Source organism: Saccopteryx leptura, chromosome 1 (genome assembly GCF_036850995.1).
Source record: "Saccopteryx leptura isolate mSacLep1 chromosome 1, mSacLep1_pri_phased_curated, whole genome shotgun sequence".
In the NCBI taxonomy this organism is placed as follows: domain Eukaryota; kingdom Metazoa; phylum Chordata; class Mammalia; order Chiroptera; family Emballonuridae; genus Saccopteryx; species Saccopteryx leptura.
Genome location: NC_089503.1, coordinates 125,317,772 through 125,576,032, shown reverse-complemented (window position 1 = coordinate 125,576,032; position 258,261 = coordinate 125,317,772). Strand labels below are relative to the sequence as shown.

Genomic DNA, 258,261 nt, shown 5'->3' with positions numbered 1-258,261 from the left:
CATGATTAAAATACTTCTTTAGTTAGAAGAGTACCTAATGAGTCACAATCAAGGAAAGACAAAAGTAAACTATCTTAGCCCTGAAGTATTACTAAAAGCCTCATTTGTGGATATGCTCTGACTTGGTTGCTGGAGCTGTCTTGTATCTTTTTACTTAATTTGCTTCCTGATTCAGATGGTTTCTCTTCAGCCCATTTACTGCCTTGTGTCTTTTTCTTTTCAACAGTATGAGCAAAGGCTACTTTGAAATAACCCTTGACAGTATCTCAGCAAAAAGATAGTATATATGTTTTCATTCCCATCTGTTTCTGAGTACCTCGTTGTTAAGTCATGAAAGTAATTTATGTAGTACCTTAAATGAATATGTAAGGACTGTAAGGTCTAGACATGACTATTGTAGAAGCTAAATAGAACATTTATTGGGGACACCAGTTTTCTATAAACACCTTACACACTCATCAGTTTTTTGTATATATTCTAAAGCAGTGGTCCCCAACCTTTTTTGGGCCACGGACCGGTTTAATGTCAGAAAATATTTTCACGGACTGGCCTTTAGGGTGGGACGGATAAATGTATCACGTGACCAAGACAAGCGTCAAGAGTGAGTCTTAGACGGCTGTAACAGAGGGAATTTGGTCATTTTTTAAAAATATCGTTCAGACTTAAATATAAATAAAACGGAAATAATGTAAGTTATTTATTCTTTCTCTGCGGACCGGTACCAAATGCCCACGGACTGGTACCAGTCTGCGGCCTGGGGGTTGGGGACCACTGTTCTAAAGTGCTCCCTTTTTTATGTGGTCATTTCTTGTTTTCTGAGTTGCGAGAACAAAACTGAATAAAGTGAATGTTAGCTGTAGCCTAGCTTTTTCAGTTGGTTTTTGCTTTATTGCAAGATTGCTTCAGAATTGCAGAATGTGTATTATGAGTATAAGTAGATAATCCATATATTTTTTACATAATTATAGAAAATTCACTCAAGTTAATATGATTATAGCCTCTCTGTTCTAAGTATAAATTAAAAATGACAGTTGCAGAGACACATGCCTCTCCTCTCCTCCTCACTAATTGCACAGCATCTCCACTGGGAGAAGTCAAGTCCCTCATCCTGTGCTGCCTACCTCTGTGCCTCAGCTACAAGATCTGAATGTTAGAGCTGCACCCAATACGTCTTTTAGATGGATACTTGGATAGAGTAAAACAAATCAACTCCGTTTTATGTAATGGACCATAAGTCTCAGAAAAAGGGATCACATGAGGATTCTTTCCCTCCTATATGTCCTGTATGCGAGATCCTTTTGTTTCTAATTTTCCTTTGTTTCTAGGTTCAATTTTTTTAATGATTTTTTAAATCAAGTGCATTTTTTTTTATTTTAAATGCAGTGGTAGTAGGTGAAATGCTATTTGAACCATAGAGCATCTTTAATTTGTGAAGCTAAAATTTTACAGCAAAGGATGTTGCATAGTGAGTCTCAGAAAGTGACCATTAGTCCCACCTCCCACCCCTGGTTGCAAACATAAAACCCATACCACAAGGATCTGTGGAGGTACCACGCTTCCCCCTCTGTCCACCCCCTCAGATTTTTCTGATGTTTGTTTGGTTTCACTGTAGTTGATTGAGGTATGGGGTTTGCCTTCAAGGAGCCCAGTTAGAGTGAAAAAGAAAAAGAGCGAAAGTTACTATTAGAGTTATGAATATAATACAAGGAACACAGAGAAAGATTGTACCTGGGGGGAGTCTATGATAACCTAGGTGCATCCTTAGTTACTGTTTTGTATATTTAGTACTCTCCCCCTACAACTCTATAATTCCTCTTTCAACCTCCTCTAGTCTACTTCACTCAGTCACTCAACACCAGGAAAACCATCCCTACAGCAACAGCCAGGAGTAACCTTCAAAGAGCAGGCTTCACATTATTTAATCACCTTTCTGAAATTCTCTTTATCATAGGTAACTGTTATATCTTTCTGTTCTCCTTGTTTGTTCAGTAGCTTCTGTAGGACAAGAAGTTTCTTCATGCCAGAAAGCCTATTCATTCACTTCTTTGTTTTTTGCCTAAATGAATGAACCACTCCTGGCTGCACAAATCCATTGGTCTGGTGGAGCAGAACAGAGTCCAGAAATAGACCCACACATATATGGACAGCTGATTCTTGTTAAAGGTACAGAAGTCGAACAAAGGTGCTGGAATAATTGGATACCCAGAAGCAAAATTAAAAGTTGATCTAGCCTGACCAGGCGGTGGCGCAGTGGATAGAACGTCGGACTGGGATGTGGAAGGACCCAGGTTCGAGACCCAGAGGTCGCCAGCTTGAGCGTGGGCTCATCTGGTGTGAGCAAAAAGCTCACTATCTTGGACCCAAGGTCGCTGACTTGAGCAAGGGGTTACTCGGTCTGCTGAAGGCCCACGGTCAAGGCACATATGAGAAAGCAATCAATGAACAACTAAGGTGTTGCAACAAAAAACTGATGATTGATGCTTCTCATCTCTTTCCGTTTCTGTCCCTATCTATCCCTCTCTCTGACTCTCGCTCAGTCTCTGAAATAAATCAAATAAAATAAAAAATCTATATTTCAATGTATGTGAAAACTCAAAATGGATTATAGTCCTAAATATAAAACTTCAAACTGTATAACTTCTAGGAGAAAAGGGAAAATGTTCAACCTTGGGTTAGTTGCAGATTTAGACACAATCCCAAAAGCACAATCTAAAGAAGGAAAATTTGATGACTTGGACCTGATCAAAATTAAAAATGCCTGCTCTGTAAAGTATACTGTTTGGAGAACAAAAAGTCAATCCATGGATTGGCAGAAAATATTTACCAAGCATTTCTGATAAAGAACATGCATCCAGAATAGGTAAGTCTCAAAATCAGGTAGTAAGAAAACCAATTTGCTAATTTTAAAAATGAGCAAAATATTTAAAAAGACCAAGGATGGTATGCTGATGCCAAATAGCACATGCAAATCTGTTCAATATCGTGTCATTAGGAAAATGCACATTAAAACCACGAAGTGATACTACCACATATCTATTAGGCTAAAACTAAAAATACTGATGGTACTATGTGTTGCTGAGGAAATAAAGGAACTAGGACTCGCATACCCTGCTGGAGAGAACAGGGAACTTAACATGGTACAACTACTTGGGAAAATACACTTCTCACAAAATTAGGGGATATTTCAAAATGAATATGAAGCTATAAAATATCCCCTAATTTTCATGAGCAGTATAGTTGGGCATTTCTTAAAATGTTAAAATAAGTCCTTACTACTCCTAGTTACTTGCTGAGAAAAGTGTAAGTCCATATGAAGACTTGTCCATGAGTATTCATTGTACCTTTATAATAGCCCAAAACTGGAATCCACATGGCCGTCAACAGGTGAATGGATAAATAATTATCCAAACAAAAAGCAATTAACTAGTGGTATACACAACATGTACAAATCTCAAAATATGCTGAGTGAAAGACCCAAAATGTACTGTATGCTTTCATTTATATAAAATTTTAGAAAATGCAAGGTAATCTACATAATTCTACAGGCAAATCAGTGGGTGTGGCAAAGAGGGACTTGAGGGACTTAAAAGGGGCATGAAGAAACGGTGATGAATGTGTTCACTATCTTGATGGGGTTCTGGTATGATATGTCTACATATGTCAAAACTTACCAAACTACACTTCAAATTTTTGCAATTTATTGCATGTTAAATACCCCTCAATTTAAAAAAGTGATGCTGTGTTCATATTGGCTCTCTCTTGGACCATTTTATTCCTTTTTCCTCAAAGGGCCACTTTCTCCTCATTTTTGGTTGATGACTTTTATTCCTATTTTTCACTGAGAAGACAATCAGAATAGAACTTTTCACAACTCCACACTCTCTCTGGCCCAACACACCCTGTGTTTACTGCTCCTTTTTTCAAGAACAAGTCAAACCTCAGGGCCTTTGCACTTGCTGTTTGCTGTGCTTTAATGTTCTTTATCCAGGCTCTCCCCAGCCTTCTCATTTTTTTTTACTTAAGTGTCATTTTTAACGAGGCTTATCTAAAATGGCAGCTACTGTGGCATTCGTGTCTCTTCTGTTGTATTTTTTCATATTTATTAACATATTATAGGGTTTATCTATCTTGTTGATTTTTGCATGTTTCCCCTCACTTGTATATAAGCTCTAGAGATTTAAAAAAAAAACACCACTATTTGGGGATTCCTACTGTATTCTAGACAGTCCTTGGGATATATTTGACATTCAGTATTGTTGAGTAAGTAAAATAAATCAGAACCAAAAGAATTAATACATGGTTAAGATGAAATCTGAAAGCCCTGTATCCACTGTCAGTAGCATATGCTTCCAGACTGCTTTGATATAAGCATATATTCACATACTTTTCTCAACAGTACAGGTGACACGCTCCACAGACTGCTCTATAGGGTCTTTTCTTTCACTTTATATTTCACAAACATCTTTTTATGTCAGCACATAAGTAGCTAACCCATTTTAAAATTCTAACTGTGTTGCTCTGGCCAGTCAGCCTAGTTGGTTAGAGCATCATCTGGAAATGCAGAGGTTGCCAATTGGATTCCTGGTCAGGGCACACACAGGAACAGATCATTGTTCCCTTCTCTCCCTCCTTTCTTCTCTTGCTAAAATCAATAAATAAAAATTAAAATAAAATTCTGTGCTGTATTCCATTGTGGATAAGGCTATGATTTAACTTTTCTGAAAGAATTAGTTTTAGTTAACCCATTTTTTTATATGCTGTAGTAAACATTTCGGTCCATTTATTTTATATACTCAGGCTAGAATTTTTGTAGGATAAATTCCTAGAAATAAGATTAAGTCATCAAAAAATCTTAAAGTGTCATTGCCTTCAAAATGTACTAATTAACACCCCTCTCTCATCAGTGTATGAGCATCCTTGTTTTTCCATATCGTCATCAATGCTGTTTGACTATTTTCAGTTTTTGCTAATGCTGTTAGTTTGAAAAGGTATATTTTTATTTGGCGGATAAATTGCCAGGTAGAGGAGTCATGGTCGGCGCTTGATACCTTTAAGGAAGGAAGGAGGGCTTGTCATTGGCCCCCTCCTAGAAATAGTTCATTCTAGTTCTCCATCTTCCTGTCCAGAGATGAGCAAGGGGAGGCGGGTCTCTGTCCCTCTTTCATTCAGTATGGGTGTTTGGGGTGGCTGCAGCAGCCAGCCAGAGTACCGGCTAAACCAGGGCCCACACCTTGCGTGCTGCCCTGATCAGCATCATCAGAACAGAACGGTTGCTTGTACCTCTTCCACTTTTACCAGAAGTGGCTTATTTTCTACACCCAATCGTATTGGCTCAACCGCCCTACTTTAATAAAACAAGTTAAATAGAACCTTCTTTTGGCTGGAAACTCCCCACTATCTAAACTAAATTTTTAAAATGAGATCTGAAGAATGAGCACCCTAAGGGGAAGTGATTGGGCAGTGGGAACAGCAACCGCAGGGCGCTGAAGTTGGGAACATCTTTTGGACAAGCTGTCAGGGGCACGTGCAGGATGAACGGGGCAGTTGAAGAAGGCAGGGGTAGATTCATACAGGGAGACTAGAGCTGCCTGCACCGATCAGCCCTCGCAACTTTAACGGCATCCAACGTAGGAGGATCTGAGTCACTCCTGTCCCTAAAGATCAAGTAGCCAGAGCAAGAAGTGGGTCAGGCTTTGTGAATTCGTCGCTCATAGCCGGCGGTAGGAAAGCGATCATAAAGCCCTTTTCTAAGTGAAACGGTTAGCTCGTGCAGCTCTATCAGTCAGTGGTCAAGGTCGAGGTTGGGAGAGTACGGTCCGAAGCCAAACTGCACACGCGCGTTGCCTCCCTCCCGCACACACTTAGGCAGCCCCGCCAAGCCCTCTACTCCCCACCCTGGGTCTGAGGCTTGTGCGCGAGCGCGGGGCTAGGGGCGTGGCCCACGCGCGTCCCGGTTGCCGGGATACTGATGCGAAACAATAGCGCCGGCTAGAGCTCCTAAGCGGCTGTGTGTGGTCAGCTAGAGGGGGCGGTTGGCCCTCATTTTCCGAGGAGTCCGAAGATAAGCGGGTAAGAGGTGCCGCACGCGGCCTGGGCCTGGGGAAACCGGTCCCAAACCCGGATCCTGGACTCCGGTGCTGCTCCAAGCCCCGTACCCTGGCCCGGTCCCAAGCCTGGGGGGAGGGCGGGCGGGCCGGGCCTAGGCTGACTCACTTCTCCCCACGCAGCACACCTTAATCTTCCCAGTTTGGTCCTCATCTTTGCACAGCGATGCCGCTTCCCGACACCATGTTTTGCGCGCAGCAGATCCACATCCCCCCGGAACTGCCGGACATCCTCAAGCAGTTCACCAAGGCCGCGATCCGCACCCAGCCCACCGATGTGCTGCAGTGGTCCGCGGGGTAAGCGCCCGGGACCAGCGCCTCGTACAGCCACGGGCCCCGTGCCCAGGCGTGCTAGTGAACCCTCCTTCCTGGAGCCGTGCTCCGACGCCCAGGACACTTAGAGTATCCGCAAGACTTCACTTTAGCATCGGTGGTACCTACTCCTAAGTCTCTATCTAGAAAGCATCGTGGTTATTGACCATGGGACCAGAAATTACTGCAAAATGCTCGCTTATCTACCAAGTGGTAACAACTTCATTGTTGGAGATTGGTATCTATGCAGATAGACTAACACATAGAAAGCAATTATAGTCCCTTTATTTTATTTGTAAAGTGATTTTTACAAGGAGGAATTTTATGTCCATGTTCCTCCTCAGAGAATCCCCCCGGGGTCAGGTGCGCTGGCCAAACCAGAAGACTGAAGTCATGCTGGGGCCTCAGCCCAAGACTGCCTAAGGCACTGTCCAGCGTAGTTCACAGCAAATGAGTCTTCACAGTTTATTGGGGCAAACATTCTATTTCCAGGACCAGAAATTCCCAATTGTAAATTTACAAGTCAACAGACCTTAGAACCATTAAAATAAACTGTTTTGATTTTACAGAAAAGCTCTTTGACCCTTTTCAGTTAACAGACTTAGAAGCTCAATTTTATGCTCACAAGAATGACAGTATAAATTTAACTGGTTTATTAGCTAGCATATCAAGTTTTGCTGAACTCTAAAGTCTGTAACCAAGGTGAATTAGTTTCCTAGGACGGCTGTACAAAATCCCACACAAACTGATGGCTTAAAACAACAGACGCTCTTTTACAGTTCCAGTGGCCAAAAGTTCAAAATCAGTTTCCCCAGGCTCAAGTCAAGATGTTGGCAAGGCTTTGCTCTGTCTGGAGGTTCAAGGGAGAATCCACCTGTTTCTGCCTTTTCCAGCTTCTAGAGCCTGCATTCTTTGTATTCTTTAGCTCACGGCCCCTTTGTCCATCTTTAAGCCTGTAGTGTGGCATCTTCAAGTCTCCCTCTGTGTCTCTCTTTCTTATAAGGACACTTGTGGTTGCATTCAGGACTTATCCAGATAACTCGGGATAATTTTCCCATCTCAAAATCCTTACATAATAGGCAAAGTCCCTACTACCATGCAATGTAAGACCCACAATTCCAGGATTAGGACCTAGATATCTTTGGGGCCCTTACTGAACCTCCTGTTCAAGGCTCCTTCTTGTAACAAATCTGGAGCTTTGCTTTCTGAGAAACACTTCTTTCTGTCAATTGCTTCTGAAATAGGCACTCAATGTTCTTGCCAAAAAAAAAAAAAAAAAAAAATTACGGCAAACACTTCTGTCAGTTGCTTCTGAAATAGTCACTCAAGGTTCTTACCCCCCCCCCCCCCAAGTTATGGCTTCTGGTTTTAACCATTATTCAAACTTAAACAAAAGATAGGACTCATAAAATTTATTTATATTCTACAAAACATTCTAAGATTTAATCATTTTTTCTTGGAACATTGTATTTGGTAACACTTTAAAGACAACTATTTTAAGCTTCACTTAAAAAGGCTTAGTCAAGAACTTTCTGAATGTTCCATGCAGCTAATTTCAAGAATAATTTGGGAGTTTAGGAGAAAAATCAGGCATTATTCATTAAGCAGTGTGTGTGTGATGGACTTAGATCTATTCCAGCTCTCAGAACAGAATCTGTAAGGATGTTGTTCAGAAGAAGGCGAATTGGTCTTTGAAAGATTTTGTAGGCAGATTGAGATTGAAACAAAGTGCAGGGTATTCCAAGAACAGGACACAGCATATGAACGAAGGGGCTGTGTTAGGAAGAAAAAAAGGATAAAATAAAAACGGCAGAAAACCAGGGTGCACTTGGAACTAACTCTGTTGTGGAATCCCAAGTAGATATTCAGGTTAGCATTTTCAGCTGAGGTTTTCCAGTGGCAAAGGTGGGACAGCTTTGCCCCGAGCCTGTGTACTCTGCTGTGATGTCGTTGCTGTGCCTTACGATGTCATTGGGCAGTTGTGTGTCACGCAGTATGATGGAGGCCAGAATTGACCAAGTACTAAAAGGCTGCTTTCATTCACATAGGCCTCCCGGGTACTAGCAGAGGCTAACACAAGCTAGTCTTGTCATTAATGCAGTCTTTCTCAGCCTCCGCTCATTTGACACTTTGGAGGGGACAATTTTGGGGGTGGTGTATGAGGGAAGTGGGGATGTAGAATCCCTAGCAGCATCCTGGTCTGCACCCACTAGGTGGCAGTAACACCATCCACACCCTTTGGTGACAACAAAAATATCTCTGGAAATTGCTAGTGCCTGCTTGGGAACAGAAGGACCCAAATTGCCCCCTGTTGAGAACCACTGTTGTACAGGCTCTATCAAGCTTGGGGATGGGTTTGATAGGTTATGAAGAGTTAAAGTTCATGAAGTAGGTGAAAACCAAATAGGAACAGTATGGCAAAACCAAGCACCCATGCTTCAGCCTGGCATTTTCGGCCTTCAGGTCCACATTTGTCTAACTCCTGCCTTCGTTTTGACTCTCTCTCAAACCATTCAGTAAACAAGATATGAATGGAGTTGTTTTAAAAACATGAAAGCAAAGTTGAATTTGAGGAGTGGAGAAAAAAATGGTTGAGATATAAGATTTGTTTTAGCCTATCAAATACTTATGGATGTTTTCTTACATATTCAGAAATGTTTCTAATTATTCATGTTTTTAAAATTATTACCTGTGACCCTGGTGGATGATCTCCTCTTTCTTTTCCTGGATATGTTGTTTCTTTTCATGGTGTTAGTTGTAGAGCCGCAAATGATGTGGCTCAGTAGCTGGTCGCCTCGGGCACGCTGGCCCGAAGGGGAGTGAGTTTTGCAGAAGAACCTGCCTGGCACCCTCCCCCCTCCCTGCCAGCCAGAGGCTGAGTGTGTGTGCCCCCTTGACATGTTGCCCCAAAAGATTTCTGTGCCCCCACTTGCCCCCTGTTATTAAGCAGCAATCTCTGTGGCCCAGAAAGGAACAATTAAAGGGAAAAAAATACTAAACAATAAAACAAAGTGTTGGGCAGATAAGATGTATTATGCTCACTTTGTTAAAGATTACGCTGCCCACGGGGAGGCTGTTGCCCAGGTGATATTAATGTGTGTCTTTGTGGGCAGTTAGAATCCTTGTAGCCTGGGGCTTGGTTTTGGGATTAAGCCTTTCCCACCTGTTTTGATGTGGGGCGGTGCAATCCAATCATGCCTCAGAGAAGTGTCTGTATTGGAGACTTCCCTATTTTGTATATTGGATTAGGAGTTTGGATTTCTACACTATAAAATGGGGACAAAGCGGGAACTTGCGCTTTGATAATGAGATTATCATTAGAGGAGAGAGCAGAGCAGAGAACAGAAGGAGGCCACGTGGAGTAGGCCAGGAGAAGCAGCCAAGATGGTGGAGTGCTGAGTGAGATGCCAGTTTGTGTAGAGTTTGTATCTGGGATAAGGAAGGAGATGGGGAACTGAGGAGAATAAGGCTGGTGAGCTAGAAACCTTTGATTCTAGGAAACTCGGATAAATCAGTAGCCTTGTGAGCACTGAATGTGATTGGGTTTTGGAGCCCAGTGTGTGTTTTTACTTGCCCGCCGGGTGCAAGCTAGGATTAAAGACTATGGCCCATCAGTTTTTGGCTCCATTGTTTCTTTACTGACTGTCCGAATCCAATGCGAACCTGCATGGGCCGGGCGGCTGTGATAGTGGCCCTGGCCGTGACTACTGGCTTTACACAAAGAAACAAAAGCTGGCAGGAACAGTGAAGGGTGGGAGAGGGGTGGCCTCAGACCTAGCAGAGTTATGCAGCCCACTCCCAGTGGAGCACATAGAAGACATCCCTGATCTGGGTGCCTTACAGTGAACAGGCAGAGATGCTTGCACTCAAGCCTCTGGAAAAATAGCAAGGCCTAGACAAGGGAAGACCGAGCCTCAGCTGTTCAAGTGGAATGACTGACCTTGACATTACCCTTGGGTGCTGTGGCTTGCATCTTCCATTTCCTCTGGCAACATTGCAGGATCACTCATGGTGTCTGTTTAATAAGAACAACACATGCTGTGTCCACTCAGTACTTCTGAGAGCCCTAAGACAGGACTGTCTATAAAGCCAGTAGTCAGGGCACCAGCACAGCCGCCTGGCCCATGCAGGTTCGCATTGGATTCGGACAGTCGGTAAAGAAACAATGGAGCCAAAAACTGATGGGCCATCATCTTTAATCCTAGCTTGCACCCGGCGGGCAAGTAAAAACACACACTGGGCTCCCAAACCCACTCACATTCAGTGCTCACAAAGCTACTGACTTATCCGAGTTTCCTAGAATCAAAGGTTTCTAGCTCACCAGACTTATTCACCTCTGTTCCCCATCTCCTTCCTTCTCCCTGCACAAACTGCACAAACTGGCTTCTCACTCAGCACTCCGCCATCTTGGCTGCTTCTCCAGGCCTCCTCCACGTGGCCTTTCTCTGCTCCTTGCTCTCTAATGCTAATCTCAGGATTAGCATTGCCAAGAGGGCAAGCTCCCGTTCTGCCCCCATTTTATAGTATAGAAATCAAAACCTTTCATCCAATATACAAAATAGGGAAGTCTCTAATACAAAGTCACTTATCAAAGATATGATGAGATTGCACCACCCCACATCAAAAAAGGTGGGAAAGGCTTAGTCTTAAAACCAAGCCCCAGGCTACAAGGATTCTGCCTGCCCACAGCCCACCCCCAACACACATTAATATCACCTGGGCAACAGGCTTCCACGTGGGCAGCGCCATCTTTAACAAAGTGAGCATAATATATTTCATCTGTCCAACACTGTCATCATCCTCACTTTACAGACAGAGACCCTGAGGTAGCAGAGGGTTAAGTAGCAGAGCTGAGTGGAGGAACTGGGACTGACTTGGGACTTCGGACTCTAGAGCTCTCCTCTCTCATCACTGTTAGGCTCAATGTTGTTTAAGAAAGTGTACTACTTAGTTATTTGCTTTTTGTGTATTGATGAGTCTTCAGAGATGTCTGTTGTTGTTAGGTATTTTTCAGCTTTGTCAAGAGGAGATCCACTTCCTGTAAAGGACAGAATTGAAATGCCTGTGGCCACTCAGAAAACAGATACTGGCTTGACTCAAGGAATGCTCAAAGTTTTGCACAAGCAGGTATAAGAGGTTTTATGTTATCAGTCAGTTTAACCTGAGAGAAAGCCAGGCTGTCTCCTTAATGCCTGACAGAAACCGCCAAGGTCATCCCCGCAAAGTGCTTTCCCTGCGATAAACCTTTGAGTTTCATTCAAAGAGGAACTTGTAGTGTTCAGGGCCTTTCTCTAGTTGAAAAGAACCCAAAATAGCTATTCATAATTAGCTTGTAGGAAAGTAAAATCTAATTTATTTTCAATGCCAAATTAAGATGCTTCGATGGTGTTGGACTAAAATAAAAAGGTCTGAAAATAAAAAAATATGACATTTTAGACATGGAGGTTGCAAATCCCTTCTTGAAATATGTGTTCATGAAAGCTGAAGCCATCATCCAAAAGATGGTTGCCCTGGGATGCCTGGTTCCGACCCTCCCGACAGTCTGGGTCTGGCCTTGCCCTCACAGCCTTCATGAGTCTTCTCCTGACTACCAGCTTGCTTTTAGAGAAACGAGTTAATAGGAAGTATATCACCCAGCTATGAGGATCAATGTTCATAGTGATTGGGTCATATTGCTAAATATGACACCAATGATATAACCTTGATTTTTAAATTGATTGGTCCCCATTACACATTTGAAAAATAATTTTTTATTTTCCAATTACAGTTGACATATAACATTATGTTAGTTTCAAGTGTACAACATAGTGCCTATTATACATTTTGAAGTACTATGCTTCTGTACAGGATACATTGACTTCCGAAAATAGGATTTTTCCATGGCACTCTCTTATAAGGGAAAACGCATAGCCATTGAAAGAGGGAGCTTGGGAAAAGATATGCTAGCATGGCTCAAAGCTTTTCACATAGAACAGTACTAGCAGGTTGCAGAAGGTATCCATTTTCATAGATTGTTTTAAAATAGTAAAAGGAATAAATTCTTATTTACGATTTCTCCCATGTAACTTTTAACATGTTTATGGGGTTGAATTTTAAATGTTTTTATTACATTTACTGAAGTTAATTTTTTATTACGAAGTATTTCACACAGATAATAGAGGATCACATACCCAACATCAGCATGCCTGTTTTATTGTTATAACACTACGCCATATTTACTTCACAGTCCTTATCTAAAAAGTAAATTGTCAGAATTGTTGTCAAGCTCACTGCCCCCACCCCTGCACGCGTGCCTCCCACTGCATACATCCCCTCTTCTCACCACAGGGCTGACTGGGTCATGGATCCAGAGTTCACCTGTCCCTGCATGGGTTTGGGTACTTGGGGTATGTTCAGGTATTCCCAACATTATATTACTTTGTGGGTTTTTAAAACTTATATAAATTGAATTATACTGTGTTTTCTAAACAGTGTAGCCACAAGCGAAATGTGAAATTAGCTGATCTTGAGAAGAAATGGAAAAATTTGTGCCTGCCAGTTGAAAAATTCAGAGCTATCTTGCAATTGGATCCTTGTGAACAAGAAATGGAGTGGATAAAATTTTTAGCGCTTGGATGTAGCATGCTTGGTGGGGTATGTACCTAGAAATAGCATATTGATAATTCTGTGTAATCATAGCTTTGGCTGAAAAATAATTTAGGTGTTTCAATTACTGAAGGAAACACATTTCTTTAGTAATTTTGTCTCAGAAAAGCCATGTTTTTCAGATACTTATTGTATTAGCAGACTTATAGTTATTTTAATTTACAGAAGTTAAATACTTATGAATACCTCAATTTAAAAGATGTTAACAGTAGGTAAAATATATGGATATCATTAAATTGTACTTAGGTTTTAGAAGAGAATGCATCAATGACTTTTTATTAAACCATACATCACTTGGTAAATGGATAGTATCTGTTTTCCTAATCTGTGGAGAGAGGCACAGAATTATTTTATACTTTAATTAAATCTATTATTAGTAACTAATACACTGCTCACAAAAATTAGGAGATCAGAGAACGTGCAGATACTCTAGTACTTTCAGCCTTTTGTATAGTGCATTTTCACCAATAAAATAAAAGTTGGTTTTGCATCTCATTTGCATAATTGAACAACTTTCTCTCACTTGTCATTTGCTTTTCTGATGTTCTTAATTAAAAACAATCAAGTGCTGCTTTTTTTATGGCTTTGTTATAAAGTACCGTTCTGCTAGGTTTATGTAGAGACACTAAGTCCAAATGAATTTTTAAGGAGTTTTATTAAAAGGAGGAAATTTAATATGCTGGCTGCATATGGCTAACACGAGGCATAGCTGACCCAAATCATGCGTGCTGACTATAGCCCTGAGGCAGGTTATATACCTTTGATCACACACAGGTTGGCGGGAAAAGGAGGAGGGAGAGAGATGACACAATTCATTAGCAAGCTTATAACATTCATCTATAGGATTTATAAAAATATTTCTACACATTAAAACTTACAAGGTAATACGATAGCAGAAAATGTTCTACATATAAAAAGATATTTCTAAATTTTCTAGTGTTTGTTTGCCATTCCTTTGTCTAGAGCAGGGGTAGTCAACCTTTTTATATCTACCACCCACTTTTGTATCTCTGTTAGTAGTAAAATTTTCTAACCGCCCACCGGTTCCACAGTAATGGTGATTTATAAAGTAGGGAAGTAACTTTACTTTATAAAATTTATAAAGCAGAGTTACAGCAAGTTAAAGCATATAATTATAATTACTTACCAAGTACTTTATGTCGGATTTTTGCTGTTTGCCTGAATAAATCTTTATACAACAACTTACTGTAGTTAAATCTATCTTTTTATTTATACTTTGGTTGCTCCACTACCGCCCACCATGAAAGCTGGAACACCTACTAGTGGGCAGTAGGGACCAGGTTGACTACCGCTGGTCCAGAGGTATATACATTGATTACACATTTTCAGGAGGGGATGGGGAGCCTACATGGCACCAGGGAATAAGCATTTGTAAGTGGCCCGTTAAAGAAGGAAAAAGAAGAGAGGAAAAGATTTGCTTAATCTCTCCCCCCTCTCCCCACACCTGGCTAGGTGTTTACCCTGTTTCTCACAGAGGTGGGGGAGGGGGAATCTAGTCTCCCAGCACAAAATCTTTTTACAATACAGTGTTGTTGTCTATCCTGAGTTGGTGCAAATCACACACAAGTATAAGAATCATATTTACAAAATCTCTCTGTATGCTTAGCCCAAGTTATAAAACGCCTTTTAAGCTTCCTAGTAAAAAGGGGGTTTTCTACACAGTATGTCTCTGCAAGCCAGAAAAACTCCCTCTTTCCTCTCCTGAAATATCAATTCTTCCATTCTTTGGTACCTTACCACAGCTTCAGATTCATTTTGAAGTATCCCCTCATTTTTGTGAGCAGTATAGCTACAGTACAGCTTTGCTGATGTTCAAGTATAACCAAAGGGCTTGGGAGTGAAGTCCCAGACAGCCTGCTGTTCTGAGGTGAGAGGGTCTGTGAGCCCCGGAGGTCAGGCGGGCGAGGGGTTGGGGCTGGAAGGACATTGGCCCGCCTCCCTTCGGAAGTCTAGAATCTGCAGCTCAAGTGTTTGAATCAAATAAGGGAGAGTTACCACTTTAAGCTCTGAAGAAAGGTGGTAGAGAAAAGAGAACTTTCTTCACTGCAGAAATGAGCAGTTCCTTTTACCGTACCCCCCCTTCAGTCTTTGGACCCAGAGAACATAACCGGATAATTCATATTCCTCACTTCATGGTGCACAGTCATCTTGGGTCCATACATGAGGCTCTTTGATTCAATTTTAATGTTTAAAAATCACTGTATGTAGCACTACTCAGCATGATTACTACCACTAACTAACCTACTCGCCTGAAGGCAGGCTTTCCTGAATCTCATGCTTCCATTTTATCATACGTATACCCTGAGAAATGCCTTAAGTGTAGTTAGTTTTATCTTTATGAAAAAATAATTATGTTGTTAGTAAGATTCTGGAACTTTTTTTTAATTGTCAATTAGATTTTGCCAGCTACTTATCTGTGTCATTACAGACAGCAATAGATCATGTCCTCTGCTGTGCAATACTGTGGGGACACACTGCAGTTCACGTCTATTCATGGCACCAGGGAGAAACTGAAAGCCCAGGAAGGCCAGGTTTCAGGCTGGTGGCAGCCTAATGTTGCTCACAATGGCAGTGTTCCCTGGTCAGCCACAGCGAGGGCAGTCAGCCCTGGGCCATTGTGCCACTGGCTGGATACTGGCTGACCACGTAGGAAAGACAGGTTCCAGGGTCATCAGAAGAGTAGTATCTCAGTGGCGTGTTATAGGCAAAGACAAGTGAATTTAATTATTGGAGAAAATTTCATGTCAGTTTGTCAGTTTGCTCCTCTAGACCTCTGTGGAACTAAGATTTTAGTAATATAAAATTAATATCAGATATTTGAATTAATGTTTATAGTTTGTGCCTCTAAACTTAGTTGTGAAATTTAGATTTTAATAATGATGAGAAAGCAGGATATTTAAAAATTTGGGATCCATTTTTGTCATTTCTTTTTCCCTAATCGTGAAAATGAAGCACAGATTTGCAAACACAAAGAATCTGTTTTGGAAGAGACGTCTCTTATCCGTTGTGTGGTGTGCGACACTAGGTGGAGACATTTTGTCAAAGATGGAGCTTCATTTCCTAAACTGCCCAGTGGGGAAGGGACAGAAAAGAGCATGCAATCCTCTCTCTTCCTGTAATATGTTATATGGGGTCCAGCCCTGTCCCCTAGGCAAGCCACCCTGGCGGTAGTGTTCGCTGCTGGCCTTGGCTCCTCTCTCCTGGGCTCCTTCCTGCAGGGAAGCCCTGGGAGCCAGGCCTTATTAATGCCACTGTGTGTGCCACGTTGGCGGGGTGCCTTGGAGGTGCACTGACGTGAAGCTGTGACTTCCAGGAGACAATTCTTGGTGTAGTTTGGCATTTCAGCATTTATTTTTATGCTTTAAAAGAAAACCTTCAAAAAGGGAAGAAATGAAGTGAAGTGGGATGAGTAGTAGTTTAGAATGGGCTACTACTGCCTTTCTCCGTAGGATTTCTGTACAGCTGGAGTCTAGTCTCTCTGCTTCCATGGTGGGTGCTGTTCTTGCTGCTGTGTCCATATCTGCGTGGCTTGTGGCAGATCTATTCTCTGTGCTCTAGAATTTCTCTTAAAAATCACTGTAGCCCTGGCCAGAGAGCTCAGTTGGTTAGAGTGTCATCTGGACACACAAAGGTTGCAAGTTTGATCGCCAGTCAGGGCACATATAGAACAGATTAATGTTTCTGTCTTTCTTTCTCTCCCTTCCTCTCTCTCAAAAGTCAATTTTAAAAAATCACTCTAGTCAGATGAATCAAGTTTAAGGTTTCTGCAAAGACTAGAACCTAGTTCTTCATTCCTTCCCAAATGTGTTTGGAGCACCGCTTTGTGCTGGGCCCTGTTCTGGGTGCTGATGATTTCAGAGTGAATGAGAGAGGCCGGTGCCCCTGTGCCCTTGGAGCTGACATCCTATTATCTCCTTGAAGTGCTAATCTCTCCTCTGGCCATTTTTTCTCAACCTGCAGATGGGGATCAGGGGCTTTGTGGGCTGCCCCAGGCAGGTTGGGAGTGGCAGTGATTCCCATCCTCTTCCCAGTGCCTGGTATGCTTACCTGGCAAAATGATCACATCTGTATGTCACGACCTGTATCTTTACATTTCTTTAGCACCATGAAATGTCCTATAATGTCATTATGGGCTTTCTCAGTAAGTGTGTGCAGGGAATAGGGAACTTGTTTTTTGATGCTCTAAAAATGATAACCATGCTTAAAAAAACCCCCAAATTTTTGATCTACCACTTTAACGTTTAGGATCATTGATGATGGCACTGATCCAGTGATGGAGGTGGCGTCCTGGTTTACTTTCCTACCACCTTCTGTTCAGGCTTCCCCAGTTGGCCTCTAAAGCCCATTCTGAGATGGCCAAGAAGATTCCTTGCCACTTGAGGCCAGTGACAAGATACAGCTGCCCACCACGAGCAAGCCCAGGTGTGTTTGGAAACCACTCCCAAAGAGGAAAGGGCTGCTCTCGGGTTTCTGGGATCATCTGCCCCGAGCACCACTAGCCCATTACCGAGTCCAAGGCTCTCCCTCTGTGGGGAAGAGGAAAGGGGGGTGTCTTTCCACTGGAGCATCGCTGCGCTCACATCCAACCCACACACGTCAGCGGGTGCTGGAGGTGGTGGCCCGCCATCCCTTTCCTGGTGTCTGGCCTGAGCAGGTTGGCTTTATTTACTCTGGGACTGTGTCCCAGCCACCTGGAAAATGCCGATCTCCCTCCCTCACCTGCCAGGAGCCCCAGAATCGAGCTTGAAGTGAGAAATCCTGTGAGGATAAGACAATGGAGTGAAAAGGCTCGCATGCTTTTTGCAAATGAGATGTGGGGTTAGTACCACCATTTGACATTCCATCCAGCCGCCTCCTGAGCACACACAGGCCACACCTTAGGCAGCAGAACATCTCCGTTCTTCCTTCATGTGAAAGAGCCCATCAGACTCTGTTTCCATTTTTATTTCCATGCTCATTAGAAGGGACACTTTGGGGTTATGTGTGAGGTGGTCCTGTGTGTCATCACGACAGCAGCTAAGATTCTGAAATCAAAGAATTCCACAGAACTGGCGCATGGAAGTTGCTCAAGTGCAGTGCCTCTGCCCTGCGCTTCTCCCACACCTGCGCTTTAATTTCAGGTGGTGGCCCAGGCGAGTGCCTGGCTGTAAGGGAGTGAGCGTGTCAGCCACCCCCCTGGGGGGTCTGAGGCCAGAGGGGTGCCTGCCGAGGAGGAGGCCGTGAGCCAGAAGTCCGACTACCTGCAGCCCTTCGGAGCCGAGAAATCTGTTTATAAGAAACAACTCTCAGTGCAAAGCCACGGAGGTTGCTTCACGAATCCTTTTGGATATAAAAATTACTGCAAATCTTACTCTCAGACATGTTAACACCGGTCTTGTCATCGTGTCTTTGCAGAAGGCAGCGATGCTAGAATGTTTTGATGAATTTTTTTCCTTAAATACCTCTTCCTCGGGAGCACTTGAACCTCCAGTCACACAGCCCTCCTCTGCCTGCTCCTCCGCAGCTGCTGCTTCCCTGTCATCCTCGCTGGGCTCCCGCGCCGGGTGGCGGGGACCTCCTTCTACTTGTGTCAGATATAAAAGCAGAATCCAACATTGAACATCATGTCTTTGCAGAGTTTCAAGCAAGAAACACATATTGTGACACAACTTCTGTTTCACCAAGTCCTCTCTTGAGGACAGTCTGTTGGAGGGACAGCCTTGCTGTTCGTCAGGGACGTGCAGAAGACAAACGACTGTCTCCGGGAGCCCCCTCAGGACTGCCCTCCACCCAGCAGCGCGTCCCGGAGGCCAGGAGCCCCCTCAGGACTGCCCTCCACCCAGCAGCGCGTCCCGGAGGCCAGCGTGGGAGGGGGCTTTCCCGACGCCCTGCTCCCCAGCTGTCGGTGATGGGGAGTCTGTCCAGCCCTGGACTCCCCGGAATGTGGCAGCATGTCTGCCCCTGCCCCCCCCCCCCCCCCGAGCCTACCCAGTAGCTGTTATTGAGGTGAAATGCGGTGGCTACCAAGGTGGCCTGTGTCTGGTCTGCTGGCTTATTCTGGGCAAGTAGCCTAGCCTCTCTGGGCCCCACTGTCCTCATCTCACACGGTTGCTGTGAGGAGGGAAGGAGATGCCCCATCAAGCTTCAGACGGTGCACTTTGTGCAAGAGCCTCGTTTCTGTCCCACTGCCTGTGTCCTCCCCCTGTGGCACAGACATCACGGTTTTTCTCGCATGTTTTATTTACTGTGGGAACCTGGTTGAGCTCCTGGCACATTGAAGAAACAAACTGCCATGTCCTGAGAGGGCACATGTCCAGGACCTGCAGGTGGCCTTGAGGAGTGGAGGGCAGCCGCCAGCCAGTGCCAGCAGGGAGTGAGGCCCGGCAGTCTTACAGCCACGAGGAAATGGGTCCTGCCCACAACCTGAGGAGCCTGCGGATGGAACAGGCATGGCTCATGCTGACGGGGCCTGCAAGAGAACCGGCTCAGCTGTGCCCAGAGTCCTGCCCCACACAAACCGCCAGATGGGAAATGTGTGGTGTTTGGAAAAAACAGACGTGGCTCCAGCCCTCTGCATGTCCCAGAGGAGGATGGCAGAGTGCTAACCCACGCAGTCGCTGTTCCAGTCAAGCAAGTCTGTGTGGCTTTCCCTCAGCTGCAGCTTCCCCTGGGGCTGCCCTCTGTGCCAGTCCCACTGGTTCTTTGCCTGCTCTTTGCTCCTAAGTGCAGACCAGGTTTTTTCCTTCAGAAGCTTCCCTACAGGAGGCCCTTGGGCTGCAGTGTCTGCCCATGAATGTGGTGTAATTGCCCCCACCATGGTTGATGTCAGCCTACCAACATAAGATCAGCCATCTTACAGAATTCCTGGACATTGGACAGGCAGGTCTCGGGGGCGACTCCTGCTCTCTGCTGCTGCCGATCTCCGGTGGCTATAGGCTCTGGACCCTGCTGCCCCTCCAGGTTGCTCTTGTAAAGTCACCAGGACCAGACAAATTCTATTTCTAAACCAACTCTGGTCTTTGACACAGGCAACGGCTTCTCTAATGCATCTCATGCCCTCATGGCTGGAATGGCTTGAAGGGGAGGGTGAAACAGATCACATGCTCTGGAAACGTAGTGGTGGGGTGGCAGGCCTCCCTGAAGATGGGCAATTGGGCTGAGAGGTGAGGGTGTCGGCCAGGGTGGACGAGGGTGACTGATACAGGGAGCAGGAGAGAGCTGAGGGAGTGCCCAGCTCAGGGGAGGAGGCCTGTTGCTTTCCAGAACCGGGCCAAGGCCTAGGGCAAGGGCGGGCCCTCAGCGCCCAGTGGGCAGGTGGGCACCAGCAGGATCTTGCAGCCCCCACCCTCCACAGCGGCACCCCTAGTTGATAACAGTTTAATTTGTCCTTAGGTATGTTTTGGGGCCAGAGGAGCTGGAGGGTTCTGGGGAGGCTCAGGAGGTGTGTCTTTAAGGAAAAGGAGGTTTCCTCCTGTCTTTAAGTCATTTCCGTATTAATATAAAATCTGTGAGTTAAACATTTTTTTTTTCAGACCAGTTGCATCCTAATGAACCCTTTCTTTTTATTTCTTTTTTTAATGGCAAGTATACATTCACCGAGTTCTTAATTTAGATTAAGCTAATAGTGTATTTTGGGGGAGGATTTCTGTAAAATATAATCTTTGCTCCAATTTTAGCAAATCCAAGCAGTAATAGTCCCTCCCCACCCCCGTGTGTGATGTGTTTAGTCCTTGAACACTGCCATGAAGAACCTGTGCGAGATCCTGACCAAAGACCCGGAGGGGGGGCCTGCGCGCATCCCCTTTGAGACTTTCTCCTACGTCTACCGCTACCTGTCCGGCCTGGACCCGGAGATCCCCGCGATGGAGACGGAGGTCTATCTCACCTCTCTGAAGGAAGGCATGTAAGTAGACGCACTCCTTGACACGCGATGTATTGATGGTTACAGACCCTCCTGTCTCTCACCTCTTGTCTCCAATAGCTTGTCCCAGCTGGTCCGGCTGTGGGAGGAGGAAAGGGCCCCACCAGCTAAGCATGCTGCAGGGCAGGCAGCTTTCCTCCGTGGGGTTCGGGGCAGTGTGGGGTTTGAGTTCAGTTCCCTTCAGACTACAAAGGGAGGACATTTATCCTGTCGTGAAAAAAACTTTATCCAAATTTATCTTGATTCTTAAGTACAATAAGTCAAGTCGTTTAAAATCATAGCATGTTGAAAAGTAAGATAGAATTTGTTTCTCAACAATGAAACACAGAAATGGATTACTGCAGGAGGAGCGCGTGACTGGGCCCATGGACACAGCTGCTCACTGTGTGCCCCATACCGTGCTCCCCGGAGTGGGAGATGTGCAGAGGAAGAGCAGCCTGGGAGGGGGCAGGTGGGATAGGGTGCTACCCTCTCCCCGAGACCGAGGCCATGGCTCCATAGAGGAGGCTCCCTGAGGGTGGTGACAGCGCCCCTCATGGGCTTAAGCCCAGGAAGCCTGTTAATTACAGGGGTGGGGGCTCTGGGTGAGGTAGGATGGAGCCTGGCTCCCACAGACTTCAGCAGAGAGAGAGAGAGAGAGAGGAAGAAAGAAAGAGAGAGAGAGAGGGAAAGAGAGGACTTCCAGCACATCCTGGGCCACTGCCCCTAAGTGCCTGTGTGAGGGGGTCTTTCCCAAGCCTCACACCTTCCTTTTCTTTTTCTTTTTCTTTTTTTTTACTTCTTTTCCAAGTGAGAGGAGGGGAGGTAGAAAGATAGACTCCCACATGCACCCTGACATGAATCCACGCAGCAACCCTCGTCTGGGGGTTGATGCTCTGCCCATGTGGGGCCATGCTTGCAACCGACCTATTTTTAGCACCTGAGGTGCAGGCTCCATGGAACAATCTGATGTGCTCAACCAATTGAGCCATGGCTTTGGGAGTGGAAAAGAGAGACAGTGAGAGAAGGGGAGGGGGGGGTGGAAAAGCAGATGGGCTTTTCTCCTGTGTGCCCTGACCAGGAATCGAACCTGGGACATCCACATGCCAGGCCAATGCTCTTACCACTGAGCCAATTGGCCAGGGCCACTTCACACCTTTGATCTGGAGTTTTTGTCCCCAGCACATGTGTATGGATTGCCTACTTGGTGCCCGGGATGCAGCCGATGGATCATAGCACACTGGGCCCCAGAGAGTTGCAATCCTAGGGATGCCAGATGCACAGATACTCAGACAGCAGAGCTCAGGGTGGAGCCTGGACGAGGAGAATACATCCCCTTGGGCCCTGAGAAGCTCCGTCCTGCAGGCCCACCAGCACTGCACAAATGCTTATCCCCTCTTACCCTCCCCCACCTTCCATGTCCGGGATGCAGAGTGAGCCCAGACCAACTCTCACCTCACTTCCTGCATGACAGAACCCTGGCTGCCTTGTCCCTTCCAAGACATTTCCTCTCCTCCTGCCTTCCAGATCGCATTTCCTCGGAGGCCCCAGCCATCCGACTGTGCCTCTGGACCCCATAGTCCTCCAGTAGGTCATTTATCAACTCTGTAACCACTTCCTGTGGCTCCTCCGCTATTCCCCTTCTTCCCTTCACTCTGACACTGTCAGGCCTTTAGGTGGCCCTACCGTCTGCCCCATCAGAGTTTCCCTGAGCCGCCTCATCCCACACCTGTCCCATAGCCCTCCTGCCTTCCTGGGGACACCCCCAGGCACTCAGCAGACATGGCCCAGCCTGGAACACAGGCCAGAGGCATTTGCACTCTGCCCGGCATGTCACCAATTCCCTCCAGCCCGCCCTTCATGCCAGTGATAAGCCGCAGGAGGGTGACTGGCATCATCCTACCACCAGACCTGTTGGCCACTGCCATCTGACTTGGGGTCCATCCCCTCAGCCTGCTTCCCTCCTCCCAAGTGATGGGGGAAGTCCCCGCTCTCCCAGAAAGCTTCCCCCACTGTGCTGCCCCAGGGGCACCATAAGTTTCCTCCCACTGCTGGCTGGGCTGGACAACCAGGAGTGCTGGCCGATGAGGTGCTGGGGGCTGACTGTGGAGCACCATTGCCAGGACCTAGCCCGGGAGTCTTGGGAAGCTCCCTGGAAAGTTAGAGCGAGCCCTCTCTGTTGCCAGAAGGACGCTGGCCTGACGTGTTCATAGAGAAGTTTGTTCTCAAGCCCCTGGACTCTACCTAAGGTGAAAGTCCAAATAAAATTCCATACTATGATTTTCTTTCATCACCTGATTAACAGTTCTCCCCAGCTGTGGACATGGGTGCCAGTTGGCTCTCATTCTCCTGCAGCTTGAGGAGGACAGCAAGTGGTCAGGTGACAGGAGTCTTTCTCCAACGTTCTACTCTTCTTTTAGTGGCCACATGAGAGACTTTCCATGATGTAATTCCCCTGGGCCTATAGGAGAGGGTTGCTTTTTACAGTAAAACACCACTTAGAACCACTACTAATTTGTATTCATTTTACTTTTAAAATATGAGCCCTAAAGACAGATATCATTTTCCTCAGGACATTGAAACCCAACATTGTTGCTCTGGCTGGTTGGCTCAGCAGTAGAGCATCGGCCTAGTATGTTCAATTCCTGATCAGGGCACACAGGAGAAGCGACCATCTGCTTCTCCACTCCTCCTCTTTCTCTTCCTCTCTTGCTGTCCCCCTCCCATAGCCATGATTGGAACGGTTCAAGCAAGTTGGCCCTAGATGCTGAGGATGGCTCCATGGCCTCAATTTCAGGAGCTAAAAATAGCTCTGTTGCCAAGCAACAGAGAAGTGGCCCCAGATGGTCAGAGCATTGCCCTGTAGGGGTTTGCCGGGTGGATCCTGGTCGGGACACATGCGGGAGTCTGCTTCCCTGCCTCTCACTTAATTAAAAAAGAAAAAAAGAAAATCAACATTGTTATAGTTCAATATTTTTATAATACATCTACTGATGTTGACAGTTTACTCATGTTCACCATCTTTTAAGAAATAATATGTATAAATAAAGAGAAAAATTAAAAGATACTATTGTCAGTGCCAAATTTCATGGACATAAGACAGTTCTTTGAATTTCACTGAACAAATATTTTTATTTTATTTTAGTGTACTTTATTTTTATTTATTGATTTTAGAGAGAGACAGGAAAGGAGAGAGATGAGAAACATCAACTTGTAGTTGCTTCACTTCAGTTGTTTATTGACTACATACCTTGACCAGGGGACTAAGCCAAGCCAGCGACCCCTTACTCAAGCCAACACTGTTGCCCTGGCAATCTCTGAGCTCAAGCCAGCGACCTTGAGATCACGTCAATGATCCCATGCTCAAGCCATTGATCCCATACTCAAGCCAGCAAGCCTGTGCTCAAGCTGGCGACCTCGGGGTTTCAAACCTGGAATCTCAGAGTTTTGGGTCAATGCTCTTATCCACTGGTCAGGTGCACTGGACAAACATTTTAAACAGAAGAGTACTTTTGTTAACTGGTGACTAAAATTTGAGTTGTCAATAAAGAAAAATCTTTAAATATAGTACTGATCTTTTTCACCTAGAAATAAATACCCATTTTTGTATAAAAAAATAGAACTGTTTAATTTTTGAGGTAAGAATCACTGACTAGAGACCATAACTAATCAATTTTTAGGGTAAAACTTTTAAATTATATTTAAATTAAATTATACTAAATCATAGTTTTATGAAAGTTGTATTGTGTATTGTGAGAAATTACTAATAAGTGTCTTTATCTGTTTGCATTTTAGAGACTCTAGAAAGAATGGCATGATAGGACTTGCAGATTTCTTCGTTCTAAAGAGGAAAATTTAGAAAACCTCTGACAGACAACTCAGAAGACATGCCATTAAAACAGAGGACAGCATTTTAATGTCAAAAGAATGCTTTTTAAAATCTTGGCATAAAATACAACTTGTCACTAACCACATGCATACACTGTGTGAGTTTTTTTGATAATGGAAATTTAGTGTGACCTATGTGTTCGGGAGGGTCTATTGACAGGGAAGGGATTGCCCTTTACTGTGTTCTTGTAAGAGCCTTAAAGGCAAGTAATTTCTAGCAGGAGTAAAACAAGCTACTTGGAAGGGCGACAGGCAGTTTAAAACCGGCTGGTCTTTTTCATGGGAACCCCTGACCTGCAGGACGCAGGCACCCTTTCTTCTCTGGCAGCTGCACCAAGGACTGCCCAGGAGGGCATCTTCAGCCAGAGCTGGGTCTTCTCTGGAAAGGTGGGCCTGGAGACTTGTGCTCGCTCAAAGGGCAGCTGTGGCTGCAAAGCAAACAGGACAAGCAATGTGGACCAGCATGTGGAACAGGAATAAGGATCTGAGATCTTTTACGTGCTCTCTTTATATACAGTGTTACATACAACATGAGAACCAGTAGGGAGCACTGAATATTAGGAAACATATATACTTCTTGGCTAATTTTTCTGAGAGCCCAGAACGGTTTGGCTCGTTGCTTTTCTGCACATTGGTCACCATGCTGATAAATATTATCGGTGTTCCAAGACTTGTGAAAACCCAAAGTTAAGTGAAATGTTTTGCTGTTATCTAAAAAGTGTTTAGTTTTTTGCACTGAGCTGTGTAAAGTATATTTTTCATCTGAATACTACACTCCCTTATCTGAGATGTCGTTTGCCTGAACTTTTGGTCACTCTCCCAGTAAATAGGCAACATATAGAGATTACTCATAAATTTACAAGTAATTATTAGAGTTTTAAAAAGCTTTCACTATTCTTAAATTTCTTTTTATTTTTTTTAATAGTTGTACTCCATACTGCCTTTATTTTTTCTTTTCTTTTTTTTTACAGAGACAGAGAGTCAGAGAGAGGGATAGATAGGGACAGACAGAAACGGAGAGAGATGAGAAGCATCACTCATTAGTTTTTCGTTGCAACACATAGTGTTCATTGATGGCTTTCTCATTTGTGCCTTGACCATGGGCCTTCAGCGGACTGAGTAACCCCTTGCTCGAGCCAGCAACCTTGGGTCCAAGCTGGTGAGCTTTGCTCAAACCAGATGAGCCTGCACTCAAGCTGGCGACCTCGGGGTCTTGAACCTTGGTCCTCTGCATCCCAGTCCAATGCTCTATCCACTGTGCCACCACCTGGTCAGGCCTTAAATTTCTTTAAACTTTCTAAAAATTTGACTGCTCCAAAGAGTTTAAGTATTTTTCTTCTAACTGTAATGCCTCAATACATGGGGATCAGAAGAAAAGAAACCTTGGATTTTGTATAAGTGCAGTTGTGGTCATAGAGTGAACAGATGTGCCAAAGGGAAAATGCTGAGAACAGGGCAGCCCTAATGAATGCAGAACCCCGATGAGTGCTCCAGCATTACTGTCCACTGGTTGCAGACATGATAAGAGACATATATAGAAAGGTTTTTGTATCTACATATGTATGTAGGTATATATGTACTTATTTTGCATGTGTGCATGTGTGAGAGAGACAGGAAGGGGGAGAGAGGAAGAGAGATGAGAAGCATCAAGTTGTAGTTGAGGCACTTTAGTTATTCACTGATTGCTTCTCATACGTGCCTTGATGGGGGCTCCAGTTGAGCCAGTGATCGCCTTCCTCAAGCCAGCGACCATGGGCTCATGTTGATCCCACGCTCAAACCAGGGACCCTGCACTCAAGCTGGTAACTTTGGGGTTTTGAACCGAGGATCTCAGTGTCCCAGGTGGACTCTCTATCCACTGCACCACCACTGGTCAGGCAGGTTTTGTATTTATTTAAGCAAGAAAATCAGCCATCTCAGGAGAGTACACATGGGTGCAGTACACAGGATGTTTGCAACTTATAAAGACATTTTATAGGAGACGGAAAAGGGAAAATTTAATATAATGAAATAATAGCTCCCCTCAGATGGGATGGTGAAGGAACTGAGCACTTAGGAGATCCTCGCTGACCCGAAGGTTGGACCTAGACTTCACAGTGCAGAGGTGTCCTGGAGCCCTTAGGTCTGCCAGGTTCCTCGGGTGAACAAAAAGTGCAGCCAGAAGCTGAAAGGGACGTGCGTTCTGCCTCCTTTGCTTGCGTGACCTTCCAGTGCTAGACTATCGCCAGAGATAAACATGGAATGAGCTGCAAGGCATTCTGAGGAATAAGGGCCACAAAGAAGCTCGTCTAAACATGGAAGTCCTTGGGCAGTATGTCCCAACAAACCCTTCCTGGGGAATTTGCTGGATAAAAAGAATCAGATAAGCAGGGAGCTAGGAGAGGTCAACATATGAACCAGTAGGGAGTGCTGAATATTGTTGACCTGGAGAACTAAGGCTAGGTGATAGTTATAAGGATATGCTATAGTATATAATGGGTGTATGTTCTGGCCATGTAAGTATATAGCATCTGTCAAAAATTCTGAGGCTGGAATATCTATATGAAAAGAATCTGTTAAAATGAAGTTTACATCAGATGTAGAGGAAATTTCATTATTGATCATAGTAAAGAGCCAACACACAGTAGCCAAAAAAGAAAAGACTAAGAATATTACATAAAGATACATATGTTAATCATCATAGCAAAAATACAAACCTTCCTAAATACATAAATATAAACAGGTAGGTAAATAGAACAGCGGAAAGCTAAACCATAAAATAAGAAATACCATGTAGGAGCAGGAAAGTGTGGAATGGGAGAGGCAGAGCTTGGTGGTGGACCTCTCTGAACATCCCTTTGTGTTGATTTGATTTTGGAATTCTGTAAATATTTTACATAATTATAAAACAATTACACTTAAAAGAAATAACTGAAAATTCAAAGTAAAATGAAACCAGTGAATTTTAACTGTGTTCTAGTTGGTGGGATCCTGGGAGCATCAGCCAGGACATTCATGTGCACCGTTCTGGTGGCACAGAAAGATGGCAGAAAGAGAAACCGGCCCTTTTGAGTCTAGCAAAACCTGACTCATTTACGCTTGGTACACACCAGCCACGGAGATGGAGGCAGCCCGCAGCTCTGACCTCACACTGAGATCTCGGTGCTCTGTCCCTGTGGTGCCTCCCACAATGCATGTGGGGGTCTTTCTCTGGGTCATTTTCAGCTCAACTGCAGCCTCAGAGGCTATGCCTCTCTGTTCACTGCCACCACTGGGGCCCCAAGTGCCCCAAAACTGGGCTCTGTGGAGGTGGAAAATAAGCCAGTTCTGTAATTAATCAAGCATCAAAGGGGAGGTGCTTTTTTGTCCCATTGTGTTGGGGAGCCTCCAATATCTTGTCGTAGCATCTAATAAAGGTACTCTGCTCTCTGTGTCCAGACTGGTAGTTTACTCTCCATTCACTAGATTTTCAATATTCAGGCAGAGAGCCTCTTCTCATTAAAGAGAAAACATTTCCTTTCTCATCTTGAGTTGGACTCTTTCTGTGACATAGTTGAATCATCTTTATTTTCCTTCAGACCCAGTTATTTCTTTTAAAAACAGCCATAGGAAGTTTGGCTTTCAGTTGGATTGTTACCTGTCTTTGGGGAACACACTCAAATGGTTTAGTTAATAACCAGAAGCTTTGTTGCAAGTATCATTAACTAATTAATGTGTTGCATAAAATAAAGCATTCAAGTGACTGAAATGTTTGAACAAAGGTGCTTGAGAGGGAGCCCAGCAAAAACACTCCTTTGCTGCAGGAGACAGGATGGGTCCTTGACGATCCCATGGGACTAACAGGGTCTTGGGTGGGAAGGACCAAGTTCCACACGCACACACGCATGCATACATGCACACACGCACGCACGCCAAGAGGAGCAGATGTCCTACATGGATTCAGCTCCTCCAGAGATAAAGAAGATTTTTCTAATTGAAGTGATGTAAAAAATAGACTTTGACAATGATGGAGACTGAGCGTTAAAAAAAAAATCCCTGGCTTTTGTGAGGTGTGGGTTTGGAAAATATTTATATTCTCTTTTTAAAAAAGTTATTATTATTTTTTGTATTTTTCTGAAGTGAGAAGCAAGGAGGCAGAGAGACAGACTCCCGTGTACACCCAACCGGTGTCCACCCAGCATGCCCAGTAAGAGTGATGCTCTGCCCATCTGGGGCATTGCTCCGCTGCAACCAGAGCCACTCTAGCGCCTGAGGCAGAGGCCATGGAGACATCCTCAGTGCCCAGGCCAACTTTGCTCTAATGGAGCCTTGGCTGTGGGAGGAGAAGAGAGAGAGAGAAAGCAGGGGGGAAGGGGGGAAAAGCAGAAGGGCACTTCTCCTGTGTACCCTGGCCGGGAATTGAACCCAGGACTTTCACATACCAGGAGGATGCTCTACCACTTGAAAATATTTGTATTCTCTCTCTCTCTCTTTTTTTTTTTTACAGTGACAGAGAGAGAGAGGGATAGACAGGGACAGACAGACAAGAACGGAGAGAGATGAGAAGCATCAATCATTAGTTTTTCGTTGCGCATCACGACACCTTAGTTGTTCATTGATTGCTTTCTCATATGTGCCTTGACCTTGGGCCTTCAGCAGACTGAGTAACCCCTTGCTCAAGCCAGCGACCTTGGGTCCAAGCTGGTGAGCTTTTGCTCTAACCATATGAGCCCACGCTCAAGCTGGCGACTTCGGGGTCTCGAATCTGGGTCCTCCGCATCCCAGTCCGATGCTCTACTTACTGCGCTACCACCTGGTCAGGCTATTTGTATTCTCTTAATTCAGGAGAGTGAGTTGAGGGAAATGGGTTTGGAAAAGCTATAAGATGCAAGTCAGTTGATGATGACTTTGGCCTTAGGACTCTTAGGAACTGTTGTCTCACTGAAGTGCATCTCAGAAGTCCTTGTCCTTATAGCAGCAACTGGCAAATTATTTGATTTTCAACCTAGCTCTTATTTGTCAACTTCTGTATTTTTCACCTTTAAAGAAAGTGGTTTTTGTTTTGTTTTGCTTGGTGTTGATGATGTGTAAGGAAGGGAAAAGGCAGAAGTAGAGGTGATTCTGGAAACATGATCACTTGGGTTCTTAGTGCCGGGCAGGGTCAGTGATTTTGTCCATAAAATGATTTAGTTACAAGTCATTCATCTGATTTATAATTAGCTGTTACTTCCTGGCAATCACTAGAATACTTGGGAATTCTTGTAATGTGAGAAGATCTAGCTTTACAAATGGTTTTCAAATTGTTGGGCAGATAAAATATATTATGCTCACTTTGTTAAAGATGGCGCTGCCCACCTGGAAGCCCGCCTCCCAGGTGATAATATTAGTTACCCTCCTTGTTTGGGATGGGCATGATTATATTAATGTGTGTTGGGGTAGGGCTTTCGCACCAAAAGGTTTTAAAAGGAAGAGAGATCACTTTGTTCCGGGGAAGAATGATTATGTTCTAGGAGGAGCCTATGCTGTAAGAGAGCAGAGAAAGGCCACGTGGAGGAGGCCAGGAGAAGCAGCCAAGATGGCGGAGTGCTGAGGCAGAAGCCAGTTTGTGCAGAGTTTGTGCAGAGAGAAGGAGATGGGGAACAGAGGTAACTAAGGCTGGTGAAGTAGAAACCTTTGATTCTAGGAAAACTCAGATAAGTCAGTGGCTTTGGGAGCCCTGAATGGAAAGAGAAGTGTTTTCCCACTATGTGTATTTCTTGCCTGCCGGGTGCAAGCTAGGATTAAAGCTAATGGCCCACCAGTTCTTGGCTCCATTGTTTCATTATCGTCTGTCTGAATCTAATGCAAACCTGCATGGGCTAGGCGGCTGTGATGGTGACCGTGGCTACTGGCTTTACACAAATGTAGTGAGATTTTTATGTATACTCAATTTAACAATTAGTGAAGAACTAATATATATATAACTTATTGAACTTGATTTTGCTGCTTCCATAATTTGCAGTCTATGATTTTTTTTTCTAGCCTTAAACATTTCATAGATCCTTTAAACACTGGGTAAGCCTGAGGCTCTGTGTCTTAGCATTTAAAAAATGAAAGGCATTCAGACACTCCCTAAGGAAAATCCTAATTCTATTACATTGCTTTGCAGAATTTGTTCTCCTTAGTTATCAAAGTGGATTCTCACCATGGCCCAGGAGGTAGGCTGCAGGAAGTATAATTAGTCCCCTTTTCTAGGGGACTGAATCAGAACTAAGAGGCCAGGGGCAGTATCCTGGGTCCCCCTCCCACTCCAGAACTCAGACCTGTCCACCTAACCTCATACTTCTGTCCCATCAAACAACATTTCCAGTACAACCCCTGTAAGGCCAGTGGCCGCCGTAGTGGCCATGCAGGTTCTCACTTGTTCTCATTGGATTCGGGAAGACGGTAAAGAAACCATGGAGCCAAAAAATGATGGGCCATTCCATTTATTAAGGTCTCATACCGGTGGACGAACAAACAGGAAGGGAAGACTGTTTCCCTCTCATTCAGAGCTCCAAAAGCCCTGGCGCATTCTCTGGTTCCACATCTGCACTCCTTCTCTTCCTCTAAAACACAGGCTGGGAAAAAAATCTCTTCTCCAGCAAACATTAGCAATACAATGGCCCCTACCAGGGAGGAAGGTAACCCGCAATTTGCAATCTGCCATCTTGAGGGCAAGCACCGCAGCCTTTCACAGACCACATACACATGGATGGCACTGCCCAGGCCAATGCAAAATATGTATATAAGTGAGCAAACCTAAAAACACACATTTTAAAAAATTATTTGCTCACTATGTGGCCTGTGGCCAATGCTGTCATGGCCATGCAGGTTCTCATTGGGTTCAGGCAGATGGTAAAGAACAGTGGAGCCAAAAAATGGTGGGCCATTCTGTTTATTAAAGTCTCGCACTGGCCAACGAGCAAACACACAGGGAAAACACTTCCCTTTCATTCAGGGCTCCCAAAACCCTGACACATTCTCCAGCTCCACAACCAGGAGAATATTCTCCAGTTTCTCCTAGAATCAAGGGCCCCACCAGTCTCAGCGGAGCTCGCAAAAGCTCATCACCTCTGGTTCTCCATTTACACTCCTTCTTCTCTCCCAACAAAACTGGCTGGGCCCACAAAGACCCCTCCTTCAGCAAGCATTAGCAAAACAATGGCTCCTCCCAAGGAGGAAGGTAATCCACAACTTGCAATCAACTGCCTTGCTCTGAGGGCAAGCACACACATAGCTGCCCAGTGCCATTTTTTAACAATAAAAGTGAACAAACTAAAAAAAAAAATACAAATTTTACAAACTCATTTGCCCAGCACCCAACAAGCCCCATTTTCCTGGTGCTGGCTTTCCATGAGGTCAGAAGACCCAACAGGTAGAGTGAGCTAAATGGGTGTTATGTGTTAATTTGCAATCTTTACTGGAATGATTGGGTTTTTCCAGAAGCCTCATGGACAGTTGGTATGTGACCCCACTAAGATGGAGCAGGGATCCCCTACTTCCCTGTGCCGAATTGGAGCCAGTTGACCTGGGAGAGAGGATGGCTCCCACCTGGGCACATGTTCTGCTTAGTCACCACCCAGACAGCAGACACAAAGTGCCGTGGCAGACACAGCTCCGTGGGTCCTCAGGGACATTTGGGTTGGGATAACATTTTGGTTTAGATGAAAATGCATTTATCCAGCACCTACTCAGCCGGTGCCCTGTGGTGAGGGCTTCGCAGCTCATTCAGTTCCCACACCAACCACAAGGCAAGACGCAGTGCCTTTCCAGAGGTCACTCAGGTAGAAAATGGCAGGACTGTGACTGACCCTGCAGTCTGACTTCAGACTACTCTACTAGTAAACAGATCTACTCTAGTAAAAGGTAAAGAGTAATGTGGCTCTTGGGAAGAGGACAGTAATGAGAGGGAGACTCCACTTCTCGATTTTCAAGTGGAAAGTATACAGAGTGGACCACCTGTGTGGGACACTCGTACAGTATTTCAGAGGAAGGTTTCATAAGAGACTCTTTACCTAAGTGTTGGGAAGGGTAAGGGACATCCATGAGGGAGGGTGCAGGGCTCTGGGTCAGCTATGTGGGGGCTTTATGACCCTTAGCCTGAAAAGGTATGTGGATCTGTCACTAGGGTTCAGAGAGCTGGCTAGAGCTGGGAAGAGGGCCCTTGGCAGGAGCTGTGGATTTGGTAGAGGGATAGACACCCAAAGAAATCTGCAGGGAGGCAGCTGGAGGAATAAATGCCAGCCGCTCTCATTTGCCTCCCACCCTCTGAGCTTTTGCCAGGGCCTCCTGTTGGCCAAGCCCAACCAGTAGCCAAGGGGAAGGAAGCCTCATGATAGAGAGGTCAGCTGCCTCAGGCTTGGAGCAGGGTGGAGCAAGGAGAGGAATGCTTGGGACGAAGAAGTGGAAAATATTCAGCACACAACCAACTGTGTGGAAAACAGGTCAGGAGATTCATATCTGCATCTCTACATATTCTTATGCATGCTTCTAGATGGACAAGTTATTTCTGGAATGATATGCACCCTAAAGAAACTGGTAGAAACTTCTGAGAAATGTCCTACTTTCTACTGTGTAACTTTATCTACTGTTTGATCTTTTACCTTGTGCATATATTACATATTAAAACCATCCTTCTAATAGGGCATGCATGTATTCTAAGCTAGACCTATCACAGCGCTCCCCCTTCGGGCCACAGTGATTTGTCAAAGGAGTTGGCACATGACTCACATTCAACCAATCAGAGCCTTTCCTGAGCTTGTCAGTCTGGAGCTGGGAAGAAGAGAGATCCTTTTCCTTTCCTGGGGTTGAAGAGCCACCAGGATGTGAGTTAAGAGATGTAGTGATAGTAGTAGCAAACAATTGTATAATACTTGCATTCCATTGAACCATGGAAGTTACTGATATACTCCATCTTTCATTCCCCAAAGGAAATGTCATCTAGTTTAACCTATACATGCAAGCCTCTCAAGGAGAGGGGTTTATGCAGGGCACATTCACTCGTGGGGTGAGAATTTGGGGGCTGTCTTAGAATTCTGCCTACTTTATACACATTACCTCAACTTATATTCGTAGGAATCCCATAAAATGGATATTATTGTTATTAACCTCATACTATAAATGTGACAACTGAGGAAGAGGAAAGTTAAGTAACTTGTCCAGTCATCACACAGGAGGCTGCCGATGTGCACCAGTGTGCACTTGAGTTTTCTTCTGCTGTGTGCCCCAGTGTGGAGGAGCCTCCTCACAATAGGGTTGGGGGGTGTGCAGGGGAGAGGCTGAGCAGCAGGGTCTTGAGTGGTTGGGATCCTGGTCCTAAAGGCAGCACCACTTCAGCTAAGCCTCACATCAGTTATACCCAACAGTCAAGGCCCCTACCATGCTTTTGCAAGGGCAAGGAGAATATCTGGTCTTTGCAACAATGTAACTGGACCGCTACATCAATACTTCCCCCCATGGAATTGGTTGAATAGTGGCTCTCCAAAAGATACATCCAAGTCTTCACCTTGGAACCTATGAATGTGGCTTTGTTTAGAAAAAGGGCCTTTGCAGATGTAATTAAGAATCTTGAGATGAAATCATCTTGGACTTAAAGTGCTCCAATGGCTGGTGTCCTTATAAGAGAAAGACAAAGGGAGATTTGAGCCATAGACACAAACACAGGAGGCATGAAGATGGAGGCAGAGAGTGGAGTGATGTTGCCACAGGCCAAGGAACCTGCTGGCAGCCAACAGGGCCTGGAAGAGGCAAGAACAGACCCTAAACTGGAGCCTTTAGATTGAGCATGGCTTGGCTGACACCTTGATTTTGAACTTCTGGCCTCCAGAATTGTGAGAGAATAAATTGTTGTTTTAAGCCACCCAGTTTGTGATGATATGTTATAGCAGCCTTCAGAGACTAATACACACCATTTCTTCTTTTCTGGCAAACTGAGTATAAAGGGGTATCAGAAATGTAATGGAGCTCTGGTTTGATCCAAAGCGAGATCTAGGTTTGGTTTTCTGTTGATCCCAAAGAAGAAAGCCCTTTAAGGATTCCAGCAGTGAGAAGGAAGGGTTTGAGGATGGTAAAACGTTAAAGGGCAGCAAGGGAATCTTTGCTCATTTAGGAGATCGAAGAGATTTCTAGAATGGGAAGGAGATAGACTTGCTCTCGATAAATTTTCTAAGTTTCACAGACTTTCTGAGTTTCTGTGGCAGACAGAATTCTGAGTCGGCTTCCAAAATTATGCCCCCTGCTATATCTACCCTGTGCAAGCTCCTGTCCCTGAGTGTATGTAGACCTGTGACTGTCATGGGATAGTTACACCCTTGATTGTTTTACATTATATAAGATCCAGCAGTAGCTGACTAGAGAGAGATTTTTCTGCTGGCTTTGAAGAATTTAGCTGTCATTGTGAGAGGGCCAGGTGTCAAGGACCTGTGGGTAGCCTCTAGGAGTTGAAAGCCACCTCCAGCTGACAGCCAGCAAAGAAATAGAAACCTCAGCTTTGAATTCTGCCAGCAACCTGGATATGTTGGAAGTGAACCCTGAGCATCAGATGAGCCTCAGCCCTCACCTTGATGAGGTGTCTTCGTTACATGAGCAGAGGACTCCCGACCCACAGAAACCTTGAGATAATGAAGGTGGACTGATAATGAATGTGGAATGCTCGCTGTTCTTGTGTGGCCAGCAGCTTCCCCCACGAGCCCGTCAGTGGTTTCCCAGCTGTGCACCTCCAGTAAGAGGTCTCGGCATGAACGGCTTTTCCCGGCACCCTACAGGGCATATTTCCAGCAAATTCTGTTAGCACAGCATCGCAGCCATTTCTCTGCCATTCACTAACCACAGCCACACCCTTCCAGTGAGACCTGGACCTCAGCCTGGGTGGGGGAGGGCTGCCATGCCAGTCCTTGGGGGTCATGGCTGCTCCTTAAATCTCTTATACATTCCTTAGAGTTCTCTCTACTTCCTGCCAGCCACTTCCTCGTACCTAGTCTCAGTTATAGTTGCAGATTCCTACATTAAACTTTCCCTGTGTGGCTTACTGTGAGGTTTCTCTCTCATGGCGGGACCCAGTTGAGGCACTGTTCCCAGGAGCCCGCGGGCACCGAGTGCTAAGCACGGAGCGGATACCTGCAGAGACCTGAGAGGGCATGGGCCTGTCTCCCAAGAGCAAGCATGATGCCCACATGAAGCAGACAGAGCACAGGACTTTGAGAGGCTGTTTCTTTATTTTTAAAATTAATTAATTTTTAAAAAGATTCTATTCGTTTTAGAGAGGAAGGTGGGGAGCAGGAAGCATCAACTACCATATGTGGCTTGACTAGGCACCCCTGGTTTTGAACTGCGACTTCAGCATGCAAGGTTGATGTTTTATCCACTGCACCACCACAGATCAGGCAAGAGGCTGTTTCCAACCCTGCTTCTGCAGGTGATTATGGGATTGAGGGGATCACCCAGTCACTCTGGTTGCTCATCTGTGCCCTGAAGGCAGTGGGCTGCATGAACTTGTGTTAGTGTACAAGTTAAGCTGCTATAACAAAGTAACATAAAGAACAAAGATGCTTACTCTTTTTCAAATAAGTTGTCCTTTCATGAGGGGTCCAAGGTGACAGGCTGCTCTGCTCTACATAGTCACTCAGGGACTCAGGTTCTGTCCATTTTGTTGCTTTGCCATCACTTATCACCTTCATCCTCATGGTTGCGGTTCATGGAAAGGTGGAGGCATGGAGGAGCAGTGATGTAGCGAACATAACTGGCACCCAGGGCACGACACTTTACTGACGCCACCCTCCCCCCAACTACGCTTCTACTACGTTTTTCTTGTTTGTCTTGGAGACCATTTGGCACCTCTCTGCGAGTGGTGCCCATGGCATGATAGACCCCCCCCCCCACGCCACTGTGGAGGAGCGTGTGCTCAATGCCTTAAAGTTCAGACTCAGGAGTGGTGCCTGTCACCTTCATTTGCATTCCAGCACGGTGCACTTGGTCACATGACCACGCCAAATGGGACAGGAGGTTGGGATACGGGGCAGTGCTCAGCCACAATGGAGTAATAGAAGCGAGAGGACAGTGGGGGACACTGGTCCATGCCCACCATGCCTGTTCCAGCTCTGCCAGACCCCTTCACATGCCACTCCCGCCACTGGCACTTAGAGAAGGAAATGTCCTTGTCCACATGGGAAATACAGGGCTTATTGTTCTGCTTTTGCTTTTAGAGTCAAGATTCTTAGCATTTGCAAAAATGTCTTTTAATGCTAAAAAGTGAGGAGGTGGCAGATGTGACTAACAACGCAGTCCCTGTGCATCTGCTAGGGAATATGAAGTTTTTCCTCCAATGTAACAAATTAAAACCCATCTGGGATTTGAGAAGTCTGACTAAGATTTCCTGGATCTGTTTGCCAATGAAGCAATAATGAAAGTGAAGGAATTGAAGAAAAGTGAAGAAAATGATAAGTTTAAAGAACCCCTGTGTGTCAAGTAGGGCAAAGGCTTGTGAATTTTTATACATTTTACTCGGATATAGGACAGTGTTGTTTAAAGATTTAGGGAGACTGAGGATTAAAATAAAGACCAGAAAACAATTTAAGTCATCTTTGTGCTTTTATATGCCAGGCACTATTCTAAGACCTTAAACATAAAAATTCATCTAATCCTCATAAAAATATTTTGAAATAAAGACTATTATACCCATTCTAGAGATGTGGAAATGGAAACAGAAAAAGGAGAAATAACTTACTCAAATCACACAGCTAGTAAGTAGTGGATACAGGATTTGAAGTCAAGTAATTTGGCTCCAGAGCCAGTGCCAGGAGCCAGCAACCTTTTCCTGTAAATATCAGCTAGTAGACATATTTTAGGCTCTGTGGGTTAAGCAGTCTCTGTCACAGCTTACTCAACTTTGTTGTTGAAGCATGAAGACAGCCACAGACAATGTGGGAACAAATGGTTGTGGTGTGTTCCAATAAGACCTTATCTATGTACACCAAACTTTTCATTTCATGTAATTTTCACACATCACAAAATATTCTTTTTTTTTTTTTTTTAGCTATTTACAAATGTAAGAAGGGCTGGCCAGTGGTGGTACAGTGGATAGAGCTTCAACCAGGAATGCCGAGGTCACTGTTAGAAACCCAAGGTCATTGGCTTGAGCATGGGGTTGTTGACACAATCCCCAGTCAAGACACATACAAGGAGCAATCAATGCACAACTAAGTAGAGCAATGAGTTGATACTTTTCTCTCTCTCTCTCTCTCTTTCTGTCTATCTCTCCCTTCCTCTTATACATTCTTTCTCTTTCTCTATAAAAAAAAAATCCTAAAAATGTTAAAACCATTCTTAGCTCACAGGCTGTTTGCCAACCTCTGGTCTATGCAATTGACCTTGACCCTGTACAGATTCGTCAAGATGTTAAGCATTTCCTGAGTGCTGGCTGTACCAGGCTTTCTGTGTTCTGTTCTCTGTTCCCAAACTTGCTACCTTTATCTAGAAGGAAGGTCCTCTTCCTGTCATTCACAGTTTGTAGGTGAAGGAATTGAAGTGTCCCCATAAGGAGGGACAAGGATGTGTAGCTGGTGAGGACTGGTGCTGAGACTTGACAATGGACTGGCAGAGGAATTTGGATTGTCAGTCAAGGTGCTCACAGGCTCTGAGAAAAATGATGGCAAATTTACTAGGTGAGTCTTATAGGAATGAGAGGAGAGAGCGGGCACATGGTACAGAAGGTTGGGAGGAAAGGACACTTGTACCTTATGGTCTCTATAATTTCCTGTTGAAAGAACTCACAGCAGAAGGTTTGGTCCAAAGTGAACACATGGAGAACACAATTTGCTGTTTCCTTACTGGGGACCTTTTATCAGTTTGGTCAGATAATGTGTCTTCTTTCATAGGTACAAACAGGGATGGGGGTGCTGGGTTGTTGGGATGAGTTGGCAGAGGACTGGAGTCACCCTGGCTTCCTGACTGTGCAATGTGTACTTCCTGCGATGGATCAAATGGGACCAGAGGGACCTGAGCCTTCTCTAGACATCTGAGTGGCAGCCCCTGAGTGTCTTCAAACCTCTGTGAGCTTCCTCCTGGGCTCTCAGCTCCTTGTTCCATTCTGTGTTAGTATCTTAGGGCTGCCACGGCAAAGTGCCATAGGCTGGGGGCTTAAAGCAACAGACATATAATTGCTCATAGTTCTGGAGGCAGGAAGTCCAAACTGTGATGTCTGTAGGGCCGGGCTCCCTGCCAAGACTCCAGGGACGAATCTTTCTCGTCTCCTAGGGTCTGGCTGCTGCCAGCAGGTTCCTTGGCTTGTAGCTGCATCATTCTAATCTCTGCCTCTCTCTCCTCACAGCTTTTTCTTTCCTCTGTGTGGACATTGGTCTGTCCTCTCCTCTTCTTACAAGGACACCAGTCATTGGATCTAGGGCCTATCCTACTCTGGGATGACCTTATCTTAGCTGATTATATCTGCAAAGACCCTAGGTCACATTCAGAGGTTCTGGATGGATGTGCATTTGGGGAGGCGGAACACTATTCAATTCATTATACTTTCGTACCCCAAACATTGCTAGGTTTTCATGCCTAAAAAATTATTGGGAAAAGTAAGAACAGTTTTTGGGAGTTTAAGAACTTATTTTGGGAGTGAGAAAACATTGTAAAATGATAATTTCTTTTTTTTAAATGAGTGCCATTAAAAAATTATTTTAGAAAGAGAGGAAGGGCGAGAGAGAGAGACTTTCAACTTGCTATTTCACTTATTTGTGCATTCACTGGTTGATTTCTGCATGTGCCCTGACCAGGGTCAAACCTACTACCTTGATGTATCAGGATGATGCTCTAACCAACTGAGCTACCTGGTCAAAGCTAAAATGATATTTTTAATTTTGTAAAAACTACACAATGTACATTAAAGATACATAATAATGATATTTATATTTACACTAATATTAGCCACCTCTTATCTTCACAGAGGCATTAAGAAAATTCTAGTATTGCACTGTTATTGTTATTACTATGATTATCTTGGTGTTCCCATTTTGAGGTGGCTGCTATAATTATGGTAACTTGTATGGAAACATTAGCTTTCACAAATCATTAAGCTATGAATTAGTCACTCGAAGTGTACAATGGTTCTTTCAAATTCTGGAAGTGCTGTGTGTGTGTGTGTGTGTGTGTGTGTGTGTAAGCACATGGGCAAGTCTGAATTCTCTAGGTCTCCATTTCTCCATGAATGACATAGGAATAATAAATGTGTGTGTGTGTGCTTCCAGTGCACCAGAACTAGACAATTCTTGAGTCCAAGAACCCAGATGTGATGAGGATCCTCTTTTAAATATTTTTACAAGAATACAGTGGGGGTTTGCACTCAGTTCATTATTTAATGAGTGGGCTATGGAAGTTTATTTGGCAGAGCTGCAAATTCAGGGAGGAGACTCTGGAGTAAACACCCACATTTTCCTCTCTGGGAGTGGAAAGAGAACAGGGTGGTGGAGGTGGGGCCCTTCCTCTCTGGCTCCCCGGACACCAGAGTCAACAAAGGCCTGAAGTGCTGGGATTTATGCTGGAGGCTGCCTCAGGGACAGCCTTGTTGACTCTTCCCGCCACTCTTGCCCCCCATTCCTGCCTTGAGAATATTTCTTGGGGGTTTTGGTAAAGAAAGCCTCTTTCCTAAGCTGCTATCCCCAAGGCCTCTTCCTCTTGAGTGCGTGACATGTATGACATAACTTTGCAGTTTAAAGGTGAAAATGTCAAGTTTTCTTTATCTTGAAAAGGTGTTTTTTTTGGTGTTTTTTTTTTTGGTGTGTGTGTGTATGACAGACAGAGAGAGGGATAGATAGGGACAGATGGGAAGGAGAGAGATGAGAACCATCAATTCTTCGTTGCTGCACCTTAGTTGTTCATTGATTGCTTTCTCATATGTGCCTTGACCAGGGGGCTAGCTACAGCAGACCGAGTAACCCCTTGCATGAGCCAGCAACCTTGGGCTTCAAGCCAATGATCTTTGGCTCAAGCCAGCAACCATGGGGTCATGTCTATGATCCCACACTCAAGCCAGTGACCCCGCACTCAAGCTGGCGACCTTGAGTTTTTGAACCTGGGTCTGCTGCGTCCCAGTCCGATGCTCTATCTACTGCACCATCACCTGGTCAGGCAAAACAATTAAAAAAAACCAACAACTTTTATTGAATTTATTGGGATGATATTGGCTAATAAAGTTATATAGGTTTTAAGTGTACAATTCTGTACTACATCATCTGTATATTGTATTGTGTGTTCACCACCCCCAGTCAAATCTCCTTCCATCACCATTTATCCCCCCATAACCTCTTCTACTTCCCCCACCCCCTTCCTCTCTGGTAATCACCAAACTGTTGTCTTTATGAGATTCTTTTTTTTCTTAATCCTTTCACTTTTTTCACCCAACCTCCCAATCTCCTTCCCTTTGACAGCTGTCAGTCTGTTCACTCTCTTTCTCTATGAGCCTTTTTCTATTTTGTTTATTCGTCTATCTTGTTCATTAGATTCCACATATGAGTGAAACCATAGGGTAGTTGTCTTTCTCTGACTGGTTTATTTCACTCAGCATAATGCTCTCCAGGTCCATCCATGCTGTTGGAAGGGTAAGAGTTCCTTCTTTTTTGCATGGCTATGTAGTATTCCATTGTGCAACTGTCAGTTTTTGAAGAAAACTTGAAAGAAAAAAAAAATCCATGCTTTAGTATGGGAGGTGCTAAAAATAAGAACCTCTTAGCTCCCAGAAGAGCAGATAAATGAACAAATAGGCCATAAAGAAATGTGATCATTCTGCTGGGAGTTTTCTTTGAGTTGTCCCCTGGATATGCACAATACAGAAATATAGATTGATGGATTTTTAAAATTAATTCAAAACCCATTCTCAGGCCCCACATGTGTGCGAGGCAGTTGATGCGGCAGCTGGATTTGAGAGGCTGGAGGTCACTGGATACCAGCCCTCTTGGGGATGGAGATCAAGGCCATTCTGAGAACTCTATCTTCTGTTACAGAAAATTCCTGAGATCCCCTGGGAGTCATAGCCTCCAGTGTCCCATTTTGGTTACTGAATTAATGCACGCTTTGGAATTGAGGCTGTGCGAGCCCAAGGTGGGTGGGGGCAGAGGGACTGGCGGCGCAGATGTGGGCCTAAGGAAGTCCTCAGCTCCATTTACAGGTACGCCAGGAAGTAAGGGCCTGGTGTTGAGTGTGTCCCAAGACCCCTGCACGAGTGTGGGCCAAGCACTAGATGCATCAGGATCCCCCAGTTGTTTGTGAGAAGTGCAGGATCTTGGGCTCCAGCCCAGACCTACTGAATCAGAAATGCCTTTGTGGCTCTGGCCAGTTGGCTCAGTGGTAGAGTGTCAGCCTGGTGTGTAGATGTCCTGGGTTTGATTTCTGGTCAGGGCACACAGGAGAAGAGCCCATCTGCTTCTTCACCTATCCCCCTCTCACTTCTTTCTCTCCCTCTCTCCCCCTCTCCTGCAGCCATGACTCGACTGGAGCAAGTTGGCCCTGGGCACTGAGGATGGCTCCATGGCCTCCATCTCAGGCGCTAAGAAGAGCTTGGTTGTTGAGCAACAGAGCAACACCCTAGATGGGCAGAGCATCACCCTGTAGGGGTCTTGTCAGGTGGATTCCAATTGGGGTGCATGTGGGAGTCAGTCTCTGCCTTCCCTCCTCTTAATTAAAAAAGAAAATAAAAGGAAATGCTTCTGCACAAGCCCCCTGGGGTTTGAGTGTGAGCGAGAGCGTGAGAAGCTGGGAGGCCCTACCTTAGACAGAATGGCTGCAGTTGTGACTGACAAATCCTCTAAGGCCACAGACTTCCCTCCACCTTTTAGCAAAATTGAAGAACCCTGTTCTCTGATCACTGATCTTTCAAGGGGTCTCGCTTTCTCTCACACCCAATTTGGTTGCAAGGAGTGGGTGCATGCCTTCTTTGATCCCAAACCTTCTATTTCTTCCCTCATAGCTCCTATGAAACCCACCATGTATTAGGCCTGGGTATTGACAGACTTTGAAGTGTCTGAGATTTTTCCTTTCGCCAAGTTCAGAGGGTACCCTGGTCTGTCAGGGCCATGGACACTGCCAGTCCCTGGGCTGGGGACAGAGAACTCTATTACTCAGAGCATAGCAAGCAGCACAAGCCTTGCTTTAAAATATGGCATATTGATAGGAAATTGAGGTATGGAAAGACCAACAGATCAGAGAAGTAGTTTGCTATTGACAGCTCCCAAGGGATAGGGAACATGCCATATCACATGGGCTACACAGGGATGCACCAGGGTTGGTCAGGGGCAGAGGGAGCCAGGGAAAAATGTAACAAGACCGTTTGTTTTGGTTTCCATGGGGAGAAACAGGTAGGGCAAGTAGGTCCAGGATTGGCTACTTTGATAACTTCCAAGGGTTCTGAGGACAATGGGTGACCCTAGACATCTAGGACCTCGCCCTGGGTGGCGAGGGCAGGATCATGGCCTGGAGGGTGAGCCCCATAGAGCGGTGTCTGGGAATCAGCTCTGGGTTGGTTGTTTGTATTTGAAAAGCATGCCATGGGAAAGACATTTACTGTATCTAGGAATTGGCGAGCCCTGGGAAAGGGGGTCTCTCCAGGGTCAGCAAGCCTCCAGATATCAAAGCATCAGAATCCTAAAAACACAAGACATGGTGAATATTAGCTTGGTGATTGCATGGGTTCCCTTATTCCCAACTCCCAAGGGGCTGACACGGAGGGCTCAGGGAACATGCATGTTTCTAACGGGCAGTGGGCAACCATGCCTGGCTTCTGCCCCAGACACTATCTGTCTACTGGACAGTAGCTACCCCTCCCCACAGAGAGACATGACCTCTGTGCTCCTCCCTCGGAGCTAGCTGGGTGGGTTTCAAGCAGACCAGCTCATCTCTGGCAGTAAAGGTGAAGCTGAGACTCTGACAATGAAGGGGGTCTCCAAGAACCTTCCGGAGTGCAGGGGGACAATGGGAGGGAAACGGAAGTGCAGGTGCTGAAGGTCCTGTGATTCAGCCTTGCGGTACGCTGACACAAAACGGAGATTTTGCTCAACATTTGTACAGTTCTGAAAAATACTTTGTTGCTGAAAATATTCTGTCTTCTAATTAAGCAATTCATGGGCGCTGCTTAGGGGGTTTGGGCCTCTTTTCTTCCAGAAGTATGGGGTCACAGCGAGCAAAGGGGCAGAGCTGGCCAGGGCTGGCCGTCCACAGGCCATCCTGCGTGCGCTCGGCAGTCTCCTGTGGAAACCAGCGCTGCTTACCGACGTCCACCGCCCTGCACCAAAAAAACCTCAGGAGTTTCTCCTATGGGTTTCCAGTTCGGCTTGAAGTCAATCAAAGTTTTATACTTCCAATGTCTCCTTGCTTGCTTTGGTTAGTAACTCTGTAAACTGTACACATGCAATGGTTGTTTTTTTTTATCCTTCTGTAAGATTTGAAACTGATGCTTCACCTTGCCTTTACTAAACTACTAAAAATAAGTTCTAGACGTCCCCACCCACAGAGGTCAGCCTGTCTTAGAGTCAAAAGCACAGGTTTTAGGAAGAGCTGGATATGCATCTAGGCTCCTGCATGAACTCACAGTTTAACTCTGAGTGCTGGTCCCTATGTCCATAAACAGAAGATTAAGAACACCTGCCCACAGGGTCATGTGGGGACTGACAAGATGGTGTGGGCATGGCAGAACTCGCCACACAGTGGCGGCTGGTTAACAGTAGCTTTGGTTTCACCTCATGCTCAACATCATGTCCACATCCAATCTTTCTGCCTCGATGGGGCAGCCCTGACCTTCCTGGAAGGTGCCCTGCCTGGAGGGAGTGTTCTTTCATGTCCCTGCCTGTCCAAACGCTCTGTTCTCTGTGGGGTTAGCTGAAATGCCACATCCTCTAGAAGCCTGGCTCTGCAGAGCCCCACCAGACTGGGGTTGTTCTTGGTGCTGGCTGTCCCAGGTGGGCCTGGGGCTCGGGGTGCAGGACTCATCATGCTGGCATTCCTGGAGGACCAGGCACACAGAAGAAGTGGGTGAGTGCCCCATGGCCATTAGGATAGCCACAGTGAAAAAAAAAAAGGAAAAATAGCAAGTATTGGTGTGGAGGTGGAGAAATTGGAACACTTGGGCATTATTGGTAGGAATGGAAAAATGGTACAGCCACTGTGGAAAACAATTCCGTCATTCCTCAAAAATTATCAATAACATAGTAATTCATAGAATTACTCTATGAATCAGCAATCCCACTCCTGGGGATTCTTTCCACAGAAGAATTGAAAGCAGGGTCTCAAAGAGATGTTTGTACACCCCATGCTCTGCAGCATTATTCACAATACAACCACGAACAGGTGGGAACAACCCAAGTGTCCATCAGTGGTTGAGTGGATAAACAAAATACGGTCTAGCCACACAATGGAGTGCTATTTAGCCTTGAAAATGAAGGAAATTCTGACACTTGCCACAACATGGATGAACCTTGATGGTAATTATGCTAATTGAAAGAGACCAGTCACAAAAAGTCAAGTATTATATGATTCCACTTACAAAGGTTCTTAGAGGAACCAAATTCATAGAAAAAGAAAGAATGAGTGTTGCCAGGGGTTGGGGGAGATGGGGAGTTATTGTTTAATGGTTACATAGTTTTACTTTGGGAAGATGAAAAGTTCTGGAGATGAATAGAGGTGATGGTTACACAACAATGACAATGGACTTAGTGCCCCTGAATGAACTGTACACTTAAAAGTCACTAACATGGTAAATTTTATGTTGGTGTATATTTTACTACAATTGAAAATAAGACCAAACCAAAACAAAAAATTTCCTAAAAGACAGACCTGGCCCTGGCCGGTTGGCTCAGTGGTAGAGCGTCGGCCTTGCGTGTGGGGGACCCGGGTTCAATTTCCGGCCAGGGCACATAGGAGAAGCACCCATTTGCTTCTCCACACACCCCCTCCTTCCTCTCTGTCTCTCTCTTCCCCTCCCGCAGCCAAGGCTCCACTGGAGCAAAGATGGCCCGGGCGCTGGGGATGGCTCCTTGGCCTCTGCCCCAGGCGCTAGAGTGGCTCTGGTCTCAGCAGTGCGACGCCCCAGAGGGGCAGAGCATCGCCCCCTGGTGGGCAGAGCATCGCCCCTGGTGGGCGTGCCGGGTGGATCCCGGTCGGGCGCATGCGGGAGTCTGTCTGACCGTCTCTCCCCATTTCCAGCTTCAGGAAAAAAAAAAAAAAAGACAGACCTTTACAAATGCTTCTGTTATTCTCTTCTGTTACCTTCCAGCAGGCCTTTCTGGTTCACTACAGACCTGCTCCAGAAGTCGGGGTAGGGGGGATGGGTGTCACTTCATGACCTTTTGATAACATCAGTATTGCACACATTTCTTTCCCATAAATTCTGGGAATTTTAAAGTGGTATCTGGGAGTTCTAAGGATGGAAGATCAGATTTCTGGGGGACAGGGACTCTGAACTAAACAGTCTTGTGTACCAGGGACCTCGCAGGGCATGAAGGCAAAGTTGGGAGAATCCTAGGACCTAGAGCCTGGGGTTGTAGAATGGGGCATGGCAATTGGTTGAATAGTTTCCCCTCAGAGGTGGATTAAATGGCAGGTGCACCCCGTGTGTGCCCTGGGCCCCGACATCTGAAGGGCCCCGCAAAACCCCAACTTTACACTTTTTTCTAATGACACCAAGTTTGGTTTTATATGTGCAATTTTAACATTAATAGTACATAGTTTTTATTTACTTAAAAATATGGTTAACATGTATTTTTATTTTCCCTGTCTCTCTCTCTCTTTTTTTTAAGGGATCCAATATTTTCTTCTGTGTCTGGGGCCTCAACCAACCTTAATCTGCCTCTGTTTTCCCTCGAAATTTATGTTCACCTAGACCTTGTGAATGGGAACTTATTTGGAAATAAGGTATTTGCAGATGTAATTAGTAAAGAATCTTGATTTAAAATCACGTCCTTATAAGAGGAGGAGAAAAAAACAGAGAGATACGTACACTGGGGGGAACTGCAAATGAAGATGGGGCAGAGATCAGAGTGCTGTGGCCTCAATCCAAGGAACACCTGGAGCCGTCAAGAGCTGGGCAGAGGCAGGAAGGATCCTTCTCTGGAGCTTTTAGAGGTAGCACAGCCCTGCTGACACCTGGATTTTGGGCTTCTGTCCTCCAGACTATAAAAGAATAAGTTCCTGCTGTTTTAAGCCCCCAGTCTGTGGTAATTTCTAGGGCAGCCCTAGGAGACTAATAGAGGCAAGCAAGCAAAGGTGCAGATAGTGGGTCAGGATCTGGGGAAACAGGAGGCATGAAGAAGGGGAAGGGAGCAGTCAGGGTCTCCTTGTTGCAGGGTCAGGAATCTGGCCTAGCCATTGTGCAAAGGAGAGAATTTATTGGTTCCTGTACCTGAACTGGCCAGCGGCTGTCAGCTCCAGAAGTGGCTAGATCTGGTCATTAAGAAAAAGTCCTCTAGAACCTTTCTTTCTTCGTCTCTTGGCTCAACTTGAGATTCTGGAAAGCTCAGGAGCCTCTTTGTAGCCTGGTTTCAGGGAGCTGCCCGCCCAAGGCAGTCACAGCAGGTGGGAGGTGGGGCCCTTCAAGTGCCCAGACCTGGGTCCCACTCACACCCTTGGATGGACACAGGCATGGGGAGCCTCCCCAAGGGAAATCAGGATGCTGTTACTAAAGAAGCAGACAGGACTAAGGACTGGCAAAAATACCAGAAGCATGTGGCCAGGAGGTTCTCCACGTCTCTGCTGGGTGCCCCTCCCAACGGCAGCCCCCTCCCACCCCAGACACTGCACTGTGTCATTTTGAATACTCAGTGTGGTTTCAGCAGAATGACCCAGTTGTGAAAAAAGCAACAGTGCAGATGTACTATCTGCTGCCTACCTCAGGGGGCCACCAGGAGCCTCCCCCCATCCTGCCCAGTGCCCTGACTCAGGGGTCCTGGGCTGCCTGCTCACTGGATGACAATTTAATGACCCACCTGGCCTCTCAGAGATTAAATCCAGGAGGTAGCTGTGACTATTTATATGTTAATATTTATTAAGTGAATCTGACTGGGGAGGGGGAAATAGAGTAATCAGAACAAAAATATATTGTGCGGAAGAAAACGCATCTTTTCACCTTTCAAGGAAAGATCTTACTCAGGGGCCGGGAGCGTCCTGAGCCAACCCCTTCGGACCCCGCAGCTGCTGAGCGTCTGCCCCAGGGTTTTAGGCCTGCCAATCCCAGGGGATAAACCGAGGATTATGTTTAGAGGATAAGGAGCCCAGCGCCTGGGTCACCTGGCTGGAAATAGGCTCTACACTGGGGGTGGGGGTGGGGTGGGGGTGGCGTGGGGCTGGCCTGAAGCAAGCAGAACGGACAGAGTGGTGGGGGGCTCTTTCTACTTGGGGGCCATCTCAGCCGATCCCTGAAGTTCCCGTGGCAGCAACGGGTGCCCGTGATGTTTAGTAACCCCCTCCGCTGAGAGGGAGGGTGTGAAGAAATACCAGGAGAAGGTGAGAAAGAGTAAGAGGACTTGGGGGGAGGAGAGAAAATGTAACTAACCAAGCAAACCCCCAAGAAGCTTACAGCGGATACCAGACACCATTCTAAAGGCTTCCAGAGCACAGAGACTCCTCCTGACACGTCTGTGATGTGGGAACTATGGGTTCCCCCTTCTTATAGATAGGGAGACTGGGGCACAGAGGCAGTGTGTCGCCTTCCTGAGAACATTCATGAATGCCCGCTGAAACACAACGTGTTTACAGACACTGAGTTCAAAAACCCCAGATGGAGTTTGGATGTTCCATCCATGGTACTTGCTAAGCAAGTTCTGTGATTCCAAAATCTACTGGTCCCCAGGGCTACAAGGCCCAGCAGCTCACAGGTTATGGAGGAGAAACACAGATGCAGATCACTGCAGTGCTGTCGGCCAGGTGCAGACACTGAAATGCTGGGAGGAAAAAGAGGGCGTGCACGGTCCCATCGGATGCCTGAGCCTTTGAAGAGCTCTGAGTGCAAGAGCTCAGCTCTCATAGGAGGGAGTGGACATGGAGTGAGAAAGGAGGGGCTCTGAATGCCAACAGGAGAGGTGCGACCCTGTCACCCAGCAAGGCAGCCATTAAGACGTTTCAGGATGGGAATGTGTTAGTCAGGTCTTTATCAATTGCAAAGAACAGAAACCAAAGTCAAACCAGTTTAGATAGAAAAACGAATGTGATAATAGAAGGACTCTGGGGAAAGGACTCCAATGACCTCAGGACTAGAAGGGGGCTTTGGAGTGGAGCCAGGAATTCCTCTTCTGTTGGGACTCTGATCTAGGCTTCTCTATTCCTGCCACAATTCCTCCCCCTGCAGGTGGGTGTTCTTCATTTGGCAGGGACCCTCTGTGGGGTGGGTACTAGGAGGCAGGTAGGGCCATGTGGCTGGGTGCCATGGGACAGGTACCTCCGCGTGGAGCTACCATGAGGGAGTACCTCCCTGTGGCAGCACTGACGGACTCGTCCCAGTTAAGGATCCCTGAAGAACAGAGAGAAACTATCCCAGCTTCAGTATCCCAGAGAAGGACTTTAATTGGTCTCACGCCAGTCACATGACCAATGCTGGACATATCACTGTGGCCAGTGTACTTGACATAGGCAGGCCTGAGTCATATGACTGCCATGTGACCCGGGTCATGTATTGGGGTGGAGGGCAGGAGGGAGGTGAGCACACTGTAATTGGCAGCTCCCTTCCATGGTGGGAGACCTTTCCAGGAGAAAAGGAGAGAGACTGGTGGATAAACAACAGATGTTCCCGGCAGGGAGGGCCTGAATCAGATTGGTTTTAGAGATTACTGGGCAGGCTGTGGGAGGAGGCTGCTGCTTCCAGATCCTGCACGCACTCAGTCAGGAGAAACATCTCAGCTTTGTTAAACACAAGCACACCTGCCTCTCTCTTCCTTTAAGAATAACGCAAGCCAAGTTTTAGAATGTTATTTGAAATTCAAAATAGATTAAGTGGCAGGAAGAGAAATCTAATGAGCACTGCTTTGCTTCCAAGCCCCAGGCCCCTGCTCTGGGGGGGCCAGCCATCTATACTCTCCTGCTGGCAGGGAGAAGACCAGAACCTGAATGGAGGAGCAGTTGTACTGGTGAGAAGGGAACGACCCTAGCCTTTAACCAGTACTTCTCTCATTACAACTGGCTCAGGAATCCCCTGGGGATCCGGTGAAACTGTAGACTCCGATTCAGGAGGTTGGGGGGCAGGGCCTGAAAGTCTTCCTATCCAACAAGCTCCCAGGTGATGGGCCCCCACCTCACTGTGAGCCTGAGGACTTAGAGTGTACAATGATAGGACTGAATAAAGGTGTAAGCTGCCTGTTACGGAAGACACCAAGATGGCCAGCCCGTGGTTCACCTGAGACAGGCAGAGATGGGAGTGCTGGAGTCAGACAGATGGACAAACTTTTTCTTTTCTTTTTTTTAAATTTTAATTTAATTTTATTAATTCATTTTTTTTTTAGAGAGGAGAGAGAGAGAGAGAGCAAGGAGAGAGAGACAGAGAGAGAGAGAAGGGGGGAGGAGCTGGAAGCATCAACTCTCATATGTGCCTTGACCAGGCAAGCCTAGGGTTTCGAACCGGTGACCTCAGCATTTCCAGGTCAACGACAAACTTTTTCTGAATTATGCCAGCCACTCTGAGCTCTCTGGGCCACTCAGACTCCCTCCTGGACACGGAAAACTCTGGAGAGCCATTAGAAAAGGGAGGTGATCTCTTCTGACTCTTGGTCTGGAGCCTCAGTGAGGTCCCCTTTGGGAGCCTGTGGGGGATGAAAGAAGAAGGGGTCAGAGCAGCCTGAGCTGCTACTTGTCTGGCAACAAGGATGGGTGCCTCAATCCTGCTGTGGGGGGGGGGGTGAATAATGACCCCAAGAGATACCAGGTTTTAATCCCTGTAACCTATAAATGTGACTGTTTATGGCAAAGTCTTTGCAGATGCAAATTAAATTAAGGATCTTGAGATGGAGAGATTATCCTGGATTACCCAGATGGACCCTGAATATCTTCACGTGTATTCTTATAAGAGAGAAGCAGAGGGAGACTTGACACAGAGGAAGAGAAGGTGATGTAACCAAGGAGACAGAGATTAGAGTGATGTGGCCACAAGCCAAGGAGTTTAGACAGCCACCCAAAGCTGAGGAGGCAAGGATCAGGTTAAGTTCTTTCTCTGAGCCTCTGGAGAGAGTATGGCCCTCTGACACTTCATTTCAGATTTCTGACCCTCAGAATAGTGAGAAACTACTATCTGTTGTTTTTAAGCCACCCACTGTGGTACTTTGTCAGGGCAGCCGCAGGAAACAAATGTGGGTGGTATCAGCCCCTTCTTTGCTGCCCTCCACCACCTGCCATAGCCAGTGCCCCGAGGGTGACCCCCTCTTCCGCCTTGGCACCCATAACAGCGCTCCATACTGTGCCTGAAATGACTGAGTACCCTCAGTGAACTGAGGTGAGGGTGGGAGTTAAGGAAACCTAATAATTAGGGACCTGCTTTTTGACAGGAACATTTTGTCCTTCAAAAGAGGCGTCGGAGAAACCGCAGGCTCTTCCCAGTGCTGCTGTCCCCGCTCCAATCGGCATTGGGACTTTTGTAAGGATGCCCCCTAAGAACCAGGTGACAGCCCCCACGAGGAAACCAGGAATGTTGCGTTATGGCCATGTTTTGGATTTGTCTCCTAAAGTGAAACTGAATTTGTTTACTCACATCAATCACATGATTTGATTCTGAGTAACTTTTGACCATTTCCAAAAATCAGCTCCAGGCTGGAAAGGTGAAGGGCTGCCCTTTAAGAGACATTTAAAAAGTCATCACATTTTTTTCTGGTGGCTCTCTGGAGCCACCGCCTCTGTTTAATCAGCTTCAGGTCAGTTCTGCACTTCTTTGTGGTCTTAGAAATAGAGGAAACTGGGCATTTCCGTTTGGTTAACGCCTTTCTCACTGCCAGACTGAAACTAGCCCATCCTGAGGGAAGCAAAGGAAGTTCCTATTTTTTCCCCCCTGGGCTGGGCTAACTTGCTGATCATGCTTCCAACAGGAATGAACCACAATTTCCCACTGAGCTTCCCTCCTCTGTGTTTAAGCAGTTGTACCTGCAGGCTTCCACTTTACAGAGCTTTGTAATCAAAGGCAGGTGAAAAATACACCTTGCTTCTGTCCTATTTTTGAATCTTCCTCATCCTGTCTCTGCTCTGCCCTTCCTACATTTTTGTGTTTAGTTTGGTTTTGTGCCTGAATTCAGTGTAATAGGAGAGGGAAATTATATACATTGCCTGAAATCATAATTGTCAGAAACATAAATGCTTCTTACTGAGCTCATCGCATTGGTGGGATGTCAGGCAAGCACGTGTTCCAAGAATGTTCGCATTAAGTTGCGGCGGGGACTGGGCCCTGCCTCTGTCCTCTCTTCCTTATTAGTAAAGAGGAGCTGTGGGTTAGAGCAGAGCGTCTCAAACTTGAGTGTGCATGTGACTCACCTCCTGGGTAGGGCCTGGGATTCTGCATTTAACCAGCTCTCTGGTGACAACCATCCAAGCACTGCACTTTGCTCTAAGCTCGGGAGCTTGCCTGACATGAGGAATCTCAGGCCCACCCCAATATCCTAACTCAGAACTTGCATTTTTACCAGATCCCTGGGTCATTTGAATGCACTTTAGAATGTGGGCTCAGTGCTAGGCCACAGAGGAAGGAGATCCTGCACGTTGGCATCATTGGGGAATTTGACAGCCCTGATGCCTGCATCCTACCACTGGGGTCCTAATTTAATTGATAAGGAGTGGTTTGTAATAAAAGTCTTTATTTTATATTTTAAATTTTTTTCTTAAATGAGAAGCAGAGAGGCAGAGAGACAGACTCCCACATGTGCCCCAGTTGGGATCCACCCAGCAAGTCCCCTATAGGGTGATGCTCTTCCCATCTGGGGCCATTGCTACATTGCTCAGCAACTGAGCTATTTTTGCACTTGAGGTAAGGCCATGGAGCCATCCTCAGCACCTGGGGTCAACTTGCTCCAACCAAGCCATGGCTGCAGAAGGGGAAGAGAGAGATAGTGAGAGAGAAGGGAAAGAGGGAGGGGTGGAGAAGCAGATGGTCATTTCTCCTGTGTGCCCTGCCTGGGAATTGAACTTGGGACATCCATATGCCAGGCCAATGCTCTACCGCTAAGTCAACCGGCCATGGCTTGGTTGAAGAGTGGCTTGGACATCAGGAATTGTTTCAGATCCCAGGTGACTGAAGTGGGCAGCCCAGTATGAGGAGCACTGGATTGGAAGGTCTTTAGGCCTTAATCCACGATGCCACAGATTTCACTGAGGTGATTCTGCCCAGCCAAAACAAGCCAGGGAAGGCACCTGAGCAATATGGAAGTGTCTATGGAATGTTGCTTCTGAATTGTCCCAGCTCTCTCAAAATGGGACCTGGTTACAGCAAACAAAGGACCAGTCCTTGCCAATAGTATGACATATACATGCACTCTCCCAACTTCCTCTGTCTCTGGTTCCCTTCAACCTTCAGGGGTCAACGGTCCTTGCTCTGGGCTCTAGCCTGACTTCAGAAGACCTTCTAGCAGGAGAGGGTGTCCCAGATGGAAATCACCTGAAGCTGGTGTCCCGGAAGGAAAGGAGGACTGCCAAAACCATTTTTCTAAGAGAGAAACAAGGGTTTAATTGATTCCCAGGAGCAAACACATTAGGGAATGAACACTGAAGGTGGAAATGTCTTTATTCAGGACACTGCTTCAGCCTCTAGAGTACACTTTCTCTTTGAAGAGTTTTATTTCTGGTATTATAACTACTGTTTCACTGGTCAAAAGTGAATTATTTGCTTCCTCTGTGATAGACCTACGGAGTGAGATGAGCTTAGAAACTATGAGTGCAGTGGTTCTCAACCTAGGTGATTTTGCCTTTGTCTGGAGATATTTTTGATTGTTACCACTTAGGTGGGGAACAGTTACTGGCATATACAGTTACAAAGATATACTGCTAATATCTTACATGCACAGGACAGCCTCCACCACAAAGAATTATCCAATCAAAGGGTCAATAGTGCTGAAAGCCCTACTTTAGACCCCAGGCAAGAGTGATTAGATTGTTTGTCTATATCTGCTTTCCTTGACAGTCAACAGTCAATCAAGAAATTAGCAGCTTGGCCTGACCTGTGGTGGTGCAGTGGATAAAGCGTTGACCTGGAATGCTGAGGTTGCCGGTTCAAAACTCTGGGCTTGCCTGGTCAAGGCACATATGGGAGTTGAAGCTTCCTGCTCCTCTCCCCTTCTCTCTCTCTCTCTCTCCTCTAAAATGAATAAATAAATAAAAATTATTTTAAAAAAGAAATTAACAGCTTGAATGATTATTCAATCAACTAATGATTATTCAGCCAGGAGAGTTCTCTGAGACTCCGCAGATACCTGGGAGAGTAACAGAGAGGCCCAGGACTGTCAGCTGTGCAGGTGCAGAGGCCCTGAAATGCCCTGCTTGACCGACTGCTCATACTCTGAAGGCAATGGTCCTCAGAATGCAGTGTGCACTCTCTAGCAGTTGGGCAACACTCAGTTCCTGTACAGAGAAAGATGTTAATCAGTGTTCAAACAATTTCTAGGCCCTCCCACCACCCTTTTCCCAACACTATCTCTCTGCAGCATTCAAAAAAGGAGGCTGCTCTATATGCACTAACTTGGAGGAACTCCAAGGCATACGGTTTATGGGAGCTACAAGGTGCAGGACAGTGCGTGTAAGGGCCGTCACCAAGTAAGAAGCAGACCATATCCATTTGGGGACGTCCATAAAACAGGGGAAGGCAGTTGACTCCAGAGTCAGGGAGGGGCTTGGAAACAAGGCATGAGGTGGGCAAGAAGCAGAGGTGACAGTCTGCACTGAGAGAGAGAGAAAATGAGAGAGAGAGAGAGAGAGAGAGAGAGAGAGAGAGAGAGAGGAAGCTGCCTCCACTGTTGAGGGCCTCTACTTCCCAGTCCAACCCTTCAGGTCTGGAGATGGCTCTACATTCTTCTCTAGCTGGTGTTCTCCCTTCTTTGTGAAGCAGGTTGATATAGACTATTCTTTACTGACAACCTAATTCTGTAGCCCACTGGAGGATTGCCAGATAGAATGCAGGACACCCAGTTAAATTTGAATTCCAAATAATGAATTGTGTTCCAGATGAACCACAAATTTTAGTATAAGTACACCCCAAATGTTGTATGGAACATACACAAAATATTATTCATTGTTAGTCTGAAATTCACATTTAACAGATATCCTATATTTCTAGTTGTTAAATCTGACACTGCTACCCACTAGGCTTCCCCCCTCCCACAAGCCCAAGGCATGCACACACGGACAGTGAGAAGACTCTGTCCCTGGAGAAGTCGCTGGTGTCTAGGCGAGTCTCTGGGGCCTTGGCATTGTGGCTGTGTCAGGTCTGCTCATATAAGTCGCTGGGGTGGGGTGGCCTGTGATTTGGAGAGAACAGTAGCGTCTGTTTAGTTGAATCCTGGGAGGTACTTCCCATTTCCTTTCCAATTTTCAAGTCTCTGTAGACTGGGAAACATTGTCTCATACTGAAAAAGTATGCCTGGAGCTCGTGCAAATGACCTGATTTCTAAGTATAGAAGAAACACATTACATCATTCACATCATGACGATGACGATATAAGTCCAATCCCTAACCCACAGTTCCAAAATCCAAAACACTCTAAAAAGACTTTTTTTGGCAAGTTTGGAGATAAAACCCATCTTCATGTGGTCTGAGCTGACAAACGGCTGTCCAGCTGCTGGGCCAGATTCTAGGCGCAGCCATAGTGAGGAACAGCAGATGAGCATGTCTGGCCTTTCTTGAAGTTCATCTGCCAGGCCCCTGTTCCTCTCACCCCACCGCGCAGACCACTGCAGAGGGCAGCCAAGCCATCTTCAAGGGCAATTAAGCCTGAAGACCCAAATGTTTCCCTGGCGGAGAGCTTGTCTGCCCTGGAGTCTCCTGGCAACCCAACCCCATGGGGATTTCTTTGGAAGGCTGAGAGGAGGAGGGGACTGTGCACACATCCTCCAGCTGGAAACATAAACTCAGGATGGTGGCTTCCTAAGAGCACATGGCCCAGAACTGGGCTAAGAATAGTACGACTTCTTGAAATTACATGGAGCTTTGATTACAGAGCACATTAGTTTCCTGTGGCTGCTGTAAGCTGGGGGGCTAAAGCAACAGGAATTCAGTCTTATGGTTCCGGAGGCGAGATGCCAAATCGAGGTGTTCGTGGGGCCATGCTCCTTCTGAAGATGCCCAGAAAGATCCTCTCTTCCTTCTAATTTGGGTGGCTTCAGCAGTCCTCGGGGGTGCTTTGATTTAATCTGCATCACCCAGTCTCTGCCTTTGTCTTCCCGTGGCCTTCTCCTGTGGGTGTCTGTGTCTCTGCGTCCAAATTTCTCTCTTTTCCTAAGGACACCGGCCATGTTAGATTCAGGACCCACCTTAATCCAGGATGAGTTTGTCTTAACTTGATTACATCTGCATAAACCCTATTTCCAAATAAGGTCTTATTCTGAGGTTCTAGGTGGGGAGACACTATTCAACTCAGTGCACAAAGTATCCTGTTTTGAAGTAATTTTTTGTGCAGTTGAATTTGCCACATTTAAGAATCTCCTGCTCCACTGTCTTGAACGTGGGTAGCATGAAAATTCAGGAAACATGTGTGTATGAGTTAGAGTAATCTCTGTATCTTCCTGGCTTTACTCTTTAAGTTTATGTCTCACTTACATGAAGTTTAAAATGAGTGATCCTGACTAGCAGGTGGTATCCGCTGGTATCCATTGGGCATTGATTTGGGGACCCATGGTCTCTGCGAGGTCCCCAAGTCATCTGCATCTGTCCACAGAGGGGAAGAACATGGAGACCATGTGGGCAGTTGTGCTGGGCCAGGCCTGGAAGCATTGCCCGTCATGTCCACAAACATCTTCCAGGCCAGATCTCGGGCACAGGCCACATCAAGCAGCGAAGGCAGCTGAAGAAGGGTGGTTCTGGGCTGGAGGAAGAGGAGAGGGCTGGGGCAGAGCCACAGCTGGGACTGGCAGTTCCAACTGGCCCCCAAGGGAGGCTCATCCCTGGAGGAATTTTTCCTCAGCTTCTTCTTCCCTTTGTTCTTGCCTCCACCTTGCTAAGCACTGTCTGAACATTCGAGGATCCCTACTTTGTAGTACTAATCCCTTGGACACCAAGAGGCAAACAGAAAGGAGCAGCTCCACTGTAAAGGAGACTCTGAATGGATAAAGCCTAAAGGAACATGTTCTTGGACACGGCCTGAGTGAATCTAGATGACCCAGACTGGCCGGTGCATATGGGGACCTGCAGATGGGCTCTGTGAGCTTCCTGCTAAAGCTGCCTCTGATGCCCACCTGGAGCCCAGGGCCCCTCTTCTCAGCGGGGAGAAGCTGGTGCTGTGGGAGCCAGTGCCCAGGTCACCTGGAGGGAGCACTCAGGACCACATCTGGGCAGGGCTGCTCAGAAGGTGGAACTCATTCTCTCACTTGCCTGGCCAGTGGTTTTCAACCTGCCATGCAAGGCCGCATTGAACCAAATTTTAAAAATAAGATAAAAATAACCAAATAGAAAAAATACTAGGGTGCATAGACCATAGTAAGAGAAAATTTGTTTCAGGAAACTTTGACTTCACTTTTATTTATAAGTATTCTGGGTTGTGATGTAAAACATTTCTAAGCAAGGTTTGCAGTCAAAACCATTTGAAAGCCACTAGTCTGTGTAGAAGGCTTGAAAGTAGATGATGAAAACACACCAGGGAGGTAACAAGATGTTCTAGGTTTTAGACTTTGTGCCTCCTGGAGGGAGTGGCGGCGTGAGGAAAGGGAGCCTGGCCTGCCTGGGTTTGAATGGTGACCGAGCCATGTTCCCCCAGGAGGTACTTGGCAGGATTAGGCCATTTCCCTGAGCCTCCATTTCCTTATCTGTGAAATGGGCTAAATAAGGACTTTACGGAGGAAGAGAAAGAGGAGGCTGAAATAGCTACTCACAGTTATTGAATGCATCCCGTCCCAGACCTTGTTCTGAGCACCTGTGTATATTACCTCAGTGCTTCTGTACAAAACCTCTGTGATTAAGGATTAGTGTCACTGGGTTTATTTGTGCAGACGAGGGAACCGAAGCACAGAGAGGCCAAGTGAATTGTTGTATATGAAAATGCCTGATATAGTCCTTGGCACATAGTACTGAAAAAATTTTAATTTCCTTACCATTAATTTTATTTCAGATGCTTTAAAAGATCCTTAAATATAAGCAGATGGACAAGCTTGTGGATGCCAGTGTGAAGTACTAGCTAGCAAACAGCCAGACAGCAGCTTTGAGAGGGTCCTGGAGGTGTGCGTTGGTGGCCCCTGGGAGGAACTGTGAAACAATGTCTGCTCACAGCAGGAGGGCAGAGGGTCCCTGCTGCCCTGTGGGCCACACCTGATTTTCAGCATCAGAGGAACCCCATGTAGAACTGGGAGGAAGGGCTCCTCCCCTCTGGCTTTTACTGGTCAGCAGTGGCTACTAGAAAGACATGGTGGGCATGGCTGTCAATAAACTGGTTTATTACAGGTTTGTTAGATTAGAGACCTAGTCCTATTCTATACTCCAAGCCTCCCAAATCAACACTACCTCTAAGAAAAAACTTGCAATACCAAAGCAGCTTCAGAGGGCCCTTGCTTCTCCGCCCACAGTGATCACCCTAGCTCCTCCAGGACAGACTGCAGCCTTCCGGGGACAACAGAGTCAGCCTCCCTCTGAGGGCAGCAGATGAACAATTAGACCAAACTGCAAGAAGTAATTATGTCTTTGTTTCCCAGAACTTATAAACAGAGACCAAAGAGAGTTTGCATCATAGTGTCTCAGGGGCACTGGGATATTTGCTCTGAGAGCAACATCTGGGTTATATCTAAAGCTAGGTGGGACCACAGAAATGTTTCATCAACAATTACTGGTGACATTCAGAAGAAATATCTCTGAGTGAGATGCTTTCACTCAAGGAAGTTCCTCCTTGCCCTTCTTCTAAACAGTCTTTCTATACCATTTAATTATAGAAGATGCTTTATGCCATATCTTTATACAGTTTTTTTTTTTTTTTTTTAAATACAACTCATGACTTCGTTTGGCTTCATCAGGAAAACTCAATAATTCACCTTGCTCAGTGCCTGGCACATACTGATCATAAAATGAATGTGGAATAAAAAGTGATGATAACTATAGTAATATGCATAATTGTTTAAAAATAATAAAGTCGAAGTTAACTAGATGGAGTGCATCCTTCTGCCTCTTGTCTTGTCTGTGGGAACGTCCCAGTGGTTATGCCTGTCTTGAGCGGGCTGCCTCCCAGTTAACTCAGAAAGGGTATTACTGCAAATATTATATTCTGGATGTTAGGGCAGGTGGAAGTGGAGGCTGGTTGGGGAAGGAGATCAGAGGAGCCTCCTGTGTGCGCCCCGAATCCGCGTGTCAGGGAGAAGAGCAGGGTGGTGGGCCTGAACCCCATGTCTTTCCCCCACCTCAATGGAGAAGAGATTTGTTCTCCAGCCTCCTAGGGCGCGGGTGGACTCTAAGTGCAGCAGGACCATGGGCTTCAGAGATGGGAGCCCAGGGTCCCTAGAATGTAGAATGGTAGTGGCCACGCCTGCCACTGACAGGAGTGGGCAGGCTCCTTGGGGCAGGTCAGAGGGACCCAGGCTGGGCTGAGGTTGCAGGGAAACACACTCTCCCTGTCTGCTCACCGTGGGTAACATCTCCATCCTGGCTTTGACTGTTCCCTCAGCCTCATCTACCCTTGGATGGGAGTTTATATATCATTTACCACTTCATGTAACATTATCAATTTACATAACTATAATACAATGCTCAAACCCAGGAAATCAACCTTGGTACATGATTACTAACTAAGCTACAGACTTGTTTGAATTTTACCTGTTTTTGTTTCCCTCTGTGCAGTAGAGGGCTAACTCTGCAGGCCCGAAGGTGTTCAAGTCCTGCATGTTCCAGAGAAAGGACTGGCCCTTGACCAGAATAAAAGGTCTTTAATGCCCTGCCCACCCCTCTCTCAGACACCAAATCTCCCCACAAACTAGAAGTCCCCACTTCCTCGTTCCGCAGGCCCCTCTTGGAAGCCGGTTCCTCATCTCTACCTTTACTACTCAGCTAAACTGTTAAATCCCGCATGAAACCTTCCAGGCAGCCACGTGGCGAAAGAGAAGTACCCACGCTTCTGGTTAACAGAGGGCCTTGTGCACGTGGCCCATCCCTCCTCATGTGGCTTATTCGACTCTCTTCCCACACAGGCAGGGAGGTCGCTGGAGCAGGGCTGTGGTGGGCATGGGCTCTCTGTCTATTGAGGATAATACCCACCTTGTGAGAAATGTGCCTTCTTTCTATCATAACCACAAGTTACCAGGCTCTTACAGAGTCTGCCTACAGTGACCACCACTGATTGGTCAGAATTGGATACCTGACTGCAGCTGGGCCAATCACGGCCCTTCACTGGGAGGGAGCAGTAGGTATCATTTGCCCTCTGGTGGTGAATGAAGCCCAGCGTCCTTGTGGGCGGAAGAGCCTGGCCTGGGTTGGGAGAGTGAGCCCAGACAGTGGCCACGAACCCTGGAGTCTCAGCCCAGTCCCAGCTGCCCGGTAGGCCTGCCTGCGCCCTCTACCCTTCCTGGGTTATGTGAGCCTGCCTTGGGGCTTTTTTATCTTCAGCTTAACATCCTCACTAACGTAAAGACAGTATTTCATCCTCTCTGTATCTCTAGCTAGTGGCAAAAGGCATTTCACATGATTATCGAATGAATGAAATAGGAAAGTTCTAAGAGACACATGGGCAGCATCACCGGTTACCCAGGGCCATTCCTGCCTTTATATCCACGTAGAGGGAACTTGATAGACCAGAACCCAACCACAATTTCTTCTTTATGGGTCCTTTAAAAAATGTCGAATGACATTCATTTAACAGACACCTTCAAGAGACTGTCTAGGGGATTTGCAAAAACAGTCTGCCGGCCTAATGAAATCAGAACAGCCGTGTTTTCCATCCTAACTCGGGGATTAAGGAGGAAAAGCTGGCGTAAGCAGGGCACCGGGGTTCGCCCAGCTGTGGAGACGCGCAGTGCGCAGATTGCGAGGCTCAGCCGCCTGAGACCAGGACGGTCGGCCAGGGCACAGCCGCAAATGGAGAAAAAGGGGGAAAAATGAAGTCCAGATTTTATTTCTCAAATTCAATTTTATTTTTCAGCTCATCTTAAAACGATAAACAATTCAAGATAAGATAAATTGGTGGGACCACAACGTTATTCCTACTCTGTGGCTACGGTCACACTAAGGTAGAAATAAGCAACTGGTATATATGTTGGCAGACTGAGACCCTATTGTTTGTTCATTTAAAATAATTTTTTTTCTGATTATAAAACACAGAAGACCATTTATGGAAAATTTGAAAAATATGGAAAAATGTAGTGTCCAGGACTGGCTAGTGAGAAAGGTTGGGGTGGGAAGTGGGTGGGTGGTCACATGGCTCACACCCACCCCTGTGAGGCTGTGGTCATGGCATGGCACTTGACACAGTAATCTCACAAATATTCCCTTGGTTGGGATGCACCCTTGGTTGGGACGGTAGGCTTAGAGAGATAACATAGTTTTCTTAAGAACACACACAAGTAGAGATTTGAAAGCAGGCCATTTGCGTGCTTTTTTGTGTTCTCCTATTTTACAGTGACCACAGCAGTGAAGTCCAATGGGCAGTACATGGTTTCCTGAGGCTCTGCAAGTCATCTAGATGTACCTGTAGCTGTAGACTGATAACCACTTAGACAATGTTAAATATGCGGAAAGGTCTGGTTGCTCACTGCTTGCATGTCTCCAAAGAAACCTGGAGGTATGACTGACCCCTGGCCAACCCTTGGGAATGTAGCTCTAGAAAAGTTTGTTATGTCAGTGATTGATGATTCTGTTGTGTACACCTGGGTAATGGACCATGACTTACTAGCTTGCTACGATGGCTTAGCACAAAAGGCAAGACTGATAATGTTTCTTTCTGTAGATAAGTATGTATATTTATACATATACATATTTATCTAGAGAAACCTGGTTTCATTGTTGAGTTTTAGTTGTCATGGTTGATGGATAAGCAGGATGTGTCTATATGACCAATTCCCCATAACTGCCTTGGGCTCTGAGAATTGCATGAGTTTCCCTGAGCAGAGGCCTTCCATACATGACCCTGTGGTCCTCTGCCAGAGAAAAAGCACATCGGAGTGGGCTCGCGTGGGGGCCCGGCAGGGGGGCACAGCTAGGCTACTCTGCATTGTGCTGATATATATCTTTTCCTGCTGCTTTTGCTTTTCATCTTTTGCTGTAATAAATCTTAGCCTGGAGTATAACTCACTATCGTGTCTTGTCAATCATTCTAGCAAATCACCATAACTTACAGAGACATGGGTCCTACAATACATGAAAGAGAATGATGAAGCTTCATTCCTCATTAATCCTGCTGACTGCTGCGCAACCTCGAGATCCAGATTCTCATCCAGCTCAACCCTTTCCAGGTTTGCATGATGGCTCTGAGACACCAGGGTTAGAATAGCTACAGGCAAGCCAGGAGCTCGAGTTATAATCTGATTTAGAGGCGGTCCACATACCTGGAATATGTGGTGAGGAAACATGATGCTTGGACAGAAGGAGGCAGGGAGAATAAAGGTCCTGGGGGGGATTTTGGGGTTGAGTGCCTTTTAGAATCTTGTGATTTGTGCACTCAGGTTAATGTACATAGCTGGAGTCAAAGCCACAGGGGCTTCCCTAGACCTCTGTTAACTTATTAGTGGCTTAGCCAGGCAAACAGTTTGGATAAAAGCATCCTCCAGCTCTATATCCCCTTCCATGTATGTATATCTCTGATTCATGGTCCAGAAGCACATTTTACATCATATCTCTCTCCCTATCCAAATTAAGATATTTATATGTATAAACTGATGAGTATGATCATAGACACAAATACCAATTAAAAAATTAAAAGTAAAATAATTGAACAGTTATACATACACTTACTATTCAAAGAAAGTCCCAGCATTTGTTTTACATAAAAAATATATGGCTAATGCAGAATAGCCAAACAATCTTAAAAAAGATCAAAAGAGGAGGATTCATATTTTCTTATTTTATAACATACTGTAAAGAGTGGTAATCAAGACAGTGTGGTTCTTACATAGTATGAATATATAGAACAATAGAGTAGAATTGAGACTCTAGAAATAAACCCATGTGTTTACGTCAACTGATTTTTCAAGAGCATTTAATGGGAGAAAGAATGTTTTTTCAACAAATGGTGCTGAAACAAATGAAAAGTCACATGTAAAGGAATACATTTTGACGCTTACCTATACAAAAATAAACTTAGAATGGATCAAAGATCTCAATGAAAGAGCTAACACTATAAAACATTTAGAAAACACATGAGAAAACCTTCATGATAATGAATTTGGCAATGTTTTCTTACAGATGACATCAAAAGCATAAACAACCAAAGGAAAAAAAATAAATTGCATGTCATCAAAATGAAAACAAACATCACTAAGGAAATGAAAAAATCAACCCAAAAAATGAGAGAAAATATTTGTAAATTATATATCTGAGATGATTTTAATATCCAGAATATATAAAGAACTCCTACAACTCAACAAGACAAACAACCCAATTTAAAAATGGGCAAAGGATTTGCATAGAATTGTCCCAGAGATAATATACAAGTAGCCAACAAACACATGAAAAGATGTGACTTAAACTTAAGTTAACATTATTAATAAATGGGACAAAATTAACATCATGAGAAAGAGAGGTGCTGAGAATGTCACTTTGGTATATACTTTTACCAAAAATGCATAACATGAATCTAGTGAGGAAGAAACCTCAGATAAACTCATACTTCAAGAAAGCTGAGTGAAGGGTATATGAGAGTTTTATATTATTCTCTTATAACTCCTTGGTAGCAACTTATGTGTATATCAATCTCACTAGAGCCAAAAAAACAAGAACAACAACAAAAATAGCTAATAAAAGATGTCATATTAAAGGAGACCAAAGGGAACTGGCAACTAGATATGATGAATGATCCAAGTTTGGACCCTGCACTGGGAGAACAACACTGCAGAGACGTCACTGGGACATATGGTAGTAATCAGTGATGCACTTTGGCTCAGATAACTGCACTGTGGTTTCATGAGAGAATGCTCTTGTTCTTAAGAGATAGATGTGGGAATATTTAGGAGTAAAGGGGCATGATGTCTGCCTGCTCTTAAATGGATCAGGGAAAAAGTAATACTGTATGTATATTTATCGAGAGAAAGAAAAGTGGTATGTGTGGCAAAAATAAGGCATAATGTTAACAATGAGCATATGAGAATTTAAAAAAATACAATTCTTCTGTAAGTTTGCCATTATTTAAAAGTAAAAATTTAAAATAAATTAATTATAATACAAAAATAAGTTAAAATCTTTTAATATAATAAAATATTTATAATCCAAAGCTAGAAAAACAGAAGAATCTCTAGGTAAAAATGAGTAAAGGGTTTGACTGAATGGTGACAATGCAAACCAGACTTTTGGTGGTGAGCACAATGTAGTATATACAGGTGTCAAACTATAATGTTGCACAACTAAAACTTATATAATGTTATAAAGCATTATATCCTCAATTTAAAATAGAAAACTAAAAAAACTTTAGGGTCAAAATCAGCCCCAGCCCCCTAAGAGGCAGTGCAGCCCAGCTGTCACTCAACCCTGACAGGTGGGCTGCTCATGGAACAAATAGCACTTGGCACCAAATGACAGTCCTTGAGGCCTGGAGTCTGTATTAGAGAGAAGAGCATTGTTTACTGGAAGATGAGGAGGAGCAGTAAATTACTTCTGGGACTAAGTCAGCTTCCAGAAGAACCCAAGATCTCAGAGGCTCTACTAGTATCCTCAGTGTTAGCAGGCCAGTTATGACCCTTCCTGCCTCCACGTCAGCCAAGACTACTCCTTCTTGCCCAGGTGATCAGAGCCACATTATCTCAAGCCAAGGTGCATGGACTGGGCATCCACTGTGTGTAACAGCTTGTGGAAACGAGGAGGCCACCAGGGAAGGCATGCACACATGTGTGTTTATGCATATGTGCGTGCTTAAGGTGGGGTATGGGAAGCTGTCAGAGCTTTGCAGCAATGCTGTGAGTTCTTACTAAATTGGTGGTGACATATATCCTCACTCCCCTGAAGAACCCATGTAATGGTAATTTCGACTTCAAAACATGGGATGATGGGTAATTTAAAGCACTTACTTAGTAAGTACTTACACTGTGCCAAAGAACATTTGAAATATTTCACCCACATTAACTTGTGACCCTCACAAGAACCCAGGGATAAGTATCTCTATGGTCTCCTGTTTTACAGATAAGAGGTTGAGTAACTTGCCAAAGGCCACACAGCTAGTGATGACTACAATCAAGACCTGAGGCTCTTGGTCAAGCCTTGCAAAAAAACCACACAATCTTTGATCTTCTCATGGAATATAAGTTGAGTCACCCACAAGCAACAGCTCTAAGAAAACAGAGTGTTCTTATCAGGCTGGGAGGCAAGCCAACAGTTTTGCAAAAATATGGTGTGTCTGTACACATGAGTTATGGCCCCATCTCCTCTTGTGCAGTGGGCTTCTCTTGTCACAGTTTATTGCTCCATTATGAATTAGTAGCTTCAACTTGGCATTTTTGAGTTTCACACCAAATTGAAAATAAAGATAGGTTCAGCCAGTTGGCATTTGAAGAATATCTAAAACATTCAAGTGTACTAGCTCAAGCTTTTGTGAGTTCCTATTAAAAACAAACAAATAGGCCCTGACTGGTTGGCTCAGTGGTAGAGCATTGGCCTGGTGTGTGGAAGTCCTGGTTTTGATTCCCAGCCAGCACACACATCTGCTTCTCCACCCTTTCCCCTTTCCTTTCTCTCTATCTCTCTCTTCCCCTCCCACAGCCAAGGTTCCATTGGAGCAAAGTTGGCCTGGGACATGGAAGATGGCTCCATGGCCTCTGCCTCAGGCACTAGAATGGCTTTGGTTGTAACAGAGCAACGTCACAGATGGGCAGAGCATCGTCCCCTAGTGGGCATGCTGGGTGGATCCCTGTTGGGTGCATGCGGGAGTCTGTCTCTCTGCCTCCCCGCTTCTCACTTCAGAAAAATACAAAAAAACCAAACAAACAAATAAACAAACAAACGAAACCAAAGGGTGCTGCCAAACATTCTGAGCACTATTTGTGAGGTTGAATTACCCTGCCCATACTGCCGAAGGCCAGAAAAAGAAAGTTAGACGGGCTTCCTTCTGTCTCCTTCTGAAAGGTCATTTGAAGGCAAGTAGTTCTTTGGGAAGTGCTCTGATCCTTTGATTATAAAGAATTATAGCCACATACTGAGTCTGCATCTCGTTCCATTTCTTATTGGCCATCACAAAGAAACATTGTACCTAAATAAGTTAAATGTACATTTTTTTCTCCCAGTGCAAATTGCTACTTGTTCTTGGTCAATGGGCAAGAAACAACCTGGATGCCCAAATTCTTTAGAAAGAGTATATGTCTGGTCCTAGCTGGGTAGCTCAGTTGGTTAGAACATCCTTCCTATACTCTAAAGTTGCAGGTTCGATCCCCGGTCAGGGCACACACAAGAATCAACCAATGATGGAATGAATAGGTGGAACAACAAATTGATGTCTCTCTCTCTGTCTCTCTCCCTTCCTCTCTCTCTCTAAAAATCAAAAGTAAAAGTTAAAAATAATAAAGAGTATGATACATCCAGGAGCCAGTGAAAATGTCACTCACTTGCTTGCCTTCTGGAAATAGAAGGTAGTCTATTCCCAGTGGTCACAAGGCCTTCATCTAATACAGGTGTCCTCGGACTCAGATGCACACTACCTGAGGACCCTGTGGAAAATAACAGTGCTGCCCAACCTCACACTAATTCAACCAGACTTTGTGTGTGGGACCCTGAAACCCATGTTCTCAACAAGCTTCCCATACAGTGTCAATTGGAGAATGGATTTGGATCCGAAATGCAGAGTTGATGAAAGGCAGTCGTATTGATGTCTCCTTGTCGCCCAAGGAAAGACTCCAGGACAACACAAAAAGAAGCCACTGCCACAGTTGGATCTCCTGTGATTAGGACCCAACTTTGTCCCCAGTAGCCCAGTCCATCAGAAAATGCTCACATGTTACCCTTTAGTGGTAGTTTCCAATCACAGGGACAAGATATTAGAAGTGAGAAGTGAATACCTTGGGATCTGAGGGTGAATTTTAATTGGGATTGGCAGATGTGTGATAGGTTGTGTTTTCCAAAGATGGCTACAGTTGTCCTCCAGATCCATGCTTTTCTGCAATGTGACCTTGTCGCTCTCCTGTCAAGAAATGGAGTCTGTTTCTCCATCCCCTGGAAACTGGGCTGCCCGTGGCTCCCTTGTGGCTAATTGGATGTGGCGGAACTGAGGCTGCACGACTTCTGAGCCCAGGTCTGAACAGGTCTGAAGCTCTGCCCCATTCTCTTGGAATGTCTCCTCTCAAGACTCTCCTTCCCTGGTTCCAGCTGTCGTGCTGGGAGGAGCTCAAGCCACGTGCAGGTGCTCCCTACGTAGTTGGACCTGCCTTTCCAGTCATCCCTGATCAGGTGCTGAGAGTAGAGAAGCCTCCAGATGATCCCAGCCCCAAGCCATTCATGTCTCCTCAGTGGAGGCTTCAAACCATCTCCACGCTGGCCTGCCCAAATTCCTGAGCCACAGATCCCTGGGCATGACTTTCTTGGTGCCGTTAAGGTGGGGTGGCTGTTGCCCAGCATGGATAACTGGAACAGTAGGGCATATTCAGGGTCATGATGTTTGTTGGGTGATGGAGGCCTGAGAGGATGGTACTCTTGGTGAGGCCAGGCCCTGGTTAAGAAACGAGGTTCTAGAGCTGCCTGGGTTTAAATCCAGTCTCTGCCACCAGCTTTGTGCTCTCAGGAAAGTTACCTAACCTCTCTTGCCACTCAGTTCTTCACCTCTGTAATGGAGATAACAGTACCCATTGGAGTTCGTTGTTATGAAGATTAAATGTGCTGATGTATATGAATAGCACCCAGCTACCTAGAGAACTCTGTAAGTAAGCTTTTTGATCATTTCCAATTTGCACAGGCCTCTGTCCAAATTTGATCACAGAGGACTTAATTCTGGTCCAAATGGCACTTATACTTAGACAGCAATCGTGTTCCTTTGTCACAGTGCCTCTGAGGGGAAGAAAGACAGGTTACTGTCTTCCATTGTCTGTGTGATGAGAACCTGGGACATAAAGAAAGAGGCTGTGTTTGGCTGGACGGAGCTGGAAGGTTTCTAGGAAAACTGCTGGAGGACTTGAGCATAAAGTCAAGTAGGACAGAAGCAGGTGAAGAAGTTGGAGAGAAAGAGATCCAGGCGTGGGCCAGTGATTGGTGTTGTTTTAGTGGTGTGTGTGTGTGTGTGTGTGTGTGTGTGTTTGTGTGTGTTTGTGTAGAGGGGGTGACTCCAGAATAAGGTGGGATTTTCCCCTGAGGAAGTGAGCAGGTATAGACAAGGAGGGGCTGCATAATGCATGCCAGGTGTTAGGGATGCCCTCTGAGGTCCATCAGTAAGAGCTTTGGAGGGAGGCTGTGGCAGGGATTGTGGTCAAAGCCCACTCCATGTCTTGCAAGATGGAGGGACCGAGTCCAATTCTCTGTACATGAATATACATGGACACGTGACTCAGTTTCCAGGTTAACTTTTCACCTGGCCTCTCTCCCTGTGGGTGAGTAAACCAGCTTCTCTTTCTTGGTTACCAAATCACAGCAGTCCCCTGTAGCCAGGGTCCCTTTAACAGCTGCTCATGCCCGACTGCACTGGGCACCAAGCAAGTGTTACTCAGGAATGTGAGCCCCTAAACCTGGGAGGCTGTTGTAATAGTTTTAAAGACCTTGAGATTTCTTTGATGAAAGTGCTGCTTATGATAAAGTCATATTGTGTCACTAATTTATGTGGATCATCTGCCTTTGTTCAAGGCAGGGGTTTCGTGGCATTCCCGTAAAGGTCCCCAGCTGTACTCTGACTCAGCCAAGAAAGAGGTTTGTTATAATCATTTCAGTTACCAAATGGTTAAGCATCATTGTGCTAGTGGTTGGGGCACACAGTGGGTTCTTAGTAAATGTTTGTGGGATGAGAGTGAATAAATAACTGAGTAAGAGGCACTGGCAGTTATGAAGACTAATTAAAATCTTTCTAATTTGAATCTCCCAGCCCGGAGCAGCTGTGACTTCCAACTCACCCGTGCAAAGCTTGTGCTTGCTCAGTGCCCAGATTTTACAAAAAAGAAGAAAAAGATCAGAACAAAGGGGCAGAGGAATGCTACCCTCACAACCTGACTGTCCTGGTCAGCAGCTGCCACTCTCACCGTTATTATTGGCAGGTCCTCAACATGTGGGCCAGAGGCTCTGATGGTCTCAGAAGGTGACTGTGGAGGACAGGAAACAGCATGAGGGTGGCAGACACGGCCTCTCGGGGGTGCTGCCCTGGTGACCTTTCCTGGTCATGGGCCCTGTGCACCAGCAGCCCCAGCACCAGGTGGGCCACGTGGCCCCTCCCCATTGCTTGTGCAGTGAAGCAGTCTAGCTCATCACTTTCCACCTCAGCATCTGTCGGGACCCAGCCTGCTGACAAGGACGCTATCTCCTTTCAGCTTTCATTTGGGGATAATTTTGAGCCTCAAGGCACTGATTCACCCTCAGAATGCTTCTCTTGTTGGAGTATGGGCTTTCCCTGCAGGGCCAGCCTTGGGCAGGCCCAGGGAGCCTTCTCTTCCAGATTGGATGACCCACTCTGGTTATGCAATGACTCCAGGAGGGCTGGGTCCTCAAAAGGAGTCACCTTGTGGGGAGAAATGCATATTTCAGCGTCCCAAACACTTGAACTGTTTTCAAACCTTGTGGCAAATTGTTTTGAATATATTCCCATTAAAAAAAAATAATACAGAAGCTTTCAACTCTGAGGGTTGAAGTCTAGAAAAAGCTGAGTCATTCAGAGCCGAGTCTGGAGAACGAGGGGAGTGATCACATTTAGATAAACAAGGCATTTTTCAGCGAAAAATGAGGACTGCCTTCAAAGCAATCAAACTGGTTTTTATACATGACTATTGACCTGAATTTTGTAATTTTGTAAGCACCATATAGATATCTTCGGCAAAGGCAGATGTATTATTTATTTAAAAGTATTTTTTTCCCAGGATAGTCGTGACAACCTTCATTTAAATGAGCAAACCTAGACATGTTTTCTTTTTTTAGCCAATTGAACTCATTTATTTTCACAAGTATTGTTAAAAAAACAAATATAAATACTCCAGAACAATCAAGGTAATATCCCCCAAGGACATCAAACCATTTTGTAAAGATGGTTTTGCTTTTATAAGTAATAGATTTTTTTGTGTGTGTGTGTTGACAATTTCCCACTTCCACAAAGACACCAAATTAGACTATTTATTAGCCTCTCTTCTAAATGGCTTCACTCAGGTTATTCTGAGTTTCTATGGCTGACCCATTAGCAACCCATCTAACATCCACCTCTCCCCTCTGCCTTATTACAGAGACCCACCATTCAACCCAATTTAACATATATGTATTTTGCAGCTGGAGGCTCACTGAATGAGGGCAGCAGTCACCTGGCTATTGCAAAATCTTTAGCTTTCCGGATAAAAGGCATAGATGTGTCAACGACCTTCTTTTCTCCACTTTCTTACTGTCTTGAAGGTAAACATGATTCCTGGAGCTGCAGCAGCCCTTTTGAAACCAAGAGGAAATAAGACTGAGGATGAAGAGCCACCTGGAGAAGTACAGGGATAATCCTGTGTCCCCGATGGCATTGTCCAGCAGTGGAAGCAGGCCAAAAATCTCAGACTTCTGGGTTTAGCACCACAGGAGCCACAAAACCATTTGCTATGACAGGCACTCTGCTCTTAGCAGCAGACACAGCCTCACCTAACGCACAAGCCATTCCTTGATTGAACAAACACACGGCAAACACCACTGTGTAGCAGGCAGGCAGGGTAGGAAGAACCATGGATGGAACTTTGAGGCAGATAATTCTTGTCTTGAGGGAATTCTGGAATCAATAGTTGTTAACAATTTTTAGTTTCTTATGTAAAATTCACTAAAGCAATTGTATATTAATAGTTTAAAGTTGCAAATTACTTATGTGCTTGGGAGGCCATGATCTTCTCATGGATAGCAAGGAAGGGGATTGGATGCTTATTGAGACCTCTACCCAGCAAGGAGGTAAAAGAAACCTGGTGTTTAGCATGTGCCTGCTCTTTGCGCATGCTGTACAAGAGACTCCACCTAGATAATTTCATTTAATTCTAATTTCCACCTTGATAAGGAGGTTTTATTCTCTCTCTTCTATGTATGTTGAACAAGAGTCTCAGGAGGTTGAGTAATGTGCCCGAAGTCACACATCAGATAGAGCAGATCTCTCCCATGGCCCAAGCCCATGCCTCCTGCATGGCTAGACTTGAATCACAATTTCTTGATCAAAATCTATCAGAGAAGAGTCCAGTCCCAACTGTAGAAGCATTTTTGGAGAGCAAGGGACAAAATTCCTAACTTTAGAGGCCCCTACCTTTCTTTTCTTTTTCTTTTTCTTTTTTAAACAGAGACAGAGACAGAGTCAGAGAGAGGGATAGATAGGGACAGACAGACAGGAACAGAGAGAGATGAGAAGCATCAATCATTAGTTTTTTGTTGCGACACCTTAGTTGTTCATTGATTGCTTTCTCATATGTGCCTTGACCGTGGGGCTACAGCAGACTGAGTAACCCCTTGCTCAAGCCAGTGACCTTGGGTCCAAGCTGGTGAGCTTTGCTCAAACCAGATGAGCCCGCACTCAAGCTGGTGACCTCGGGGTCTTGAACCTGGGTCCTCTGCATCCTAGTCTGACGCTCCATCCACTGTGCCACCGCCTGGTCAGGCTAGAGGCCCTTACCTTTCTTGATGTACTACCTTAAGGAAATCGCTCTTTGCTCTCTGGAATGTTTAAGGAGACTTTTAATTAATAATGATTAAGAGAAACATTAATAGATGTGTAATTTCCATGACGATTAAACTGATGCTGTATTCATAAGAAACAGACTGAAGGGCCCATCTGTTTAACACTCCTCTCTTAAGAGGCTATAACAGAATTATGATCATGTCACATGGGAACAGTTCCAACACAGTCTTTCTCATGGTAAATGTGTGGAAAGATAGCTATGGTCAGAATGTCAGGTATCACATATCAATACCCATGACCGTAACTTTTTAAAATTAGCTTCAATTCGCCTGACCAGGTGGTGGTGCAGTGGATAGAGCGTTGGACTGGGATGCGGAGGACCCAGGTTCGAGACCTCGAGGTCGCCAGCTTGAGTGCGGGCTCATCTGGTTTGAGCAAAGTTCACCAGCTTGGACCCAAGGTCACTGGCTCAAGCAAGGGGTTACTCAGTCTGCTGAAGGCCCATGGTCAAGGCACATATGAGAAAGCAATCAATGAACAACTAAGGTGTCACAACGAAAAATTGATGATTGATGCTTCTCATCTCTCTTCGTTCCTGTCTGTCCCTATCTATCCCTCTCTCTGACTCTCTCTTTGTCTCTGTAAAAAAAAAAAAAAAAAAAAAAAAAAAATCAGCTTTAATTTAAAAAAAAAAATCTGCAAGCTGTACTGTGGCCAAGTGACTGGATTTAGAGTGTCTGCAGGACAACTGGGAAACAAGGAAGAGCTGAGCAAGTCTACACTGGCGTATCCTTGTGTTGTTACCTCAGCGGCATGCTCTAGAAGAAGCGGCAGGAGGAATAAGACCAGATTGCTTCGTGTTATAGGTTGAACTGTGTCTCCCCAAAATCCATATGTTGAAGTCCTAAACCCCCTCACCTAACCCCTAGCACATGCCCTTATTTGGAAATAGGATTTCTTGTAGATGTAATTAATTCAGATGAGGTCCTCCTGGAGTAGAGTTGACACCTCATCCTGTAAAGCTGGTGTCCTTTACAAAGCAAGGACATCTGGACACAGACACCCACACAGGGGGAATGTCATGTGAAGATGAAGACAGAGTTGGGGTGAAGTGTCCACATGCTGGGGGACGTCAAAGATGCCAGCAGAGCCCCAAAAGCCAGGGGAGAAGGCTGGACAGGTCCCCCCTCATGGCCTCAGAAGGAACCAGCCCTGCCGGGAACGTTTTCCATTTCTTCACAAAACCTGATTTGCAGGGAAAATGAATCCTTCTTAACCAATGTGATAGGGTGCCCTGACCTGAGCTCACTGCACAAAAGAGGAAGAAAGAGAAGGAAAGGAAGCCTAAACGTTTGAGAAGCAAGATGCTAACTCAGCAGGTCTTTCCCTGGGACAGGGGAGGAAGGGGCTCAGGCTGGCAGTGCCGTGGCCCTGTGGCCATCCTCCTGGGGCTCGGCTTCTCTCCCTCCCACCTGCTCCATAAGGCCCCGGTGCTGCCTTCCTAAGCTCTGGCGGACACCCCAGCCTCTTCCCTTCCAAGCCTCTGGCTTGTCAGAGATGATCCGGGCATTGACAGGAAGTCCTAACCCAGCAGCTTAATAGTCACTTCAGAACTAGACCGGTGGAAGATTAAGGGTTGCTAATTTGGAACCAGGGACTGATGTTCTATAAAAAGCGGAGGCTTTGGGATCTGTTTAGTTTTCTAAGAGTAAGCCATTTCAGAAACTCTTCCTACACAAAAATGATGAAGTCAGAGGAATCTGCCTGCTTTGCTCACCCGTTTCTTCTTCTGTGAATCCTCTTTTTCAGTTTCCTGTCCTACCCCTTTCCCAAATGCCCCTGCCCGAGCTCTGGGTGCAGAGGGGCAGCCAAGACAATTCCAGGCCCCTCCAAACAGGGTCAGCGCTTTTAATGAGATGTGCCTCATTCTTCCAGGAGTCTAGGAACTGAGAGGAGATGGGGAAGGGACTCACCAACTGTCCCGGAGTGGAGTGCCCAGGGCTCCCGCAGCGAGGGGCTAGTGGTGACAGGCAGTGCTGGAGCTGGTGACAGGCAGTGCTGGAGCTGGCGACTAAGCCAGGGGCCTACATGAGTCATGGCTTCTCCGCCAGAGGAGCCTGCATTTCAGAAAAGCGCTGCAGGGAGAACCTGGGGCACTGGCTGTTCCTGCTGGCATCTCAGCCCACATGTGGAGAAACTGCGGGTTGGGAGGCCTTCCCGGGCCCCCTCAGGTTATGTTGCAGAGGCCTGTGGAATCATCTGAAATTCTGGCTCCGGACGTGCAGGGAATCTGTGCCTTTCTTGATGCCAGGAGGAGGGCGGTCCCGGAGGTGTCCCAAACCGTCCCTTACTTTGCTTGCAACAGAAATATAAAGCAGAGGCAGCTCCATGTTACAAAAATTCAGAATGTGGAAGCTGGCTAGGGAAAGGAACTTGACTAATGCTCTTATCTGTATCCACCGAAGAGCACGGCAGCAAGCAAGGCCACTTTGAAAAGCATCTGTGTAAACACGTGTGCACACACACTCATGTGTGCCCATACCCCTGAAAGAAACGTGTGGTCTTCTGAGCTCCAAAGTGAGCAAGAGATGTAGAATCTGGAGCCTTGTGTGAACCAATTTCAGCTCCTCTGTGTGGCAGAAAACATGTAAACTTATTATTATTATTATTGTTTCTTGTTTTTGAGATTCACTTGGAACTTGTTTTTCTGCCCCATCATAAGACAGTTAATGCACAAGCCAAACCACGCCCCCTGTTAAGCTCAGTCACTGTGAAGAGGCCTCTTTTTTCTCCGTGATAAATTCCAGGAAGTTCTTTGGGGCATAACTTCTGCCGAGTAGCTATTCAGAGAAGTTTTGAAATTATGAAAAGCCCTCAGGTCAGAAGGAAACAAAGTCCAAGTGGGGATGAAGCGGAGGCACAGACTTGCCCATAGATCCTCCAAGGGATAGTTCGTCTAGGGTTCTTTGTCATCCTCCTAACTGGGAGCAGGAGCCTGTGCTCACAGAAGCGCAGCCTCAGCACGGCCCTGCCCCTGCTTCTTCCTCTCGGATACAGGCCCGGAAAGGTCCCCCTCGCAGGATGGGATCAGGAGGCCTCAGAATCAGGACAGGAACCAAGTCCAGTGTTTGGCTTTTAGAAAAAGCACCACACTGTGACAACCCACCCTCAGCTTCTAATGTCTTGTTTTTCTAAGTCAGTTCATTGATGTTCAACTTACAATTACTCTTTTTTTGAGAGAGAGAGAGAGAGAGAGAGAGAGAGAGATACAGACAGATAGGGACAGACAGACAGAAAGGGAGAGAGATGAGAAGCATTAACTAGAAGTTGTGGCACTTTAGTTGTTCATTGATTGCTTTCTCATAAATGCATTGACTGGAGGGCTACAGCTGAGCCAGTGACCTCTTGCTCAAGCCAGCGACCTTTGGGCTCAAGCCTGTGACTATAGGGTCATGTCTATAATTCCACACTCAAGTCAGCAATCCTGTGCTCAAGCTGGTGACCTTGGAGTTTCGAACCTGGGCCTTCCGCATCTCAAGTCATTGCTCTATCCACTGTACCATCACTTGGGTCAGGCTACAGTTATCCTTTATATAGTATAATAGAGTTTATAGGATTATGAGGGTATAATATAGTATTGTACATGGTATAATAATTATATAGTATCATGTAATTTATAGGATAATGTAATTTGTAGTACTGTATAATTTATTGGTCTATGATTTTTGACAAATGTGTATAATAATGTAATCATCACCATAATCAAGACATTGAACAGCTCCGTCACTTCCCAAAGTTCTGCATAATCGTGCACTGCTGGAGGGTGGTCTTCCCCAGTCCTCACAATCCTGTTCTGTTTCTGTGCCATGCAAACCACATTTGGAGTCTGGTTCCTTCGCACAGCAGGAGGCAAGTGAGGTTCGCCCCCGCTGGGGCAGGTCCTGGGCTGCCCATCTCCAGCACAGGCACGCGGCTCTTTCAGTGTGCCTGACCCTCCCATATGTTTTTTTTTTTTTTGTAAATATATCATTTATACTCAAACAAGATTTTATTTTAATTTTACTTTACAGGCTTTAAGGGAAGCAAACTTAGCCATAATATTTAAAAATATACTTCTGAGCTTATCGAGTTTTCAATCGGGAAAGTTGCCATGTTTGATAATTTGTCATAATTTAATGATGATCTTAGAAATTGTTAATTAATTTCAATTAGTTGAAATGTGTTTTACAGGACTTCTCTGTGACTGGTATTATTAAAATAAAACAAAGACCAAAAACCACTGAAATCTACTTCCAAATTTAGAATAGGCCACACTAAGCAAAATTCCTGAATGGTCCAATGTTGTTTCATCCCAGACCTGACAACCAGGACATGAATGTGTCCAACCCAGTGACCATCGCTGTAACTGCACAGTCCCCTCCCCCGGACAAGGGCCCCTCAGCCATGTGGTGAATGCGGGGTGACAGGAAGGATGGGGCCTGCATTACTGCTTATTAAATATCTCACATGTCACACCAAACTGTAGCCAAAATGCATGGCACATCCATCCCCGCTGAGGCTTCCCTCCTTGTCCTTTTTAAGCAAGTGCTTACATAATGCAGCTTGCTCTGCGCCCGGCCCTGTTCTGAGCTTTTCTCAGTTCACTCACGAGTCCCCATCAGAGGAGCAGGGTGACAGCTCACCCCAGGGCTGGAAGAGTGACAGAGAGAAGCAAACAGCCTCTGGGGTCCTGAGTTTGCGTGGCCTCATACAAAGGTCAAAGTCTCCTCCTGGGCACCCTAGATCCCCATTTCTGCTGGCCCCGGGCTGGAAGGGGATTGCTGGTTGCAGGGTGAAGCCAAGTGCATCCCCCCTCAGGAGTGGCCAGACCGAGATACCCTGGGGCCGGTTTCTGGCTCATGCTGCTGCCCTTGGTGAGGACACCCACATCCCGATTCTGGCTGAGCCCCTCTCACAGCTCTCCCACCCGCAACCTGCCTGCTGCTGGACACCCTTCCCAGAGATCCTCGCCATTTGCAAACTGGAGCTCAGCCTCCTCCTGCCCCCTCCACGTCTTTCCTGGAGCCCCGAGCTGGGCTGAGAGGAAGGTTGAATTTTGAGTGGCGAAGCCTAGATGAAGAAAACCCCAGGTGGAGGGAATGGCGGATAGAGGGGGGAGGAGAAAAGACACCATGTGTTCAGATACTTGTGACTCAGGAAGTTTGGCTGGAGCAGCGTGGTGAGAGGAGGAGAGGAGCCGGGAAGTAAGAGGGGAAGGTGTGGGAGGGGCGGGGCGGGGCGGGGCGGGAGGGAGGGAAGACTGTGCTGTGAGCCGGGCTATGCAGGGTGCTCCGGGGTGGGCGGAAGAGTTGGGGTTTAGGCCACGTCTGCCCCTTACCCCTGAGGCTTCCTTTTATTCTCCATTGTCTAATGAACTTAATGATGTTTCAAGAGGTGGAAGGGTTACAGGCAAAGAGCTCAGACCCTAGAAGTCCAGTACGGAAGGGCTCAGACCAGGTGGTGGCCAAGGGAATGTTTCAGAAAGATCTGTAAAGAAGAGGGAAGCAATGACCCACCTGATGACTGGGGTCCTGCATACAAACTCCTGGGAGAGAGGGTCCCAGCAGTGTGTGTGTGTGCTGTGGATGGACTGTGAGTGTTGGGGCTTTTGGCGCTGGGGTCAGGGTCAGAGTCGGTCAATGTCAGGGTCAGGGTCAGTAGCTTAGCTGTCCCCACGCTGATTTGGGAGAGTGGGCTCCTCTCCAGCACTTTTCAGGTCTCTCTCCTCCAGGGAGGGAGCTGGAGGTGGGCACACTGACTACATCCTCACTCCCACAGTGATCCCGGTTTCTAAGACGGGAATAAATGACTTGGTAGAACATGTTGTACAAGGTGGAAAGGAACAAACAGACACTCCCCCGCTGCCCACACTGCACTGCGGGGCTTCTGGCAGGGAAGGGGGTGGCAGGAGGCTGAGTCTGAGGCACAGACTTGGTGCTGAAAAGTCCAAATTCACACGTCCACTGCATGTAATTTAATTAAGGTTACTTACTAGTTTCTATATTGTGCTACACCCAGGAGTCACTGTAAACATCAGCTTTACAATTGCTTCATATTCCTCCCACCCCCTCAACATGTAAAAGAACTCATTTAAAAATAGACTGATAAAATTCAGTCTGAAGAAAGACACAGTTGACATTCAGCATAGGTTGATTTTGTAAAAGCATTCTGGTGAATATGTTGACCTGAGCTTTACTTTTACACCAGGAAAACTGCTTGAGGACATGACTTGAGATAGGGCATTTGCAGGCAGGACCTCATCATGTTCCACCACGCTGGACAGAGATACCTTTCTGGCTGTGTTGCAGCTGCAAATCAGGCAAGCCTGTTTCCATGCCTTTGGGTTGACACTTGAACCTTCTGCTGGGTATGCCACTGCCCCTTCTCGGGAACCTGTCCCACTCCCAGGCCCTGTTGGCTGTCCTCGGGGCCTCAGTTGAGTTGGCCAGGGGTTGGCCAATGGTGGCTAGATTCCCAATCCAAGAGTGGCCTGCAAAAGGGACTGGTACAGAGAGTCTTGACCACTAGGAGAGGACTGGGCCAGTCTATGTCCTGGTTTCTAGAATTCATCAGGTAGAAGCAAAAGGTAGAGTCAAAGGCATCATTTACAGGTAGAGCAGGGGCCATGGTGGCCACAGGCTTGTCCGAGTTCTATGAGCGGACAACACAGCTACCAAGATCAAGGACGTGGAGTAGGGGTGAGGCAGCCCGCACAGGAGACGGCCACCGGGAGGCACAGGCTGCCTGACTTTTAGCAGACTCTCCAAGTTCAGATCACAATGCGTTAGACCAGAAATTTCTAACCTTTTTTACCTCATGACACACATAAACTAATTACTAAAATTTTGCAGCACACCAAAAAAACTATTATATTATATTTTTTGGCCATCTGATAAAAAAAAAAAAAGAAGGTATAATTTAGATTCATATCACATGGCTATTGTTGTGTTGGCTGTTGTCATTTTTCTATTTGACAATCTGGTCAGTGCCCCTGACTAAAACAGTCAGGTACGTATTGCATGTTTTAAAAATTCTGCAGCACATAAGTCGAAAATCGCTGCCTTAGACCCATGGGATCTTCAGTTACAATTTTGCCAAGGCCTGGCCCAACCACATGTCATAGTCTTGGACTTTCGGGAGATTCTGTCACCTTAACACTCCTGTGACAATAAATTTCACACCCTAACTTTAAGGCCCCAGGAGAACCTCTGCCACTTGGAGGAAAACAACAACAACAACAAATGTACTGACTGGATCAGCCTCTGCCAAGTAGGTTTTTACAATGCGGAATGGGACAAGATCAAGATCAGTGCCCTGGGGCCTGGCCACTCCTGTGGGTGGGTGTTCACCAGCCAAGCGGCTCCCCCCTTCTATAGCTCTTAGCCTCACTTGCCTACCAGCGTCCGATGGGTGACTTTATTAAGCATCAGGTGAAACCCAATTCTATTCAAAGTCCATAAAGACGTATCAAGTGCCCACTGCATGTGGGGCACTGTGCTGGAGCCTGTGGAGGGTGCGTGGATGATGAAGATATGCCCACTCTCATCAGAAGCACAGGAAGGAGACAGCAGGGACAACCAGGAGTTCCACCCTGGAACTAGACTAAATAAAAACCTGGCAGGCCTGGCCAGGCAGTGGCACAGTAGATAGAGTGTTGGACTGGGATGCAGAGGGCCCAGGTTCGAAACCCTAAGGTTGCCAGCTTAAGCATAGGGTCATCTGGTTTGAGCGTGGGCTCATCTGGTTTGAGCTCGGGCTCACTAGCTTGAGTCCAAGGTCACTGGCTTGAGCAAGGTGTCACTTGCTCTGCTGTAGCCTCTCAGAAAAGGCACATATGAGAAAATAATCAATGAACAACTAAGGTGCTGCAACAAAGAATTGATGCTTCTCATCTCTCTCCCTTCCTGTCTGTCTGTCCCTATTTGTTCCTCTCTCTGTCTCTGTCACAGAAAAAAAAAAAATGTCTGGCAGTGTGTGGTGGGAAGGCGAGTGGGGAAGAGTGATAGTATAGTGGAAAAACCTGGCAAATGCTACTACCTCCGCCAAACAATCAAGGTCAACATCAACAAGTCATGTTGATACTGTGGACCTTGATAGGATAGGATGAAAATAGAATTTACCTCTATGGTCTTCCTCCCCAAACCGATCATCCTCATCTAATCATGAGGAAAACATCAGGCGAATTCTGACAAAAGAGCATCCTACAATACACTTGATTGACATTTCCCTCAGATCTGTCAAGGTCATTAAAAACAAGGAGAGTCTGAGAAACTGTCCCAACCAAGAGAAGCCATAGGAGACATGACAACTAAATGCAATGTGGAAGCCTGGATGGAGTCCTTCAACAGAAAATGAGTATTAGATAAAAACCAAAGAAATCTGAATAATCTCTGCCCTTTAGAATATAAAGTTAATGATAATGTATCCATGTTGGTTCATTATTTGTAACAAATGTACTATACTCATGTTAGATATTACTAATAGGGGAAGCTGGGTGCTGGACACATAGAAACTCTCTGTACTATCTGCTCAATATTTCTATAAATCTAAAACTATTCTAAAAATAAAGCCTGTTAAAAAAAAACCTGCAGCAATGGGGTTTAGGGTGGCCAGCCCGTGAACCAGAATCTCTGGCTCTCCAGGCCTTTTGGTAAGCTATTCCACATCTTTTCACAAACCCCTCTCCTGCTTAGACTTGCTGCAGTGGGAGCTCTATTGTTTGCAAGTGAGAACCTAGACTAATACGCAACACACACACATATATATTTACAACATTTTCAAAAAAGAGCTGCAGGAGATTTGGTGTCATTGTCATTTTCCATTTTGAGTTCCAGTCATTTTATAAAAACAGTATGATGTGCATAAAGTATCTGGGGAGAGAATCGAGCCTAATGAGATAATATGTGGAAAATGCTTCAAGCTCCCTGGAGCTCCTGAAAAGCAAGGTACTGTGTTATCATCATTAGAAAAAATACACTTTGAAAGCTTTGGCAGGAAGGAGAAAATAAATGGAAATCAGTTCAATTACTCTTGCCTTTCAAAGTAGACAGGTTCTATAAAAGTTAAAGTGATATATATATATATATGACAAAAGGGTATATATATATATGTATGTTTTGGTAAATTAAATTTCTCCCTACCTTCTCCGTCAAACATTGCTGTTTATAGTCTTTCAATTATTTTCGGTTGGGCTCCCTTTGACAATATATCCCAGCAGCTTCCAGACTCTCCAGAAGAATATTCTTAAACATCAAAATCTATTCCCATTTTGAGAAAAGAAAAAGTACATGCTTTTCTTTAATGTTGTTGGGAATTTCAAAATAATAACATGATAAAAAACAAATCAATACGGTGGTAATAATAAAAGAAAATGATGTTTATATTTTTGTAAAGACACATTAAAAATATTGCCAGCTCACAGAAACGTTGAGGGAGCTTGAAAAGTACATCTGTCCCTTGTTCAGAGGAAGCAGGATGGAGCTCAACATGGCCCTTTTCAGTATCTGGTCTCTCAGGCTGCTTTGTGTTCGAAGTCCTCGGTAAGGAAAAACATCAAATATATGTGGGTAAACGCGGGATAACAATAAGGACGCTCTCTCCCTTGTTTTAAGGTGAGATGTTTTACCTAGAGAGCCTCCAAGGGATTCTATCAATTAAGACTCCAGTCGTGTTAACAGGGATTATTGGCTCTGGTTCTTCTTGGGCCGCCTTTGACACAACTTGTGTTTTTGTTTTTTTCCTTTAAAACCTTTTAAAAGACTACAAAACTTGTCCAACAGATTCCAGAACGTTTCCTAGCAAGTCCCCTAACAGTGTCTTGGTGGATACATGGCCTATTTCCTAAGATGTAATTGAAGATAGCTTAATTAATCATTTTGCAAGCATATAGCAATATACGCCAGTTTCAAAACTGGGCTAACAGTGTCCCCACTGTTTTCCAGGTAGGTCAGCACTTCAGAGTTTTTTTAAAAAGTATTTTACTTTTATTAATTGAATTTATTGGGGTGACGTTGTTTTGCAAAACCATATAGGTTTCAATTGTACGACTCAATGAAACACCATCTGTACCGTGCATTGCGCGTGCTCTCCCCAAGCAGTCTCTTTCCGTCCCCATCCCCCACCCTGTGCCCACCTCCACCTAGCCCCCCCCCCCCCCCCCCCCCAGCTATCAGCATCAGCACACTGTTATCCGTGTCTCTGTGTTAGGTATATATGTGTTTTTGGTTAATCCCTTTACCCTCTTTCATCCAGTCCCTCCACCCACCTTCCCTCAGACTGCTGTCAACTTGAGGGTTTTTTCATTTGCCACACTCACCTCTAGCATCGAATTCAGATTCAGCAAAGAGTCCATATGTGGCAAGTAATTAGAAATCTAACTTCAGTGATAGGGGGGATTCAGTGGCTCCCATAATGTGAGTCTGGAGGTGCTCAGATCCCCCAGAAGGTTGATGCAATGACTCAGTCGTGTGATGTAAGCACCCCGGCTTTCTACCTTCTGTATGGAGAGTTTTATCCTGAGGCCCGTTCCTCTTGTGGACCTGCAGAAGTCAAACCCATCTACCTCTTCCTCCACACCTGGTAGGAGACAGAGAGTGGGTCTGTCTGCAAATCCCTGAGAAGTCTGAGGGTCACTTGACTGGCCAGCTACTGTCATATCATCCCCGCACCAATGATGTGACCAGGACACTGTGCTGTGCTGATGAGTTGAAGTCAACTGCAGCCCCACAACTAGAAATGAAGGTCATATCACCTTCCCCTCCAGCCCTGGCTTTCCCCAGGGAGAGGGTGTGCACCCACATGATAATCTGCATGCTCTTAAGAAGGCAGAACCATCAATAGCTACTCTCAGCAGGCTCTTTTACAAGGATTTCTGCAGTGATTTTCTGGATACTTCTTTGGCAAAAGCCTGAACTATACAATTTCTTCTTGGAGATGTTTTCTGGCACAGATTGAATATTAGGGGAAAAGGAGTTTCTTGATCAGCTTTGAAATGAGATTTTACAGCCATGACATCTAGAAAATATTTCCTAAATTCAACCTATACATATACTGGATATACATTTATTTTTTCCATAAAATTCATTTTAAGAACCTTCTCTTTGGCTTGACCTGTGGTGGCACAGTAGATAAAGTGTCAACCTGGAACGCTGAGGTTGCCAGTTTGAAACCCCGGGCTTGTCTGGTCAAGGTACATATGGGAGTTGATGCTTCCTGCTCCTTCTCTCTCTCTATCTGTCTCTCCTCTCTGAAATGAATAAACTAAAAAAAAGAAACTTCTCTTTGAAAGTTTTTTTTTAAAAAACTTTATTTATTTATTCATTTTAGAGAGGAGAGAGAGAGAGAGAGAGAGAGAGAGAGAGAGAGAGAGAGAGAGAAGGGAGGAGTAGAAAGCATCAACTCCCATATGTACCTTGACCAGGCAAGCCCAGGGTTTTGAACCAGCGACCTCAGCATTCCAGGTCGAAGCTTTATCCACTGCGCCACCACAGGTCAGGCTCTTTGAAAGTTTTAATTGAAATAAATATATAAAAAGACAATATTAGCTATGATTCCCAGCACCTGTGGCTTAATTTGGGCTCCAAATGTTTTAATAAAGGGAAGTTTATATTTAAACATTCAAATATAGTTGTCAAATATGGTAAGCTTTGCTGAAATAGATCTTTTTAAGAAGTTTAAAGCTATATGTCTCTTTTTTTTATGAAGCTTTTTTCCCCCCATTGATTTGAGAGAGGAAGGTTGGGGGGGGGGGAGAGAGAGAGAGAGAGAGAGAGAGAGAAGCATCAACTTGTTCCAATTAGTTGTATACTCATTGGTTGCTTTTCATATGTACCCTGACCAAGGATAGAACCCATGACTTTAGCATGCTGGGAAGACTCTATCCACTGAGATACCCAGTCAGGGCCAGTCTTTTTTCTAGTTTCCAAAAACAGAACGCCTACCTCTTGCTGAAGGTAGAAATGTTTTTTTCCCCTTTGGCAATCAACAAACCTCTGGGCAGCATTCAGAGCCTCATACAGAGCAAAGTGGATCGTCTGGGGTTGACGCAGAGCCTTTCATATAATTGATTACCATCAGTTGAGGTTTTTCTTATCAATTCCCAGGCAGAGTTCTGAAAGGCACTGCTGATGAGGCATGGCGAAGCAAGCTCCAGAAATGAGTGTTTTCCTTTGATTTTTTCACTCAGTATCTGCAAAGCCCAACAGTTTTGGAGCACCACAGGGCACAGCCCCATTAACACTTTTTTCCTATTTGAGCAATTTACTTTGAAGAATTTTCACACGCCTTCTAAAATATCATCAGCTTTTGTGATGATCTCTGAGAACTGAGAAAACCACATTTTTTCCCCAGCAGTATCTTAAACCATTGTGCTTAGTCAAATTATTAGGCTGCGTATCCTTACTGGTTTATTTATAAGTAATAGGGAAAAGAGAAGTATTAAATCTCTTTTTATAAAAAAACTTGAAGTTTGATGTCCTACGCTATTACGGCTAATCATTATTTGATTGAAAACTTGGATTGGCTTAAGCATCAACCTGAATTTTTTTTCTTAGATTCTTCTCCGAAGGAAACTTTGGCAGCTGACAGAATGCAAATTTTCGCTTGAGGTTCTTCACCATGAAAGGTTGGCTTTTGTTGTTGGTGTTTTAATCATGCTGATAGAAAAAGCTGAATCATACAAAGCCCTCAGCACTTTGTAGATCCCTGATAACTCTATCCAATCCTGTATGCCACAGACAGTTCTCCTTTGCAGGAAAAACAAATATATTAACATACAAAAAGTGCTCTTAAAATATTTTGACTAAAATATCATTTTAATCAAAAATTTCTGTCATGATTTCACACTTTGGGAACTCCAACATACTGAAAAAAAAACATTCCATCTCTTTTGGCACGAATCCATGTATGATATTGCCAAAATTTTTGTTGTCATTTTAAAGTACACAAAAAGGAAAACAAAGTAAGTAAAAATGAAAGGTTTTGACCTAAATACTTGGTCCCACACTTGTCGGTGAAGGCTGTGGTGCCCGGTCCAGACACCCAAGTGTAGCTGAAACTCACGAGACAGAGACCAAGAACCATGTCTTTGGCCTAACAGCAACACATTTAATGGCATGGTACCTGGGAAGATTCAGATCATCTTTCTTTTTTATTTACTTATTTTTATTTTTTATTAATTTATTGTGTTTACATAGATTCTAGTATACCCCGAATACATCCTTCCCTCCCCCGTGTTTCCCAGTACATCCCCCCCGTCCCCCTCCCTGTAATGCCCTCCCCCCTTCCCTCCAGGATTTGCTTTTCTGCTCTCATCCCACAGATCATCTTTCTTTTCTTTCTTTTTTTTTTTTTTTTTGTATTTTTCTGAAGCTGGAAATGGGGAGAGACAGTCAGACAGACTCCCACATGAGCTCAACTGGGATCCACCCAGCACGCCCACCGGGGGCAACGCTCTGCCCACCAGGGGGCGACGCTCTGCCCACCAGGGGGCGATGCTCTGCCCCTCCGGGGCGTTGCTCTGTTGCGACCAGAGCCACTCTAGTGCCTGGGGCAGTGGCCAAGGAGCCATCCCCAGGGCCCGGCCATCTTTGCTCCAATGGAGCCTGGGCTGCGGGAGGGGAAGAGAGAGACAGAGAGGAAGGAGAGGGGGAGGGGTGGAGAAGCAGATGGGCGCTTCTCCTGTGTGCCCTGGCCGGGAATCGAACCCGGGACCTCTGCATGCCAGGCCGACGCTCTACCACTGAGCCAACCCGCCAGGGCCCAGATCATCTTTCTTGACGACAGTCTATTCCACACACATAGGGTCAAGGACAAGTGTTAAGCTTGTCTGTTTTTATACTTTTTTTTTCAGATTATAAGAGAAAGTTTATTTAGAAAGTTACAGAGGTAGTAGAACTGAGCCAGCCAGACTGCGTAGGCTCAGGAAACAAGTTACAGAAGCAGAAGAAGGGCCCGTGGAGCTTAGGGGAGAGAAAGGCAAAGATAACACACCTGGGAAGAAGAAGAGGGGGAAGGGAAAGGCACCAGTGTTTCACCAAATTTTACACACCTGCCACCTTTTACAGAAGAGATATTTAACATGAAATGACCTGAAAATGAATCTCAGAGAAGCAAATGTTATTTTGTGAACATCATCTACCCTGATTTTCTTAAATGAATGTAAAACCAATATATTAAAATAGGCAGTCCTCAGGTTATGTGTATTAAAATGTGGTTTGTCAGTTGTTTAGAATATAGAACCATGTCTCCATTAAAACCAAATGTCATAAATGTGAGCTCACCAAGGTCCGACATTTATGTAAACTGAATGATAGTGATGAAGTGACATCTAACACATAAAAACTTGTGTAGATAAAACCCAGCCCATCCTCCAGTATGGATGATGTGGGTAGGGAACTTGAATGTGATGTAGGAAGTCTGTGCTTCATTAGAACACTAGGCATTGTTTGCCAACAGCAAAAGCTTCCAGCTGTCTGATTCTAGCCTTTCATTGTTTTTGAGCTATTTCTATCTCCGTAAGTTGTAGGTAACTGTGTTCGTTTCCTAGGACTACGGTAACTAAGTGTCACAAATTAAGTGGCTTAGAACAATAGAAATTTTTCTCTCAGTGTTGGAAGCTAGAAGTCTGAAATCAAGGTATCAACAGAAACAGGAGAGGGAATCCTTCCCCACCTCTTCCAGCTTCTGGTGGCTGCCAGCACATTTGGTGCCCTTGGCTCATAGACATCAGCCCAGTCTATGCCTCTGCCTTCACGTGTGTGTCTGTGTCCAAGTTTCCCTCTTCTTATAGGGATTGCAGTCATATTGGGTTTACGGCCCATCCTTATCTAAGGTGATCTCATCTTAACTTGGTTACATCTGCAAAGACACTATTTTCAAATAAGGTTCCATTCACAGGTGGACATGAATTCTTGGTGGACACTCACCAACCCAGTACAGTAACGGATAACAATGCAAACCAGTTCTTGTTTACAGACGTGCAATGTCTGTCCTGTTCCGAAGAGGTTCAGTTGGCTTCTCTCCTTCCCGCCTGGAAAAACCAGTGTTGCCCTCATTTGCACATTCATTTCAATTTTCTGGATTTATAAATGAGCCTGATATTAAGATTTTCTTTTAAATGAATTGGTAACAGCTCTTGGTTCCTTCGTTTGTTGAAGAAAATCTTTAACAAGAGTTGATTTTAAAATCTGTGTGAGAGTCATGACTTTCCTTTCCTTTCTTTCTTTCTTCTTCTTTTTAAACATATCTTTTCATAGTAAAAGGAAAGGGGAAAATGCACAAGGGAATTCCCTTTGCTTTCCATGGGCCCTGGGCCAGCCCCAAGCAAACCACTGAAGTAGGTCAAAGCTTCCTTGAGCAAATTCTGCTTCCACTCATCACCTGCTTCAAACTCCCAGGAGATGTCTTCTCAGGTTCTTTGTCCTGCACTCCCTCTGGTTGGCCCTCACCTGGGGCTTGACCACTTGATTCACTTGCTTCCTCCTGAATCCAACCTACCTTTCCCCATCCAGAGGTCCACCATCCTCATGGTTCATGTGTGAGCTGCACAGTTAGGGATAACTGGCCTCCTTCCCCACTAAGCGCCTCCATCTTTGAAAAAGACAATGCTTGCTAACACTCTTTAGCTACTATTCAAGTATGCTTTCAAGCAATGCCATTTAAATTCTGTTTCTACATTTCCCAGTTTCTTCTTCTTTTACCTGTGGATTCACATAGTACCTAATCTTTTTTTTTCATTTTTAAATGATTGCTTCCTATGGCATAGCAACATGAAGATAGGTAGAAAGTTAGCACTTACAATTTGGGAAATTTTTCAGCTAAAGCATATATTCTTATTCTTGAATTGCTTATTTTTTGGAAACAATTTATTTGTTTAAACTTTTTATTTATTTATAAATTTTTCTATTTTCCTTTTTGGTAGGTGACTTGGTCTAAATTTTTAAAATCCTTGAAAGATATATAGGTAACTCCACTTTCAGTAATACTTACAAGGATATAAAGAGACAGTTGGGGCAAATTTTATACACACACAAGGATGTGCACTGCACTTTGATCTAAAGTAGTGACCCCAGGAAATAAATTAAGGGCTTATCAATACTGGATTCTTTAAACTATTATGGTGAGATTATACAATTCAGAGCTAGCCACGGATTTACCTGTGGATTCACATAGTACCTAATGTGGGTTTGTATTTGTTAACGTGTGTGTTAGTTTGCTGGGGCTGCTCTGACAAAGTACCAGAAACCAAGCAGCTTCAAAGAACAGAGTGGATTGCCTCACAGTTCCAGAGGCTGGAAATCCGAATTCATGGTGTCGGCAGGGCTGTGCTATCTTTGAAACTTGTAGGGAGGACCCTTCCAGGTCTCTTCCAGCCTCTGGCAGGGGCCAGCAATCCTTGGAATTCTTTGGCTTGCAATGGCATCAGCCTAATCCCTGCCTCTGTCGTCACATGGCCTTCTTCTTGTGTATCTCTCTTCATCTCTTAAAAGGACACTAGTCATAATGAATTAAGGTCCAGCCTACTCCTGTATGACCTCATTATAACTATTTACATCTGCAATGACTCTGTTTCCAAATAAGGTCACATTCTGAGGCACTGGGGGTTAAGCCTGCAAAATATGCATTTTAAGGGAACACAGTTCAACCCACAACAGCATGCAAAGATATCTACCACATAGATATCAACATATTTTTAAGTGGGAAGAGCAAGTAAGAAGATAGCATGTGTAGTACTATCTCATTTAACTATGGGAGAAGGTCTGGTGGAATCCCACAGATTGGTGAGGCATTATGTGTCAGCTTCCAAGGATGACCAGAAGTCCAGCTTGCTTATTAAGAACTGATTCTGATTGAGGAGGCTTTTAAAATCAGATTGTCAGTATTTTATGGCATTTACCCCCAAAAATGTTGCTTTCAGGTAAATGGACTTTGGTTCTGGAAGTTTTCAAAGATATAAATACTCTCTTGAGACGAAGGAATGTCCGCGGTTGTGCCTCGAGTGGCCTTCCATCTTCAGGATTGGGAGGCAGTGCCTCTGGCAGGAACGATTAGGCTTGCCCAGGAAGGGATTGGCGGGGGGTGGAGGAAGGCTCTGGGAAACCAGCTTGCCCCTCTAACTGCTGAGGGTAGGAATGCAGTGGTGCTTCCACATGCCATGATGGAAGGGAGCTGGCAACTCCAGGTCAGGTCTCTGGTTGCAGAAGTCTTTGAGGTTCTGGAAGCTTCTTCACGTTTGTTATTCCTGGGCTCTTGTCTCAGGCCACAAGAGAAGAAAGCAGGCAGATGGGAGGTGACAGTCTCCTACTGCACAGCTGGAGAAGGGCCCCAGGTATGGAAGGGCTAGCAGTGATTGTGTTAAAGAGGTTGTGTCACTGTTCAAAGAAGGTGACATTGCTGCCACAGCTGCTGAGAGGCAGGGCGGTGGCCCTGGGCATCCTGGATATGGCTCAAGATGGGTCCACTAATGCCTTGACTTGGTGGTGCCTAGCAGCACGGGAGGCTTGGGGAGTATCATGACAGTGTCCCTGCATAATCTCTTTACCACCTTTCCCCGTTTCAATCTTTAACCTTCCAGAATGATACCTGGGTGTCAGGAACAGGTCTTTCTTCAGGAATCTGGTATAATTAGAGGCTATATATACAGAACAAAGGAGGAGCTCAGCTCATCCATCAGGACCGTTCAGCTTGGAGAAACTGTGTGCTTGTTTTCTAAAGAACAACAACAGTAATGCCAATTCTAACACTTACGTAATGCTTATTATGTGCCAGCCTCTGTTTTAAGCATTTTACACAAATCAGCTCATTTATCCTCATTAACCAAACTTTGAAGAAGGCACCATTACTCGTTTCATCTTTGCAGACAAATGAAAACATAAAGAGGTTAAATAGTAGTTGAAACACTAGTTTTAATTTGCCAAGAAAAGTCCATGTGTTTCCTATAAGACAGGTGGAAGATAGAGGCTGGAGGGGGTAAGGGTTAACAGTGGAGTAGAAGGTGGGGGCTGAAGGGGGTGAGGGTTAACAATGGGGTAGAAGGTGGGGGCTGGGGAAGGTGAGGGTTAACAATGGGGTAGAAGGTGGGGGCTGGGGAAGGTGAGGGTTAACAATGGGGTAGAAGGTGGGGGCTGGGGAAGGTGAGGGTTAACAATGGGGTAGAAGGTGGGGGCTGGGGAAGGTGAGGGTTAACAATGGGGTAGAAGGTGGGGGCTGGGGAAGGTGAGGGTTAATAATGGGGTGGAAGGTGGGTGCTGGTGGGGGTGAGAGTTAATAATGGGTTGGAAGATGGGGGCTAGAGGGGGTGAGGGTTAACAACATTCCTAAAGAAGGCTTGTTGGGGATTGGGATCTGCTGGGCACCTATTTCATCATCAATGTTATTCTTTGGGTTAAAATGTTCAGTAGTAAGTCTGAAGGACACACAGGGTGGGAATTCCCCAACTGGTGGTCTGGCCGAGGGGAATTTGGGGTAAACAACGATATGAGTAATGGTTGAGCTCCTGAGCCAACAAGAAATGCCTAAATCATGAGTAGTACTAGCAACAGTCGGGAATTTCAGAGCCTGACAGGATCTGGAGCCAGAGGGGCCCCTCCCTCCCCACACCACAGGTGGGTGGAGACAAGAATTTATTGGCAGTGAGAAGTTGCAGAGGGGGTGGGGTCTAGTATGGCCGGTTCCCAGGGTGCCTTTGGGAGGGGCGGGGCCTCCAGATACAGAGATGGAAGGAATTTCTGGGGCAGGGAGAAAGCTGGGGCTCTGGGTTTAGCCTTCCTTTCACACATTTACGGCACGCAACTTAATAATAATAGTTAATATTATTTAAGTGCTTATTCGATTACAGATTCCATGTTAAACTTTTCCCATGTATTCTTTTTCGCAATCTTCTCTTACAGCTTTGTAAGGTGCATGTTGCTGTCCCTAGATAGGGCTTATTAGCCCTAGAGAACTTTCATTTTACCCCAATTAAAAAGAGCAGAATTTCTAACCCTTTTGAACCAAGGACCTTCAAGTGGCATCATCCAGGGTGCTGTCTGGCTGTGCCCTTAGAGCTTAGCTCAGGAGCCCTCTGTGTGGGGAAGGCCAGGGACAAGATGATACAGCCAGGGAGGATGGACCCAGAGAGCAGAGCCCTGCGGACCGCTGGCATTGGAGTCAGGTCACCTGCTGAGATCAAGTAGGAGGAGGTGAAAGTGGTGAGTGTCTAGAATGGCAAGAATAGGTACCAGAATTTCTCACTGGGTTCAAGAACCCCCCAGGATGGAGACCACAACCGTATTTTTACGAAGCATTGTTTTTTGTTTTTATTTTAGCAAGCATGACTTTCTGGGGAAGTACTCAATAACCTGGGTGATAGTGCCAAAAATGGGTTTGTAGACATGACCCCAGAGGAGAGTTTAGTGGGCTGTGGATGCTGGGAGGTCAGAGGTAAGGAAGAGAGGAATTTAGATGAGACCTCATAGAATTACCCCAAGAAAGGGAAGGAAGGCAGAAACAAAGGTGTGATGCTGGGTTAAAAAAGAAGGGGAAGGAGTGCCCTGGCTGGATAGCTTGGTTGGTTAGAGCATCACCCTGAAGCACAGAGGTTGCCAGTTCAACCCCCGGTCAGGGTACATGTAGGAACAGATTGATGTTCTTGTCTCTCTCTCTCCCTTCCTCTCTCTCTAAAATCCACAAAATAAACATTAAAGGAGAAGGAGAATTAGGGGGTTTGACAAAGCCTAGGGCTAGGTAGGTCAAAGGACCAACAGATCCACTGAGGCCGCATCTTGGTGGGAAATGTGTGGTCCAGGAAGCTGCCAGAATTGCCTTCAGGTAGAAAAAACAAAGGCAGTGTTTTCCAAATTCACAGAAAAGTACCAGATGTGTAGAATTCTACCATCTCTACTTCAAGGGTCATTTAACCAACTTTTATACCAACATTTTCTTTACCTCTTTAGTGCTGCTACTGTTGAGTAGCAAATAAATGATCACAGGTGAGCAAAAGGGTGAATGAGTGGCAAGTAAACATTATTGGACATCCTTACAAATGACACTTTATTCGAGAGCTCTGTGCACTTGTACATTGGATGGGAGTGGGGGACACTTGTCATTGTATGATGTAGGGATATAGTCATATTTCCTGCTGGTAAGAGTGGTCCTAGTTCATGTGGTGGAATGAAATGGATACTTAGTCAACAGTGTCCCAGTGAGGCACGAGGAAGCCTGAGAAATGTAGATGGGAGGTAGGTAAGAAGGCCCTGAGAGGCCTGGTTTGGGCAAAAGAGAAACTAAGTTCATTTTGAGATATTTTTCAGGATTTAGGGAAAACCTCTTAAAAAATAGACTGATAGGGCCTGACCAGGCAGTGGCGCAGTGGATAGAGTGTCAGACTGGGATGTGGAAGACTCAGGTTTGAAACCCTGAGGTTGCCAGCTTGAGTGCGGGCTCATCTGGTTTGAGCAAAGCTCACCAGCTTGAGCCCAAGGTTGCTGGCTCGAGCAAGGGGTCTCTCACTCTGCTGTAGCCTCCAGGTCAAGGCACATATGAGAAAGCAATCAATGAACAACTAAGGTTCCGCAATGAAGAATTGACGTTTCGCATCTCTCTCCCTTTCTGTCTCTCTGTCCCTCTCTCTGACTCTCTGTCTCTGACACACACACACACACACACACACACAAAATAGACTGATAGAATTCAGAAATCTTCCAAGGGTAGGTGATCTGAGCCAGATGGAGAATGATTTGGTCTCATTCCTCTGACAATCTATTACCAAACTAAAAAGGTCCTTATTTAAGGGAATGGGGCCAAGCCTGGAGACACAGGTAAGCTAATGCTTATTCCTGGCTCCCTGGTGGTCCTCACAGGGGCAGAGTTGGCTCTACTGATAGGCTGGGGCCAGGGTTGGGAGTAGTTGATCATTGTAATAGGTCCTGATGGCAGCCATGGTGTCCTTCTGTCTTGTTTCCTAAGTGTGGTCATTCTGCTTTCATGGGCATGCTGAAACGCAACTGAGGTTGAGATGTTATCTTCAGTTCGACTGAAACTCTGTTCCTTTGATCAACAGGCCTGCAGCTTCATTCTTAAGACAGCTTGACTCTGACCAGAACCTGATATCCTAAGGGTTTAATGATTAAGGAAGCGGACGTGCAGTATGTTGTGGTGCTATCAGACTGGACAAAGCTAGATTGAATTAAGGAAAAAGTCATCTTAAAGAATTGAAATTCTTGTGCGGTTACAAATCTAAGGAAGGACTATTTGGGCCCAAGAATCTAGGGCTCAGAGAGAGAATGAGAGTGACATGGAGCAGTGAAAAACTATCTGTGATAGAGAGCTAGGGAGTATTATAAGTCAAGCTGTGGTGATCCCCTGTCCTCGGTGGTGTGGGACATAGTCTGGCCAGTTTGGCACTAAAGTGTGTGGTGCCACAGCCACATGATTCAGGTAGCAATTGTGTTCCCTCAAGACAAAAGGGAGGCCACCTCAAATAGTGAAAGTTTCCACCTCGGTTTCCAGTTAGGTCCTTTTAATAAAATTGAGATATTTAAATCACGTGATCTGATTGGACGGGGCAGGTCTCGGTTTGCTGGTCGGAGACAAATCCAGGACTTCCCTTCAGTGGCTGATTCAGATGGTGAGCACAAGTGGGCGGGGTGCAGGAAGCCGCGAGTTCATTCTGAGGTTCTTCCTGGAACACGGGGTGTACGAGAAGCCCATGTCAGCAAATGACCACTAGACTTTTATAAAATTTTGGCCCTTGGCTGACCACTGGGAGTTCATCTTAGCGGATAAATTACTTCTCAGGGTCCACTTCAAAAAATCTTTCTCCTTGGGGTGAAAACGATGACAGTGACTGCACCTCAGCCCTCCAATGTACGCACATCATTAGGCTTGAATGAGAGCTGAAACCAGTAGGAATATTGACTTTTATATGTCCTTCCCGTTCTACTGCCAACACACTCAGCCAGCCAGCAAGGGCAGCCACAGTCCATCCACGATGCCTTGTGTTTTGGGTCATAAAGACTCTGGTCCAGCTGCTTCCCTCAACAGAGGTGTTCTGTGTCACTGCCTACATTTGAGAACTCAGTGAGGTCCTGCTCTCTTCAGTGACATCGTTCCGTCCTTCCAATTTGAGCGGTCTGTAGCCCCAGTGGTTGGTAGCTCTCAGGGGACACTTGTGAGCACGTGGACAGGCACAGGTAATTGTCACTGAGAGTAACTGCCAGCTATCCGGGGCAGGACCATGTCAAGGAGAATGTCTGTGAGGGATGGGAGGGGAAGAGTTCTGTGCTGAGAAAGAAGAAACTAGAAGCCAGGCCTTAAAGGGGAGATGATGCATGAAGCCCTTTGCAGTCTGGTATGGGGGACTCGGGAGCTGGCTGCCACCACAGAAAACATGAGCATGAGTCACTGAGGGTTGGGAGGAGGATTCCATGGAGGGAGTCTGTGATATTGAGACATTGATTTTGCATCTGGGGGTATATTTGGTCCAAAAATAAATTGCCAAAATGTTCTGGTGAATTGTTGAAAGAATCTATACTCTTCCAGCCACAGAACCAGAGGCCGTCACATTCAAGTGTAAAACAATGTGCTAATGAAAAGAGCAACTGTCGTCTCTATCAGGGTCTATGTTGTAAAGGGGTAGATATAGTTCCCATAAAATCTGTGCCAGGGTTGGTCTTCAGGATTTAGGAGCTAATTGCTTCCAGGTTGGGTAGGAGGGGATAGGGTGCTTTAGATTTAGGATTGTGAGCAAGCTGGGGCTGCTCAGCCATCTCCTCCATTGGTTTATTCGTTTATTCAGGAATGTTTCCTGAGCCTAGTCTGGACCACATGCTGTGGTAGCATGCAGCCCAGAATGGTCTCTGTTCTTGAAATTCAGTCTAGTTCCCAGGCCTTCAGCCTTGCTCCTCTGCAGTCTGTGGAGACGGAAATCCCACCTACCCTCCTTCCTGGAGCCTCAGGGCCCTGTGGGTATGGAATATGGGGTGTGGCATCCCCACTTCCCAGCTCTGCACTGGAGAGCTGGGTGCCGACGATATGGACAGCCGGAGTGAGTCCTAGCGACTATGTCTGTGTCTGCTGTAATGGTCACTGTTCAGGCAGAGAATTTGGGTCAGGGCTGGAGACGTCCATTGACTTGAACAGAAAAGAAGCCTCCACAGACCTGTGGAGAGGCTGTGGGGAGGGTGTGGAGAAGCAGATGACAGGCATTCAAAGAGGGATGGGAAAACAGAGAGGGGAGACATGGCCTTCTCATGTTACAGACCCAGGGGTTTCTGGGGGTTGTTCAAGAAGCCTGAACTACTTTTGTAACTTACAAAAAACATCCATATATTTTTAAATGAATAAACAGAGAATGAAAAGTGGAGTTGCTGAAGGAGATCTTTCTTGCAGAAGGTCCGGCTGTGAAGGCAAGGTGTGGGGAGGTGCAAGAGGGTTTGTGGGACAAGCAGAGCCTGCTTTAAGGTGGAGATCTCAGTGGGGTTGCCAATGTCAGAGGACAGGTGGTAGATAATGATGAGAGGACCCTGTGGGGAGGCATCTAGAATCCCCAGGGAGGCAGGCTCCAATTTGCCTCTTCTCCTGGAGATTGGACATAACAAATGTCAGTATGCCGATGATGACAGTGAGGGGCTAGGAGAGGGATTCCAGCATGCTCACTCAGCAGATTGCTCCCATTCTCTCTGTAAAGTAGGAGGTGAGGGCTTTGAGGAGGGTGGTGAGTTGGGCCTTAGGGGTGTAGGAGAAGACTTGAGAAGGCTGCTGTGGAGACCGAGAGAAGGGCCTGGTGGCAGGTGCGGCACCCCACATTGCTGGAGCAGGGAGAGGACAAGGGGCTAGTAGGAGGAGGATGAAACTCACGTGTGTGTGATGGTAGGAGGGGCTGGTACGAGGAGGATTAACCACACGTGGGTCTGGGCTCAGAGCCGTCTGTGATGCCCATCCCTTCTGTTTCACAGGATGTTTCTCTGGAAGCGGCACCACCACACTGGGTGAGCCCGAGTCTTCTTGGGTCCTGCCCTCCCACGGCAGTTTGAACACAGTGGTTATACACCACAAGTTGAGGAACCATTGATGGTCAGTAGCTGGGTCCTGTGTCTTTCTGCCTCTGCTGGTGTGTCTTTTTCAAAAAATTCCCTTAGATCCAAAGACTTGGGAGTGTAAGCTGCTAAAGACAGTTCAGGTTCTTGCTCTGTACTTGTTCTTATATTCATCTAACAAGTTCTGAGAGACAGCTAGAGGCTAGTCCAGCAGGCCATGCCTTCTCTTTCCTTTAACAGGGATTTGTAGAGGATCGACAAGATGGTGAGCCACCCTCTGAAATTCTGGGGATTAAATAACCCTAATAAGACCTGGCCCTTATGTTTGGTGAACTTTCAGGTTATAAGAAGAAAGCTACAAAAACATTACTGGTAAACAGGGTAACAAGAGCATTTATAAGGGCTTGAACAAAGGGACAAGGATGGGGAAAATGGGTGCCCAGTACTCGGGGTGGGAGACCAAGGTCATGGAGAAGCCTTTTGTTGAGTAGGTCTTTTCATAGCTTTCCACATCACATATGATTCCCTGAATCGGCCTTGAAAATCCAACCACCTTAATTCAGATGAGGACCCAGGGCATTTTTGTCCTTGGAGCAAATAATGAGTTCTTTAATTATATCCCATTATTGCTAATTCCTGTCAAAAGCAGAAGAAAGGCAGAAGAATTGGCAGTTAGGGGCACACATGCATATACTCCTTTCAAATATTTCACCACAAAGGCAGAAACCGTTCCTAAAAGTAAAAGAAAATGAAGTTCCTACATAGTTGCACCAGTTCAGACTACACTGGGAGGGATCTAGCTGCTGTCAATTGAATTGAGTTACAGCCAAACAGCAGCTGCTCTCTTTAATGGGGAGATAAAAAAAAATACACAGAAACTTGTCTTCGTATTTCTCAGCAGGTCAAAAAAGTAACCCGACTACAAATTCTGCAGACGGACTCAGGACGCTCCAGGTCGCTTTCCTTTCTGCAGTAAACACAGGAAAATTTGCAAAAACTCCAAGTCAAATAATTTTGGTTTACTTAAGACTGTTAAGAAAAGAAAAGGTGACTAAGAGATGTCCCATCCTCACCCCCCACTCACTTCTAATTTCTCCTATAGGGATCAGGGGAGCTGGAGGTAATGAACTTCTCCAAACTACATCCTTGAAGATTTCTGAGGGAAAGTGGGAGCGAGAAAATGGAACGTCAATGGTATGGTTCTCCATTGATTCATGTTTCTTTCCTTTAGAATAGTTTTTATTCATTTCTTGGGTTTCTTTCCCCATTGTCTAGACTTTGGGTTACCATCTGAATATAGCAACAAAGAAAGTACTGGAGTTTAAAAAGGTCAGGCCACTTGACATGGGTGGTTCTTTTAAGGAAATACCTGGACAAGGGTGCATTAGAAATATCTGGACAGTGTGTACAGTAAGAAAATGCTGGATTAACCCTAAATATCAAGAATAGGTGACTGATCGGATGATACTGGTATACTCACAGTAACAGACATTACTATTATGGCTGTAGCTCAAGAGCAGTAGAGTCATAATTACAAACTAGTTCTCTCTGATATGAGTTTACTTTTTTTTTTTTAAGATTTTATTTATTCATTATAGAGAGGGGAGAGAGAGAGAGAGAGAGAGAGAGAGAGAGAGGAAGGGGGAGGAGCAGAAAGCATCAACTCCCATATGTGCCTTGACCAGGCAAGCCCAGGGTTTTGAACCGGCAACCTCAGCGTTTCCAGGTTGACACTTTATCCACTGTGCCACCACAGGTCAGGCCATGGTATCTTTCTCTTTTTTTTTTTAGATTTTATTTATTCATTTTAGAGAGGAGAGAGAGAGAGAGAGAAAGAGGGGAGGAGCAGGAAGCATCAACTCCCATATATGCCTTGACCAGGGAAACCAGGGTTTTGAACTGGCGACCTCAGAAGTCCAGGTCGACGCTTTATCCACTGTGCCACCACAGGTCAGGCTGAGTTCACTTTTTATCCGAAGCCACACTGCTTTCCACATGAAAAAACTAAAAGGCATTTCTTAAGTCACCTTACTCAGGCTAGTTCTTTTCGCAAATAGGCTAACACATTTGGAGAAGCAGCTTCGCAAGGCAGTTTATATCACCAAGGTAAATGGATACTTTAATTTTTAATAATAACGAAAGTGAACACTCATGATGTGCTAAATTCCAAACAATATGCAAAGGTTTAAAATCACTCTCCCAATCAATCCTCATTCTAGCCCTGGAGGTGGGACCGTGGTATTTTATGAATAGTGGGGTGGGCTTAGGTTTGCTCCAGTACTAGGATTCCCTCTTCCACTTTGCTTTCCGAATAAAGTTTGGGGGTCACTACTACAGGGCTGTTCACTTCTCAGTTCTTAAATACACTGCTTGTAATTTGGAAAGATTCTTTTGTTGTAAGTAGTGCAGGTCGGTGGTCTGCTCCAGACAGAGAACTGAAATATTAAATTTTTAAATATTAAATCAAAATTTTCAACTAAATCAACAAATTGTATAATTGACATGTATGAAACTTTAAAAAATCATAAATTAAATAGTTCATTGAAATGAAAAGTTCTTGGATAAACTACAATTTCTCAAAATGTTATTGGTTTAACAGTTATCCTAAGTATTTCAGCAGTTTTGATACTTTCTCCTATGTAGATTTTGTGTACATGTTAAATAAATGTGGACTTTGCAACATACGCCTTATTTTGTGTTCTTTTAGCAATATTGAAAATTTATTGTCATTGTGGTAAAAAGACCTGGGGTAATTGAGCGAGGTAGCCAGAGGTGTGAACCCGAAGGCCTCTGCAGCCTCTGGTGTTCCAGTGTGCTGAGTGGGGGGTTGAAGGGGGTCACCAAGTGCAATTCTAAAGGAGGAAAATGACCAACTTGAGTTTGGAGTGGATCATTCACAAACCACTAGCTCTTACTTGGAGAGGACTGTTCCAGAAGTTTATCTTTAAAGGGAAAACCACTGGAGTGCCATTTGGACACATATTTCTAAGAAGGAAAGGAGGAAGCGATGCACTCTGAAGATAGAGCCTTGAATTCATTGTTTAGTGACTGAGTGATGAGGACCAAGGGACTAGGCAGTGCTCCATTCCAGAGCTGCAGCTGGCCAAAGGACCTAGCCCCATCTGCCCTGCCACTGCCCACGAAGGGTCTTCCCTGAATTCCACACAGAGCCATACCAGCTGGGAAGGGCATGGGCTAGCAAACCCAATCCCCGCTGGGAGGAGGGCACTGCAACTTGTAAATCCCCTGACTTCATTTAACAGCCCTCTGGAAACGCTATAATAATGCCAACCTTGAAAGGGGGAATTCCCAGTGGGAATTTATGTAAATATGTCCAGTTACAGAAAAAAGTATAAAGAGCAAACTATTATTTGGGGTATTTTTGGCTTTGGAAAGAAAGCCCCGGAGTACAGAAAGAAGTCAGTGCGCCCACTTCCAGTTCAGATTGCGCTCAGGCATGGACATGTTTTCACCAGAAATCGCTGTCTTTCTGAGCCCAGGGATGCCAGGTTCTGGGCCGGCCCAGGGGACGCTGGAGGCCCCGGGTACCACCACTGTGGGCAGGTCCAGTGTCCAGTAAACAAAGAGTCTCAAAAGGCCTCTAAGTTCACTCCTAGCTCCTCTTCGCCCCCCTCCCCCTGCAAGGAGTACTTTTATTTTTATTGCTTTATTTTCTTTCTTTTTATTATTTATTTATTCCCTCCCCCGGGGGTATTTTTGATCGTGCTTCCCGCTGTGCCCCTGGCTTGACCACCCAGGCCTAGGTTCCTCCAGCTTATTCCCAGAGGGTGCGTCTGCCCGATGTTGTTTACCTCTGAGCCCTGAGGGTTGGCAGCTGGTGGGCACACTACCAAGAATGATGGGAAAAAAAGGAAGGAAAGAGGGAGAGGGGACAGAGGGAGGGGTGGCGTTTCCCCTGTGGTCTCGTCTTCACCCCTGCACGGACCAGCGATGCTTCCTGTCAAAGATGAAACACCCCCAGTCCAGGCTCGGAATGTGCCCTCACTACCGCACCTCCATGGAGCCTTTGCCCGAGAAGTTGGCCTGGAGGTCGGGGGCTCCCCGTGGCCAAACCTCACTGCCAGCGCTGGGATAGAATTGGAAAGGCCGATCTCCAGCCAGGGGTGTGCCGCGGAGTCGGTGCTCTGCCTAGCTTCTCCAGGTTAATCCGTCTCGACTTCCAGTGACACGGTGACATTGTACAGGGGTGGGGGAGGGGGGAGGGGGAACTTCACAGCTCTGGCCTGGAGCAGACTGTTAACAGCCACGCCCCCCCCCCCCCCCCCCCCCCCCCCCCCCAGCTAGTGGATAAGTCTCCAGGGTCGGTCTTTTAGGAGCAATGTGCAAACACAGTTGGCCCGGGTCCTACGTGACCCGAGGACTCTGTGGATTTTCTCCGAGTTTAGAGTGGCATGGTCCGCGGCGCAGCCCGGGCTACGGGCCCCCCACGGTGGAGTTCTCCTCTCCCACAATGACTTGTCTTCGGTGCACAGAGTGACCTCGGGATTCCCTGGTCTTAAACCCGGAGTGGAGATGGCCCCGACTCCTGGAAAGACGGCAAATGGGTCCGAGAAGCACCCCCACCCTCTCTCGGAGGCCAGACACTCTGGGCGGCGCCAGGGTTCCAGGGCTTAGAGGTTTCTGACGCGCAACTCAGGCTCAGCCCGTGGCGTCCCTCGATCTCCACCTTCCTCCTCAGTCCAGTGGCTTCTGGAGCAGAGGGCAGGGTCGCTCGCCACCCGCGACACTGGAGTTCGGGTTCTTTAGGTGTTGCTTCTGGTTCTTCTACACGTGCATTTCTCAGCTCTGGGACAAAGCACTCTGGTACACTGTCTTCTTGGCACCGAGAAGCCCCTGCCTGGTTCTTAACTTTTGCCCGGAACGGGCCGCAGGGCAGAAGACCAGGGGTGCGCGCCTACTCCCGAGGGCAGCCCCGCCCGGCCGCCCGCACGCGGTGCTTGGAAAGCCCCCGCGGCTCCTCCCACCCCCGAGGGGCTCGCTCCAGCCTCCAGTGACTTTAGTCTTCCAGCACAGCCGCCTGGTGCTCGTTTCCACAGGCCTGGAGAGCGGAGAGCTTTGCTTTTCTGGGGCTGCAGGGGACGAGGGACGGTGATCTTGGTGGGCTCTGAGTTCCCGTCTCCCGGCCCGCACGCCACGGCCGCCTGCCCGCGCCCCAACCCCCGGCCCGCGCCCCGGCCGACAGCATGGTGCTGCTGGCGGGGCCCGGGCCGGAGGGCGGCGGGGCGCGCTGTGTGTCTCCGCAGCAGCAGACCCCACCTCCGGATGCGAAGGCCGGGGAAGATCCCCCTGACTATGAGGAGTACGAGGACTTCTCGCATCTGCCGGACACCCGCAGCATTGCCTCGGATGACTCCTTCTACCCTACCCCAAGCGAGGAGGAGTATAGCTTCGAGAGCACGGAAAGCGTCTCGGAGGAAATCCCCGAGGGCGTCCCGGAGGCGGCGACCCTCCTGCGCGCCGCCTGCGCCAACGACGTGGGGATGCTGAAGGCGCTGGTGCAGCGGGGACCGCGAGTTGAGGAGGTACAGGAGACCGATCCCAACGGCCGGGTAAGCAGGCATCCTCCCAGGTTTCGGGGTACCCTCCGCAGTCCATCCCATTCTCCGCTCCACACGCATTCCGACCCTGTCCAGGTCCCGCATAGACTTTGCATTACAAAGAGCGCCTTTTCCTCCTTCTCCGGGCGTGAGGTGTGCATGGAGCCTTGGGTGACCGGCCGGTCAGGCTCCAGGTAGGGGAGTTTGATTTGTCCGAGGTCATAGCCTGGCGGGGACACACCTAATCCCGCATCTTTACGGAATCCCCTTCTTGTTTCCTGTCCCGGGGTCCTCTGGTCCCTGAATACCTTTTGGTGCCTCTCGTTGGCTCTTCAACCTGGGCCCCCTCTGACCGTTACTTTCTTTGCCCATAGGGAGCCACTTCCATCCTTCCAACTCTCCAGTTATACCCCTTAGCCCCTGGCGCCTTCTGCCCCTTCCCTTCCATGCCGGAAAGCAAATCGGCTTCTTTGGGCCACCCGGGCTCGCAGATCGTCTGCTTACTCTCTCCACCCGGCGCCCTGCTTTGCCTAGTGGTCCACGAGGGGACCGCCAGGGTGATCTCTGATTTAGTGACCTCAGCGTCACTGCCCTCTCTCGCCGCACCCCCTCCCCCACAATAGGGCCTGGGAACTGCATTGGAGGGGCAGGCACCCACCTGGTAGGGCAGGCTGGGTAGGGTGGGGAGAGAGACATAGGGTATCTGTTATTCGTGTCAAGACTCAGAGACTGCAAGAAACCTTTAGAAAAGGGAAGAAAAGAGTTGGCTTGCAAAGACTTGAGGACTGGCTGATGACACACAACCTACCAAGCACTTGGAGGGAAAAACCAGAGTGACTATTGTGGCCAACTGCTAGTTAGGCTGCGCTGTGTGAACAAGCAGTGGTCTCACCTGATTGTCACATTCCCCAGGTCCTGAGGGATATCTGCAGTCTCAGCCGAGCACAGTTCAGGAATGCCCAAGTGCTTTTGCTCAGGAGCCCACAGCTGACAGACGATATGTGCTTGAGAACTGGTGGGACCCTATGCCTTTGGTTTATCTCAGGGGGCAGGGAGGTTTGTCTCTTACTGTAGTCTGGGCTGGGCTGTAGCATGGAGGAGCTTGGACTAGTGTTTAATTTGAGCTTGGGGAAGGGTTTGTGCTTGCTGTCCTGTGTCAGGCAACTCTGGCTAGGAGTTTTCTAGGGCTAGAGGAACTAAGGTGGGGCCTTCCTGGCGGCTTCGCCTTGGTCCTTCTGGGACACAGGGCAGTGCTCATACCCCAGCTCCCATCTGCCCTTGCTGGTGGTGACTGCAGTTTTGAGTTTCAGGAGCTTTAGGGGATCTTTTTCCAGCTCTACTTTCACTTTTTCAAGGAGAGTTTTCACGAACAGATGATTAAAGCAGGGACTTCTTTCTTGAAGCCCACAAGGATGAGGAAGAACAGGGGTGGAGTAGGTCTCTCCCAAGTTGTGGGTAGCCCTGCGTCTCCAGTGGGCCGGGGGTGGGGGAAAGGCACTGGCCAGCCTGGTTTGCCCTGGACCCACTCTGAAGCTCCACTGGGCTCATATTTATGTTTCTTTTGGAGGCAAAAATAAATAAATAAGTAAAAGTTTGAAAACAGCTGCATCAGAGCCAACAGAAACTATCCCCAGCGGGCTTGGGCCTCAGAAACTGAGTTTCTAGACAACTTTTGAAAGCCCTTCCCTCAGCATAGAGTCAGGAGATGGCAACCAGAGAGGGTGCCTCCAGCCTCTGTGAGGCTCTCTGCCTCGTCTCCTCGTAAACAGGGTGAAGGACAGCTCCTACATCCTGGGGCTCTGAGCGTGCCGTGCCGGAACACGCAGCCCTCCGACATGGCCCTTGTTTACTGTCCTGTCCTTTCTCACTCGCCCGTCTTGCTCTGAAAAGTACATTCCCTACATTGTTTTCTCTTCTGCCAGGCCAAGCCTTTTCTCTCTGCTTTTCCCTTTGGTTTCTCTGATTTGTATTTCCTCTTCTCTTCTCCCCACCAAATTGGGATGAAGAAATGACACATGGCTGGATCTACAGCAAGACTCTTGGGGCCTTTTATCTCCTGGCCACGAGGAGCAAGTCCTGTGTTCTGTGCTCTAAGGAGGGCAGGAGAGAGCTTCTGCTCTTCCCATGACTTCTAGGCGCTGTTCCTCAAACGGCCTTCATGTTCCTGAAAGACAGAATAAAATGTCCCAAAGTGCCAGTGCGTGACTCTATGGCAAATGGAGTGTGCATTACAGACCTACTGTGTGCAAGGCACTGATTAGGTACTATAGGAGACTCAAAGATGCGCCAGTTTCTGCCTTGGAGAATCTTAACCTTTTAGTTAAGGAGAGGAATAACTCAGAGTAATTGTGCGCAGTTCAGAGAGAGGACAGGAAAAGACTATATGGGACAAGTGTCTCGAATGCGGGGACCTGAGAACAGGCCTGGAAGCCTTGGGAGGGGAGACTTGAGGCCATTGGTAGGCAGGTGAGGTGTGCTTGACTGTGGTGCGGCACAGAGGGGCAGTGTGGGAGCTGACGCTGGAGAGATGGATCTGGGCCAGGTGATGAGGGGCCAGCCTGGAGCAGCCGGCTAAGAGATAGGAAATTGGGAAACAAACTGGTTTCAGCCTGCCAGTGCTCAACCTTGGGGCCACACAACTGCTCACTCACTGCCTTTAGGTTCTTACCTTAGGGGCACCTTCTTGAGGAGGTCTTTCCTCCTACCGTGTCTAAGCTAGCAGCACCTGGAGTTCAGGGCCATCCAGGAGTTCAGGAATTGAGGGTGGTTATTTGGGATATTACCAGTATGTGGCATTAGAGTAAAGATGTAGAGAAGACATTTGGGGGAGAGTACTGTAGAAAGAAGGAATGGCAAATGCAAAGGCCCTGAGGCAAGAGCCCTGGGTGCCTGGTCTACCAGTTACCATGATTAGTGGCAGTAAAAACCTCACAGAAAGCCCTAGAGCAGGGGTCCCCAAACTTTTTACTCAGGGGGCCAGTTCACTGTCCCTCAGACCGTTGGTGGGCCGGACTATAAAAAAAAAACTATGAACAAATCCCTATGCACACTGCACATATCTTATTTTAAAGTAAAAAAACAAAACAGGAACAAATACAGTATTTAAAATAAAGAACAAGTAAATTTAAATCAACAAACTGACCAGTATTTCAATGGGAACTATGCTCCTCTCACTGACCACCAATGAAAGAGGTGCCTCTTCTGGAAGTGCGGTGGGGGCTGGATAAATGGCCTCAGGGGGCCGCATGTGGCCCGCGGGCCGTAGTTTGGGGACCCCTGATCTAGAGCCTTGGTGGAGCAGAGGGGTAGTTAGTTGCATTAACTACAGAATGCACAGCTCAAAGATGCAGCCCATAGCGAGCTTCCCAGAACAAAAATGTCTCTGAAGGCTTTGAAAGGTTTTCTGAGCTGTGTTTGTTGAGCTGCTGGTCTCTGGTCAGTTAAAAAGGGAGTTCTGCCTGAGCTGACAGATGTTTCAGTGAGTTTGAGTAATTAAGAATCAGATGTGTTTTGTTTAAGAAAATATGTTCATTCCTGGCCCTGAGATTGGTAGAATATTGGCCGTGGCTCAGCACTCAATTTTGCTTCTAAAATATTTATTGCTTCAAAGGATTGTGTAATTTAATATGCAACATGTAAATATTTGTCAGATAATTCTTTAGTAACATTCAAAGTGTGCTCTTGCTGTCTTTTAGATTTATGGTTGTTTTGTTCCCTCTGAATTAGAGACAGTGAAAGCTGCCATAATTCTTTTTCTTAGTTCTTCCCTTCTACTTATTATCTCTGGAGGTTCACCTGTACAGTGGTGACGTCTCTGGAAACAGCATCACTACCAAAGGAAGTGTTAGTGCTGCCTTCGTGGTTCAGAAGGGCAGCTGGAATGTCAGACAGCTCTTGAAACAAATTGGGCCCAATTAGGCTAAATTTAAAACATTGCACTCCTTTCTTGATGTGATTCTTCTAAGGTATGTTTAAATTCCAGGGTCTCAGTGAAAATTTTCAAAGTCCCCTCCACCCATTTGCTCTATAGACTAGCAAAGCCCACCATACACCCAGGATGGAGGGGAGGCATCTCCTTTTACTCTTTTTTTTTTCCCTTTACTCTTGAGTGACTTCAATGTTTTATTGATTTGTTGTGAAGGTCAGGACCTTTGTCTTGACAGATGTATAAGAAATTTTGTGGCTGGTGGTGGTTTTTCGAAGGCTACAGAAGATGAATACACTTTGGATTCACCTTTCCCTGAAATGAGAACCAAGTTGTTTGGGTTTCACACCCAGCCCTTGCGTATTTTCTAGGCCTCAGTATGGACGGCCTGCATGTGCACTAGTTAGCTAGAGAGTACGCTCTGGCTTCACGCCTCCATACATATGTTGAGGGCCATCAAGTACTGGGGAAGGGGCTGAGGAAGGGGACTGGGACCCAAGGAGAGGGAATGGAGAAGTGTGTCAGCTGAAATTAACCATGGAAAAACCTGGGCTTGTGATGGGCAGGCAGTCAGATGTCCGCCTCTTCCTCCTTCACCGACCATGCTGGGGTACTCTGGGCCCACTAGCAGTGGAAATATGCATGTGGTTTTTGTTTTCTTGTTCGTATTATTTATTTATTTGTTTGCTTATTTATTGGTTTATTTTGAGAAAGAATGTGTAAGAGAGAGAAAGGCAGGAAGGGAGAGAGAGGATGAGAAGCATCAACTCATAGTTGCTCTTACTTTAGTTGTACATCAAGCTTCTTGTACGTGCCTTGACTGAGTCCGAGTCTGTCCCCTTGCCAGTGACCTTGAGCTTTTCATGCCAGTGACCTTTTGAGCTTACACTAGTGAGCTTTGGGATCATGTGGACAATTACCCTTTCAAGCCAGCAACCCTGTGCTGATGAGCCTGCGCTTAGAGCCAGTGACCTCAGGGTTTTGAACTAGTGACCTCTGCATTCTGGGCCGATGTTTTATTTACTGCATCACCACAGTTCAGGCATATTAATTAATTAATTAATTAATTATCTTAGAGAGGAAAGGGAAAGGGGGAGACTGATTTGTTGTTCCATTTATTTATGCATTCACTGGTTGATTCTTGTATGTGTCTTGGCTGAGGATCAATACCTCAATCTTGGTATATTGGGATGATGCCCTAACCAATTGAACTATCCAGCCAGGGCTTGTTTTTTTTTTTTTTGTTTGTTTTTTTCGAGCAGTTTTAGATTTACAGAAAATTGAGGGGATGGTACACAGGTTTCTCATATAGCCCTGCCTCCACACCTGCACAGCCTCTCCTGCTATCAACATCAGAGTGGTACATTTGTCATAATCAGTGAATCTATATCAACACATCATTATTACCCAAAGTCCATTGTGGTTCACTCTTGGTATTGTATATTCCATGGGTTTCAACAGATGTATAACCTATATTCATCATTATATCATAAAATATCCAATATGTTTTCATATAAGTATATCAGTTATTTATGACCACAGCAATGCTGCATAACAAGTAACTGAAATCCCATGAATGTATGCAACAGTAAACATTTTGCTAAGGGTGGCCCAGCTCAGCTGATTCTGGCTAGACTTGCATTCAGCTGGTTCAACTGTGGATGGCAGGACCAGGAAGGCCTTGGCTGGGGTCTCTCATCTTCCAGCATGCTGGCCTGGGCTTGCTTTCCATGGCAGGGTCAGGGTTCCAAGACAGCAGTAGAGCTGATAAGTTTCAGCGTCCCTTCTGCTGAAGCAAGTTACAAGGCCAAACCCAGATTTACCCCTCTTGAGTGTGAATTTGCTTTTGTTTCTATACGATGTTATTCACTAACCACAAAGTGTTTATTTTAAATTTATTTTTATTAAGAAAAACTTTAGATAAGCACCTAAGTAGGGGTGCCAAGATCCCTTGTGTCCCAATTATCCAGCATCATCAAACATTACCCCAAAGGCCTGTTTTAATTTTGATGGAAAGGGTTGCATTAAATGCTGCTCTTTGTGTGTCTGTGTACGAAGGTCTCAGAAGTTTAGAGTGACCACTGTCACTGGATTTTGGAGCTGGAAGGAATTTTAGGGGTTATTGGTCTCCATCACTTTATAGTTGAAGAAAGTGGGCTCAGAGAAGAGGACATCTAGAGCATTAGGAGAGCTGGGTTCTAGAATGACCTGAAGCTGCTCACGATGCTCCTCTAGACTGCATGGGTCCCTGTCGGAGAGCCTTCTGAGCTTTCCACCTTTGCCTCCTGGCTGCACCTGAGAAATGGGCTAGCTAGAAATTTGGTGGGGTGGTTGGGGTGATTTTGAACATAAGACTTCTTTTTCATCCTATACTTATAGAGGAAGACTCATGGGAGAGGTGTTATAAAAGTCTAAAACAATAATAGGGTACATGAACTTTTTTGGACTCTCCTATCAATATAATATGCAGGCTATTACTCAAAACTGTTTTGAACAACAGCTTCTGTTAGATATGGCTACAATACAGGAAAAGCTGTAAGTATTATTTAACGAACTATAAATTACTAAAATTCAAACCTTCCTATCAGAGCCTTAGGTTAGTAACTCTAATAGTTACAGGATTATTCAGATTTCCTCTTTCTTCCCGAGTCTGTTATGGTAACCTTTATTTTTCTAGGAAATTGTCTCATTTTCTTTAAGTTTTAAAGGTTAATGAAAAAAAAAAGATTAATAGTGTGACATTTTTATTTTTATAGTTCTCTTTTTAATCTCTTCTGTAAATGTATTATATGGCCTATTGTTATATATTTTTGAAACTGTGCCATTTCTCTTTTGTGACAAATATTGTTAAAAATATCTGTTTTATTCAACTTTGCTTTGGATCTATTTCTTCACTATGTCATCAATTTCTGCTTTTTATAGTTTTTTCTTTCAGGTTAATTTAACTAACTATGATTTCTTTCTGAAAGTATCACTTTTGCTTTTCCCACAAGTTTTGATACGTAGTATTTTATTGTTCTGTTCTAATTTACTTTATGATTTCCTCTTTTATTGACCTAGAAGTTATTTAGAATTATGTTAAAAATTACAAAACATATATACTTAAGATTTATTTATTTATTTTAAAATTGAGTGTATTAGGGTGACCCTAGTTAACATAATTATACGGGTTTCAGGTGCCCAATTCTATAAACATTTGCATACATTGTACATCCTTTCAAGTTTTTAAAGCTTTGTTAAAATAATTATTTTAACCTAATTTAGAGAATATGGTCTGTGTGATACTTTGATATTTCTTGAGAGTGGCTTTATAGCCTACTGGGTCAGTGATTCTAAATCTTAACCAAAAGATATTCTGTGATTTCTCCAAATTAAGTCAAAACAGTTTCATGTGTAAAATAATATGTAATTCCTTTTAATTAGAAGAAATAAGGCTGTAGAGAAGTTATTAAAATATATAAACAAAGAAATTATGTTTTATTCAAGACAATGGGGAACTAATTCATTTAGACAGCCTGGTGGAATAACGGTGGATGTATGGTGTGTGTGTGCATGCGCATGTGAGATGAGGTTAGATTTTTTTTTCCAAAGTGTGAAACGGGGGTGTGGGGTAGGGGGAGGGAGGCAAATAGACAGACTCCTGCATGCGCCTGACAGGGGTCCACCTGGCATGCCCAACAGGGGGCGATGCTCCAATGGAGCCATTCTAGCACCTGAGGCAGAGGCCATGGAGCCATCCTCAGCATCTGGGCCAACTTTGCTCCAATGGAGCCTTGGCTGCGGGAGGGGAAGAGAGAGACAGAGAGGAAGGAGAGGGGGAAGGGTGGAGAAACAGATGGGTGCTTCTCCTGTGTGCCCTGGCTGGGAATCAAACCTGGGACTTCCACAAGCCAGGCTGATGCTCTACCGCTGAGACAACCGGCCGAGGCCAGATGAGATTAGATTTTAAGATGAAGTATGATAGTAAGAATCCTTGATGTCATTCAGTGTGTGTGTATATAAAATAAATGGAAAGGGAATATTTTTAAATGGTGTTTCTGAATTTGAAAGACAGTTGAAGGTGGATTTTACTTATTTCTACTAAATCTGAGATATGAAAATTAGGGTAGATGTGAAATCCCAAGTGATGGCTGAGTTGATGGCAAATTGGATTGGAGTGGTGGGATTTGAGAGCAATTTCAAAGTAACATGAAAACAAACGTATGCGTTTAAGGGCATATTAATGTCAGCTGTGAATATTCAGATGCTAGGTAGGCATGTGATGAATGGAGAATTGAGCATTTGTCTCTGGCCGAGATTTAGCCCTCGGATGAGAGAGCACACTTGGTGAGGGACGGTCCCGCTGAGAGGCATAGCCAGGCCGTGTGGAGGCGGCGGATGAAGAGGCGGGAGCAGTACGCACCGGAGGTGTCCAGTAAAGGGCGTTAAATAAAGCTGTAGTAGCACAGTCTCTGAGAAAAGGGAGCATGCGTGAAGTTGGTTTAAAAATAAAGGAAGATGGGAATTAGGCTGAGAAAAGCCCATCTCAAAGGATTATACACTGTCTGATTCCATTTATGTAACATCCTTGAAATGATGCAGTTGTAGAGATGGAGAGCAGATTAGAGGGTGCCTGGGTTAGGGCTTTGGGGAGAGGAGTGGGTGTTAGTTACTCTCACAGTGTAGCAGAGAAGGAGGGGCCTGTGACTGCACAGCCCTGCATCTAGGTTGTGGTGGTGTTTACAGGGATACATGGGTTAACATGGCATAGAACTATGCACACACACGAGGTAACATATGAAAACCTCTGTGGATTGTCCTCATACTATTAATTATGCAAGATGTTGGTATTGGGGAAGATAGCTGATGGAGGCGACTTCCTATGGGTCCACCACTATTTCAAAATCAAAAGTTTAATAAAAATGAAGGAAGGCAACTCTTAAAAATGATTAAGATGATAGTATATGTATTTTACCACAATAAAAAATTGGAAAAAAAAAATGAAGAAAGGCATGTTGTAGCCTTTTTTTTTTTTTTTTTGGTATTTTTCTGAAGTTGGAAACGGGGAGGCAGTCAGACAGACTCCCGCATGCGCCCGACTGGGATCCACCCGGCATGCCCACTAGGGGGTGATGCTCTGCCCATCTGGGGTGCCGCTCTGTTGCAACCAGAGCCATTCTAGCGCCTGAGGCAGAGGCCATGGAGCAATCCTCAGCTCCCGGGCCAACTTTGCTCCAATGAAGCCTTGGCTGCAGGAGGGGAAGAGAGAGACAGAGAGGAAGGAGAGGGGGAGAGGTGGAGAAGCAGATGGGCGCTTCTCCTGTGTGCCCTGGCCGGGAATCGAACCTGGGACTCCTGCACACTAGGCCAACGTTCTACCACTGAGCCAACCGGCCAGGGCCACTTGTAGCCTTACCATCATCAATAAATCCCCTTTTGCAAACTAAAGTAGGATCAGACCTGGTTTTATGTAGGACTGGGACCCACTGGCAATATTAGCTGTTTGAACCATTGTTCCTAGGCATCAGTGAGGAAGTATTCCCAAATGCAGGATCCCAGGCCACTCCCTACACAGGCTGGAGCAGAATCAGCACTTAATGCAGGTTTGAGGTGATTGGCATATACAGTTGTTTGAAGAGATCCAGACGTTTCTTAGAATAGAAAACAGGTTTAGTGGCCAAGATGGCATGCTTAGGATGGTTACATGATCCCGGACCAGTCACATGATATTTGGACAGAGTTTCCTCTGGATTCCCATGTAGAAAATGGGGACGCTTATTATGAGAATAACAACACCTCACGGAGGTTCCAGGCAGAATAAATGAGTAACTTACATAAAGAATGTGTCCCACAGCATAGGCACTCAGCAAATGGAGCTGTTGTGTCTGTGGGTGAATTAATGTCAGCATGGTTTCCCAGTACTGATGTTTCGATTTCAGCCAAGGGAAATGGCGGAAACCAATGTTTAACGAAAGAGCAGTCATCAAGAAAAGTCATGTCTATTTGGTGAGGACCCTTTTAAACCATAAAAATGTGTGAAGAGATTAGTTGCCTGTTGAGCATTCAGACTGCACTGAAAGTGGCTTTTGGTGGCGTGGGTACAAATGAAGCCAGACTGAGGGGCGGTGAGAGGGCAGAGGGGGTGCTGGGGCCACGCCTTGGCTGATCCTGGGAGCATCTTTGCTTGCGGTGGGTGGAGGCCAGGATGCTGCCATGGAATGGAAGCAGTCTGAAGCTTGGAGGGGAATGAGAAAGTCCAGGCTCTCAAACGATGAGCAGGGAGAGCGTTTCCAGGAGAAGCAGGATGGCCCTTAGGCCAGGGATCATCACAAGCCTTTGTTCTTTTTTTCAACATTTTCCATGGGTATAAGTGAGTGCAAAGAGCCCTGGAATCGAAGCCCGGTCCACCCTGAGACTCTCAGGGACCGGTTTGTCACTTGCTCTACTGTAAACAAGCAGTGCACTGGGTTCTCCAAGCTTCCTTCCATTTCTATTCCTTCTTGACATTGTCAAACCAGGATTCCAAAGGGCCTGGCCCTCCCTGCTCATACCAGGAAAATCAGTCTGTATTTCTTCCTTCTGGACCTTCCTTCCAGGTTTTGTATTTGAAAGCACGAGGGACAGGAGTCATATGCTAAAAATAGCAGTGGTGACATAGCTCCTGGGTCACTTTTGCGGGTGCTCAGGGTTAGGCTTTTCTCACTGGCGTGAGGGAACGGGAGGGTTTCTGGGAAATGAAACCTGCTCACAGCAGCACCAGGGTACAGTTGGACTCAGTGGAAGAAGCTGGGGAGCCAGATTTCTGCATTGTGGTTCCATTTTTCTCCTGGAGACACATCTCCCTGCTCTAACCATCCAGCTGCAGAGGGTCCAGGTTGTTGGGAGACCTGTTTCCTCCTCAGTGAAAAGGATATAACAGGCACCATGGAGCAGGGGGACCAGCGACTCTGCTGTGTCTTGTCACCTGCACGTCTTTCTCTGTTGAAGGGTGGGCTGCAGCAGGCCACCTCTGAGGTCCCCGGGCTCAGGTCCATGTGCTATGATGGGTGGGGAGGCTTTTTCCACAGGCGCTGGTTGGCATTACAGGGCATCCACTCTCTCCGGCCTGCCCAGGACTAAGAGTCTCGCATCCTGGGAGACCCCTGGGCAAACAGGACTGGTTGATCACCCTACCTATGAAGACCACTTCTGTGTTGGGACTACACACAAAGTGTCACCACAATGAAGCTGAAAGACCCACAGGCCACAGAATTCCTCTTTTAGCAGAACTTGGAAACCCTCCTTTGGAGGAAAGCTGTTAAGTCATATCATCTGGGCCATGTCTACTGCCTTAGTCGCTTAGGGTGAATTCTCATCGCACGAGAGAGTTGTCACCCATTTGAGGGGTGATTGGGGGACAGGGGGGCTCTTGGTCAAGGAAAGGCCATTGCGGGAGAGATAAGAATTGTTGTGTGTGTGTGGGGGTAAGTCTCCACTGTATACACAAAAGGTAGAAGATATACATTTTTATCAAAAAAATTCAGTTACCTAAAATTCACCAGGAAGCTGTGGTAAATTTTTTAAAATAGAAATCATTAAAATGTTTCCTTTGGTGTAAAAAAATCTAAATTCATTGGGTTGGTTTAGAATGAGGCATAGCTGTACTAAATTAATTTAAAAAAACCCCCAAAACAAAACTTTTTCTAATTTGTTAAAGGCAATGACTTACAATGACTCTGCCAATAATTTTATTGGATCCAAAAATAGTTAAGATATTGTTAACTTAAAATATTTCCTAGTGTTAATTCAATGAAAATATAGTAATTAAAAATATTGACCTTTTGTGTGCATCTGGCAAGTTGACCCACCAGTTTACAGATGGCTTGATTTCCACATAAGGGTTTGAGGAATCCATGAAGACTGTGTTTCTTTAACAATAACATGGGTCCTTCAGAAACATGTCTGTGAAAGGAAGAAGGCTTTTTTCCATCCAAAGAATGGGTAGTACTGAATATTTGCTCTTAAAACACATTTTAGTCCTTTCAGGCTCTGTGACAGAACACCATACACTGGTGGTTTATAAACAAAAGACATTTATTTCTCCCTCACACCATCCCATTGGAGGTTAGGATTTCAAAGTGTGCATTTGGGGGGAAGGCACAAACATTCAGTCTGTAGCAAAACAGTATCAAGTGCTGAAAGAATAATAAAAATAAAGAAGTTATGTATCTCAAATACCTTTCCAGGAGCAGAAAAGGCATATGATTTTTTCAGTATTTGAATAGAATTACACATTTTCATGTAAAAGTAAAAGGAAACAGCTTGAAAAGGAAAGTGAAGAAAAATGAATGTCTTCAAAACAGCTGTTTTGACATATAATTTAAAAACCATACAGTTCATCCATTGTCAGTGTGCAGTCAGTGGTTTCCAGCATATTCACAGACATGTGCAAGCATCAGCACAGTCCACGGTAGCACGTTTTATTGGCCTCAGAAGGAAACCTTGAAGCCTTTAGCTATCACACCTTATCCCCCAGGCCCTCCGGCCAGGAGCAACCACACATCTTCTTTTTTAGTTTACATTATTTCTAAAAGGATTTTTATGAAAGAAGAATGAGATCTTTGTAACTTCATGTCAACCTTTCTTGACATTTTACTCCATAAATGAATAAATGCAACATTCACTTCACGCCAGGAAGTGCCAGCACGTGCAAGACAATGTCATACATGCTGTTTCTACCTTGAAGTGTCTTACCATAAATTTCCTATAAAATACAATGTATAATAAAGCATTCAGTTTTTAAAACAATGTGCGAAGCGCCAAACTTGACCCATTTCACCTTGAATGCTGAGCCCAGTGGTCCTCTTACTTATCTCTGCTTGGGCATCCGGGACCTCACCCCTGACCTTGAATCTGAAATCCTGGGATGGGGTCAGCACTCAGTTCAGCACACTCTCCAGGATTTCCAATGCAGCTCAGCTTTGAGAACCTCTGGTGGATTGCATTTACATCTTCTGGTTAACATTTCAGCTCAACCTGGGCAGTTTACCCTTTCTCCTATGGGCGTTTGGCTTTCAGTTTTGTAGAGAAGGTGGAGGCCTCTGTCCTCTAACTTGTCTGACCCTTCACTCTGCTCCTGCTCCTGCCTGTGTGTGTGTGAGGGGTTAGTTGTGTTGAGAGCGGGGCCTGACTTTGCCCTTGGCGGGGTCTTGGGCAGGGGGCTTGGGAAGTGCCCGGTAAAGGCTCTTTATGTCTGTGTCTTCTGTTGGTTCTGTCTCCTTGGAAAATCCTGAATCACACATTCCCTTGGGAATATTACCTGCTGGCAGGCCCTCCTCCTCTCAACCCTCCCCCCACCCCTCCCAAGCTTGTACAGCTGGTCCCAGCTCTGGGTCCTGAACCAATTTCCTGAACTTGCATTTGAGGTTAAGTGCAGGATTTCTCCTGCTAACCTCCCAGCATGTTATACCTCACATGTTGGAAACATAACTCATCACTACCCCCTCCCACACACTTTTTGCCATTGTTTCTGTTGTCTCAGGGCTGGCTCTGTGGGTGTGCAGCCTGTGCATTCTCTGCGGCCTGTGCTTAAAGGCGTCTAGCTATGGGTGTGATGCCCTGCTGCTGCTGCCCTGACAGTAATGGTTTTGTACTGAGGGTACTCTGTTTTCATTTTGCACAAGGGCTTCAAATCACATGACCCACCCTGAAGGCCCCATGCCTCTAGCTGTCCCTATTTGCAACTCTGAAGTTGGCCCTGCCTCCCTCATCTCCCCCATTGGTCACTTTCCAAGAGTTTTCAGTGATGGCCCCTTACTTTTCATTGAGATCTCACTGCCTCTTTAATTTGAGGCTTTGAGATGTCTCACTTGAACAAATGCTTCACTTCCCTTCTGCTTTCCTTCATCTGGACGCTTTCCAGTCTCTAGTCTGCTACCACTTCCGGATAATCTTCCCACGTGTGGCCTGTATTACCACAGTCTCACATTTGCAAACTCTTCTTTCCATGTCCCCACAATAGTTCCAAATACCTGATTCCCCACTGCTTCCCTTTGTGTCGCAGAAGTGGGGCGACTTGCTGTCCCCACAGCCGTGGCAGATCCTTATTCTCCCTGGAACAATACCCTCCCCCTTTCTCCTGCTAGCCCATCTCAGATGTCACCTTCTCCCGTGTCCTTCTCTAGATGGCTTCTCTAACTTTGGACTCCCATTTTTATTTTCTTTAGGAAACTCCTTTCATTCTGTTTGGTTTTATAGTGATTGTTTGATATTTTCTCCCTCTACACTTGATGAGCTCCATGAGCAGAGATCCTTAGCATCATTGTTTATGCCCTCTTCAGTCTAGAAGAGTTTGTTGTGCACAGTAAGGGCTTGTACTTGCTTGTTAGATAAAATTGGGATACCGTATCTTGTTGCTAGTTATATACCCTTGATTTTAATACTATATTTTTAAAGATTTTATTTATTTATTTTAGAGAGGGGAGAGAAAGAGAGAGACAGAAAGGAAGGGGAGGAGCAGAAAGCATCAACTCCCATATGTGCCTTGACTAGGCAAGCTCAGGGTTTGAACCAGCAACCTCAGCATTCCAGGTCAGCGCTTTATCCACTGTGCCACCACAGGTCAGGCTGATTTTAATAATATTTAAAAATAAATTTTTAAGCCTTACATTCAAGTCTTTAATCATTTTGAGTTGAGTTTTGTGAATGGTGTAAGATACGTCTCCAATTTCATTCTTTTGCATATGGTTATATATACTGCTCACAGAAATTAGGGGACATTTGAAAATGAATATGAAGTGGTAGAATATCCTGTAATTTTTGTGAGCAGAATAGTTTTTCCAATACAATTTACTGAAGATACTATCCTTTCCCCTTGTCTATCCTTGATGCCTTATCTAAAATTAGTTGACAGTACATGCTTGGGTTTATTCCTGGGCTATCTGTTCTGTTCCATTGATCTATGTATCAAAAACATTTTATCAATACTACGCTGTTTTGATCACTGTAGCTTTGTAATATACCATATTTTTTGCTCCACAAGATGCACTTTTATTGCCCCAAAAGTGGAGGGGAAAATGCCCGTGCATCTTATGGAGCAAAAAATACAGTATTTTATTAAATATTTTAACACATCATTTGGTTCAGATTTTTTTTTCTTATTTTCCTCCTTAAAATCCTAGGTGTGTCTTATGGTCAGGTGTGTCTTATGGAGCGAAAAATACAGTAATTCAAAATCATGAAGTATGATGCCTTCAACTCAGTTCTTTCTCAAGATTGTTTTGGCTATCTGGGGTCTTTCGTGGTTCCATAGAAATTTTAGAATTGCGTAATGTGACCTGGAATTTTGATAAGGGGTTGTGTTGCATCTGTATGTACTTTGGGTAGCACAGGCACTTTAACAATATTAATTCTTCCAATTTATGTTTGAAAATAATTCAGGATATCTTTCCATTTATTTGTGTCTTTTTCAATTTCTTTCATCAATGTTTTATAGCTTTCAGTGTACAAATCTTCACCTTCTTGGTTAAATTTATTCCTAGGTATTTTATTTATTTATTTTTGATGGTATTGTAAATAGGATTATTTTCTTGATTTCCTTTGTGGATAGATCTTGATTGGTGTAAAGACATGCAACTGATTTTGCATGTTGACTTTGTATCCTACAACTTTACTGAACTTGTTAATTCTAATAGTTTTATTTATTTATTTTTTGGTGGCGTCTCCAGGGTTTTTAAAATTTTTTTTTTTATTTTTTTCAGGGACAGAGAGAGGGATAGACAGGGACAGACAGACAGGAACGGAGAGAGATGAGAAGCATCAATCATCAGTTTTTTGTTGCAAGAACTTAGTTGTTCATTGATTGCTTTCTCATATGTGCCTTGACCACGGGCCTTCAGCAGACCGAGTAACCCCTTGCTCGAGCCAGTGACCTTGGGTCCAAGCTGGTGAGCACTTGCTCAAACCAGATGAGCCCGAGCTCAAGCTGGCGACCTTGGGGTCTCGAGCCTGGGTCTTCTGCATCCCAGTCCGACACTCTATTCACTGTGCCACCGCCTGGTCAGGCTATAGGTTTTTATATATGGAAAAAACAAAGATAATTTTATGTCTTCCTTTCTGATTTGAATGCCCTTTGTTTCTTTTTCTTGCCTGATTTCTCTGGCTAGTACTTCTAATACTGTTGAATTGAAATGGTAAGAGTAGGCATCCTTGCTATGTACCAGATGTTAGAGAAAAGGCTTTCAGTGTTTCCTCACTGGTTATGAGGTTAACTGTAGGCTTCTCATAAATGGCCTTTCTTGTGTTGAGACTTCTCAGCCTTGACAATAATGACATTTGTTGGCTGGATAATAATTCTTTGTTGGGGGATCTGTGCTGTGTGTTATAGCACATTGAGCAGCATCCCTGGTGTCTACCCAATAGTTGCCAGTAGCACCTCTCCCCACTCTCCCCCTTGTGAAAACAAAACAAAACAAAAGTCTTAAGACATTTCCAAATGCCACCTTGTGAAGAAGGGGCAGAATCATTCCCTGATCGAAAAATCACTGAAACAGAGAATAAAGTCAGGAAAATTGTTTGAGTTGTGGGTGTGAGTATTTTTTTACATGGAGAAATAATTGAGGTTGTAGAAAGATCTAGAGAATTTGGCATGCCTGATTACTCTCTTCTGCCTCTTCTCACTAAAAGTTTTGTCAGGTGGCTTTTTTCTTTTCTTTTCTTTTCTTTTCTTTCTTTCTTTCTTTCTTTCTTTCTTTCTTTCTTTCTTTCTTTCTTTCTTTCTTTCTTTCTTTTTCTTTTTCTTTTTTTTTTTTTTTTGAGGTCGAGTAGTATAATGTTAATATCCAGGAAAGTAAAACAGATCATCACTTCTGCAGCAAGTCATTAACAACTGGTAAGAGGTCAATAAACCAGAGCTTAAGAAAGACAATCAATACAATTGGAGACCCCTCCACTATAGAATGGGAGCTGTACCATTATTACCAACAACAGTCTCCCCTAGAAACTCAGCCGCTATATCCACTGCCCTTCAGGGTTAAACCCACTGTACTTTCATGTATATCAGCTGCGTTGTCACTGGAGACTCGGGTCCAGCCACCCTCACAGACATGGTAAAGGTTGACCACACCTCCTGAGTAGGCATCTCTATAGGTGGCTTGATCGATGGCTCAGTAGGCCAGATCATAAACCTGTTCTACCTCTAAGCCAGCGGTTCTCAACCTGTGGGTCGTGACCCCGGCGGGGTCGCCTAAAGCCATCGGAAAATACATAATGCAATCAGGTATTTACATTTCGAATCATAACTGTAGCAAAATTATAGTTATGAAGTAGCCACCCAAATTATTTTTTGGTTTGGGGTCACCGCAACATGAGGAACTGTATTGCGGGGTCACGGCATTAGAAAGGTTGAGAACCACTGCTCTAAGCCATAGGAGTAACCCTAATGCATAATGCCATATGCATACATAGGGCCAGAACCTACAGAAAAGGTGGCCTCTGAGATCTGGTTTCCTTCACAGTCCACATTAGTAGTGGCCAGAGTCTCTCCTATCCCAGCCACTGATCCTGATGCCCATGGACAGCCCCATGCCTTTATATACTGATTTGCTATGTTGGCCAGCAGCTTGGAGGCAGCTGCTACTGAGGTACATTTTTTGTTTTGAAGCTCATAGATTCAACATTGCTGAGCCAATAGCCAGTCCCAGAAGCTACAGTCTACTGTGCTCCTGCCATGGTGCTCAGCAGGTAGAGGCTGATCTCTGTCACCTTCTCTACTGTCTGGGAGGCAATGTAGGCACCTGCTGTGGACTGGGAGTCCGCTGCAACAGTGACTCCATGTTGAAACTTGAAGGTCAGGGTAGTGGTTCCATGAAGTGCTTTGATTCTTGGCCTCTCTGGGATATCCCAGCTGGGTGCTGCCAGGCTCAGCCTATCACCGAGGTCAGCACGACCCCAGATCTGGAAACCCCATGCTGGTTCACTAGCAGCAAGCTCTCCAACACCCAAGCCAGTGCCCTGTCTTGTTAGGTGTTTTTTTAACCCTTTGAGTAGTGAGTTCTTTTCATGCTCACTGACCTCCAGGAGTGAGATTTTTTTTCCAAAAAATGAAATTAGTTCCAGTTCCAGTTTTATTAACTTAAAATCATGTTTGTTTGAGCCTGACTGGATGGTGGTGCAGTGGATAGAGCGTTGGACTGGGATGTGGAAGACCCAGGTTCAAGACCCCGAGGTCGCCAGCTTGAGCAAGGGCTCATCTGGTTTGAGCAAAAGCTCACCAGCTTGAGCCCAAGGTCGCTGGCTCAAGCAAGGGGTTACTCGGTCTGCTGAAGGCCCGCGGTCAAGGCACGTATGAAAAGGCAATCAATGAACAATTAAGGTGTTGCAATGCGCAACGAAAAACTAATGATTGATGCTTCTCATCCCTCCGTTCCTGTTTGTCTGTCCCGGTCTATCCCTCTCTCTGACTCTCTCTCTGTCTCTGTAAAAAATAAAAATTAAAAAAAAATGTTTGTTTGATAACCAATTTATGAAAACAAGAGTAACATACATTTGCCTTTTTTTTTAACATTGCCTTACACATTTTTAAACTCCATCAATCAAACATACTTTGGTCAGGAGTATGGTCAGGAGGCACGAGGACATACCTGAACGTTCATACTACTCAAAGGGTTAAAGTTAAAGAATTTATGCAACCTAGTAAGAAATTTTATCTACCAGCTCCTCTGAGATGTTCCTATTCTGTAAAATGAGAAAAACACATAATTAGAGTTCCCAGCACTGTAAACACTTCTCATTTGGTGTATTTGTTGTTAGAATCTTATCCTTTGACTGTATTTTTCTCTGGGAAAATACTCATAATAGGACAAGCTGTGCTTTTAAAAATGTAATAGGAGGTTAGCCCCAAGAGGCATGACACGCCCTCTCCAAATTCCCGAGTTTGCCTTTCATGATTATCACTCCACCTTTATCCGGTGCTGGGGTATGTGCAGGGCCACCACGTGCTCCGTGAAATTTGATAATGGAGCTGAAGAAGAGTCAGAGATGACCCACTTCATACCTAGCAAGACTGAGCGAGCATAGTCTACCAAAACCTGTGGTACATTTCTGATTGCAAAGGGATTTTTTTTTTTGTATTTTTCTGAAGTTGGAAACAGGGAGGCAGTCAGACAGACTCCTGCATGCTCCTGACCGGGATCCACCCAGCATGCCCACCAGGGGGCGTCGCTCTGTTGCAACCAGAGCCATTCTAGCACCTCAGGCAGAGGCCACAGAGCCATCCTCAGCGCCCTGGCCAACCCTGCTCCAGTGGAGCCTTGGCTGCTGGAGGGGAAGAGAGAGGCAGAGAGGAAGGAGAGGGGGAGGGGGGAGAAGCAGATGGGCGCCTCTCCTGTGTGCCCTGGCCGGGAATCGAACCTGGGACTCCTGCACGCCAGGCCAATGCTCTACCACCAAGCCAACCGGCCAGGGCCTGCAAAGGGATTTTTATTAATTAGTAACACTCAAGCAAACACTGTACTGAAGTTCTTCCTTTAAAAAGAAACAACACAGAGAATGATTTGAATTAAATACACTTCTTGATTCTGCATGAAGTTGCCTTCTTTTCAGTTGAATGGGTTCATCTATTTAGCAAATATTTATTGGACGTTTGTTTGTGCCTTGCACCGTACACTAGCACTGAACAAGACAGAAATTACTACTCAAATGCAGCTCACGTGCTTTTGGGGAGAGAAATAATAAACAAGATGATTAAGAAAAACAGGAAAAGTTCTTAGCAAGTGAGGGAGTATTCAGTGTTGAGGAGAAAAGGTTAAGCAGGCCTGGCAGGTGTTGCTGGCGTTGGGCTGATGCCGAATTTCCCCTCCTCGCTGAGGAGAGAGCCTTTGTGTGAGGACGCGGAGGAAGTGAAAGTCCTGCCTTGCCACGAGGCTGTCCAGGGGAAGAGCAGTCCAGATGGGTGGCAAGAACAAAGGGCCATGAGGGGGAGTGTCTGGAATGTTCTGGAACAGCCAGGAGGGCTAGAGCAGAATGATGGGGGAGAGCTGGCAGGAGGAGGTCAGAAGTATCTTGTCACTTCGAGAAAGACAGGGTTGGGAAACAAGAGTTAGAGAGGAAGAAAAAAGACCCGATTCCATTTAGAACTGAAAATTTTAGTAATGTCTTGAATTTGGTGCTTTTTCCAGTGAGCAGGTGCTTAAGGCCAGCAATTCTTCAGGGCTGGTTGGGGTGAGCTCTCTTAACGCCTTTTCAATATTCATGTAACTAAACCATCGAGAATTTTGTGGATGCATAGAGCATAGGAAACTAAAGTCCCCAAATATTGTCCTCAGTTGACAAATCTGTATTTGACCTGTTCATCTTGCATTCTTAAGTTTCGGTTTTTTAGATCTGGCTTCAAGCATGGGTTGCCATTTCCATTTGACACAGGAAATTTAAGAATGTGATTATGTGGGTCTGTGGAACATGACACTTTGCTCTTGTGAAAGGAAACCCTGAGACAAACCCTAGAACTCGAAAGCACTTCCTGGGGAGCTCGTAGCTTCCTCTGTCAGCCCCTGTGGCCTGGCTGCCCAGCACCCTGGCTGCCCAATAGGTGTGTGGGGTGTGCTCCAGGAAGAGGAGGTGCTGCCCAATAGGTGTGTGGGGTGTGCTCCAGGAAGAGGAGGTGCGAGCGGTGATGGTTGACGGGTTTCCACGTGGTGTTGTGGGTACCGCATGGGGCATGCATAAAGCGAGGTGTGGTTCTGGGGTCACATTCAGGACTGCACCTCTGAGTATCACTGCTATGGCCCCTGCCCCCCTCCCCCACCTGGGACAGATGTCACCACCAATCCACGTTTCCCTCACCTTTACTGATGGCTTCTCCATGCCTGGCTCCCACAGGAGACACACTGGGGGACAAGCACTGAGGCTCTGTCCCCAAGGAACTCACAGATGGCAACACAGTCTGTGGTAGAGACCCTGCCTTCTGGGTCAGTGTGGGCCTTGAGAGTTTCTCCATCAGCTCTGCTCCAGGCCATGTTGAGTAGTTCTTTCTCTTATCGTGTGACAATAAGAAATATAGAAATACAGTTCTCTATGAGGGAGCAAGCAAGGGCTGGTGCCAGTGTCACAGCTAGTGGCTCTTTACCTGGCTTGGAATCACTGTTTGAGTCAAATGCTGCACTAAAAGTCTAATGTGTGGCGGGGCCTGTAACTCAGTGTGTGTGTGTGTGTGTGTGTGCGCGCGCGCGCGCGTGCGTGCGTATGTATACTACTTTCTTCTCCCGCTTTTCCATACAGTTCATAACAACATTTAGCCCAACAGAACAGTTCTCATCTTCAGTTCTCTTGTGCTTAATTTTTCTTTTGCGTTATCTTAATGCATAATTTAGGAAATAGTTATTACTCTCCTGTAGTGAGAAGATTCAAGGGGAGAAAAATCTTTCCAGTGCGAATGTGGCCCTCTTCCAATACATTTATATGTCCCAGGTCATTACTCATTTGCTTTTAGCTTTTAACTTAACAGCAGTGTGAATGTGGGCCTTTCCCAATGCCTTTCCATTACCAGTGCATTACTCTTGTGTTTCCTGGCTCAGCAGCAATGTGTTCTCTGCTGAGAGGCTGGGAGAATCTTTTCTTGCTGAATGTCAAGGGGCAATGGCATTGGGGCCTGTGAACTTCTTACTGAAGCAAAACATTTCTGATTTTAGTGACTTGTGAAGATCCTTCTTGATTTTCCCTGTGAACGATCACACCAGCCTCTGATCCTTACTCCTTTGCTCCGACACTGAACAGTAATATTTAATAGGTGTATTTTTCATGCTTCCAGTAGAAATATTTGTTTTAATTTTTATGGAAAATATACAATAAATAGAGAGAAAGGTATTTAACTGCAATAGAATGTCCCCATGTGGTCCTGCCTTGTAAAAAAAAAAAAAAAGGAACGTTTAGGTGTGGGAAATGAAAAAGAAGAACCAAGTACAAAGAAGGAAATAAGAACGAGTCATGTACATTACTGGTAACTGGAGATAATGAAGTTTACCTTTGATACAATCTGTCTGTTTACCCATTTCTAAAGTTTATCCTGTGCATAGCGTTTGAATTCTGCCTTTCCCCTTCTTTTTTCCCACTTATATTGCTCATTTCTGTGCTTGGAATCTTGATTTTCAAAATCCATTTTTGCATACATCACTGTTTGTTTAATAATTTGTCAGACATTTTGGTTGTTTCTGAAATTTTGCTATAGAAATAATGCCCTGGTAAATGCGTATCCTGGTTTATTGGAACATTCCTTTTTAGATTAATTCTTAGAAGGTATATTATTGAATTTGAGAGTGTGAGCTTTTAAAGGCCATCTTGTTTTCTAGGAAGATTGCCTAATTTCCCTTCCATCAGCAGGCTATGAAATTGCCTGTTTTGTTGTATCCTCATCATGCTGTACATTAATTATTGAAAATATTCAAATGGCTTTGAAACATTAAAAGTCATGTATGCTTACTGTAAAATAATCAGGTAACATAGAAAGGTAAAGTGCCAAAGATAAAAATCACCTATCTTAGAGATAATTAATTTTTTAAGGTGTAAGTTCAGAGCCATTTAATGTAATATGGTACATGTAATTTACTTTTTTCCTTTATAACTTATTGAGAACATCTTTCCATCAGCAAATACACATCATCATCATTATCATCATCATTATTGTTTTTTTTTAGGGAGAGAGAGAGAGAGAGAGAGAGAGAAGGGAGAGAGGGAGAGAGAGAGAGAGAAAGGGACAGACAGGAAGGGAGAGAAATGAGATGCATCGACTCATAGTTTCGGCACCTTAGTTGTTCATTGATTGCTTTCTCATATGTGCCTTGACCCTGGGGCTTTAGCCGAGCTGGTGACCCCTTGCTCAAGCCAGTGACCTTGGGCTTCAAACTAGTGACCATGAGGTCATGTCTATGATTCCACACTCAAGATTGCAACCCTGTGCTCAGGACAGTGACCTCGGGGTTTTGAACCTGGGTTCTCAGCATCTCAGGCCAGTGCTTTATGCACTTCGTCATACCTGGGTCAGGAAATACACATCAATTATTTTTAATTACTGCAATATATTCTATTTTCTGGGTATTTTCATTTATTTAACTTATGAATTCTTGGTAGTCAATGTGATTATTTCTAGTTTATGGGGAATATAGCAGTTTACATAAATCTTGCATATTGATCTAATTATGAGAAAATTGTTGGGTCTTCAGTTTGGTTCCATGTGATGGGTCCTGTTAACTTCACAAATAATTCTGCTTCTCCCTGGAGCAGTAAATTTTCTCTCGGTAGCATCACACCTGGCCATGCCACTTTCTCTGGCAGATTCATTGTGAGAAATGACTTGCGTAACTTTGGCCATGTTTTGAGACCGAGCATATGATTTGCAATACCCTCTTTTCCCTCTATGATGAGACACAATATTCCAGGTAGAGGTTCCTCCATCAACCTGAATCCTAGAGGGAAAACAACATGGAAAAGATCTGCAGTCCACTTGCAGTAGACATGTCATCTGAGCAAGCAGATATTTGTCATAAGCCATTGGAGATTGCTTGTTACTGCTGCACAAACTAACTTATTCTGCCTGACATAATACATAACAAATAACCTTCTAGAGTGAACCTACCTATCTATGTTCGTTAGCAAGATACTAGTGTGCTTGTCCTTCCACACTTTGCCAATACTAGTTACTTTCACTCTTTTTAAACTCTTGGCCAAAAAATGATACTTCACTTTAATATGTGTGAGTTGGGCCTGACCAGACGGTGATGCAGTGGATAGAGTGTTGGACTGGGACACGGAGAATCCAGGTTTGACCCTGAGGTGGCCAGCTTGAGCCCGGGCTTATCTGGCTTGAGCAAGGCTCATCACCTTAAGCCCAAGGTCACTGGCTTGAGCAAGGGGTCTGCTGTAGCCCCCGGTCAAGGCACATATGAGAAAGCAATCAATGAACAACTAAGGTGTCGCAACAAAAAACTGATGATTGATGCTTCTCATCTCTCTCCGTTCCTGTCTGTCCCTATCTATCCCTCTCTCTGTCTCTCTCTGTCTCTGTCACACACACACACACACACACACACGTGTGAGTTGGATTATTGATGCTTTATATTACATGTTTTATATAGCAGATTTATGAACCATTTAGATCTTTCTTTGTATCTTTTGCCCATTTTTTTGATTAATCTTTGTTTTCTTGTTGAGTTTTAAGAATGCTTTCAATACGCTAAAGATAATATATTTTTTTTTATCTAGCGTATGTTCCACGTTCTTTTTCCATTGTGAATTTATTTTTTTAAATCTAATTTTGGGGTTGTGGAATTTCTTAAATTTATGGCTTGATATCTTTTGTCAGTTTGGAAAAAATTCTCGGCCACTATCTTGTCAAATATTGTTTTGTCCCACTCTCTTTTTCTTCCCATTCTGTGATATGAAATTCACATATATTAGACCCTTTCCATTGTGCTCCATGTGGCCTTGATGTTTTTTTCAGTCTTTCCATCTTTTCTTTTTCCTGCCTGTACAATTTTGGTTAATCCATTTTCCAGTGCACCAATTCTCTCTTTGGCCTATTCTGCTTCTTATCTATTTTTTTGCATCCTTAATTTCAGCTTTTATATATTTCATTTCTAAAATTTTTATTTGATTCTTCTTTATAGAATCCAGTTCTTTGCTAACAATCTCCATTTGTTATTACTTTCTATTATATATTAATTATAGTTACTGTGAAGTCTGATAACTTCAGTATCTGTATCTCCTGAAGATATTTTCTACTTTCTGATTTTCTCTTGTTCCCCTCTCCTGATATGTCTAGTAATTTTTTTGAATGCTAGACATTGTATATGAAAAATGAAAGTAGCTATGTATGGTGCCATCTTCTCCCGGAGAGGATTTAATTTGCTTCTGGCAGACAGTGGGGCAGATGATAGTGTGTAGGCTGTAATCTCTGTAAGGTCTGGCCTGTTTCTGCCTCACTTGTAGGAGCTAGTCCTTTGGGTTTCCTGAAGAAAATGTGGCATGTTTAATAGGCCTGTCTTCCTTGTTGGGCCATTAACATCAATTTTGTTTCCTAAACCCTGAGACTGTGCTAGACTCAGCCTAACACTTGTGACCTTTACTGTGCTCTGTTTGGCTTATTTTAATCTTTCATCCTTATGAATCAGCAAATGCTGTGAGGAGGAAAGTGATGAGGATAGAGGTTCATCTCAGGCTTTCCCTTTTTTCCAAGTACATGAGGCCTGTGAATCCTGGTTGTTTGGAAGTCTGGTTCCTCTAAATAGGTTAATAAACAAGCATTCAGTTTTACTTGTTCTCAGTAGAAGGGCAGATGTGATTGAAATTAGTTTTCGTAGTTGAAAGTGAAAGTTATAATAATTTGTCTTTTTACTTTGCTTATACTATTGTTTTGCTGAGAAGTTATAGATTTTTGTATAGTCAGAGGTATCTTTTTCTTTATGGATTCTAGCTTTGCTCAGGCTTAAAAATGCTTTTTAAAAGCTAAGTTTATAGAAATAGTCATCTAAATTTTCTTCCAGTGTTTTTATGGTTGTGTATTTAATGATTCATTTTAGCATTAGACATGAGGTAAAGATCCAACTTTATTTTTTTTCCATATGGCTAGGGCATTTGTCTAATACCATTAATTGAGTAACCCATCTTCTGTGAATATCATAAATATAATCTTTTTTGGTTAAGCAAATGGTGTCTCAATTATTTTAATTTTTACTACTTTGGTTACTAGTGATGTTATATACATTTCACATGTATTTATTGATTCTTTGCTTTTATTCTTTAATTTTTATGTCTTTTAAAATTTTTTTTATTTATTTACTTTTTTAGATTTTATTTATTCATTTTTATTCGAGAGAGAGAGGAGAGAGAGAGAGATACAGAGAGAACAGGGGGAGGAGCAGGAAGCATCAACTCTCATATGTGCCTTGACCAGGCAAGCCCAGGGTTTTGAACCGGTGACCTCAGCATTCCAGGTCGATGCTTTATCCACTGCACCACCACAGGTCAGGCCTAATTTTTATGTCTTTTTATCCATTTAAAAAAATTGTAGTTGTGTACTTATGCTGATATTTAACATTACTATTAGTATTTAAATAATCTTATATCTGTCATTAATTTTTCACATTTGTTTTTTCAATTCCTTATTATTTTGTGTTGTGCTTATCATTAGTGATGCTATAGACTAGAAGTGCCTGGGGCACTCATCTGGGCTTTACCTTTTTTTACTACCTATGGTGAGCTCTGGCCAGAGCCAGTGTGGTGCTTGGACTGCGGCATGCATGCCTGGGCCACACAGCAAAAGTTGCAGAGAGAGAGAGAGGAGAGAACAAGCCTGAGTTTCTGGAATTATGCTCGTGTATACCTTGATTTTATCTGTTGTTTGATTCTAACAGTTGAAAACAAGTAATATTCATATTACTATCACCATGTAGCTGTTAGTCAAAGAATCAGTTAGTGTGCTAGGACTACCTTTTTCTCCACAATAACACATTTTAAAATATTATGCATATATTCACTTTATTTTTTAGTAAAGCTTTAGCTATTAGCTCCATATGCTCTTTAAACAAACAAACAAATAAATAAACGAACAACACTGGTCTTAGCTTTTATAGCCCTACTGTGGAAATTTGAATACAGGGTGGGCCTTACTTTGCTCTGAACATCATTTCACTTATGAAAACTCTGCAGGCTGGGGAATCTCTGTACCTTAACCTCATTTTTTTTTCTTCCAAGAACCTAAAACTGCTCTGAAAAATAAAGTCTTATTAAAATAACAACAATACAATTTTGCAGGTGGATGTTTGAAGTCTTTGATCCACTTACATGCTGCTGATTTTGGAAAGACCAGGAGGCACATTAACTCTAAATAACATGTCTTGAAACCAGAGTGAATTAGAGGCAGCCAAGAGCAGTAACTATTCATTAGTCTGTGACTTACAGTGTAGTACATGCCACGGCACATCTTCCCGTGGGTAAGTAATTCTTGTGACTGTAAAAGTCTCTTTAATTGGGAACTAGGGACTTGGAGTAGATAAGTGACTGAATGCTGGCGGGCCCTGCTCACAACTAGTGTTTTAGAGAACAGTAAGCTTCGGGGGCTGATGAGTGGGTTCTCCTTGTTACAGATGTGGATGCTGTTTGATGGCGTTAAGTTGCCCACGTGGTTTGTTTCTTTTGCATTTAGTTGTTGTGAAGGAAGAACATTTATATCACAGGGTTCTGTTTGTGGAGTATTCATTCTATTCATTTTCCTAATCAGCTAAATTTTTCCATTTATTAAAAGTTGAGGTTACAGGTGGCTGGAGGGATAAAAGATAAGCAAACTCGCAGGCATTTTGAGTATTTTAGTGCACAGCACAGTTGGATCTTATTTTAGCAAATGCATCAAGCAATGCCCGTGATTGGCACAACAGGTGTCAATGATGTGATGCCCACTGAGGCTGTGGACAGAGTCAAGGCGCAGCCCTGGGCTTTCCTTCCTGAGGGTGACTAGGGAATTACAGGCACAAACGTTTTTAATTGGAGAACAATGAGTGTGGAGGATGGAGGGGAGTCAGGCCAGGAGGTAGGTGATCTGGTGGGGGCTTTTATGTTATTGTAGGTGAGTAAGGGCTAGACCAGTGGTCAGCAAACTGCGGCTCCTGAGCCACATGTGTGCAGCTCTCCCACAAAGTACCACGTGCGGGCGCTATGTCGATAAGGAATGTACCTACCTATATAGTTTAAGTTTAAAAAATTTGGCTCTCAAAAGAAATTTCAATTGTTGTACTGTTGATATTTGGCTCTGTTGACTATTGAGTTTGCCAAAAACTGGGCTAGACCCAAGGGTGACATCCTGACAGGAGAGGAAGGAGAAAAGCAGGTGGTGGAGGTGCTTGGAGGACATGGGGCAAGAGTGGTGCTGGAGTGTGGGTACGTTAGTTTCCAAGGCTGACAGTAACAAATTAGCACAAATTTGGTGACTTAAACAATAGAAATGTATCCTCTCACCGTTGCTAAGGCTAGAAATTAAAAATGAAGGTGACAGCAGGCTTGTCTTCCTCTGACGACCCCAGGAGAGGAACCTTCCTGCCTCTTCCAGCCTGTGTTGGCCCCAGGTGTTTTTGGCTTGTGACTGCATCACTCTGGTCTCTGCCTCCCTCTGTAAATGGCCTCCCCCTTCTGTGTATCTGTATCTCAGATCTCCAAGATGACCTCTTCTCAAGATTCTTAACTTATATCTGCAAAGACTGTTTTCAAGTAAGGTCATATTCATAAGATCCAGGAGTTAGGACTTGGACATATCTTTTTGGGGGGCCACAATTCAACCCACAGCAAGCAGTGGGTAGGTGAGGGAGAGAGGACTGTGGCTGAGACACCTGAGTGGAGGGGACCCTTCTCAGACGAGGCCTCTGGGGGTCCAGGTGTGCCAAGGGGAACTCCTGAGCAGCTTTCAGAGATGAAACTGATCTGTAGAGGGTCACCATTGCCTGCAGGGCCGTCTTTTGAGCTCATTCCTGCTCCCCAACTGGACATTTTGTCCTGTCTTCTGGTCAACACCATCTGGGTGATTATGCCTCTGGAAATCTCTATTCATTTTTCACCTTTTACTCACCCCCCCTTTTTAAAAAGATTTTATTAATTGATTTTATAGAAAGAGGAGAATGGGAGGCAGGAGCGAGAAGTATCAACTCATAGTTGCTTCACTTTAGTTGTTCATTGATTGCTTCTTGTATGTGCCTTGACCGGGCAATCCCAGGGTTTTGAACTGGCGACCTCAGTGTTCCAGATCACTGCCTGTGCCACCACAGACCAGGCGTTTTTTGCCTTCTTAATACATGGACAGGTGTGACGGGATACATTGCAGAAGGAGTTGGTATAGTATGCCAGGGCCGGAGAGTATTCCCCGAACTGAATTCTGTTACTTGGGTCAAAAGAAATCACATTCACTGATTCATGGAAGAGCTTGAGGAGATCTTGCCTGTGTGTGCCTGGGGAATAGATTGTTTTTGGTTAAAACCAGGTAAATTGTTCCCAGCCAGAAAAAATAAAACAAAACAAAACAAAACAACCAAACGACTTAAATATGCACCTGTAACCTTTAAAATTAACTCTACTTTCTACTGTGAACCTCTGGTTCAAGATGAATCTGCCTTATATGTATGGGTGATTCTTCTTTTAAATGCTGTTAGCTTTCTGGGCCTTCCTTTGTTTACTAGAGTCCTGGGTTTCTTGCTGTGCTGCTTTTCCTGGCAGATGACTTCGCAGCTCTCCTAGGGACCCACAGCACAAGCCAGTTGGCTTTCTGACCTCATACCGCACATCCGTGGTCTATTCTGCCTAATCATTTCTGGGCACCAGCTTGTTCAGTGGCACTATCTCTGCCCGGTGGCTGAGCTGATCCGAGCCTTCTAATTGGTCTCTCACCCCTGGCCCTGCTCTGTCCACACCCTACAGCACTATCAATGTCTTGTTACCTTTAAACCACATTTTGTGGTAACAGTTGTTTATTGCAGTATAATTTACATATAGCAAAGTGCACAAATTCTAAATGAACAGCAACAGGGTGATTTTTGAGAATGTCACACACCTGTGCAATCATCTCCCGTTTAAGATATAGAGCATTTTTTTTTTTTTTCAGACAGAGAGTCAGACAGACAGGAACAGAGAGAGATGAGAAGCATCAATCATTAGTTTTTCGTTGCGACACCTTAGTTGTTCATTGATTGCTTTCTCATATGTGCCTTGACCATGGGGCTACAGCAGACCCAGAAACCCCTTGCTGGAGCCAGTGACCTTGGGTCCAAGCTGATGAGCTTTGCTCAAACCAGATGAGCCTGCGCTCAAGCTGGCGACCTCGGGGTCTCGAAACTGGGTCCTCCCCATCCCAGTCGGACGCTCTATCCACTGCACCACCACCTGGTCAGGCAGATATAGAGCATTTTCATCACTATGAGTCTCTTTTCACTCCTCTACCTAGTCCCTGCCATCAGACGCAATGGCTGCTTGATTTCTATCTCCACAGCTCAGTTTAGCCAGCGCTGGGACTTTGGTGGAGTCACACCGCGTGTGCTCTGGTGCCTGACTTCTTTCAAGGGATGCAGTATTTCTGAGATCCATCCATGTTATGTGTATATTGCTAATTTTTTTTTTAAATTTCTAACAGCTTTATTGAGGTATAATTCTAATAGCATATAATCTGTTCATTTAAGATGTAGCACTAAATGGTTTTTTGGCATATTCCATTATGAATATTTTTGATGTGGTAAAATTTATAACAGAACTCCCATTTCAGCCATTGTAACCACCAAACAGCTCAGTGGCGTGCCTTACAGCCAGTGTTGTACAAACGTCACTGTTGTCTACTTCTAAAGCTTTTTCATCGCCCCAAACAACCTGTAACCATTAAGCAATAACTTCCCATTGCCTCTTCCCCTGAGTCCCAGTAACCTCTAACCTACTTTCTGTCTCTGCATCTGCCTATTCTAGATATTTCACAAAGGTGGAATCATACAATATTTGTCCTATTGTGTCTGGCTTCCTCACCTAGCAGAGTGTCTTCCAGGTTCATCCATGGTGTAGCATACATCAGAATTTTATTCTCTAATTTAAAGGAATAATATTTCATTGTATGCATATACCCCATTTTGTTTATCTAGTCATCTGTTGATAGGTACTTTGGTTGCTTCTGCTTTTTGGATATTAAGAATAATGCTACTAATGGGTGTACTAATATCTCTTTGAGTCCCTGCTTTAAATTCCATTGAGTGTCTACCTACTAGTGGAATTGCTGGATCCTATGGTCATTTTATGTTTAGTTTTTTGAAGAACCACCAAACCCACTGAGTTGTTTTCTTAGTGGCGGCAGCATTTTACACTCCCACCAGCAATGCACAAGGGTTCTGATTTTCCACATCCTTACCAGCTCTTTAATTTCTGCTTTTTTTTTTTTAAAAAAAATAAACATCCTCGTAGGTGTGACGTGGTTTCTCATTGTGGTTTAGACTTGGGTTTCCCTCTTGACTAGCAACATCGAGCATCTTTTCACGTGCTTATTAGTCATTTGGATGTCTTTGGCTACGTTGTTTTTTATGCTGTCAGTACTGTGATGAGATGTAATTTACACTTGGTGAAATCATAACTCTTTTTGATTTATGATTTTTGACAATGAATTTTGACAAATGAATATACACATATAAATATCATCCAGATAAGACCTACTGTGTTTCCATACCCTAGAAAGTTCTCTCATACCCCTTTTCAGTGGTCCCCTTTACTGTTTTCTCATCACCATAGATTAACTTTGCCTGTCCTTGGATTTCATTAAATGTGTTGGAGATCCGTCTATGTTGTTGCTCATGTCAAGATTTTGTTCTTTTTAGCTGCTGAGTAGTATTCCTAAGTGTGAGTTTAGCAGAGTGTGCTTAATAGTCTCTTGATGAGTATTTGGTTGTGTGTAACTTTTGGCTGTTATGAGTAAAGCTGCCCTCAACATTCTTGGTTTCATCTTTATGTAAATGTAGGCTTTCTTTCTCTTGGGAATATACCTTTGAGTGAAACTGCTGGGTCATAGGTAGGTATGTGCCAAACTTTATCAAAAACTGCCAGTTTTCCAACGTGGTTCTTCCATTTTGCACTCCCATCTGTTGGGAAACTGCTAGTTTCACATACTCTCACCATTGTTAGGTATTGTCAGTCTTTTTAATTTTAGTCATTCTGGTGGGTGAGTAGTGGTATCTCAGTGTGGGTTGAATTTGCATTTCCATGATGACTAATAGTACCAAGAACCTTCACATATGGAAAAGTTTATAATTTAAATTTTTGCATAAAAAATATCAAGTTAGAAGATAGTAATGAACACCTGGAGAACAGACATTGTGGAGCCCGGAATGTTATGTGGAAGCCTCTGCCTGACAGCTATGAGTCAGATAGGCAGATGTCAGTTTCAATTTCATCTTAGATCACAAAGGAGTTGCCAAATCAGTTAAAAGAGGCTGGGGGGGGGGGCACTCCTACTTAACGACTATTTTAAAAATAGAAAATAATGGCAGGGCTCTCCCCTTTCACCTGAACTCACATCTGAGAGGCAGGTTTTTAGAAGGAAAATTCCATCATGATATATCTAGTTTAAGACTTTCAGTGGTTCGCTACTGGTTTCAGACACAATCGAGGGTCCTTAGCCCTTCCATGTCAACCCTCCGTGACTTCATGACCCAATCCTTTCCTCTTTTAGAAGACAGGTGAATCTACTTCTCCATGAGTTGTCAGCTCCTAGCCTTTGCAAATGTTTGTCTGACACTTGGAATGCTTTCCTCTCCTCCCTGATACCACTGGGATTCCTCAGGTTTGGCTAACAAAGCTCAGCTGTGTCAGTGCTAGCGCCTCCCCCAGCCTGGACCAGGTTTTGGTCCTCATCTTCCCCAGTCCCCTGAGGCAGGTCTGGTTGCACTGTTAACTTCCCTGTATCCTTCCCCGTGTGCTTTCCCAGACTGAATTTCCTGGGGAGGGGCATGGCTGTCTGTTTCAAAGTTCATCTTTGTCTTTTCGATGCCCAGCCCAGGTACCTGTCGACCATCAGTACCTGTAGGACAGTGATGAATGCTCATGGGTTGATGAAGAGAGGGTTCTGAAAGCAGTGTGACCCTCTTGCCTCGGGAACCTGCTTTCCATTGGATTTATTTTGTCACACACAATGTAGGGCTGTGTAGGGCCAGCATTCAGGGCCATCACAGCTGCCTGGCCCGTGCAGGTTCCCATTTGATTCAGATAGACAGTAATGAAACAACGGAGCCAAGAACTGGTGTGCCATCTTTTATTCTAGCTCACACCAGCAAGAAAGTAAACACAGACACACAGGGCACCAAAACCCATTCACATGTTCTCCAGTTCCACAACCAGGAGAATCTTTCCAGTTTTTCTGAGAATCAAAGGCCCCCCACCTCTGTTCCCCTTCAGCACCCGGCCATCTTGGCTGCCTGCCTCCTCTGCAACCATGTGGCCTCTCTGCCAAAATGGCCTCCTAACTCCTCCTTTTAAAACTTTTCTGCATGAAAGCCCTCCTCCAGCACACATTAGCATAACCAAGCCCCTTCCCAAGAGGAAGGTTATTAGCTATATCACATGGGAGCATCATCATGTGAGCAGTGGCCATTTTTAACAATAAAAGTGAGCAAAACTAGAAAATACAGATTTTACAAACTTATTTGCCCAACAGGCTGATATTCCTAAATCTGTAAGGCAGATACAGACCACAGAGTCTTGTGCTTTCTCCTACCTCTGTGAACCCTCCATCCCAGCTTAAGACAGAAGGGCCAGGGATGACTCATGGTGAAGGACAAAGGAGCCAGGTGGCAGATGAAACCAATTAGTTGTCATTCTAGGGGTGCTGTGAGCACTGGGGCTAGAACTGGGTAAGAACAGATACCACCTGTATAACAGAGACTGGGCCTGCAGAGAAAAAAGGTGCGCCCCCCCCCCCCCCCCCCCATTAAAAGAAGAACCAGTGAAAGCAAAAGTTAACAGGGAAAGCAAGCTGAGGGGTAACTGAGGCTCCTAGGTACAGTGATGGCCACTGATTGTCACTCTCCACCTGACAATCTATGCCGCTAGTCAGCATGCCAGACCCTTTCTGTCCTGTACACCAAGTAGGGTAGCAGAAATGCAGAACCTGACTCCCCAGGTCTGACCTGGGGCTTAAGGTGCTGCATTCCTAACACATTCCCAGGCGATGCTATTGCTAGTTCCTGCACCTTACTTTGAGTGGCCAGGGTCAGACTGAACCAATGAGAACACAGTAATGAGTTTTTTGGGGGGGAATAATTAACCAGGCTGTTTATTCTCCATCCACTGGATTGGATTTTACTAAATTATGACACATTACATGATACAGAGCAGTAGTTGTGCCTTATAGATCCAAGATTTGTGAGAAAACTGCCCTGGAGAAAGTGATAGAGTTTGATTTATATGAGAGGACCACACCGTGTCTGGGAGCCTGCAGCAGACCAGCTGGCTTGGGAGCTCTGGAGTGGGTAACCCTTGGCAGAGTGGGCCAGCCATCCAATAAGAGGTTCAGCCTTTGATGCCAATGTAATGGGCAGCCTGGATGCCTTTCTTGAAACTTTACAGAGCATCTTGTGCAAGAAATTCTGAGAGCTGATTATGATTTATAGATCCCAAAAGGTCCAATTTGTTTTTCATTTATTGATTTCATAATTGATTGAAAAGTTGTTATCCTCCCCAACTCTTTCCAGGAGAGAAGAAGCATAGCTTTATGTTTTTTGTATTGTTTCCGCCCAAACTGTGAACTTGTAGTCTACTGCTTATGTAGTTGAACAAGCAAGAGGCTGACTGGGAAGCTTTATCTGAAATTTTTCTTCTTTAAAAGTTTTAATATTTCTAATTATTAAATAGAAAGAAGTAAGTGTTCACAAGAAGAAAAAAAAACAGAACTTCACTACAGAAAAGTATAAAAAAAAGAAGTCATCTATGACATCATCATTCAGAATAAATCACTACTGCAATCTTGGTGTATTTCTTTCTAGTTTTTTTTAATGCACTGTTTATAGGCAATTTTACAAACTTGTTTATTAAAGTATATATATATTATATATATATATACTTTGACCAGGTGGTGCAATGGATAGAGCATTGGCCTGGGACCCTGAAGACCCTGGTTCGAAGCCCTGAGGTCGCTGGCTTGAGCCCAAGGTCACTGGCTTGAGCAAGGGGGTCACTGGCTTGACTGGAGCCCTGCCCCCAGGTCAAGGCACTTATGAGAAAGCAATCAATGAACAACTAAGGTGTCACAATTGTGAGTTGATACTTATAATCTCTCTCTCTTCCTGTCTGTCTACCTCTCTCTAACTCTCTCTCTCTTAAAAAAAGGTATATATATGTTTTCATTTTATAATTTAAGCCTTTTTTCATGACTAAATTTCTTCATATACCTCTTTTTTTTTTACTAATGTTTGATCACATATAAGATTATATACTAGAAAATATTCTTTCAATTTTTTTTCTAATTTCAAAAGGAGAAGATTTTTGAAAAAAAGAAAAAAATAGCATTGGTCTCATGCCTTCTGAGAACATAGTGGGTCCTGGCTTAAGCTGCAAGGGGAAATTTCCTTAGCTGTTTGTGGCATTACTTATGTCTCATTGTACCCAGCATATTGTCTAGTAGATCACAATGGTTGGTTATCAGTGATACGCTAGTGCATTTTATTTAATTGTGTATTTCTTTGTTATACGCATATACTCAGCCTTCATCTGAGGATCCAGTTGTCAAGACAAAAACATAAACCCCCTGTTCATATGCATGGGTTGCAGAAGATTGTGATCGAATGTTGTCAGTACTCTGTCCTTATGACATGTTGTTTTATATTTTCTAATGTTACACTTATTTCCTGTCACAGTTTCTGGCTCAGGAATTCAGGAGCTGCTTGGCTAGGCAGTTCTGAGCAGGGGCTGTCATGGGGTTTCCATCAGATGTTGGCTGGGGCTATGCGGTGGAGGGCTTGACTGAGGCTGGAGGGCCCACAGCTGTCGTGTGAAGAAGACACTCTCCCTGCTCCTCGCTGTGTGTCACACCTCTACACGAGCTCTTCCTCATTGGGGGGGCGGGTTGTTTTGTTCCATTTGGATTTTTTATATTTTGCTCTTAACTGTTCTCTCTCTTTTAAGTTCCTCATTGAGCCTTGTATAAAACTTCAAATAGATTGTGAATAAATGGTGAGAGGTACATGTCATTATTATTGACAGTTGCTACTTTCAGGTCACTTGTTAGTTAACACGCATAGTTTTCTATTACTGAATGCTTATGCTTATAGGATGACTGTTTGGAAACCATTGCCAGTATTGGGAAATTAGATCACACACACACACACACACACACTCACATGAAGAGAGAATAATTGAACAAAGTTGTTTCCTAAAACGACAATCTAAAATTACAGATTCAAACACAAAGTTTGCAGTGATAATAAAATTCACATTTTATGCAAAAGTTAGTCTAATGTGAAATTGTTATGAATTATGACAACCTTGAATTTACTTTTTATCCAAAGTTTGCTAGGTGAGCCCTGCCTCTGTAAGAATTCACCTGATATATTTTATATATTTTACCTTTTTAAGTGTTTTATTAAAAAATCTAAAACAATTTATCAGACATATTTTTATTTGATGCAGAAAAGCATGAATAAAAATACAAATATCACCTATAACCCAACTGCCAAATAACTGTATTTGTATAATGAAAAAACTGTATGTGCCTTGAAAAGAGATTGAGACAGATTCAAATTAAACAATAAACCCTTAAAGCCTCTTCTCTTATGTACCTTGAAGGTGGCTAGTTAAAAATTTTCATATTCCTTTAGAAAAATAAAAAATATTTTTTGAACGTAGCCATGCACACATTTTATAAGTTCACACAAAATAAGGTCATATCATGTACACTATTCTGATAAGCAGTGCTTTAATTAATTAATTATTTTTACTTAACATCCCCGCAAAAGTCTTTTTATACCAACACCTGCATTCCAGCCTCATTCCTGTTGCGGGGGGTGGGGGGCTGCGACATAGTGTCCCATAGCACATGTTTAGCCAGTCATTTCTTGATGTATATCTGGGTTGTTCTCAGGCCTTTGCAATTACAGATCTTTATATAGATCTCTTGACATACTTTTGATGTCCCTAAAGTGACTTCTTGGGGTTGAATTCTTGAGACCACTTTTGTTTTCTTTGCATTTGGCTGTTGCTTTCACATCTATATAGTTCAGCCTCAGATCTGCCAGCACCAGCCTACAGTGATACTTACCGCACAGGCAATTCTTCTCTTTAAAGTTTGTTTCCTGGGACCTTAGGTAATTTCCCAACTTGAATGTGCAAGTCAGATAACAAGCTCAAAGCTCCTGTAACCATGTGTCAGATGCTCAGTTTAGAGTAAGTTGAATATTGTGGGAGGTGGGAGGTACTGAAACATTTCAGGGGTGTTTCATTCACTCAACAGATGCTTACCCAGTGTCTTGTAGATCTCAGGTACCAGGGAAACAAAGCTAAAAAGATATGCTCACCTTCCAGGGAGGGTTGGTGTGCACAAGGCAGCCCAATGAGAGCATCAGAAAATGGGTGGAAAGAGGCTTGAACCAAGACTTGCAGGAGGATCAGACTGGTGCTGGGCTGACTTTGTGACTAAGTCTGTGGGGTGGAAGGAAAAGCACTCTAGGCGGAGGCTGCTGCTTGTGCAAAGGCTTGGAGGCAGGGAAAGCCAAGCCTGGGGTTGGTGCTGGGGAGAACCCAACCCATGGAGACGCTGTGTGGCCATGTTGGAGTGATCAACGTAGATCAAATTCCAGTCCTGGCATTTACTTTCTCATCATGATTCTTAGTCATATATTTGACATTATTGAAACTATGCCTAACACACTTTACCCAACAAATTGCACTCGTGCTAGTGGTAATGCAGGTCCGCCTTTTAAAAATGTATCTTTGGAGGACTAGAATTCCAAATTCTTCCATAAAGCCACATCAGCGTTTCCCCCTCTCTGTCAGTGGTGTTATTATGGAGAAAGATGTTTTATAGAAATGGATTTTCACGTAACTGAAGTTTACTCTCTTGGTTCTGAACTTAAAAGCAATTATATTACAAATGATAGAATTTTTTCTCATGTTCAAACATGAGTAATACCCTTTTCCTTCTGGATGCTCAGGATTAATGGCGCTATTGTACCATCTGCCTGTGGGTTTGTGTGTGCTTCTTGGTGTCTCAGCCTCCTCCCGTGGCTGTTTGCCAGATTCTGTTTCTTCTGCCCACTGTCCCTCCTGCCCTCTTCACAGTCATTTACAATGGCTGTGGTAAAACTGTATTTCTTAGTGAGGACATATTAATGTAAACATTATGCTTGCTTACTTATTTTTCATTGTGCATTAAAATCATGTGTGTTTTTTTTATAAATAAAGCTTTAAGAATTTAAAGAATTTTAAATGCACAGAAACAGAGAGTAAAAAATGAAAATATTTCTTCCAAAGGGTTCCTTCCACACCTACCCTGTACTAATCAGGGATCTCCTGATAGAACCAATAGAATGCGTGTGTGTGTGTGTGTGTGTGTGTGTGTGTGTGTGTGTGAGTGTATGTGTATAGCTAACTATATCTATCTATAGATGGACACTTGCACAAATTTATTTTAAGGAATTGGTTTATGCAGCTGCGGAGGCTTGGCAAGTCCAAAATCTGCCGGGTGGGCTGGCAGGCCGGACACCCAGGGAAGAGTTGTCGTTCAAGTCCAAAGGCAGAGTTCCTTCTGACTCTGTTCTAGTCAGGTCTTCAAGTGACTGGATGAGGCTTATCCATGTGATGGAGAACTATCCGCTTTACTCAACATCTACTGATCTAAATGTTAATCTCATTTCAAAAGTACCTTCCCAGAAACATCTTGTATAATGTTTGGCCAAATATTTAGATACACTTAAAATTATGACACATAAAAAACCCCCATCACACGCCCTCTGTTCCCATTCCTTCTACAGAAGATATCATGCTTAATATTTTGGTGTAATTGTTGTAGGTGTTTTCTATGCATTATCTGGTTGTACGTGTGTTTGTGCGCAGGCGTGCACACTCATGCTGAGAGCTTTAACCTACTTAGATGGTGATCACTTTCATTCCTCCTCCACCCCTTTAAGCTGTTAATATAATAAATGATATTATTAGAATCTTGGTGTTATATATACTATCCTTTTGGCAAGGAATGGGATTTTAGTTTATTTATTTTTTATGTAAAAACAAGTTTTAAGTAGAATTATCTTAACTTTTTTTTTTTCATTGTTGTTGCACTGACTTTTATTTGGTGTGTAGACTTTGAATCACAGTGATTTGAAAATTGGGCTTGTGTTTTGATGACCTGGATTTTCTAGCTGGCCTCCAAATAAGAGTTTCCATTTGTAGGTAGCTTACTTACATTTTCTTAATAATGCTATTTTATTTTTATGAACATTTTGCATATCATTTAGAAAACAAACTATCTGTGGCTTTGGCAACGGAGCCGTCTGCAGGTGGGCTTCCTTCTGTGGACGCAGCAAGTGGACAGTATTGGCTTCGTGTTAAGTTTTTTGTTACAGTTTTTCTTGGGAAGACCATGGACAGGGGCGTTGCCAGAGATTGTACCTCTCCTTCCACCTTCCTGTTGGGGGCACCAAGATGCTCTAAAATAGAGAATTAAAACTATAGCTGAACTCTAGTTTCAACATGGGGATATCAGACTTATGGAACAGACCCTGGAAGGCCAGGTGAAGGTAATGACTTTCATAGTAATGTAAGTCTCTGTGTGGGCAACCTAGGGTTTCCACTGAGGGTTTTGTGGAGCTTTCACTCAGTGGGCATGGTTTGCTTTAGTAAATGACTGACCTCCATCTCCAGCCTCTCCCCTCCCAGAGGTGGGGTGGGGTAGGAGCAGAGCTGGAAGGTCTCACCCTCTAATCATGTGGTCGGTTTTTCTAGGGACTAGCCCCCATCCTGATGCAAATTCCCAAACCCGACCCCACAGGAGTCACCATTAGCATATAACAGCAGTGAATTCTAAGGGTTTGCGGAGTTCTGTGCTAGGATCTGAGGACAAAGACTAAATACTTTTTGTTATACTGCATCCCCCAATTCGTATCCCGCGCTGCCTAACTGGTCTCCCTGCTGCCATCCTGGTCCCCTAGGCTCTAGTCCACCCAGCAGCCAGAGTCATGCAGACAATTGGCAACTGACTGCTCAGAAGGGTCCTATCACATGGCACCTACCCCTGTTCCTGTTGTGGCCACCTGGGACCTGTTGCTTCCTTGATTTCCTCTTTGTTCAACTCTGTTCCACGGGCCTCCTGACTGGTCCCTGGGAGGGCCAGGCATGTCCTCTGCCTGGACTTTTCTCTCCAAGTCTCCTTGGCTTATTCCTTCACCTCCCTTTTATCTTCCCAGTGTCTGCTCAGTGAGCCCACCCTAGCATCCTCACTCAACCACCTCCCTTAGCCCAGTGTACATTCTAATACTCTGTCACTTAGTTATCTGTTAGGTCAGTCTATGTCCCTCCTACCCCCTCAAACCTCTTCCCCGAGGAAGGCAAGCTCCATGAAGGCAAGGATCTTGGTTCTCTGGTGTTTCCCAGGCATGGTGCCTCTCTCATACTTGATGCTCAGTGAACATTTGTGAATGAACAGACGGTTGGCTTGCTCTAAACTGCTGCTGAGAACCGGGACTGGGGGTCCTTGTTCACCCTGCTGCTGGTCCAGCCCCTGGGGGGCAGTGGGTGCCCCGGGCTCTGCAGTGGTCAGGCTCGGGCTCTGCTCTTCTGACCCGCTTTCCTCTTTATTCCTAGACCGGCCTTATTGTCGCCTGCTACCACGGCTTTGTGGATGTCGTGGTGGTTTTAGCAGAGTGCCCCCATGTTGATGTCAACTGGCAGGACAACGAGGGGAACACGGCCTTAATCACAGCTGCGCAGGCAGGTAAGACCCGGGTTCTCTCTCTGGCCAGAGTCCAGGCCAGAGAGCACTGCTGCGGTGTGTGGGGTCCCTGCGCACGACCTTAGCTCGTGACACTACCATAAGGATGGAAACTGAGCATGAATCCTGTTCTACTGTGGAGAAGTACAAGGAAAAGGCGATGGGTATGCATGCCCAGTTTCCGTGCCTTTGAGACAGTGCCGAGTTTACCCACCAGGGCGGGACTCGGGATTGGGCCAATCTAACCTCGAAACTCCCCAAAGCTTTTGGGTATGAAGCTGCACCGGAGGTCCCGCCTCCTTGTCACTTCACCTAGAACATCGCACCCCACGTCGCTGACGCAGCAGCAGAAAGATGCTGGTAAACTCAGCGAAGAGACATGATCCTGTGTTGGTGATAGTTAACGTATAAGAGTAGACGTATTTACAAGGCCACCCAGGAGCTACCTGCTGGGAGTGTGTCAGTGTAGCCATGTGGGACTATTTGTGAGGTACCCAGTGAAAGTGCCTTCGAGTAAGTGTCCTTCCACCCCGCTGTCATCTCAAGAGGCTACTTAGCTGGCATTGCTGAGTGTGCTCCTCCTCTAGATTTGCATTCAGACATTTCTGAGACAAACATGACTGCTCTGCTCGTCGCTTCAGGACCACACTTCATTTCTAACCATGGTATTTACCGGTTTTGTAACTGACCACTTGCAAAATTCTCAGCTTCCAAGATGACATCCATTGCATCACACAGGTTCTCATTTCCAGAGAAGGTGCTTCTGGCTGAGCTGGAAAGAACAGGTGTGGCACCTCACCTTGTAGGTTGGAGAAGCTGGAAAAAATGCCCACACACCACACTGCGTGTTGATTATGGAAGGTGAACATTCGCCACTGTCTTCAGAGAGAGACCTGCCTAGCCCATCTTTCATCATTGGCTTCCACGTCAAAGCCAGCGTGGGTGACTGAGCACAGAGCCTAGGGAGGCTGGAGAAACCAGCACCTGGCAATCTTACTCCCGTGTTGGGAAACAGCTTGGGCATAGAGCCTTTTAATCAGGACACGTAAGGTGGAGGAGGCCCCCAACTCGGAGGGTGGGGATGGCTGTGCTGACATACGGTCACTTCATCAGGTCTCAGAGTGTGAAGTGTTACCAGCATGGAAGTAAAGTTCGCCAGGCCTTGAAAACCCAGGCGCACAACTTCCTGAGCTGCCCAGTGTAAATGCGTATCATGAGGCATTCAGTGACCATGGGCTCATCACTCATTACCTCCCGCTGGCCAGGAGCAGGGTCAGGGACCAGGGGTATGGGAGTAAACGGCAGTGTGCCCTTGAATAATTCTCCAGTTCAATAGCCATCTGATGGAGACTGCTAGAGGGTGCGCTAGGTGCTGCAGAGTGAAAACACCCCATCTGGCCTGGTGGTTTAGAACGGGTTGTGAAAAAGGTGGGGCTTGAACTGGTGATGGAGAAGTTAGGGATAGGCTGATCTAGCCAGTGCATCCCAAAGCCACAGGGCCCAGAGGGAGCCTGGTGCATTGTAGGAATGGTGTAGGTTAGTGTGGCTGTGGGACTGCTTGTGTCTAGCACAGAGAAGAAGTAGCCCCATGAGGAGGCAGGGACCAGGTCATTAAGGGTGTAGATAAAATGTGAGGGCATGCATTTAAGTGGCATGTGGCTGGGTGTGAGGTGATATGGGCCAGATGATCCTGGCTGTGGGCCCAGACATAGTTTTGGAGGTGCAGAAGTAGCCAGAGCAGTGAGGCAGGAAGCTTGGGTCTCGGTGGTCACGATGTGGGCAATGGGGACAGGTGGGGTCTGGCATGGCTTTCAGCCTCTGGACGGGATGATGCTGAACTGCAAAGGGTATAGTAAAAAGGTACGCTCCGTTTGTGCTCAGGCCTTTGAAGTGGTGAGGCAGCAAAGTAAGGGGTCTCGGTGGGTGGTGGGTGGGGAGCGTGGAGCATTTCAGTGAGTTTGCAGGTGACAGTGATGCTGTTGGTCTGGGGACCCCTCCTTAGAGGTTCTCATTTTAAATGGTGCCTGGGGGAGCCTCTCAGTGGGTTGTAAATCTGAGGAAGCCACAGACCCACATGAGATGTCAGTGGGATATGGAGCAGTCATGAAATCAAAGTGAGCATAAAAGAAGGCAGCGGAGGGTCTGGTCCTGTCCGCATGGGCTATTTCGCCAGTCTGCTTAGGCTTTTCGCTGCTAGAATCGGGTGATGTCCCGTTTTCATCCAGTTCATAACCAGTTTTATTTATTTCATGATTTCTTAATTCCAAAAGATGTCTAGTAATATTTCCTTATAGGAAAATCCTTTTTAATTTTCCCAAATGTTCCCTCTCCCACACTGACCAAGTTCCAGCTACTTACCCTTTTAGACCTCTCCTTTTTAAACACAAGGGTATGCTTCCACTTTTAGTTACATGAAGAGGTTAATACTGTAGATATTGTGATTTTAAATTTCTTCCACATAATAGATCTATAACTTTCTATGTCAACCGACATACACAGGATTTACCTTGTTATTACAGTGTACATGTCTGAGTGTGTCTGTGTGTTTATGGCTGTTATGTTATGCCATGTATATACAATGACTGTGAGACAGTTCAATAAACAGTAGTCATCCGTTCTATGCAAGATCTTTCTATAAAACAAATATATATTTTGCAATTACTTCCTGTCCAACGGCTGGGTCTGCCATGGTGAACCCAAGCACACCTTCTCCTGCCTCCCAAACTTTAGTCTAGTGTCTGATGGGAAGGGGAAGTCCTTTGTGCATGAGGGTGCGTTTCTGAGGAGGGTGTATTTGGCAGGGTCATGGCTGGAAGCAGGGGGTGCTACAGGTGTGTTCAGAGGGCTGAGGACACGATCAGGGCACTGTTAGTGGAGTAGGGGGAACAGGGTTAAGGGCAGGTGTCTGGAAAGAGGTACCCTGACAGAGGGCTATGTCACAGGTTCTGTAACCTGAGACATCTGAGTGGGTAGGCCCCTGGGCTGGTGGGGGAGGGGAAGAGGAGTAAATCCCTACCTCTGTTCTCTCCACTCCGCTTTTCTGCTGAGCTAACAGAGACTTTAGTGCTAATGAGCAGGGCAGGTTTTGGAGGTCATCCTCCCTGCAAAAGCAGGGCAGAGAAAGAAAGAAGTAATGAATAGACAGATTCTTAGAACTCAATGCTTCTTCATAGGGGAGGCACATGTTAAATGTGCATATTTACATGGTTGCTGCCAAGAGGCCTTTAGCAAAAGTTATACCAATTTATACTTGCCCAGCAAGTTCCCAAGGGTGTTGTTCTTGCTAACTGTGGACATGATCACTTTTCAGTATTATTTGATCCCAAACAGACTTTCTTATTGTTTGCCTGATTCTCATTGGAGCCTTGGATTGGTTATTACGTCTTGGGCACAATTTTACTGAATACTCAATGAAACGGCTTCAACGATGAGGAAGTTGCCTTCTCTTGCAACGTGACAAGTCTGAAAGCATTAGTTTGGAGGGTTGCTTCATTGGGTGGCTTTGTGATGTCAGGACCTGGGGCCAGCTTCTCAGAAATGCTCTTGACTTTTCTCTCGCGATCCCATGAAGGCCCGGCAAACATTTCCAGAAGCCTCCAGCAGAGCTTTGTTTACCTCTCATGGCCAGGTCACATGCCCAAACTGAAACAAGCGGCTGGCAAGGGAGGTGGATGACCTCATCTGACTTGGTTTAGTCAGCACTGGCCCTAGCAGAGTGTGTGTGGTTAAGAAAACTTTAAAGCAGCCACATGTTAATATTATTTGTGGTTGCAACTGTGTTGGGTGCCTGAACATTGGGAGTCCTGGCTCTCTGCAGGACTCAGTCTGCGGGAATAAATTAGGATGCAGATGCTGTGATCTGCCTGTTGGGCATTCTCCACAGGGTCTCACCTTCTTGGCGACTTAATGCACAATAAAAATACAGCCAAATTTGTATTAGGCCTTACAATGGAGAGAATGTATGACAATAAATCCTCAAATAATCCCTAAATCTCATTTAGCTAGTAATTTCAATTTCTACCATACCTCCCCTAACAAAAATATAATGCAAAATAAGATAAGCAAAGAAGTGAACGTTAAGTCGCAGGGATGGAGTTGTGTGTTTGCCTTCTCTGTGTCTAATTCTTCTATCCAGCGGCTGGGGTATGGGCAATAAGAAGGCAGAGGGCTCTTAGAACTGGTGATGATATGATGTCAGTTGGGTATAAGTAATCTTCGATGCATCCTTCAAACTTGTTGTTTCTTGAACTTCTTTTAAAAATTCAGAAGGGCCTGACCTGTGGTGGCACAGTGGATAAAGCATTGACCTGGAAATGCTGAGGTCGCTGGTTCGAAACCCTGGGCTTGCCTGGCCAAGGCACATATGGGAGTTGATGCTTCCAGCTCCTCCCCACCTTCTCTCTTTCTCTCTCCCTCTCTGTCTCTCTGTCTCTCCCTTTCTCTTTCCTCTCTAAAATGAATAAATAAAATTTAAAAAAAAATCAGAAGGAAATGCACCTAGAGCCAGCTAGCCTGGTATTATTCACGCCGTGCTGCTGGGGACACAGTGGCAATGGGGCAACCCAGGGGTGCCAGCAGCGGCTCCGCTGGGACTGCCTGGGAGAGGCCTGGCTCTCAGCTGGATATGGGGAGGGCGTCACTGCGGAGGAGAATTTGTGACACGGCCAGAAGCCAGGAGTAAATGCCGCTTCCTTCTGTTTGTCTTCTTATTATCACTACCTGTGATCGTAATTTCAGCCTGACTTTGTTGTGATGTTTATGAGTTTCTTGAAACATTTTCCTTTTCCTTGTTTTCTACTTTTTCACTTAAGAAATCAGAACCCGGTGAGTCTCTGAGGTTTCCTAGCATCCCCTAGCTTTTCCTGTCAACTCCAGCTTTTGGAGCATATCTGAACTGACTCACTCTGCTCCTCAGACACCCGCCCGCCCACCCCCAGGGGGCAGGCCTGTCCAAGCCACCCGCCTCTGCTCTGGCTCAGGCTCCTGCCTGCATTTTCCTCTCTCTTCAGGATGGGCCCGGTCTTGTCTTTCTGCAGCGCCTGTGGGATGTGCTGTTTCCAAAGTCAATACTTCCCTCTACTGGCCTGCTTTGGAAAACTGCATTTTGAATATTTGGAGTCAAACCGATAGTCTTTAGACAACCCAAGTTCTGTAACATTTTTTCATTTTTAGAGCAGTAAGGGTTTATTGTCAATTTTCTTTCTTTAAATAAAAGAGTAAATATGATTCTTAGCCCATATTGGTACTCAATAAAATGTTTGATTAATTAATAGTCATTGTGATGACCATTTAATCTCAGATAATGTGGATTATGGCTTGAAAATTATTAACATTTTTTTATAAGTATACTTTTTCCAAGGGAGAAGTAACAATCCTTCAGCCTTTTTATCTACTAAATATTTATTGCACTTGCAGTGAATTGGAAGTTTTGGACTCATAAACAGGGTTATGATGGTTGTGGTGGCTACATGGGGATGTGGACCATGTGACATCATGCTTGAGGGACCAAGGAAGAACTTGCATCAGGTGGGGTGGCTCATCAGGTAGCTGGGTAAAAGATAAGGAAGAATATTCCAGGCAGAGACACTAGCATGTGCAAAGGCCACCAGATTAGAGAAAAAGTGGCACACAGGTGAATTAAAGGGAGAGTTGAGTGATTACAAAGTAGAGTAGAAGGGTGTTGGTGCAAGAGCTGGGGATGAAGAAGGGACTTAGGGAAGAAAAAATATTTTTCTTCTACCCTTCTGAGTTCTTGACCGAGACCTCTGTGATAAAAGACAGATTAACAAGAGAAACCCAGACCTTTATAAACATGTATCCAGGAGAGATCCCAAGGAAAAAATGAGTAACTCAAGGAGGTAGCATAGATCTCCAGCTTATGTGGCATCTTCATCATAGAAAAATAAATTTGTGGAGAAATTTCAGGACAAAGGAAAGCAGTGTTCGGTTTCCATGGGCAGCAAACTCCGAGAAGGGCAATGAACGGCAGACAAAGGCTAGATAGTAGTTTGTCATGTTGATTCCTCTGGCGCCATCTCCAGGCTGATAGTGTCTAAAAACAGTCCCCACTCTTCTTTTTGTCCTCTGAGAGATAGTAGATGTTAACTAAACTTATTGTGGTCATCATTTCACAAACATGTAATTCAAATCATTATACTGTACACTTTAAACTTGTATAGTGCTGTATGTTAATTATATCTTAATAAAAGTGGGGAAATTTAAAAATTATATTTAAAAAAACGATATCTTGCAGTCCCTGGCCTGTTGGCTCAGCGATAGAGCATCAGCTTGGCATGTGGAAATCCCAGGTTTGATTCCTGGTCAGGGCACACAGGGGAAGCGCCCATCTGCTTCTCCACCCCTCCCCCTCTCCTTCCTCTCTATCTCTCTCTTCCCCTCCCACAGCCAAGGCTCCATTGGAGCAAAGTTGGCTGGGCGCTGAGGATGGCTCCATGGCCTCCACCTCAGGTGCTAGAATGGCTCTGGCTGCAGCAGAGCAACGGCCCAGATGGGCAGAGCATCGCCCCCTGGTGGGCATGCTGGGTGGATCTTGGTCAGGCGCATGTGGGAGTCTGTCTGATTGCCTCCCAGCTTTTAACTTCGGAAAAATACAAAAACAAAACAAAACAAAAAATGAACTGAAAACCCAGTATCTTGCTTTTAGACAAATAGAGGAAGGCAGGCAACTGTTCTTGTGTATGCTTTTTCTCAGATGTTTTCAGGTCAAAATTATCCTTATGCCAAACTGGCATATTTTGGGGTGGCATATTCTGCTCCCCTTTGGAGAGCAGGGCCAGATAAAGAGGAGATAGCTCATTGAGACTTCATCTAAAGCAGCCAGATAAAGAGGAGATAGCTCATTGAGACTTCATCTAAAGCAGTGGTTCTCAACCTGTGGGTCGCGATCCCGGTGGAGGTCGCGACCCACAGGTTGAGAACCACTGATCTAAAGGGTAGAAATCATTAAGGGTTTTCAGTGGTAGTTGTGTTGGTCAAAGGTGTCTCTTCTTTAAGTTATCAGGCTAGTAGGGTGGAGAATGGATGGAAGAGGAGCTGAAATGGAAACAGGGAGAAGAGTTAGGAGAGGGGCTGTACTGCAGGTGGGATGTGGTGGCCCAGATCTGGGGTAGAAGTGGAGATGGAGAAACAAGATGGGTTTGTAAGTTATTTAAGTGATAGGGTGGAGAAACTCCATGGTAGCTTGGATGGGGAAAGGGTGGATAGAGGGCTGCAGCCAAAGCCCAGGTTTCTGGCTTGGGCACTCCGGTGATTGGTGGTATTCGTTACTGAATAAGGAATGTGGGAGAGAGGACTGGGTTTGGAAGAAGCGTTTGTTGAGTTTGTTTTGGGATGCTTAAGATGAAATATATAGCAGACAGGTATTTAGGTAAGAGACTCAGGAGGAGAGACTGAGCTAGGGATAAGTGGTCTGGGAGTTTTAAGGTGACGACTGGGTCCGTAAGAGTGGGTAGGACCACCAAGAGAGGGTGTAAGGGATGAGAAGCTGGCTTGGTCACACATCTGAGGAACAGCAGAATTTCAGGAAGGAAAAGACAGAGGAGCTTATAAAGAAAATTGAGAAGGAGTGGCCAGAGAGACAGAAAGGAAAATGGAAGGGTCAGCTTTCAGGATATCTGTAGAAAGAGAGTTTAAAAAGGATGGAAGACACAATTGGTAAATACTGTAGACATGTCAAGTAAAATGAGGACTGACTGGTAGCTAGTGAATTTTGTGACCAGGCAGTCACTAGGGACTGTTGGAAGGCAGTTTCAGGAGAATTAGAGAGGAGTATAGATAGTAAGAATGCAAGTAGATTACTTTGGGAGATAGACTGAAAGGGAGTCAAATGATCAGTGGTGGGTGGCTGGACTGCAAAGACAGATCCACAGGGATTACTGTTGGTCATTGTAACAAGCTGGATGTTTACGCCCCTCTCCAAATTCCTATGTTATATCCAAATCTCCAAGAGATGGTATTGGGGGTGGGGCTTTTTCAAGGTGGTAATGTCATGAGGGTGGATCCCTCATGAATTGAATTAGTGCCCTTATAAGAGATTCCAGAGAGCTCCCTCACCCTTTGGGCCAGGTGAAGAACCAGTGAGAAGATGGCCACTGATGAACCAGGAAGTGTACCCTCATTGAACCTGCTGGCATGGACGTCCCAGCCTCCAGAACTATGAAAAATGTTTGTTGTTTAAGCCACCCAGTCTATGGTAGTTTACTGAAGCAGCCTGAATGGACTATGGTAGTCATATATATATAAAGATAGGAGACCCTTGCACATGTGTATCAGCATATTGCTGCGTAACAAACTCCAAACTTTAAAATATTTTCATATTTTTTTTATTGTTTATGCATCTGTGTATGAGCTGGGGATCAGTGGATCTCAGCTGCCTTTGCTTGTGTGTCTGTGGTGAGTCGGACCCTATTCTAGGGTGTGCTTGGCTACTTCATACAGGGAACCTTCGCTCCATGCATTTCTTTTCCTCCTCTCGTGACCATCACATTAGCCTGGGCATGTTCTTAGGGAGAGAGCCGTCACTCCCAGTGAGACAGGGAGTCCAGGCGAGTGAGTGCCTTTTAATATTCTGCTTGCACCACACCAGCAAACGTCACAGTTCTTGACAGAAGAATTTTGAAGTCACATGGAAAAGAGCAAGGTGAGGAATTTGGGCCATGAATGCCATCTGATGGGTTCACAAGGAAGGAGAGGTTGAGGAGGAGGTAATTGGTAGCCCAAATACTGGAGGGCAGGAGAGATTGACATCTTTGGGGGCAGCATCGCCCTCACTTTTCAGTAGGAGGGAAGGAGGAGAGACTGCCTGAGGATGTGAGATGTTGGGGTGATGCAGGAAAGTTGAGGGAGTTCCCTTCTCATGGTTTCTGTTCCCTCTGTGTGGTAAGAGGTGTGTCATCTCCTGGGAAAGGGGTTATGGTGAGGTAGGTGACTTAAGAGTGGGAAAGTTTCAAATTTACCAAATGGGGTTGAGGGGTAGAATCATTGGAAAACACAGCGGTGCTGCTGGGTCTGCTTGAGAATCCATTCAAGCTTGTGTACTATGGATTTCTACCCCTCACGCTCTCAGCAAAGATGTCATTTGCTATCCAAAGTGGAATCGGGACCAGAGCTTTGGTGGTGCTAGGGGTCACCTTTGGCTTTTCTCTTTTTGTTACATGGCTTCAGTCAAACAATCATTGAGGCTTGTCCATTCACTTCCATGGTAGCGTTCTGAGTCAGCACTTCTCTCCACCCTCCTGCCCTCCCTGCGACCTGTCCATTATTTTCTGTTCATGGAATGCCCATCACAGCTTCCCGGTGAGTGCCCCCATCATCAGTAGGACTTGGGGACAGCATTGAGGGGGTCACACCCAGTAGTGGGCCTAGAATCATTGTCCTTACCTTGTACCCCTTTCAAGCAGCCTATGCTAGACCTCCCTGTTATAAAATAAACTGATTTTAGAATAGTTTAGACCAGTGGTAATCAACCTGGTCCCTACCACCCACTAGTGGGCATTCCAGCTTTCATGGTGGGTGCTAGCAGAGCAACTAAAGTATAAATAAAAAGATAGATTTAACTATAGTAAGTTGTTTTATAAAGATTTATTCTGCCAAACTTAGCGAAAATCCGACATAAAGTACTTGGTAAGTAATTATTATTATATGCTTTAACTTGCTGTAACTCTGCTTTATAAATTTTATAAAGTAAAGTTACTTCCCTACTTTATAAATCACTGTTACTGTGGAACTGGTGGGCGGTTAGAAAATTTTGCTACTAACAGAGAATCAGAAGTGGGCGGTAGGTATAAAAAGGTTGACTACCCCTGGTTTAGATGTACAGAAAAACTGCAAAGATTATACAGAGAGTTCCCATATACCCTGTACCCAGTTTCCTCTGTTATTAGGATCTGACATAATATGATACATTTGACATGATGAATGAATCAATATTGATGAATTTTTATTATTAACTCAAGTTCATTCTTTATTCTGACATCCTCAGTTTTTTTTTAAAATGTCCTTTATTTTTCTTTCTTTTCTTTTTTGTTCCAGGATCCCATGTAGGATCCCATATCACATTTAATCATTTAATTGTCACATCCCCTTCGGCTCCTCTAGACTTGAAGTTTCCCAGACTTTATGACTGACAGTTTGGGGAGTACTTGTCAGGTAGTTTGTAGAATGTCCCTCATTTGGGATTTGTGTGATGTGTTTCTTATGATTAGACTGGAGTTATGGGTTTTGGGAAGGAGGACCGCAGAGAAAGGTGCCATTCTCATCACATCGTATCAAGGGTACTGTTAAAGAAAAAAAAAATACTCAGTGACACTTGTTACAGATGGCAAGGCAGACCCTATTCAGGATCACTTTGGTAGGTGGAGGGACCACTACAGTGGGTCAAGGAAAAGTGGGGACTTATAGCCAAGAGCAGGGGGAAAGTTCGTGGGGGGAATATTAAGAGGAAACATTGGGACTAAGGGAGATTCTTGCTAAACCAACCTAACAGGATTGTTGCTTAAGACAGGCCAGGGTGACCAGTCGTCTCCTGGGGATGGTGGGGGAATGGGCGCTTGATGGATATCAAGGGCGGGAGATTTTTGCTAAAACCAACTGTCACATGGAGGGGCACAGATGGGCCTAGGAGAAGGTTCAGGAGCCTGGCTAAAGTTCGGGCACAGACTCCTTGTCGGTACCTGCTATCACTGTGACTTGTCACTGTTGGTGTTGACCTGGATCACACGGCTGAGCTGTGTCTGCGGTGTTCTCTGTTGTGAAGTTCTCCCCCCCCCCCACCCCGCCTCTCCACATCCCACTCTCTGGAGTCCACCCACAAGTCCAGGGGTGTGTGTGTTCCACTTCCTCGGGAGTGGAGCACCTGCCTAAATTTTTTGAATTTTTTCTACCTGGAAATTTGTCTGTTATATCAAGCACTTTTTATACAACACATCTCTTAATTTTCACAGTTGTGAAGTTGATATTATCTCCCATTTTCCAGATGCAGAAACAGGGCCTCAGTGAGGTTGACTCATCTTTCCAGGTTCAACAAGGTTTCAGAGGCAGGCTGGGGACTTGAACATGGCTCTTCTCAGAACCATCTTAAATACTAAGCTCTCTGTCTACACTGTTGTTTCATCATCCCACTGAAGCTGTTTCATGTGAACTTATTCCTTGTGTTACCTGTGTCTTTCTCTTAGGCAAGGTAAGGGTCACTGGGAGGGAAGCAATTCCTGGGATCCATCTGATGAGCCCTCTTTTTAAAAGGGCTTCCTCTGAGGATTTTAGGAAATCCTATTCTATAAGGTCTCAATTGGACTAGGTTCAAACTAGATTTTAGTACGGTATGTGTTTGGGTTTTGTTATGCAAGGTAGGTTATGTTCTGTCTATCTATCTATCTATCTATCTATCTATCTATCTATCTATCTATCTATCTCACTAAAGAAAATGAAAGTTCTCTTCGGTTCTCATGGTTTTTAAGAAGAAAGGTTAATAATATCTGCACATTCTTAGCACTTTGAATCCACCCTGGTTTCATTAATTGAGGTCTTCTGTGTGGTAAGAGGTTATTCTGCTATTTTGGGAAAGTCATTGGAGGGGCAGGAGTGATTTCATGGGTTGTTGAAAGCTCACACCTGTAGTCTGAATGAGTTGGCTATGTGTTGGTTTTTTTGAGCTCAACATAATATGCAGAACAGACCTGTATAATGGGCCGTTTGCTTTGTGGATTTTCAATTTTTCCTCTCCCTACCTGTTCAAAGTGTTTAGAATACATCAGTGCAGAGGACATCGTGCTGAAAATTGCGACAGATATGCTCTTTCACTTCTTTAAAGAAATGGCTCTAAACGAATTGCAATTCGTTTCACTAGGACCCTGGCTAAGTCGAACTGACAGATGCCACAGAGCGTTTAACTGGACGACAAACCTATGAGACCAAAGGACCCTTTCCACCCACCGTTTAGAAAAATTAAGCTGCTTGATGCGCCTGGCTGCTAGCATTATCCCCTCCCCTGGCACTGTAAATGACAGTGGAGGGCCAAGTGGCTGAACTGAGTCAGAAAGCATCAGATGCTGGTGGGAGCTGTGAGTCACAGAGCCGGAGGGTGGCACCCATCCATTACTGGCTCGTTAACCCACAACACAGTTGTATTAGTTAGCGTTTCTCTCCCAGAACAGCTACATGTGTCACCTTTTCATTTTTGCAGTGAGTTCAGGAGACGGGCTGAGGTCAATAGCAAGCAGACAGCAATGGTTCTAGAGGGGTCTGCACTCTAATTTTTATTGCTTGTTTGTTTTTAATTTGGAAGTTGATGAGAAAGGTTCATTGCTTGGGCAGCAGCCCCTCAAGGAAAGAAACTGGATCGCAGCCTCTGTCTGGGTGGACAGCCCCCTGAGCTGCAGTGGGTGGAGACAGTGCTGGGTGACAATGGCTGTGCAGCCTTCTCTCCTGCAGGGCAGTCACCTCGAGGGAAGCCCCTGTGTCCCCAGGCTGCCCATCCTCAGGAAGAGGCCTCCCCTTCTGTCACATCCCATATCTTACCCTGTGCCCTTCCCAAAGTCAGCCAGGAAGGAGCCTCATGGGTCCTGGCTTCTCCATGGTGCAAGAGGCTTCCCTGGGAGAAGGTGGCAGTGCCCATCTAAGGACAGAGAAGGCACTGAAATGCCCACGAGGCACCCCAACTGCAGCTCTGACAGTGGCAGTTCCAAAGGCACATGCATGTGGTGGGGATGAATGCAGACATTTTAGAGAGTTTCATCCTCAGTGTATAGGGATGCAGACTGGGCACTGAGCATTGCCACTGGGCCCAGGAGGGGCCTTCCACAGTCTGCTCCCACTGCCAGGCGATGTCAGCCATCACCAGCAGGTGGCAGCAGAGAGGTGGGCCTGCGGGCCGGGGGCAGGGTGAAGGAGGTGAGGAGCTGAGGAGGCTGTGTGCCACCTCGCTGTGACTGGTCCTGAAACAGTGAGGTCTGAGCCTCTAGGACAGTGTTTCTCTCCGGGCTGCAGTGTACTGTGTGCCACACGGGGCGTTTGGCAATGTTTGGACACATTTTTTGGTTGTCACAACCTGGACAAGAGGAGGAGTACTTGTTGCCACCAGCTTCTAGTAGGTAGAAACCAGGGGTCTAGAATGCTCTGGACTGTCCTACCACTGAGAATAATCAGGCCCCGAGTGTCACTGGTGCCAAGGCTGGGTTCCTGTTCTAGAGCATAGAAGTGTGTGTGCGGGGGTGTCATTTTACACAAGGTGTTAAGAAGCGTGGCCAGTGGGCATTGGGCTGCATGGACATTTGACCCAGCAGTCCGTCAGTGGCCCAGGTAGCGGCTCTGCTCGAACAGTCCCACTCCATTTTGCCGTTTTGTTGGAGGGAGCCTGGAGAACCCTGGGAATACACTTCTCATGTGACGTCCGTTTTTTAACCCTACATAAGAGGGTAAGAATGAGCAGAACGTTGGGTCTCTGGTGAAAACGCAAGGTGAAAAGGGGGGAAATTCATGTTCTCAAATGAGTGTTGTTTCCGCTAGGGCTTCTGGCTGAGGATTTGGGTAGCAACACTGCCTGTGTTCTCTGTTTGTGTATATGTGTGTGTGTGTCTGTGTTCATGTGTATGTATATGTAGGAGAGACAGAGACAGACACTTGTGAGCAGTAATAGAGGGTGACAGTGTGCATATCCTCTTGCTGCAATGATGACTTTCTCCTCCTTGAAGCCTGGGAGCTCTGGGAAATGGCCCTAAGTCTCATGTTTGGTTTTGTGTCTGTGCGCTGGTATCTCCTGCTGGGAGCTGACACATCCAGGACCTTCCTCAGACCAGCAGTGTCTGTGGCTGCTAGCTCAGCATTTCCGCGTGCCAGCCGGCAGCATCCGGCTGCTCATGCTCCCTCTTTAACAGGGAGGCAGGACAGCTGAGCTCCGGAGAGCCGTCGGTGGAGGGAACAAGAATGAACCAGCAGAGACAGCAATGCTGTGGCCCAGGCGAAGCTCAGTATCTTCCCATTTCCTGGACTCTGAGAGTTCTTTCTTTCGGTCTGAGAGGCAAACAGACCGGCTCCAGAGGTTGACCATGTTATGTTTCTCTTTCTCCTGGAAGACCTCACTGGATGAGCACTCTTCATGGAGTGTGGTCTGCTCACCTGTGCACATCTCTTTGCAGGGCACGCCACCATCACCAACTACCTGTTGAACTACTTCCCTGGTCTTGACGTTGAAAGGAGGAACGTGTTTGGGTTCACGGCCCTGATGAAAGCTGCTATGCAGGGCCGAACGGAGTGCATCCGAGCCCTGATGCTAGCAGGTATGTCTCCCCCAGTCCCGCGCCGTCCTTGGGACCACAGAAATGCGGATTTTGCTTCTTTAAAGGGTATGTGTCAAAGGGATGAGTCAGTCCTGTGGAAACAAAGACAGTGGGTGCAACAAAGAACAGTTTCTTTGAGGGATGGCTGTCATCATCCAAGGTGAAACAAACAGGACAAAGGCAATCACCTTCAGGGTGGGGTGGGAGGTCACGGCACTGGTCAGCACCCCTAGGACACCCCTGTTTGCTCCTTGATGAGTTTTTCCCTCACCCCTTAGCCTCTTCCTGCCCATGTTATTCAGAACTGTGCTGGTCTTGGCTCTGAATGGCAAGTTAGTCCTATTGAAGGCGGGGACAGAGCTGGTGGGGTCAGCCCAGGTGCCATCCTAGATCCCTGCTTGCTGGTGGTCAGAGCCACTCAGTGATGTGTGTGACAGCTTCCCTTCCTGTGATGTGTCACAGAGTAGAAAGGTCTCAGTCTGTAGCTTTGGATCAGCAGGGCAGCCCCCATTGCCCTTTATGATGTCATCATCTTCGAGGAAGCACTGCCTTTGCTGAGCCTCCCTGTCTCCATCTTTGAAATGGGAGCAATGACTTCTTTCTCAACCTTCTGAGGATGAAATATAAAAGCTTTGTAAACTCCCAAGGGCTACGCAGATCAAATGAACTACTAAGCTAAATTCCATGTGACTATTCTGGGGAGGCAAGGCTGGTACAATATTCGCAAATCAATCAATGTGATTCATCGCATAAACAAAAGGACGGAGAAAAACCACATGATAATTTCGGTAGATGCAGAAAAAGCATTTGATAAAATCCAGCACCCATTCATGATCAAAACTCTCAGCAAAGTGGGAATACAGGGAACACACCTCAACATGATAAAGGCCATCTATGACAAACCCACAACCAACATCATGCTCAATGGGCAAAAATTAAAAGCAATCACCTTAAGATCAGGAACAAGGCAGGGATGCCCCCTTTCACCACTCTTATTCAACATAGTCCTGGAAGTCCTAGCCACAGCAATCAGACAACAAGAAGAAATAAAAGGCATCCAAATTGGAAAAGAAGAAGTAAAGCTATCATTATTTGCAGATGATATGATATTGTATATAGAAAACCCTAAAGTCACAGTCAAAAACCTACTGGACCTGATAAATGAATTCAGCAAGGTGGCAGGATATAAAATTGATACTCAGAAATCAGAGGCATTTTTATACACCAACAATGAACTGTCAGAAAGAGAAAGTAAAGAAACAACCCCCTTCACTATTACAACCAAAAATAAATAAATAAATAAAGTACCTAGGAATAAATTTAACCAAAGAGATTAAAGACTTGTACTCCAAAAATTATAAAACATTGATAAAAGAAATCAAGGAAGATACAAACAAGTGGAAGCATATACCGGCTCATGGTTAGGAAGAATAAATATCATTAAAATGTCTATATTACCCAAAGCAATTTATAAATTCAATGCAATACCAATTAAAATAACAATGACATACTTAAAAGATATAGAACACATATTTCAAAAATTTATATGGAACCAGAAAAGAACACGAATAGCCTCAGCAATCTTGAAAAGGAAGAATAAAGCGGGAGGTATCACACTTCCCAATATCAAGTTATATTACAAGGCCATTGTACTCAAAACAGCCTGGTACTGGCATAAGAACAGGCATATAGATCAATGGAACAGAACAGAGAACCCAGAAATAAACCCACACCTTTATGGACAACTGATATTTGACAAAGGAGGTAAGAACATACAATGGAGTAAAGACAGCCTCTTTAATAAATGGTGTTGGGAAAATTGGACATCTACCTGCAAAAAAGTGAAACTAGACCACCAACTTACACCATTCACAAAAATAAACTCAAAATGGATAAAAGGCTTAAATGTAAGCCGTGAAACCATAAGCATCTTAGAAGAAAACATAGGCAGTAAGCTCTCCGACATCTCTTGCAGCAATATATTTGCCGATTTATCTCCATGGGCAAGTGAAAGAAAAGACAGGATAAACAAATGGGACTATATCAAACTAAAAAGCTTTTACACAGCTAAAGACAATAAGAACAGAATAAAAAGACAAACTACACAATGGGAGAACATATTCGACAATACATCTGATAAGGGGTTAATAACCAAAATTTATAAAGAACTTGTAAAACTCAACACCAGGAAGAAAAACAATCCAATCAAAAAATGGGCAAAGAAATAAATAGACACTTCTCCAAAGAGGACATACAGATGGCCAATAGGCATATGAAAAAATGCTCAAAATCACTAATCATTAGAGAAATGCAAAATAAAACCACAATGAGATATCACCTCACACCAGTCAGAATGGCGCTCATCAACAAAACAACACAGAATAAGTGCTGGTGAGAATGTGGAGAAAAGGGAACCCTCCTGCACTGCTGGTGGGAATGCAGACTGGTGCAGTCACTGTGGAAAACAGTATGGAGATTCCTCAAAAAATTAAAAATCGAACTGTCTTTGACCCAGCTATCCCACTTTTAGGAATATACCCCAAGAACACCATAGCACTGTTCCAAAAGGAGAAATGCACCCCCATGTTTATGGCAGCATTGTTCACAATACCAAAGATCTGGAAACAGCCCAAGTGTCCGTCAGTGGATGAGTGGATTAAAAAGCATTGGTACATGTATACTATGGAATACTACTCAGCCATAAGAAATGATGACATCGGATCATTTACAATAACATGGATTGACCTTGATAACATTATACTGAGTGAAATAAGTAAATCAGAAAAAACTAAGAACTATATGATTCCTTACATAGATGGGACATAAAAATGAGATTCAGAGAAATAGACAAGAGTGTGATGGTTACAGGGCGGGGTTGGGGGGGAGGAAAGGGAGGAGGTGGGGGAGGGGAGGGGCACAAAAAAAGATAGAAGGTGACAGAAGACAATTTGACTTTGGGTGAGGGGTATGCAACATAATCAAATGTCAAAATAATCTGGAGATGTTTTATCTGAACATATGTACCCTGATTTATCAATGTCACCCCATTAAAATTAATAAAAAAATATATAAAATTCCATGTGACTAGTCTCTACATCTTTCCACCACTCTAAAACAGAATCACAATCATCGTTAGCACAAGCTCTGGGTTACTTTGAGAATTAAATGAGAAAATGTGTGTAAAGTACACACCCAGGGGTGGCACAGGGTGAGCTTCTAATGTCTTAATCAGTGTGAGATGCTGCTGTTGACATTATTTAATTTCATTATTTTAACTTGCTTTGTTATGTTGTTGGCTCTGGGTTCACCCAGTTCTGCTTCGTGCTATGAGTTTCCGGAGGGTGGCATTTCCTCTCCCATCTTAGTATCCTGAGGTCAGCCAGCCACAAAGTTCTTCTAGCCACCAGCTTAGGCTAGTAGTTCTGTTTAGACAACTTACTTTTTTAAAAATAGACATTTATTTTGGAATCATTTCAGATGTATGGAAATACGACAAAGATAGGACAGAGAATTGCCACACAGCCTTCACTCGACTCCCCATGTTAATATCTTATTGAGAGGCTGACGCTGCTACATTATTATTCACTAAACCCCAGGCTTTTATCAGATTTTACCAGTTCTTTCATAATGGCCCTTTTCTATTCCAGGGTCTCACCCAGGCTTCCACAGTTCATTATCACGTGTCCCTAGTCTCTCCTGGTCTGTGACAGTTTCTCAGTCTTACCTCCTTGTCCATGATGTGACCAACTCTATACTGGCCACTATTCAGTGCCCGCCAGTCTGAGCTGGTCTGTTGTTTTCCTTGTGATGAAATTGAGTTATAAGATTTGTAACTTGCTTTAGATTTTTTTCCCCCTCCTACTTTTACCTGAGTGTTTCAGGGGATGCTGTAAGAAAAATAAATTCAATAAATGAAGACAGAGGCTTCAAAGATGGCAGCTTTCTTGGAAATAAAAAAGATCGTAGTTAAAATTAATCCCATTAATTGTGCTTTTTAGTCAGTGGCAGTTTCAAAAGTGAGACATCAGTTTCTTTCTTTTCTGAAGTGAATCTGTTGGGGTGGCACTGGTTAACAAAATTATACAATTTCCGGTGCTAGACATCAGTTTCAACCAAGTTGGACTGTCCCAACTGAGTGGGACAGTCAGTCCCACTGAGAGATGCCACTTCTGATGGGATGGTGTTTCTGATGCTTCTGTGCTTGCTTTTACTCTGGGTCTAGTTGTAACTGATCTTTAGTAATTTACTTTTTCAACCAAAAATGTATGGTGTCAGTCACGTCTGTGCATTTTCTCCAGTGCATTAATTTGAAGCACAAAGACCTTTGTTTGTAGGTCAGTTGCTGTCCAGTCACCCTGGCCAGTGCTGGGTTCTGCTGTCCTGCATTCCTCCAGGTTGGGTGGAGGTTTCAGGCACTGCCTGCATGTTCACAGGATTATAGAAACACCTCGCAGGTCACTTGAGAGGTGGGCCTGCTTGCAGGCTGTGTGTGCATTGCTAATGTTGTTTTGGATAACAAATGGCATTTGTTGTTACATACTCTCCTTTTCCCGTTTTCTCCTCCGTGAGCCCCATCGAAGTCTAGAATAATCTGTACAAGTACAGACCTTGAGTGTATTCATCCCTGAACTATTTGTGGTCAGTGCAGAATGGTCAACAGAACTAACTCGGAAGCCAGGACTCCTTCCTGGTTTCAGATTCTAGATCCTCCATTTAACCTGTCTTACTGGCAGTCCATCACCTAATGTTCTGAGCTTCCGTTTCCCCTCCTGTAAAAAGAGGTGAATGACAGTATCTACTGCAAGAAGTCATGATTGGGACTGAATGAGTTCACATGTGGAAAGCCCTTGGACTTGTGCCTGGCATGGAGGAAGCCTTCAGTCAGTGTTTGTTATTATTGTTATTATAACTGTTTTTGGTAAATTTATGTGTTTAATTGGTATATTTTCCCTTTGACAAATATCCTTGTTGATGGGATACTTAAACTTTCTCACTGAGGGCAATAAGCATATAACTCAGGGTTTCTCGATCTTGGCACTGTGGACATTGGGGGCCGGGTAATTCTTCATAGTTGGGAACGTTCCTGGAAATAGTAGGATGCTCAACAGTACCCCTGGCCTCAGACAGCAGGGGACTGTGGCATCCCTCAGCTTTGACAACCAGAATTGTCTCCAGATATTGCCAAACATCCCCTGTGGGGGTACAGTTGCCCCAATAAGAACCACTGATGTAACCTGTGTAAATGAGAAGAGATGAAAAATGTGGAGAGAGAATTCTTTCCTCTTATTTACTTTCTTCTTTCTGCCTTGTCCTAGCTTCCTTTTTAAAATAAAATCCTGAAACCTTCTTCAGGGAGCTTTTACCCACCCTCTAAGGTTTTGTCATAGCTGGAATATTTTTATTTTCTACTGTTACTATTAAGTTAGCTTGCAATTCTCTGTCCCAGAAAGTGAGTTTCCTTTTCCTTTTATAGTAGATGTGTATGTGGGTTTTAAAAGAAAAAACAAAATGATTGAATGTCTTCCCTGGCTTTGGTGGACAGCAAAAAGGATACCTGTTGAGATATTTAAAACATTTGCACAAGTATTTTTGTCTTCTTATTTCCATTTAATATCTTAATATTAAGAAAAATTAATACTGTCTGAGTATTTTTCCAGATTGGCATTTATATACAGCTGTGAAGGGTACCTTGAGAGTTAATCATAGGACAGTCATCTTATGGTCCTTTCTAAAGCAAAAGGCATCAGCATTACTATTGCATATTAATGGTTGGGGTAACAATGCTTGTCTCATTCTCATTTTGTCAAGTGCTGTATTCTTCTGTAACCGAGTGTATTTCTGCCCCTGAGTTTGAATTTCTGAGTTGCAATTTCATTATATTCAATAGGAATCATTTCCTTTTAGAAACGATGAATCATTGAACTGGATGTGCCCATAAACTGTTTACCTTTTCCAGTAGTTCAGAACACACAGACACATATCAGCTTTTATCTCCCCTTGTCAGGCAGAACAAAGTCATGTTAGAATAATCAGAACCTTGGATTTTAATAAAAATATAACCAGGGTCTGAAAAGCTGATTTATTGGCTCTTTGGTTTTTGGCTTCTCAAGAAATAATGTCAGCTCTGCTGATGAGAATCACAAGGAAGGCTGTGGAACCTTGTTAAGTCAATGGAATACTAATGCTCCAGAGTGACAGGTCTATTTAAATAAGTGGCTCTGGGAAGCCGTCTGCAGGACGTGATCTCTGAAAAGAGGCAGATCTCAGTGGAGCTGGCAGGTCCCAGACCTGCTTCGCAGAGCTGGCTTCACACCCAAGGGCTGCTATAATTGCTGTAGCGCCTGGAAACAAAACCAAGCAAACAAAAAATGCGGAGTCTTTCGTGATTTGGGGGGAAGGGGAAGCAGGTGCGGGAGGCTCGTTTAATGAGGAGCAAGGAGCAGAGGCAGCGCTTGCATATGGTAAGGACCATGTGGGCGTTCTGTCCTAGGCTAGCCCAGACTGCACTTCTGCAAAGCCAAAGGCTATGGCTGTCACTAAGAGGTTTCTTTCTGTTCATAAGGAAAACATGAACTTCCCATGAACTGAGAATTTGCTTAGTTGAAATAGTTTCAAGTTGTTTAGCATAAAAAGGGCTAAAAACCAGGTATTTCATATCATCAAGGGCAGTGTCTTAGCCTGGGTCCCCATGAAAGCAAACTCTGAGATAAGGACTTGGGGGCAAGTAGTGTTTTTGGAAGATGACCCTGGGAAGTGGTGTGAAGGACAGGGAAGAGAGACCAGGATGATAGGAAAGCTAACGCATGGTGCTGATGAGCTGGTGACCCTTGTGGGCAGCCAGGAGTCAGCCCTTCATGGAACCTCTGAAAGACCTAGTATAAGGCATCTCAGGAATGTCTTGCGGGGGTGGGCCAGGGATGCCGGGGTATGTATCTGCCAACTCTGTCTCTCGGGGCAGGGGTGCTCTTAGGTACATTAACTCTTCGGCAGTTGGACCCTGTGCAGTGGGCTGGAATGGGGATGATCTGATGCCCATCAGGGGCTCCTTCCTGTGACCTTGCATCTTGACTTGCTACAGTGCTCATATGCCAGGTGATCCAGATACAGGCCAGGGTAGCACAGGAAGAGGTCTGCTCCACTGTGGTCCCATGTGACTAGAAAGTCCTCTAGGCAGGAGAGAGACAGAGAGCTGGGCTCCAAAGGATAAATAACATGGGGATGGAGGCTGGTGGAGAAATGGGGAAGGAAATGATGCAACCTGGGTTCTGCCCATCTCCTGCTGGCCCCATGGACCTGGCCATGATTTCCTGGGAAGAGTCTCCTGAGAATGAGTGATGGAAGGTAGCTTGTTTTCCTTTAGGACCTGTTTAGAGTGCTTTCTGCTGCGGTAACAGAAACCCTGACTTGACAGTGGTTTAAAGAAGATAGGTGTATATTTTTCTGATCTTACTAGAAGTTTTGAGGTAGGCAGTCGCTGTGCAGAGCTGGCCATGGACCATGAGAATGTCATAGACACAGGTTCTTTCCTCGTCTCCCAAATTTGTTGAATGGTCAATTCATGATAGCACAACGGTCATCTCAGCTCCAGGCTGGGGAGTAGCGGCCCCAACCACATTGGTCCCTTTCAGCAGGATGCAACAGCTTTCTCTTTGGGGCTCAAATAGAGAACAGGATTGCATTTGCCAAAGTCTGTGACATTTTTGGTTTTCACAACTGGTGAGGTGCTACTAGCATCTATAGCATCTAGTGGGTAGAGGCCAGGGATGCTGTTAAAAGTCCTACAACACACAGAACAACCCCCACAACAAATAATGATCTGGCTGAAAATGTCCATAGTGCCAAGGTTGCAGAACCCTGAGTTAGACCACGATGATGTATTGCTTAGAAGTGAGTATGTTGCTTCTTTGAATAAAAGAGAGGGTTTTGTGTAGACAACTCACAGCCCTCAACATGGTGGCAAGTGGACCCCCTGGCAGGAGCCCAACTCTTGGCTGCATGGTTGGTGCTGTGAGTGAAACAACATTGGGTAGGAGGTGAGGAGGCCATAGTCTCATGGGGAGAAGACAGATATGTTGGTATTCGGGAAGTTTTCCATATTCTCTGAAAGGTATACAGAGTTGGGCAAAAGTGGGCTTACAGTTGTTTGTATGGAAAATATAATAATTAAGAAATAATACAAGAATAAACTCTGTGTTTCATGTACTAACGATGGCGAACCTACTTTTGCGCTACTCCGTATGTATAAAGTGCTAATCATCAGTACTTGTCTTTTATGATTTAATCACTACATCTAGGCCATTAATATTACCTTTAACAGTAATTTAGGAAGTGAATCCCTGACTTATAACAGGAATCAAATTCTCGGGCTGCATTACAGTTAGAATGGCCTTTGTTCTTTAGAATGTTTTTATTTTCCAAGATCATCTTGAAAAGGTTTGAGAGGAGCAGGAAGAGGCATGCTAAATTTTGGGCAGCTGCTCCTTTAGTTTTCTATTAGCATTTGAAAAATGTCTCTTTCAAGCAGTGTTCATTAAGATTTTAATTTTGCAGTTTGTTCCTTTTTAAGTGACATGCAATTAATTAAGTTTTAGTGTGTCATCTATTTTTCGCAATGACACTTTTACTGCCCCCTTTTCATTTCAGTCCGTTTATAAATTGTACTCTAGCTAATGAGTTTCATCCTGATTTCCAGTTCCAAATAATTACCACTCTACTAATATGGCTATTTTTTAATGTGTCACAGAATTAAAAGCGTTACCAGGTGGAGTCAGGTGAGTTGGGTCTGCCTGGGCCGTGGGACCGCTGGAGGCTGCTGGGCTCCCTGCTCTCCTCAGTTCAACACATACGGACCTGTCACCACGTGTCTGACACCTGGGTCTGTGTGGGGGAGAACCTCTGCTAAGCCTGGTCCCGGGGGAGCTCACAGACTAGATAATTGCCCCACTTCTCCACATTGCTTTGCCAGTGGAAACATGACTAACGGGACTTGAACTCCTGAATCATTTTTAAACTGTATATGAGGCTGAGATTGGACCAAGATGAATTGAACAGCAATTCCTTATTAATTCGTATTTTACTGCCAAGCTGAAATTTATGAAATATTAAGAGGAGGCAGCAGGTGGTACGGGGGAGGTTTACTAAGGATGTGACTAGTATAAGTGACATTGTGAGGATGAGTCAGGGTTCTCTAGAGAAAGAGAAGTGATGTGTGATACACATTAAGAGATTTACTTTATTAAGAGATTTGCTTTAAGGAATTGGCTTACATAGTTCAGGGAGTTGGCAAGCATGAGATCTGTAGGGGAGGCCAGCAGGCTAGACACTTATGTGGGAGCTGATGCTGCAGTCTTGAAGCTGAATTCCTTCTTCTGCAGAAAATTTAGCTTTTGTTTTTAAGATCTTCAACTGATTGGACAAGGCCCACCCATATAATTTCAGTTAGTTTCCTTGACTTCAAATCAATTGATTTTGGACATTTACCCCATCTACAAAATGCCTTCACAGCACACCTGGATTTGTGTTTGATTAAATCCCTGAGTTCCAGAGCCTGGCCATATTGACACAAAAACTGCCAACAAGGGTGGGCCTGCCCTGTGGGGGGTGGGAAGTACCTCGGGCCAGGGGTCAGCAGACCTTCTCTCTTACCAGCTTCGAGGCCTTAGGCAGGTCCCTCGGCCACTGTGACTACCACCCATTTACTAAACGCGTGCCTCCTATGAGCCAGGATGATAGGTGTTGAGGAAACAGAAACAGAAACAGGTGAGATGTAGCCTCCATACTGGAGAAGCCCACAGTCTGGAAAAGACCATAGAGCTACAATCAACTAACTACCCAGCATGAGAATGGAATGGCCTCACATTTCTGCAAAATCACAACCATAGCCATCCTCACAGAGATCCGTGAGGGAAAACTAAGATGATAAATAAAGGCAAGTGACTGTACTGTTAGAATTTTTAGAAGAATCTGGCAGCCTTGGTCAAGTGTTCACGAAGCACCTTTGTTGTCATCTCTTTATTGCTGGAAAGCCAAGAAATCTCATTTCTTTAAAAATTCCAAGATTGACATGCTGAGTTTAGGTGGTTTTATTTAAGAAAGATGAATCAGTAAATGGAGCACTTACAGGTGGGTCGTGCGATGGTAGTAAATGCAGTGGGTGACAGTCAGAGGCAGGCTCGTCTACCTGGCTACAGGGAGATTCTATTACTAGGTTTTGGAAGTTTGACCTTTGTTTCATTCCACTGATTTTTGTTTTTTTGCTTGTGGAAGGGAAAAGTTCTTATTGCCTCCACCCATAACTGTTGGTGGCTTGTGTTTTTCAGGGGCGGATGTCCATGCCAGGGACCCGCGCCGCGGGATGTCGCCCCAGGAGTGGGCCACTTATACCGGACGGTTTGAGGCTGTGCGCCTCATCCAGAGGCTGCTGGAACGACCCTGCCCCGAGCAATTCGGGGAAAAGTACAAGCCAGAGTTGCCACTGCCCCTCGAGGGGGTTGTGAAGCTGGAGGAATCCAAAAACTGCTTGCAGAGGCTCGCCGAGTTTGTGCGGTGCCCGCTGACCTTCCGCTCGCACCAGGGCCCGGAGGCTGGGGGGGTCCTGGACCACATGGTCAAGATGACCACGAGTCTCTTCAGTCCTGCTGTGGCCATCGCCTGCCAGACTGTGTGCCCTGAGAACCTCCCCTGTGTGGGGAAAAGGCGGCTGGCAGTGCAGGAAATCCTGGCGGCTCCCAGGGTGCTGGGCACACCTGCGCAGGAGAAGGACAACGGGAAGGGCACTGGGCAGCCATTACGGACTTCCCAGGCCGTGGGGATCTCCAGAGAAGGAGTCCCGAGAGCCAGCCTTCCGTCGTCCCAGCTGCCACGTGCCTCGCGGAAGGCCAGCCTGCTGCCCCTGCACCTGCTTAGGAGGAGCAGTGTGCGCCCGGGCGTGGTCATCCCCAGGGTGCGCATCACCAAGGCGCCAGCGCCCACCTTCCAGCCCGAGCGGGTGCCCGCGAAGGGCAGCACCAAGGACAGCTCCCACCTGCAGCTCCCCAAGTGGAGGTACAAGGAAGCCAAGGAGGAAAAGAGGAAGGCAGAGGAGGCGGAGAGGCAGCGGGTGGCCGCGGCGCAGAAGGAAAAGCGGGTGGCGCCCTGGAAGAAAAGGACGTGAGGGCAGCCCCCCACGGCGCGCCACCCGGAGTCCCAGGAGGAGGCTGCGGGGAGGCACCATGGCTCCGCACCGGGAAGGATGCGCCTCCGCCAGCTCTCCCCGCTCTGGGCGGCACATTCCCCTTCGGGACAGCACCGTCTAGGGAGGGGGGTGGGGACGGAGGAGCAGAAAACAGCCCTTGTTGTTTCAGGCTGCACCTTAGTGCATTGGGCATACTGCAAATCGATTTGCTAAAATCAGTTCCCCTAGCAATCAATACACCTAGCGGGCGATTTGCCTAAAAGTCTACCTTAGAACCTCAAGAAATTTTTAAGACCAATTTATGAAAGGGCGTTTTGTGTATAATTTTGTATTTTAATTATGATCAAATTTGCAGCATTTTACTGGTGGTAGGGATGTTTGTATTTAAGATAGTTTTAATGCATTTGTCTGAGGACAGTTTGTTTAAAATACTGTTTCTAGCAATAATTATTTGTGGGATCTCTATGATTTCATACGAAATTTGTGAAACTTCCCCCTTTTTGTTATTTGATTTTGCCTTTCCTTCTCATTGTGGCTAAACATAGCCCTGCATGTTCTTATTAATTTGATTAAGATATTTGTTTCTATTTAAAGGAGGCATTTTTATACAAACTGATCAAGTGGGACAACAGAAATCAGATTTCCTTGATTTTTTTTGTGAAGCTCTCTTATTCATACAGTGATTATAACCAAGAAAAAACTATTGTCAAAGTATGAAACTGCATAGAGAAACATGTATTATTGCTAGAACTAAACTCATTTTAAGCAAGGGATTTTAGATAAGCTGAACACAAAACTCTTTAACATACTCAAAAACAGATATGAAGAAAAATAACTATTTTTAATAAAATGGGGCAAATCTAATAGTAGAAATACAAAATTAAGTCATATGTGCTCTTCAATAAATTGAATTTAGATATTCTTAAAATATAATAAAAAGGATGGAAAAAGGATAAGGAACCCAGAGTGACAACCACTGACATAGAGGGGAGTAATATTTAGAGGAACAAGGATTAGAGTTGATGTGAGGCAAGCAAACTCGCCCTGAGTGGGCGGGGTGGCAGCCTCCTCCAGACTCAGTTCCAAAGATTCCCTGGGGTGGATTTACTTTTATTTTTCCTTTGATAACTTCCCTGATGTTCAGTTAATCCTCATACTGACTTCATAGAATTTCCAAGATGTGGGCACTTTGGCAGATCAGAGAGGTTGGAACTTGCCCTGGATCCCAAACTCTCAGTGGGAGTTTTCTGTCCATACTTTTTTTTTGTTTAACCTGCAAAAAAAAACACTGAGAAAGTTTAATGACTCTCTGGCCATCTGGGTTGTAGAGTATGTATCACATATGCACTACCGACAGCACTTTATTTAAATAGTATCCTGCTTGGAAGCTATAGATTTAAAATATTACAGACCAGTATAGAAGCTCTTTATTATAATCCTGGATTCACAGGTCAAATCTGTCTGGTCACGTCTGGACCAGTGCCCAGCTGTCTCATGCTTGGGCGGGGGTAGCACTGGCCTCTCCCTACTCCCTCTCTCACAGCGCCATCAGGCATTGAGCAGTCATGGGTCTCATACTCACCTTTCCAAAACCCTCAATATTGCATATTGCACCTGACTGATGAGGAATAGGTGTGCTGATATTTCAGCTTTTGAAGTCAGATTGTAGTGAGTTCCTTCCTCATCCCAAAGAGGCACAGGAGTCTGGACCCACTCTGAGTATCACTGGTAGTAGTTGGCTACAGGTCACCCTTGAGCCTAAGAGTTGGGATTGGCTGAGTCCCTTTGCATGAGATGAGGGCCCACCTTGGTCCCCAAGGTGGAAGCATCCCTAGTCTCCCTGATGGTCTGATCTGTCATCCTTTAAGATCACTTTTTGTATTTATGTACTTTCATTGCTTTGAATAGCTGGCTGCATGGTCTCACTCAGGGATCATTGCCTGAGCCCCGCCCACCAGGGGCAAGGGCATTGATGGGTTCCTTCTTGTTTTCATGTCTCCTAGGCTTTGTCACATTTGTTCTCTGCCATCCCCTTCGCCTCATCTCTTTCCTTGTTTACCTTTTCTTCCTCTGCACATTTTCTTCTTCAGATTTGGCTAAATCGCTTGCTCATCCCTAGCCCCACTATTCTGAGGTCTAAAACAGGCAAAAAAGCGAGGCTCTTATAAGAGGCGATGTGGCGTCCCTGTTGATTGCTCATGTCATGACCGCCAAACACCCAATAGTGGAAGAAAGACAGATTTCTCTAGTGTCCGTGCAGGTGATTTAGACTTTTGGCACCCTCCCCTTTTAGGGAGGGAGCCCTAGGTTTCTCTCCTGACAGATGACACCACCACCTCCATGTACAGAGGGGGGAGGGTCTGATGTCTGCTTGCACCCCTGATGTTTATTAAGTATAAATAGGAAATTTCAAGTTGACAGGTACCTTCTCAGGGATTTATATATAAACATAGTTAGGGGCAAAGTTGAAGTATATTTTAATACTTTTTAGTGTTTGTGTGAATTATGACTAAACTAGACAGAAGAAATGTTTCCAAGACAACGTCAGTGCTGCTGTTGCCTAGGGAGATGTCTGGGAATCGCCTCTCAGTCGAGATTTCCTGGTTATTGGAAACCCAGGACATGGCCGCTATAGTGGCTCTGGGGTCGATGTGGAGTCACTTCAGTGCCCCTTGGTCGCCTCTTATGGATGTGAGCCCTGTAATTATACCCCCCGCAATGTGAGTAGCATGGCTGTGGTAACCCAGATGGGCCATTCATTGCTTTTACTTCTAGAACTGGTTCCTCCCCATCTGATTTTTGGGTGTGTGGTGGGAGATGATTCAGTTTCCCACCACAGTGGTGTGCCACCACTAGTTCTGCTCCAAGCTCAGCGCTGGGGAGGGGGCAGGACACACTGGGGGGGGCATCTGGAATGATCAGGGTGTTCAGAGGCTGCAACTTCCACATCTTTGGCTACATTAGGGAAATGCAGCATGTAACATTAGGAACCTTTAAGTTTATGACCCTCCTTTAGGCATCATGAGCTACCTCAAGAATATGAAGATGGGAAATTGCACTATCTTCAGCATCTCAACTGATCAAGGCTTATTTTGCTGAAAAGGATGAACTTCATGATGTCAGTTGGAAAATGGGACTTGTGAGTGCAGAGGGACTATTCCGGGCCACCTCTGCCACTTCCTTCTGCGGCCAGTGGGTGACCAGGTCTCTGGAAGTTCAGTGTAAGTGGAGACGAGACTGTTGTCTGTGAAACTGAATCTCGTGAGCTGGGGCCAGACCCTGGCCCTGTGGTGGATGCTTGCTGTCCCCAGGGAAGACTCATGGGCACATTACGAAGAAAATTGTTCCTGAAAGGTAAATAAATGGGCTGAGACTGAGAAGCAGTGTCATTTGTCTCTTGTGGCCTCTGGCAGGAGCACTGGGGTTTCCCCTTGTCCACACTACATGAAGAGAGGAGACGGCCTCTTCCTAATTCTGCTGTTTGCTCTGTGAAATGAGTTACAGCCCTGCTGTTCAGAAGGTGTTCTTTCTCCTGGTTCACCTGGAGCTTCTCGCTCACTCATTTTTCCATTCTAATGTAATATGGTTGTTCCTGATTGTATTGAGATTGATCACAAACTGTTGGAAGCTCCTAGTCATAACCAGTCCTTTACATGATAAAATGCTAGTACTTTTTCTTGTTTACAGTGTTGAGAAATTCTAACATGCTACCTGAGGGTTTGCTCAGGACCTTTTTTGTTCCATCGTGGAGAACTGTTTGGATTCTGCACCTGGCTGTGGTCACCTGCATGCAAAAATGCTCAGGGCCCCGTTTCTGTGGGCGTGGGCCTCGGTTTCCCCTGAAGCAGGCTTGCATTAGCTCTGTCTCATCTGGTCAACTGCCAGGAGAGCCAGGCTCTTCTGGGGAAGGAAAGGATGGTAGAGCACAGTCGCTCCTTATGAAACAACCAAGTCACGTTTATGACAGCAGCTGGAGCTGGGTAGAAAGTCACCGCGCAGAGTGATTGTCAGCCGCACAGCACTAACAGCCAGGCTGGTTCTTCCCAAACCTTGAATTCATGTGTTGCTTCATGAACGTTTAAAAAAGTGGCTAAAGACAGTCCTCTGAAGGTTGTCTCTTTGAAAGAAATAAAAAACCCCACTGCTACTTGCATCGATTAACTAATTTTTGAGTCACTCAGGTGAATGTTGGGGCTGCATGCACAATTTCCTGGCTGGGACCCAGCTTGAAATAAGACCCGTGTGAACGGTGTGGCCCCTGCGAGGGCCACAGCCCTTAGCAGCAAGCTGTGCCAAAGTGGACAGTGTGTGCAGGTGTGAGTGTGCACACACACACACACACACACACACACACACACACACACACACAGGCAAATGACCTGGAGGGAGAACTGGCTTTGTGCTCACACGGGTGACTGTTGCTGTGGTTTCACTGTGGGTCCTGGGCAATGCCAGGTGTGACCTGCCTGGATGGTGTTCAGGAGAACTGGGCAACCGAGGCCCCCTGGGCACTCCAGCCAGTGTGACATGTGACTCAGCCAGAGCGTCATAACGCAGGTCTTTTTTTTTTGAGAGGTGGTCTTTGCTTAGGTGTCTAATGTAGGAGCTCCTCGCTGAGGCCCGGTAGCCAGGTCTGCGGCATCTCTCTGCCCTTAGCAAACATCCTTGGCGTCGAGAAACCCTAACTCCGAGAAGACTGCGCTTAGAGAGCTCTGCCAGGCACTCAGCCCATGGCTGCAGCGTGGGGGCTGACTCACTGAAATTTGGCACCAGGTTAACATTGAATCCACATTTTACCTGTACGAAGTGCTAAAATCCCCCCCCCCCCCCAAGCCTGCCTAAGTATTAGATACTTTAATCAACAGCAACACAATTTAGGTTCTGAGAGAAATCATTTCATCATAATGCGATACCTTTATATTGTTCTTAAGGAAAATGTAGGAGAGAAACAAAGGTGAGGCCAGCCTGTGCTGACCTGATGCTTTATGAAGTTTTTTTGGGGGGTCGCATGGAGATACTTTAATTAACAACATTTGGGAGCAACAGTTCTAGCAGCTTGTTTGGAACTGCACAGCTATGTTGAATTTGCTGAAAATCACAAAAGGAAGCTATACACCCAGAAATGTTAGCAGCAGCCTTCAGAACATCCTAAGGAATTTGAACAACACATCCCATTCAAATAAACAGAAAAGGCTCATCTCTTTGCAATTCTCTTTATTCAAGTCGTCCTGCCTGGCATTTATCGGATGTCTGAGGATGCGTGTGAACAGTCTTCCACACAGTGTGCCAGTTTCAGGTTATGTTTCATTTTGGTATAAGCTCTGTTTTCTGAATGTAAAGCTATTTTTTATTGTTATTCCAAAAAATCCAGTAGGTTTCTGGATATGTTGAGTCCAGATATAATTCTGTAAAATTCATAGTGCTTTATTTTGAAGTGAGAGTTTTTGTTAGTTTCTAAGAGGTAGTTTCCTATTTAGATAGACCTCAGGGCTATCGTGGGACCTACGTATAAATGTGACCCCACAACTTCGGTTCTTGATATCTAAAAGTTTAATCATCTTTAAGTTAGATATGATATATTATTTAACAGAAAGAATGTGTTTTCCCTTTTAACTTCTAACAATTTCTGTACTTAATGCTTAAAAAAATGTAGAAAAAATGATGTGATAATGTAAAAAATAATGGGAATTGTGGCTACAAAAATAAAAATCACTTGTAAAATAAACAATCTTATGGTACAATCATTTGATATTTGAATAAACCTAAGTGTGTATAAATTAGAAAATGAAACAATGGAATATACAAGTATTTTTAATGTCACTTATTTTGATCAAAATAAATGTGCACTTTCCTCTCCTGACACACTCGTTCTTTATTTTTCAAAAGGTAACATTTAAAAAATGTATTCAGGTATTGATGAATATCTCCTCCTACATTAAAATAATTTCTTTGCAGTTCATCTCTTCCTGGCTTACACCTTGATAGACAGACATACTTCCGTCATGTTTCCAAGTATTGACCCATACATACAAAGTCAAAACAAAAGTACAGTTTTATTTTTATGAGGATTCTTTTACTTAAATGGTACAATGTAAATGTTGTTCTTTAGTTTCTTTTCTTTACTTAAAATGTCTCTGGAAAGCTTTTTAAAGAATTTAGAAATTAATTTTATTTTCTCTTAACAGCTAAAATGGTAATGCTCAAACACAGGAGAAATCAACCAAACACTATGAAAAAGTCTCAAGGGAAAAGGGACTCACCCTCCCCTGGGGTGGTCCCTAACACCGATTACTTGTGCATCTTTCTAGAAATACAGTCTAAATGGTTTCTTCCCTTCAGGCATCATGCAGATGAGATCCCCTTGCATGTGCAGTTTCTTTCCCTCCTGTTGGGGAAAGCTGTTTTATTTAGTTCTTCCAGTCTTGTTGATTGCTGCGTCGTATTCCTTGACAGAGGTGCATCACGATTCATTTAGCCATTTCTCCATATTAGACTATTACAGTATATTTGGTTCTTACCTCTTACAAGTAATGAAGAACCTCGAACTTACCTATTTTTACCCACAAGTGAATCTTTTCCTAAGATAGGAGTAAAGAGGTGGATTTTGCCAGGTAGAGGGGGAAACACGGTTTAATTTCAATAGTCACTGTTGCATTGTCCTTTGCAAAGGCTGCTGAGAACTTGCCCGCTGGCAGTGGACAAGAGAGGTCATTTCTCACCTGCAGTAACACTTAACTCTTCTTCGGACTTTCTAAGTTTTGCCAATCTAATAGTAAAACAATTCTATCTCATTTTAACTTTCATTTCTCCAATTGTTGGCAAGGTTGAGCATCTTTTCACGTGTCTTTGGGCCACTTTTATTTCCTGCTACAAGAATTTCTTATTTTTATCTGTTTCTTAATTTTTCTTTTATTTTTTGGTGTCATTTTGCTCATTTGTAGGAGTTTGCTACAAATTTTGGATAATAGTCCTTTGACACATATTGTATTTATTTTCTCCTTTTATCATTCTCTTTCAGGTATCTTGTATAAAAGTTTTAAATTTAGTCAAAACTGTCAAACTAAAAATATTTGCATTCTTTATTTCCTTAGGACATTTTTCCTGCCCACAAATTAACATTTTTTTCCCTGTATTTTCTTCTGATTCACAGAAACTTTGTTTTTTTCTTTTTAGCCCTAAAAAATTACATTCATACACAATTCATCATTTAGGTTGTATTTAATGGAACTGAAAACAAATAGCTCCTATTCACTTGAAAAGTTTGCTCCACATTTAGGAAATCTTAAGTCTCATGCATTAAAAATCATGATCCTACTTATCAAAAATTATAACTATTAAGGAAGGCCTTAAACAAGGAGTCAAATTTTAAAGAAAACTTTGTTCTAGATCAAGATTGTTATTGGAGAGTATTTGTACTTGTTTGTAAAGAGCAAATGATGGTGTAGGTGATGGGTGGGAGTATTGTTGAATGGGAAGGTGTCATATAAAGGGACAGATCTATTCAAAAAGTCTGAGCAGTGAGACAGGACAGGTGAGTGGGGGAGGGGAAGCTGGTTGGTGTCTTATTTTCCTGGCAGATACTGCACAACTTTGAATCTCAAATTTCCCTCCCATGGAAGCTAGGAGTGTGACCGGGGGGCCTGAAGCATGCCCTGGAAACACCTCTGTCTGAGAGCTTCTAGCTCAGTGTCTGTCCTCTGCTGTCCTCCTCCGGAAGTCATGTGGTCAAGAGTGTCAGTCTTACGAAGACTGACATATAGCCCTCGCCCCTGCCTGGCTCAGTGGGTCACTCCTGCTGTCTCCCTTGATGGTGACTGGGCTGGCTTCCAGCTGTGGGGACATTAAAATGTAGCCTGGAAATCTCCAGTCTGCTGACAAAACAAACTTTGATGTATAAATTGTCCAGGTAAATTGTCAGCTGCCTGCAGTGTCCTGTCTCTGGTCACACTGCCACTGCAGCAAAGTCACCAGATCACAGGTCTCACAGATCACTGTTTTCCCGTATGCTTTCCTGGCTAAAAAAATTTAAAAATAAAATATATGATTCAAATCTGCCTTGGTACTTCAAAACTGTGATTTAAAAAACAAGGAAATCAAGACGTTAGTTAGCTGTAAGAATATGATATCAGTTTTTCATGAACTCATTGAAAAAAGATTTCTTAGTGCCAAGAGCCTAGTTGGGAAGCTTGGATAGGGCCACTCTCTGGGCTACCAGAGACAGGAGCATTTAAGGATCTGGATTTTGGTGTGGAGGTTGTCAGTTGGCAGTGAAAAAGGTTGTAAAATGTTCTCACTCCTGGGCAAAGGAGTCTCTTGGATGGGAGCCCTGAGTCATCTCACTGCCCTTTCACCCCCTGTCCCTGGGCTGCCCCATGGAAGAGACCATCTTTTAACTGGTAACTGTTCTGAGTGATCACTGAAAGGGGCAAACTTGACCTTCCTGGCCAAATCCTCTTTGAATGTGACTCCTCCAGTCTCATCTTCCTCCTTTGGTTCAAGTGTGTGATGCTCTTTGAGGGAGGCCATAGGCCAGGGGCAGGCAGAGGCAGATTAAGGTCAATTGAGGCCCCAGGGACAGAAGAAAATATTAGGCCCCTTGTCATTAGAAAGAAGTGTAAAGTTGGGGTTTAGTGGGTCCCTTCAGAAGTCAGGGCCCAGGGCGTGCGCTCAGTGTGCCCGCCGTCAAATCCGCTTCTGGGGGTAGGAAAAGCAACCGCTCCATCTGTCCCTCGCTGCTGTGCAGGTGCTGGGCCCACTGTCCCCCCATCCCTCGCCCCTCACTGGCTCCCAGCAAGTCCCTCCTGCTGTCTCTCTTGATGGTGACTGGGCTGGCTTCCAGCAGCGGGGACATTAAAAGTAGCCTAGAAACCTCCAGTCTGCTGACAAAACAAACTTTTCTCTAACTGTGTTTTGCTAACTCTACACACTCATTTTAGTCCCAAATTCGGGCTATTAAGATATTGTGGCAACTCTCAAGGTCTCCCTGAGTCAACGGCTTAACCTCCGCAGGTACAGAAACTCTTGGTTCTCAAAACGCCAGGGTTGCTGGTGCATGATCAGCCTGGAAAATGTCAGAAATACACCTTCTGGTGCCCTACCTGTTTTAATTTCCTGTGATTACTGTGACAAATTGCTTCAAACTTGGCTGGCTCCAAACAACAGAGACAGATGTAATCCTTCACAGCTCTGGGGGCCGGAAGTCTGAAGTCAAGATGCGGGCAGCACCATGTTCTTTCTGAAGGCTCTAGGGAGGACCCTTCCTTGCCTCTTCCAGCTCCTGGTGGTTGCCTGCAGTCCTTGGCTTGTAGCAGCCTCAGTCTGTCTTTGTTACCACATGGCCATCTTCCCTCTGTGTGTGTCTGTGTCCACATTTTCCTCTTTTTATAAGGATACCACTCATTCGGTTAGTGCCCACCCTAATCCACTATGACCTTATCTTAACTACATGTGCAAAAGATCCTATTTCCAAATGAGGTGACATTCACAGGTACCTAGGTTAGGACTTCAACAAATCTTTTTTGGGGGATACAACTCAACCTGCAACACCACCTAGGTCAACTCGAGTTAGAGACACTGGGAGCCTGGGAGCGCCTGCCTCCCCAAGCTCTGCGTCCCACCGGGCCTCCTCCCCACACCCACTCTCCGGCACTCTCCCGCCTCACTGGCCACTCTGTGCTGACGAGCCCCTCCTCTGCGCCGCCCCTGAGGGCCAGAGCCAGTTTTTATCCTCTTCTCTGCACCCCTGTCTGGGCCATCTCAGCAGCCCATGGCTTTAAATGCCAGCTAGAGGCAGTTGAACCAATTTGGGTATTCAAGTGTGACCTCGCTCAGGTGCTCTAGGCCAGGTGCCTGCAGCCTACTCACTGGAACCCAGCTGCTGCCTGTGTCTATAAATGCAGTTATGTTGGAGCATGGCCTGCTCACTGATCGACATACTGTCTGTAGTGGTTTTTACTTTCCAAGAGCACAGTTGAGTAGTTCTGACAAGAGGCTGCATGCCCAGAAAACCTACAATCTTTACTATCTGACCTTTACAGAAAAAGCTTGCTGACCCCTGCCTAGGTGCCCATGACACAGTGTGTGTGTATGGGGGGGGGGGGATTTGCTTGTGGCTGTGAAGTAGGTGTTGCAAACCTAGCATGTGCCAAACACAGCTCCTTATTTTCTTTTAAATTGAGATATAATTGACATAAAACATTATGTTGGTTTCAGGTGTACATGATGATTAGATATTTGTCTATATTGTGAAATGATCACCACAATAAGTTCATTTAACATCCTTCACCACACATAGTTACGAGTTCTTGTGATAAGGACTTCTAAGAGGTATACTCACAGCCCTTTCGAATACACAAGGCAGTATTATTAGCGAGAGTCCCCATGCTGCACAGTATAGCTCTGTGATTATTTCATAACTGGAACTTTGTACCTTTTGACCTCATTTTTCACACTATCAACCCCCTACTTCTATCAACCAGCAATCCGTTCTCTGTATCTATGAGGTTTTTTGTTTATTTGTTTTTTAGATTCTACATATTAGTGAGATCATATGGTGTTTGCCTTTCTCTGACTTATTTCACTTAGCATAAGGCTCTCAAGGTCCATCCATGCTATTGCAAATGGTAAGATTTCCTTTTTAAATGGTGGACTAATATTTCGTTGCCTATGTATACACCACATCTTCTCTACCCATTATCTATCGATGGACACATAGGCTGTTCCCATATCTTGGCCATTGTAAATAACGCTGCAGTGAACATGGGAGTGCATTTATCTTTCTGAGTTAGTGTTTTCATTTTCTTCGGTTAAATACCGAGAAGTGGAATTGCTGGATCACTGGGTAGTTCTAGTTTTGATTTTTGGAGGCACGTCTGTACTGTTTTCCAGATAGCCCTTGACTTCCTCCTCAACCTGTTTTTTTTCTCCCAGCTTCTCTATCAATTGCATGGCTTCCCCGTGTGTCCAGGTGCTGAAGCCGAAACCTCGGCACTCATGACCCTTCCTTCTTCCTGCTCTCATTCCCACCATCCCAACTACTGCAAATCTGATCGCCTTCGTTGTTTTGGTGGCCTCTCATTTACCTCATTGGTGAAGGAGAGATTCTTGCCCTAAGGTTATGAGGATGGCCAAACACACAGCATCCCACACTGGGCAGTTGAGATGTGCAGAGATCATTCCTAGGGGCTGGGCTCTGACCCCGAAGATGAGCGGAAACTGCAGGAGGTCCAAAGCACACCTGTGTTGCCATCAGCCTCCTCAGTTCGTCTGTCCAGGAGTCAGAAAACTGACTCACCACCAGCTTCTTCCTGCTGGCTGAGCAGGTAGTGATGGCTGTCCTGCTACCAGTGCCTCTTTGGACAATGCTGATTAGGCCATGAGATAAAGGTGTTTGAGTAGGAGGACGTTAAATGACAATGGAAACCCGCTAAATCAGCTTGGTAGAAACAGCAACGTGGAAGATACTCTGCTTTATTAGACTTGGCCTGGCTCTCCTCCCAGAAAAGCATACGGGAGAGAAGATGCTTGGCTAGCTTAATTAAACCAAATGACAATGCACATATTCCAAGCTGTGTGAGGAAAGGTCTTTGGAGACAGACAGACCGGGTCCAGTCCTGGCTTTGTTACTTGTTTTCTTTGTAATCCTGGCAGTGTTACTCATTTTCTTGAAGAATAAATCTCTGAATGAACGCTGCTCACTCTGCCTGGTGCCAGTCCTGGACAGAGAGATACTGGGTCCACTCTGAGCATAGACTCTGTGCTCAGAGTAATGTGACTGACAGTCTTCAGGAGTTTTCCACTTCTTCTCTGCCTGCACAGCCTCCAGGTGATCAGGATTGTCAAGAACCCGAGTGATCCTCGTGGGAGGTAGATCAGCACAACACAGCCCACAGTGGGATGAGGGCAGATGCGTGTTCCAAAGGCCTCCTGAGCTCTAACATCCTTCACTAGGAAGTCTTCCCTCAGGGAGAATCAGGCAGAGCCATGCAGCCTCAGGTCCTGTGTGAGCCCTGGCCCTGAGAGCGCCCTGGCCCTGAGAGCGCCGTGGCCCACGCAGCGTCTCCCGGCAGGTGCAGAGGTGTCCCTGCTCCTGGCCCAGGCCTGCAATGCCGTCCTAGTCCACTGGACTCTGTCATCTGTGTTTGGCTGAGCTGCATGGTGTCCTCGATGCCAGCAGCCACATCCCAGACTGACTGGGTCCCGCTCTTTCCAACCACGATGAGGAAGAAGGACTGTCCCTAGGAGAAGTCCACCATCTCTCCTCAGAGTCTAGAGTGGAGCCTGGCAAAGAGGCCTGTTCTCAGAGGGGGACCTGGGAGAGGTGGACAGTAGCTGCCAGCCTGTTCTCCGGCCATCCAGATACTTAGAACTTAGAAAATCAAGCAAAGACAGAAAGCGGACCTCCCATGAAGCAGTGAGAACCTTGAGTCTCAGCCCTGTGACACTGAAACTGCCATCTGAGCACCACGGCCCAGTAGTCCTGGACCCTGACCCAGGCTGGCATTCTCAGTGTTGGACCTCAGCAAGGGGGAGCGTGGCACTGCCTCAAGAAATTGAGAATACAAGCAACAAAGTGTTTAATTCCTTTGATTTTTCTCTACGATAAGCACATAAAAATTATACTGTTTTCTTAAAGAAGTTATGGACACAGGGTGCTTCAGAAAATCAGGGTGAGAAATTCACATGGCACGCTCCTCCGGTGCCACCATGACCCGTGGCTCACCTGCAGCCTTGACCAACTAAAGAGTGCACAGGGGGTTTATTGGGGTATCTTTCTAGGCCAAGCACAGAGAGTGACGACCTCCTGATTCAGGGCACATCTGCTCCCCTGAGAGAAGGGCTTTAGGTCAGAGGCAGCTCCATAAAAAGCTGGGGGCCAAGGTGGCCCCAGTGATCATTTGATGCCTGAGTCCTTCTGTTGGTCTCCCAACAGGACTGTGGGTGCAACTGGGAGAGTTGGCTGGACCGGGAGGTATGAGGGCAGAGTTCCCAAGACTGTCCTTGCTTCTGACAGCACCTGCAAGTTTGGGGAGTGTGGATTTCCAGAACTATAGCCAGGTTCAATAATTCTCTAGAAGGACTTGCAGAACTCATGGAAAGCTACCTTACTCATATGTTACAGGGAAAAGATATGTATTAAGGTCAGCCAAAGGAAAGGATGCAGGGGGCAGAATCTAGGACAGTGCCAAATGTGAAGCTTCCATTGTCCTGAGGATTTATTACCATCCTGCCATCGACGTGCGACAATATGTATGGAGTATTGCCAATCAGGGAAGCTCACTTGAGCATCGGTGTTCAGAGGTTTTATGGGGCTACATTATGTAAGCTCAGGACCTAAACATATCTGAAGCTCCAATCTAGATGCTTGGTGACCAGAGGACTTTTTTCTTCCTCCGTCTTTTGGGGCTTTACTGCCATCTGGGATAACTTCTGTTGATTAAGGGCACCTGTGTAGGCAGAGAACTATCTGAGCTTTTTGAAAGAGAATACCAAAGATGGCCTGGGTGGTCAGAGAGTAAGGATGGGAATTAGATGGATGGGGGATGAATTGAGTGTCAAAATGACAATGGAGTGTTCTGCTCTTTAAAATTGGTGGTGGAAAGCATAAAACTTGGTGTCAGATCTGTCTTACTTTTGCCACCTACTAGCTATGTAAATTAAGTCAGTCATTTTACCACACCGAACCTGTTTCCTCATTGGTATAACAGCAATAATAACAATGCCCACCAGACAGAGTTGCTGTGAGTGACTGGCACATAGTTAGTGCTCAATACATATGAGGAGAATGATAATGGTGGTGATGAAGGTGATGATGATGGTGGTGAAGATAGTGATCGTAATGTCGATGGTGACGGTGGTGATGATGATGATGGTGATTTAGGTCCAGAATCTACTCCTGTGGGAAATCTACGTTGATCCCTTTGCGAGTCATGAAAAATAATGAAACTCTGGTTAAGTTTATATAGTTTAAACAAAGTACAGTATTCATTAATAAAAGCCCACATAGTACTGTCTTATATTTGGATTATCTAACTGTCCTTGAAGAAAATACTGTTTTATCAAACTAATGCCAATTCTCTTTCTTAGACATTGCAACAGTTTTGTGCCTCAAAGTTATAACCTTTTGGTTTTGTTGTTTTTCCCTAGGATAACTTTCTTTGGGAATCCTTTTACGATGCCAAGAGCCTCTATAAAGATGGTTAAATAACCTATTAGGTTAAAAAAATTAGCAATAAGGCAGGGGAAAAAAAAACTTTAGCTGTGAAACCCAAACAAGGAATACATTAGGGATTAAATTAGTTATTTTAACAGGCCTGACGGGCTTAGCATCATCTTAGTTCTGTCAAATCTATAATGTGATGTGACATTATATGTAATTTGAGGGGGTTTCCTTATGCTTTATGGAGTATGATGTCTGGTGCCTCCAAACACTTAGGTTTTGTTTTTTTAGGCTTTTCATTAGGAGGGGTTATTGTTGGTTTGGTTCAGAGAGCCATTCTATTCCCAAATCTGCCTTCTTACGCCCAGTTGACACTTGTCTGAGAGGCAGCACAAGTTAGGATGAGGGCTTCTCCCCCTGGTGCCCTGTGAGGGCAGAGAGCTTTCCTCTCTGGCTCTGGCATGGTACAGCATGTGATATGTGTTCACTTTGGTGACCAGAATTAGGATGAATCTTAGTCTAACTGAAAGTGGGCCTCGTTTATACCAAATGACTTCTGTAGTCACACAGGACTTCCCCCATGAGCGACAGCACCCCAAAATAGTGCTTTTCAGAAGTGACTAAAACTGAAAGTTTCTAGCCAACTGACACACCAAGGCAGAGGCACCACTGGCACCGAAGACAAAGAAATTTATGATAAAGCACGTGGCTTTCGCAAACTTTTGTTCGTCTCATGCTCTGAAGTGTGTGTGTGTGTGTGTTCTAATGTCCCATGTGATGTCATTTAATTGTACATGTTGCAACCAAAAGCTGCATCGAACATCTTGTGTCTGAGGGACACAAAGGGTGTCAGTACCCCAAGTCTACAGTCTAGGTAGTGGGGGTGATGAGGAAGTGCCAGGGTCTAAGAAAAGACCCCATTCTCCAAGAGTTCACAGCTAGCCGTTCATTCCTCCTCTGGGATGGAAACCAAGCCGTGGGAGGGCGCTGCGCGGGAGACAGGGATGCAAGGCAGATGTTCTGGCTGGAAAGCTTTGCCTGCACGTTTCACTGCCCTCCACCTCATGCTCAGCTGTGCACTCTGGAGAGGCGCCCACTTCCCCTTCACTCTTCACTCCACCGCACCGATGGGTAGACCCGAGGTTAATCAGTGTAAGACACATATGGTCCATTTTGGAAAACAGGCTGCAATTGTTTGAAAAGGAATTGCTAGACCATCTTTTGAGAATATCCAAGGTGCTGAGACAAAAGCCTGCATGTTTGTTGTGCCCATCTAGGTGAGCGTGGTGGGGAAGGCACTGAGGGACGTTTATCTCTGCTCCTCTTCACACGGGTGACGGAGGAAATGGCCCTGATGCTGCAGAACCACCGCGCGTCTCCCCGAAGGCAGAGGCATGCTTTGCTTAGACATTCCCGCTGCGTCCAGGAGCAAATCTGCATCATGGCAATTTGCTAGTTTTTGCTCCAGGGACAGAGAAGCAGATACAGCTTTAGATTCTTCGCTGCTGTCACTCCAGCATCCTGGCCACCAAAATACATACATATTTTTGAGGATTCCAGCACAAGGGGAATTGGCTTTTAATCGTTTAGTTGCATTATTATAAATTATGGACTTCTAGAACAGGATCATTAGGGTCTCTGAGCATTGGCACTGCCAACTTCTTCGTCTGGATAATTCTGTGTGGGGGCTGTCCTGCGGATTGTAAGATTTTTAGCAGCATCCTTGACCTCTGCTCACCAGAGGCTACCCATTAGCATCCTTCCCCAATCCTCAGTTGTGACAACCAAAGATGTCTCCAGATATCGCCAAATGTTCTCTGGGTTGACATCGCCCCAGGGGGAAAGCACTGCTCTAGAAATAATGAAGGCCATCATTAGAACTCTGAGCACATTCTATGTTCTCAAACCATCCCTATTTAAAGAATGATACAAGTGGTTCTGGCATTTTGTACAGAAACTGAACCTTTGTGCTACAAAAAGTTGGACTCTCTTTTTTAGGTGACCCTTGGCAGCACAGAATGACAATCTGAAACGGAATAGAAAAAGCTCATTCAGGCTTCTGGGTAGAGTTCCAAATCCTCCAGATTATCATATCAAATTGGGTCTTTTCCCGTTAACAAATTGGATTTTTTTTAAAAGCATGGCAGTTGGATTTATAATAATATTTAGGATTAAAGGGAAGGATGATAAAAATTTACTTTCTTGTTATAAATACCCTTAAGTGAATTTTAGAGTCTGTTTGGAAGAGGTTAAATATTAGACAAAATGTTGTGAGACGTGCTGATGATTTCGTGTAGTCAGAGTAAAAACTGATCCCAGATGCTCTGAGGGTCTCAAGAAAAATGCACTCTAATGAACTTGTGTGATCAAGGTTCATTTCATGTGTCAACTTGGCTAGGACATGGTGCCCAGATATTTGGTCAAACATTATTCTGGATGTTTCTGTGAGGGTCTTTTTGGTTGACATTTATATTTAAACCAATGGACTGTGCATGAAGTACAGTGCCCTCTATAATGTGGATGGAGCTCATCAAATCAGCTGATGGTCTTTAATAGAGCACAGACTGACCTCTCCTCGTGCCTATTCCTGAGTAAGAAGGGAATGCTGCCAACAGATGTCTTTGGATTTGAACTGCAACACTGGCTCTTTTCTGGGTCTTCAGCTTGCTGGCCCACCCTTGTGGACTTGCCGGCTTCCATAATCACGTGAGACAATTCTTTAACACTATCCATCAATCCATCCATCATCTATCTATCTATCTACATACCTGCTATCCACATTCTACTGGTTCTCTTTCTTGGAGAACCCTGGATAATACAATCACAGTGGAAATGCCAAGTACAAAGTTTCCCTGTTAACCGTCACCACCCACTCACCCGCTCTGCATTTCAGGAACAATGGCTGTAGACCCTCTGGGAGAGCGAGGCAATGCCTGTTTTGTGTTTGCCTGTTGGTTTTAGTTTTTATACTGCGGAGGCCAGCAGGATGCAGGTCCTGGTGGAAAGGCGTTTACTTTGGGTTTGCAGAGGAAGCATGGGAGCAGCACCGTGGCTGTGAAGCTGGAGAAAGCTGCAGGGCAGCAGTGCATACCACAGGCGTGGAGGCAGGTGGCAGATGTTTTAAAAATAATTAAGAACCTGCTGGGACTGGCAGGTCTCCCCTCCCCACCCAGACCCTCTGGCAGCCTTGCCCTCTCTCAAGGTGCCTCAGTGCCGTGTCTCTGTGGCTGGTTCTCGGTCCAGTGGTGGGCCTGTCACATCCCACAGGTTTGCTCCCGACACACACACACACACACAGGGATCCACACCCAGCTTGTGAAAGAACTGGGCCCAAGGAGGGGCAGCAAGACGGTTCTGCTCTTCTGTGAGTCAGCACGCCAGATGGCAACCCAGCCCCGACCCTCACCTGACCGTGAGGCACCGCAGGAGAAAACCTCAGGGGTCCCTCCCAACGCAGATCTGTCATCTGATTCTGGATCTTGAGGTTGAGTAGTTGTGATTGTTTCTGTCCTCTACTTATAAAGTCACAGGAGACCTTTGGAGAAAGGTGTTTTGTCTAAAGCTGCTCACAGCTACCCCTGAGCTTCCTGCTAATAATTCCTTCCTAAGTCTGTTCCCAGAGGGCTTCTAGCACAGGCCCGGCTGCTGGCCCACGTAAGACGTTTTAATCAACTGCCTTAAGCTTTTCCATTTTAGGACATTTGAAAGTAGATGCTTAGACTCGAGGTGCCACGTGTCCAATAGTGCGTGCGACTTTGTGTGTGGGAAACAAATTTGTGAAAATATCCATCATGCATGACTTTGTATTTCTATAGGAACCATCTGGCAACTCCAGTAAAATGTAAAATAAAAATCTCTGATGTATAAGAAAAAACAAACCACAAGAAGAAATGCAGGGGCTTTATTATAATCAGTATTATTCTTGAAGTTAACAATTGATAAACTAATTCAGAAAACGATGTTGCTTTCAACGACCCAGAGCCCAGATACATGCCAGAAGCAGCTAAAAGTGCATGAAGTATGCACCTTGGGAAACAGTACGGTGCTCCCGCCTGCAAAACCTAGTATCAATGACGTATCTGAACTTCTGTGGCGCAGGGTGCAGTGGTCGGCACGGCCTGGCCTAGCACTGCCTACTCTCAGTGTCCGTTTTGAGATGCCGGCTCCAGATGCCGGGGGATGAGGGAGAGCTGCTTGCTTACTCGATGTGCCTGCCTCACGACAGTGCTGCCCACCAAGCCTGCATTTCCAAAACCAGACTCAGTGTATAGCAACATCTCAGAGATTAAGAAACATGAGATGTGACGCCAACCTTGAAGGTTAGGCTACAGCTTTCGCAAGTCAATGGGATAGGAAACCAACCATTGCCTTCAGAATGCAGTGCTTCTCCCCTGGGGAAGGCTGAGAGGTGGGTCTGGCTTCGGCAGCTGCGGATTTTATAACAGCATCTGAGAGGCTGGTGTTGAGCGTGCTGCTCCCAGCACACTGCTGGCCTGCAGCAAATGCCCATCAGCCAGCGGGGCAGGTGGGGCCACACCTCCTCTCAAAGCATCTGCTCTGAAGATCTGAACGTCTGAGAGAAGGAGCCCTTTGGCTTTTCAGAAAAGCAGGGCACTCCACAGCTGTGAGCCAGAGAGCAGTCTAGGGCAGCTCTGGGCAGAAAACACGTGCAGAAAGTGGGACCATCTGACGGGCCCAAGGGAACGTGAGCCCAAGCAACCATGCACTTAGGCCGAAGGAATTCTGGACAGTTGGACTGATTGACAAACAGGTTTTTCTAGCTCAAATGGAATGTGGTGTTCCTATGTTTTCCTAGGGAGACAAAGGGCGGGATTTCATCTGCTTCTCTGTGCACTCAATTCTTTTTGTGCAGTCTATGCTCTTGCTGTAGTGCTCCAGAATTAGCTACACGTCTGTTCCCCCACCTGGTCAGTGATCACTTCCAGAACTCAAAATCAGTTCTGGAGGGGAGTGCTGAAAGATGCACGTTCACCTTGATTTCTCTGGAGAAGCCTGTCTCGATGGCGAGGCAGCGCTGGACTTGGGACCTACACGCAGAGCTCAACCCAGAAGCACCACCTTCGGGCAAACTGCCTACATTCTCCTTTTCACCAAGAGGACTCCTGAAATAAATGAGCCATTTCAGAGACACAAGCTTCTCTTTGGTTCTCCTGTGGCTGGCTGGTGTCGCTCTGCACCGGGATCCCTTGTCACACAGGAAGTGACATTCAGGGTTGCTGTGGTCTGTTTTATGTCTTTGCTCTCTGCCTTTCTGAAGCGTGCACCCACAGTTAACACCCTCATGTCTATGTCCCCTTAGGTGTTAATACTTCACTGTCCTCATACTGAAAAGCATGAAATGATTGAGCTTTCTGCATGCTCTTAACCCAATCTTCCCAAATTTGTGCCTCTTGTTTTCAAGACCACAGGCAGCAATTTTAGTCAATGGCTGAAACAGAACTGAAGCTAAACTGAACAACTTCACTTTGCTCAGGCTCGGCAAGTTCTGCTAAATGGCACAAGGACCCTCAGACACCAACCAGGGTTCCTGGAAACAAGAGGTCTGTTTCTAGCTTTTGATACGGAAATGTAAGGCAAAGGGAGGGTGCTTTGCTTTGCCTTAGATTTCCCAACAGAAAATCGTTTTGAAGGAAATGCCGTTTTTGTCTTCTTTGCAGGGAAAACAACAACGTTGGGACACCAGGCGTGGCTGAGGAGGGAGCTGGGTCCTTGCCGGTCACTTGCGGGGCTGCTGGATGTGCTGAGTTCTCGGGGAAGAATGCTTGTCTATGGAGGCGTGGGGCTTCTGGTGAGCCACCTGGGCGGCCGCAGGGGGGAAATCTTTGTCGCCCTGTCAGAGACACAGAAGGAGGACATAGGTTCATCAACACTGAAGAGCTAGCTGGGTTCTTGCAGGAGCAAAGCCCCAACCCTGCACCCACCATGTGCCTGCAGCACGAATGATGGGATGGGGACCAATGGACAGATAGGAGCCTGTCTCCTGGGGCTGTGAGGGTCCTGAAGCTCTCTGGGGAGCTGAGGAGGCAAGGGGCCCACATACCACCCAGAATGTGAGAATGCTTGCTGTCTCTGCCCCACGCCATGAGGTCAGGTCACCATGCGACTCACTGCGAACTAAATGTGTTTCAGTGTCTTTCTCCTGCTAGAACTGTTCCTGTCATCTTTTGAACTGGGGGCCGGACAGAAGCAAAACCAGGGTCTTCAATTCAGATTTGCCGCCACAGCTGTGAGCCGTGGAGGAAGCACGGGGCAGGGCTGCAGACTGTGAGATGGTACCTGACTCAGTGTGCTGGGTCTCGGAGAAGGCATTTGGCTGTTTTCAGGGAGGAAGCACGTCCTCATGCCAACAGTGCCTGTGATGGGGGCTGGGGCGGGCAGGCTGGAGCCACGCTGCTCTGGCTAAGCCAACTTGCCATGGTTGACCTCAAACTTGTGTCGCCATTTTCTCACATGCAGTAGGTGTGCCACTTGCCTGTCCCAGCATCTCTGGGCAGCTGTGGTGAGCTGTCCCCAGCAATGGCATGGTCTTTATACATCATGTGCTAAGTGCTCAGATGTTCTGTGAGCCACAGATCTGTGGATGGAGTTGTGTCCTCCTCAACACGGGAGCTGGCTGGTGGGAGGTATGTGGTTACAAAATGCTGGGTCTCCCAAGAAGAGCGGCCCTTGAAACGTAAAGGGTACGACTGAAACCCATGAGCTTAGTCCTGGGGCTGGCGAGCATTTTCCGTAATATGTCAGATAGTAAATATTTTAGGCTTTGTGGGTCAGGCTCGCTGTCTGAACTGAACTGTCTGGCTCGGCTGCCGCGGCAGGAAAGCAGCCACAGATAACGCGTATACGATGGGCGTGGCTGTGCCATGGAAACGAGCCACAGACACCGACCTCCGAATTGCGTATCATTTTCACACATCAAGACGCAATTCTTATTTCGATTTTTTCCAACCATTTAAAAATGTAAAAGCACTCTCAGCTCACAGGTCCCCCAGAAGTGTATGACCGGTGGTACTGTAACCCCTGAATGAGTCTCAAAGGGAGGAGACAGCGGAGGGAGGAGCGGCAGCGGCTCCCACCCACGCCGTGCGCTCCATGGACAGGAGACGACAAAGCCCCGCTGGACCTGACAGAAAACAGAAGGAACTAAAGGACCACATGCTGAGGCCCCGTTTGATGAAGGCTCTTACCCGGGCGATAACTCCGGAGATGAACACGGTGGGTTTAGGCGGACTGCAAGACAAGAAGGGAAAAGACGATTTAGCAGAACATCACAAAAGGGGACCGTGGCAGGGGACGAGAAGGTGGGTGAGGCTAGTTTTAGGGGAGGGTAACAAGCAATGGCTGAGGAGGGAGCAGGAGGCAGACCCCTTCCTCTGTATTATTTCCTTACGACCACCACCTGGCTGCTGGGCTCAGGTGGCTGAGGCGAGGTCAGGTAAAGGGCGAGGCAGGAAAACAGATTGTAGCAAACAGCAGGTAAGTTGCTGGAAAGCACTTTTTTGTTGTTGTTGTTGTTCTTTGGTTTGTCCTCAATTTGTAACTATGGGCAAGCTCGGTGGTTTTGGTTTCAGGAAGACACAGGTGCTTCTTGAAGCAGGAAAGCAGGGTCCAACCGGACAAATGTGGAGACCCTAACTAAGAAGCTCCTTGTCCTGTAGGCTGAGGGATCCCTTCCACAGTCCTCCTGGAGCCATGGCCCCCAGCAGCTTCTAACGGGTGCGATCCCTGAGTTAATGCAAAGCTCCTGGCTTCCGTGGGACCCCAAGGAGTAGAAATGTAAGGGCCTTCTGAAGCATTTGTCATTTTTAACATCTTATATCATACTGAGCTCGCCTAGTGTCACCAAAACTGAGGGGGTGGGTTACAGGACTGAAATAATACATGTACATTGTTGAGAAGCAGACAAACCAGAACATGTTAGGATCACCTGTGATCACGCCACATGCAGATAATTGCTGCTAACAAGTGGCTATCCTTCCAGTCTTTATATGGATAGGTAGACACTTGTTTTCTTACTAAATTTCTTTTGTGTTTTTTTTTCTTGTAAAAAGAGTCATACTGTTTTTGTAACCTGCTTTCTGTACTTAGGATACAGTGAGCAAACTTCCGTATGATTACATGCTCTTCTACGCAGTTTTACATGGCTGCACACGTCAGAGTTCTAAGATACCGGAGCACAGCTCCAGGTGGCACACAGGTGCGCACAGATGGCCTGAGTGAGGCACGGAGACCTGGGGGCGATAGGTGCTGCCTGCAAGGCCAGTCCAGCAGGGAGGGTGTGAAGGGGCAGCTCGAGAAGGTGGACAGATTGGTTCAAGGCTGGACTTGCTGGGCAGACAGCGGAATCCATCCATGCACTGCCTGGCTTGCCTCCCACCAGCTCTGCTGCTGGGTCCTTTGAAGGAAACTGCTTGTCGCTCATTTTGCATCTTTGCGGTGCTGCAGGCAAAAGACCTGTGTTCAGAAAGTTCGCTGCTTAAAACCCAAAGAGTTTAGCACAAACACCCTAAATTCCCCCAAGTAATTTCTGTTGCTCCATGAGATTAAGAGACTTCAGGTTTTACTGAGCAGCACAGAAATATCCCCACATGACTGGTTTTATTTAGCTTTTGTTATGGGGTTAACTGACTTGGACTTTCCCCCCCTTTTCACAAATATGATTTGGCCACAGGATCAATAGCCGAGCAGAGAAGAGTGAGCTTAGCTCGAGTGTACAGCCCTCTGTAGTGTGAGGACTTGTGACTGCTCCGTGCCACCCACAGGGGGACCGCCAGGGCCTTCGTGGCCATGGGCTCACGTCCCAGGTGAGGGAGCTATGCTCTGATTCTCACATTTCATAGGTGTTTTGGAAAGAAATATGGAAATGGTAGCACAAACGTTTCTTAACTGTTGAATGTTCCTTTAAAAATCTAGGAGGAGCCTGAAAGTTTTGTTTTGATAACTAATTATACAGCATCACCTTCCCACAAGGCCTGACCGGCACATGGCTGCTTCCATCATTTCTACTTTTCACTGGCTTTAGAACCCAGGTCAAGGCTCTGAAGGCAGAGGCAGAAACACTCCCTCTGTCCCTCATCGCAACCCCCCAGAAAGAATCTGATGAGAAAGTCACCCACAGAGAGTGAATCTAGTCAGAAGAGATACACAATTAAGGAGATTAGCTCCTCTACCACAGTGAGCTCCAAAGGGTGGCGAGGAAGCTTGTATCACTTTATACATGTGCATATATCCACATACATACATACATACATAAATACATATATCCTCTTTCTACACATTTATACATTCAATACTTTGTTAAAAAGCAGACAAGCAAAAAAAAAAAAGTTAAAATCCCTTCTAATTCTATGTTACTATGTGTATTACACATAGTAATATTTCTGAACAGAACTGAACTATAGAAAAAGAGGGACAAATATAGGATGATGGAAAATGATTTGACTTTGGGTGATGGGTACACAATGCAACCAACAGTTCAAATGCTATAGAGATGTTTACCTGAAACCTATGTACTCTTATTGATCAATGTCACCCCATTAAATTTAATTTCTAAATAAAAAAAAAGAAATGAAGAAAAAAGCTGCAGCAGCAGCAGTAAAAAATAAAAAAGACTAACTGAATCAGCGGATTATGCTTTGAGGAGGTGGCTGTAGCAGGCAGATGCCCGCCTGCAGTGGTCACTCCAGTGGTCTGTGTTCGGCACCCGTTCCCGTGTGTGGAGAAAGGGTCTCTGGAACTCAGAGCCTCATCACAGGGTCCCACACTTCCACCTGCTGGCCTCCTTGGCCCCACTGTGCTACACAGGTGACCCTTCACACTCTGGCCCTGGCTGTCTCCTGTGTTAAACATGACAAAGGTGGATTCTAGGTCTTGACTTGAGTACATTTTGGGAAATGCACATGTGAATGGTTATAAGAGGCATAGTGACCGTGCTCCGGCCCAAACATCAGAAAATACAAGTGGAAGCTGTAGCCTCACTTCTACTGTCTGATGCCCAGTGGCAGGGATGGTTTTTATTTTCCTGGCACCCACTTTAACATCTCCCCTCAAATGAGACTGTCACAGCATGACTGCTGAATGGCTATGGACACTCTGGACTTTGGGACTAAAGGAGACACCCCCCACCAAGACCCAGCTCACTCCCTACAGGGAGTCAGAGGCTGGAGGCAGACCTAAGGGTCCACGCACGCATGAAGATGATTCTCCTCGCTAACTCCATCTTACAGACACCCCGACTCATCTTGTTGAGTTTAGAGGAGGGGTCCCCAAACTTTTTACACAGGGGGCCAGTTCACTGTCCCTCAGACCGTTGGAGGGCCGGACTATAAAAAACTATGAACAAATCCCTATGCACACTGCACATATCTTATTTTAAAGTAAAAAAACAAAACGGGAACAAATACAATATTTAAAATAAAGAACAAGTGAATTTAAATCAACAAACTGACCAGTATTTCAATGGGAACTATGGGCCTGCTTTTGGCTAATGAGATGGTCAATGTCCAGTTCCATATTTGTCACTGCTAGCCGTAACAAGTGATATGACGTGCTTCCGGAGCCGTGACGCGTGCGTCCCATGTCACCGGAAGTAGTACTGTATGTGAGTGATGCCGCGCTTTGCTGACCACTGACCACCAATGAAAGAGGTGCCCCTTCTGGAAGTGCAGCGGGGGCCGGATAAATGGCCTCAGGGGCCACATGCAGCCCACGGGCCGTAGTTTGGGGACCCCTGGTTTAGAGGGCTCTTTGGGTTCTGCTCATCAAGGGACAGCGTATCAGAGCAAAGCCTGCTGAACTCAGAGTCAAGGAAAAAACCAAGAGATCCAGCATGTGAGGGAGAGGTTCTTGCTGCAAGAGTACAGTGTTTTTTTGCTTTTTGTTTAAACATCCAAGAATCGCGCTGTGCATGCGAAGTCTTACCAGGCAGGGCGACCCAGCCTGTGCTAGCTCTGGTAAACGACCTTCCTACGGAGTGCAAGTCTCTCCTCCCTTCCAAGCTGGCTTTAAAACCCCAGCTAGCTCAGCAACTCATTAACATTTTTAAAAATAAATTTACCTCTTAAGCCATTTTAAAAATTGAATTTATTGGGGTGACACTGGTTAATGAAAGTATAGTTTTCAGGTGCACAGTTCTATAATACATCACCTGTACATTGAACTGCGTTCATCGCCCCAAGTCTTCTCCCATCACTATTTACCCCTCCATCACCCTCCCTGACCTCCCCCACCCCTTCCTCTGTTAATCATCACACTGTTGTCTGTCCCTTTGAGTTTTTTCCTTTGCTCAATCCCTTCCCCTTTTCACCCAGACTCAGACCCCCTCCCCTCTGACAGCTGTCAGTCTGTTCTCGGTGTTGATGAGTCTGTTTCTATTTTGTTTGTTAGTTTATTTTGTTCATTAGATTCCACTTATAAATGAAATCATATGGTAGGTACTTGCCTTTTAAGTCATTTTTAATTGTACAACTCAGTGCCATGGAGTACATTCACACTGTTATACAGTCATCACCATAGGCCATTTCCAGAACTTTTCATCATCCTTAACAGAAACTCTATCTGGTAAAGAGTGACTTCTCATTCTCTCTTCCCTTAAACCCTGGTAACTACTGTTCTGCTTTCTGTGCCGAGAATTCAACGAGTCTAGTACCTCACGTAAGTGGAATCATACAATGGCTGTCCTTTTGCGTCTGGCTTATTTCACGGAGCATAATGTCTTCAAGGTTCATCCAGGTTGTAGCATATGTCAGAATTTCTTTGTTCTTTTTAAAGGCTGAGTAACATTGCATTGTATGAATAGACCACGTTTTGTTTATCCATTTATCTGTTCATGGGTACTTGACTTGTTTCCGCTTTTTGGACTATTGTGACTAATGATGCTACGAACATGAATATACCAGTATCTGTTTGAGACCCTGCTTTCAATTCTTCCATATGGACTCTCAGAAGGGGATTTTCTGGGCAACATGTTAGTTAATTCTGTGTTTAATCTGAGGAGCTGCCATACTGATTTCCACGGCAGTTCCACCATTTCAGCAACGCACAAGAGTTCCAATGTCTCATATCCTCACCAACACTTGTTATTGTTTGTTTGTTGTTTTGGATAACAGTCACCCTAATGCGTGTGAAGAGGTATTTCACTGAGGTCTTGATTTAGCAAGTAATTTGAAGAATAAGCTTCTTTGCATCAAGAAATAATGAATATCAATCCATATTGATCATTCATTCAAGGTCTTTATGATACAAAGCACCACCCACCAAAAAAAAAAAAAAAAGTCTTCTCTCTTCTAAAACTGAAAAGACCATAATCAATTGATGGTAAGGACATAGGGCAGCCACCTGTGAAAGACAGGAGGCTGGCCTCTTGTGTGGTATCCACAGCGACCCGTTTCACACGGCTGGTCCTCTGGCGAAGCGTCTGCTGCCACACAGGCTGCCGTCAGGCTTGGGCAAAGGGCCCTGAGCTCACTGCCTTTTTCCATCTGTAATTAATAGCATCACAAATTGGCAAATGTTTGTTTATTACATTTATACAGTAACAACTCTTTCTAAACTCCTTGAACTATGGCAACTTAAAACCAAAATTCACAAACGAGAAACCCCGGTGAAGAGTGTATGTTTGCAAAAACATGCGTCTTTTAAATTCCATTACGGTTCCATGCAAAGCATAACCTACATTTCCAAGATTCTAGAGCCTGTGATCACGGCTTTGAGGATTTATTTAATCTGATGAACATCATTCTGACAGCTGTTGTTTTGGAGATGCAACATTGCCTTCTCTCGGGAAGCAGAGGCAGTGGAAAATATCACTCCTGCCCTCCCCACATCCTCAGGCCTCTCCAGTTTTTAAAAACCACACTCATTTAAAATGAAAGGAACTACAAGTGAGGTGGAGTTACTGGGGATCAGAGCTCGAGTAACAATTCGTAGATGTCAGCGGGAACTGCAGCTTCATCACAGCTGGCCTGAGCAGCCCAGGGGGTTTGATGCACGTAAGTTTCCAGAGCTCACCTGTGAAGGGCCACGTCAAAGTCTTACCAGGCCATCTGTCCTGAACAAAAGTTTCCTATTACTTATTTTACAAATTTCCTTGATGGATAAAGTTTACGCTTTACTATGGCATCCCAGATAGGTAGGATTAAAATACCAGAAAATGCTTCGTGAGTGCGTGACCCTTGGGGACGCAGATGCCCTCGGGACCAGTTTGACAAGCTCATCTTTAAATGGAAGGCTCAGGGCTGAGAAACAGAATTTATATATATATATATATATATCCCCCCCCCAAATAGAGAACTTTATTGTTAAAGATAAGTGTTTGGGACTGGGGCCGGGAAACTGGGGCCCAGCCCCAGGAACCTGGGGTGGAGAAGAGGGTGGCACCAGAATTTATATTTATATTTATAAAACTCCCCTGAACTCTAAAACGGCAATTATTGAAATACATGTCAATATATTTCATTCAACTCAGTATATCTAAAACACTACCAGTCCAACATGTAATCAATAGGAAGATTACTGAGATTATAGTACTTGACACTTTGTGTGTGTGTCCTAAGACTTCAGGGTCCGGGCTGTCAGTGCAGGGCCCCAGCAATGCGACGTTCCCTGCTGGCTCTGAGCCGTCTATTGACCTTGGTTAGTCCAGCTTCCTCCCATGCGGTCATCAGTAGCCCTGAGTCATCCAGGAAAGGCTACATTGGGACCTGAGAGGTGGTCATCACGTGACACTGCCTCTCCTCCTGGTAAGAAAGCACGTAAGTGCTCAGAAAGGGACTTTCCCCTAAAAATCTCCCTACAAGTCCAAGTGCCTGTGAGTCACGGAGTAGCTCTCACATATACACCCAGGCCCAGGGAGCTGGGTCAGAGTCTGGATTTCATTTTCTAACCAGCAGCTCACAGTTCTGTGAGAAGAGGCCTGTTTCTCCTGACGCCCAATGAGAGAAGCACCCCCATAATCTGCTGTCTACTCACTAGGGGCACCGCGCTGCTCCCAGTCCACATGGCCACAAGGGGACGGAAGCACGCCCATTCCCCCAAATCCAGTCCCACCAATGGAAACACCGTGCACCCCCCACTGACGGGCTGACGTGAAGGGCTTTCCTGTGCCGCAGGGCTGGACACTGCTGACCGAGCCCCTCCTGTAGCCAGAGAGGAGCAGCAGAGATGTCGCCCTCAGTGAGCTCACGTCAGGGTGGGGGTCAGGGTGTCGAGGTGTAAAATTTTAAATGGGGATTGGTGCCAGAAAGGAACAAGCAGGGTTCTCTGCTAAAACATACTTGGGGGCTTACCACATTGAGGGGAGTCAACGCGGACCCCGCAAAGGTGACGTTTAAGCTGAGAGCCGTGTGTGTGCATGTACACGCACGTGTACACACAGTGTGACAGGGAGAGGGACACAAGGCTGGGGCACAGGCATGAAAGGAAGGGGTGTGATTTAATTTGCTTCTGTTACCACAAAGCCAGTGAGGTCTCGAGGAGTCTTTTCTCTGACAATGACGGGGGTGATGGCCTGGGGCATGGCCATGCTCACGAATGCCTGGGAAGAGCTGTCCTCTTGCCAACCCTCCCTGTGAAAGGACGGGACCCTCATGGCGACCCAGAAGCAGATTCTCCTACTAGTTTTCTGACTTGGCTCTAAACCTGTGGCTTTGTGTTTTCATGGAATTCACAGAAAAATATTTTCCCACCCGGGGTGATTTTAAATACATTTTCTAGTAAGTAGATGAAAAACAGATCCTTTCTAGCCATTTTAGTTCTTGAAATAGCTTTCTGGCTTGGTGTTCATTTAGTTGGGTTATTCATTTTCTAGACACCAAAATAATAATTAGTGTGGCTGGTGACCAGAGGGGAACATCTCACTTGACTGCATCCAGACACTTCTTTGCAATGTCATCCTTCAACCTCTGATGATAGTCAAGGTTGTTTCTCTTCCTCAGCGGATTTCAGAAGCTAAGAGTTTTCCCACAAGATGGCGCTGCCGGTCCTTTTAGCTGGTGGCTCGCAGGCTGCCAAGCTTTGCCCGGCTTCGGCCATGCTGCGCACCACTGAGAGCTGATGTCCTCTGTGGACAGGGGCTCTTGGCACCTTAGGACAGCATGTGACCTTTTCCCTAAGAAATATGTAAGTGCCAAGTGATTCTGACTAAAGGTAAATAAAACACAACTTGAGTGCCTTACATTCTAAATCCGAGAAAAGATCATTGGGACCCCAATTCCTTCTAGAGTTGGTACACGGAGTTTATAATATGAATTTTAAAGGGCACAAACAGAGGTGCTCTTCTGGGGGAGAACATCTGAGCTCGTGCTCACACTGGTCTGGTACCAAGAGGACTGAACCTTGGTCGTTCAGGGTCAGCAACGGCTGTCTCTACGCCCTCGTTCAGACCTACTGCTCTGAGGGCGCCGTGACGTTGGGACACCTTAGTGCAGGCTGTTCAGAGCATGTTCCAAAGATGAGTGGGGCTCCAGGGCTCCATGTGATAGGATGCTCTACTTTGGGACTTCTAAAAAGACTGTTCTCTAGATGGCATTCCGCCCCCAGAGATCAGACTACTGCTGATTCAGACGTCAACACTTCACTCCCCTGCTTGTTTAGGTAGAGAAGGCCGGCGCCCAAGCACTGGATGTGCAGGGAGGCTGAGCGTGGCTCCCACGGTAACGAGGAGTTCCACAGACGCTTGGAACGGGGGTGAGAGCTGCTGCCTACTCTACCAGGGCCTGGGCATCTCTGTCTTCCTCCTAGACACATCTCCAGAGGCGACTCTAGGCTTGCTCCCGTCTACTCCAGGGAAGATCTCATCATGTGACTTATGGCTTGTCCCTGCTTCTTCTTCCCTTTGTCCTTACTGGGTTGCCCTCCTTTCCTGGGTGCAAAGAAGATAAATACAGCAAGTATTCTAATTACTTGGCTTGCACCGTAAGGATATAACACATAGGAATTGTTCTGGGCCAAGGAGAGTATCTACATTCATCACAGTGCAGAGTGGTCACCGTACCCGATGAGAAACCCCAGGCCACGCTCCCAGCCAGTGTGCGGTGAGCTGGGCACCTGCACGGTGTGGAGAAGGCACCTCATTCTGCTGCACAGAGGACAGCCATGTAACGGAGCATCTGAGCACTGAGCTCTGGAGACAAATGACTCTGGGTTCAAATCTCAGTTTGGACGAGTGGCCTCACCAAGCCTCAGTGTCCATCTGTAAAATGGGAACAATTTCTATTTCATAGCACAGTTGGGAGTTTACTGAAACTAAACAGTATGCAGTGTGCTTAGAATACTCCCTCCACTGACAAAGTCACATTTAGTTGTACTAAGTACTGAACTGCCTATGGGAGCACAGTGCAGAAGTTGCTATTTTGTCTTCTAAAGTATAATTTAAGAATTCTTTTCTTTTTTTAAAAAAAGACTAAAGAATCCTAGGGCTTTGAGAGCTTCTCCGAGGGTGTCTACCTTCTGCCATCACTCCTGCTCTGACACCACATGGCACCGTGGGGCAGGGGTCGCAGGCACTGCAGAGAAAAGGGCGACCCAGTGCCAAGGATTTGAACCCATGTCCACCCCACTCCCAGCAAACTGTGTAGGGCAAGGAAATCAATGACTTCCTTTATGTAGCTAATTATTCCAGAAAAGAACCTCTTAGAAAGAATGTAGATTAATTATCATTACAGGTAAGGGCTAAGCTTTAAAATTAAAAAAAAAAAAATTAAGTGTGTGTGTGTGTTTTACCATATGGCAATGCAGAAGATGCTGGAACAAAAACAAAAACAAAATCATCCTGCCTGCTGCTCAGCAACAGAGCTACCCTGTTGGAAGCCTCTGGCGGTAGGGGGGCCAGCTCTGCACAGGGTCATCAGGCAGTACTGGGTGACACACAGAGGCACCCAGGTTCTGCCTAGGAAACGCCTGTTCACTGGCAGCTCCTTATAGCAGGGAAACCCTCCGTTCTCCCACAGAGCAGGATAACACTGTGTGTAATTATCAGACAATCTGTGTAACTATCATGTATGTATTAGAAATCCTAAATGTTGCTTCATTTCATTAAGTAACATTTATATTTAAAAGTATCCCATCTTTGATTCTGAACACATTTGTTTTAGCTTCTTCCTTTTGAGTTTCAATTATAAGAAAGTGCCAGTGAATAGTTAGTGCTGATCAGCCAGGTGCTAGAAAAGCATAGTATTTATTATCTATGTTGTGAAACCAGAGCTAGTTGGCCGTCTTCAGGGTCAAGGATCCTGTCTTACAACGGGATGATTTTGGGGAGAAGGGTGTCCATGGTTCAAAGCACAAAGTACGTATTTTCTAGAGGACATGTATTACAGCTTTAAAAAAGAAAAATGATTGTGTAAGTAGAAAAAAAATCTGACAAGAGAACTGCTAATAGAATTCCTATCACAAAGAAGTACATGCTGATACCAAATCAAATTACAGACACCAAAAACTTATCTGGTCTGGGCCCACTTCTATCTCTGGAAGTCCAGGTAGCTGACCTTAAACGGGACCAAATGTCCTTGGCTGGGTTTGTGGAGAACCCAGCAACAGAAGAGGAGAGGCGCCAGATTTAATTTGTTCTCGAGGACTTGCTGCAGGGTCTCTCTTAGGGAGCCTTGCATCTAGCAAAAGTCCTGTGAGGACTAAACACAGCTTAGGTTAAAGTCAAGTACTTGAAATGATTGACAAGAGCTTCTGGATTTCTCTATTGCTGGATTCACCAGTAATTGTATTCTTAATCCACCCTCCCAACTCATGGCAGGGAGGGATGTGGGGAGCTGACAGCCACAGTCCCTCCTCAGACAGCCAGGCAGACCAGCAAGCTGTCCTCTTCAGTGGTCTCCAGATTTGTTAATTCAGCTGCTGCCTGGCTCTGTGGACCCTCCTCCGATCACCACAGGCCCTCACGCCCTTTTGGGAACTAACAGAAGAAGAGAAGCCAAGTCAAGTATGTAGAAAACCAAACCCACTGCCAATTCTGCTTACTTTTTAAACCAGCTAGTGAAGCAGGATGACTTCTGTTCAACCCAAGAGCCCCCATCCCACCCACATATTTAGAACAAGCACTTCAGAATATTCGAATAGCATGGGAACACAACAGGATAGTGTATAGACGGGCTCTCTGAACACTGATTATAGTCTTCATGCAATGACTATTGCATGGTTAGATGCTACAGTCTTCTCCAGTGACCAGGTTACTTTTGGGTACATTTATACTCAGGGCCCCAGGGTTATATATTAGTTGGTTTCATTTATTTACCATATAGTGATAGCTATTAAGTGGCAGGCATGGCTCAACATTAGGAAGCATTTAGTTACATCTGGAGGGCCTCATGTGTTCTGCCTATTCCGTGGCTGTAAGGACACTTGTCTCGACTTCTCGTCACTGTTACCTACTTCCTCCTGTACAAAAACAAGCACCTGGGAGTCACCCACTATACAGGGTTCTGGGTTAGGGACTGGGGGAAGCAAGCTGGTCCCAGAGGCCAAGGAAGGTTGCCAGAAACTATAATGGAAAGCAGAAACAAACTGTCTCTGTTTCAACATGGCCAGTGTTTGCGGCAGCCACAAGGAAACCGAGCGTGTCCTTGTTGGCAGGAAGGACTGCCATGGGAGGTGCTCCGCCAGGAATGCGCCCCCGCCCAGGGCTGCTCTGGACATCGCGTGGAGAACCCAAGGCTCTCTCTGACCTTGGCACAGAGGAGCAAGGGCTGACGCCAACACCCAACCCGGCTGCTCTAGACGCCACACCCTCTCCCTACCACTCTTTCCTGCCACATGTCCCCTTGGGCGGCTGCTTCCTTAGGGGATAGCCAGATAATCTTTTAATAACAGATAATCTGATTTAAAAAAGCCAGGCAGACAAATCAATGGCAGAGAGGCCGCTTCATGGGGCCACAGACAAAACATGCACTTTGAGGACCAGTGGCCACGCGCACTGGAGTTGGACTCTGAACCTCAGTGTCCTTATCAGAGATGATGAGCTAATCACCTCTCTGGAGCTCACAGACTTGGAGAAAGATAACTGAACTCCATGTGTTAGACACACTGCACACATGAGGCATGACTCAAGGAGAGAATTCTGGGAGATTAGCGTGTAAATTGTAGCAGATTTATGCAGGCCACAACCACATTCACTGGGTGACAGTCATCACGCTTATGAAAATGAGAGCAGAGAAGCATATCCTTGCTTCTGGAGGACGGCTTCAATCTGTACCTGAGGCAACAGTTGAGGACCACATGTGGGCCTCGCCAGGGCTCTGGGGGAGGACTGAACAAGCAGCGACCTGAGGTTCCCTACCAAGCCCCGGTGCACCGGGAGAGACGGGCCATGGCTACAGCCAAAAGGAGGTGACCAGGATGAGACATCCTGGGCTGATCTCTCAGCAGGCTGGACACGACATGCTTTGAGGGGTGACAGGGCTAAATATAAACTTAATGTTGGAAAAAATAAAAGGAAAACTGATATTTTGTAATTCTCACTTTGTGATGGCATGTGTGAATGAATCTCCACACGAGAGCCTCCCTTCTTCTATGGTGGGTGAGCAAGTAGGTCGGCGGCTAAGGCCCATCTATCCTGAGCGTGGTGGGAAGTGTAAGAACATCGTGGCCACACCTCAGGGCAGTAGGAACACCTCCGGGGTAAATGACAGCAGGGAGGCACCACCACACAGGTAAACAACTTAGAATGCCAGCTAAGGTTGGCATTCCTGCTCACACCTGCTGGCCCTGCAGGGATCGGAGTTCTGTTAGATTGGGAAGAAGAAAGAATCTTGGTTGAAGGGTTGATTCTATCTGTTGGGGAGCTTGGCCTGGCACAGCTGAGATCCAGGGCTGCACGAATGCCTGGGGCATGCATGTCCGCATGTGGATCCCTGCACATCAACACTGTGCCTGTGCTTGTGCGGTGAAAAAATATTTACTGAGCAACCATGGGTGCCGGCCACAGGGCTGGGTATCGGAGGCCCGGTGTGACCAACGCAGAAGGGAATGCCTCCCTGAAGCCTATGTGCACGAGGGCGCTAGGCTCCACAGGGAGGTTCGGGACTCCAGAAGGACTTGACATCCTCACTAACGGACCCAGCACCTTTCCTTCTCTGGGCCACATGCTATAGATAAGAGAGCCCTATTGTTCTGCATGTTGTTATCCAGAACAGAACACATTGCTTGCAAAACAGAAGTCCTTGTGTGGGCAAGGGAAGAGAATATTTGAAACTAGAACTATTCCAGAAAATGCACACCGTGTGGCCCCTACTCTGAGGAGTAGGTGTCAATTTCCTGTGCTTGCACTGTCCCATCCCCTGGGTTAAAGCAGCTGATGTCTGAGCTGTTACACTGGAGACCAGAAGGAAGGACCCTAAGGAAAGGTCACCAGGAGGAAACCTGGAAAGGGGCGGGGCAGGGAGTCTGCCGGGGCATGTGGATGCGTGGTCCCCCTTTGCTAGGGTTCTTCCCTTGGAAACCAAGAGAGCGGTATTCATAGGAGATACATGAGCGGAGCACCCAGATAAAAATCTTTTGCATCTGTGCAGCTTGTTCCAGAGAGGCAGGCAGAGGTGGAATGGGAACACTGCCTTAAAAGAACTTCTGTAACGTATGAAGGACCCCAGAGAGTTCTTAAGCTCAAGATGCAATTTGTTGCTTTTCTTCAGAATTTGCCTCAAAAAGGTGCTGATTTGAATATAAAGAAACCCCCCTCCCCAGCATTTCTGTGGTTCAGTAACAGGGTTGTGACAGAGTCCTAAAACGAGTATCAGTGACTAAGTACAAACATTTTCTGCACTAAAGTCTTCAAAAGTCATTGCAATGGCAGATGGCATTGTATTTGTCTTCCTAGCCTTTTCTGGGGTGGGGGGACGCAGCCACCCCTGCTGCCTCTTCTCTGACTCAGTTACCCTGGGATGGTCATGTGTCCCTGACTCTTGACTCCTTGGGAACCATCTGCGTTCAGGTCTCGGTCCCTGTGTAATTACTAATAGTGCCTCCTTTCATTCTCAAAAGTTTAAATGCATCATACAGTCATTCCAAGCTAGGACACAGAATTCTAGAATAATCCTCAATATTCCTGGGGCTCGTCGGAGTTCCATCTTGCATAGCAGCTGGTGCGGCCTTAAACTTGGCCGCTCGGTAAACACCAGCTCAGAGGGCACTCACGTGTTCTCTTTCCACTGCTCTCCTGAACCCTGTGGCTTGAACTGACTTCTTTCCCAGTTGTGTTCCCATGAGAACTTCCTACTTACTCACACTTCAGTGTAGGCTCTTGCACGCCTTCAAGATTAAGGACAATGGTGGAGTCTATTGTGTCCCTGGCACCTGGCAGTGTCTGGTGCACAGAGAGGCTCAGCAAATGCCATCAGCACCATCTGTGCAGGGAGTGAATGAGCCCGGGTGAGTAACTGGGGCTCATGTCTTAGCAACACATGTAACTCCTTGTACACAGAGTGCCTCACAGGCTTGCAAAGCAGTGATCGGAGATACACGTATTCATTTGTTACCTACCAATCAGGCTGGGCCGGATCTGCGGGCCATGGGGAGAGAGCATGGAGTTCTAAGCAAAGGAGCTCTGCCTCCAGTGTTAACCAGACTGATCTTGAAGATTTGCGAATGGTTTGTCTCCCTATTAAGAGAGGTATGGCTAACAGGTACTCGAGGCATTCACATTTAGTATCCAACACTTTGTTGCATGGATCAAGATACAGTACAGGGACCTAAGCACCATTAATATTGTTTCTAAGGAAAAGTAAATCCTACATCCAAACACGTGACTGCCCTGCTTTTGGAGCACTGTCCTTTGTGAGATGTGGCCCGGGCATCAGTCATTCATCGTGGAGCCCTGTTCCTCACTTTTGCTCATAGGTGCTTGTGACAGGTGTGTTTCCTCATCCTCACTTGCAGATGACCAAAGCTGGGAACCAGGGATGCCCATGGGTGAGAAGAAGAAAGGTTCAGTTAAAGACCGGCTCCTTCAGGGGTCTGAGAGCCCAGCTGAGAGGCCACGCACGGGAAGCTGTGTTGAGGGTGGGCTCGGTGGCTGCATAGCCTTCGCCTTCTCCTCGCTCCAGAGGCCGTGCCTGGACATGAAGGTCCCTTCTGCTTTGACTTGGGGTTTTTTTTGTCATGAGTGATGTCACACTTTATAAAGAAGGAGGTCAGTGTCTTTACCAGGTGGGCTGCCTTTGAGCCGGGGTTTCAGTCTGGTCACCTGTCCTGGTGGAACCATGCCTGGTTTCTAGGGAACCGTGGCAAGAGTCTGCGAAGAAATCCAGCCCTTATTGGTAGCTTCCAGGAACTGCCAGGAATTAGAGGAGGCTGATGGGTGCTTTTCCTGATAAATGTGTTAATTCAGACTCTTGAAAGTGGTCTTAACAAGGCACCCCCTCCCTTTCGCCCTTATCCTTTAAGATTCAGTTCGTGGTTCTGTCACCATTCTCAAGATTGACTCGAGATGTTTGTGAATTTATCCAAATGTTTGGTTTATAAGAAAATCAGACATAGACAGACTTGTTAAGACTAACTTATTTTACGAATCAATAACTGGATAGTTGAGAAATATTTTACTAGCAGGAATTTCTTGTAACAGTCTGTAAGATGAAATATGAGGGTATTTTTATCAGACACACTTTCATAACTTAAAAACAGTACCCAGGTCATGACACGCTTATCTGAATTTAATACATTAAGTTGCACCCACGAAGCTGACAGGTGTGTGCATGTGAACACTGCACTGCGGTCAGAGTACAGGCGTGGAGAGAGCAGGGAAGGCTCGGGCCGCGGAGAGCGCAGTGTGCCAGGGAACCCTGATGCACGTAGACTATTCTGGCTCTTCTTCAGGTGCAATGCATACCTCTCTTCCCCTAACCATGTAACTCTGGCCAAGAGATTTCTCCTTTCTTCATCTGGATCCCCATAACTCTAAGATGCAAGGAAGGCAGCTAAGTCCAAAACATGGAGGGGTCAGAGGGGATTGTTTAAAGAGAAGCCAGGGGTCTGTCTTCGAGTCAGTCAGCCAATCTGCATGTGTCTGAGGCCACTGGGGCCCGATGTGAAACAAGCAATGAGAAAGTCATCGAAGGCCAACATCTAGGGAAAGAGCTGTCAGGGGGAAGGACAGGGCACTGTAGGCGCACGCACAGCAGGGGGACGGGCAGGACCCTGGGGCTTTGGCTGAGCTCTGGAAGAGGAGCAGTTAGCTGAGTACAGATGGGCACCTGTCCGGTGGAGTTTCAGAAACAGATGAGCACACACAGACGGACGGGCAGGGGACACGTCAATGGACGGGGCGATTCCTGTCTTCTAAACAGTGGCACACGGGGTTGCATCTGAACAATATCAAGTTTAATATTCAAAATACTCAACATGGCACCTGGCACTGAGCAAGGAGGGGGTGGCGGGAAATGCTGGTGGCATATTGCACTGTTGGCACCAGCCCTACGCACAGTCCATTCTTTCTTGGAGTAAATTCTCCATGAACTGTACCAGTCTGGTGCCATTGCTACCTTGTGCCATCCTTGCCTCCAAGGGGCACCACCTCTTATTTAGTCCCGAGCTGGACGCTACCTGGAAGGGCTGGGTCATCCTTTAACAGTGCAAAGGAATTCCACAGGTGATGCCACCTGGAGCACTGCTGCCACCCACCCCAGCGAGCGGGCAGACTACAAAGGGCACTGCCACAGCACGGACATGCCCTGGGGGCAGGCGGGCCAAATATTAACTTTAAGGAGGAAATGTTTAGTCTTCATTTGGCAATTCTTCTGTGCTCTGAAACTGCTTACAATATTTGTTATCCGGTGGCTTTCCCACATTTTGACCATGACCCACAATAAAAACTTGGGTCATTTCACCTGATGACTCAGTGCATGCACAGACACACTGAGAACAAACAATTCCGACTCTTACCCCTGGGACTCACTGTATGTAATATGTTCTGCTTGATCCTATTCCATTAGAAAAAATTGCTGGTTCTACCCACCGAACTGACTTTATGGACCACAACATACAGTTTGGAAAAACAGTTTAAACTCTGAGGAAACAGAGTAAAACAATAAACTTTCCAGAGATCCCATTTCTCTCTGTAATCACAAACAAGGCATGAAAGTAACCCCGGGGTTAGGCAGGCAAACTCCTACACCGCAGGTCAGTTATGGGACGGTGTGGAGACAAACAGCCAAGGCTCTGACCACAGTCGAATGTCCTCTGAGCAGACATGCAGGGCACTGGGGGGTGGCTTGTGTCTGTTATTGGGTGAATAATTTTTCCAAAGGACTAAAACCTTATTTAGCTAGATTTCACTAATTTGAATTTTAAGACCATTCAGAGAAAAGAGAAAATAAGCAACATAAATACGGTAGAAAGTATGTTATAAACCTTCAAAAAAAAGCTTCTGGGAAGAAACCCAAAACACCCTACAATGAAAATATTACTCAAATAATTGGTAACGTTTATTACAAATAATTTTTACTTATGCATTAAATCGTGTCTCCTCTATGAGGAATTTTACTGGCAACACTAATTAGATGAGTGTGAGTGCGGTCATGAAAGTAATAATACCACACTTCTTTCTAAATATTTTATAATTTGTAATTTTAAAAAGTATATCACACTACCATTCGCTAGAATGAAAACGAATTGAAGTTCTACTGCATGAGTTTATACTTTATAAGCGCTTTTAGGTTTGCTCTTCAGAATATGTGCATACTCGCTTTTAACAAGCTGGGCCAACTACTTGGCATAGCAGGTAGCAAATAAAAAGTCCAATTTCCCAAGATCCCACAGCAGCCTGGCTACGACAGTATCTCTATTGCTCAGAGCACACGACCCAGACAGACTGTACTCCCAGAGAACACTGGGGGTAAGAAGCAAGCGCCAAAGATACCCAGCCCTGGAGGTGCCACAGCCGCCTGCTCGCCAGGAGTGCTCATGAGCTTCCTGCTGTGCTGTGCTGTGCAGAGGGCTGGCATGGGTTTGGCAAACGCTGGGTCACATGCGGTTGTGTGGCTTTCTCGGAGGCTTGGCCTCCCTGGCCAGGTCACAGGCTGCATTGGAAACTCCCCAGAGGGGACCACAGGAGGACGCTTGCCCAACTTCTCTGACCACAGGACTTCTTATCAGAGTACTTCACAGGGCCAGCATGCCAGGAGGCAGGCTTTAGAAATGCTCCTACGTCTGGCAGTGGCATTGAAAATGCGGGCAATGTAAACCAAGCTGACATTTAGCTACTTGTAACATGTCCCAGAGGAGGTCCTCAAAAGGGAAGAGTGGTTGTCCGTCTTAAACAAAATTTATAAATGTCTCTCTTGTCGACTTTAGGGCAATGGCTCAACATGTGGTCCCTACACAGCAGCCTCAATTCACCTGGGAACTGGTTAGAAATGCACAATCTCAGGCACATCCCAGACCTACTCACCCAAAACTCGGGCCAGGCTGTCCCTCTGTGTGTCATCCACTCCGAGGAGAGGCTGACACGCCAGTGAAGGCTGAGAACAAGGCTGTGCTCTAAGGCTGCATGCTCTTGGGGGAGGGGCAGCCCCCCCCCCCACCGCTGTCCCCCTCCGGGGTCCAGTCACCTCCATCCTTGGAAACAAACCAGGGACAAATCACTACCCCAGGCTGAAGTGACTAAGACAGACAAGGAAACAGTTTAAATTTGTGCGCGCATGCACACACATATATACACACACTCCCTGTACAAACTGCCCCCCTTCCGCTCCCCACACCCATCTGAAATAACTCAGTCCAGAGGCTGTAGCTGGCACAGCTACTGGTTGGCACCATGCAGAAGCCCTAACCAGCCTTTACCACATTAAACCCTCTGAACGAGATATTACTGCCTCATCTCCAAGAGGGAAACTGAGGCTTAGGGTGTTGCGGGTATGCGGCCAAAGCCACAGAAAGGCTCTGGGCTGTATGTACCGTGTACAAAGTCAGTGTCTTGTCTCCCCGTGAGGAGTTATTTTTACCCCTTATTCAAAGAAGCCCAGGCTCTAAGAATTTTTTCCCCCACGATCACACAGGCAGCAGGTCACAACGCTGGGACCAAAACCTAGATTTTCTGCCCACGCCTCTGTGCCCTCTGTACTGGTTCCTAGCAGAGGTGAGACGAGGCCGTTCCCACAGCAGAGGTGAGGCGAGGCAAGGCCGAGAGGCGAGCTCCCGCAGGTGCTGTCCCTCCAGCCAGACTCGGTGGGTGTGCTCCGAGGGGCGGAGCCCTGCTGGGCAGCAGCTACCTAGTGCAGGCTGAGGAGGGGAAGCACAGAGAGGTCTGAAGGCTGTGCTGCGGGGCACATTCGGATGGGAGGGGAAATCGCCTCTTCTGCCTTCCTTATGTTTGAAAAATGAAAAGGGCAATTAGGACTGATTGCCATGCAGACTTGCCGTTGAATCACTTCCATTAATTCGCACATGCTTTTCACATGGGAGGTATGTGAGGCGTTCAGAGGTGTGAGAATCACGCCGGAATCCAGACCCTGGAAAAGTGATCTGACATCATGGAAAATCAGAGCAAAACCGACACACACATTTAGACATGTGCTTGCTATCACATGGCTCAGAGGGGAAGAGGATGAGGGTTCAGAACCCAAGGGGCCCTGAAAGAAATCAGGGCACCTCTGTACTAGGAAAAACAAACCAACAAATAAACCCTGCGCCTTTATCTTCATTCATATCTAACTGGTATTTTAGCATTCTCTCTCCTCAGGAATTCAGGCAACAAACCACAGTTGCATTAGCAGTATCTGTAACTTTTAATCACATGATCATTGTTGCAGGTATTTCCAATACTGCTTACATACACCCTAGTTCAAAGTGACAGCACTGATTAGACCAATCATAAAATCTTATTAAATCCTTAAAGAAATAAATCTGCTGTAATTTAACATTTCAATAACTGAATTTTGAACTTCTTACAGCAAGAAAAGCTGCACTGAATCCACAAAAGCAAAAGAGAAAAAATATGAAGAAAAAAATTCAAACTGATTTGTGAAGTGAGGAAACACAAGACACTGAGCACAGGCTGTCCCCTGCCTTGTGCCATCCTAAAATGTCACATCATATTTTTTTTTTTTGTATTTTTCTGAAGTTAGAAGCAGGGAGGCAGTCAGAAAGACTTCTATATGAGCCTGACTGGGATCCACCCGGCATGCCCACCAGGGGGCTATGCTCTGCCCATCTGGGGCATTGCTCTGTTGCAGCCAGAGCCGTTCTAGCACCTGAGGTGGAGTCCATGGAGCTATCCTCAGTGCCCAGGCCAACTTTGCTCCAATGGAGCCTTGGCTGCGGGAGAGGAAGAAAGAGAGAGAGAAAGGAGAAGGGGAATGGTGGAGAAGCAGCTGGGTGTTTCTCCTGTATGCCCTGGCCAGGAATTGAACCCGGGACTTCCACACACCAGGCTGACACTCTACCACTGAGCCAACTGGCCTGGGCCACATCATAATTTTTAATAAAAATCTAGAGAGATTTAAAAGCGCAGCATCTCTGACCCTGTGGAAGGCTGAGATGACTTAATGCAGCTGGCCTCAGCAAGGACAGAGCCAGAGCCCCAGGGCTCACCTATGCTTTGCCATCTCCTCCACAGTCCAGCAACGCTCAGCAACACAACAGGAGCTCCACGCACATGTGACTGTTCCTAACTCACGTGTGCTTCTACATCTCTTCAAAGCTTGCAGGTGTTCATTTTTCCTCATTCTGTATTTACTATAAAAGTCCTTTCAGAGAAATAGTCCTGCCTCCAAATCTCACGTTACAGATGACGAGACAGGCCTGAAAGTTAGTGCTCTACCTGGGACCACTCAGAGCCACGAGCCAGAGCTCCGGGAGGACCTGCTCTGCCCCCCCGCTTGGGACTTTCCCACCCTAAGCGGCTTTATGCACATTTCACGCCAACAAGGAAAAGCTGATTCTTGGGGACAATGTGTTCCTACATTGCTGGATTTTGTGGTCATAAATGTGGTCTAGGATGAAAAAGAAAGCTAAGAAGATTAACAGATAAACTAAAAGCCAAAGCAAACTCAAGCTTTGAGGAAAAACAATTCTCTTTTCTGGTTCCTATTCCCGTAGGGTTTGCGGACTCAGTGACTCAGAGGGAGGAGCCCTGGGCTCACCCCAGGCTGGTTTTCAGCGCCTCTCGTCCAGGGATGACAGCCATCAGGGCACAAAGTCCCGAGCTCGGGAAGCATTCCCTCCTCCTCCCAGGACTCGGGGGTTCAGTGGACACTGTTTGACCTGAGCCTCTTCCCTCCTCCGGCTCCCCTCTGACCCAACAAAGCGGACGAAAGTGTTTCTCATAAAGACCACTCTTAGGTTTAGCCTTGCCACAGCTGGAAAGGGTTCGCACTTATTTCCATCTATAATCACATTCAGACCCTCTGGTAAAACGAGAGCAGATGCTTCCATTCTTTAGCAGCATTTGTTTTGTGCCCATGAGGTACCACCCTTCCCATTTAAGACATTTCTTTTTTCCACTTAAAGTCATAACAAATTTAGTAGCCATGAGTCACTGGTTTTATACTCATGCCAACTTCCTCTTATTGTGCCTTTCTGGTATGATTTCCTTTCTTTGATGCTGATTTTGAGACTCTCAAATCTAGGGCTTCTGAAATTGATTTGGAGCCCATCTCTGTCCTCTGTGTCTCCCACACACAAGGTCTGGCGTGTCCCAAGTGGACAGTCATTTTCTCGGCCTGTGGTTCCTGCCACAGAGATCTGAAGACTTATGGGGGAGTGGCTGCCAAGACTCAGGATGTGGGGGTGGGGGTGGGGATGGCCTCATGGACACCCTGTGTCACTCAGCCTGGGGTAGGAGGAAACCCACAGAAACTCTTATCTGAAATGAGCTTGGATGGAAATATTACCTAGTCATACAGTCCTGGTGCAGAAAACATGTCTCGAAACTTTCAAATGCAAAATGGAATTTTAGGCTCTCTTTTCAATAATTTCTCCCCGGCATTTGGGAAAAGAGGCTGGTTGCCAGGATACACCCAGTGGCAGCGGAGTGGCAAGAGTTTTCAGAATCAGACACCTCTGTCCATTCCTATCAGAATGACCTTGAGCAGGTTGTTAGCCTTTCTCAGCAGATTTCCTCATCTATAAAATAAGGGCCCACCTGTGACCCATAAAATGAGGGTCACAGCCTTGTAGGTTGTGAAGGCAAAATAAGAGTATCTATAAAGCACCTGGTCTAATTATGGCTTGTATTTGTCACTGTTTGGCTGTTAAAGAGTTTCTGAATGATGCTGAATTACTTGTTTGTTAGCAGGGACAATCTTCCAAACTTCTCATTCCCAAGGCCCAATTAAGATGAGACATGATCATAAACTCAACAGGCTGAACGGCAGACACTTTCACAATCTATTAAAGTTCCATGGAAAAAGATGTTCACTTCTGCCCTATGGACAGTTCTCACCCACACTGTCCCTCTCCTCCCCTCTCGAGCAGTGGTTTTCAACCTTTTTATACTTCTGGACCAATGAAAATAGGAAAATTATTTTGGGGACCAATAAGGCAGAAATCACTCTGAACATAAGTGAATTCAACTAAGATCTTTGGGTCTAAAAACTCCCTACACCATCAGGGTGGTTACATCTTTCACAGACCAGCATGAAATTTCTGGTTGACTGGAGGTTGAAAAACACTGCTCTAGAGTACTTACAAAAATGGTGGTCAGCTAAGAAATTACAATTACTTACCAACAGCTAAAGGGTAAATTATCTATGTATACCATCTTCTACCCTTTACTTAGTGTCCATCCACTTAGGAGAAGTGCATAGACTTTCTTAGCATTACCGAGACTGAGACAGAGTCTTGCTACTCAGAGTGTGGTAGGAGCAAGCAGCACCACACCCCCTGGGTGCCTCGAGATATGCAGTCTAAGGCCCCCACGCCAGACCTGCTGATGCAAAATCTGTATTTTGACAAGATTCCTTGGGACAATTTGCAAGAGCTTTAAACGTTGAGAGGCTCTGCACACTTCTCAGTCACAGAGAGGAGACGGGACATGGGGAGAGGATGCTGTCCCAGGAGATTCTCCTGGTTGCTGCTCAGCACTTCTGCTTAGATAACCACCACTGGGCAAGTCACATCCCTGTCCACCCCTCTTCCCTTCATGCCCCCGTTTAAGTACAAACTGTGAAAGGATCTGAGGTTTTTCCTTCTTTGGCACCTAACCAGCTAGGATGCCAGTGTGTGTGTGTGTGTGTGTGTGTGAGAGAGAGAGAGAGAGAGAGAGAGAGAACATGCATGTGTGCACAGAAGACACAAGACTTATGGACAAACCTTCATAGCTAACATAATACGCAATGGTGAAATGTTAATAAAACTTTCCCGCTAAGATTAGGAACAAGACAGCCCTGGCCGGTTGGCTCAGTGGTAGAGCATTGGCCTGGTGTTGATGTCCTGAGTTCGATTCCCGGACAGGGCACACAGGAGAAGCGCCCATCTGCTTCTCTACCTTCCCCCTCTCCTTCCTCTCTGTATCTCTCTTCCCCTCCCGCAGCCAAGGCTCCATTGGAGCAAAGCTGGCCCAGGCGCTGAGGATGGCCCCATGGCCTCCGCCTCGGGTGCTAGAATGGCTCTGGTTACAAGGGAGCAATGTCCCAGATGGGCAGAGCATCACCCCCTAGTGGGCTTACCAGGTGGATCTCGACCAGGCGCATGCAGGAGTCTATCTCCCTGCCTCCCCACTTCTTACTTCAAAAAAATCCAAAAAAAATAAAAATAAAAAGGATTAGGAACAAGACAAGGGTGTTGTTCTCAAAACTCCTATTCAATATAGTACTGGAAGTCCTAGCCAGAACAATTAATTAAGTAAGAAAAAGAAACAATAGGCAACTAAATTGGAAAGAAAGAAGAAAAATTGGTCTCTGTTTATAGATAATATAATCTTAGAAAATCCTAAAGGCTCCACAAAATATAGAACTGATAACTGAATTCAGTAAAGATTCAGGATAGAAAATCAACAAACAGATGTCAGTTACATTTCTATACAGCAATATCAAAGTATCTGAAAAAAATTTAATTATTATTTATAATAGCGTCAAAAATATTAAAATACTTAGGAATAAATTTAGAAGGTGAAAGATCTCTACATTGAAAAGAAACTGGAGAAGGCACAAATAACTGGAAAGATATCCCATGTTCATGGATCAGAATTAATATTGTTAAAATGTTTATACTACCCAAAGCAATCCACAGATTCAGTGCAACTCTTTTCAAAATTCCAATGACATTTTTCACAGAAATGAAAAAAAAATCCAAAAACTGGTATAAAACTACAAAAGACCCTGAATAGTCATAGCAGTTCTGAGAAAGGAAAACAAAGCTGGATATATCTATCACACTTTCTGATTTCATGCCACATTATAAAGCTATTATAATCAAAACAGTATGGTACTGACATAAAAAAACAGACACATAGACAAATAAACCCCTGCATATAAGGTCAACTATTATTTGACAAGAGAGCCAAGACCATTCAATGGGGAGAGAATAGTTAATTCAATAAGTGGTTCTGGGAAAACTGGACATTCACACACAAATAATTGTGACAGCATGGCTAGATCTGAAGATAATGACACTAAGTGAAATAAGCCAGTCAGAGAAAGACAAATACCCTATGATTTCACTTATATGTAGAATCTAATGAACAAGATAGACTAACAAAATAGGAACAGACTTATAGATACGGAGAACAGACTGACAACTATCAGAGGGAATAGGGGTTGAAGGGCTGGGCGAAAAAAGTAAAGGGAGTAAGCAAAGATAAAGAATTTATAGATACAGACAGCAGTGTGGGTATTACAGGAGGAAAAACGGGGTGGGGGAAGGCGGAGGAGGGTAGAGGAAGGGTAGATAGTAATGTTGGGAGACTTGACTTGGGGTTGTGAACAGAAAATGCAATATACAGCTGATGTATTGTAGAATTGTACACCTCAAAACTATATAATAGGCCCTGGCCGGTTGGCTCAGTGGTAGAGCATCAAATCCAGCATGTGGAAGTCCCGGATTTGATTCCTGGTTAGGGCACACAGGAGAAGCGCCCATCTGCTTCTCCACCCTTCCCCCCTCTCTTTTCTCTCTGTCCCTCTCTTCCCCTCCAGCAGTCAAGGCTCCATTGGAGCAATGTTGGTCTGGGTGCTGAGGACGGCTCCATGGCCTCCTCCTCAGGCACTAGAATGGCTCTGGCCACAGCAATGCCCCAGATGGGCAGAGCATCGCCCCCTGGTGGGCACAACTGGTGGATCCCGGTCGGGCACATGCGGGAGTCTGTCTGACTGCCTCCCTGCTTCTAACTTCGGAAAACAACAACAACAAAAAACTATATAATACTATTAGCCAGTGTCACTCCAATAAATTCAATAAAAAATTTAAAAAATAAAATTGTACCTCTATCTAACATGATTCACAAAAATTAATTCGAATGGATTAAAGACTTAAATGTAAGACCCAAACTATAAAAATCCTAGAAGAAAACATAGGGGTAAGCTTCTTGACATTGGTCTTGGCAGTAACATTTTTTTGGATATAATACCAGAATTACAAGCAAAAAAGCAAAAGTAAGCAAGTGGGACCACATCAAACTAAAAAGCTTCTGCACAGCAAATAAACAACAAAGTGAAAAAGCAATCTATAAATAAGAGAAAATATTTGCAAAGCATGTATTTGATAAGCGGTTAATATCCAAATATAAAGAACTCATACAACTCAATAACAACAATAACAAAACAGTACAAATGGCCAATGGATACATGAAAAGGTACTCAGCATCATTAACTATGAGGGAAATGCTGATCAAAACCACAATGAGATATCATCTCACACTTGTTAGGATGGCCATTATCAAAAAAACAAGATCTAGACCTGACCTGTGGTGGCACAGTGGATAAAGCATCGACCTAGAATGCTGAGGTCACCGGTTTGAAACCCTGGGCTTGCCTGGTCAAGGCACATATGGGAGTTGATGCTTCCTGCTCCTCTCCCTTTCTCTCTCTCTCTCTCTCTCTCTCTCTCTCTCTCTCCTTTCTCCACCCTTCCCCCTCTTAATAATTTATTAAAATTGCATAAATAAATAAAAGAAAAAAACCTAGCTTTAGAAAGACAAGATCTAAGTGTTGGCAAGGATATGGAGAATAGGAATTCCTTGTACAGTGCTGGGAATGTAAATTGCTCTGGCCACTGTGGAAGACAGTATGGAAGTTCCTCAGTTAACAACAGAACTAGCACAGGATCTAGCATCCCACTCCTGGATTATACCTAAGGAAATAAAACCACTATCTTGAAGAGATATCTGTACCCCCATGTTCACTGCAGCATTATTTATGATGGGCAAGACATGAAAACAACCAAAGTGTCTATTAATGGATAAATAGATGAATAAAATGTGATGCATATCTACTATTTAGCCATAAAACGAATAGAAAATTTGACTTTTGTGACAACAGAAATGGACCTTGAGAGCATTATGCAATTTGGAATAAGTCAGACAGAGAAAGACCAATATTGTACATTCTCACATACAATATGTGAAATCTAAAAATGCTGAACTCAACAGAGAGCAGAATAGTGGCTGCCAGAGCCTGGGGGTGGCAGGGCTGGAGAGATGTTGGTCAAAATGTAGAAACTTCCAGGTGTCAGATGAATAAGTTCCGGAGATCTAATGTACAGCACAATGACTATAATGAACAATACTGTATTAATACACGAAAGTTGAGAGTTTAAAGTTGAATCTTAAATGTTATTAGAAAATGTTAATTATGTGAGGGAATGGAGCTGTTAACTGACTTGTGTGGTGACTACTTCTCAGCATATATGTATGTGTCAAATCATGCTGTACACCTGAAACTTACATGCATTAAATGTTCAATAATAGCTCAATAAAGCAGGGAAAAAGTAATGAGATTGGAAAACTAGGAGATCAAAGTTTGGGCAAAGAAAATGATACATTCAAATCTGTAGGCAATTTGAAACATTTTTTAAAACACAGATTGAGATATCCTATCAATATATAATAGATAATAAAAACAACATTGAGGTAATTTTAGTGGGTTTTTTTGGATGTCAGGAAGTAAACTTTTATTTTGTTCACTAAAAATACTTGTTTACAAATATTTATTGATTCTTTTGTGAATATAAGTAAAGCCACAGTTTGTCTTTGTGCCTGGCTTATTTCCCCTAGCATTCATGTTGCAGCGTGGGACAGAAGTTTTTTCCCTTTAAAGACTGCATCGTAGTCTACTGTATGAATTTACCGTGTTTTGTTTATCAAATCATCTGTCAATAGACATCGGGTTTGTTTCCACCTCTTGGATATTGTAAATAGTGCTGCTGTGAACACGGGCATGCAAACATCTCTTCAAGACCTCTCTTTTAGTTTGTTTGGAGATATATCCAGAAGGGGACAATGACTTCTTTTTAACATAAAAACCTTTACGGATCTCTGCCCACTAGGTGTTCTGCCCCACCTGTTGCCCCCTGGAATGTGAACTACCCCTTTGTCCCAGGTCTCCATGCTGTAGCTGTGGATGTGCCCCGCCTGTCAGGCCTGTCAGTCACTTAGTAGCCATCCTGGTTATCAGACCCCCTGGCTCAGAATCACAGTGCTTGTGCACAAGTAGCCCCATTACTTAATAATGGCCCCAAAGCCATTTATATAACTTTTATTACATGATATAATAATTGTTCTATTTTATTACCAGTTATTATTATTAATCTCTCACTGTACCTAGTTTATAAATTTAACTCTATACATCTGTATGTAGAAGAAAAATACATAGAATCTATAGAGTGCAGTATTATCTGCAGTTTCAGGCATCCACTGGGGGTCTTGGAATGTGTCCCTTGTGGATAAGGGGGGATTAATACTGTATTTTCTGAGTGCTCTGCATTGTGAGACAGTTGAAGTCAATGGAGTTTATTCAAATACAGGATTTAAAATTTTCAAGTATAGTAATTGTAATGTAATAAACTCAATGTGTCCCATTATCCTATGAAATTATTATTGCATATCTCATTCTATAAAATCCGACCACTGGGGAGCTGATTTAAATTCCATTCACATGTTTATGTAATAAGAAAACACAGCTGATAAATAGCGCAACCTTTTGAGTAACACCATAAAAACAAGAGTCCTGTGTTCCAAGAGGCCGCCTCCAGGGCAGATGCGCAGAGCAGAGTCTGGAGGGGAACATTGATAGCTCCATTTCCTTCCTTCCCCCCTCCCATCTGGTCAGAGGAGCTCTCCCTGTGTGGAGGGGAGTGTGACAGTCTGTAAGGAGGCTGGAGGCCAGGACAGGAGAGGGAGCAGAACGAGGTGCTCAGAAGCTCATCAATCACACCTGGTTTCGCATCCATTCTGGAACCAGATGTTGTGCCAACGCTGCCACCAGGCCATTCCCAGCAGCCCAGGCAATGGAGCAGAGCCGAGCTGCAGTGCTTTCCCTCTCACCCCCACACTGAAGGAGTCCAGCCCGGCTCCTGTGACATATGGATGCCCATATGCTCCCTCCGCTGGCAGAGCAGCAGCCTCTGCTATGCTACCTGTCAGACCTGTGCCTTCCTCTGCTGCCCCACTTTGTGAAAGGAGAACTAGGGACAGGCCTTGCAAGGCTAACGCCCATACCTTCTAGGACACAAAGTGTCCTGGTCACATACATCATGCTCTGAATTCATTGGGTGGTTCTGGACAAAACTTTTTTTTTTTTTTTTTTTGTATTTTTCTGAAGCTAGAAATGGGGAGAGACAGTCAGACAGATTCCTGCATGCGCCCGACCAGGATCCACCCGGCACGCCCACCAGGGGCGACGCTCTGCCCACCAGGGGGCGATGCTCTGCCCCTCCGGGGCATCGCTCTGCCACGACCAGAGCCACTCTAGCGCCTGGGGCAGAGGCCAAGGAGCCATCCCCAGCGCCCGGGCCACCTCTGCTACAATGGAGCCTTGGCTGCAGGAGGGGAAGAGAGAGACAGAGAGGAAGGAGGGGGGTGGGGGTGGAGAAGCAAATGGGCGCTTCTCCTATGTGCCCTGGCCGGGAATCGAACCAGGGTCCCCCGCACACCAGGCCGACGCTCTACCACTGAGCCAACCAGCCAGAGCTGGACAAAACTTCTTAAAATGCACATGGCTGTGTTCCTACTGATCATCTTCATATACATATAGCCACAAGTTTTAGAGGAAATGACTAATTTATACTCCATGCAACAGGAAAACTGGCATCGAAACACCACTAAGCAACAATGACAAGGCGGTTCTTTGCGCTTCAGAGGGCAAATGAGATAAATATGCAAATCTAGTCTATTTACATTTACTTTTTACCTAACAAAACAAAACAAAATGAATTAAGTTCTATCAGTATTCACTATGTGGACTGTTTGGCTGGTCTGCAGGCAGATAAGAACGGTCTGTCACTGGCCTCCTGGTCCACAGGGCTCACCGCCTACAGGTACCTGTGCCCCTCCTGTTGCTTCCAGTGTCCTGCAACACACATGACACTCTCTGGCTAATGGGGTAGTGACCAAATTCTCCAGTCTCACTCTTGATCTATCCCTAGCACCCAGATCTATGCTCAAATGAATTAGGAATGTACTTAAACTAACTTCTACAAAATGGATAAGCAGCTTAAAAAGATTCCTGTATAATAAAACTTTGGAGGCTAAAGTTAACAGCAGTACAGCACAAGTGAACAATAATAAAAAAGTTATACTTGTCCTACTTTAAGTACTTTCATGAGCCCCATATTACAAATCTAATCAGATTTGACAAGGAGCTGCTTCCCCCACAAACCCTGAAATTACCACGAAGATCATTAGAAATTTAGATTTCCGCCTAAATCATTAATGGGAAGCCTCACCTCAAGGGACCTTGAGATATTAGTTACTGATAATATAAGTCATAATGATTAGCAAGACACTGAAATATTGCTTATCTCGACTTAATCTAATACATGAATATCCATTTTGTATCCATTTTATAATTTATATAATGATAGGAGAGTACGCATGTATAATTTAAAAATGAATATACATATATTGGAGGTGCAAGCACAAAACAGCTTTTAAATTAATGACCAAAGTCTGGGGCCACATCCCTGGTCACAGAGCATCCACCTGGTTGGGAAGGCAGACCGCTGCCATGCTCGACCTGGGCAGCTAGCTGCATGCTGGCCCAGAGGGAGTCCTCCACCATGCAAGCCTCACAGTGAAATTATTATATGCCATTGCTGCTGGCATGTCAATGGAGCTGGGCACTGCCAACTGGTGTCTAGTGGCATGAGGTGCTGCCTGTTTGCTATGGGTTGAATTGTGTCCCCCAACAGCCCAGAATCCAATGGTAATGTCCTGAGGCCCAGCCCCTCACAATGTGACTTTATTTGGAAATAAGAGTTAGTTGTTGCAAATGTAATTGGTTAAGATGAGGTCATACCAAAGTCGTGTGAGCCGCCCCTAATCCAACACGACTGGGTCCTTATCAAAAGGGAACTTGGGCACAGACAGGCACACAGGGAGAAGCCATGTGGATTACCGTCATGCTGCCCCAGCCAGGGAACCACCGGAAGCTGTAGGAGAGGCCTGGAACCGACCCTCCCTCAGCTCCTACAGAGGGAGCATGGCCCTGCGGACACTGTGACCTCGAGCTTCGGGCCTCCAGAGCTGGAAGAGAATAAATTTCTGCAGTTTAAGCCACTCGGGTGCGGTCCATTCTCAGACATGTGAAGCCTTAGGAAACTGACACGCTGCTTCACGAGGGGAGGCAGCCAGCCTGGGAGGAAGTTCTGCCCCCCGGTCAGGGGAAGGAGAGCGGGCTAGCCTGAGCCTCCGCGGAGCCATGGAGAGCGGAGTGTTGGCATCAGGATGCACTGCAGACTGAGTGCAGACAGACACTCACCTTCCCTGGGCAGCCACGCCCAGCTGGCTCCAGCTGCCACACAGAACATCGGAACTGTGCCAGCTGTGTTGGCTCTCTGCTGCCCAAGATGCCCTGGGAACCAGGATGACTCTCACCACTCCCTGGCTGGTAGACAGCTGTAACACCTCATCAATGACCATGTTGCCTACAGACTTAGAACACTGATCCACAAATCTCAGGTTGGCGAACTTGACAGTAAGAGCGGCCGCATGCACAGCGGCTAGCGTCCTCTCATCTTACCCAGGCAGCCAAGGCTGCTGCCAGGAATCATGCCACAAAGGGTCTATTCTGAGCACCTCGCTGCGTCTTCAGGACACCTTTTCCTGGGAAGAGGCATCTCAGTCCATAAGCAGGTGACAACCAGTTATCCCCTTCACAACAACACTCCTTTTCACTTGATGTCCTTACTCGCTGAGACTATGCTTTGGGCCCAGAGCAGGGGAGTGTGGCTCACTGCTCTCAGGCAATAACCCGGGTCGGTTATTGCTGCCTTGCTACGGGCCCTGCCTGTGGACACAGGGCACTCAAAATGGCATAGGAGTTGGCAGCTGGTGGCACTCAGCATCCCTAGTCCACTGGCATCTGTGCACATCACAGGGAAAAAGATACATCTCTTGAAAGGCAGCTAAGGGGTTAAGCAAAAAACAAACAAACAAAAAACCTTATAGACACAGACGACAGTGTGGGTATGAGGGGAGATGGAGGAGGGAAGAGAGGGGTAGATGGTGATGGAAGGTGACTTGTCATGGGGCGGTGAACACACAATGTCATATGCAGATAAGTACTGTAAAACTGTGCACCTGAAAACTATATAATTTTATTAACCAATATCACCACCCCAATAAATTCAAGAAAAATTTTTTTAAAAAGGCAACTGACAACCAGCCTGGATATATTATATATTCATGCATCAATAAAAAATACTGAAAAGTAAAGATGATGTTGAAATTAGTTCACTGCACGGTTTAACTAAAGTTCAAACATGCAGATAATAGCTAAAATAAAAATTCCCAAGCATATAGGTTGTGCCATCTCTTAAGTTTTTACTTTCTATTTCTTAACTTAAGCACTGGCCTTAACTGAGAGAAGCATTAAAAGTGGCTGTAGGTTACTATTTGGCATCTGCTAGGGCTGAACTGTTTTCCTCCGAAAGGATATGTGATATCCTAACACTCCATTCCTCAGAACTTGATTACAGAACTAATCGAGTTACAATGACATTATGAGAGTGGGCCCTTAACCCAATGACTGATGCCCTTACATAAGGGGAAATCTGGACACAGAGACAGACACGCACAGAGAGAAGACCATCTGAAGGACACAGGGAAAACCACGTGAAGGCCAAGAGTGGGGTGATGCATCTACAAGCCAAGGAATGCCAGATTGCCGGCAAACCCCCAGAAATTGGGAAAGAGGCCTGGAACAGATTCTTCTCACAGCTTCAGAAGGAACCAACCTGGTGACACGGTGACCTTCCAGCCTTCAGAACCGTGAGACAACACATTTCAGTTATTTTCAGCTCCATGTTGTGTGGAACTGGTTACAGCAGCCCTATGGTGACAGAGTATCCACATAGGAATAACTGTTACTAGCAAGAGTTTTCAGTGGATGCTAAAAGCAGCAGGTGAAAGTCTGGGGAGAAACAAACACTTGCAGCACCATCACTGTCATTCTCAGATATGTGCAGAGCAGCAAAAAATTACAGCCCATGATGTGCAGGTCCCCCTATGGTCAAACAAGATGACACTCTCCCTTCTTGTTGCAGCTTTTATACTGCCGACAAGTGTCCTTTTCATGGTCTCCACAGTAAAGACACTGTTGTGCAATAAATATATTGGAGGAGATTCTTTGACTCTCTGCAAATATCCTTTTATTTTTTTAAACTTTCACGCACTGATTGCAGCATCCATTGGTGGACCTTGTCTATAACCATTACTGTGTCTTTTGCCTTTTGGTGATGTTCTAGTTACCTCCTTCCTTCCTTAAAGATTTATTACTAGGAATTCTTCTATAAAGAACTGAACTTCTCATTTATGTTAGGGTGGACTCATGCATGTTTATTTTATTCTATAGGTTCTAATCCAGTTTATTTTGTTGCCATTTATTTATTTTGTTGCAAATTATTCCAGTTGAACCATGCGAGCTACCTCAGGCTGACCCTGTGTAGTTCTGACAAGCACCTGTTCGTGCAGTTCCTCCTGCTCTGGCTCTACAAGCTGTTCTAGGCTCATCCAGTTATTTCCTGCTCCAGTCCTGGAATTAACCACTTCTCCAAGAAACCCTGGTTCCCTTAATTGGGGAATGATGTTTAGAAACCAAGATCGAGGCCCTCGGATGCTCTTGGCTATTTCGGTATCAGTTTTTTTTTAGGATTTCTCAGTGAACACATCTAGGAAATATAGCTATGTTCACTAATCCTCCCCATCAAGGTTTATTTCTGCATGTATGTATCTGTCTGTATGTATCTACCATCCATCCATCCATCCTTTTAAACCTATGTGTTCATATTAATACTTCTAATTCAGACTCAACACCACGAAGTTCAGTTTAGTCTTCTCTCTTTCCTATTTGTAACCTCTTTCTCTGATGGTGAACAACCTGGCTCTCACTACCCATCTATGATATATTCACTTATTTTTCAAATCTTAGTATATATAAAGCAATTTCAGAATTGCTAACCCATATATATTCCTGTAATAAACAGATTTACTAACTGGAGTATACCGTTTGTGTACTTCTTTTTTTAGCCTTTTAGTACCCATTCAAAATACTGTTTTCTAAAGTTACTTAGGTTAGGTATTTTCTTCCCACTCCTTTCAATTGGTTATAGTACCCTTTGTATTACACTTATGTTCATCTCTTACTGTTTATATTCCATTATAGGTTTCTCCCACATGCCGGGTAGTTTGAACTGTATGCTTATTTGGGGGGGTATATGAAGTAGGACCACGGTCCTAATCAGAGCTGTAAGGAGATGAGCTCGCAGAAGGGCTACCCCTCTTTGTCCATCTTACCCATCCCTATTTCCTTTTCCTTTCACCCTTTCCTGCTCGCCCCCAGTCCACACCTACATCCTTTCATTTCTAGTTTATTCTTCCTAATACCTATCGGTTTATTATCTTGCCAGTTGGGGACTGGTACTGATCTGCCAGAAATTTCGTGCCGGTCCACAAAAGAGTTAACCACCTTGATGTTGCATGAAAGTAATCCACAGACTGGTGGTTGAAAACCAGTCTTGTTTTCCAAGCCCGACTCATGGCAGAACCTCAGTACATGTTTGAGTCAAACTAAACTGTTTTCTCTAGTGGCTCCTACTGAGTCCTGATGTCCATTCTATGTCTGCAACTCGTCGTTTACATAATGCAACAAGATCAGAAAAGGCTTTGAGGAAAAATCACCGGTTCGCTAACTGAGTCAGTTCTAAGATAGAAATTAGCAGCCACTCAGGAAAATATTAGTTAATAATAGTGAAGCCTATTATCTTCTTGGAAATGAGGAGCTACAAGTAACTGGAACTCAGCTGGATGGAAATTTTTAGGCAACATTTTAAAATTTTTGCTATACCCTCACCCCTTTTAAAAAAATGCACTACTTCAAAACAACCAACGCTGAAAAATTATAAGATTAAAGGGATTAAAAGTAGTATAAATATATGCAATAAAAATAATTACAAGTAAATATTGTGATTTTTGGTACTTCTGGGCACATAATAACCTCTTTAATGCTCTAGTTGTTTGTTTTCCCTATAATCAGAATTTGATTAGCAGATTAATGAGGAAGGAAGCCACCAGAGATGAGTCAGTAAACATAAAGCCAGTTTAAAAAACTTTCGGAAGGAAAGCAAAGTGTTTTGCCAAGGAGGAAATGGGCACCTGAGACTATGCACTAATTTTCACACTCAGAGAACACTTGAATCCAAACATGGAAACTATTAGAGCTTTAGGATTAGGGTAATGTGGATGTTGAAGTCACATACCGTGACATCTCCAAGAGAATAATTAAATGTTTCACAAATTAATTCCAGTCACCTGAAATCTTGTTTTAAATGGATCATTAGGCCATTTATTATTGATGGTGAGGCTGCGTGGGTAGGATTATGGACTTTAGGAACATGGAAAAGGTTACAGGCAAACCTAGAATCAACTGGTTTATTTTGTAAGGGACCCAGATCTGCAGTCTATGTTGAACCTAGAAACATTCTGTCAATCAGGGGACTTCAGTAGCATATCAGAGACATGGCTGTCCAAGCCAAGACAGACTCGGGGCTGAATCCTGGCCTGGCTGCAGACTAGCTATGTATCATTGGGCCAGATAGCCTCCCTAAGCCTTGCCTTCTTCATTTCTATCATGGTCGTAGTCATATCAACTCATAGGCGGTGTGAGCTTTAACCACGATGTGACACACTCTGCACTGCCCAGCACAAAACAGGCACCCACTGGGTAGGCGCAGCCCGGGGCTGAGACCAGGACTCTGGACCAGCTGCCAGTGCGAGGCTGCTAGCCCTGCCACTCACTCTGGTGTGTACTCAGAAAAGACACGTGACCTCTCTGAGCTGTTGAAGTGGGAGTAGTAATTTGGGATGGAGATAATAATCAATAAACAACTCTGAAACAGGGATGACAATAGAGTAGTTGTGAGGATCCAATTAATTAAAGTGCACACAGCACTTGGAACTGGGCCAGACTCATTGCACTGTAAAATATTAGGGATGATGACTGACTAGAATGATTGAATCAGCCCATGAGAAAATGGGCAGAGCCTGCTGGCGGAAGCAAACTACTACACAGAGTACCAGGCCCAGTGCAGGGGCTGGGGAGGCGCGTGTTGGCAGCATAGGTCAATAGCTGAACAGCCCACAGAGGCTGAGTCCATCTGTCCATGGTGTGTCAAGTGGTTTAACCCTCAGCGGTTGACGGTGAAGACGGAAGTCAGGAGGACAAGAGCTAGCACATCCGCAGAGATACGTTACAGCCAGTCAGCGGCAGGGGACAGAAACCCCTTGCTTGTGTGTTACAACGCCCTGCTCTGCCGTCAGCCTGGTTCCATAGGGAACAGAACTTTCCAGAGGCTGAAATGCCGTCCTCCCCAGTCCTGCGTGCTCACCCCTTTCTCTTGCAATTATTCCTTCTCTGGCCTATTTATTTAAATGGCGGATCTTTCATAAATGCTGCACTTCACCTCGTGAAAAAAGTCAACAGAAGATGAATGGGCTGTTCTGTCCTTATTATTAAATATGCTAACAAATCACTGTCGCTCACTGTATTGGCACCGTTACACAGGAAAAGCTATCTGTACCTCATTCCACTTCAACTCACTCAGAAAAGCAGGTTTCATGAACTTCCCATGGTTTTTCTCCCAGGCAGGGCTCTCTCTCTTATCCTCTTTCTTTCTTCTTAAGGAAACAACTGGACACGAAGTAGGGACATCCTGGGTTTCCTAGTGGAGAAGTAACTCCAGGTCCTGTGCGCTCACTCTCTATTCAAGAATTTTCTCAAAGCTGAAAGTTCCCTTATAACTCGTATGGAGGCAAAACTTACCTGAACTGACCCAGCCCTGTAAGTTTGAAAATGCATCTCCTTTGGTGTGAATATCATGCCAGATTACAATATGCTGCCTGAGACCCCACTAAGGGCTGAATGGAACATATATAATCTTATTCTCCTAATATCTGTATCACTGTCCTAAAAGCCCTATTTTTCTCAATTCTGAAATAGAGCAGGCCCCCAGGTTTTCAGACACAGGACTGTGGACCTCTAGGAGTTACTGAATGCTGTTACACTCCACACACAGCTTTGTGAAAACAGCCAGTGAGAAAGATCATGCTAGAAGTTTTAAAAAAACCAGGACTTGGGATGAACCTGCACGTTGTTGATCTCATGATTTAAAATGGTCAAGAATCACTCAAACTTTGTCCCAAATTATGTCTGCCCCTCAAGTGACTACAGTGTAACTCATGCCACCTGAAGAGCTACAGAAAACACCCAGGGGACAGCGCATACATAAGCAGACATGTGGGGCCTACGTGGGGCCACCAAGAACATGCACGTCCCTTTTAGGGGGCATAACAATGTGGGAGCCATTCAGTTGCAAGCCTGGCTCATTCTGGACCCTGTTAGACCTGGGTTTAAATTCCCACCCTATTACATTGCAAGGCACACAACGTGGGCAAGTTTATAGTCTCCCTGGACTTGAATTTCTGCCATGCATAAATCCAGAGAATACCATGTCCTATTCGGGACCACTAGACTGAAATTGAGTAATGTGCCTGATCCACAGAAATGCAGGTTAGCTGCTTTCCACACCCTTTCCACGCTTTCTCTCCTCCTCCAGGGGAGATGGCCTCTAGGGACAAGTTGTAAGGCAGAAAGCTCAGTGTTCAGTTTCTTCTGTGTGGGCGAGCTCAGAGAGGCGTATGCATTTGTGGTACATGTGTGTGTATTATGAGCTGGGGGGAAATGGATTGGGTACCGAGATCCTTGAACCAAACTTGACAGCAGAACCTCTGAGGAAAAAAAGTTAATAAATAGAGAAGGGAAATGCAGGGAGATGAGCTGTCCGGGACCCAGGGGGCTGGGGACGGAGATGTCACTGAAGGAGCGTGGCTGCATTGATTCTTGATTTGGCTGAAGAACCGGGCAAGCCCAGATCCTTGTGGACATTTCTGAAATCAGTAGTTCTCTACCCTGGCTGCCCAGAGCGCCAGGCCCACCCCAGAGGTTCAACTAGTATGGCATTTTCAAAAGTCTTCAGGCCACTGCCCACACTGTCCACAGATTGATAGCATACACCTCAATACATCAGGAAAGAGAGCATGTACTAGATGTCCCATTTCTCCCGTCTGGAAACAGATCCCCCACCTCACTGATTAGGAAAGGAAAAATATACAGCAGTGGCCCAAAACAGCCCTGAAGTTATCAAAAGCACCACAGAGCAGAGAACAAACGTTAATGTTTAACTGAACAATGGCTATGCGTGACGCATGCCCCGATTCGCCAGCCGTCTCCCACCTGGGGCTCTCCCACTCCTGGTCGTCCTTGTCTCTCTCTTCTTTGGTGTCTCCAGAATGCGGGTGCTTCTGCACGATTCGCATCCCACCGGCTTTCACTAGGAAGGGAACAACAGGGGTGCGATCAGTGTGGAAATGGAACCGCCAGGGGACCAGGGGGACTGGCGCAGAAGTTTTGGGTTGTCCCGTGGCCACAAGTTAGTCCGATAACCTGGCATTGACAATGATTAATAGAAGGTAGTGTTGTTGAGGGAAGAGTCAATACGACATGGCGCTATATTTTTACTCCAGATCTACTAAGAAACTCCCTGTGGCTCGTGTGATATTTTCTCAAATACTGATGCTTATTAAAAAAAATTCTGGCCCTGGCCGGTTGGCTCAGCGGTAGGGCGTCGGCCTAGCGTGCGGAGGACCCGGGTTCGATTCCCGGCCAGGGCACACAGGAGAAGCGCCCATTTGCTTCTCCATCCCTCCGCCCCGCTTTCCTCTCTGTCTCTCTCTTCCCCTCCCACAGCCAAGGCTCCATTGGAGCAAAGATGGCCCGGGCGCTGGGGATGGCTCTGTGGCCTCTGCCTCAGGCGCTAGAGTGGCTCTGGTCGCAATATGGCGACGCCCAGGATGGGCAGAGCATCGCCCCCTGGTGGGCAGAGCGTCGCCCCATGGTGGGCGTGCCGGGTGGATCCCGGTCGGGCGCATGCGGGAGTCTGTCTGACTGTCTCTCCCTGTTTCCAGCTTCAGAAAAATGAAAAAAAAAAAAAAAAATTCTGAAGAGTCCTGCATTATTTTTTATTTTTTAATTATAGTTGATAAATGCAGAATTATATTAGTTTTAGGTGTACAACATAGTGATTCAATATTTATACACCTTACACAAAGTGATCACCGTAAGTCTAGTAATCATCTGTCACTGTACAGTTGTTACAGTGTTATTGACTGCATTCACATCCCCGTGACTCGTTCAATAACTGGAATTTTGTACTTCTTAATCCCCTTCCCCTCTTCTGCCCATCCCCCACCCTCTCTTTTTGGCGACCAAAAGGTAGTTCCCTGTACCTATGAGTTTGTTGGGTTCATTTTATTGTGGTTTTTTTGTTGTTAGATTCCACATGTAAGTGAAATCATACAGTATTTGCCTCCAACAATGCTTGTGACGGGGTGATACAGCCGCGGGTGACACAGGACAGTGGCTGTGCCACAATCACAGAGGCGGCTCAGATGGCAGCCAAGGCTTCGGTTGCAGCCTTTCCCAAACTGTGCTGTGAAGCCCTGGCATTGGCAGATGTCAGTTTAGTTTTTTTTAATTTATTTTTATTATTTTTATTTTTTTTGTATTTTTCTGAAGCTGGAAACGGGGAGAGACAGTCAGACAGACTCCCGCATGCGCCCGACCGGGATCCACCCGGCACGCCCACCAGGGGCAACGCTCTGCCCACCAGGGGGCGATGCTCTGCCCCTCCGGGGCGTCGCTCTGCCGCGACCAGAGCCACTCTAGCACCTGGGGCAGAGGCCAAGGAGCCATCCCCAGCGCCCGGGCCATCTTTGCTCCAATGGAGCCTTGGCTGCGGGAGGGGAAGAGAGAGACAGAGAGGAAGGGGGTAGGGGAGTGGAGAAGCAAATGGGCGCTTCTCCTATGTGCCCCGGCCGGGAATAGAACCCGGGTCCCCCGCATGCCAGGCCGACGCTCTACCGCTATGCCAACCGGCCAGGGCTCAGTTTAGTTTTTCAAAACAACCTCTTGACATATAATTCACATACAATATAATTCACCCACTTAAGACTGTACAATTCAATGGTCTTTTAGTGTATTCGGAGTTGTACAGCCATCACCACAATCAACTTGGGAACATTTTTATCACCCCAGAAACCCCAAATCACAAGTGGTCACTCCCTAACCCCTCCTTTCCCCCAGCAACCAGTCATCTGGGTTTGCCTATTCTGGACATTTGACATAAACGCACTCATAAAATATGTGGTCTCTGCTGACTGGCTTATTTCACTGAGTGTACCGTCTTCATCCATTCTGTAGCATGTGTCAGTGCTTTGATCCTTTCTATGGCTGAATAGTACTCCACTGCATGGATAGACCACATTTATTTCAACAGTTTTCTGTGTGGCTACATGAACACATCTTCATTTTCTTGGGTCTGTACCTAGCAGTGGAGTAGCTGGGTCACCTGCTAACTCTGTAGTCCCTCACCACATTCTGAGGGACTCCAAAGCCACAGCACCATTTCCTGCTCTATCCAGTCTGAGGGTTCCAACTTCTCAATATGTTTACCAACACTTGTTATTATCTATCTTCTAAATTATAGCCATCGTAGAGGGTCTGAAGTGGTATCTTATTGTACTTTGATTCCCATTTCCTTAATGGGTAATATATTAATACTGTTTTGAAAGAAAGAAAAAAACAAAAAAAAATGTGGATTCTAGGATCTATACATGTAGGAAATGCTAGATGAACAGAATTAGGTGGGCTTCTTCCAGCCAGACAGTCTTGCCCTTTATTTAGCATGCATCATGAAGCTTTATGAGCACAGGGTATGCTGTGTTTCCCAAGCGTATTTGACCAGAGCTTTTATTCTCTGCCCCATCCCAGAAATGCAGGCTATCACCCTTTAAGACTATAGTGCTCCATGAAATAGTTTAGAAATACTGCCCCTATATCCAAAAAGCCAGCCTCACGTGGTCACTAGAATGTGCTCTGGGGTCAGCAGGTTCCTCCCTGTCCTCATCTATATGGTCTCAGACTCAGTCCCTCAAAGCCTCACTGTTTCATTTGCAAATAGGGCATAAAAGCAGCATCCTAAGATCTAGTTTAAAATAGAAGAGACTGTTGAAATCCTAACCCCAATGTGGTGATGTTTAGCAGTGGGGCCTTTGGGAAATGATTAGGTCATGAGGGAGAAGTCCTCAAAAATGGGATTAGAGCCCTTTCAAGGAGACCCCAGAGAGCTCCCTTGCCCATTCCACCATGTGAGGACACAGAGAAGACAGCCGTGTTGTGTAAGAACCAGGAAACGGACCCTCCCGAGACACCAAATTTGCCGGCTCTCTGAACTTGGACTTCCTGCCTGAAGAACAGCTGTTATAAGCCACCAGTCTGTGGTGGCCTGTCACAGCAGCCCAAACAGGCTAAGGTGGAGGCGTTTGGTAGCCTTGGCATGGGTGAGTACTTGACAGGAAGTGCTCATGGGCACCCAGGCTCACCATGACTCCCACCCTCCCCAGGACAGCTGACCCCAGTGCTTGGTCATGGTTCAGCTCTTAACACACAATGTGCTCAACTGGCCAGGCCACGTCCTCTGCCATTTCAAATTTGATTGGACCCTGCTGAATTAGCAAAGTCCAGAACAAGTTTCTTTATGACCCCAAAGAACAGGAAAAATAATGTAAAATACCCCCTAATAACCCCTCAGGCTCACACACTTTGAAGGTGTTTTCATTTTCCCTGGGAGAGTTTGCCAGTCCCTGACCTCAGGAAGCTGACGATTCCTGCTTTATGGCCAATGTAAGTACCTAGCAGTATCCATTAGAAAAAGGCAAAGCAGGGTTTTATTCATTTCTTGTGTCTTTAATTCTTTTATATATATATATATATATATATATATATATATATATATATACATACATATATATTATTCATTTTAGAGAGGAGAGAGAGAGGGAGAGGGAGAGAGAGAAGGGGGAGGAGCAGGAAGCATTAACTCCCATATGCGCCTTGAGCAGGCAGGCTAACTCCCATATGCGCCTTGAGCAGGCAGGCCCAAGATTTAGAACTGGCAATCTCAATGTTTCCAGGTCAACTCTTTATCCACTGTGCCATCACAAGTCAGGTTAATTCTTTTATATATTTAATCATTTTAGACATATTTGTCTTATAGGAATCTATCAAATTATTCTTCATCTGAGGTCCATAGGAACCTAATCTACTGCCTGTTTTGTCTGCCGACTCCCTCGTTGGGGTGATAGTGAATTATGAGCTTGTTTTCAGGAGGGCTTTATCTATGGACAGCCTCTGGGGCCTGGCATGCAGGCAACATCCTTTTGGAGAGATGTGCTCTGTTAGAGCAGTGGTTCAGGCGCCTGGAAACCTTTTATGTCAGAGTCCTCAGGAATTGCCAAACAGTGTACACTGGAACTACAGCCCACGTGAAGGCGGGCCTGCCTCCCACATCCCCCAGGACACTTCTCCACCTGGAACACAGGTTAAACCAGAGCAGCTTTCTCACCATCTCATGGGCTGTACTCTTTTCCTCTACCCGTTCTCCAGGGGTTTGGCCTCTGAGCACCCAGTTTTTTGCTGGGGTCTTAGATTAAATAAGGCTGTTGGGGCCCTAATCCATTCAGTGGTGTCCTTACAAGAAAAGGAAGAGACAGAAGGTCACAGTCTGTCTCATGTGGGCCCAAGGCTTATATATACTGTTATGAATTTCAGTTTCTTTTTTGGGTGTGGTTCCCTCATGTTGGGGGATTTCCCTCATGTTGGGCTTATATTTTTAAAAAGAAGAAACAAAAATACCATTGGCAGGTGGCTTATCAAAATGTCCCAGTTATGTAGTATGACACAGCTTAGGAAAGGGAGACTGAAAATAAAATCCTGTAGCATGTTTTAGATAACTTACTACCATATATGTATGTATGTATGTGTATGTGTGTGTGTGTGTGTGTGTGTGTGTGTGTGTGTATGTTTCTTTTTTTTTTTTTTCTAAAGGAGACTGGAAGAATTGTCCCACTCAATAGTTTTTTAATTCATTTTTCTCCCCCATCTATCCCACCTTCACCCTATCTCCATTAGAAGTTAAGAGTGCAGTTATGGGCTCAACTGTGGCCTCCCCAAATTCATAGGTTGAAGCCCTAACATCCATAACCTCAGAATGTATTTGGAGATAAGGCCTTTGGAGAAGTGATTAGGTTAAGAAGAGGCTGTTAGGTGGGGCCCTAATCCAATGGAACTGGTGTCCTTATAAAAAGGAGAAAACACTCAGGGAAGCAGGTGGTCAGAGGAAAGGCCACACGAGGACACAGTGAGAAGGTGGCATCTACAGCTGAGGAGAGAGACCTCAGATGAAACCAGACCCATCAACATCTTGATCTTGAACTTCCAGCCTCCAGAACTGTGAGAAAATCAATTTCTGTCGTTCAAGTCACCCAGTGTGTGGTATTTTGTTATAGCACCCCGAGCGAACAAATACAGCTGCCCACTTAAAAATGATCTCTGAATCATTTCAACTTGGCAGACATAAAACTTGAAAACTATAACTCACAAGTGTTTTTTATAAACTAACGAAAAGTGAAAGGGCTGTGCAAGTGACCACAAAGAAAACCAACAATGCACGTCAAGGTGACATTTGCTGTAAGCGTCATCTGAGTCCCACAAGGAGCGGCCAGTCCACTTGTCTGTCAGAGTACAAAGGGCAAAGGGCAGTCACTCCACACTGGCCTTCCTTTAATTTGGTTTATGAAAACAGTTAACTGCATCCACCCCTCACAGGATGTGTGGTGATTGGTGCAGCAGTAAAAAGGGGCAATAACAATAGTAATAACTCAAGGGCGAGACAGATTCATCTCAACTTGCAATCCTGCCAAGAAAAATATGACCTTACATATTTATTGGGATTGTTTTGTTATTGTCACTAGATCTCTTCATTTGTGAAAATACAAAAGCAGCATTATTTCTGCAGAAATCTTGGTGGAATATTTGCAAATTTATTTTTATGAGACATTAGAAAAATAAAATCATGGATATTTGTCATTGCTGTTATTCAAACAAGACTTCAAATTTAAAGAATAACAAGCTTCCTCTTAGCAGAAGTTCCATGCAGAGGTTCAGGGCATGGGTCCTCGAACCAGACTCCTGGGTTCAAATTCCAGTTCTGCCCATGTGATCACCTGTACACGTGCATGTGTGTGTGTGGGGGGTAAGTTTCTAGCTAAGTCTTTTTGATCCACAGGGTCCTCTGTCTGTGAAGAAAGGGTGACAGTGCTCCCCCCTGGCCTCTAGGGGGTCGCTAAGGATTAAATGAGATAGCACATGTGAAACATCCCCAGTGGGACCTGTCAGCTGCTCTTGTCAAACGGGCTCTAACCATGGGCATCTAGCACCCAGAGAGACCTTCAGTCCTGAGTTTTCAGAGTATCATCTCCTCATTGGTGCTTCCTCCTATGTACAATGCAGAGGACACTGTGACTCATGGGGTGTGGAGGAGTACGTGACACCCTGTCGAATGCTCCTCACATGGCTCTCTGATGTAGTCAGCTAACCCTAACCCCGACAGTCGTCAGTTCCTCCTCCTACCATGAGGAAAATTATCCTAGTATTCTGGAGAATCGCAGATCCTAAATAACTTTGACTTGGTAGCTCTTCTCCATCTCGCTATGTGCCGGACACCATTCTAACCAATGGCCATGTGTCCTCACACTTTACAGTGACCCTATGGAGGAGATCGCCAGGCATGAGGAGGGGAAGCCAGGGGCCGCAGCCACACAGCCAGGGACAGAGCTGGTCCTGAGCCAGCAGCCTGTGCCCTGAGTCCCACCCTGCAGGCTGTTCTTCCCAGCTCAAACCTTCTGGAAAAGGAGCATCACTGCTCCTCAGAGAAGCACAGGGCGATGGCCTATGGGCAGGTTCTGGGTGCCCCGCTGCTTAGTGGGGGAAGAAGATGCATCTGAGGTTACAAGATCTCTGCAGAGCAGCTCCCTGCCCACCGCGCAGAAGGAGCAAAGGAAGCATCCTCCACAGTCAGACTGAGCCAGGTAAGGAATAATGAGGAAACTGACCATACTCTCCCACAGCTGGGCATCCCCTCAGGCGGCAGGTGCCTGCATGGGAGGGCGTCACCAACAGCTTGCTTTCTGCTCATGCTCAATGGGGTAGAAAGAGCCACCGCTGGAGGACAGGCAGGGGAGGAGAGGGGTCTCCCCAGGATCGCTCATGAGTGTAAGCATCCCATGAAGCAGGGTGTGGTTTCTAGCGGGGAGCAGGAGGGTCTGTTAATTCACACAAATGTCCCAAAAGCATTGACTTCAGGTGTTGGAGCAAGACTTACAAGCATATGCTGTCTTATTTTTGTCATATATTGTTCTTGCCTGAGAGGATCTACTGGAATGTTATATATAAAGAAAAGTGAATCCAGCTAATAGAGGGAACTGTCCAGATGAGAACAAAAGAAAACAAAACAGAAAACCACCAGGTAGTCCCGGAGTAAACCTAATCATCTCCCGTAGAGCAAGGCAGTGGCAGGTAGGCAAAGTGGAAATGGAACTGGCCCACCCTGGGTCCAGTGACATGCGGTGGGACAAGGCAAAGGTCTGTCTCAGGGAAGAGGTCCTCTACCAGGGGAGGGGAGACCCCGGGCTAGTAAAAATGTCGCTCCTGTCTGTGGGGGCTGCTGGGTCTGAGTTGGGAACCCCACAGAGAAAGTGGGAGGCTAGGGCGGGAAAGCCCGAGAGACGCTGGGTGGAGACTGGGCACCCCAGTGAAAAGTTAGGGGGTCCCATGGAGAGCCCTATCCCCGAGACTGTGTGGAATTCTGAGAGGGGCTTTCAGGTCCATGGGCGGCGAGTGGAAGTTAATAGCTTGTGCCAAAAAATGAGCCCCTGATAAATTCTTGACCTTGTATCCCTGACGGTTCAGCTCTCAGAGGTTTGAGGAAGAATGAAGGGAAACTGCTATACTGCACTTAAAACCACAGGTCTTTAAGGCGGGAAGGTCATTAAATTACACAAGAGGTAACCCCACTCACTTTCCAGAGGCAGACAGGAAGTTCAGAGCCACGGCGTGTAGGCCTGGGCCTCGGAGCTGTGGATCACAGCTGGACAGGCCGGCTCTGTCTTCCACAGTAGTGCATGCTCCATTCCAAGTTGGGGCTGTGACCCAAAGGACAGACTGCCTGGTGACAGGACCAGGAGGGGGACCCTGCTGGGCAGCGATGGGGCCAAGGCTGAGCAGAGGTGGGGCAGCTGCAGGGGTGTCCTGGAGTTAAGGGAGGCTGATTTCAAAAAGTCCAGAGAGGCCCTGGCCGGTTGGCTCAGTGGTAGAACATCGGCCTGGCGTGCAGAAGTCCCGGGTTCGATTCCCAGCCAGGGCACACAGGAGAGGCGCCCAACTGCTTCTCCACCCCTCCCCCTCTCCTTCCTCTCTGTCTCTCTCTTCCCCTCCCGCAGCCAAGGCTCCATTGGAGCAAAGATGGCCCGGGCGCTGGGGATGGCTCCTTGGTCTCTGCCCCAGGCACTAGAATGGCTCTGGTCTCAACAGAGCGACGCCCTGGAGGGGCAGAGCATCGCCCCCTGGTGGGCGTGCCGGGTGGATCCCGGTCGGGCGCATGCGGGAGTCTGTCTGACTGCCTCCCCGTTTCCAGCTTCAGAAAAAAAAAAAAAAAAAGTCCCGAGACAGTAGGACCCATGCCTGGAGGTGCTCTGGAGAAGCCTGGCATGGGCACTGGTGAGGTGTTCACCCACCTCACCCCCAGCCTCCACTGTATTTCATTTGAGGCCATTTACCTGCGTCCTGGCCAAGTAGCGAGAAGAGAGCATGGGTAGGCAGCATAATGCCCTCCACCCTAAAGATGTCCATACCTATGTCCCCAAGACCTGTGGATGGGCTGGGTTCCATGGCAAGGGGCAGTTAGGTCACAGATGGCATTAAGGTTGCTCATCAGCTGACTATAAAAAAGGATAATTTTGGATTACCCAGGGAAACCCATTATCATCAAAAGGATCCTGAAATGTGGAAAGGGAGGCAGAAGAAGAATCAGGGTCAGAGTCGTGATGGGAGAGAGACGTGACCAGCCCCTGCCGGCTTTGGAGACGGAGGAAGAAGCCATGCACCAAAGACTGGGGCAGCCCCTGGAGCCGGAAGAGGCAGGAAAACAGATTCTTCCCTTGAGCTTCCAGAAGGACACAATCCTGCAGACACCTTGAATTTAGCCTGGTGAGACCCAGTAGGCCTTTCCACCTCCAGGACTGTAAGATAATCCAGTTGTGATCGGTTAAGCTCTAGGTGCATTGTGCTTTGTTGCAGCAGCCACAGCAAACTAAACAGTGACACCTGCCACGCACAGGCTGCATCATAAAGCCCCGCACCATGGTCTACACTTGCTGTCCCTCTGCAGGGGCCACACATCGAGATGGCAGCCATGTGGCAGGAGTGGCCTGGACCTCTGCCCTGTGACTTACAGGAGGTGCCACCCAAGAAAGAAATAAACCTTGACTTGTTCAGCCACTGACATTTTAGGTTGTTTATTACAACAGTGAGTACGATACAACTGTAACTAATACAGTATTTTATACAAAAGTGAATATTCTCCAGAGAAATAAAAAGATTTCTGAGCTTGGGAAAGGGAAAGCACTCACAAACCAAGCCAGAATGCACTGGGCAATGCTCGGTCAGACAAGCACAGAAGCCAGGGTATTAGAGCAGAGGGTAAATTCAAAACACGACTCACAAATGCTGTGATCCACCCTGACTGAAGGTTTTGAAAAAGCATAGTGATTAAAAGGGTCTTTTTCCACGGCATGGCCACAGCAAAGACATACCTCTTCCCCGTAAGTTTAAGTGTTGACCAGTGCTTGGGCTGAGAACACTGGGGGTATGCTTAGCAAGCCTGTGACTACACGGTTTATACAATAAAGAGCTAATTAGTCTTCCATTTCTAGCAATAGTGTTAGAGAATATAAAAACTGTCCTGCAGAAGATATTTCAGGGAGAATTATCACCCACAACTTTTTAAATACATGCTTAACTCGTGTCTCTTGACTTGTTAATTACATTAAGAATTGAATCATTTTGAAATTACTGAAAAAAGTGATCTCTCATTTTACTTTCAGTAAACACAATTGTTTTATATATCCATTTGACTCAGTTCTAGAAGGGATGTGAAGCCTATTTTTCATAACTATATGTAAAACTATTCACTCAGCACTATCACATATTATATTTATGAGAATTTTACTGACATACGGCTTTGGCTCCCCTGGGAACTGGAGGGGACCGGGGTCGGCAAAATGTATTTAATAAGGAGATGTTATCCACATCACTGCCACTGACTCGTGAAGACTGGCAGAAATGAGCAATCGTGCAGCTTATAATTACGTCTTCCTTCTGCTGAGGGACCCAGCACTCCTTGATGGAGCAGAACCTCACTAATTCTAACTCTGCTAATCTGTATTTGCAGGAACTCTCCCAGAACAAGCAGTCTCACCCCATTTCTCTGCAGATATAATATAAATATTTTGTAGTCAGGAGCAGTGGAGAGGTCTGAAATCACGAAGACCTGGTTACTTTCGCAGAGGACCGGCCGCAGCGCAGGGCCAGGATGCAGTGCAGCACGCCATCCCCACCCATCAGGAAGGTGCTGTGTTTGCACTCCCTCCGCTCCGCAGAAGCCTCTGTGAACGCCTCACTAACCTCACACCTTGGGAGGAGACGCAGGACAAGTGATGGAGCCCCTCGTGGAGAAGGGCTGCTGAGGTTCCAAGAGGCAAAGGACCTACACGCCGGTCCCCCTGAACTCACTGGCTCCAAAAGGACACTCCAAATGGTTTGGCCAGTTTTTAAAATGGAGTTGTCCTCTTTATCACAACTGTAAGATGACTAAGAGCCAAGGGCTTAGAACAGTGTCCATGCAGGGGAGCAGAATACGCCATTCTAAAATATGCTTCTTTGGCATACAGGTTATTTTGAGCTGATTAAGAAACAGCAAACAAGGAAAAATCCGAGAAGCTACCCTTCTGTAAGGGACGTTTACATTTATAATGGACATCTCCATTTGTAAGCATCTCCCTCTCCTTGCTCCCCACTCCCCAACGTTTTTCTTTTGTCTTCAGTTGAAGTTGGTATTTAAGGTGGTGGCTTGGGCCATTTCAGGAGGAACTGCTCAGTTTTCCTGGGTCTCTCCCAAGTATAGAGGAGGTATTGTTGTTATTAAACTAAACTTCTGTTTGCTTTTCTCTTATTAATCTGTCTTTATTATGGGGGTGGGGAGGGGTGTCTCTGCCAAGAACCTGGAAGGGTAGAGGGATAATATTTTTCCTTCCCTACACCAGGCACGTTGTTAACACTCAGCAAATGTTCATTTCTATCTGCACTGTTATGATGCTGCCTAAACTGGCTGAAGGCACCCCTGCATCGCTAGCACACATTGGGGGCAACGCAAATAGAGAACACAGCAAGCCCCACGTGTTGTGGGGAAGAGAGAGGTGCTAAGAAGCTCTGAAGACACTCACTCAGGAGCTGTTTATTAAGTATTTTGTGCCAGGCATTGTGCCAGCCCTTGGGGGTGACAACATCAGTAAGACTCAGACTGGAAGCAAGAGAAGCAGACAGGTGGAGGTAAGTGTGTTAAGTAAGGAAACAGGGGATGCAGGAATGCTCAAGAGGATGCTTGGTTCAGACAGCAATAACGAGAAAACACAAAAGAACATGAAGATAGTCATGAAAGAGAATTTTATTGTTTCTGATTGAGGATTTAAGCACAAATCTGTATTATCCAATTTAAACCCTTAATGAAAGTGTACCCCAAGTTTTCAAGGCTGTTACTTTGATTTATGAACTTGCTCTTGGCTATCCTTGATGATTATCCTTTATTATCGCAGGTTGCTTTTTTTTTTTTTTTATATCAGCTCTGCAGAGCTGCTTACTCTCTGGCCGTGCCAGAATAAACAAGAACACCCACATACTCTCAGCTTTTTGCCATAAAAAGCTTTCCCACAGGGGCCTCTGTAGAAGAAAGCGGACGTTAAGTGGTACTGCTATGAGGCAAAATACAACTGACACAAGGCCCTTCTCTCACCTGTACCTCTGAGTCAGGATGCTAGGCCCGACCTCCAACTCTGGCCTATGAGAGCAGGACCCCAAAGGCTAAAGGACCTGCCTTGAAGTCACCTGAGGAGTTTATCAGTGGGATTAATTACCCTTGGGCTTGCATCCTGATGAATGGAAGGGACGGAGCTCCAGTGAGAGTTACAGTGGCGAAAGTAGCCCTCTTCTGCGACAATCCCAGATCATCTAGCCCAATCCCCTCATTTCACAGATTATGAAAACTGAGCCCTAGAGAAGTGACAGGTCTCAAAACTTAGAACCCAAGTGCACTGCTACACCAGAACAAATAAGTTTGCTCATCTCTCCTCAGACATAAATAAGCTATTTAGTTTGTACTTCACAAAGCCTAGCTGTTTACAATTCAAACAAAAACTAAAGTCCTTCATGAAATTTCTCCCAGGGAGTTAATAAGCACAATTAATATCTGTGATCTTAAAAATCTCCACATTGATATGTCTCTCTAAGCAATTTAGTTACTACTACTTTGATTTTGTATCATTCCAACATACATGCTTCACTGCTACCCATTACCCTGGGACAGGGCGTGTAAAGAAAGCTGTTCCTCCCTGCAGTGCTGCCCGGGTCACTAGGTGGCTGGACATGTAACAGCTGAGGTAGGATTGAAAGCTCAGGTTATTTTTAAAGAAAATCTCTTTGAGGTACTTTTTTTAAAAAAAAAATCAATGCAACACAAAGACCCCCAATGCCTACATTCCACTCCAGTGAAAGTACTTTCTAAAATCCCACACCTCTTAAATCCCCAGGCAACAGTTAGCCATTTTTCTTCCCTAGTGCAGGTTCGTTTTCTTGTTGAGAGCTTCTTTCACCAGTGAAAAATATTACTTTGGAATACACTCTACGCAAAGAGCTGCTTATTCATTGTGTTGAAGTAGAGAATGAGTGCCCCTTGTGAAGGAGTCAGACGGAAATAAAGGGAATCTTCACTGTCACAAGAAGGTGGCACAAATATGCTGGACAGAGCAGCCATGTTGCATTAAGGCTTCTGCCACGAGAAGACTGAGTTTATCGCCCTGACCTGTGCAATTAAGACCCTAAGAGAAGACCACACGTCGAGGTGACCTGACTTCTGGGATCCAGGCACCTTTCATGCTCTCCCAGTGCCCTTCAATAAGTACCTACCCACTGTTACTCCAAAGGTAAGCAGAAATGGAAATGACCAGCTGGAACAGAGTGAAGGAGCAAACAGGAACCGAAGTGGCAGAATGAACATATGGGCTGCTCAGATTCAGATTTTCTAAGAAAGGTGACTCTTTCTTGGGTTTAACTTCCTTGGCACAGAATTTGGAATTTGAAAACACACATACACACACACACACACACACACACACACACACACACTAAATCTACTTTTGAGAAAAAGCTGGATGCAAAAGAACCTGGGGGGAAAAGTCATATAGAATGATTAGTGATAAAAAATTTTTCCACTCCTTTGGTTCTTTTTTTTTTTCCCAGTATGAAATGCTGTCAACCTACAAATAATCACCACCGTCATACAAAACATGAACTTTTATTGTGTCGGCTACTCGTTTTTCTAAAACAGCTGCACATTCTAAGCAAGAGTTCGCCACCCTATTTGTTTTTTTGTAAGTTGTCCAACTAGACTTATTCAAGTCATTCTAATTTGCATGCAATTGCCACAGGCTTGCGATGCTTTGCATACTTTAAAGAAATGAGTTTCGCCAAACGCGGGGCTCAGTATAACAGAAAACCCCACGAGTGCACAGGTCCCATGCCGGTTAGTAAGCTCACGCGCCTCGCGCCGGGGCAATGAGCCCAGGCTTCCCCGCCAGGAGCCCCGCTCCGCGCTCCACGCCCCGCGCCCGCGGGATCGAGCCCGCCCTGGGGACCCGCAACAGGAGAGAAAGTGGAAAAAAGTCAGTACCGGCGGGCGGGTGTCCAGCTTTCGTCTCTAGCTTCCCCTCGGGAGGCGAAGACATGGTGCAACCGCGTCTCGGAGGGGCTGGGACCCAAGCGACGACAGCGGGCTCGGGGGCCCGGGAGCGATGTGCGCACGAGCGTGAGCGCCCGGGATGGAGGGAGGAGCGCGCGTGGGGTGGCGGGGCCGCGCGCGGGCTAGCCGATCACGGCCATCGGGAAGGGGCGCGGCCGCTGCGCGCCGACGTGGCGCGCTCCTGCCCGCGCACGCCTGCGCGTTAGTTTCACGGCGCCCTGCCTGGTCCGCGGGCCTCTGTGCGCCCCGTGTACTGAGCTTGCGCAGTCGGCAGTGCCACGTGGAAGCCTTGGCGGCGGGCGGAGGAAGTGGGAGGGGTTCGTGGGAGGGGCGTTTGCGGTTAGAAGAGGTAAGGGCTGAGCCTGGCAGAGGCAGTCACTGGAGGTTGAAAATGGCCTAGCGAGAGGATGGCTACTCCGTGGGCCGCTCTCAGCCAAGCGCGCCAGGTAGATGGTGACATCGGTGGGGGAGCTGAGCCGCCGTCGTGGGCTGCCCACGGGGCGGATGTATGTGGTTAGGGAACCGTCTGCCAGGTGTCTTCGTCCTGCTCACACTTGGAGTGATTAATTCCATGCGGAAATGAGACCCCAGGTGGGACCGACCAGCGGCCAGAGGATAGCAGGAATTTGTTAAATTTGAGAAGAGCAGCGCTGTGAAGCCTGGAAACCAGGACAGAGTTCTGGGAGGAATGTGTCTGTGCCACTCCCTGCGATCCTTCTCTTGTGATGGATGGTGATTCTGACCAAAGCTGACCCTTTGCTCTTGTGTCCTGGTTGGCATACCTCTCACCTTCTCAAGCATTTTGCAACTACAGTTATCCTAGTCTTGCAGGATTAGCGTTCAAACATGCCTACTCTCTTTAGAACAGGAAACATTAAACACCTCTCTTCATCTCCTCAACCTGTTCCAATCCATCTCATTATCATCCAGGTAGCTACTCAAAGGCTGGTCACAACCACAGAAAGTTCTTTTTTCAAGGTTTCTTATGACCTCCATGCTGCCCAATCTAATCAGTGGTCAGTTTAACAATCTCATCTTACTTGACCTCAGCAGCATTTGATCTAGCTGACTGTCCCCCTCCTCCTTAGTTTCAGGGATGCCTCATAACTACTTTGACACCAGTGTTGGAGCTACCTTGACTGCTAACTCTGAGTAGGATTGGTTGACTCCTGTTCAGATTTCTGAACCTTTGAATGTCCCAAGGCTCAATACTAGCTTCCTCTATCTAGACTTTGCTTCAGTGGTCACATGCAGACACATTGCTTTAACTATCATGGAAACACTTATGGATGCCAAATCTGCAAACCCATTTCTCTATCTCTGCCCTTCCCCTAAGCTCGACTCACATCCCACCCTGCCTCCTTGACCTCTCTACCTGGGTGTCTAACACAGCATTGCCAACTCTACATCATGGTACACATAGAAATGACCATACCATGCATTGACCTTGGACTTTACCCCTCACAATTAAATATCATTAATGTCAGGACAGCTGTTGGCCAGGTGGCAGTAATTATACAGTCATCATTGTCTTGCACTCATCAAAATTTGCATATAGTATCATCAGCTTAGAGGAAAATTTACAGACACTGACTTGGATTCTATATGGAAAGAAGCTTTAAGGTTATATAACCAATTGATTTTACTAATATTTTTTAATGTGTATCCAATAGTGCTGTATAGTTAAAAAGTGATGTTTTAAGTTTATTTCTAAGAAGTATAAAATAAAAATTCTGTCTTGGAAAATATTGTGTTGTTTATTTGGCAGCATTTTTTCCCCAGTGATAAAGTTTCAGGCAAGGAGTGATGGCATCTTCTATTTAATGACATATGGCATTGCTAAGGAACCCTGGGGTAAAAGAAGGAGCTTTCTGAAGAAGGAGTCAAGCTATCCAAGGGCCCTGGCGGCCTCAGACCACACCGGGCTGCCCGAGTCCTGAGAGAACCTGCATCTTTGCCTGAGATGTGTTCTGGGACTACAGTGATGGGGACACTGGTGTGTAATGCAGGAGGTCCAGACCCAGAAAAACAGCCTGCATAGGGAAGAAGGGGAAATGGCTCCCAAAACTCTACTCAGAAGGCAGCCAACAGTGGGGAAAATAAGATTGAAAGTTGGAAATCCGTCTTCTGGATACACTCAAGAGTTGTGTCCCACATAAGTCCAACAATCCTTTCTTCTCCCTTTTATTTGTTTTCTTTTGTTTTTCTTGGTAAAAAGAGTTACCCTGCCTTACTTTCAGAGTTATAGTGAATTTCAAATCAGATAATTCACTAAGCAATTCTGATATCTATTGAGTGTGCAAGTCTGCAAGAAAGTTTCCAATGGGTAGTCCCTGACGTTTATCCTCAGCATCTAAGACTGGTAGAGCTGGACACACTCATGTACACACACACACACACACACACACACACACACGCTCATGAGTAAAAGTAAATGTTAGGATTAGTGGCTGTCTGTATTAATACTATCTACATACTATGTACTGTATTTTTCATTCTGTCCTTACTTGCTGCTCTTCCATAAGGTAACAGTTGTGAGCAATTAAATGTATCTGTACTGCAATCATGGGAAAGTATATCTACTGAATGCTTCTTCTGTACTCACTCAGGTTTGGGTTCTGGGAATGCAGTGGGCAAGATGGACAAGGTCTCTCTCCCCTAGTGAGGCTGGTATTCAACCAGTGCTAGTCAGAGAAGAAAGACAGTAATGTCAAGACAATAAATGAGGGATGTCAGGTGAGAATGAAGTGCTGTGAAGACAAAGTGCTGGGAGTCTAGAGCCTGGGCTGGCTTATTCAGGTTTAGTGCTCAGGGTAGTCCCTTTGAAATGCTCATTCTGGAATGAGGAGTTAACCATGCAAGAATCTGTAGAGACAGTTCCAGATGGAGGGATGGATAACGCTAAACTATAAAGGGGAAAATTGACTTGTCCAACCCTCAAGAACTATCAGCAAGACTATTATGGCCAGAGGAGCAATGAGAGAAAAGCTCCTAGAGTCAGGCTGGGCCCCCCACCATGCAGAACCTGGGAGGCCACTGGTGTCAGGAATTGCATTTGGCTCCATGTAAAGACAACAACCACAAGCACCTAATCTAATAGGGGTTTGTTTTCCACACAACAGAATAGCCTCGAGTTGGGATCCACTGTTCTGCTGAGCCTCCATAGAACCTCAAATTCCCATCTGCCTCTGATCTTTCTGCTCTGCCATCTTTAGATTGACTTTTATGCCTTGGGTTGCCTCACAGTTGCAATATGATTGCTCTGCTTTCTGCCTTCTGTCTAAATTCAAGGCGGTATAAATAATAATAAACAGAAGGAAGGGCAATCCTCATATCCAGAATGCAAACTTCAACTTACATTTCAATGGCCAAAACTGTGTCACTTAGCCAACCCTAGCTGCAAGGGAGGCTGGGAAATGTTTGTTTTTTTTCCAAGCTACATTCCTTAAACAACAGTACTTTATTCAGTAGAAATGTTCATTAGATACGTTCTCCATACTGTAAAGAGAAGTTTAGAATCTGTTCTAGATGGCAAGGTGTTTGTCAGTTGGTGGGTGAATCAGGAGTTCTGCTTTGAACTTGTAAAACTAGACATGGTGGTTACACCATGCAGGGTCAATACTGGACATGGCCCTTCCCCCTCCCCAGTACCTGATGCCATGGTCACAGATCCTGGGCACGAGCTATGGAAGAGAGAGTAATAAAACTGAAGCTGATGTTTTACTAAGGACAAAGGAAATGAGTCATCATATATTATCAAGGAGAAATAGCACAGAACATCACATACACTTCCCCTACTCCCATTCCCCACCCCGTTTGCCTGCTCACCTGCTTGCTTGCTCAGAGATAAAGAGTTTCACTTAAGCAATTGCCCAGGGCTTAGCTATAAACACTATGGCCCCCCTTAGTGGGACATGGAGCTTTCACCTACCTGCCGCCATCAGTACTGGTCCTATATGTAAACAATCAATGCTATATCCATTCTATCACTTGACGGCTGTTTACTAATCACAAATGTTGCTGAATCTAAGAGGTTACTTAATGTGAATGCTGTAAGCACTGCACAAGTATTCAAAGAAGAAACAGAAAATGCAGATTCTTTTTTCCATGTGGATACTCTGTAGCCTTGGCTACATCACTGAAACTTTCTGAGCGTCAGTTTCCTTATTGAACCTCCTTCAGGGGCGGTGTGAGAATTCAGGATTGACTAAGTGCCTAATATAAGTTTGTACAGGTCTGCAACATCCCATTTACTCCCCACAGATGCTGGGATCTGCAGGCTTATCTGCCCTCACTGATGGAGGAACCACGCCCATGAAAGGGCAAGCACAGGGTCTGATAGCCAGTGTGGGGAGACCGGAGCTAATCAATTCTCTCCACCATCCTAGTTGCACAGTTTGAAGTGCTTTGTAAACCATAGTGTACTGTGGAATGTACTGTTATTACTGTAAAAAGGGTTTTCATCAACATTCATGAAATACACACATTGGTCCACGGCTGATTAAAATAACCACACCTATCAACCAGTCTGATGAACATTGCTTTCTTACTCCAGACTGGCCCCTATGTTTTGTTCTCTCGTGCTTTGTTTGATGGGTGAGAATTTTTATATTCCTTTTAATTACACAGAATTCTCTCCCATTGTTGATATTGCTCAGAAAGGGAGGGTAGCAGTCATTCTTGACTTTGTAACATCCAGGATATTTCTTTTTATGTTATGGAAGTTTTAAATAATATCATAGTATATATAACTTATTGAACAGTCACACATACACATACAACACTTGAACAGGATATACATGTCCCAAAGTCAAATAAAAATGATAGAATATCACATGTCTTAACACACACACACACACACACACACACACACACACACACACACACACACACGGAATCCTTCCAGGTGCATTGGGCTTCAGCTTGTCAGTCACAGGGTAATTGAGAAGCACTTTGAGGCATTTAAAAAAGTAATTAACATCTCATAAAGGACATGGAGGTCAACTTTAGTCATATAAGTTATTTATCCTTTAGCTAAGGACATATGAAGAAAAATATAACCAGTCTGAATTGTGGCAAATTGTCCTTTTATCTTTATTTGGAAGTTCGAAGCTGCAGAAAGAAGAGAGTGTTGCCAAGTGTGACTATTGATTTCTTGCAGGATTCCAAATGCTGAGGAAGGTGTTTATGAAAAGCATGTTTTAGCAGAGAAGTGGAGGTGGGTAGGAGTCATTTTATTTCTGGCTCTTTTGCTGAGTCCTCACTGGACCTAGTGCAGGTTACCTCTTCACTCTGGTTATAGTTCCGTGGTGGAGGCAATACTACCACTCGTACACGGAGATTCAAGTCATCATTCAATATTATGTCTTAGCATTTATCTCCTTGTATAAAATTTCTTACAAGAGTATATGAATTGCTATAAGTATAAAACATAAACATGACAAAAACATCAAGAATAAAGAGGCTTTCAACAAGATAAAATCATCTCAAGGGAGTCTGAAATCTGAAATTGAAAAACAACATATTTTTGTTAGCTTTTTTTGGTTTTTTTTTTAAAGAATCTAGCCAGGATTCAGTGGTACTGGGACATTATCTTGCCTCTTTCCCATTGAAAATTTTTCAGAAGGCTCTTAAGGAATGGTGAAAATGAATAGATTTCAAGGGATGGGGAGTGTGGACTTGAGCCTTGAGGATGTGCAGGATGTCTTTCGGAGGAGAGGAGGCAGGAGGAGGGTGTTCCATTCAGATGAACAGCGTGGAGGAGGGAGACAGCAGTCCACGTGCCCAAAGCAGTGATTCGTCCAGTCTGAATGGAGGGTGGGCTGAGCAGGGAAAGGTCATGTAGGACCAGGGGGCCCTGATTTAAACTTTGGCAGTATCATGTCATGGAGCACAGGAAAACTTTCAGGTACACCTGAAAGACAATGAGAGTGGGAAAAAGCAGGTAACATTTTACTCTCATTTAAAAAAATAGATGGACTTTATAGACCCCTGCCCCCCCCCCCCCGAAAGGGTCTAGGAAACCTCCAAGGGTCTTTGGAACACATTTTGACAACTGCTATTCTAGATCATTCTTTAGATACTTATTGATTTAAGATTAAGAATAAAAACGGATTTGGATTAGAAAAACACTTCTGCACTGTAGTCAGAGCGGATGTCAGCCCTACAATAGGCTGGGACTAGAGAGGTGGCTCCGGTTGCCCCAGCGGTGGCCCAGGTGGGGGGGCAAGGTGGAGGTGGGGGGGGAGTGGTACTCTCTGAGTCCCCCTCTCCTAGGCAGACTCACTTCCTGGGCTTCCCCACTCTTCACAGTGGCTTCCGATCCACAAAGCCCTCCTGCTATGCTGGCTGCCTTCTGAAAGACAGTTTGAGCAATTGTAGAGTTTTCATATTATTAATGGCACCATTTTTCAAAAGGACTGTTTTCACAGGTGTTTTTTAAAAAATTGAGATACAATTGACACATAACAGCGTGTAAATTTAAGGTGACGCCGTATCGATTTAATACATTTATATATTGCAATGTGATCACCACCTTAGCCTTTGCCAGTGCCCCTGTCACATCATGAAAGTACACGTCTTTTTTTTTTTTTTTTGTGGTGAGAACAATTAACTTTGAAGTTTAGTAACTCTGAAGTTTATAACACAGTACTGTTGACTGTAATCACTATGGTGTGCATTACTTTTCCAGGACTTAGTCATCTACTAGTTGCAACTTAGTCACCTACCAGTTGCAACTTAGTCATCTACTAGTTGCAAGTTTGAACCCTTAAACAGCGTCACCCCAATTCCCCTACCCCTGAGGCCCTAGCAATCACTATTTTACTCTGTTTCTGGAGTTTTGGGCTTTTTAAAAAAAGATTCCACATATGAGCAATACTATACAGTGCTTGTCTTTCTCTAAAGTGCCTCACTTAGCACGATGCCCTCACGGTTGCACAAAAAAATGGTAAAATACTTAGGAATAAATTTAACCAAGGAAGTAACAGATCTCTACAATGAAAACGACAAGGCTTTTGAGAAAGTTATCGAAGATGCCACAAATACATGGAAAACACCTGTGTTCATGAATCAGCGGAATTAATGTTATTAAAACTTCCACAGTACCCAAAGCTATCTATAGATTCAATGCAATCCCTTCCAAAATTCCAATGGCATTTTCTGCAGAAATAGAAAAGAATAATTCACAGACTTTTAAGCAGGGAATGGCAAAAGATGTTGAACAGGATGTTGGTAATTTTTCTCTCTCTGGAGCTGCATGTTGGGTTTTCATTTAAGGGGCCATATGGCTATTTTGATCACTTTTAATTAAGAAACACTTTTTATGAATGCATTTTTAAAACAAATACTAAAACAATACATTTTGGGGTAACAGTGTTCACAAGAGAAAGCAAGACACTGCTTCTCAATGACCCTACAGCAGTTACAACTTTCTTTATATGTAACCTCTAGGCTTCCAAAAAAAGGATTCTTTTTTGTCTTTCAATTTATGTTTGTCTGATGTTCCTCTCATGGCCTCTGGGTTTTTGGGAAGAAGGCCATGGGAGTGAGGTGCCATTTTCATCACATGATATCAAGGGTGCATGCTATATATAGATGACTCATCATTGATGATGTTAATCCTAATTACCTCACTGATAGAAAGGATTTTAAGTATGGTTATTTTATAGATTTAAGTTAATTTATTGCTGTGTTCAGCTTTTTATTAAGAATCATTGTGAACATAGACTAAAGTCTCTGTATTATAATTTTGAAGTCACCTAATACAGTAATTGATGAGTCTATGTGAATAAGCATATACCTGGCCATGATTTCTGGAGGATATGTTCTTAACTCAGTTTTACTCTCATTATTCTGGGGTTATAGGTGGCAAATCTTTTCCTTAAAAAATTTAAAGTCTATTTTCCCTGCAGAAATTACCTGTGTTTCTTTTTAAACCATCTTTCTTCTCAGTCAAGTGATTTCATGTGATTGATTAATTATCCCATTCAGGCTGAAGCATCTGTGTGACATTGTAGACTAGAGAAGGTTGCAAATCATGACTTTGGTTGGCATCCCAGTTTTCACCGTGTTTGTAGAAAAGCCCATTCTGTTCTTGCTCAAATTTTAGAAAATGTTCAAGTTTGGGGAACACAATTGCTGTTAATTCAGATAGGAAGAAATCCCAGGCCCATCCTTCAGATTTGGAGGAGCCCTCTGGGGCACCACTCAGAGCTTTTTCACTGACATAAATTAATAAATTGCCTTTAGCCATGGAAAAGACAGGAGAAAATTTACAAGCTTCAGAAGCTCACTGGAGACTTGCAACATAACTGTTCTTCCCCTTAACCAAGAACCATGAAGCATCTGTGTAAAGAGAAGTTACACTCAAGCAATTCTTGGCAGGGTCTGTGGGAAAAGGTAAAACTTGATGTGACATTACCCCCCCATATATGAGACAGTAACATGCTAAGCCAGGCCAGGGTTTGGCTTATTTACTGCTCCTTCACTTAGAGATGTTGTTCTCCCCTCCCCTCCCCTCCCCTCCCCTCCCCTCCCCTCCCCTCCCCTCCCCTCCCCTCCCCTCCCCTCCCCTCCCCTCCCCTCCCCCCCCCTCCCCTCCCCTCCCCTCCCCTCCCTTCTCCTCTTTTTTCTCTTTTCCAAAAGAGAAAAGAGCTCTGAGTATTTATTGGAATATTTGCACAATATTGGAAGAAGCCATAGAATTAAGGGAGGGCTCCTGCAGTCTCAGGAGGGAGGTAAACACCAATAATTGACCTGCTCTCTCTAGCTCGCTGTCAGAGGATGACTCCCTGTGACAATTTATGTTATGTGTTGACTTTGCTAGGCCACCATGCCCTGATATTTGGTCAAACATTATTCTAGATGTTTCTGTGAAGGTGTCTTTTGAATTAGATTAACATTGAAGTCAGTATACTTTGAATAAAGTGGGTTCCCCTCCATGATGGGCCTTATTCAACCCACTCAAGGCCTTAATAGAAGAAGACGGACCTCTGGGAGGAAGAAGGAATCTGCCAGCAGAATTATTTCACACTCAAACTGAATGTCTTCCCTTGCTTCCAGCCTGCTGGTCTCCCCTGCAGATTTTGGACTTGCCAATCTGCATAAATGCACAAGGCAATTCCTTAATAAATCTGTCTGTCTGTCTCTCTCTGTAGATCTATCTATCATCCATCCACCCACCCACCTATGTATGTATAACTGGTTGTGCTTCTCTGGAGAACCCTAGTACCCGCAGCTACAACTGTTTTCACTCACCTGGATTTCCACTGAAGATCTGATTCAAAAGCATGAAATATCCCTGGGCCTCATTCTTTAATACAAGTGTGATGCTCTCACTGACATTTCTGGGTGCTAATAAATAAACTGATGTGGAGAGGACATTTACAACTCAGTAACTAAAATGAGGAGCCCTGTTAAATGAGTGATCAGTGTGAGAAGATCTCAAGGAACATTAAATTTGATTTTGACTATTTGTTATTTATCATAAAACGTTACTGTTCCACTCTGTCAGCTTTTCCCAGAATTTGGTGTCAAAAGATGAGGACATTCCTGTTGTCTATTGTTTTCTTCTTGGGAATGTAATTCTTTAACCCCATTCCTTGTGTAACACCAAATTGTAAAATACAGTTAAAAGAATTACATCAGGTACTAAACTTACCCCTTGTAGGGAATAATAGTGTTAGTTCATAAACAGTGCTGTTAATGATGTAAGCTGCAAAATGACCTCGCTGGCCTTGTATTAATTTACCTCACCTCCATGGATTGTATATCTTATGTAAATTCTCTTGCTTGTCAGAAGCTTCTCTGACCTCGTAGGTCTAGTTTTTCTTCTTGCACACTTGCAAACTGCACATAGATAAAAAGCAGTGCCTTCTACTGGGTTCACGACACAGCAGGAAGTCTTGCTCTCCCCTCCCCCTCTCCTCCTGGCCACCTTCCTTTTGGATTCTACCTTGCTGGCCTTTCTGGCACTATAGTCTGCTCTGTCCCCATCAGACCTAATGTTCCCTGCAGGCCTTCCCCACAAACTGCCCTGGGCACTCTGCTTACACCCAGGTTCCTCATGTTCACTCCCCGCTTCCCCAGCTTTCACTGAGCTGGCCGGAGAGGCGAACAGTGCTCGAGATTCCAGGTAGGAAGCTGGTGCTGTGTGCACCCACCAAGTCCAGCCCCCCACCTGCTATGAAACAAAGTGGTACCGAAACACAGCCACAAGCACTCCTCGGCTATTGTCTCTGGCTGTCGAGCCTTCCTCCAGGAGTCCCTGTCTTGTTCCTGCCATCCTGGATTGTAATGGAAGGAAGAGGAAGTCACAGTGGGCTGCCAGGCTCTGGGGGTAAGTCTAGAAATTTCATGACTAGGAAGGGGTTTACTGAGTTTATAGACTTTATTTCATTGAGCAAAGGTTTTTGAGGTTCTACCCTATGCCAGACACTCTTCTAGAAACTGATGACAAAGTCTCAACTCTCTTAGAGCTTATCTTCTGTTGTTGGAACCAAATTTGTGCATGGTGGCAAGTGACAGAGGTAGGCTTCTGACAGTCTCCTCTAAGAGAAACTGAGATGCAAAAATCCCTAGTTTTTGAAGCTGTGCGATGTTAATATGTATGTTGTTTCTACATAAATATTGAATACTAGATAGAATTTTTTAGGACACACTTTAGAAGATAAAATCCTGGTGACAAGGCATTTCTGGTTCCCTGTTCATGCACAGGCAAGATCCTTCAGGAAGAGACTTGGGATGGAAGGGATTGTTGTGCCTACGCCTAATCCTGTCAGGCGTTGCTCATGCCCTGGGAGCTAGGGAAGGGCTGGTGGTGAGAGTCCGGCACCATCTGGAGCAGGGGTGGGCCAACTATGCGCACCAACCCAGTCCAGCCCACCACCTGCGGGGTAATCAGGTTTCCCAGAAACAGCCGCCTGCTTCCCTCCACCTATCTTCTCTGGCGGCTTTCTCGCTACAGGGGGCAGGACTGAAAAGCTGCAACAGATATGGTACGGACTGCTGAGCCTAAATATTTATTATCTGGCCCTTTACCAAAAGTTTGCAGGCTCCTTTGCCAGAGCAATGGTTCTCAAAGTGTGGTCTCTGGACCAGTAGCCCCTGCATCGCCTGCAGCCTGGTAAAGAAACGCAGGTTCTAAACCTACCTTACATCTACTCCATCGAAGTTCTGGGCGGGGGCCCTGCAGGCTGTGATTCTGACTCACGTCAAAGTTTAAGGACTGCCGAACATATAAATTTCCCTGTAACTTTTAAGGAATTGTAACAAACCAGGAAGTGAAAACTCCGCAGTAGTTTTGAATTCCTGACATCTCCTTATTAGAAGGTGATTGTGGCATGTTGAGATTCATTGGCTGACGCCTTTTAAGAAAAGCTGTACATAATGGCATCCATGATTAAGAATGGTGTTTACTGCGGAAAGGCTCATTAGCTGACTTTATAGCACTTATGAGGGCTAATATTTAGCTCATTGATTTATGAACATCACATCAATGTCCCTTTTCTCAAGTTAAATCTCTTTAAATTAATTTTGGATCACCGCTGAGGGGAAGACATTGACTGATTATGCGTATTTGTGTGCTGTGATTACAAATAACTCCCTGTGTGGTCCCAGGGGGCCAGGTAGGAGCCTGATGACAGACTCCCATGCGAACCTTCCTCCTTGGAGTCAGCTGTGATGCTACCTCCAGGGGTGCTGACCCTTGCCCACTATTGACCACCTCTAAGGAGTAAGAAAGAACACCTGCATTTGGGGAACAGTGAGTTTAAATGTTTGGATTTCTGAAATCTAGTGTGCATGATGTCAGAAAAGGTAAGTGCTAAGAGCCCTCAGCCTGTTGTTTTGCAGTAATATATTTCCCCGTGCTTGTGGGTGAATTACAAGTGAAAAGACTCCATCAAATTTTCTTTTTTATTTTTTTCCAGTTCATTGAGGTATAATTGACACATAGTGCTGTATAAATTTAATGTGTACAGCATAATGATTTGACTTACAGATACTGTAGAGTGATTACCATAATATGTTTCATTAACATCCATCATCTCACATTAGATACACACATTCAAAATAGTAGCTGTGATAAAATGTTACAATTGAGAATTATATGGAATCCATATTGACAATCCTCATTCAAGTAGAGAACATTTGGCCTATGGATTCTCCTGGTGTCTGTAATCATATTATAAATTGTATGACTATTGAATCAATGGGGTGAGGGCAGTAAGACCTGAAATTACCTGAAGTTTGTCCTTTGCCATCTGTAAGGCCAATAGTCACGGCCATCGCGGCCATTCACATGCAGGCTCTCATTGAATTCAGGCAGACAGTAAAGAAACAGTGGAGCCAAAAAATGGTGGGACATTCCTTTATTCAAGACTTGCACTGGCCAACGAGCAAACACACAGGGCTCCGAAAGCCACTGACACATTCTCTGGTTCCACAACCAGGAGAACCTTCTCTGGTTTTTCCTAGAATCAAAGGCCTCACCAGTCTCAGCAGAGCTCACAAAAGCCTCTCACCTCTGTTCTCCATCTCCTTCTCTCTGCACAAACTCTGCAAACATGGCTTCTCTCTCCTCTAGCACACATTAGCAAGACAATGGCCCTTCTCAAGCAGGGAGGTAATTTGCAATTTCACAGATCACATACCTGGCGCTGCCCAGTGCCATTTTTTAACACTAAAAGTGAGCAAACTCAATAAATACAAATTTTACAAACTCATTTGCCCGACACCATCCTAATGATGAATTTCTACCTAATCCCTTACAACAGGGGTGCCCATTCATCTTTCCAGCAATGCCCCTGCCCTATTCAGTCTCACCTTCGATCTTCTCCATCCAAACAACGAAAGGGTGGCTGCCATTTGTTTATGTTTAGATGGAAAATCAGGGTCAGGGTACTAGGCTGCGGCCTCTACCCAGGAACGAAATGATGCATTTTTCTCATGCCTTGCAGCCAGAGAAGGGATGCATTTCAGCATAAGTACTGTCTCTCCGAGGGGGCAGGAGGCCCTTAAACCCTGGAAAGGGCAGGACAGAGCTAACAGCTGCATTGAATGTCCCAGAACCCCTCCATGGAGCTTTAATTAAGATAACAATTCTTGCAGGACAGTTTTGGTTTGTTTGTTCTGAACTTTTTAGGTGATCAATCTCATATTGTGGAGAGGAGTTCCTGCCTGGTTTCTTTAAAAGATATTTCAGATATCAGTGAACTATCCTAGGCTATGGGGTGGGGTGGACGTGCTGCTTTGAACCCAGCAGCCTGTTCACTCTGAAATCCTACTCTAGGTTGGACCAGTCCTCAAGGCCACCAGGTGGGAAATCAGGCCAACTTGCTGCCATCGCTGCTGCTTCCGGGCCACTGACCACATTGCCCTAAGCATGGCCTGGGGTGGCCGGGCTCCCCCTGTCCAGCCCCAGGACCAAAGTCCACCCCTTCCTTGGAGTTCTGCACTGCGGGGTGGTTGCCCCTTTCCTGTTTTCCCCGTTGGCTCTCCCCCATCACCCTTTCCCTTTCCTTATCCTCTCATCTTCTCTCCCTCTGTGCAAAGATTTCCAGCTCCACAGAACTCGTCTCTGTTTTCTCAGCTTCTGTCCATCTCTGGACCAGGCCTCTGCCTGGTCCTCCCATCTGTTCTGAGGCCGAGGCACTAGGAGCCCAGCCTCCCTGCTGCTTCAAACTGTGGCCACGAGCAGAAACAGGAAGCGAGAGCAGTTGTTGGAGCTGTTTCCCCTGCGGCCCAGGACACTCCAACCTGACCACGGCCAGGGAGACAAGGGATGCAGAGAATCCTGCTCTTGGGGTGCAGCTGTAAAGAGTATTCAGGAAAATTGTTGATTCGGATGCTGATTTCAGCTACTAGAGAAATAACAATGTGAGATAAGAAAAAAAATTGGGGGGGAGTTATTGTGAAGATAATTCCCTGATAACTACTTACCATCCACGCCTAATTGTCATGGGGTAGATAAACACTGTAAAAAGGTCTCCTTATTTATTTATTTATTTATTTATTTATTTATTTATTTATTTATATTTTTCTGAAGCTGGAAACGGGGAGGCAGTCAGACAGACTCCCGCATGCGCCCAATCGGGATCCACCCGGCATGCCCACCAGGGGGCGATGCTCTGCCCCTCTGGGGCGTCGCTCTGTAGCGACCAGAGCCACTCTAGCGCCTGGGGCAGAGGCCAAGGAGCCATCCCCAGCGCCCGGGCCATCTTTTGCTCCAATGGAGCCTCGGCTGCGGGAGGGGAAGAGAGAGACAGAGAGGAAGGAGAGGGGGAGGGGTGGAGAAGCAAATGGGCGCTTCTCCTGTGTGCCCTGGCCAGGAATCGAACCCGGGACTTCTGCACGCCAGGCCGATGCTCTACCACTGAGCCAACCAGCCAGGGCATCTCCTTACTTTTGAGACGAGTTTTATTCAATTACAAAGTCAAGTCTGGCTTGCGTGTGTCCCGTCTTCCTGATGTGTTGCTCAGTAGCTTGGTCTAAAAAGCAACTCAACAGAGACCGGCCGGTGATGAGCACGAAGGGGCACCCTGCCATGAACATTTTATCAGGTAAGCTACTGATGTTTCCTCTTTTCCATAGTTGACACGTCATGGGAAAATGGAGCGCAAAGAAAAATTTGCTGTCAAATTAAAATGCCCTTTAAGATCTGTCTCTAAAGCATGCTTTCTCAAATGGGGTGGAACTACACTCAAGGGAGTGAGAAAATCACACTCTTTTATACATCACCTGTACAGCTTGTTATGCATAAAGCACAGATATACACATAATACATAAATAGAGATATAATATGTCTTCAATATTAAAATGTCATTTGGGAGTGATTCAGACATAAATGTGTAAGAAAGCTTGTTGGGGAAAAGGGGGAATGATTTAAAAAATGACTGAGAAACGTAGATACTTTTGTGAAGATCTTCTATTTTAAAGTATTATCTCCTAATTAATTTTTAAAATAAATACTAGAGTTTTATACCTTGAGATTACTTAAAGACAGACAGACAGACCTGTAGGAAGTCCATTTCTGCTAGAAGGCAACATTCATCCATCTTAGCCATCACATGGAGGCTCCCGGGAGAGTCCTTCACCTGGGAAACCTGTGTCATGCTGTTATAAAATAATATGGCTGCTTATTGGCCGCAGCTCGTGGAAGCAGTCTTATAATTATTTCATGGTTAGATCTCTTTGGTATTAATTTTACTGATAATTACAACACCATATTTCATAAAACCAAGACTCCATTGATTGTAAGATGTGCTGTTAAAATTTCACACAAAGCTAGGGTGCCATAGACTATCAGATGCACTAAAGAGATGTTAAAATGTGGGGAATTGTGCATCTTTGGATCAAAAAAATGCTGAAATCATAGCTAGACAACCACTGGGCCTTCACCACATTTCTCGTTTATCTCATTGCATATTTTCAGTTATGATGCCTATTATCTACAATGAGACTTATTATTATTGCCATTTTTCAAATGAGGAAAACTGTGACTCAGAAAAGTTAAGTAACTTTCCAAAGATTGCACAGCTCCTAAAGGTGGAAGAAGAAATCAACTCGAAGATTCTGGGGTCTTTATGCCCCAGCATTCTGGTGAACACGAGGTTGCCTCTTTCTTGTCCCCTCCTCTACCCCGTTTTCTGGAAAAGCTGATTCACCTCAGTTCGTTAAATGTATGAGTTTCTAAAAAGTGCACAGAATGGAATGCTTGTGTTTTTCAAATTCACAAGGGGAAAGTGATTTTTTTGAAGGAACGCTATGCAAAGAATGCTTTGAGAATGTGGTATTCCTCATGCCCTCCTGACCTGGTTGGAAGATAACTGATTTCAGAGCCAGAGAATTCGGTTTGGTCCTGACTCCTCCACATTCCTGCAGTGAGGATGTTGCTGGAAGCTCACCTTTCTGAGTTCCAGTGTCTAGGTGAGTCCTGAAGGCTGTGTCTTATAAACCTAGTCTCTGATAGTCTCCTAGCTTTGTTCATAAACGTCTGGAGGATGAGATGTTAAACCCATGCTTCTAAATAGCTTTAGAGCTTTCTGCCTGGGAATTATTGTCAGGAGGAGGTGTTCTATTTTTATGTCCTCTTTACCTTGTTCCCCAGGCTGTTTGGTAAAGGATCTTGGCTCTGGGAGTATATTTAGTTTATTCGGCTGGAATACTCTCTTAATGGTATAGAGATAACCAGTTGTATAGTTTATATTGTAATTGAAGATTTTGCCTCTCTCAAGAATTTTATAATCTTAATATATTGTTTAAGGCTCCGTTGCCTTTGGTTGAATATAAAAATGTGTTTCCTCTTTATCTATTTCAGTGGGCACTTTTTCAAATGGACTGTCATGGACACTTTCTCTGTTTGCTTTTGGGGTCATCTCAGGTTTACATTCAGAAAACCTAATAAAATGTGAGCTGCAAACAACTGGGCAAAAGCAGAGGAATGAAAAGAAGTTGTTTGCTGAGGAATTTGCTGAACAATGTTATGAGGCTGTGGCTTGCAGAGGACTTAGTGATTTCTTAGGAAGCAGAGTTGGCTTCTGCTCACCTCAGACGTCACTCCTGAGGGTTCTGTGACCCTTAATCCCTCATGCAAAACTATCCTACACATATGAGGCAGAGAATCCTTCCCCACTGGCCTGACTTAGATTGGGGTTCATTTCTAGTAAGCTCTTTTCTGACTTGGTGTAATATAAGGCTGTCTGAAATTGTTTTAAACCAAACCCAACCAAAATAAACAAAAAAATTTATGAGATCACGACTCCTAGACTTTACTCAGTAATGTTTATTCTGCCAGTTTCTGAACAGAAAAACAAATCCACATTTGTTAACTATACGTTTTGCCAAAAGTCAGAAGGAACTTTCTTCCTCCTGAGATTTCTCCCTGATTTTACTTGGGTAAATCTTGTCAAGTGAACAAGTCAACTTTGGCCAGGGACTGTGAGAGTGTGCAGTTCTGTTTCTTGTTGGGATTTAGCGTCATGGACTTTCAACTGGGAAAGCCATTCCTGTGAGTCACATGACTATGACTCCGGAGTGCCTGAGTTGGCCAGTGCTCTCACGGGAGCTGTTTGTCAATGTCTTTTCCCAGATTCTCCTTCAGTGACATCATGTTGGTGGTTTGTAAATGACCCTGAGAGAGTATTTACACCACAGAAATTGGCCAATCCTACAAATCAGAATCTCCCACTGACCCTAGCCCAGAAAACCTATGTCAAATCTTAGTGACACAAACCTAGAATACATGCTATAAATGTTGGACAGAAAATCACTGTCTTGGCACCTAGTGTAAGGCTTTACCAACAGGTGAATAGGCCGGACATTCCTGCTGCTGCTGCCTCTGCCATCACTCAGCTAAGACTTGTAGCTGTACCTGTGTGTATGTGTGTGTGTGTGTGTGAGAATCTGTGTATGTGCATGCCTGTGTGTGTGTGCATTCATGCATGTGCCTGTGTGTGTGAGAACTGGTATATGTGCGTATCTGTGCATGCATGTGTATGTCTGTGTGTGCATTTATGCGTGTGCCTGTGTGTGGGGGCATGTGTGCCCTGAAACTCCTGCAGCAAGTGCCCACAGCAGCCCCTGCCCACCTGCGCAGCTTCTCTTTCCTCCTCACACACCTTTCTTTCCTCCTTGAGCCCATCACACCCAGCCGAACACTCATTAGCCTGGGCAAAGGGGCAAACAACTGCTTATGTCTTCAGTTCCTTTCTACCCACCAAACCTAACGTTCAGGAGGGCTGGCGGGGAATGAGGAAGGAGGGAGGGCTCATACCACCGTCTGCCTGGCAGTGAGATGGGAGAAGTTTATGGACTGGCTGTATGCCAGGGCCTTGGGGCATCTCCTCTTCCTCACCGGTGAAAACTTAGACTGACCTCAGGGACCCAAGTCTTTGTCCAGCTCTTGGTTTTTGTCTGGCCTCTGCAGCTACTGCTTGGTCTGTTATGGGTGGAGGCCTGAGTCAGCACCCAGAGTTGGAGGAGTGAGCAGGAGCTACGGTCTCCTCCTTGTGCCTTGAGGCTGGCCTGTGTGCTTATGGTTTCCCTACATTGCTCTACAGCAGGGGTCCCCAAACTACGGCCCGCGGGCCACATGTGGCCCCCTGAGGCCATTTATCCGACCCTCGCAGC

The 258,261-nt window shown here is 45.4% G+C and overlaps 3 protein-coding genes, 1 long non-coding RNA gene, 1 other non-coding gene and 1 pseudogene across 8 annotated transcripts; 4 read left to right on the top strand and 2 right to left on the bottom strand.

Annotated features, from left to right (window-relative positions):
• Positions 1-5,985: 5,985 nt before the first annotated feature.
• ROPN1L (rhophilin associated tail protein 1 like) lies at positions 5,986-24,917 on the top strand. Of its 3 annotated transcripts, none has more exons than XM_066374533.1 (6): positions 5,986-6,069; positions 6,269-6,401; positions 11,420-11,543; positions 12,888-13,049; positions 20,789-20,964; positions 24,757-24,917. In XM_066374533.1, the coding sequence occupies exons 2-6, from the start codon at positions 6,271-6,273 to the stop codon at positions 24,818-24,820; spliced, it is 657 nt and encodes a 218-aa protein (XP_066230630.1). In that variant the 5' UTR covers positions 5,986-6,069; positions 6,269-6,270; the 3' UTR covers positions 24,821-24,917. The 3 variants fall into 3 exon arrangements, with proteins under 3 accessions (XP_066230630.1, XP_066230613.1, XP_066230622.1); XM_066374516.1 differs by having other exon boundaries at positions 5,990-6,069; positions 6,228-6,401; XM_066374525.1 differs by having other exon boundaries at positions 6,006-6,069; positions 6,247-6,401.
• Positions 24,918-45,645: 20,728 nt separating this feature from the next.
• On the top strand, positions 45,646-45,721 carry TRNAA-UGC (transfer RNA alanine (anticodon UGC)). Its single transcript has one exon. It is a non-coding gene; the product is annotated as a tRNA-Ala (tRNA).
• A 14,766-nt stretch (positions 45,722-60,487) lies between these two features.
• LOC136389010 (uncharacterized) lies at positions 60,488-65,332 on the top strand. 2 transcript variants are annotated; one of them, XR_010748235.1, is made up of 4 exons: positions 60,488-60,562; positions 61,554-61,715; positions 62,251-62,385; positions 65,261-65,332. It is a non-coding gene; the product is annotated as an uncharacterized lncRNA (long non-coding RNA). The 2 variants fall into 2 exon arrangements; XR_010748236.1 differs by lacking the exon at positions 60,488-60,562 and adding an exon at positions 61,081-61,164.
• Positions 65,333-100,230: 34,898 nt separating this feature from the next.
• ANKRD33B (ankyrin repeat domain 33B) lies at positions 100,231-173,148 on the top strand. Its single transcript, XM_066374481.1, has 4 exons — positions 100,231-101,490; positions 141,698-141,827; positions 155,975-156,115; positions 166,435-173,148. The coding sequence occupies exons 1-4, from the start codon at positions 101,125-101,127 to the stop codon at positions 167,265-167,267; spliced, it is 1,470 nt and encodes a 489-aa protein (XP_066230578.1). The 5' UTR covers positions 100,231-101,124; the 3' UTR covers positions 167,268-173,148.
• LOC136389725 (proteasome subunit beta type-5 pseudogene) lies at positions 118,363-122,373 on the bottom strand (annotated as a pseudogene).
• A 12,180-nt stretch (positions 173,149-185,328) lies between the features above and the next one.
• DAP (death associated protein) lies at positions 185,329-240,370 on the bottom strand. The gene is made up of 4 exons (XM_066374495.1): positions 240,064-240,370; positions 226,344-226,440; positions 188,652-188,694; positions 185,329-187,297 (listed from the first exon to the last, which is right to left on the bottom strand). The coding sequence occupies exons 1-4, from the start codon at positions 240,116-240,118 to the stop codon at positions 187,184-187,186; spliced, it is 309 nt and encodes a 102-aa protein (XP_066230592.1). The 5' UTR covers positions 240,119-240,370; the 3' UTR covers positions 185,329-187,183.
• Between the last annotated feature and the right edge of the window lie 17,891 nt (positions 240,371-258,261).

Coding starts and splice junctions, on each gene's coding strand:
- ANKRD33B (XM_066374481.1), top strand. CDS start 101,125: ATGGTGCTGCTGGCGGGGCCCGGGCCGGAGGGCGGCGGGGCGCGCTGT. Junction 101,491..141,697: donor AGACCGATCCCAACGGCCGG/GTAAGCAGGCAT, acceptor CTTTATTCCTAG/ACCGGCCTTATTGTCGCCTG. Junction 156,116..166,434: donor CCGAGCCCTGATGCTAGCAG/GTATGTCTCCCC, acceptor TGTGTTTTTCAG/GGGCGGATGTCCATGCCAGG.
- ROPN1L (XM_066374533.1), top strand. CDS start 6,271: ATGCCGCTTCCCGACACCATGTTTTGCGCGCAGCAGATCCACATCCCC. Junction 6,402..11,419: donor GTGCTGCAGTGGTCCGCGGG/GTAAGCGCCCGG, acceptor TGTTGTTGTTAG/GTATTTTTCAGCTTTGTCAA. Junction 20,965..24,756: donor ACCTCTCTGAAGGAAGGCAT/GTAAGTAGACGC, acceptor TTTGCATTTTAG/AGACTCTAGAAAGAATGGCA.
- DAP (XM_066374495.1), bottom strand. CDS start 240,118: ATGTCTTCGCCTCCCGAGGGGAAGCTAGAGACGAAAGCTGGACACCCG. Junction 226,441..240,063: donor AGCTGGACACCCGCCCGCCG/GTACTGACTTTT, acceptor TTCCCTTCCTAG/TGAAAGCCGGTGGGATGCGA. Junction 188,695..226,343: donor CAGGAGTGGGAGAGCCCCAG/GTGGGAGACGGC, acceptor CTTGTCTTGCAG/TCCGCCTAAACCCACCGTGT.